This window comes from Dermochelys coriacea, chromosome 21 (genome assembly GCF_009764565.3).
Source record: "Dermochelys coriacea isolate rDerCor1 chromosome 21, rDerCor1.pri.v4, whole genome shotgun sequence".
Lineage (NCBI taxonomy): Eukaryota > Metazoa > Chordata > Testudines > Dermochelyidae > Dermochelys > Dermochelys coriacea.
The window spans coordinates 4805398-5056639 of NC_050088.1; the positions used below are offsets into that span (position 1 = coordinate 4805398).

At 44.1% G+C, this 251242-nt stretch overlaps 3 protein-coding genes and 7 long non-coding RNA genes across 31 annotated transcripts; 6 read left to right on the forward strand and 4 right to left on the reverse strand.

The window, feature by feature from the left end:
- Positions 1 to 3776: 3776 nt before the first annotated feature.
- On the forward strand, positions 3777 to 26949 carry LOC119846507. 3 transcript variants are annotated; one of them, XR_006276529.1, is made up of 6 exons: positions 3777 to 4001; positions 4178 to 4968; positions 5902 to 9058; positions 13296 to 13403; positions 19593 to 19804; positions 19949 to 26949. It is a non-coding gene; the product is annotated as an uncharacterized LOC119846507 (long non-coding RNA). The 3 variants fall into 3 exon arrangements; XR_006276528.1 differs by lacking the exon at positions 3777 to 4001 and having other exon boundaries at positions 4379 to 4968; positions 5902 to 6028; positions 8941 to 9058; XR_005289901.2 differs by lacking the exons at positions 3777 to 4001; positions 5902 to 9058 and having other exon boundaries at positions 4837 to 4968.
- A 16589-nt stretch (positions 26950 to 43538) lies between these two features.
- On the reverse strand, positions 43539 to 74476 carry LOC119846319 (C4b-binding protein alpha chain-like). Of its 20 annotated transcripts, none has more exons than XM_043500606.1 (13): positions 74108 to 74476; positions 62675 to 62866; positions 61674 to 61770; positions 60741 to 60826; positions 59433 to 59645; positions 56760 to 56939; positions 55842 to 56033; positions 53946 to 54137; positions 52614 to 52793; positions 52393 to 52419; positions 50756 to 50822; positions 48507 to 48612; positions 46010 to 46098 (listed from the first exon to the last, which is right to left on the reverse strand). In XM_043500606.1, exons 1-12 carry the CDS (start codon positions 74463 to 74465, stop codon positions 48522 to 48524), a joined length of 1875 nt encoding a protein of 624 aa, XP_043356541.1. In that variant the 5' UTR covers positions 74466 to 74476; the 3' UTR covers positions 46010 to 46098; positions 48507 to 48521. The 20 variants fall into 20 exon arrangements, with proteins under 20 accessions (XP_038235710.1, XP_038235716.1, XP_038235717.1 ...); XM_038379781.2 differs by having other exon boundaries at positions 56757 to 56939; XM_038379785.2 differs by lacking the exon at positions 74108 to 74476 and adding an exon at positions 73594 to 73737 and having other exon boundaries at positions 56757 to 56939.
- LOC122457150 lies at positions 58568 to 71733 on the forward strand. Its single transcript, XR_006276531.1, has 2 exons — positions 58568 to 58826; positions 70856 to 71733. It is a non-coding gene; the product is annotated as an uncharacterized LOC122457150 (long non-coding RNA).
- Positions 74477 to 84088: 9612 nt separating the features above from the next.
- LOC119846317 (complement receptor type 1-like) lies at positions 84089 to 242613 on the reverse strand. Its single transcript, XM_043500721.1, is given in 52 exon segments — positions 84089 to 84428; positions 85544 to 85628; positions 86801 to 86876; positions 88146 to 88175; positions 92604 to 92786; positions 93472 to 93654; positions 94406 to 94588; positions 95207 to 95383; positions 96806 to 96988; positions 97496 to 97581; positions 112023 to 112119; positions 112366 to 112557; positions 114063 to 114245; positions 114815 to 114997; positions 117240 to 117422; positions 118964 to 119158; positions 119948 to 120033; positions 121354 to 121450; positions 121697 to 121832; positions 121835 to 121887; positions 123395 to 123577; positions 124140 to 124322; positions 126564 to 126746; positions 128122 to 128316; positions 131515 to 131600; positions 132897 to 132993; positions 133231 to 133492; positions 134975 to 135195; positions 135764 to 135946; positions 138186 to 138382; positions 154248 to 154319; positions 159452 to 159527; positions 160754 to 160783; positions 166993 to 167187; positions 168083 to 168168; positions 169778 to 169871; positions 173408 to 173587; positions 174643 to 174837; positions 175732 to 175817; positions 177427 to 177520; positions 182900 to 183085; positions 184632 to 184811; positions 185870 to 186064; positions 186940 to 187025; positions 190626 to 190719; positions 195883 to 196068; positions 230107 to 230286; positions 231391 to 231585; positions 232470 to 232555; positions 235653 to 235746; positions 240591 to 240776; positions 242410 to 242613. Coding segments are annotated over 51 exon segments (7239 nt in total). The 5' UTR covers positions 242495 to 242613; the 3' UTR covers positions 84089 to 84428; positions 85544 to 85546.
- LOC122457156 lies at positions 99488 to 101751 on the forward strand. Its single transcript, XR_006276537.1, has 2 exons — positions 99488 to 99520; positions 100906 to 101751. It is a non-coding gene; the product is annotated as an uncharacterized LOC122457156 (long non-coding RNA).
- Positions 138231 to 148731, reverse strand: LOC122457146 (complement decay-accelerating factor-like). Its single transcript, XM_043500617.1, has 6 exons — positions 148633 to 148731; positions 144853 to 145044; positions 144519 to 144615; positions 143133 to 143218; positions 139747 to 139939; positions 138231 to 138368 (listed from the first exon to the last, which is right to left on the reverse strand). Exons 1-5 carry the CDS (start codon positions 148706 to 148708, stop codon positions 139887 to 139889), a joined length of 504 nt encoding a protein of 167 aa, XP_043356552.1. The 5' UTR covers positions 148709 to 148731; the 3' UTR covers positions 138231 to 138368; positions 139747 to 139886.
- LOC122457155 lies at positions 196443 to 220548 on the forward strand. Its single transcript, XR_006276536.1, has 2 exons — positions 196443 to 196533; positions 216246 to 220548. It is a non-coding gene; the product is annotated as an uncharacterized LOC122457155 (long non-coding RNA).
- On the reverse strand, positions 218852 to 223326 carry LOC122457148. Its single transcript, XR_006276527.1, has 2 exons — positions 221725 to 223326; positions 218852 to 218921 (listed from the first exon to the last, which is right to left on the reverse strand). It is a non-coding gene; the product is annotated as an uncharacterized LOC122457148 (long non-coding RNA).
- Positions 235944 to 236455, forward strand: LOC122457152. The gene is made up of 2 exons (XR_006276533.1): positions 235944 to 236065; positions 236305 to 236455. It is a non-coding gene; the product is annotated as an uncharacterized LOC122457152 (long non-coding RNA).
- Positions 242614 to 245748: 3135 nt separating the features above from the next.
- Positions 245749 to 250749, forward strand: LOC119846330. The gene is made up of 4 exons (XR_005289842.2): positions 245749 to 246919; positions 248803 to 248881; positions 249526 to 249614; positions 250150 to 250749. It is a non-coding gene; the product is annotated as an uncharacterized LOC119846330 (long non-coding RNA).
- The last annotated feature ends 493 nt before the right edge of the window (positions 250750 to 251242 follow it).

Consider the following 251242-nt stretch of genomic DNA (forward strand, 5'->3'; position numbering starts at 1 on the left):
CGGTCTGATTTTAGCAAAACTCTGACTCGGGGACCTCTCAGTGAATGCACAGCAGGTTTATTTAGGTTCTTATATCACCCACAATACCACTGTCATGTGGCCAGTGTATTACATGAGATCCTTATGACAGGTTTCAGAGTAGCAGCTGTGTTAGTCTGTATTCGCAAAAAGAAAAGGAGTACTTGTGGCACCTTAGAGACTAACACATTTATTTGAGCATAAGTTTTCGTGAGCTACAGCTCACTTCATTGGATGCATTCAGTGGAAAATACAATGGGGAGATTTATATACACAGAGAACATGAAACACTGGGTGTTACCATACACACTGTAAGGAGAGTGATCACTTACAGACCTGAGTGGCTATTCTTCAACAAAAAAAAGTTCAAAAACAGACTCCAACAAGAGACTGCTGAATTGGAATTAATTTGCAAACTGGATACAATTAATTTAGGCTTGAATAGAGACTGGGAGTGGATGAGTCAGTACACAAAGTAAAACTATTTCCCCATGTTATTCCCCATCCCCCACTATTCCTCAGACGTTCTTGTCAACTGCTGGAAATGGCCCACCTTGATTATCACTACAAAAGGTCCCTCCCCCGCACCCCCCCCCCCCCCGCCCCGCTCTCCTGCTGGTAATAGCTCATCTTAAGTGATCACTCTCTTTACAGTGTGTATGGTAACACCCAGTGTTTCATGTTCTCTTTGTATATAAATCTCCCCATTGTATTTTCCACTGAATGCATCCAATGAAGTGAACTGTAGCTCATGAAAGCTTATGCTCAAATAAATTTGTTAGTCTCTAAGGTGCCACAGTACTCCTTTTCTTTTTATGAGATCCTTAAGTGTTCATGTGTGAAATCTGGAGTTATGGAAGCCCACTGCTGCTGAGAACATGTGCCCTGTGGTGGGGAGGGAAATGACATGGGAGAGGCGAGGAAGAGTTTAAAATGCCAGAAATGTTTTTGATGAATTAGCATATAATGTTTAATTCTGCACTTGCCAACTTTACTGATAAAAGGCACCACTCTACTTTTACTATGATGCCAGTGGAAAATTGCCAGCTAATAACAGATAGGTAGATAGCCAGTAGGGAGTCCTGATATCTGTTTGCTTGCTTATATTTACAGAAACCCCTACAAAACTTGTAAGCATCCAACAGTGTGATAGCTAACAAATCTAAGTGCGTGATCTGATGACTGTACCATCATCATCATCCCTCCTCATTCCTTCTGATTGCTTCAGCCCATGTTACTTCTTGTTTTCAGTTGAATTGCAAGCTCTTCGGGGTTTCTTTGCCAGTGTCTGTACAGCACCCAGACCTTGGGGCCCTGATTCCTGCTTGGGGCCTCCAGGTACTACCAGAATACAAATAATTATGTTCTGGCAATGTGCCAAAAATATTCCATGTTTGGTTATTTGAAAATGAATGGTTTCTCTGTGTGGAGCCACAAATAAAAGAGAGCCAACCTCTCTCCCTGCCCCAAATAAACCCTAAAAAATGTGCCAAAACTTCACTTCTCCCCAATCCCCATGTTTTAAACACTGTGGCACTGACCAAATGTGTGCTAAGAGCAGTACAATAGTGCTCTGCTTTCTGCTGCTACCCTGCCCTTTTTCCTTGATCTGTTCAATACAGTACTTAGCCCAATAGGATCTGTATTTTGATGCAACCTCTAGGCATTACCATAGAATAAATAGTCATTGAAGGGCTTTGGGACGGGCTTTTTCTTCTTGCGTATCTGCATAGTACATAGTGCACTACTGGTGCTATTATAAATCAGCCAGATGCAGAGTGAGTGAAGAAATCAGGGTCTGACCTTGGAAGTTAGTGGGGTTCATGAGACATATAAGGGTAGGTGGAACCAGCCTAGCAAGCTGTTAGGTGTTTTCTGAGTAATACATATACGGCTGGCAATAAAGTCCATGTGACAATGTCTCCTTCAAGTGGCTGGTTCACACAGCTGTAATAACAGCTGCTTTCTTCATCTCTTTTAACTCAAGTGGCAGAAACTTGTGGCTTTCGTGATGAACGTCTTTGGCTCAGTCTCCACAGGTGACCATGTGTCTGTCTGTACGCATGCAGCCACGTTTCATTGCATCCAATTGATGGAAAGTGACCTGGCTGGGTCACTACTAAGATCGGGATGCTCAGTTTTTCTTTATAGCAGTTACAACACACCACCTGTATTTCTTGTATTGGCTTCTGGCTGTTTGGTGATCTGGAGGGGCTATGCTCCTCACTCCAAGTCAATGTCTTTCCCCCAGTATAAGATGGTTCCTGTGACTTGCATCTTTTGCAAAGTTTTATTTTATAAATTGAGACTTTGCAATTATTCTTGTTCATGTCTGCGTGCAACAGGTGTCACTTTCAGTGTAGTACAGAGGAATCCCAAAATAGCTCAGACTCTGAAGGAAAAAATACTGGTTATTTCAGCCTTAGCTGTACTGAAAACCCAAAACTCACAGCCCATTCTGAAATCTGGTATTAGTATGGCAGGTGTATCGATTTTGTTGTGTTCTCCTATGTTTATTTTTTTTCCATACAGATGCTTTTTTTTGTGCATAGATTCTTTCATATGCTGTTGGCTTTTCACTAGCATCCACACAGCTGTCTGGTTGCTCAAATGCTATACCTGCCTTTGCTCTTCCTCTGGGTTTCCCTAGTTCAGATATTCTCAAACTGGTCTGTGAGCTCCATTCAGGTGGTCTGCGGGTAGTTTCCTCTAAGGTGTGCTCCTGGGCAGTCGCACACGAGAGAATGAAGGGCCACCTACCTAATTAGTGGAGCCGCACAGGCGTACCTCCACTAATTAGGTGTCTAGACCCTGGAGAAGACGCACATGTAAGGTGAGATGGTGGCCTTGGGGGGAATAGCGGGTAGGTGGGAGAAGGCAGTGGGGTGAGAAGAGGGAGTGGGGGAAATTTGGGACATACAGGGCTGTGGCAGCCAGAGAAATAGGCGACTTTTCCCCAGCTCCAGGGCTGCGGCTGCTAGGGAGAGATGGCCCTCCTTCCCAGCCTCAGCTCTGTGGCTGCTGTGGCGAGGGAGAGACCCCCCCTCCTTCACAGCCCCAGCTCGGGGGCTGCCGCAGCTGGGGAAAGAGGGAGAGACCTTCTTCCTTCCCAGCCCCAGCTTGGGGGTTGCTGTGGCAGGGGAGAGAGGGCACATCTATTGCATTAGAAAGATAAGACTACTGTTGTTAAAATATGAGTTGTGTGCTTTTATTTGTAGAACAAAAAAAATTAATTATTATTAAGGTGTTTTTTTATATAGTGCTTTTATCCAAAGCGCTTTTCAATATTTAGCTAACGGTACAAACAACATTTGGAAAGATCATTAAGTGGTCCGCCGAGACCCTCAGCAATTTTCAAGTGGTCCACGAATAAAACGTTTGAGAACCGCTGTCCTAGTTCTTGAAGATAAGTAATCTGAGAATCCAGCTTTCTTTGCCGAACATTGGAGCTAGCTATGACTCACTAGGGTTAACCTTCAGCCTGCTGCCTGAGGAGCTGTGTCCAGGCCCTCTGGAATGTTTTGCTTGCCTAACCCATGCAGGGCTGTGCTGATATTTTTAGCTATTATGAAGATTCTTGGCCTGTGACTAGGCCGGTGACCCAGGCAATGTCGTCATGAGCCTCAAAATCTTCACTCTGGGCACAAGCATGCATTTTATCCAGTTAACACATTTTTGAAGTCTGTGGATAGAAAGGGAAGAACTTAGAATTTTCCAATACTTACGGTAACCTGCACTTATGTAGTTTCTCTCTCTGTCTCCCTCAAGTGGCTAGGAGTTCTGCTGTTATAACACACAGAGGTTGAAGAATCTGCTACAGCCTTTGGGCTAATGCAGCTGGGTCTTTTAGGTCAGGCAGTTGAGGCTCATGCTTTCAGATCCAGAAGTCCAAGTTTTCATCCCTGCTGCCAAAAACCCATCCAGGGACATCTGCTTACATCCCCATTTTACAAATGCTTACACACACCCTTAGTTTTACTCAAGTGAGTAGTCCCTTTGAAGTCCCATTGTGCATAAAGTTAAACACGTGCATGAACATTTGCGGGCTCTAGGCCTAAGTGCGTTACTTCCCAAAGTCAAACCACATCTCCTCTCCCTGAAAGAGTTAATCAAACAGCATTACTATGCCATTGGAATGTTGTTACTGTTTTTTCTTTAGGAATGGGAGAGGATTTACTTTGGTTTAAAAAGAAAAATCACCACAAAGTTGTCCATGCTGTCAGTGGCACTTGTTCGAGATTTGCATTGCTGACTACCGACCCCAAAAGAGTTAACCGAGTAGGTGTGACTAAGCAGCAGAGAAAAAGATGCAAGCGTGAGAGGTTTGGAACCAAAGCAAAAAACCGGAGGTGAGGAGCATTAATAAAAAAAAAAAAGGGCAGAGGTGCAGAGTCCAGCAGTGACTGACTTTCTTGATTTGACTGGCCCTGGCATTGTTGGCATCAGTCTCCTGGGAAGGCTGCAGTTCCGCTGTTATAACACAGGGAGCAGCCTGGAGAATTTTGAGCTGCGTCACAGAGCTCAGAGAGAGAGAGAGAGAGAGAGAGAGAGTGTGTGTGTGAGAGAGAGAGAGAGAGAGAGAGCAAGCTCCCTCGATAGGTCTACTAGCAACAGCCCTGCTGCAGCAAGGGGGAAGAGAGAGAGAGGCAGCAAGAGAGAGAGACAGAAGTAATAACATCATGGACTGGGCTCCTGCAACCGGCCAGCTTAATTTTTAAAAAATTTATTTTGGCTTAATTGATATTGGAGGGTTCGCCCATTGACGATGCTGGAGACACGATGCGTTTAATCCCGCGGGGAGGGAGGGTGGGCAGACGTCGGAAGGGTTAACGGGAGGAAAATTCTGGAACATTCTATTCTGCGGCGCTGCACAGCGAGCGAGCGAAGGGCTAAGGACTGCGCAGATGTTTAGCGGGCAGAGGTCTTCAGCTCGGGGTCCGTCTTTCCCACGTATGTACTCTTTGATTGGGATTGGGTTAGAACTGCATCTTCTCTTATTTATTTACAGGTTCTCCCCCCCACACACACCTCCCTACTCCTAAGTTCAAACCCTGGAGTGGTTTTATTATGTTTTTGGCTGGATGTTACTGCACTGTTCTGCGTCAGAGCCGTTTTCTGAATGGAACGATGGCACAGGTGGTACGAATGTCGCTCTTGCCTCTGGTACTGTTATGCAGCTGGGGGTCGTGGGGGGAGATGACAACTTTGCAGAGGCTGTCGTTTAATAATTTTTTTTTTAATTCCTCCCTCCCACCTATTTAAAGGCTGGCATGTCGACCAGGGGTTGGTGCAGGGATTAACAGACACTCTGCGTTTTAAAGCTTGGAGGTTTGTCACTGCGTAGTTCAGAAAGTGGTAAATGGTGACGCAGTGATCATTGCAGGGCATGTTGTCCAGTTTTTAAAAGCATCAGGGGGACAGGTACACCGTGCCTTTCAGAGGCTTCCAGACTAGCTGAAAGGGGTTAAGGATGAGTCGAGAAGGGAAGCTAGGGTTTAGGGATTAAATGTCATCATTTTGGCGTTGGAAAGTTGTTTACCTTGCTCTCTCCGTGTCTCTATGTTGGCAGCCTTCCAGCTCACATGTGATAGTCTTCCCTGTACTGCTGCATCATTAACTAAGTGGCTGAGCTTGCACACTATTGGCTGGGGAGGGTTCTGAGCCTAAACACTTGATCCTATTGGTAGAAAGGGTGATGGCAGGTGAAAAGCTCTCTTGGATTGGCCGAGGGCAGGGTGTCAAATCTAAATGTTGATTTCACTTGCCTCAAATCAGTTCCAAACACTTTGTGACTAAATCACCTGGATTTTCTCTTCTTTTCCTTTTTTTTAAATTTTTTTAAGGCAGGCATTTGAAATCTCTCTCTCTCTCTCTCTCTCGCAGTGTCAGTTATGCAAAGTAACAAAAAGCAAGGGAAGGATATGACAAGCTCTTGGAGGTGGTTTGTTATGTTGTTTATGCAAATAATACAGAACCAAGTATATCGTATCTTGAATTACTTCAGTGACAGGTAAGTTTCCTGTTGTTGCAAAATAAGCCACAGTGACGTGTCAGTCAGGCCAGAAGAAAGTGATAGACTTTTATGTATCTTTCTCTTCCTTCTAAGGATATTAAGTTCTTGTTATTGACCAACAGCACAGGTCTGGAAGGGACCTGGAAAACAGGGTAAGGAGGCCAAGACAAATGGGAAGATTTTTTTTCATAACTATTTTTTACTATCTTCTCATTTCCCCCCCCTCCCCCGCCTCCTTGAAGTGATCGACAATGAAGATTTCAGTTCTGCTCTGACGTTCTGTGGACAAACCACTTGAGCTTGGGTCTCCTCTGCAGAAGCTGGATGGCTTCCTGAGCAAGGAGTAGTAACTTGCTTGATCGTTCAGTAGGGAGAGTTATTCCTCATCCTTTTTTCATGTGAAGTGACTTCAAGAATATGAGGGTATAAGCATTTAATGTATAACTCACCGACATCTAAAGAGCCAGGTACAGTGATTTAGCAACAATCGCTGGGTTTAGAACCAGATCATATGTATTGCGTTCTTCCTTGATTTCTTTTATAGTAATTTCTCTCCTAAAGTGTATCCTGATTTTTTTTATGTAATGTAGTTATATGCGCACGCACCCTTCCAGCACTGATTTCATCCGGTCTTAAAGGGCACCTGCATTGCTCTCTTATCTCCAGCTCAATATCTTGGGGCAGTAAAAAGGAGGGAGGAGACCATTTCTAAAGAGTGAGAAGTGGTAGGAGACAGAAGGAGGGAAAATAACAAGCCAGAGGGGAAAACTGATCTGTCCCCCCTTTATCTTCTCGTTCCCATCTCTACGTTTTTCACGACTCCCCCCTCTGCCAAGGTTCATGGTGAATTTTAAATTATCTTACTGCGGTTGCCATTGTCCCTGCTGACTTGTTGATCCCTCGCCCTGTGGATTTGGCTCTTTGGAGTCTCCTTGCTTCCTGCAGTGCCAGGTCCGCAGAGCAGCAGAACAGCAGTAACAATATGTGTCTGTTCGTCTTACTGCAGAGCACACAATACATATACGTACATAGACACAGTACTGCAGTTGCATTTGTACAAGGCAGCAGCTGGGTGAATGGACGAATGGTGGGTTAAGTCCATTTTGCTGAATGGCATGTGTATATGTGTGTCCCTTGTATTGCCCACCTATCGTTGCTGGGGGCTCTGTTAACTTGCAACGCACAGTGCCCAATAATGGTTTGGGGTTCCCACTGGATTTAAAGGAGGTACAGTTGGCAGCCCATCCACTCAACAGAGAGCAAGCATTCTTTGAGCACCCATATTTAAGCATAGAGAGTGGTTCATTTTTATTCCTTTTCTCATTTCTCAGCTGCTTACAGAGAAGTTTGCACTTGTGACTCATTTTTGTCGTCTTATTTTAACCTTTAAGTTTAGTTGCACTGCTAAACACGTGTTCGTATGGGAATTGAGGTTACCTGTTGCAGCTAAATCTATGGGACTCAAAGGATCATCTGAAATAAGGCAGTGACAGAAGCATGGCATTTTTCTAGAGAGTGATGGGGAAACTGACTCATTCAGATCATGTGGCTGGAGTTACTAATGTAAGTGTGTGAGAGGTATGAACAATCAATTGGTCAAAAGTGGTCTAAGTGGTTAAGCACTGAACAGGAGCCCGGAGTTTTGGTTTCTGTTCCTGGCTTTGGCACTTACTTGCTTTTGTGCGACCTTGGTCGTGTCAGTTTACCTCTTTGTGCATTGGCTTCCTCTTCTGTAAAATGGAGTTTATTATACCTGCCTCAGAGGGGTGTTGTGAGGCTTTGTTCATTAATGAGCTGAATCATTTAGTCTTTTCTCAAGCAAAACTCTTACTGATTTCCATCGCAGTATTTACTGTTGAAAATCACGTTCAGACCTTCCAATGGACGGCATTGTGCATTTGAAAGTATTACCTTGATGCTTTTCTTAGATTTCAAGGCCAGAAGGAGCCAGTGTGGGCTCCCCTATAGCACAGGCCATGGAAATTCCAGTGTTGTGGGGGGTTGTTTTTTTTTTTTTGCATCTGAGCAGGGCTCTGACTGAACAGGTGGCCATGATTGCTTCCTGCACTTGTTCTGCTGATGCTCGTGTTACATCTGTGATGCATTCTGTTTTGTTGGCGATGGGCGTCTCCGCTTTGTGGAGTTGGAGTGGTAAGGGTTAGAATGGAGATTCACAGAGACATAAATTTAACGTCGGTAGTAAAGAGTGTAACCATTAGCCAAAGCAGCAGTGGTATTGGCATCCACCATTTTCACCCCTCATAAGCAGCAGAGGAATCCAAATGGAGGCAACAGCACCACTAGCCATTTTGTTGCTTGCAGAGTAGATTCTAAGCCTGCAGTGCCGCTGCTGGTAATTTTCCATGTTGTATAAATACGGCGTTGGGCTGTGACAGAGCTTTGCTGATGCTGTGAGGAGGTTCTGTTCTTTCAATAAATGTTTTTGTTGTTGTAGGGAGAAATCTATTAAAAACATCCAAATACTAGATTTTTGTCCCCTTCCCTACCCACCAGAAATCACCCCCCGAAACCATTGAGAAAACCATATCTTGCTTGAGGGGATTTTTTTAACCCTGTGCATGGTGTTCTCTTGTAGTTGGTATGGGTGTGGCCAGGGATTACCAGTCTTTGGTGCCTGGGGTTTGGACATATGCCGCAGTGGTTAGCTATAGCTGATACTTATAGGTGGTAATGTGCCTGATTACAGGATTTCCATAGAAAATGCCAATTCCGAGTTGCATTGATGTCCTGGTTTATAGAGGGGAAATTTATTCCATTGTTTCTCCTGCCCTCCCGCCTCCCTACAGTTTTTGCTGGAAAAGGAAAAGAGCAGTGGATACTTATGTTGGCTCATGGAATGGTTTTACTAGTATTAAGAAATACTGATGGTGTTTATATAATTTATGCAGAGATAGACCTTGGAATAACTGTGCTCATACCCAGAGAGAGGTACCATCCACAGCAGGGTGGACCATCAGACCACCTCCTGCAAGGTCATTCTGCTGTCTCACCCTCAGCCGCTAACGGGTACCAGGACCAAATGTTCTTGAATTTTGATGATGATGATGAAGCTCCGCACCTGTCTCTGAGTTTTGCAAATAATCTCTACTTTTATAATGGGCCAAACCGAACCCCTAAATCTAAATAACCATCAAAATTGGCAGTATTTTGAAATCCAGTTATGAGTTTTGTGCTCTGAGCTGATCTTCAGAGCTGGTAAAAACCCTTTTTCCTGGACTGGTAAGCAAGAGGGAGCAAATTTTCAAACATAGACACCTAAGTTGCACCTGTGCAAAAAATAATTAAATAAACAGCCATCCATATTTGCATATCTGCTTACGTATTTATCTCTCAGATTCCTTGGGTTGCTGATTGTGCTTCTACCAGTGACCATCTAATTAGCCCAGTCCCTTGTGTATTCTTAGAGCTAGTCACTGCTCACTGGCTTTTCTGTCCCTTGCTGCTCTGCTGCTTGACCAGCTGATTCCTGATTTTGTGCAAGTGTTTCCATTTGCACAAGCCAATGATATTTTCAAGTAACTCTGGGCCCCAATGTGTATGGTATTGTTACTTCATTTTCATGGGAAAGGAACCCAGCTGCTAATTCTGATGGCAGTGTTGCCTCTCCACCCACAAGAAAACCTATGTGGTAGTTTGTCTGCTGAAAAACCAAGCCAACACAGCATGATTCAGACCTTAAGCTTTCCAAGAAGCAGATATTTCTTAGTTAAATACATCCCTTCATCTCCAAGCGCAACACTTTCTATATAGGGCAAATGGGTTAGAAGATTTGTCCTTGCGCAGCAACTGGCTTCATATTTGATTATGAAATTCATTGATATGCCGTTGAACCACTGGCATATGTGTTAGACTGAAAACATTTGGACGCTGGCAGGTTGGTTCCCCCATCCTCAGACAGATACGTGGGTTCCACGTACATGGCGTCACAACTGCCTGCATTCTTACAGACCATCCATATATGAAGCACTGGCTTCAACCTCCAAGGTTCAAGGATAGTTTCTGTGGAGGAAAGGAAAATGTAATAGTTCGAGGACCATCTAAGGATCACACGGCCTGAAGCTTGAGACTTGGCCAGAAGATGAAAGTTCTGAGTCTCTTTAGTCAACTGTTTCAATTGAGGGATCTGCAAAATAAAGCAGAAGGTGGGGTTCTAATATGTGTTAAACTACAGATAGCATGTTGCTATATAGCCTTGCATCAAGGGCTTGTATGGCAGTGATCATTTTAGGGGCATTACAGTACCAACCTCCTAGAACCCTTCTGTGCCAAGCCACTGATTGGTGACATGCATGTAGCCCACCTTCCCTTCAAGTGCACAGGGAAAGGCTTGAATTCCCTTGCTAATGCTTAGAAACAGACATTTCATAGAAGTTAGCAACTGAAAAAGACCTGTTGGGTTCCATCTAGTCCAGTGGAGGATTGGTCAATACAGTATGTTGTTCAGGCTAGCTTTAAATGAAGCGATGAGTCCCTTTTCTTGGCATGCACTTGAACAGTCTAGTAGAGCTAACCACTAGGCATTTCTCCTTAACAGCTGAAATTTCCCTTAGCTTAATTTCACCCCATCGCTCCTTTTAAAGCCTAGGGTAAATCATTTACTTTAGTGGAATTTCATCCTCAAAAGCCAGGTCTGAATTTGACCCCTTAGATTTTAAACTACTAAGGCAAAGTTATTCAATATTTCTTTAACCCACTCCATTTCATCTAGACATAGAAGGTAATGTGGCCCCCTATGACAAGGCCATAAAATATCGGATGAACTTGCCGTATGAGTTGGTGTGTCTTAATGCAGTGAAGTGAGTTAGCATTGGTTTGCAGTTGCGTATTATGTCATTTATTCTTTCTAGGCCTGGCATGAAACAAATCAGAATGATACTGTTATGATCTATGACCAGTGGAGCATAGTTTTCTACTTGGTTGTCTTGGCCAATAAAAAGTATATTGGTCTATATTAATGCCTCATTTGACTCTTGCATAGGAGGGCTGGCAGGGCATTAGGAGGCTGCAGATGGATGTGACGCAGAGCTGTGATCTGTGGGCGCTCCTTCCAGGTTGCTGCAGAGAGGGGGAGGAGCACGCACAAGTGGAACTGCAGCAGCATGGCTTCCCCAGATTTTTCCACCGTGCTAGCCTTGGCAAATATACTGCCGATCCGCAGCCTGGGCAGTCGGATCTGACCCACGGAAGGTTCCTCTGCGCTAAGCCATACTTTCTTGGTTTGGTGGAGGGAATAGGACTTTTATTTGGTGGGGGGATAATGCTATACAAGCTAAATACTCCATTTAACAAGGTTTTAATATGGCTCTGATAATTCAAAAGCTGTTTAAAACTGACCGTCCCTAACAAAAATTGACATGAATTGAAACCACTAGCCATATTAAACCACTTGGCAGAGCAAGAGTTAATCATGCAGTAACATGGGTTCAGTGCAGCAGTTACACATAAGAGAAATTGCTTTGAAATGTGACTGCAACACTTGCGTAGCAACCAATGTTCAAATATCTCTACCATTTCAAAAAAATCTTCCTGAAAATACCAAACTTTATTAAATTCTCTCCATGTTTTTTTAAACATATTTTTAAATATTTCTTAAAAAAAACTAGTGACTGCCCAAACCAAACCCTTTTCTGCTACTCAGTTTAAAAAAAAAATCTGCATCTCGATCTTTCTGCCCAGTCAGATATTTCCAAGGTAAATGTATGCTGGCATCTTGGAGACTAACTTTCACTTGAACAGGAGTTCAAACTGACGGTCTATTTGGAACAGAAATGCTGGCTCTCCTTTTATTACGTTACGATAGAATGCGACAAAAAGCCCTGCAACCTTTGCTAGTGGGAGGTCTCATGGGCTTCCAGGATTACTACTCTGAGTAAGGTTTGCAGGATCAGAGCCCTATGTTGTTTTAGTTCATTAGCTATATCACAGTAGTAGGGCAATGAATATAAGTGTAGGGTGCTGTCAGGGCTGTAATAATTAAGGGCATGCTCTCTTGTTTTTATTCAGTCCCTGCTCAAGCAAAACTCCCACTGGAAACTTTTGAACCAAGTGGAAAGATTGTCACAGCCTGTTGCTATCCTGTGAATAGATAATGCTGGAGTATGGAAGGCTGTCTGTCTCCTTTCACCAGCATTAAGTTCACTAAAACAAAAATAGTAATGGCTAGCCTATCTCTGACTTTTCACGTTCAGCCTAGGTTGATGAGGATGCTCACTAAGAGAGGCATGGTGATCTAATGATTGTAGCAGAGGAGAAGACCAGGAGTCGGGTCACATAGTGGCTGAGTGAGGCAGATGGGGACAGAGTGCCACACTGAGTGGGCATGAGTTACACATCTCTTCTCATGGACATCTCAACCCAAGCTTCAGATGTTCACCCAGTTCAGTTCTCTCTACGTGCTCTCGCTTGTTGCACCAGATCCCCAGGTCCTGTGCCTGGCTCTACTGTTAATTGATTATATTACCTTGTGTGTAATTTGCATTTCGTCTGTGTCTTAGTCTCCCCCCTGTAAAATGGGGGTATTTCCACTCAGAATTTTTGAGAAAATTAGGGTCTGATCCTCAGTTAACACTATTTCTGGGAATGGATGGAGGGTGAAGTCCTTAAAGCCACCTTTGTCCCTGTATTTTGGGATCGTTTAGGAGCCTGTGTGTATCGCAGTGCAAATTACAGCAGCCTCAGGGCTACTTCGACATACACTCTGCTTTCCATGGCCCCCTATGGGACCTGGGGAGAAGAAAATAGCTGTAACATGGTGGACTCTGGTCCTGCCTCCAGTTTGCCATCTCCACTGAGCCAGTACAGAGCCTTTATGCCAGCTAGGAAGGCCCCTTTGTAGGGGTGATTCTCTGGGTGGGTTCTGCCCAATTTAAGGCCCCTTCTTGCTACCAGATTGTTGCGAAGGGGCCTTAATGTCCATGAAGCCCTTAGGTCCTGAAAGAGGCTGTGTACATGCAGAGCATTATTGGAGCTGGCTGAAAAGTGTGAAAAAATACATATGTGGAAGTTCCACACCCACCCTCTGTTTTTCGCTGAAAACTTTTCAGCAGAAATGTTCCAGATGGATCTAATTGGTTATTTATTTCTCAGGGAGGGGTGTGTAGATACTGTGCATGCACACACTCACTTTGTGAGGGTGAATTCTGCCTACATGTAGTTTCTGTTTCCTGGGCAACTGCTAACCTCTTGCAGAATCATGAACTGTTCTGATTTTTTTTTTTTTTTTTTATATTTTCCCCTTCCCCAGTGCTACCTGACCTCATGGACATCCTGTATAAGATGCCCAAGCAAGCCACAGACTTTGGGAAAAACAGCATCAGCTATCAGAGATTCCTCTTTCATGAAAGGAAACTTGGTAAGATACAGGAAAACACGTAGGCTCTGACACTGAACAGCAGCTATATTGAATTGAATTCTGCTTTAAAATAGTTGACTGCAAATTCCTATTGACATGGGGTAAAGTAAAGGATTATGGTAATTCAACTGAGACTGAAAACAAATGAACCATTACACTTTTCTGTGTCTTCACTGTATTTTTGTAAATGTTAGTCCACTTTGTTGATGTTCCTCTTCCCCCTGTCCTGACTCTTCTCTGACTACTGCGCTGGGTATGGTTTTGATTAATACATTAACTAACTGAAGTTGCTGTTTTGTGAAGTCATGTTGGCTCTGCTCCTTTTCTGTGGCTCTATCATTGGTTGTGGTTAGAGACCTTGGAGCACGAACAGTACAAGACTGATTAAAGTGCCCTCTAATCTTTAGTGTGTGTGTGTGTGTGTGTGTGTGTGTGTGCAGCTTCTGTGTTCTTAAAAAGCTTGAGCCCATATTTCATTCAACGTGGTTTCCCCTCTCATATTTCAGATGCAAGATTTAATGAGGTAACAAAAGGGCTCCGACAATGCTCTAGCACTTAAGAATGTAAGAAATCATTCTTGACCTTAACACGTTTTGTGGGAGAGAGATTTCTTTAGATGAAAGCCTTGGAGTGAAGGAAGAGATTTGCAGACACTGAATTACTTGGACATCTAAATTAGAACATGGGCTCAAGCCAACATGCAAATCTTACTTATAATTCCTCTTTTCATTTTTCTGTCCTCATCTGTTTGTTCACAAGGACTGTCCTGATATGATCTCTTCCTGCTTCTCCTCCTCCTTTTTTGTCTTCTAATGTTTCTGTTCCCCTCACACTTAGGTGCAGTTTGACAACGGGACACAATATGTAAAACTAACAAGGATGCTCAGAGTTAAGAAACGCAAGAAGGGCTGAAGATAAGAAGGTTGCATTTTTGTCTGCTTTCTGAAAAGCCTTTAGATTGATTCTCCCCTGCCTTCCTACTGTGTCATTATTATGGGTTCCTGTGCATCGTGAGACACTATTATTCTGATTACAAGCTCTTTGTACATACAAATGACTGCGCAAGGTTCATGGTAATAAGAATCAGTCCCCTTGGTTGTGATTGGTGAGAAAACACAACTAGTTAAAGCATCAAGAACAGGAAGTTTGAGGGCAAAATAAATCAGATGGCATTTAGAAGGGGTTAGAGGTCATTTTATTGCATGCTGTGGAAATCTGAAATTCCATGTGTCATGATGTTAATCTTCAGTAATTACGCTTTCCTGTCATTAGTAGTTCTCTAGACTAGTTCCCATCTTAACTACTAGACTATACTACATGGTTCCTGCTTTAAAAGACTGTCTTATGATGTACCACTTCGGTGCATCATATTTTATCAAGATATCGTTTTCTGAAACGATAAATTAAAAATATCAGGGGGACATAGCTGTTATAAGGCATCGTGTTTTTTCCTTAAATTAAGTGATGGAGAAAGCTTGCAGCAGCAACTGGCCATCTTGAAAGAGATGAACAATCTGAAACAAATACTAGTTCGTGCCAAGGGAATGGTTGCTAGGTGTGACAGTTAGTAGCTATGAACTTAATGAGACATGAGTAGCGCTGTGGAGGAGGAGGAGGAGGAAGAGAAGGAGGGCTCTTTGGAATAAATGAGTAGGAAAAAAAAGAGTAATGCCAAGTTTCCAAAGTTTAATGTGACTGTTTTAATTAACTCTTTCTCACTCAGAAAACAGTCAGAGCTCTGCTATAGCACATCGTAATTTCCCTTTCTTTAAGTTGTTTTGCTTCTGGTAACAGTAGCTTTTTTGTCCCCTGCATTTACATATAGAATATATAATTTAGTGTTACTGAAAGGTACAGAACTGGCAGCCTATTGAAAAGGAGCAGATATAGGCACAAGTTCCCCATCCTCTGGCCCCCAGGATGGATGGCAGCACCCTCCATCAGTCAGAGGGGAGTTCAGTCTTCATGGTCCATTCCTATGCTGGGCCTCTCTGCTGAGACTGGGTGTCAGTGAGAGCAGGGTGTAGGGTTATTTTTGTTATTTCAGATCAGATCCTGCAAAGACTATTGGCCTAGCTTTTTAAAAGTGGATAGTGATTTTGGGTGTCCCTGGTTTTTGGGTGCCCAACCTGAGATGGCTTGAAAGGGGCCTGAATTTCAGAAAGTGCTGAGCTCTTGCCCTGTGAAAACTAGGCCCCTTTAAGAAGTCTTAAGTTGGGCACCCAAAAATTCAAGTCACATTTGAAAATGCAGGCTTCTTGTTCTTAGATCTTACTATGTGGATCCCCATTGGTTTTGATGAGACTATTTGTAGTCGTAAACACTGCACACAGTAGTTAGTAGAACAGTAAGATTGTAAGCTGGATTCTGGCTCTAGCTGTCCAGCTGAGAATTCCTGTGGTGGAGAGGAAATATCCGCTTGCATAAAACCATTAGACCAGGGCCAGCTGTCTGTAGCTGCCATGGCATAGGGGATGTGTCGGGCAAGATGGAGCTCTGCTAATTTTCCAGGGGCATAAATCTGTACCACACACTGGGGCTGGCACAGGCCAGTCCACAGAATCAGGGAGCCATAACAGACTCTCCTGACACCACTTTCCCCTACACTCTCCTATACCAAGCAGAGATTATCAGAAGAAGATAATCTGTCCCTTCTTCTCTGGGAAATGGATCTAGGCTATTGAATTCATTTTGCATGGGTTCCTTCAGATGGTAACTGCTCTCGGTCAAAGCCAGCTGGGTAGGTTCAAATATGCATTTTCCTCGGCATCTTCTGCTTACTTAGATGTTAACTTAAAACAATCAGTGGTTATCCGATGAGGCAGCTCTAGGTGCATCTGCCCTCACAATTCCTTTGTGGATGCGGAGAATTTGAGACTCGTTGGAAAAATGAATTTGTCTTTTTGGGCAAGGTACTGTGGGATTTTTTTTTAAATAAAGAGTGCGCCTGCCCTCTCTTCATTTGAACATAACTTGAGCAGCCTTTTGAATAGCTTTTACAAAACCTGGCATTAGAATCGGCAGCCCAGGCCAAGTATAACTGAGGCCCACGGTACGAAACCTCAGCTCACTTTAGAACTGTATTGCTTGGACTCGTATGCAGCGTTTGATATTGACCCAGCCTTTTCCCTGGCAGTTTTCTGGATTAGTGGGCAATAATTTTCTATCAGACGAGATGCAAATTATTCTTACCACCTAAAGAACTGATGGCCATAAGTTCTACAGCTAATCAACTTGTGTATGAATCATTGATGACATTATTGATGCAAATTTGTCCCCACTCCTGTTGCCATATAAGAAGCAAAACACTGTATGTAGGTGGAAAATGGTGGGTTTTAAACTTTTAGCTATGTGACCATTTTTTGGCCAACATAGATGCAGGCAAAGTCAAACACAAAAACTTACTGGGGTGGACGAATGCACACCCTTGATGTTTATAGTTGCATAAAGGGGGGATAAAAGTGTGAGATGTCTCTCCCATAGCTACATGAGCTCCTATGGGGTTAACAGGATTAAAGATCAGCAGATGTGACTCAGACTCAGGGCAGGGAGCAGCAGGAGCCATTTGTACATGGTTGCTTTTTAACCCTAAAAAAATGCTTTAATGTAACTGATACCAGGTGTAAGGGGTTGAGGGAGAGAGTTGGTTTAACTGTTGTTAGTGAGCCTTCCCAACACAAGAAGCTTTTGTGTTTTGAAAAAAGAGGATGTGTAGCTTTTTTTAAAATTGTTTCAGATGTCTCTTGTTCAGACCTGCAACCGTTGCTTCCTCTTTTGTTCTGATGTTCAGCCCTCCTGAAAATTCCCTTCAGAGTTTTGTGTTGCCATTATTCTGCTTGTGCTCTGAGCTGTTCAGGCCACTTTGGCATGGGTGGCAGGTACCATAGGCTGGGGAAGGCTGCACCTTCCCAAACAGCCAGGCATGGCCCTGCCCACGCTCCGCTCCCAGGCCCCCCTCCTGCTTCCCGCTCTGGCTCCAGTTCCCCATGCCTGGCCCTGGCTGGTGGCTGCCTGTGCCACCTGCCCTCCTGGCACTGTGGGGCGGGGAGGCTGGGGCTGCTGGCTGGTGGCCATGGTCTGGGGGCTCTGGGCTCCAGCGGGGGGGAGGGGCGGGGCCTTGGGCAGAAGGGTCAGAGCTGGGGGCTAGCCTCCCATAGCCGGCAGTCCATGTGCCGCCCATACAGTTTGGTTATGTTGTTTAGTCAGATGGTTCTTCATGCTATGAAGCCTGAGGTGAAGTGGATAACCCCCTCCCCCCACCCCGCCCCAGTGGCAGTGGGAACGGTGAGGGGCTGATTCTCTTACTTGATCCTGATTTTATGCTAGTGTGAGATCTGGCTCTGGCTCTGGCTAAGTTAACATCGAATCTGAGCACTGGTACAATAAGAGAAGGAAAGACTGAAACTGGAGGAGGAGCCTCACTCCCCTTAGTTGAAACTAGCTGCTGCCTATCAAGGGAAGCTGATTTTTTGTTTTTTCTTCCCTCTTTTGGTTGCAGCAGCTTTGAATAGCTGGCATACCATCAAATAGAAGTTGGCTGAATGGGTCAACAAATGAGGATGAAGCCTTTAAAATGTAGAAGTTCTGCAAGCTACAGTGTGTGGAGATAAAATAGACAAGAATAGTTATAATAGAGAGAAAAGTTATAAGAATTCAGGTTCCAGGATTGGTCAGTGAGGGTCATCAGAGAGATCTGAATGAATCACCACTGAACAGTTTAATAAAGCAAATAATAGTCAGTGCAGTGGAAACCACTTCTAGTGCTATTTTGTTTAATAAAATAACTTCCCTTTCAGTAGGGGTTGGCTGGAACTAGGAATGTGATTTGCATGTCGTGACGCATCGCAACAGTTTGGGGCTTTCCATTTCTCTTCACTGTCAACATAGGTTCACTGGTTCAGAGTCAGATCCACTGTTGGTCTCCTTGCCCACTTCCTGTTTGTCTCTTGGGGCTGTAAGTGTTGAATATTGCAAGAACTCAAATATTTAATGCACGGTTCTTCTCTTTGGTTGTTTTGAAGCTTGCTACTTTCCTTGGAAAATCAGGGTTTAAAAATGATTTACTGCTCTAGTGACTGTAGGTATGTATTGGTGCTTTGCAAACATAGAACGTAGGAAAACTAAAACCTTACTGCTAGGAGCTTTGAATTCAAGGACGAATCTTACCTCTACCCGTGTCTGCCTTGTGGAGTTCACAACACTGATGCCTCCATGCCTCTGGCTGTTCCCCACCAGCCCAAGTGTCCGCCAAAAAGCTCCTGCAGACTGTCTAGTGCTGTCCCTTCCTCAGGGACAGTGTGAGGAACTAGGGAAGTAGCGTCTCCCTGATATATTACAGAGGCAACAGAATGTTTTCCAGCAGGATGACTTCAGGGTGTGTGAAGGTTTATGCTATAATTACTTGATTTGAATTGGGGTAGAACTCACAGGTGAGTTGTTCCACACTCCATCTTTCCCCTTTTCCATCCAGCAGAGGTGGTGGGAATTGGGAATTAAAGGTGAGTGATATCACCCACAGTTCCACAGGAGAGTGCCAACTTGGATCTGTGCCTTAAACCACTCTCCAGCAAGTACTTGCAAATGCAAAGTCCCACAAAGTGTATTTCCTTCCTGCCGTACAGACGGCTCTTTCAGGGTAACAGGGAAAATGATTCATATGAACTGTCCTTCCTTATCCAAGTGTCTTACTAACACCTGGAGGCCATGCTGCTGAACCGTGAAGTGTCTATTGGGCAGCCTACAAGGACGCACAACCACTGAAAATTTCTATGCAATTGCTGCATTTCTCCACCATATTAAGATTACATGACATTTCTAACTACCACCACTAGAAAACAATTCTGTAGTGTGGCTGGTGGTTTGTGATGCCAAAAATATAACACACATTCTGGTCAAGTAGCCAAAGCTGGACAAGAAACTTGGGTATTCCAGATGTTGGGAAGTAATCCATTTTCTGAAGTTTGCTTGCCGTGTGTGTGTGTATATATATAGAGCTACATTTTCAAACTCTATTGCCTAAGTTACATCTTCAAAATATGTGCATTAGCTCTGTGAAAAGTGAATGAGTATAATGGGAGATATTTAAACCATGTTTTGGGTAGCAGAATGTTTTGCAGTTTTTGGAAAAATGCCTGTGATGTGATGTGATATATATTCATATGATACAATTATTTCATGCACTGAAATTAGGATTCCAGAGATAGAAAGGGCGCTCTCTAGTTTGCACTGCTGAAAGTGCACATTCTCACTGGTCCATCCAGTCAGCCTCTAATCTAACCAGCAGACCCAGCGTCATCCCTGGAAGATGTCCAAGAGAAGACCATTGCTGGTGGGGATGAAGAGTGCCCACAAAGCAGAACAGAAGCCCTGGAGTCTGTTTGCTCCAAGACATGTTTTTTTAGGTAAGCAAACTACAAAAAGTCAAATCGTCTCCCACACCTGTTTTTGTTTCTAAATCTGGTGTCTGAGTCAAAATAATTGCTGGAAAGCGAAAAAAAATTTGGTGGTGCTGATGTTTGTCTTAGGCTTTTCTTTCTCCTTTACAGATCACCCTGAATATGGAATGTGGTTATTTCCTGAAGGTTCTGGGGACTAGGCTAACCTGAAAATGCTCTACGATAGCATTCTGCAAAAGATCTGGCTAATTATGGCTGACATTATTAAACCTCAGTATATCCATGTGGTTCTATTACCTGAGCCTCTTATCAAAGGAAAACATTAGTCAAGCTGTTGTCGAAGAGTGCTTCTTTGCTCTATAGAGATTATCAGTTTGCAGTGATTGATTTAGATTAGGAGTAATGGGAAGAATGTAAAAATTCCATTTCACCAGTGGCTGGGACTGAATTCCATTTCACCATTTCGACCATTCTAGTTGCGGGGACTGAAGAGAGTAGAAGGGACCTACTTCTGCTCTTAGTTAGAGGCAATCTTACTGGGTTCAAATAGTGGAGTTACATCCATTGTAGCAAAAAAATTCTTGCGTTTCAACCCTGATGCTACGCATGTACAGTATAGATGGTGACCCACTATAAATCTGCAACACATAAGATTGTGTACATTACTGAAGGGTCTGGAGTAGTCTTCAATCAACAGGATATGTAAAGCAGTAGGAGAAGAGTAAAGAGAGGACCTTAATGATTGTGGGTAGATTCTGCTGTCTCACTGATCTGCTTGCTGTTGCCTCAATCTATGCATATATATTTCCAGCCTGATTTCCTGTGTTATCTGTAGGGCTGTCATCGGATGTCAGGTCTCTGTGGGCATCATCAACATTTTTCCAGATACTCCAAGAGCAGGAGCTCGGTTCATTTGAAAGTGGCTGCAATCTAAGGCCATGAAAGCAGAGATGGGAAAACACCCCTGAGGCTATGTCTACCCTGTGTACCTTGCAGCTGTACACTCTTTGTCGGCAGGAGAGACAAAATAAAATCACCCCCAGTGAGGGGCGGAAGCTTTGTTGGCGGGAGAGCATCACCCATCGTCCAAGCTCTGTCCACACTGGCACTTTTTGTCAGTAAAACTTTTGTCAATTGGTGCGGGGGCGGTGTGTTTTTCACACCCCTGACTGACCAAAGTTTTTACTGATGTAAGTGGTAGTGTAGCCATAGCCAGATTCTCTGCTTTTTAATGTCTGTGTTTAACTGAAATGGCTTTAACTGAAGTGTGCTGCTTTCTAGTTCATAGGGCCGACATCACTGATGGTGGGTGGGTATCTAGGCTAGACCCTCAGTATTGATGGCACAGAAGCTGTATTGGTTTACACCAGCTGAAGATTTTGCCTGTATGTGTGTACGCACGCATCTCCCTACCTGCCTATTCTAGCAGGAGAGAGCCTCTATCTCAGAGCTGGAGGTGCTGTCACTGAAGCAGTGGAATGATTCCCCCACACCACTGACTGAATTTGCCTCTCACCTTGCTCGCATTTCAGCTTGACAAAACAAAATGGCTGCTAGTTCATCTGAATGCCTTTTGAATAATACATCTTGTCATCTGTAGCAAATGAATCACACCCGCTTCCTATTACCACAATCATTTTTTTAGAGAATGAAACTGGAATTCCTTTTCTTTTCTATTCCAAACCACTCTGAGCTGTTTTCTGTCCATGCTTGTCTTCAAATGGACTTTGGCCATTAAATCCTTTCAGCAGAACAAATGAAATGCAGTGCATGCTGAAACGCTATGAAGTAGCATTAGTTTTCACATATTCCTTGTTGCACTTATAGGTGCTGCTATAAAACAAAACAAAAATCTCTACTTTAACTGGCTGCATCTCATAGAAGAATTTCATTGTGGTCCAATGGTTAGAGAAGGGCACGCAGAGTCAGGACTCTGTCATTTACTTACTGTGTAACGTTGAGAAAATCACTGTGCCTCAATTCATACATTTATAAGATGAGTAATACATACCCACCTCCCAAAGGGGTCACTACATTTAATTAACATTTGCAAAGTGCTGTTGTGTGAAAGGGCCTATAAAAACCCAGCTTGATGGCATTTCTATGCTTGGAAGTTTGGATATAACGTGATAACTATGGAACGCCACGTCGGATCGATTGCAAAATTTCAGGGAATGTTCTAGGCATTGATGGGCAGAACCCTATTGATTTTGGCAAAGTCAGCAGAGAGAAATTGGAGATAGATGGAACCCCTTGCATCTGGTTAGCAGAGCTAGGAGCTTCGGCCACCTCTGTAATTGTCTACAGATCAGATAAGTGGTGGATGGCAGCCATTAACACATTAAAGCATAACAATATCTACCCCTCATTTTAGCTCTGTCTGTCCTCCCAATCCAGTTTAAAAATGTTGACAGAGAAAGAAAAGAAGAAGAATGGGTGTGGGAGGGCACACATAACCCCTGGCAGAGGGAGAATGTGGGACCCTGGTATGGGGAGAAGCTGAGTGCACACAGAGCATGGGAAGGACTGGGGGTGCACACAGTCCCTGGCATGGAGTAGAGAATAGGGAACACAGAGCCTGTAGCATAGGGTGGAGAGGTTGAAACAAGTCCCTGAAATAGAGGGGGATTGGAGGGCGGGGAGGATGGACGCAAGGACCCCCTGGTGTGTGCAGTGAGCTTCAGTCAGCTTCACTGACTGAAGCAAAAAAAGTGTGTGGCCCCTAGTTATTATGGCTTGCAGTATTTCTGCTGCATCCTTTGTCTGTTTTCTGACCCTCTTCATTCCAGCTGAACCATGAACATTTTTGTTGCTTATCGGATGGACATATTGTAGCAAGGATGGATTTGAATGCATCAGGAAATTGCCTTATAATGACAGTAGTTTCCACTTAATATCTTTCTTGTCCAAGAATCAAAAAATACTTTATTAAGGTAAGTAAGTATTATCCCTATTTAAAGATGGGGGCAACTGAGGCACCAAGATGTCTTGTATGACCTTGGATACGTCAGTTTCGAGTTAGTAACAGAACCCAGGTCTTTTGATACACATTTAACTACTTTCATTACCAGATACTGCCTCTTAGTATTATGTAGTTAATATTGTAAATCGTTGGTGGCAGGTAGGCAAATTAGTTTGGCTAATGTTACTGTCTTACTCTGAGCAATGGATGGGGCCTGTTCAGTGCTGCCTGAGCAGCTTTTAACTGAAGCCCAGTTAATACAAATGTATGTGTGTGCTGGTGTTTGTTTTTATCCCTGTAGTTCCCTAGCTGAGAGGCATCCAGCAAAGTTTATTGTCACGTCATTTGTAAAATATGTACTTGTTGCATTTGAAACTATTTGTTTAGCTGGAGGCCATGCTAAATGACTCTGTACTAATTAACCTGATGTGAAAGAGGAAGAATTACAGCTGAAGTGCATTGCATACCTAGACATGTTTAGTACATGAAAATAAACACAAACCCAATACCCTCCTTTTTAGTATTAATCTAAAGCAGAGGTTCCCAAACTTTTCTTATTGCATACCCCCTTCCAGATCTATCAGCTGCCCACATATCTCCTTCCAGATCTACTATTTGCTTGCGTTCCCTTACCTGTCTGACTGCTGATACTTTGTGTTCTTCTTAACGCTGCCTGTCTTGAGCCATCTGCCCATATTTCATTGTTATATAGGAATAGAGTTATTGTGAAATGTATACAATTGAAAAAAAAAAAACAACCCTGACTAAGTTCTGAGCTCAGTTAAACTGGACAGTTGCTGGGCAACCGAACCGCACTGTACGGTGATTGGAGGTGAGGGCTCTGTACGTCAGCGTCTCCGTGTATCTGTGTTCTCATTGATACATCTTAAAGTCAATTAACTACCATATTTTATATAGCAAATTCCCAATGAGTTTTAAAGCTTTGTCTGAGTAGTCTATTAGAAAAATGCAATAAATAAAATAATTAATAAACCCACCATTACACAATTTCTCCATCGTACCCCCTGGAGTATATGTACCACAGTTTGGGAATCTAAAGCATTGGTTCCATTGAGGTAGAGAGCTGGCTGAAATATTCACCTGAGATGTCCAGTGTTTTTATGCTATAAAACTAATTAGGTCAACCTTAAGTCATAGAATATCAGGGTTGGAAAGGACCTCAGGAGGTCATCTAGTCCAACCCTCTGCTCAAAGCAGGGCCAATCCCCAATTTTTGCCCCAGAGCCCTAAATGGCCCCCTCAAGGATTGTACTCGCAACCCTGGGTTTAGCAGGCCAATGCTTAAACCACTGAGCTGTCCCTTCCCCCCAAGTCAATGGGACTGTTAGCCAAGCATCCATGAGACTATTCTATGTTGTTAGTCTTCTCTCTTAGCTAGGTGTCCCAAAAGTCTCTCTCTATCTATTGCATATTGGATATTTCACTTTCTCAGCGCTGTAATTCTTCAGAAGTCCACACAGTTTAGCACTGGGGGGAGGATGGGTACCTCAGCCTGTGTCTATGCTACAAGTGCTACAGCAGCGCAGCAGATGCACTACCTACATCAACAAAAGGGTGGTGGTGTTTTTTTCGGTCTGTGTAGTTAATCCACCCCTCTGAGAGAGGATAGCTAAATATAGCTGCATCTACACTGGTGATTAGAGTGCCCGAACTACAGCATGTGGAGACAAAAAATTTTTCACAGTCCTGAGTGTTGTAGCTCTGTCAATATGATATTTAAATATGGACCAGGCCGTGGAGTTTGTTTTAGGGCTCCTAACGCATTGTCTTCCAGATGAACCTGTCTCCAGCCCAATGGTTTCATCATTTCAGCTTGATGGTTATTGAAAGCTCTTTCCATCAGGTGGATGCTTGCAGCCCATATTAAATTATTTTGTGTCCTCCATCTGTTAGTAGGTAGGTATCCCTGTTACAAAAAAACACCAATGTAATGGACAGTCTCGGCACAGGCTAAGGACTGCATGGATTGTGGAGACTGAATTAGCTGCTTGTTCCCAGGTTAAAGTACAAGGTGGAGCAGGATGGGGGCTGCCCAGGCTGCAGCTGGTTTGTGAATAAAGTATTCAATCTTAAGTAGTTCTCATCAGCATAAAATAACTTTAGGGGTTAAAAAAAAGTAGAATCACTCACAAGTGTTTTCCTAGTTTGGTGTTAATCTTGCTACCTGGCTGTTCAGTTTAAAAGTTATTTCTTTCTAGAGAAAGTGGTTGCAAGGTAAAAGTGTGAATTCCTAAACAAAGCAGTAGCTTTCACTTCACCTTTCTAGTGGTTTAATACGTTGCCATGACTTATGAACAGTGCATATAATTGTTGTGTTTCATAACCCCTTCTGGGTCTGTCTCAATTGAAGTGAAAAATTATGTAGTACAGCTTAGTTATTGCAAAACATTTTACATGGTAATGTAATTTACTTACATGATAGGAGTCCAGGAAGTCAGCATTGCCCGGTCTGTGTTGACACTTTTCATGACCTTACAAGACCTTGAGTGGAGAGAGGGAATAGGGAATGGAGAAAGAGAGAAGGTGAGGGGTAATTTTGTCTTTATTAGTAAAGGGGCTCAACTTTTTACTTTAAAACACAACTTGCAAAATTAAAGAAACAATCTAAAAATGGTTATTTGAACACCATCTGTTTGAGAAACACTTATTTTAAATGTAGCCTGCAAGCTTCTTTTTTAACATCATCAGTGCTGATAAAGAGCTTGATACAATATCTTGGTGACAATGGGAACATTTCTTTCTTTTCATACTTACATGTTTAAAGCTAGATAATCTGTCTTGCTGGATATATTGCAGGAAAGGTATTGCACTTGAGCTGCCTAAGAGATCCAAGAGCTTAGTACCTTTTACTTCTCTCTCTATCTCTCCCCCCCATCCCCCACTTCCTCCTCCAGGTGTTGCTTTAAGACCAGCTCATCAAGTATTCCCTCATCCCTAATAATTCCCAGTGTCTTGTTTGCCATGTCGTACTTGGACTGTAAATTAATCTAGGCAGTAAATATATGGGTTCAATTCTGATAGTTAAAGCCTTATATGGCAGCCTGGGATTGAATTTATCCTGCTAATGTGACTTAAAAGCTAAGTTGCCATGTCTTCACTGCTGTTTTAACCTGAGGTAAGAACATACCTTTTTTTTGTACGTAGACACTGTGTGTGTGTGTGTAGCACAGCACCATTGAACTTCCACTACCTTAGAAAATGGCATTCCGAATGCTGCACAACATTGGCAGGATGACACATTCTGGCCAGGGCATCAAGGCAAAATATCACTCTTATGAAAATTGCCATGGCATCTTCTAGTGTCCATGAAGAACAGACAGCTTCTCTTCTTAAAGGACTTGTCTACACTTAAAATACTGCCGTGGCGCTGCTGTAACGCTTTAGTGAAGATGCTACCTACCCCGATGGGAAGACTTCTCCCATTGGTGTTGGTACTCCATCTCCCCAAGAGGTTGTAACTGTGTCAGTGGAGGAAACCCTCCTGCTGTCTACACTGGGAGTAAGGTGGATATAATTGCGTTGCTTGGGGGTGTAGAAAATCCACACTCCGAAGCGATGTAGTTATACCAATGTAAGTTGCTAATCTAGACCAAGCCAAACTTTCATATGAAAGACAGCTAATTGCATTGATCTCAGTTTATTTACCTAAGAAGGAACATGGACTAAGTTGACCTTGGTAGGATTTGAACCTGTGATTCCAAGGAAATGAGATAAGACGTTTAAATCTTAATGCTTGGCCTCCTACAGCGTATCCTCCAATTTAGGAACCACTATCCATTAATGTAAATATATTACGCACAATTCTGTTTTTATTAATTTATTTTTATACACAGGAAGATTTTTAATTTTTGTTTTGTCTTCAGTTTGTAATTTTCATATGCAAATGTCTCTAGTTGGGTTAAGAATGACCTCAACAGTGCATGCTTTTCATTACCTTTGGTTCACTTGACGTGGTTTGGCTTGTGTTGAAGCTCAAGGCTGGAGATTTAAAAGGAGGAAGAAACCAAAACAAATATAAACACATTTGAGGACTATTTTTCTCTCCCTGTTCAGGTTATAAAATTCCTGTGTGTCTGACGAGCTTGATATTTCCCACTAGCATTAATCTGGGGAGGGGTAGCTCAGTGGTTTAAGCATTGACCTGCTAAACCCAGAGTTGTGAGTTCAATCCTTGAGGGGGCCATTTAGGGATCTGGGGCAAAAATTGGGGATTGGTCCTGCTTTGAGCAGGGGGTTGGACTAGATGACCTCCTGAGGTCCCTTCCAACCCTCATGTTCTATGATTCTAACAGGGTTTTTTTTTTTTTTTCTTTTCTGATTGAGGGAAAAGAGGATGGTTGAACAAGCTTTTGGTGAATGTAAAAGCGGTATGTTCTTTCTTTGAATCAAACCTTTTTTCTGACCTGACAGACAATCTGTGAAGAGGAGTTTATAGAAGTCAGAGGCAGTTAAATATGATTAGCTGTTAATGAAACATTTTATGTTAATTTGGATCCTTCACTGGAAGAGTTGGCTGAGCATCCCGTTGCATGTGCTTAACTACAAACACAGGGTTAGGCTTAAAGTTAAGCACATTAATAAATGTTCTGCTGGATTGAGACCTTAGTTTCTAATTCCTTTCTTCCATCATTTTTTCACCTGTAGGACTTAAACTTGATGGATCATCATTTTGTGCCGTAGAACAGAAGCATAAGCTACATATTTAAAAACCAGTAGTTTCTCCCTTTGATTTGAGGAATCACAGAATTGTTCTTTAATGTTGGAAAAAGGAGGAAATTAACAGGGGAAAATTACAAACTTTCAATACAGATACAGAGAAAAAAAACCTTTATTTTCCGAGTGTTCTTGCCATTCATAATGATAAAATTTTAGAATTTGCCAACACTGACTCCAAATTTGCCAAGCATCTGAAAATTCAGTTAACTATACACGGTATTGCCACATCACTGTTACTCCACTGCTCTGGGTTCTGTGAGGTTTGAATGCTTTCATTTTTGTTACACTATCATTTGCTTTGTAAGACCACGGGAGGCAGAACCCATTTTTACAAAACTTGACCAACATCTCAAATTTTCCATCCTCAGTTTTAAATGCCTGTAATTTTTCTCAGAGTATTTTTTTAAATGAACACTTCCCCTGACCCCCATACTCAATCTCCTCAACTGTTTTGGGGTCTTACAATGAGGGTGGCTTTTTAATCTATCGTTATAAATTTCTAATTATGGAACAGTGTGTTGGAGAAGAGTAGAGTGTAATGGAATAAGAAGAACATAAGAATGGCCATACTGGGTCAGATCAATAGTTCATCTAACCCAGTATCCTTTCTCTAACAATTGCCAGTGCCAGGTGATTCATAGAGAATAAACAGAACTGGGTAGTTTTGTGTGATCCACTGTCTGTTGTCTAGTTCCAGCTTCTGGCAGTTGAAAGTTTAGGGACACCTAGAGCATGGGGTTGTGTCCTTGATCATCGTGACCATTGATGGACCTATCCTCTGTGAATTTACCTAATTTTTTTTTTAACCCAGTTATACTTTTGGCCTTCACAACTTCTGCTGGCAGTGAGTTCCACAGGTTGATGCTGTTTTGTGTGACGAAATACTTCCTTATGTTAATTCTAAATCTGCTGCCTATTAATTTCATCAGGTGACTTCTAGTTCTTGTGTTATGCGAAGGGGTGAGTAACACTTCCTTATTCACTTTGTTCATGCCATTTCTCCGCTACCCTTGAAGCACAGCCGTCAGTCCCATTGGTAATCCGGGATTTGGCCTGTTCTTCTGATGAGTCAGAGGCTCCACAGAAGTCTCTGTGGCACTGAGAAGAGGTGGCCCCAGACAGAAGGCCTAGAAAGTCAGAGTTCTAACCTCCAACCAGACACAACTGGCCAAGGGCTTGATGGTATTCTATGCCATGGGTTCCCCCCCACCAGTGGATCCATCTTACTGGCAATATTGGGGACTGTGGGAGTCCTAATCCAGACAACCAGGATCAGTGCATGATTCCTGCTTGCCGTCACCCGGCCATACGCAACCAGCTCCATCAGCATATTCGGAGGAGGGAGAGCCGGTTCCAATGGCTCCAGGAACAATCTTGTCATCAAATGAGGTGGTCACTCCTACTCCTTCTCTGCCAGAACAGCACCAAGATCTCATGCACATGATGGTGGCAGAAATACAAATCTAGCTGGAGGAAATTCAGGATCCTTAGCCCAGCTTACTAGACGTTCTTCAGCCCTCTGATCCCAGTCCAGTGGCGCTCCCTATCAACGAGGCCATCATAGACCCATTGTGTTTTTGAGGGACATACCCTATTCTAGAGATATATAGAGCAGCTACTCGGAGCTCTTTGCGTACTTTCACAAGACATGACGCCCCGGTACAGTCATCAGCTGGATACGGCTATGGGGACAGTAGTACTGCAGTCAGCTATCACTTCTGTGTCCCTGCACCCATCTCCTGTCTGACTACTGCTTGTTAATCTCTCACATGAGGAATTAACGTAAGGAAGAAATGGAGGTTACTTACCTGTAACTGGAGGTTCTTTGAGAGGTGTGGTCCCTATCTGTATTCTGCTATCCACTTTCCATCTCCTTTGCTGCAGTTGGGAATGGGAAACTGGAGAGGCCTTGGCCCACACTGCCCTTAGTGCCTTTGGTGGGGAGGGTGAGGAGAGCTACGGCATGTGTCCCAGACAATGGACACTGCTTGCAAGATACTCCAAATGCAGGCACATGGTGCTCATGCGTATCTCACAGGTGGAATACACATAGGGACAACACATCTTGAAGAACCCCGATTACAGGTTTGTAACCTCCATATCTCTTTCTTGAGAGGTAACAGCTAAATTAGACCCCATATTTTGTATGTACAATTGGGGTTATTTTTCCAATGTATATTACTTTGCACTTATTGACACTGAATTTCATCTGCCATTTTGTCATCCAGTCACTCAGTTTAGCGTTGTCCCTTTGTAACTCTTCGCAGTCAGCTTTGGACTTCGCTATCTTGAGTAATTTAGTATTGTTAGCAGATTTGACCACTTCACTGTTTACCTCTTTTTCCAGATCATTTATGAATATGTTGAACAGCACTGGTCCCAGTAGAGATCCTCGGGGGACCCTGCTATTTATCGCTCTCCATTGAAAACTGACCATTTATTCCTACCTTTGTTTCCTGTCTTTTAACTGGTTACTGATCCATGAAATGACCTTCTTTCTTATCCCATGGCTGCTTAGTTTGCTTAAGAACCTTTTGATGAGGGACCTTGTCAAAGGCTTTGTGAAAATCCAAGTACACTATATCAAATGGATCAGCCTTGTTCACATGCTTGTTGACTTCCTCAAAGAATTCTAATAGATTGGTGAGGCATGATTTCCCTTTACAAAAGCTGTATTGACTCTTTCCCAACATATCATATTTCTTTTATGTCTGGTAATTTTGTTTTTTTACTATAGTTTCAATCAATTTCTTGGTACTGAAGTTAGGCTTATTAGTTTGTAAGGATCAACCCTGGAGCCTGTATTTAAAACAGGTACCACATTATCTATCCTCCTGGTACAGAAGCTGATTTAAGAGAGAGGTTATATACCACAATTAGTAGTTCTGCAGTTTCATATGCGAGTTCTTTCAGAACTCTTAGGTGAATACCATCTGGTCCCGGGGACTCATTAGTGTTAAAATTATTGATGTGTTGCAAACCATTTCTATTGACACCTCAATCTGGGACAGTTTCTCAGATTTGTAACCTAAAAAGAATGGGTTGGGTTGGGGGATCACCCCTACATCCTCTATGAAGACCACTGCGAAGAACTCATTTAGCTTCTCCACAAACGCTCTGTATTCCTTGAGTGCGGCTTTCGTACCTTGATCATCCCGTGGCCCCACTGACTTGCAGGGCTCCCTGCTTCTGATGTACTTAATTTGTTTCCTGTTAGTTTTTGTGTCTGTATCTAGTTTCTCTTCACATTCTTTCTTGGCCTGCCTTATTATATTTTTTACACTTGTCAGAGTTTTATGCTTCTTTCTGTTTTCCTCACTAGGATTCGACATCCAATTTTTTTAAAATGCCTCTTTGCTTATACCTGGATCTTTTACTGTGCTGATTAGCCATGGTGGCATTTTTGGTCTCTTACTGTTTTGTTTTGTTTTTTTAATTTGGGGTATACATTTAGTTTGAGCCTCTATTGTGATGGTTTTAAATACTCTCCCTGCAGTTTGCAGGCATTTCACCCAGGTGACTGTTCCTTTTAATTTCCTTTTAACTGGCTTTCATGTTTTTGTATAGTTCCCCTTTTTGAAGTTCAGTGCTACTGTGATGGGTTTCTTTGGCATTTTTTCCCCTACAGGGATATTAAATTGATTTACATTATGGCTGCTGTATTTACCTCTTGGACCAGATCTTGCATTCTGAGTGGGACTAAATCAGGAACGGCTGCTCGCCTTCTGGGTTCCAGGACAAGCTGCTCTAAGAAACCATCATTTAATATGTCTAGAAATTTTATCTCTGCATCCCTTCCTGAAGTGATATGTACCCAGTTGATATGGGGATAGTTAAAATCCCCCACTTCTATTGCGTTTTCTGCCTTCGTAGCCTCTTTGATCTCTCTGAGCTTTTCACAGTTACTGTCACCATCCTGGTCAGGTGGTCAGTAGTATATTTCAACTGCTATACTTGTATTGTTCAGGAGTACATTTCTGTCCATAGAGAGTGTCTGGTTTGATTCATTTAAGATTGTTACTTTGACGCTATGCTTTCTTTCACATTTCGTGCCACTCCTTCACCAGTCTGACCTAGTCTGTCATTCCTATGTATAATGTATTTATGTATATTTGTTCTTAATTTCAGCATCCCATCACCTATGGTCCCTTCGGTGGAATTTTCAAAAGTACCGAATTCCCATTGGGCACCCAGTTACGTTAACTTTCTATGGGAGTCGCATGCCAATGCCCTTAAGAGTTTTTGAAAATCCCATTCTGGATGATTAACAGAAATAAAACGGAGACAAAAGAATCAAAGGCAATACGGTCAGATAAAAATGAGTGCCAGAGTTAAAATCTGTCTTTTCCAGATCTGTCTTTCAGCTTGCTATGAAAATTAGGTTAGGAATTTATTTTCTTTGCATGAAGGACCAGGCCTGCACATGTTGTTACTGACTTCCATTGAAACAATACAGATAACCAGTTAGGAAAGGATTAAGTAAGAGTGAAAGCAGGTGCAGAAGGCAGGCATAGACATGGGGTAAATACCTGACAAGAGTGAGTGATCATTGTAGCTATGGGACACCTTTTACCACAGGAAAGGAGATTATATATGCTTTCGTTTGTGGGTGACCCTGCCTGCCTCCTGACGCCTGTCTCATGGTTTGCCCTCTGGCCTGTCCCAGACTCTGACCCTCTGGGACCCAACTCAGCCTAACTCCTGCTCTGACCACTAGATTTGACCACCCATGACCCAGTTCTAACAGCTCACTTCTGCATCTACTCTGCTACAAAATACCACTCTCTTTCCTAGAAGCCAAGATTCGAGGGAGGGGGGCATGTTTCCAGCCCCTTACAGAGTTGGACATGTAACTGGCTGGGTTCTCACAAATCCAAGAGCTCCAGCTGCCCAAAACATCATCTTTTTTGTGTCTCTCTTAAAATCAGCCTGCAGGTTTAGTTTCTCATTTGGGCAATCCAGATGGCTTGTTGTGATACGCACTTGTACAGCAAGCTCTTGAATACAGATGTATTTCTATGTGGTAGGTGGCTGGTATACACAGGAACAAACAACTGCTTTGAGTCAACTTCCTTATCTGTTAGAGTTCCGATTCCATTGAAGTCAGTGGGAGCTTTGGGTGTGTAAGGAGAGTCAATCTGAACCTATGATTAACTCTGTGACAGATCATTCTTCTTACAGTCTGTCTGATATGTAATATATATGTATTGCTTTTTAAAAGTGCATAAATCCATCTGCACACTTTGTGATAAATAGCCTATTCTCTAATTTGAAGAAAATAAAAGGAACCCCCATCATTTTACATGTAAATCTGGGGCTAATCTATTGTTTTTGATCTGCAACCAACTATCCTGTTACATACTGGGTAATATTCCCATCAACTGCGTGCTATATATTACGAGCACCAACAATGTACAGTACACTTTTTTGAACTTTTATTTTGTTTTTTCAACTAAATTTTAACTTTACAGTAGGCAAGACATTTCATTGCTTTGTCATTTTTATTTATTCTCTAGCCTGATCAGACTTTTAGAAAAGGTGAAAATAGTCAACATTTCTGCTATATGTTGCTCTCCTTTTAAAAAAAAAAAGTGAAGGTTTGTTCGCAAAGCAATACATTGAATCTGACTTTTTTTTTTTAAGAGTTTAATTCGTTCCACAACAAACAATACTGTTGTAAAACCTTTGAAAGTGGGAGAGAGAATGCATATCTGCCAAATAGAGAGGAACTCTCCTGACCTTTGCTTTACCTTAATAACTGAACCTTTAACTTGAAGAAAACATGGGTAAAAACCCCATTGGTCTCAGTTGGTTACAAAAAAGGAGAGTGAGAAACATCAGTGTCTCTCTGTTGTTCTGGAGTTTTTCGCAAACAGTGGTTGAGCAGTAAAAAAAAAAAAAAAAACAAAAAAATAAAATACAATTTTTATTTAAGATTCAGCAGAGGTAACGTTTTGTTTTCCGTTTTTAAAGCAAAGTAAATGTCAGAGACTTGGCTTTTTAGGTAGTTTGCAATATAGCAGTCGGGAATACTGTAAAGAATACAGTTCAGAAAATGTTTTGTCTGTCTGTCAAACTTTGGCTTTTCATTTCAGTAGCATTCAAGTCTTATCAAGAAACCTCTGCAAGAATTAAAGACTGTGATTGGATTAAATAGGAAGTTACTATGCTGGTATTGCAATAAAATTTCTTTGGTTCTGACATGTAAAAAAACCTCAGCAATTAAACCAAGGTATTGCTTTAAATTCGTCTGATATTTTTGAAAACAAAAACAAAACTATTACTATTTGGAATAAGAAAAACAGTGAAAGGGGTTTTTCAAGTCAAGTCTCTGGGGACAATTTAATAAACCGAAAAAAGTATTAATTGAAAGACGCGATGATTATCTGAAAGTAATGCAAATTGTGTGTAATGTACAGTAGAAACTCACTAATTGTGAGGCCCATTGTGGATCATTGAATTTTGTGAATTAGCTAATAAGTGAATTTTATGTAAAAAGAAAATCAAACTTTCTATATTCACAGAACTTATATTTTCCTTCATTTGTTTTGACAAATATGGGTTTGAGGTTTTTAAAAAAAAGTTGTCTGTATATCCTGAATTTAGTTACAAATAAATTTTAGTACCTCATGATCTGTTATATATATATATATAACAGAAAATATAATTTGGTTCTTGAAGAAATATAGTACTCGTAGCCATTTATCTTCAAAGGTGCTGTTCCTTGCAATATAAAGTAGTCAATCAATCAATTCTAAAGATAGATGTTCTTAAAGGCAATCCATGTCCCCGCTGTAGAGGTAGCGATTGAGTGTTTTGATTTTAATTATTTATAAGAATTTTTAGCACAAATGAATATGTACTTTGCTGTAATTTGTAAAAGTAGAAGTGTTAGTAAGATGAGCCCTTATTAAAGCTCTGCTCTAACTCCCTACTGAAGGCCATTTGACCCTTCCCTTTGATTTCAGTGGGCGTGTGACTGGGCCTGTAAAGTGCTATATTTACTTCTCAGTAAGTGTTCAATAGCAGAGTGAGATTCTTGGACAAAATTTTCAAATGTGATTAAAAGTTTGGTTTAGTTAGAAGCCTAAGTCCTGTTTTGAGTAAGGCCTAAGACACTGAGGAACCTAAGACACTTATGCATAAGGCTGCGATTTAGTCCCAGAATCCAGTGCTGGCTGGGAGCAGGTGCAGGGAGCTGCGGGCAGCAGGTGGACCCCTATAGCTCCTGGGCAGTAGCAGGGACCCCCACAGCTACTGGCCGCCGTGAGCGGCAGAGGGAACCCCCGCTGCTCAGATCCACCAGCGAAGGGGGACCCTGGAGCTCCGACCCCCCACGGATATTTTTAGTAAAAGTCAGGGACAGGTCATGGGCTTCTGTGAATTTTTCATTCTTGCCCTTGACCTGTCCATGACTTTTAGTAAAAATATCCGTGACGAAATCTTAGCCTTACTTATGCACTTTGAAAATTAAACACACAAATTAGTGGCCTGATTTTCAGAGACACTAATGTAATCAAATTGAAGCCAGTGGGCTCTGTGGGTGTTCATATTTAGGCACCAATATTAATTGCCAGATTTTCAGAGGTACTGGAGTCATAAGGCCTGGATTTTCACAAGTATCTAGTGACTCTAGGTGCCTACATTTTGGTGCCCAAGTGAGATGCTGTACATTCAGTTCTAAATGTTACAATTACTGGTTTTAACAGTACTTCCTGCAGTGATCATGGTGGTGTTTTTTTTGTTTTGTTTTGTTTTTTTTAAATCCACAGATGATGGTTACTGTACTGCATGATGCTAGCCACAACTATGGATTCTGGAAGAGGAAGGTGATGAGCAGAGGTAATTTCCAAGGAAGAAAAACAATCTGCAGAGAAAGATATGACACAATCCAGTGGCTGGAGGTTGAAGCTAGACTGGAAAATCAGAATGGAAATAAGGTGTACATTTTTAACAGTGAGAATAGTTAACCATTGGAACCGCTTACTAAGGGTTGTGGTGGATTCTTCATCACTGGCTATTTTTAAAATTAAGATGGGATGTTTTTCTAAAAGATGCTCTAGGAATTATTTTGATGAAGTTCTATGGTCAGTGTTATACAGGAGGGCCGAATAGATTACACTGATCCCTTCTGGTCTTGGAATCTATGAATTATCTGTGGACAGAAAAAGTTTCAACTCCACCTAATTTTCTTGATTGGGGGGAAACAAAAAAGTTCATTACTAACAATGTTTGTGTTCAGGGAATTGTCAAACTGACTCTGATAGCCATCTTTAATATGAGCCAAGGTAGAGCCAAGTTCAGGAATAATAGTCCTAAATTATGTATATTATCTTGCCTGGCCCTGATTTTGGAGGGACAGGCTTGTAATTACCCCGATTCGCTCTGCTAACCCGTTTTAAATAATGGCACAGCATTAGCTTACTTCCCGTCTTCTAAAACTTCTCCTTTGTTCAGAAACTTACTGAAAATCAATATTAATGGTCCAGTGAGCCTCTCAGCCAGCTCTTTAAAAACTCTCGGAAGCAAGTTAACTTGAACTGCTGATTCAAAAATGTCTAACTTTAGTAGTTGCTACTTAACATCCTCATATGATACTAGTGGAATGGAAAGAGTGTCATCGTATGGTGAGACTGTTATGGTTTCTTCACTTCCCCGCCCCCCTCTCCCAAATACAGAACAGAAATATTTGTTGAACACTTACGCTTTTGCTGCCTTATTATTGACAATTCTATCATTTCCATGTAGTAATGGACCAGTACCTTTGTTAGATAGAATTTTTAAAAGTATATTAGGAACAAAAAAGAATTCTTATTGTCCTTACGTCTGCTGGTAATAGACTACTCCTGGGGGAATTCCGCACCCCAAAAATTAAAAATTCTGTGCAGAATATTTTAAAATTACGCAAATTTTATTTGTCAAAATAACACCACATAATCATGCCAGTTTCAATTATTTTGGTAATTGATTTCAAAATACCTCTGTTTCTCTGCCCCCCTCCCCCACAGAACCCAGGCGGGGAGCCAGACATCCACAACCCCTCCCGTCAGAGCCCAGTTGTGGTGTCCCATCCCCCCCCTCGGCTAATACACCCAAACTCCCTTCCCCCAGAGGCCAGATGTGGGGCCCCCCTTGTCCAGGTACCTGCATCCCCCCCCCGCAGAGCCCAGCCACAGGGCCACCCCTAGCCCAAACACCTGCCCCCATACTCCTCATTGCCCAGGGATCCAGAGGGAGAAATAGCCTGATGCTTGGTCCCAGGCTTGTGTAGAGTTTCCTGTGCGCTGCCGTCTCCTTCTGTCAGAGTGTGAGGGGAACTGCGGCTGCTGGGTACTCTCAGCTCCTCCTCCCCCTCCTCCTGGCAGTGTCTTCTATGTGCGAGCTGGGCTCTGCCAAGTCCAGTGGCCCATAGTGGTGGCTAGCAGCACTGCAGCCCATTTCTGTGTGAAAGCCAAGGGGAAAGAGCTGGTTTTGAGAGATTTCCTGTTTGCAAGTGACGCAGCCTTTGTTGCCTACAGTGAATCTTCCCTGAAAAATCTCTTCGGTAGATTTTCTGTGTTATGCAAGAGCTTCAGCTTAAGCATTAGTTTCAAGAAGACTGATCAGTGACCATGGGATGGTCGAGTTCAGGATCCTGACACAGGGAAGAAAGGAGAGCAGCAGAATACGGACCCTGGACTTCAGAAAAGCAGATTTTGACAACCTCAGGGAACTGATGGGCAGGATCCGCTGGGAGAATAACATGAGGGGGAAAGGAGTCCAGGAGAGCTGGCTGTATTTTAAAGAATCCTTATTGAGGTTACAGGGACAAACCATCCCGACGTGTAGAAAGAATAGTAAATATGGCAGCCGACCAGCTTGGCTTAACAGTGAAATCCTTGCTGATCTGAAACACAAAAAAGAAGCTCACAAGAAGTGGAAGATTGGACAAATGATCAGGGAAGAGTATAAAGATATTGCTCGGGCTTGCAGGAGTGAAATCAGGAAGGCCAAATCACACCTGGAGTTGCAGCTCGCAAGAGATGTTCAGAACAAGAAAGGTTTCTTCAGGTATGTTAGTAACAAGAAGAAAATCAAGGAAAGTGTTGGCCCCTTACTGAATGAGGGAGGCATCCCAGTGACAGAGGATGTGGAAAAAGCTAATGTACTCAATGCTTTTTTTGCCTCTGTCTTCACAAACAAAGTCAGCTCCCAGACTGCTGCACCGGGCAGCACAGCATGGGGAGGAGGTGACCAGCCCTCTGTGGAGAAAGAAGTGGTTCGGGACTATTTAAAAAAGCGGGACGAGCACAAGTCCATGGGGCCGGACGCGCTGCATCCGAGAGTGCTAAAGGAGTTGGCGGATGTGATTGCAGAGCCATTGGCCGTTATCTCTGAAAACTCGTGGCGATCGGGGGAAGTCCCGGACGACTGGAAAAAGGCTAACGTAGTGCCCATCTTTAAAAAAGGAAAGAAGGAGGATCCTGGGAACTACAGGCCAGTCGGCCTCACCTCAGTTCCTGGAAAAATCATGGAGCAGGTCCTCAAGGAATCAATTCTGAAGCACTTAGAGGAGAGGAAAGTGATCAGGAACAGTCAGCATGGATTCACCAAGGGCAAGTCATGCCTGACTAATCTAATTGCCTTCTACGACGAGATAACTGGCTCCGTGGAGGAGGGAAAAGCAGTGGATGTGTTGTTCCTTGACTTTAGGAAAGCTTTTGACACGGTCTCCCACAGTATTCTTGCTAGCAAGTCAATGAAGCTGGATGAATGGACTATAAGGTGGATAGAGAGTTGGCTAGATTGTCGAGCTCAATGGGTAGCAATCAATGGTTCCATGTCTAGCTGGCAGCCGGTGTCAAGTGGAGGGCCCCAAGGGTTGGTCCTCGGGCTGGTTTTGTTCAGTATCTTCATAAATGATCTGGAGGATGGTGTGGATTGCACCCTCAGCAAGTTTGAAGATGACACTAAACTGGGAGGAGAGGTAGATACGCTGGAGGGTACGGATAGGATACAGAGGGACCGAGACAAATTAGAGGATTGGGCCAAAAGAAATCTGATGAGGTTCGTTAAAGACAAGTGCAGAGTCCTGCACTTAAGATGGAAGAATCACATGCACCGCTACAGACTAGGGACCGAGTGGCTCGGCAGCAGTTCTGCAGAAAAGGACCTAGGGGTTACAGTGGACGAGAAGCTGGATATGAGTCAACAGTGTGCCCTTGTTGCCAAGAAGGCCAATGGCATTTTGGGATGTATAAGTAGGGGCATTGCCAGCAGATTGAGGGACGTGATCGTTCCCCTCTATTCGACATTGGTGAGGCCTCATCTGGAGAACTCTGTCCAGTTTTGGGCCCGACTCTACAAGAAGGATGTGGAAAAATTGGAAAGAGTCCAGCAGAGGGCAACAAAAACGATTAGGGGACTGGAACACATGACTTATGAGGAGAGGCTGAGGGAACTGGGATCGTTTAGTCTGCGGCAGAGAAGAACGAGGGGGGATTTGATAGCTGCTTTCAACTACCTGAAAGGGGGTTCCAAAGAGGATGGATCTAGACTGTTCTAGCAGGTGGTAGCGGATGACAGAACGAGGAGTAATGGTCTCAAGTTGCAGTGGGGGAGGTTTAGGTTGGATATTAGGAAAAACTTTTTCACTAGGAGGGTGGTGAAACGCTGGAATGCGTTACCTAGGGAGGTGGTGGAATCTCCTTCCTTAGAAGTTTTTAAGGTCAGGCTTGACAAAGCCCTGGCTGGGATGATTTAGTTGGCGATTGGTCCTGCTTTGAGCCCGGGGGTTGGACTAGATGACCTCCTGAGGTGGTTCTTCCACCCTTCGGTATATGATCATAGAATATCAGGGTTGGAAGGCAATGCCTGACATAACTCTGGAGGGTAAATCTCATGGCATTGTCAACAGGTTTTGCTATTATTGGCAGGAATCTTGACCCTCAGACTGAATCAACAGGATTGGAAAAGCAGCTAAGAATGCTGGGGTATTTGAGAAATGTGCATGGAATAACAGCAAATGGTTGACTGAGGTGAAGATGCAAATCTACAAGACTCGTATGCTGTCAGAAATGTGGGCTACATGTGGTAGGCACAACAGGAGACTGAATAGCTTCCACATGAGATGCCTACACAAGATCCTGGAAATTAAGTAGGAAGACAAAATACCAAACGCAGAGGTGCTGGAGTGTGCAGGACTGACACACTTACAGACCACTATCAAGAAGAGGAGGTTGCAATGGCTCGGTCCTGTTGGAAGAATGGGAGGAGACCATATCCCCAAGAATTTTTGTCAAGCGAGTTTCAAGATGGCTCTAGAAAGTGGTCGCCTTTTATGGTGGTACCACAATGATGTTGAACGACTTCATATTATTTTTGCACACAATGTAGATGGCTGGGAGGAGTGAGCAGAATCCTGTCCAATCTGGAGGGACTGTCCGGCAATGGGTGCAGCTCATCATGAAGCGGCTTTGACCCAGAGGATGAAAGCAAAGTGAGAAAGAAGGAAGTGTGCTGTAATCTTGGACTCCAACTCGGACAACCCCTGGATCTGAAATTTATAACAAGCTCTGTGTCACTCTCGCAATGCACTTGGCAGCCATCAGTTGATTCATCAGGCACATGACTAGACCTCTTACGTGTACACCATGATCCAGTAGATCAACGGTTGCCTATGGTAGAACACAGGTCAGTGTGGATGGATCTGAACAATCAAATGCTATAATAAATCCTTTTAGTTGGAAGTGTCTTCAGTTTAAACACAGTTACAAACCTGGTTTAAAGATAGAAAACAGCATGCAAGGATCATTAGACCAGTGTGGGTAGGCTCCTATTAATGGAGCCCCTGCTTGACCTGGAAACTGAAAAAAGCAAGAGTCTTCAATGCTGTCCTATTGATGAACCTATATTTTGAGACAGTGACCATTGTAGCTAACAAAAAAATTAATTTTATTAATTATTGAGTGAACTTAATTTAAAAAAAAATTATTTTTTTTATTAGTACTAGGATACTTTCAGTGCTCTATAATGGAACAATAATTCTGTAACATTTAGACTAAAAGAAGTGTGAGTATTTACATTGCATTGACAGTGATGTTAGCTTGCTATGCTTTTCATTTTCAGGTTTGTTTTTTTAACATTAAGTGAGGAGTTACTATATATGTCAAATGGATAAGAACAGTAAATAGTTGTAGTTATGTTCCTGAAAAATGCAACTTTAAGTGAAATGATAAGCGAATCCAGTTTCCCCATAAGAATTAATATAAATGGGGGGGTTAGGTTCCAGGGAAATATTTTTTTGCCAGACAAAATGCATTATATACATTTTTAAAACTTACACCTGTATTAAATTGCTTGTTTAACATTTCAATACTGTAGTCGTTGCTGAGTATGAAGCTTGGTTGAGGTGGTGGAGTCAGAGTGAAAGAGGGTGGATTGTCCAGCTTCTCCTCTTGCTGAACTTTCTGAACTTAAAACACAGCTAGAGATTGTTTTGCTTTCCTTTTTTTTCTTTTCTTTCCCCCTTGGTGAATTTCTTTAGATGACCAACTCCCCTAATGACTTGCTATAATCACTTTGGAGCTGCGTTCCCTGTCAGGATCATCATCACTCAGAATTTGCAAGCCAGCCTTAACCTGCCTCTTCTCTCTCCCCACCCCTTTACTCTGCATGCTATGTCCTCGCTCCTCCCCACTTCCCGCAGCCATCAGCTGGTTTGCAGTGTTTAGGAGAGAGGAGCCAGGACTTGGCGCACAGGCTCCTCCTGCCTCCTGAATGCTGCAAACCAGCTGATTGCCGTGGGCAGGGGGAGCAGGGGAAAGGTGCTGATCCATGGGGTCTGCTGGTGGGCGGGAGGCATAGGGGGGCTGCCAGCTGTGGACAAAGCTGGCAGCCAAATGACATTATAGCAGAGCATTGCACAACTTTAAATGGAGCATGTTATGTAATGGAGCAGGGACGTAAGATCAAAACAAAGTTAAGCAAGAGGATGTTAAGTGAGGAGTTACCCTTTTGATAATACTTTTCTATAATTCCACTTTGATTTTCTTAAACCAGGTAAGATACTGTATTTGCATCATATAGAACGTCCAGACTTTTTAGATAATGGCATTAGTCTATATATTAAGTTTGTCGGCACTTGCTGTAGTTTGCTCCCATAGCTGTGGTTGATCTACTAATGTAATTTAAAAAACAGCATTTATTTTTTTTTAGACACTTACTTCAAGAAGGCTGTTTTTCTGTCTTAGATGGTGGCTATGCAAAGAGATGTCTTCTTTTGGAAGCTGGTTTCACATGGTGGCTTAGATTTTTCCATCTTTGTATCTAGCACCATTTGAAATCAGTGTTCTAGGAGCAAGAATTACAACATGGGAAAAGAAGATCCAAGAAGCAGCTTGCTAACTTCGAGTGGGTCAACTCTTCAGGTTAGTTTTAGCCTGAGTGGCAAGTTTTGAAGTATCCCTTGTGTGTCAGTTTAGGTAGCTATTGGATTTGTAACAGTCACATTTAGGGTTGTTGCAAGGAAGAACTTCTTTGGAATGTATTTTTACCCAAGTAAGGATGAGCATAATGGGTACTGATTTCAATAGGAGTTAAGTGCTTTAGTTACTTTTGTGGATCCTCATCCTTTGAAGTGTCCATAGTGAAAACACTTTCCAGTCTTCATACAACCTGGTAAGTGATAAGCAATATGGGAAGCTTATCTAGATACAGTACTAAAGTGACTAGTATGATGCGTAACTTCATATATCCATTAGTGCCATAATAAATCATGGCATTTTAGCACCTGTTTTTCAATAGTGACAAAGTCAAGGGGAGCTGCAGGTGCTTATCTGGAACTGTAAGTACTCAGCACCTCTGAAATGCTGACCCCTTCTCTTACCAGTAAGTGGTAGAAGTTTGTGTACTGAATAAAAACAAAAAATCATCTTTCTCAAGAAAACAGCCTGATAAACAGTAACAAGGATTATTTCCAGTAGCTCCTGTTACAAGTAAAGCCATAACCCTCCCATATTTAATGCAGACCACTCAAGATACTAAGTTCTATGGTAGACTCGTTTCTTCAAACTGACTGGATGCTTCTGGACATGCCACAAAAGCCTCTGAAAAGCAATCAGACCATTGGTACAGCAGTTTTTCCTCAAACAGACCCGCGGCTGAGACCTAGAGGACTCCCCGCTCAGCTGGGAAAACATCTCTTACACAGGCTGACCGATCTCTCTTGGTGTTCAGAGTTTGTTTTTATCTAGCACCATTTGAAATCGGTTATGATGTAGGGGGAAAAGCAACACTAATGGAAAGTCACTTTTTCCCCTCTCCACGAGCACCTATATTCACATCACGGAGGTCCCAGAATGCTTTCAGCAAAAGTGTCATCTTGCTCCGTAAGTATGTGTATTAATGTAATACTTGTGCTTGTATTCTGTTGAACTGGTAGGAATAGTTTTAATGAAGGGTCCTGTGTTTGGTTCACACATAGGGTAGTGCAGATTCTTCCTATTCAGTGGACAAGGAGGTGCAGATAGTGTGTGTACACACACAACCCCCCTATCCCCCTCCCTTCTTGGTGACTTAAATCAAATATCTTGATTTAAAAGAAAAATTACATTCTGCAAGCCAGTAAAACAGCTATGTTTTACATGAGCCAGAGGCCAATAAACTCTTTTTTATTTTCACTCCCCTAGTCCAGTTTCCATCATCTCTAGTAACTGACAGTTAAATTTATAGCTGAATATAGCTCCCCGATAGATTAATACTTGCAATAACTTGTGTTTAGATTGATTACTTTAGACTTAATATACCTACTGGATGGTGCATCTCTAAAACTGCATGAAGTAATCATGCTATAAAATGTATGGAGTAGAGCTATGCAATCTTTTTGATTGATCCCATTCAATCATTGTGCTTGGAAAAAAAAATACTATTTTGAGTTGGCATGAAACACTTTTTGCAATTTCAAGTTTACTTTGACTGATTTCAGATTTTTCATTTTTTTTTTAGACTAGTAGTCACAGAGCATGATGCTTATTAAAAATCAAAAGAATGAGTGACAAATACTTCACTTAAAAAATCACTTTATTAAGACGACAAGACATCCTCCTTGTGTTCATAAACTGAACATTAATGCTACTAAATAAGGGATATGGTTACAATTGCCTTGCATTTTAAATAGCTCTCCCCTGCCCCCTTCACACTGAAAGGCACTATACAGCAACCCTATGATTGATATAATAGGCATTTCTAATATACCCTGTACTTAAAAAGCAATTCCTGGAATTAACCATTTTACCCCCAGTCTAACCGTGTTTTCTTGTACACATTTTGAATAGTCCCACAATGCAAGTCCTCGCTGTAAAGCTATTTTGATAAGCAAAATGATTAGTAAACATTTTGGGCTACATTCCCAAAAGGATGTATGCATTTAACTGCCACTTTAGGCAACTAAAGCCTAAGCCCCACAATGGTGCCTCAACCAGGAAAAGGTAGGAGCCCCATAGATGAGTTGGAGAACCATCTATCAGGTAAGCATGCTCAAACCTTGCCTGCTGGATCAAGGCCCTATATAGATGAGCTTGCACAAAATGACTAGAGGACAGGTTTTCCTTCTAACTTATAGCCCAGTGAATAGGGTACTCACTTGAGAGACCCATGGTTCAAGTCCCCCCTCCACCTGAACAGGGATCTGTCACTGCTCAGTAAGTGCCCTAGCCATGTAGTAGGATTCTTTCAGTATCTCTTGTTGAAACTGTTCCACTGTGAATAATTTTAAAAAAAGTCACTGGAACAGATGACTAACCTGGTGATTAAAGCATGTACCTGAGAGTCAGAGAGTCGCTCATATTTGCTTGCTCCCTCAGTGTAGAAGCTGTTGTATGATGGATAAATGCTGAGTGAGTGGATGCAAGATTGAGCAACACCCCAAGCTTCTTGCATAAACAGTGTAGGTACTTCACCCCAGGATTCACAGCAGGGAGGTACCAGTCTCGGAGAGGGGTAGAGCTTAGCCCATATGCCTTGACTTTGTATCACCTCTTGGCTACCTTATGCAAGGAGCAACTTAAACATGCTGGTTTTTGTGAATCCCAGGCTCTGGCTTCTGACTCCTCCCATTCATTGCACAGCCAGCCTAGACTTTACATTCACAAAACTTTAGTGCCTAGAAAAATCACTGGAATTCAGCCCTTCCTTGTTAAGCATGCCCCACAGAATATTACTGTTTCATAGTGTGCTGGGGGTCATATTTATTCAAACAAATGTTTCTGATCAGAAATGTTAAAAGTACTAATACAAATATGCATTGTTCTGTGTGATATGGATGTATATATCTGAAATAAAAACCAGCTTAAATTGCATCTACTTCCTTCTGTGGGAAAGTGAACCTGTAACAGAACTGCCTCCACAGTCTGTGGTAAAAAAAGTTGGTTTATTTGCTTAGCCACCCATTGCTATGAGATGACAATTTTCATAAACAGATCATGAAATGTATAATATCATTAAGTCATAGTGGCTGAGTTCAATCCAAGCTTTAATTCAGAGCCCATTATCATCTGGGAAAGTACTGATTTCAGATATGCACCAAGATCTGTGCCTCCAGTAGGAAATCCCCTAACCAAGATCCCTCATGTAATAATTTTTGAGCTGTTTCAGCTGAAAAGTGTTTGCTGGTCTTTCAGCAAGAAAAAAAAAATACATCAAGATTGTATTTATATTGCAATATAAATACAATCTTGATGTATTTGCTAGCACTTTTGTCCAGTTAAGTACATCTTCCATCACTTCCCCTGGGAAACCCTCATTATCTAGCAAGTCTGAGGCACAACAAGTGTTTGATGTGGTCATTCTCTTGATTCCCCATTCAAGGTGGTCCTTTGCAATCTTAACTGGGACAGAATTACTCCCCATGTTGCACACCAAGACCAATTAATTGCCTTAACAGGAAGGTTACAAAAACCTGGTTTAGATGCACGGTATATCCAAAAGCAGTGGACGCCAAGAGAAGTAGTTTAGTTTTCATATTTAGTACTTGCAAATATAAAGGGAATGGTGTGCAAAACTTATGAAAATTAAACTAGGCACCATATATCTTTCAGTAGGTAGTCACCTTCCTAAAATAGAGGTACTTAAATTTAAACAATATGGCCACTAACGCAACATAAGTCGTATCAAGAACCTACCATGCACTCTCTCGCTGCCTAGTCTTTTCTGGAAGCAGGAGGATACTGCAAGGCAGAGAAAGAAGGCAGCTGGTATAATGCCCTGAATAGAGAGTTTTAATATTCCAGGCTGCTGTGGAAAGGCTATGGGCACAAAGCTTTGTATAAGTTAATTTCACACAGACAAGTGAGCTAAAAGGGATGGCACTAGTCTACTAAGGCACAAAGCCAAAACACGCAGTAGATGCCTACAGCAGTTAATCACAAAAGGAGAAGAAAAATGTAAGATGAAAGCATCTTCAATTCTGGTGAAAGTAGGTGCTAAATATTCCACTACAGAAATATAGTGCAAATGCAGTCCTTTTTCCATCTGTGAAAGACTTTTCACCACTTCTCCTTCCCCTCCAATCAATCAAGTTTTACATGAGGTGTATTCAGCAGTAGGTGAAGTGGAGACATGTTTCCTGCAAAAACAAGAATTAGAGTTTACCAATTAAAACAAATGAGATATGAAAAAATAATTTAGCATATTGCTTCCTGTTAGAAAAGCTGGCTTGGAAAATATCTCCAGTTTTTTTGTTATTACTTCAGAGACATACTGGTTGCTGGTACGCTTTAAAATGCAAATACCCCCCCCCCCCCAGTCATACGAGCCTGTTTTTTTAAACTAAAGCAGTTATCAAGTTGTTAACATCTTGCATTTCTGCTCTCCTGAAATGCTTGATTATTTTACAATCTCTTCAGCAACCAAAATAAAGTGTTAAATTCTTAATGTTGCTAACTACAAAACACTGTGACAAATAGTTAGGAATCCCATGCTCCTGAGAAGTCACTTCCTTAATTTATGCCACTGGTTCACATGTCTTCAACAGTCCTAAATATGCTTAAGAACCAAAAGCTGCCCTAAAACACAGACTTGAGCAAAATTCTCATTTTTGTGGTCCAGTGAGATTCTGGTTAGCATCGCTACACGTGAGGATTTAAACCCCAATGTGTACCCACAACTGATTGGTCTGAAAATCTCAGCTTAATTTACTAATCCTTTAATTTTTAGATATATTCTAAATACTGACCCAAACGTTAATGATCCTTTCCATCTACTTTTTTTTGGTGGGGGAGAAGGTTAGAATAAGGGCCAAGTAGGGTTATTGCTCTAGGTTCCTGACTCCAGTGGGGAATTCCTGGCAAATACAAGCTGGAATTCAGAAGTTACAACTGTAAACCCCTCTTATTGCTGTTACTTCAGATCAGTGTCTTGCCCAGGAGATGCAGCAATGACGACTTACCTATTTCTAGAATTGTCACAACAAATGATCAGAGCACCTTCTTCCCACAAGGAGAGGCACAAGCTCATGAGAAACACCATTCTAAAGTACTTAGACTGTCCTACAATGGATGTAAGTTGTAGACCAGACTATCCAACTTGAAACAAGATACCTAAAATTTATCCGTTACAATCTAGAGAAGATTCTTTTTTTTTTTTTTTAAAAATGACTGCTTCCAAAAGGTTTATGGGAAGGATAGCCAGGATTGAGATGTTAGATCTCCAATCCATTACCACCACCTTCCTGGAAGCCATACTGAAGGATTTGAGACTGGGATAGAGGGAAACCCTGGTTTCTAAGGATTTATCTCTGCATGTAAAATTGTTTGGGATTGGGATTGTCCAGCACTCAAGTGCACACCCACTGCAGAGTGTAAACCCAATATTGTGTTTTGTCTTGCGCTGCACTAATATATATTTAGTGTTAAACACTGCCAGAACTTTGTCATAACTAAGCACAGTGAAAAGCAGCAGGTTGGTCCCTTGTTCTGATATGTTGGAAATATAACTGATTTTGAAACAAACATTCGACTCAGCTGAGGTGTCAGAATAACCACAATTGTTGCCAATTATACAGGTCCACCAGGTTTTATCAATTAAAGTACAGTAGAACCTCAGTTATGAACTTGGGAATGGAGTTTGTTCATTACTGAATTGTTCAGTTCTAAACTTTTTGTTCAGAGTTAAAGTTAAGTTTCAAGGCTGTATTAAGCAAATGTTTAGAAACTTACTATGCAAAAGGAAAAATGCTGCTCTTAACCATCTTAATTCAAATGCAACAAGCATAGAAACAGTTTCCTTACCAAGTCAAAACTTTTTTTTACACTTTCTACTTAATAGTTTAACACTTTGTTTCGAAGAGGATGGTGATCAATTGTTCTCCATGTCCACTGAAGGTGAACAAGTAGCAATGGGCTTAATTTGTACCAAAAAAGATTTAGATTGGCTATTGGGAAAGACTTTCTAACTAAAAAGGATAGTTAAGCACTAGAATAGGCTTCTAAGGGAAGCTGTGGAATCCCCATCATTAGAGACTTATGAGAACAGACAGGACAAAACTGTCAAGGATGGTCTAGTTGTACTGGTCCTGCCTTGGTGAGGGGGCTGGACTAGATGACCTCTTGCAGTCTCTTCCAGCCCTACATTAGTTATTATGAGGAAGTAATCATAGCAAAGAGTATTTTATGAAAACAATTTAACTGAAAAACTTAAGCCACTAATACTTCAAAATGAAAATCTGAAATATTTCATGCATGCCTTTTAAAAAAAACTTCAAACCTGGTGATGTACAGTGGTCCTTAACAGATGCAGTTTGATTTAAAGTGACAATATTTCTCCTTTATCAAAAGGAGGTAACACATGAGAATGAATTAGTCCAAAAAAAAAAAAAAAAAAAAAAAATACATACCATACAGGAAGACCTATGAAAGTAACTTGTGGTCTTCACCTAATACATAGCAATTACATACCACATTTCCCTTGGATATATGAATAAGCCATCTAATTTGGACATTTTCAAGTGGAAAGGAAATTTAAAACAAAATATACCTTTTAATGTTTCAATTAATTCTTTAATGCAGATGCTTCAGTTTCATCTGGTACTTTAGCATTTAAAATGCATGCTTCTTGGCCGTTTTCATCAGTTTGGTATGAGCTGAACAGCAGAGGAGGGGGAAAGTCTAATTGATTAATATTCTCTATGCATGGCGAGTTAAGCCCAAGGGAATGGAGGAAAGAGGGAAATAGCTGGTGAGATTATTTTTACGGGAGCCTTAAGTTTAGAAACTGAATACAGAGAGTTTGGTGCCTGCAGCGATTTCCATAATAAGCTCTAGTCTATATCAAATATTGGAGCCAAAACAGTCTGTTGAATGGTCTCCATTTTAAAATCTCCCTGCCCTCCACATAAACCTCTTTTGTTAATTAACCTGGCTCTTGTGTTTAAAACAAAACAAATCAAAACAAAAACAAGTGTCAAAGGTTCATGGAGCATAGGTAATGAAAAAGCCACATGGTGCACTAATGCCCTGGATCCAGGAAAGCACTTAAAGGTAAATTCTGAAGTCAACTGTACTATTTACCTGCTTATAGTTGGGCATGTGTTTACAGGGCTTAAGCCTCATTTCAGCAAAACACGTATTTTGTTCTTTACATCCCTTTGAGTTTCTCTACACTAAATATTTTTGAAAGTATGTTCTATCCCCAACCCCTTCCCCACAAAAGCATTTGTTTGTTAGAAGCTTATCACCATAGTGAAAAAAACAAACAAACAAACTTGTCCTAGAAAGTGGACCTTATGAAAAGTGTATGCAAGGTATTAAAGAGGAAACTCCTCATGAATTAAGTTAGGCTCCAGTCCTTACCAGAGAACTACATGGATGGAGGGCCCACTGTTCTCAGAGCAAGGTCAGGTTCTAATGTTCACTTTTAAAAAAAAAAATTTACAGAAGTTACTTCTGTCACTATACAGGTTTGCTAGAAATCTATACAAATGAAATGTCAAACGTTTAATTATTGGGTAGTTACTATACATCTTTTTCTATACTACCTACTATTTTGTATTTAAATTTTGAATTATGAAAGTATTGTATAAAATAAAAATTGAATGTTAAACACACGTGCATGCGGTTTTAGCTTTCCCTTGTGTTGTGGGTGTGTAGGGGGATTTAATTTACCTGTTAAACATTTACTCAAATGGCTTCTTGATGAGATTAAAAAACTACTTTTGAGGAATAGACAAGCATCTTACAAATACTTTATTTTTCATGTATTGCTTTTCCATTCAAGATTCTTCCCTGGAAGCAACAGAGTAAGCAAGCGTGTCCTACCATCTAAATTACTGGGGGGAAAACTGGTGTTTCTGAACAGGACACAGACATATTCCTTCCACAAGAAAATATTGTATTCCTAGGCTCCTGTGTCAGAACTAAGCCTACCTCAGAAGGGCCATATTTAGTCAGACTAGCCATCCATCTAGCCCAGTATCCTGTCAGACAGTGGCCAGTGCCAAATGCTTCGGGGGGGAATGAACAGAACAGGGCAATTTAATAGTGATCCACCTCTTGTTGTTCAGTCCCAGCCTCTGACAGTTGAAAGTTTAGGGATGCCCAGAGCATGGGGCTGTGTCCCTGACCATTGTGGCTAATAGCCATTGATGGACTTAATTCTTTCTTGAACCCAGTTATACTTTTGGCCTTCATGATGTCCCCTGACAATGAGTTCCACAGGTTATATGCAGTACTCCCTTACTAGTTTTCAACCAGCTGCCTATTATTTTAATCAGGTGACTCCTAGTTCTTGTGTTATGTGCAGGGGTGAACACTTTCTCCTCACCAGTCATGATTTTATAGATCATATTCCCCCGCCCCCAGTTGGGTCTTTCAAGCTGACTAGTCCCAGTCTTAATCTCTCCGCATACAGGAGCTGCTCCATCCCCCTCATCATTCTTTGTTGCCCTTTGCTATAGTTCTACAATTTTAAATATCTTTGAGATGGAGTGACCAGAATTGCATGCATCCTTCAAGGTGTGGGTGTACCATGGATTTATGTAGTGGCATTATGAGCTTAAATGCCTTACTATATGGGAAAAGGTCACGTGCAGCCTTTAAGGTTAATTCACAGCTTTTATGTAGGTAATTATCAGAGCCAAGTAAGAATAGGTTCAACACTGAATTTATAACAGGTTAGTGAATACGAAGGCTAATGAAAGCTCAAGAAGCTACTGTATTGGCTCACGCAGAAAAGAAACGGCATCAGGAAGCTGACAAACAAGTACAAGGAACAGGTGTAGGACTTACCCTTTCTGTGAAAAAAATTTCTTATAGACCAAAGTTACTGTCAGCATCCCTGCAGCGATTACAATTACTTGAAAGGAAAAAAAATTTAAGTGGGTGACAAGTCACTGTTAGCTCAAGAATACACCCGCGAGTAACAAGCGTCACAAGTTTAGAAACTAAGTTAATGATGCTTTTTAGCAACGTATGTGTTCAACCACAATACAATCTCCCCCCACCTCTGAATCTTTAATCAAAAAAGTATTCTACTCAGTGCTCAAAGGAACTCACAGCTAGTGAACTGATCATCTCAGGGGAGAGGAAAAAGCAGGCCCAAAATGGTAAAGCTGCACCCACTGCATTACAGGGAGTTTCATTGGCACTCTCTCTTTTTCAGAAGTGCTGTGAACCTTATCACAACCACCTGTGAAGGGGTTAAGGCTGCTCAGAAGGGACTAAACCTGGTAGGCTGCATGGGACATGATTAACAAGCAGTAACTGAAGATAGTGCCCATCTGGGCAGGAGTAGGTGGGGCTTGTATAAAGCCAGGAAGGGCAAACAAAAGGGCTGTAGTGTGGAAGTTTGCAGTTATTGTTGGAGTTAGTGAAGACAGAAGGTGGAAACTCAGGGAAGTAGAAGTCCAAGACCTAAGCTCTTGACTCTGAGGGAAGTGTTTACCCAGAAGGGTGGTCGAGAAGAAAGCCAGCAGAGCACAGTGTAGGAAGCAGCCCATGGAAATGGCAGCAAGAGTTAGAGATGGTGCAGACCTTTCTCCTAATTGTAGGGTCCCTGAGCTACAAGCTGTAGAAGTGGGAGGGCCTGGGTTTCCGTATCAGCCACTGGGAGAGTGGCACAATCTTCAATTGAAATACTGCCTGGAATGACACCTACTCTGGTGACTGTTCACTATACAGCTTTCCCCTTTCACGTTATCTGGCTGGAGAGCCAAACAATGCAGAGAAAGCACTGAGTTCTAGAGACCAAGAGGGACTGTGCATAAGCAAGTGATGGAAGGAATGTCAGCCTCAGCAGAGTTAATCCCCAGATGCAACCAAAAGGGGTAAGTAAACCTTGCTACTATGCCTAATGCTGCTTGTTAAAATAACCATGCTCTAGGGTGGCCAGAGAGTTGTGGCATTGAAGTAAGAATGTCAGAGTCCAAGCAAGGATTTTTGTTTCAAGCAGTCCACAGAATTTAAAAGTTGGAAACCAAGTATTAAAGAGGGAGGGAGAGCAGAGAAAAACCTTTTGTAAGATGGGAGAGGCACAGCTGGTTCATAATGGACCTGTTATTGCCTAATTATAGTTTAAACAAAACCCAACAGGTTCCAATACAAAGCCAAAAACGTGCTTCAAATTTTTGGCAGAATTTAACAAAGATTCCCTCAGATTTTTATTACATAGTTTTAATGTAAAGTGGGGTTTTTCTTGTTTATCTATGATTTGTAGCAGTTGATGCTAATACACCTAATCAGTTTTTTCAGGAAGTTTACAGCATTGCAAAAGAGTATGCAAGTAATTCAATGACAGAGAAACTCCCAAATCACTGCAGGTTCCTGCAGTCATGTACAACGAATTGAAATACAAGTAACACACTGATTTTATACATGAAATAAAAAAAGCTTCACTGCATCTCATTTGGTGTTAATAAAGTACTTACCACAAATAATAATTATGATGTACACACCTAGAACAAAAAAAGGTGAATTTAAGAGCATGAATGGTAATTATACAAGGCGTACATGTATTAATCTCATGCTGGATTTTCTTGGAGACAGTCCAGTAAAGTGTTAAATTAGGACAAGAACCAATTAAAAACAAGATGTATTGAATAGTCTTTTTTGAAAGTGGTTTTTAAGAATTTATCACATTTATACTTACGTAGTCTACATTCTGGAATTACAGGCTCCCATTTAAATTTATCAGTGCAATGAATCTTAGGTTCACCAGGCATTGTGTAGGCTGCATAACATTCAATTGTAACATGATCTCCAACAACATAATGAGGTTTTCCTCCAGACTTTACTCTTCCATGAGAGATGACCAGGTCTGGACAAACACCTGAAGGTGAAAAAGTGAAAACACTTTGTTTTAACAAGTAATACAAAACCCAAGTGCAATTGAGATTAGGCTTCCATTTTAAAAATATTTCCATCCACATGCATTTTAAAATACATACCCCCATTGAATCTTTCTGCTACTTTTAAGATGTTTGGTTAGAACCAAACATTTCAGAGCACCTGTTCCATAACTTTTTTCATGTTTGTCTACTTTGCACCGATTTACTGAAGGAGTGGAAAACAGCCACATTATGTAGACAGGAATGTTACGGTCTCATGACCTGTTTGTTTCCAGTGATTTACTATTGTTTACGTATAGGCATTTATACAATGCTTATCCTAAAAAATGAACTAATGAGAGGCACTGGAAGAGTTAAAATAGCCATTCAACCAACAGTCTGAAAGCCCCTCACGCAGCATGGAGCTAATCTTTATTAATAGTTTGAGCCTCTGTCCTTAAAACTTTCTCTATTGATGAAGCTGTTTGTCATGTCACTTAAGGAGCTTTATTAAGAGTTCATTCCCCTCCAATATGAAGAATGCAGCATGCACTCCCCTTGTGGGGAGTGCATTCTTTGGTGCTCTTGGCATTGGCACTTCATGAAAGACCAGACCAAGGCAGCAGAGACAGAGCTGGTGTGAAAGTGCCACTTAAATGAAAATTAAACCCCACATATTAAATATTCCATTTTACTTGGTACATTAGTCAACAGATGCCCTCCAACAATTATCTTATACAAGATCACAGACCAACAGTTACCAATAAAGCCAAACAAAACTTCAGTTGTGCCTGTGCTACGCCCACCCTTTAGAAGAGTTTTCATATTTTGAAAACAATTTAAAAAATCTAACCCCTATTCCACACCGGTATACATCAAGCTGCTTCAGATAAAGCAACAGACAGATCTGCAGTGCTCCTGTGAACAGAAGTGCTTTGCCTCAGATTTAAGAGGACAAGAAAGCACATGGTTTTAGAACCTCTACGATAGTTACTCAGTCCATTTAAAAAGGTAAAATGTTAACTCCATCCTCAGTACAGAAACTCTGTTTACATTGTAAAAGAAAAGTTTCATGCCTAGACTCTGCAAAAGCAACATCTGTGTTAATGCATGTGCCTCTGAAGCAGGAACATGACAGTCTTATCTAGACTTACGTTGACAAATTTGTACAGGAGGATCCCACATATTGTTTCTTTTGCAGTGACTAGTCATAGATTTTGCATCATTGGGCAAGACATAATTCACCTCACAGGTCAAGGTAATACCATCTCCAGTGACATACTGAGGTTTTGATGGAAGCATTTTTCCATTTGGGAACCATGGAGCACCACAGACACTTCGAGGTACTGTAGTAAAAATAAAGGGGTGACATTTAAAATAAATCTGAGTCCAGGGCATAATTGAATGACTCACTACAATATTTATCATGTCTGGCCAAGGACATACATCCTAGAAGCTGGGCAACTATCATTCACAGGACAGCTCGATGTACTGTCCTTTGGCAAGGGCAGTGCAGGGAATAACTACCAAAGAGCTAATGTTCTAAGAGAGATAACGAAACATGCAAGCAGATTACTTGCCTGATTTTCTGATAAGCATATTAGAAAGGCCTCATAAGGAGAAGGAGCTGATCTGGCAAAACAAGGAGGGTGGTCTATAGGTAGGATATACAGATAGTCTCAGCTTCCAAGGTTGTCCCTCCCTCGCTTATCTGTCCTTTCATTTGTTAGTTGCTAGAGAGGCAGACACACAGAACATCAAGGCTAACTTGTACTTGATGTGGTGTAAAAGGGGTGAAGATATCTTGTCGTAAAGATCTCGTCCTTCACATAGACAATGCAGATGCTACAGAAAGGTCTGTCCTCTTGGCTTATGTGGGATTCTCCAAGGCAGTCTCTGGGCCCACACATGCAGCCAGACACATTAGAGCCTATCCTGAGCCTAGCAGTGGCTATTGCGACACCACCAATGTACTACTCTTTGCCTGGATGAGGAGGTGGTGGTGGTTAGACCAAGATCAGAGCCTTCCTCCTTCCAGCAAGGTAGTGAACAACCACAGCTAGTATGCCCCTAAAGACTCCTGAACTCCTCTAGGTTTTAAACTTTCACAAGTCACACATGCAAGACCAAGCTGCCAATGAGTTAGTACATCTAACGTCCACTGTCACTGATGCCTTAGCCCCAAGCTGCTCAATTCTCCATCACTCTGTCACCATTGTTCACAGATGAACTATGGCAGAGAAAGCACACTAACGAATAAAATATTTTGAATGCACCTGCCAGGAGCATTGGCTCTTACATGACTAAGTCAGTGCAGTGAAGGCAGCGAAAAGCGCATTCTATTCTGCCATCAGTGAGTCAATGTCAGCGAGCAGAGCTATTTCACATAACCCTGAGGTTAAATCAGCACAGACATCAGACCCAAGCATTGACCATTACCAAGAACTTTCAGCTTACTTCATTGATAATCAGTCAAGCTTAACTGGGAAAGACAAATTCACCCCTGACCAGATCATATTCTCCACTCCACAACTCAACAGCATGACTCCACCATGTATGCCATAGCTCAGGAAACCCTGAAAAATATTTAAACCACAAGCTGTGAAATGGATCCATGGTCTTCCTGCCTAGTAAAAGCCAGTAGGGAAATACAGCCACTACTTCTGCTTCTCTCTGAGAAGTAGTCTTTCCATAATCACCAAGCCCCTTGCAAAAGACAGTAGCTTCCCAATCCAAGAAGCCATAACTGGACCCTGAAAACAAACAAACAAAAAAAACACAAACAAACCACTCTTGATCCCATTCCTGGGCAAAGTAACTTAGAAAACAGTAGCCACTGCGTACATTTAAGGATAATCAAAACCTTAGACTCCCCCCTCAATGCAGAAACCCTAATGGCTGACAAGTTTACGATTACCATTAAACTCAATTAAAAGCTATTTATCTTCATGTTTCCTAGTGGCTAGAATCTGCAGAAGCAACATCTGTGTTAATGCACATGCCTGTGAAGCAACAGGGGAAAAGACCATGACAGTCTTATCTAGACTTACGTTGACAAGTTTGTACAGAAGGATCCCACACATTGTTTCCTTTGCAGTGACTAGTCATAGATTTTGCACCATCGGGCAAGACATAATTCGCCTCGCAGGTCAAGGTAATACCATCTCCAGTGACATATTGAGGTTTTGATGGAAGCATTTTTCCATTTGGGAACGGTGGAGCGCCACAGACACTTTGAGGTACTGTAGTAAAAAATAAATGCTTCTGCTTTGATTTGTAAAAATGTAATGTGTTCTGGAACTTCCAACAGCAAGTGACTGGGATGCCTCAGAATTAGGGCTTGGACCAGGACATAGCACAGACTGTTCTAAGGGCACAAGACAATAAACTTCTTGTCCATGTCCGTGATCACAAGGTTTGCTCGTATTACTTGAGCTCTATTGCTACCTCTCACACAGTGGACCATAAGCAAACTGCTAATCCATCTACATGACATAGCAGGAGCAGATGACTCTGTACTGAAGTGGTTGAGACTCAATGACTGAGGCTCCTCCTAATGGATGGCCCTCAGCTGTGAGATTCCACAGGGACCCATGCTATCCCCTTTCCTCTTCAATATCTACAGGCAGCCACGGGGAGAGAGAATTAAACACCACGCGCTCAGTTGCCAACACAGTATACCAACACTCAATTGTATTTTTCATTCTCAATAGATGCAACCACTGAAGTGTCAGAATGCCTACCCCCCTCCACCCCCACAAAAAACCAAAACAAAACACACCAGCTTGTAGAGATGAACTCCCTTAGGAGAAATCCCACCTTAGGTCTAAAGTTTGCATTTCCTTTCTTCACTCTAAACAACCTTGTAGTCTAACCAAGCCTTGGAAGAACAAGGTTAGATTTTTATAATGCTGTGTGCTCAATGTGTAAGGGAAGATGACCTCTCAAATCCCATTTGCACTTACTTTTTTCACAAGTTGGTATTGGAGGAGACCATAAATTGTTGGCTTGGCATATAATCACATGACTGCCAACCATGAAGTAGCCAGCCTCGCATCCAAATGTAATGGCGTCTTGATATGAATAGGAAGGACCAAATCCACTTAGTTTTCTCCCATTTTCAACTTCTGCATTCTTGCACTGGACCACTGAAAATGAGTACGAATGTGAGAAACTCTTCTTCTAAAGAAAAAATAAAGCCCTGAAACATGTGAATAGCATATCTTTACATTTTTTTAAATAAATGGTGGCTTTAATTCTGCATCCCATTCTCCCCCGACCTAATTTTAAAGTTTATTTCTACAACAGCTACCTAGGAGCTAGACGAGAGGAAAAAAAAATAACTAAACAGATACATACAGATATTAAAATCTCAACACTGCATTTAATTGGATTCCTATTCACAAGTCCAAGAATAGCAAGGTTAAGGAAGAAATTCCCTTAGGTTTACCACAACCATACTACATGTGACAGTTAAAGTAGACCAATGACACAATTTCACTTCAGACAAAAAACCCCTAAGTTTTACTGAGGGTATCCAAATGTCCAACTGACAAAATGTTAACTTTGCTACTCATACTTAGTGGGTTTATGTCTCATGACTTTTCTTTGCTTCTGCACTCTTCACTTAGTGGATCTGTTGCTCTTGACCAATCAACACTACTCTCCCTCTTGTTCCTGAGCTCCCAAGATCCAACTCTACTATATTCTTGCTTTTGGTTGTCCTGCTATTATTGAACTTTATATTCTCATTTCCCCTAGCCCATCCTATGATTATACTTTCCATCAGTCTGCTTTACAAACAAACACTGATCCCTGGTCCAAATTCTCAGCTGGGGTAATTATACAGAATCATTGATTTCAAGGGCACTACATGAGTTTATACTAACTGAGGATTTGGTCCCTTGTGTCTTTACTAGTTCATTATCCCTTGCAGAGGATGAGATTCTCTCAATTTGACAGCAACACAAAGCTAACACATCCAATGCTACTACGAAGAGAAGGGAGAATTCCAAGCTTTGTCACCAATACAAACATTGTCCAAATCAGTTTGGGATTGGCTGGTTGGACGCATTAGGATTCTGTTCTACATAGGTTAGAATACCACACTCATAATAATAGCGGACTGCCTTCCATTAATGCAGGGGTCTCAAACACGTGGTTCATGTGGTCTGTAGGGTTATTTTCTGTGGCCCGCCAGCTCCCCCGCCCCCCCAGCATTTACCTAGAGTGGCTCCCTCCCTGCCTGCCTTGCTCCCCCACCGCTCCAGGAAGTGGCCGGGACCTGGGAGGCGGGGGTCTGGGAGGGGCTGCAGTTCCCTGTTCCTGGCCAATTGGAGCTTCGGGGAAAGTACCTGAAGGAGCCGCCAGGGCAACACACAGACCCCTGTGCCCCCAGCTTCCATCTGCTTTCTGGAGCGGTGTGGGGGCAGGGCAGGCAGGGAACCTGCCCTGTCCCTGGTGTGCAGGGGGCCAGACCTGTTCCCCAAACCCCTCCTGTAGCCAAACCCCCTGCCCTGAGCTGCCTGCCACACCCTGCACCCCCTGGGGGCAGAGAGGGGCAGAGTTGGGGTGGGGATTTCAGGGAAGGGGTGGGAAGAGGTGGGGCCTCACCGAAGGGGTAGAGCGGGGGGCGGGTGGTCAGTGATGCGGCCCTTGGGCAAATGTACTACTCCTCATGTGACCTTTTTGGTCATTTGAATTTGAGACCCCTGCATTAAGCAACATGCCTACATATCTGTCAAATGTTGATGTCATACCACTGTTTAAAGTCAAGTGAAATACAATATATCTGTGTGAGTGTGAATAGCCTAAAGCTGACTCATGAGTCTGGGCACTTGGAAACCGCCCTCACATGGGGCACACTAGGGAGATAACTGGTTAATCATCCAGTCCTTAACCAATTAAACAGGGTGGCTCAGCTCACTAGCTGAGGACAGCTAAAAGACAGGAAAAGAGGTAGTCTGGGAAGGAAGGGTTGGAGAAGCCCAGGATCACAGGGAGATAAGATCTCTCAGCCTGTCCCTAGGGAGAAGGTAAGAGCATTGTGCTGTGGGGAGCTTGTATTGTTATTGCACAGTATAAATACAAGCACATGATGCTGAGCTTGCCAAATAGTGCTCAAGAACTTTGTCATAGGGCAGGGTTCCCTCACCCCAGATTCCTCGCTGCAATCAGCTACACCAGATCTATATCATGCGAGTGGGAGATGAAAACTGAGCTCAGAGAGATCTTTACCACTACTTTTAAAGTTCTGAAGGGATGTACTACAAGTTTTTAACCAGCAAAACTGGTTGTCCTCCTATCCCACACAGTTCAACACATTCTGTTGAATCTTTTTTTCAGATTAAGGAATTCAGGGGAAGAGACAGGATTGTCTAGCATTGGGGATTTTTAAAGAAAACTACTAATCTCCTGATGCCACATATCTGAAAATTAAACAGCGACACTTTGAACAACTAAAATCTGATATGGGTATGTTTAGGATTTGAACATATACCACAGAAGCAAAGGAATTCAAAGTTAAAGACAAACACAAACAAGATATCTGGGGTGCCCTATTTTATCCAGATGAGATATTTAATCTTAAACTTGAGTATCCTTTTGGTTTGATTTTTATAGAAGCTACAAAAAATAGTGACCTTTACACTGAGGGGGCTCTCCACTCCAAATCCCATTTTGGTCTTCGTCAGATGTACAATGAATAGATGCCTCTCCAATAAGTGAGAAAGGGTCTGTGCCTCTTGGTACAGTATTACAGATATAAGTTACTGTTGAGCCATAGGTGTAGTGAGTATTGGGGTCACCAGAATGCTCCCCATTCTTGATGTCTGGAGGTGGATGACATGGAATTTCTAGAAAATATTACAAGTTAAGAAAAAAGCATTTAACGGAAGCAGCACAACTACAACAAGGTACAATGTCTACAGACAATAGGGCAACAGTCATTCTGACTAGTGTAAAGAATTACAGAAGCCTACTGATTTTTACAGCAATATTATTCAAGGCAAGGGGATTTCCAATAGATCTGATGCATCTAAGCCTGCAATTTGACCCATTTTAGGTGTCTAATACACAATTTTTTTAAAAGTGATTTCACTGAATCAGCTAAACTATTTGATAATGGGGGTTTGTAGTTAACAAGTGCAAAACCACCAAAAAAGGTCAGAAAAGGAGAAAATGGAGATGTAGATACGTACCATTTTATGTTAGCAGTATATTGGGGAAAGGAGATGGTAAGGTGGTAGATGAACAGAAAACAGAGGAAAAAAAGAGCTCTGAAAACCTGAAAAAAGTCCATTAAAATGGATCTGAAAAGAATTTCCATAATAGCAGCAAATATACATTTATGGCACTGGATGAATAAAATATCCTAAGAGCCTGAAAAAAGCAAGCATGGTTTAGTTCCCACATACATACATACATACATACAGACAAACCTGAAACAGAACACAGCAAAACAGAAGTTGAAATAATAAAACTGTCTACAAATAAGTCATGGAAAAAAGCCTACTGTGATACAAAGGAAGTATCAGGATTATATGAAAACATATCCTGTTAACCTAAAATCAGTCAAACTCTAATCAGTTGTAGAACTATTTTCTTCAATATAGTGTAGACAGAATCAATTTGACACTGCCATAAATTCCATGTAAACTATTAATCACAAGTTGACAGTTGTGTTACCAGTTATTCAAGAAGTCAGGTTTACTCCTGATTTTCAATAAGTGAGTGAATTTGACCCATATGAGCTAGCTATCAGTAATCTTTAGGCATTTTCAATGGAATGGTACCTCCATTAGCTTTTAAAATGGTGAAAAAGCTAAGACGAACATTTTAACTATTTGTTTTCTGTACTTGTGAATTCGTTTTACAGCACAATTTACCTAAACTAGTCGCATGACGTGGCAATACCAGAATAGAATCATAAATGTATAAAATCCACTTACCTTCACAAAATGGAATATCATGATTCCATGCGACCCTTGTTTCATGGATCACACACAGACTAGTATTATGTCCAACTAATCTGAACCTAAACAAGAACATTTTTTAAAAGGCAAAATTTCTTAAATTACCAAACTTCTAAACCATCAGTTCAGATATTTTGAGTATACTTCTGTTCTGCCAGTAGGTGGCGATGACTTACTGAATTTCAGGTGATGCCAGTCTTATTATAAGACAAGAGTTACTTATTTTGCTAATTATTCTGACCAAAGCCATAAAATAGCAAGTGAGAAAAGTGACTCCAGCTACCAGAAGGATAGACATCTGAGATTTACATATAGATACCCAGTTCACCACTGCTGATTCTTTGAAAATTACCAAAGCAATGCCAAAGATACTGTAGAAGGAGGAAAATAGTTCTGAATTTGGCAGCCAATTAACACTCAGTGTAAGAGCTCAGTGCATTCTGTTTATTTGTTTGATGCATGATCCTACAGCCCAAACATCTAGAAAGAGGCAGATAAAGTTAATACAAATTACAAAATTCTGCCCTATGTACATATTTATATACAGTTATAGATGTGTAACAAAATATCAACAAAACATAATATTTGAAAAATGTTTATAAAGGGGAGGCCTATTTAAAAATTTTGAAACCCTATTTAAAAAAGTCATTCCAAGATTTGAAAGCAAATCTTTTCAAGTTTGAATACAAGATACTAAAAAAGTAGGTTCACACGATGGAAACGCTGACCCAACCTTCTTTACATTGAACATGCAGAACAGCTAAAAAGTTGCAGCTATTTCAGGAACTTCGTACTCCAGAATGCCCCACTGAAGGTTTGTCATAATTTGCTATCTAGACCTTTGTACTGACTACAACAGAAGAGAAAAGTAGAGTATGGGGGGGAGGGGGGAATCTTCAACATCCTTACCCTTCGTCACAAGAAAATGTAATGTTCGAACCAAATACGAGATCTTTGATATGAACCTTGCCATTAGCTAGGTCTCCTGGATGTCCACATGATTTCCCTAAAGAAAATAAAATGGGAATTAGATTTTTCTTTCTATGTTCTGTTACAAAAGATAACTAAAGGTAAACAATAAGTGACCCACATTTTTGCATGCGACTAATGTAAAGTTAAGTGTGTTATTTTTAAAAGCCTGCGAAAACAAGAAAAAGGCCCTCAAATGTGATGAATTAACATATTGTGTTATGAGTGGAATGGATAAGACCAGTGCCCTTCTAGTGAAATATCATCCCTATTGGTTATAAGCAATCACGTTGCCAGGCTACAGATTGAGTCCTGCTAATATACCATGCAACTTATTCAAATTACTAGGAACCCAAATCAAGTGAATTACACAGAAAACAATACAACCAGATGCCAAAAATTTTGTGGCAGACTTAAAGAGCCCTATCCTGCAAGATGCACTTTAGCTCTCGCATCCTTCTGGAAAGTAAAAGGAAGTATTGGATATAATTCTCTCTCAAGGAAAGCATAACCCTCCACACAGCGCTCCCAGCCCAGAGAGAGAAAACAAAAATTTAACTGATATCATCATCACAGCAATGCAAATCGGTATCACTAACTCATGGGCTTGGCATGCTTTTGTCAATAACTACATGCAATGTCTGCATTAGTCTAGTCTCCATGTACAATCCTGGCCCTATTGAATGGAAGTGCTGCCACTGACTTCAAGTAGGCCAGAATTTCATCTTCTGTGTTAAAGTTTTAGATTTGATTCTTTAGGGGAGCTTTATGTGCCTCCTAAAAAACAAACAATTCTGTCTGAAAAACTGTGTCCCTTTCAAGCTCCAGATCATCAAAGGTTACAAAATCCTCATTCCAGTCCAGAAGAGCTTTTAACCTGTTAGTGTTTTCTGACCCGAGTGTGGAGGGGTGGCAGAGGGAAGAGAGGAGAAAAACCTTACCTTGACAAAACACTTTGGGTTCTGACCACACAGATTCATTTACACAAGTAAGAGTGGAAGACTGTCCAGGGACTCTTTGGTATCCTGAGCGGCAGCTGTACTTCACTGAGGTCCCAACTGGAAAGATTTCCTTGACCTTAAACTCATCTTGCAGTTCAGCAAAGCTTAGCCTTGGTGGGACACCACAATGACCTATAAAAAAGAAATATCATTGTAACTTTGGAAAAAACCCAAACTCTTTAGTTTTTGTGTTTTAACTAAGCCTTAACTGACACAGAGGCTGGGATTTTCAAAAGAGCCTAGGAAAGATTCAATGGGTTCTGGGCATAGAACTTCCTTAGGCCCTTTTAAAATCCCAGCTTGAAATCTTAAAACAAGGAGTAAAGGGTAGCTCGCACTACCAATCTGTGAGGCACAAGGTAAGAAAAAGATAACAGTACTGTGTTTAGATACTTATTTAAAAAAATCCTAAATCCACAGAACAAGCGTGACTAGTTAAGCAGTGGGGTAAGATCAACAGAACTTGAAATTTGAAAGCAAATGTTATCTGTCACCGTGGCATGCAATTTTCAGAGATACCAGCCCTTTAACTTAATTGCATGTCCAACAGCTCATAGCAATTCGATTTGAGTCCAAACAACAACAAGGATGTTTGTTGAAGAAAAAAATGCTTTCCCCTTTTTCTTGATCTGCTTCTTCACCTTATGACAGTGTGACAACTCCACTTCCAACTGCATTTCTCTAAATCTGTAGTATTTTGACTAGTTTGCTTAGGCAAACAAGAAATCTGCAGAAACATAAGGCTGCACATCAGACATCAACTTTCCACTAAATGGTGCTTAATTATGATGCTTACTCTGCAGTAAAGGAACAGCTACTTAATCTACAGTATTTATGGTTCCAGATGCGTTGGACACAGATTCCACTCTTGGTGGACATGAGCACCATGCACTAGAGATTGAAATCTTTTTGGCTAGCAGTATCTGTTGGGGCCATACCTGGATCCTTGCTCAATCACTGACCACCCTCAGGGCATAAAGATGGTGCAAATCTAACCATCTCTCAGTTCATTTGCCAACATAGAATCCCATAGGATTAGGACTCCACATTAGGGGGAGACGGAGCTGTCTGTTCAAAGCCCCAGACTGTGGAGCAGATGAGGAAGTTGCCTGTGGTGAAATCTGCGCTTTTTCTTCAGAGGCTCAGACAAATCAGGGAGCACTGCCTGAACTATGGCTGCTTTTATTGTTCTCTTTTACAGGATGGGACACTGCACTCCTTAGAGCTCGGAGCAGCCCTGCAATTAATCCTTCAGAGTCTGGAGTGTCTCATTGTTGCCCTCAAATGGAAGGTCTTCAATTTTTGCCTCTTGGAATCCCTGAGGGTTGCAGTCACGGCAATCCCCTCATAGAAATGGCGACGGCCACTGTTCACACTGCAGCGTCAGACACAGTTAGTCTGCAGAGATGTTCTGGCAGTTTTAGACCTCTGCCATAGGTGTTTTCTGTTCTTCTTGGTGTTCCTTGAATAACTTATCCACAAAATTGGGCAGTTCATCCCATTTTAAATTTTTTTTTTTTGGGTAAACCACACAGTAATGCTTGGTAACTTGCTACCCTCATTTATAGACTTGTGGAAGAACAGACCTTTCAGCCAAAGAAGTCAAGGAGTCTCTCTCTTGAGGGATGAGCTTAGAGGACCATACAGTTTTGTCCTGTACTGTACAGCTTGGACAACCACAGAGCCAGGTGTAGGTAGCTCAAAAATATTTAAGCCTCTTTGTGGGGACCTGATTGACAGTCTGCATGCCATGTTCATTCTTTTTAAGAAACTATGATAAATTTTGTACAAAGTATGCCTTTTGAGACATGTCCTGGGTAGATTAAGCCCATCAAGGGGTGTCTGGTCACATAGTCAGCAGGGATTTTATACCCCAACTGCCAGTGTTTCTGACACACAAAACAGGAGTGTGTGACCTAGCAGTCTCAGTCCTCTAGGGCATCCCTTGCTACCAGGGTAGCATGACCTAGCAGTCAGGGTAGATTGCACCATCACCCAAGATCTCAGGCCCTCTGTCAGGGCAGAGCAGCAAACACACACACAGTCTCAATATAGTCTAGCATTTTGACTCTGGTGAATAGTAGACAACTGTAAACCTCTAGGTCTACAATGGGGGAACTGCCACCCCAGTGGGGGCTAGCAGCAGGGGAACCCAGCTCAGGGCCCTAACAGAGTGTTATGCCACTGGATCAGCAGGAATCTGCCCAAAACACAGTGAGATCTCAGTCCTATGACCAGACTACTGTCTATTTCCCCTGGGCCACTTCCTACCTGGTCTCCTAGTAGAGCAGTCCATGGGTGCTCTGGGGTCATCTGCTGGCAAGGTCTGCAGAAACTCAAATCCCCCCCCCCCCGCCAGGTCACCACTGTCTTTCCAGTGTCCACCAGGGGTTCAGCATGCCTAGCCTCTATGAGGGAGCTCATATTAGACATCCTTTCTCCTCAGCAGTCCAGCCCAACTGAGCAGCGCTGCTTCCCTTTATACCCTGTCTCCAGACTGAGCATGCTCAGCAGGGACGGAGGGGTGTGGCTTCCTCAGCTTGCAATGCACAGTTAACCCCTGGGGGGCCTGTGTAGGGTAGATAGACCTCATCACAAGGCATCATGTGAAAACTCATAATCTGCTGGACCTCATTGTCCTGATAAAATATGTGCAACACTGTATGTAAAGTTAGAAGATTTTACTGTATAATGTCACTGTGACATGTTCCAAAGTTAGAAAAACAGGCCCAAACCAGTTCTTCAAAGACAAAAGACACACTAACAAACACCCCAGCTAGTATCAACATAATCAAATGGACTACCATGTGGCCATTCTCTGTGAGAAAGAAGGGCATGAGCTAGAACTTTACATACTGGCAATGGAACACCTGGGGGTTTTCCATGTAAACAGACTGTTGCCTGAACCCCAGCTGTAGATAGGCCTCAAAGAGGGGAGAAGGATATAAAACTGAGAAACAGAAGCTCCCAAATCACCTCTCTCCACTCATGACATCAATAATGTTTGAAACATAAAGGAAGCATCACTGAACTGGGGGGAGATCCTAGCTGAAGCAATCCAGCCAGACGGCTATAAGCTGGTGGGGAGGCAAACCTTTTTGCTTTTAAGCATGCTTAGTTTGTGAAATTAAGTATTAGTTTGCAAGTAATGCGGCATAAAAATCAGAATTGGTTACAAAAAAAGAAATAGATGTTAAGTGATTGCATTTTACCTTTTATCTGTAGGTAATAAACTTGTTTTATTGTTTCATCTAAACCAGTGTGTTTGGATTGAAGTATTTGGGAATCTCCACGTTTGTGCACATCATTTTCCACTGATGAAATGATGGCCTTTATGTGAGCTTGCATTGTTCAGTAGAGAGCTTGACAGTACAAGAAACACATTTCAGAGACAAGATCTGGGACAGGGAAGTTGCTGGTGGTGCCCTGTATGTAATTCATGAATGGCTGGCCAGAGCATTCATGTAATTCAGGTGGGCATGATTTTGCACGCTTGAGGCTGTGTGTGATCTGGCCAGGAGTGGTTGTTCTCACAGCAAAGCAGTGTACAAGGCATCCCAGACTGGAAAACTGAGGGGACACAGTTGACCATCTGTCCAGACTGTATCCTTGGGAGTATCACACTGCTATCTCCAAGAAAGTGGACAGAAGATATCAGAGAGAAAAGCCAGCGTGTGGGGTTCTGCCTTGTAGTCATGGGAAGTAAGAAGAAAGTGAGAGGTGGCTGGGCCCACTCCACCCTTTGTACCCCCTGACGGAGAGGAGTGGAGGAAAAGGGCACAGATGCAGCTAAATGGATACCACTAGCCAAAAAGAACTGGATTTTCAACCCATGGGGGGCATGAGTACCAATCGTGGAATCTGTGTGAACAGTCACTCAAAGAACAATCTTTTTTTGCAGAAGAAAAATATTGGCAGCTGATTAAAGAGGCTCAGCTGGGCAGCAATAGGCGGGCCGTATAAAGCCTAGAACTGAAAGGCAGATACTCTCAGGGGAAAGGGAGGAGTGAATGGAGACTACAGTCACTTCCTGGGAAAAAGAAGGAGACTTTTGGGAACTGATAGGCCTAGGAACGAAAAGGGAACTAGAAATAGGAAGTAGCGCAGGAATAGAGCAGTGAGACGGCCCAAACTGCTAAGCTGAAGGTCCCTGGACTAAAACCCAGAACAGAGGGCAAGCCTAGGTTCCCCTACCAGCCACTGGCTGAACGGTACTGAGGCAGTGAGCGAGAGGACGGTCTAGGATTATTGATGGCTAAACCACCCCTGGAAGAGGGGAGCACAGTTAGTGACATGGCCAGAAGGTTGAGCCATGAAGAGGACACTATGGTTTCTGAGGCTGCAGGAGGAACTAAAGGCAGATGGAGTGAGCGTGCGAACTGCAGGGAGACTGGCCTTGAGCTAATCTCCAGAGTATCGGGAAGAGGCCCCAGTCCAGAGGTGAGTGGTACATCCTGCGACAGGCAGGCTTCCTTTCAACACCTCCCCATGGGGCCTTCCCTCCTGAGGGTTGGCAACCCACCCAGCTAGAGCCTTCCTGCAGGAAGTCAAATACAGAGAAGTCACAGACAAATCTAGGAATCACAGTATCCATAACATTCTCTGTACTGAGATGCACTTGCAGTATGAAACATAGTGGGAGACGTAGGCTATGGCTACACTACCACAGTGCTACTCAAAGTGGTGGTCCGTGGACCAGTGCCGGTCGGCGAGCCACCAGCTGCCAGTCTGAGTGCACATTGGGGGAACAAAATTGCCAGCCCCCCACATCAGATAGCTTGAGAAGCACTGCACTAGAGAGCTTACAATGGCCCAGCTGCAGCAACGCTGCTCTAAAGTAGCTGCTCTAAAGCAACTGGAGAGACCTCTTCCATCAAATGAGCTACTGCTGCTCGTTTAAGGGGCATTAATTATGTTGATGGGAGAAGCTCTCCCGTGGATATAGCACTGTTCACACCAGCACATAGGCTGGTGTAACTTAGGTCGTTCAGCTGGAGGTTCATTCACATCTGAGCGACATAAGTGGTAGTGTAGACTTAGTCCCGGTCTACACTGGGGGAGATCGATTTAAGATATGCAACTTCAACTTCGAGAATAGCATAGCTGAAGTCACTCCCCCGTCAACTCTTGCAGCGGTGGACTACCAAAGTCAACGGGAGAGCACTTGGGGATCAATTTATGGCATCTAGAAGGCGGATAGTGTAGACCTGCCCATAACTATAGTATAAACAAAGGTCCTTTGGGTTCTGGCAGTGTTCGCATCTGGTCCATTAAACCTGTTCTATTTTCAGAGACCATGAGCATTAATAAATCCCACGGAAGGCAAAAAGAATTGCAGGTCCTTAGTACCTCTGAAGACTAGGCCTGGTCTCAACATAAAACTTCGGTCGTAGCAGCTAGAGGGGGGACATGCCACTGCTTCTGGGAGCTTGAGATTGAGGTAAGCACTGCCCGGAGCCTGCACTCCTGATCCCCGTCCCACCCTTCGAACCCCTTGGCCCCAACCCTCCTACATCCCTCATCCCCAGCCCCACCCTGGAGCCCGCACCCCAAACCCCAATTTCGTGAGCATTCATGGCTCGCAATACAATTTCCATACCCAGATGTGGCCCTTGGGCCAAAAAGTTTGCCCACCTATGATGCACACATTGCTAGACATCGTCCGTTGATCTAGCTACTGCCTCTTGTGGGGGTGGATTTACTACAGTGATGGAAAACCCCCTTCGGTCACTTTAGCAAGTGTCTACAATACAGCAGTGTAGTTGCAGCTGTGTTACTGTAGTGCTTGTAGTACAGATGTACTCTGAGACACTTATGTTTTTCAAGTAAGGAGTTACCCGAAAAGACAGATGAACTTGTCACTAAATATCATCACAATTAAAATGGAAAAAAAATATGGAATGAAAAAGAAAATTGGCTCTTAATTTTTCTTAAGATAAAAAGAGTCTCAGGAAGAAGACCTTCCAAAAACAATGGTTGTTTGTTTGTTAAAAGTTCAAAACAGCTTATCATTGCAAAACTCTGATATCTGCCCACCCAGTTTCAAGACAGATAAGTGTCTTCACTTCAAGGTATTTTAATATAATTTTTATTGCTCCTGTATTTAAAGATGGTATTAACAGGAAGGAAATATGGAAGACTATCACTCGCTGGTTTGGCATTGGTAAAAGATGGCAAGGTACTGGTATCACAACTGCCTAACGATTCAAGATTAATGCTATTGTGTTCCTAATTATATGAACTCCAACTGGAAAAAAGTCATATCTTGGTTACTAGTATCTAATGGGTTACATTTGTTAATAATGGTGAAACCTAATATGCTGAAAGTCCAGATTCCAAATAAAGATCTGCTACCAGGGTAAACAGTAAAGGATAAACAGTTAACAATGTAGTATAATACTTTTTTCAGTTTTAATAATAGACAAGCTTTTTTAAAAAAGCTTATCCTAATATTGCATTAACATGAAGATGAATTCAAGTGATATTCAGTGAGTCAGATTTAAAGAACTAAAAACATTCAAAGGAGAACTTGGAGAAAGGTCTAAGTATTCACATCCAGGCTATGTCTACACTATGGACTTTACAGCGGAGATGCAAGGTCTCCTGTGTAGCTGCTCTTTCCTGGCAGGAGAGCTCTTCTGCCGGCATAATTAAACCACCCCCAACAAGCAGCGTTACCCATGTCAGCAGCAGAGCCTCTCCAGCCAACACCAGCACTTTGGCCGGTGAAATTTATATTGGTTGGGGGAGTATTTTTTTTCACACCCTGATGGACAAAAAGTTTCACTGACAAAAGTGGTAGTGTTGGTAGACAAAGCCTTAGTCTTGCAGATTCTTTCTGCATAACATCTTTAAAATAGACTTTCCTTCCATCCACACAGCTAAAACTCTCGTCTAAGCTCCCATCATCTCATGTCATGATTACTATAACATCCTTTTCCGGCCTTGACAAATGCTATCTTGCACAACTCATAACCATTCAGAAGGCTATTGCAAAGATCATTTCTTTAACTCATGCTTTGATCATTTCCACCCCAAACTTTACAACCTTCCACTGGCTCAGTCTTCTCCATTGTAATGAACATAAGCTACTTGTCTTCACTTTCAAGGCCCTTCATGACCTATCCCAACCATATCATCTCTCATTCAGTCTCAAAAATCATCTCCCACCTCCAATTAGGCTATGATGCCAGCCTCTAAGGCCCAGTTGTTACGTTTTCAAATAAGCCCCTTCTTTGTGTTTTTTTGCCATGCTGCTCTTCATAGTTGGGAGGATCTCCCAGGTAACATCTGCACATATTATCTGCCTTCAAATCTCCTGTGCCATGCTGCCTACCAAAACAATTGGTAATAATTAGGCTGCTGGTGGGCTGAGACCACAGTCCATCATGCTGACCAATATCATCTATTCCCCTGTACTCCTCCGTTGGTCTGTCTATGTCCATTTATTAACTCTTAACTTAAACTGTAAAATCTTTGGGGCAGGGACCATCTTTTTGTTACATGTTTGCACAGCGCCTAGCACAATGGGGGTCACAGAGTGCTCCTAGGCACTACAACATTACCATCTCATGGAAAAGTTTGTGTGTGAAATTGGAGCTGGCTAATAAAAGTGTGGGGTGCTGCTTTCATTGGGGGAAGGAAGGAAATACTGCTACTCCACACTCACATTTTGAAAAAGGATGGAATCCGGGTCAGGAAGTAATCCAGCTATAGGAACAAGCCATACTAGGTCAGACCAAATTGTCCACCTAGCCCAGTATCCTGTGTATGATATTGATCAGTGCTGGATGCTCCAGAGGAAATGAACAGAACAGGGCAATTGACTAATAATCCATCCTATCATCCAGTCCCAGCTTCTGGCAGTTGGGGGTGTAGGGGAATATAGTGCATGGGATTGTATCACTGACCATCTTGGCTAACAGCCATTGAAAGACCTAGCCTCCATGAACTTATCTAATTCATTTTTTAAACCAGTTATGCTTTTGGCCTTCACTACATCCCACGGCAACAAGTTCCGGAGGTGGACTGTGCCTTGTGTGAATTACTTGGTTTTCCTTTGTTCTAATGCTGCTATTACTAAATCTGCTGACTATTAATCTTGTTTTCTGTGTTTTACAGACTCCCGTGTACAAATATCACCACTCAAAAATGGGATCTGCCATGGTCACTCATAAATCCATTCTCCCTGCAGATCTTGTCAAAGGAAACTCAGCCTGCCCATTGCAGACCACAACCTTCCCCAATTCCTTTTCTCCTATTTTTTGCCAAAGAGCTGCTGACACTCTGCTAGAAGAATACCCTACTTGAACTCCATAGTGAGATCTGGAATGTACCAAAGTCTTTTGAAAAACCATTAGTAAGCTCATGCAATAGCATTCACCAACTGCGTTTCTTCTGTGAAGCAAACAATAGATTCAATCCCCTTATGTGTCCTCTTTTTAAGATGGAAGAACTGTGGGGAAGAGACCAAAAAGAATGTTTGTGAAGGACCTTTATGCCGGTAGTGTGTGGCCTGCCTGTTAATCATGGTAGTAATCCTGCATTTCTCTTACACTTTTCAACCGGTTAGGACTATTTCATCTGTCAGAGAAATGCAGCTATTTCACCAAGGTCCCAATTCAGCGAAGCACTTAAGCATGTGCTTAACTTTAAGCATGGGAGTGGCCCCATTGAAGTCAATTTGGCACTCATGTACTTAAATTTGAGCAGAAAGCCAGGATTAATGCTTTAAGAATGTTGCAGGATCTCCAATGATTACATGGGTGCGGGACTTTGCAATCTGCACCCAGTGTTAATATTGGAATAGTCTTAAGAGAGAATCTGAAGTGAACAGGGTGGAGGACATGTGAATTCACATCCTGTTGCTATAACTGTTCAATTAGAGAACGTTTCCTTTGAGTTGAGTTACGTATTGAAGAGTCTTCACCACATAAGAAGGTAATTTTACATTACGCATTCTAAAACTTCCAAAAAATAATACAGTTGCCATTTGTTTATCAGTGTGGTGTCACTAGTTAAGTATAGTCTGCCTACTTTTGTATATAGCTAATGTCAGCTGAAAGGCTGTCTCACTTTTTCTCAGTTTAAATATCTAGATTCCATTTAAAAATAAATCACAGAAGTCTTTTGAAACCTTTAAAGGTGTTTTCTGATTTATTGAAAAGGTTCTTTTGTTTTCCTTTTCCACACAGTGGAACCTAGCAACAGATGTCCAGAATGCTAGAGCCTGGGCCTGACTGAAGGACAACACGGATACGCAGATGGAAAAAACAGACTACGTGAAAAAAAAATCTGATGCTTTTACAAAGGAGCCAATAATCACCAACAGATGTGGCACACTTTTTAAAGGAGAGAAGAAATAAATGTGAAAATTACATTAAGTATCTGATGTTTTACAAACACTTAAAACTAATTAGATGCATTCAGTGGAAATGTCAAAAACAGAACATCCCAGACTGCTTCTGCAGCTTTCTAATGCCTTAGATGTAAGGACAAGCCCCACATGATATATTTTATGCATTTTCCTGTACTACTTTGCCTTTTCTTAAAACCAAAGTCTACAGTCATGTGACAGTATGAGCTTCTTTGTACCACACAATGCATCAAAATATTTATCATTTGCAGAATGGACTCACTTCAGAAGACTTTTGTATGTTTTATGAAGTTATGCAGACAAGATCCCTACCCTTCAATTATACAACATATATTTCTGAGGTTATCTGCTTAGATGGAGCCATAAGTCTAAAGCACACGATACACCTGTGTATCCTCCCTCGGCCTGTTAAGAAGAGGCTTGGACAAGGATGGATCACCTCCCAGGTGACAGGGCTGAGGGTGAGCGGCCCCTGTTTAAATCCCCTCCTTTCTCAGGAGGCCCTTGTCTTTCTGGAAACAGAGGAGGTCTAAACAATGATCCCCCACCTCTCAGGTTCCCGTGGGGGTCAGGGGGTGGAGGTGGGGGGGGGGGAAAGAGGTCCCTGGGACACCCCTGTTCAAATCCCTTTGCAGAGGAGGGGTTTGAACAGGGGTCTCCCACAGCCTGACCCATGGGGGGCAATAGAGTGATCTGCCTTTTTGTACCCCCAAGTCATAGCTAATTAAAAGAGGAGCCTACAATGCCAGATGCCAAGGTCAAACACCCCCCCCACCCCGGGTCACGTGAAGAGTCTACCCCCAGGCTAGAGAGAGCGTCTCTCTCTCTCTCTCTCGGGCCCAATTAATAATTCCTGTAAGCTCATACTGTCCTGTGACTACAGACTTCTGTTTTAACCAAAGGCAAAACAGTAGAGAAAAAGGCGTAACCCGTATACGGCCTGCCAAATTCGGGCAACATTCAACTAGGTTTCTATGAGTTACGGCCCTTTTGGGGATCGGACGATGTTTTCAGGCGGGATGCCCCATCAGGTCTAAACACGAGGCGATGCAGAAGAACTGCCCCACTTCCAGCATCCCAAGAGGGCCACGCCGGGGACCACCCCAGCGCCAGCCACATGCCTCACGCCACAGCCAGGACTGGTTTCCAGCCGGCGGCTGACCCCGACTCCTTCCTAAGCCCCCTTTGCAAACCCGCCCGGCAGGCTCGGGTCCAACCGCGGCATCTCTCAAGGGCAGCCAGGGCAACGGATCCCAGTCCGCCAGCAACAGCCTCCCCCGCTGCCCCCGCCGCACCGGATTCACTCCCCTCCGGCCCCCGGGAACGGAGCTGGAGTCCCAGGCCCGGCTCTCGCCCCTGCCCCTGCCCCTGCCCCTGCCCCTCCTGCTGCCACTCGCCAGCCCAGCGCAGCGCAGGGCAAGGGGAGCTCGGGGGCGGGGCCGGGCAAGGGGGGCGGGGAGCCCCCTTCGCCCCCGACACTCACCCAGCGCGAGCGCCAGCAGCGCTGAGAGACGCGGGATCCAGCTCGGCCGAAGCGGCTCCATGGCGCCGAGCAGCGCCGCATCCGGGGGCCGCGCCCCGCCTCACACTGCGCCTGCGCCCAAGCGCGCCGCCGAGGGGCTGACGGGGGGGCTGGGCGCCGCGGGGCGCCGCGGCCGCCGCAGCTCAGGGGCCGGGGGCGAGCGAGGCTGCGGCCGCCCCGCCCCGCCCCGCCCGGGAAGCCGGCGGCGAAGCTCCCCCAGCGCGGCGCTGCCCCCCGGTCCCCGCCCGAGGGAGGGAGGGAGGCCGCCCGCCCGCCAAGGCCTCGCTGCGCCGCCGCTTTTCCCCCAGCTCCGCGGCTCCCTCGATCGGCGCCGCTCGGGTGCGACCCAGCGGGGAGCGGGGAGCCCGGGCCGGGCAAGGCGGAAGGCGCACAAGCCGGGGGGCACCGACGCCGCTGACGGAGTCGGGCCCGGGGGGCTGCTTTTGGGGCGCTGGCAACTGCTGCAGTTTCCTACCCGAGCTTGTTTTCTCTGCCGGGCTGCTCGCGGGCGTCTTTCTCCTCCAGTTTGTGTTGCTGCCCAATGGCACAGGCCCATCCCTCTTAGACTCAAGGGCGAGCTGATCCCCCCGCACCCCGAGCCGAATCATTGGCTGGGGGTGGGACGGGGCCTCTCCCAGCGCTCGGGTGACGGCTAGAGACGGGGCCTCTGTCCGTCCGTCCGAGGAAAACTCTTCCCCTCTAGCTTCCCGGCAGGACAAACGGGCTTTAAGGAAGACCAAAAGGGCGTTTAGGCCTCGGTCGAAAGCCGAGAGAGAGCAACGTTTGCTCCAATTACTGCTGCCACTGAAAAGCTTGCCACTCAATGTTACCATAGATTTGTATGAGTCCCTAGACCCTCCCCCCCCCCCCCCAGAGCGCACTGTCCTAGGCCAGCAATTTGTTAATCTCTAAGGTGCCACAAGTCGTCCTTTTCTTTTTGTGAATACAGACTAACACGGCTGCTACTCTGAAACCTGTCAATACTCAGATTGAGGCACTTGAGCTGCAAGTGGCTCTTGAATGCGTCTCTTGCAGCACATGAGAGTAAAACAATGTATGACACTAAATAAGTAACCGCTCGGGATGCTCTTCCTATAGTAATGCATTGTAGTTGATAAAACAATAATACTTGGCCAGTTGTTTTGCTGTGCGAATGAAATGTGTCTAAATAAAAATGAAATCTTTCCTGTGTCCTACTCTAGTAAAGAAAACCATTAATTTAACACTGTGGCTCTTTTGGATAATGGTGATTGCTAATTTGGCTCCTCAACTACTGAGGTCTCACAGCAGCGATCCTCAGTACGCAACGCACAACCAGTGAGAGACAGCTTCCTATCTGTTTCTCTCCTTATCCTTACCCCCTTCTCCCCACTGCCCAACTCCACGCATGGCGCTTAGTTTGAATTTGGCTGCGGTACCGTACAGCTATCCTATGGAAACCACTCTTTTAGCTTCACTTATCGGAATGCTTGTCAACCACAGAGCTCTCTGGCTTGTTCCAAGCAGCTTTATGGCATTTTAACTGCATCCGTTACTGAAAATGGGCTGAAAGGATGGAGTGTCACACCCATTCAGGAAAGGAGCGATGAGGCGTTTGCTCTTCCTTAAAAACTAATGCCACTGAGTTGTGCATTAAAGGGTACGGTAGACTGCGCGTGTCAGAGAAGCTGAGCTGACTCATCTTCCCAGTTATAAACAGTGGGAAGATGGAGAAAGTCGTGCGCATTCTAGTCTGTTCACCACAGGTTTGTCATTTGGGCCCTTTTCTGCACAAGTTAACCTAAATGGAAGTCACCGCCCATTTATCTCATCTCGGCAAACTGCTTTGCACTTAAGAATGACACACTTCACTAATGCTGACCCACAAACCAGCTTACTGCTGTTACAAGATGTTTGGAGGGGAGGGGAGGGGGGGGGGGATATGGAGCCGAAAGTCAATAAAGTAAAAGGCTCTCTTCTGTAGAGGCTCCCGCCTCGTGCTGTTTCTCTGCCCCACCTCTTAGGCTGCAAGCTCTTCGGCGAGGAGACCTCTTTTACTTGCCAAAAACATCGCGCAAACCTAGGGCAATGTCTAAACACCACAGGAACACTAAGGTCTGAAATGAATCCAGAAGCTTGGATGCTCTTCAGCATCTGTAAGAGTGCACCTTCTTTGGAGACCCTGCAGTAGCCTGCATTAAGCATAGAAAGGAAAAGGCTGCATACTCAAGGCCGCACCCTTGAGTCCCGTGAAATCAACGGGAGTTCTGCCAGCAACTCTACTGGGCCCAGAATTTAGACTTGAATCTTTGGTTTCAACTGACAGACAGTGTTGGTTTCATTTTGAATCATAAAAAAGGTGTCACTTGTCCACGCGAGGAAATTGACTGGCATACCTGTAGCAGAAGAACTATTCTGCTAAAATTCTACAAGGAGTATCCTTCTGTCAAATTAAGTACTTAGGAAGCAAACAGTTCTTCCCGAATAACGTTTAGTTCCAAAAGAGAGGGTTCACGTGGGGGAGTTATACTGACATAGTTATCGAAGAATAACTGTTCTGCTTAGTTACGCCAATCCGTTTCCGCAGGTAGAAAAGCCCTTCGACTACCAGTATCAGCAACCCCGCTATAATTGGTACAAGTCTCCCGCCCTGCTCCATTAGCTCTGCAGCTCCCATTGGCCTCCACCTAGGACAGCCTGGACAGGTCGCTGTTTGCAGGGAGCCGCCTCAGGTGAGCACTCCCCCCCCGACCCAGCACCCCGCGCCGCAACCTACTGCCCCAAGTCCCCTCCCGTACGCAAACTCCCGCCTTCTGAGTTAACCGGCATTTTTCATTTACCGGTACTCCCCATTCCTCCAGCGTGCTGGATAAAACAGCTTTTACTGTAATACCAAAAGAGATACAGGCTCGGCAGTCATGAAGCCCTTCTGTGATCCAGCAACTCTTTTCGCAGGCGCCTTTGTGCGCGCGCGCACGCTCTCTCCCCCCTCCTCCCCTCCACCGCCGAAAGTTTTCAAGAAGATACCTGTGGCGGTTAGTCAATAAAGCAGCCTCAGGAGGAAATTCAGAATTTTGTTGTTCTTTTTCGTTCTTAGAAAATTAAGGCAGCCTTAGCAGCACGTGCGTCCGTTTCCTCCGGGTGATTATCCATTTTATACTTTTTCCTGTATTTCTTTGCTAGCGGTTAACACAGAAGTCTATATAGTCCCATGACGGTGGAAACTTGTTTGTACCCGATAATACATCAAAATGTTTATTATTTGTAGTAGGGACTTATTCCTGAAAAGGTTGTCTAGTTTATGAAGTTATGTAGATAAGATCCCTCCCTCGAGCTTTCTCGAAGCCGTTCCACTTTAATTAAGTATTAATTGGGCCAAAATTAGAACAAGAGGCTCCTATGGGGCAGCGGTTGGCTTGTTCGCAGGGGACTTTTGGAGTTGCTGGCTCAATTCCTTCCTCTTCCCAAGGAGGAAAAGGAGATTGAACCGGAAGCTCCTTATGTCTTGCCTCTTGCAGCTGTTCCACATACATGAAATAGCGTTTGGGCCAAAGCAAAGACGAGAAGCCCTCTACGCTAGAGCGGTTAGGCTAGTCCCCTTGAAAACGTAGCGTGGTTGGTTCAATGCCGCTGCGCACCCCCACCCGATCAGGAGAAGGGGATTGAATCGGGAGTTCCTTAGGTCTTTCCCCTTGCCACGTCAATTAAATAGCAATTGGGCCAAAGGACAAGCAAGAAGCCCTCTGTGCTACAGCGGTTACGCTACTCCCGTGGGAAGCTCAAGGTTACTAGTTCAATACCCCTGTCTCCCTGAAGAGGAGACAGGGCCTGAACTGTGACCACTTTAGTCTTTCTTCTTGCCATTGTTCCACATCAATTAAATAGCCATTGGGCCAAAGGACAAGCAAGAAGCCTTCCGCGCTACAGCGGTTAGGCTACTCCCCTGGGAAACTCAAGGTTGCTAGTTTGGTACCCCTGTCTCCCTAAAGAGGAGTCTAGGACCTCTTTGGTCTTTCTTCTTAACGCTATTCCACGTCAGTTAAATAGCGATTGGGCCAAAGAACAAACAAGAAGCCCTCCGCGCTATAGAGGTTAGGCTACTCCCCTGAGAAACTCAAGATTGCTAGTTTGATACCCCCGTCTCCCTAAAGAGAAGACGGGGACCTCTTTAGTCTTTCTTCTTGCCGCTATGCCACGTCAGTTAAATAGCGATCGGGCCAAAGGACAAGCAAGAGGCCCTCTGCGCTACAGCGGTTAGGCTACTCCCCTGGAAAGCTCAAGGTTACTGGTTCAATATCCCTGTCTCCCTGAAGAAGAGACCGGGCCTGAACTGTGACCTCTTTAGGTCTTTCTTCTTGCCGTTGTTCCACATCAATTAAATAGCGACTGGGCCAAAGGACAAACAAGAAGCCCTCTGTGCTACAGCGGTTAGGCTACTCCGCTGGGAAACTCAAGGTTGCTAGTTCGATACCCCTGTCTCCCTGAAGAGGAGACTGGGACCTCTTTGGTCTTTCTTCTTGCCGTTGTTCCACGTCAATTAAATAGCCATTGGGCCAAAGGACAAGCAAGAAGCCCTCCACGATATAGCGGTTAGACTACTCCCCTGGGAAACTCAACGTTGCCAGTTCGATACCACTGCCTCCCTGAAGAGGAGACTGGCACCTCTTTGGTCTTTCTTCTTGCCGTTGTTCCACATCAATTAAATAGTGACTGGGCCAAAGGACAAACAAGAAGCCCTCTGTGCTACAGCGGTTAGGCTACTCCCCTGGGAAACTCAAGATTGCTAGTTTGGTACCCCTGTCTCCCTAAAGAGGAGACTAGGACCTCTTTGGTCTTTCTTCTTGCCGCTATTCCACGTCAGTTAAATAGCGATTGGGCCAAAGAACAAGCAAGAAGCCCTCCGCGCTATAGCGGTTAGGCTACTCCCCTGGGAAACTCAGAGTTGCTCGTTCAAGTCTGTCCTCTACCAGATGAGGACAAGAGCTTTAAGTGGGAGCTCCCTCATTCTTGCCTCTTGAAGCTGTTCCACTTCAAGTCAAAGAGCATTTGGAGCAGAAAGACAATTAGGATCACTCTGTAGCCTAGTGGGTAGGCTACTAACATAGAAAGTGGGAGACCCCAGTTCAAATCCTCCCTCGGCCTGTTAAGAAGAGGCTTGGACAAGGATGGATCACCTCCCAGGTGACAGGGCTGAGGGTGAGCGGCCCCTGTTTAAATCCCCTCCTTTCTCAGGAGGCCCTTGTCTTTCTGGAAACAGAGGAGGTCTAAACAATGATCCCCCACCTCTCAGGTTCCCGTGGGGGTCAGGGGGTGGAGGTGGGGGGGGGGGAAGAGGTCCCTGGGACACCCCTGTTCAAATCCCTTTGCAGAGGAGGGGTTTGAACAGGGGTCTCCCACAGCCTGACCCATGGGGGGCAATAGAGTGATCTGCCTTTTTGTACCCCCAAGTCATAGCTAATTAAAAGAGGAGCCTACAATGCCAGATGCCAAGGTCAAACACCCCCCCCACCCCGGGTCACGTGAAGAGTCTACCCCCAGGCTAGAGAGAGCGTCTCTCTCTCTCTCTCTCGGGCCCAATTAATAATTCCTGTAAGCTCATACTGTCCTGTGACTACAGACTTCTGTTTTAACCAAAGGCAAAACAGTAGAGAAAAAGGCGTAACCCGTATACGGCCTGCCAAATTCGGGCAACATTCAACTAGGTTTCTATGAGTTACGGCCCTTTTGGGGATCGGACGATGTTTTCAGGCGGGATGCCCCATCAGGTCTAAACACGAGGCGATGCAGAAGAACTGCCCCACTTCCAGCATCCCAAGAGGGCCACGCCGGGGACCACCCCAGCGCCAGCCACATGCCTCACGCCACAGCCAGGACTGGTTTCCAGCCGGCGGCTGACCCCGACTCCTTCCTAAGCCCCCTTTGCAAACCCGCCCGGCAGGCTCGGGTCCAACCGCGGCATCTCTCAAGGGCAGCCAGGGCAACGGATCCCAGTCCGCCAGCAACAGCCTCCCCCGCTGCCCCCGCCGCACCGGATTCACTCCCCTCCGGCCCCCGGGAACGGAGCTGGAGTCCCAGGCCCGGCTCTCGCCCCTGCCCCTGCCCCTGCCCCTGCCCCTCCTGCTGCCACTCGCCAGCCCAGCGCAGCGCAGGGCAAGGGGAGCTCGGGGGCGGGGCCGGGCAAGGGGGGCGGGGAGCCCCCTTCGCCCCCGACACTCACCCAGCGCGAGCGCCAGCAGCGCTGAGAGACGCGGGATCCAGCTCGGCCGAAGCGGCTCCATGGCGCCGAGCAGCGCCGCATCCGGGGGCCGCGCCCCGCCTCACACTGCGCCTGCGCCCAAGCGCGCCGCCGAGGGGCTGACGGGGGGGCTGGGCGCCGCGGGGCGCCGCGGCCGCCGCAGCTCAGGGGCCGGGGGCGAGCGAGGCTGCGGCCGCCCCGCCCCGCCCCGCCCGGGAAGCCGGCGGCGAAGCTCCCCCAGCGCGGCGCTGCCCCCCGGTCCCCGCCCGAGGGAGGGAGGGAGGGAGGCCGCCCGCCCGCCAAGGCCTCGCTGCGCCGCCGCTTTTCCCCCAGCTCCGCGGCTCCCTCGATCGGCGCCGCTCGGGTGCGACCCAGCGGGGAGCGGGGAGCCCGGGCCGGGCAAGGCGGAAGGCGCACAAGCCGGGGGGCACCGACGCCGCTGACGGAGTCGGGCCCGGGGGCTGCTTTTGGGGCGCTGGCAACTGCTGCAGTTTCCTACCCGAGCTTGTTTTCTCTGCCGGGCTGCTCGCGGGCGTCTTTCTCCTCCAGTTTGTGTTGCTGCCCAATGGCACAGGCCCATCCCTCTTAGACTCAAGGGCGAGCTGATCCCCCCGCACCCCGAGCCGAATCATTGGCTGGGGGTGGGACGGGGCCTCTCCCAGCGCTCGGGTGACGGCTAGAGACGGGGCCTCTGTCCGTCCGTCCGAGGAAAACTCTTCCCCTCTAGCTTCCCGGCAGGACAAACGGGCTTTAAGGAAGACCAAAAGGGCGTTTAGGCCTCGGTCGAAAGCCGAGAGAGAGCAACGTTTGCTCCAATTACTGCTGCCACTGAAAAGCTTGCCACTCAATGTTACCATAGATTTGTATGAGTCCCTAGACCCCACTGGAGAGCAGAGTCCCATTGCTGTAGGCCAGCGATACTCCAATTGAGGCTTTTGAGCTACAAATGGTTTTTACTTGTATTCCTCGCAGCTCTTTGTAGAACCACCAATCAGGCTGCTCACTGTGTTAGTAGTTGATCAAATGATTATCGGTGTTAAGTCATCTTGCTGTGAGACTATTTAAAAACTAAATTTCTCATGTAATACTGTTTAAATATGAATAGACAGTTTTATAGTAAATGAAACCATGAATTCACACTACTTGGGCTCTGTTGGATAAGGGTGGTGGCTAATGTGGCCCCTCGACCATTGAGGTCTGAGTATTGCTGCTCTAAGCACTGAACATACCCCCAGTGAGAGACGGTTGCACATCTCTTCTCCCCAGTGTTCTTTAGTTTGTAAGTTTGGCTGCAGTACAGCTACTCTTTTGAAACCACTCTTTTAGTTGGATTTATCAGAATGGTTGTCAACCATACAGCTCTCTGGCTTGTTCCAATCAGCTTTATAGTCTTCACTGCATCTGTTACTGAAAATGGGCAGAAAGATGGAGCGTCACACCCATTCAGGAAACAAGTAATGAGGCTTTTGTTCCTCCTTAAAAACTAATGTCACAAAGTTGCATATTGAAGTGTATATAGTTGAATACTTGTCAGAGAAACTCAGCTGAATTGCCTTCCCGGTTAACAGTGGGAAGGTGTGAAGCCAAATTTAAAAAAAAAAAAAGTTCACAGATTAATGCTTGTGTGTCTGTACAGAGCTGGCCTGTCACCTTAGCTGTTTTCTCCACAATTGAACCTACGTGTATGTCATTGCATGGTTGTCTGATCTCTTGAAACCACTCTGCCTTTACAATGATACTTTTCACCAATACTGACCCACACTACAGCATATACGGGTACAAGATGTTGAAGAAAAATAGGGAGCCTGCAGTCGAAGCAAAAATAAGTAGCCCAAGGGTAAAAGGCTTTTTTGTCTAGAGACTGTCACCCATGGCCTGATGACATTTCTATGCAGCATGTCTTAGTCTGGGAGCTCTTCAGCGTAGAGACCTCTTTTACATGCCAAAAGCATCTCACAAACCTAGGGTACTATGTAAACACTGCAGGAAGAGGAAGGTCTGAAGAGAATCCAGATGCTTGGAAAACGTATGATGCCCTTTAGAGTCCCTAATTGTTGCTTGTATAGAACAGTGTGCATTCATTGAAGACCGTGCAGTAGCCTGCATTCAGCATAGCAAGAAAGAGCTGCATACTGAAGGCCAAAGCTTGAGCCCAGTGAAATCAAGGGGAGTTTTGCCAGTTACTCCTCTGGGACCAGAATTTAGACTTAAATCTACTGTCTTTGGTTTCAACAGACAGTTTTTGGGGTTCATTTTTGAATTCTAAAAAGATGTCACTTAAGGCTTGCCTTTGTGAGGGAAATTGATTGGCACAGCTGTAGCAGAATAACATTTGGTATAATTCCCTTGTGGACACTCATTGTGGAAGAGTACTCTTACTTTCAAAGTAACTAGTTTGAAATAAACAATTATTGTAGAATAAAGTCACTTTTATTCCAGAACCCAGTGAGGGGGAGTTGTACTGGAATACAAGTGTTGCAGAACACTCATTCTGCTGTAGGTTATGCTAGTCCATTTTCCCCATGTCAAAAAGCTATTAGGCTACTTCCCACTATCTGACAACCTCGATCACAGACCTAAGAGTGGCTATACTTCAACAAAAAAGCTTCAAAAACAGACTCCAAGGAGAGACTGCTGAATTGGAATTAATTTGCAAACTGGATACAATTAACTTAGGCTTGAATAGAGACTGGGAATGGATGAGTCATTACACAAAGTAAAACTATTTCCCCATGGTATTTCTCCCCCCCACCCCACCCCCCACTGTTCCTCTGATATTCTTGTTAACTGCTGGAATTAGCCTACCTGCTTGTCACCATGGAAGGTTTTCCTCCTTTCCCCCCCCTGCTGTGGGTGATGGCTTATCTTAAGTGATCGCTCTCCTTATAGTGTGTATGATAAACCCATTGTTTCATGTTCTCTGTGTGTGTGTATATAAATCTCTCCTCTGTTTTTTCCACCAAATGCATCCGATGAAGTGAGCTGTAGCTCACGAAAGCTTATGCTCTAATAAATTTGTTAGTCTCTAAGGTGCCACAAGTACTCCTTTTCTTTTTACTATCATTGTTGCAAGTCTTCCCCTGGTAGCACAAGAGGCCTGGTTTGTGGAATTGCCCATTCTTAATCCCAAAATCAAGGACACAATGAGTCATAACACCTTCTTTGTACTGCAGCTGGCGTTCACAAATGCCTCCAATTAACGTATAATTGAGGGATTTTACAGGGCTGCAAGATCAGTCCCTTTACTGGGTTTAAGGGAGGCATTTGCTTCTTCATGTGCAGGTTCTCTTAATTGTAGTTCAGATTAGAAATTCAGGGTAGGAACCTCTACCCAAAAATATGGCAAGGTCTCCAAAGATGGAGGCGTTATCAGGATCTGCATCACAAAATTACCAAAGATTTATTTTAAAAATGTGTTGCTGTAAATTCACAAATCTCCTTTCTAAACAAATATTTTCTCTTGTAGAGCATTACATTATAAATTCCAGACATTTTATACATAGCTTTTGATTTAAAAGTAGTATTTAAAAAGTTTAATCTGTAGTTTCATGCCCATGAAGTCATTTTGAAGTAAGTGATCCAAGAAGAAGAAGAAAAATATTGAAGGCAAAATTTCATCTGAGTTATTTTTAGAGGGGTTAAATTACAAAGGGTTGTAAAAGAAGTTGATTGTATCTCTACTATAAGGTGAAGAACATTAAGTGCTGTGTCTTTGAAGAGCAAGTAAAAGGAGAGATACAGGGTTGGCAGTCATGAAGCCCTTTTATAAAATCCAGCAGCTCCTCAAAATTAAAGGTTCCTTTCACACACAGCCTTCCGAAACTTTTCAAGAAGACAGCTGTGGCAGTTAATGAAGCATGCTCAGGAGGAAATTCAGGGTTTTGTGCTTGCAATTTCTTATCAAGGCAGGCTCAGCAGCACTTGTGTCATCTCCTCCTCCTGGTGATAGATTACTTAGTCAACTGGTCAGAAACAAGAAGTTCCACAAAAAGAAAAGGAGTACTTGTGGCACCTTAGAGACTAACAAATTTATTAGAGCATAAGCTTTTGTGAGCTACAGCTCACTTCATCGGATGCATTTGGTGGAAAAGGTTTTTTCCACCAAATGCATCCGATGAAGTGAGCTGTAGCTCACGAAAGCTTATGCTCTAATAAATTTGTTAGTCTCTAAAGTGCCACAAGTACTCCTTTTCTTTTTTGCGAATACAGAATAACACGGCTGCTACTCTGAAAGAAGTTCCATGAAAGGGAAAGAAGGCCAGAGCATAATCTGAGGAGTAAGTATCCTTGATGCTGCAGGGTGTCTTGTTCATCTCAGAAGTCTGCATGCAAGACGTTTTCATGGACAAACAGCAGGAGGGCAGCCTAAAAGCTACAGTCTGTGCTGTGTAAAGTTGAACTTAATGAACTAAACTGCTATAAGGATCTAATGGAAGCAGCTTCGTCAGCTATATGCTATGGTTTTGCATTTTCCCCTAGAGAACCTCGTTGCAAGAATGTAAATTACCCACAAAGAAGGTGAAGAAAATGCTTCCATGTTCTCCACGCAAAATGCACACCATGAGGAGAAGTGGTTTCCTGCCTGCAGAAAGGGATACACCAATGTTAAAACAAAACTTGGTTCTTCTATGCTCCTGCCAATCTTTAGAAACATTTTATTGCAATTGTATTACTTTCACATGGACAAAAAGTAATCTTTTTGAAATTTTTACATTTCCTGGGGAAAGATTGTCAGATCAGCCTACTTTTTTTAAAAAAAATCTGTTTACAAGTTAAAATAAATAGCACGTTGTAACTTGTTCATGTCAGACTATTTCATGCTGTATAATACACAATTATGAGGTAGTAGGTATATTTGAAGTATTAAGACAGATAGCTGTTGGTGCCATTATGTTAAGCGTCAGCATTCTGAAGAGAAGCAACACCAGCAAAAGTTGGTTTGCATTATGGACAGTGACAGCCACAGGACTAAATGCAGATTAAACATTAAGCGGAGCAGCCACCGCAACACATGTTTAAGCAGACAGACCCAAAGAACTGAGCCTTATTCTAGTGTGGTTAGAAGTAAGTTGTATAGAGAGCAGATTTCCCCACAACTTTACAGACAAAACATGGTTTCTAAGGTGGGTAACATTTGACCCATGATTTCCATCTTCCTTTGTACTAGATGGAAATAGAATTAATGCTTCAGAACTGATTTTGTTGTACTAGCTTCCAAAAAAGTGTTATGACATTGCAAATGTGATCTGCTCGTTTGCTACGAACAAAAGGTTAGCCAAACCAGAAGTGTTTTTGGTTACAACAGGTGCTATTTTTATTCAAGAAACACAGGAGCAAGGAGACTGGGAAAAAAGTAGTCATTTTCCATTCAACATACAGTGTCTTTGCATTAGAGCAGTAATACTCGGATCTCTGTGGTTCAGGAGCCAAATTAGCAATCATTACCCAAAGGAGCCACAACAGTAGAAAAATTATTATTCTCACAGCAAGTTGGCAATTGGTTAACATAGTAAAAGCATCCTGATTGGTTAATAACTTATGTGCTGCAAAGAACTACAGGAGACGCATTAAAGAGCCACTTACAGCTCTCAAGCTTCAGTCTGAGTAACACTGCATTTGAGTAAGTTAGAGCTGACATCATTCACCACAATTTTGACATTTTTATGTTGAAGAAAGTGATTTAAAATAAGCCCATACCTGCTATGGTGCAAATGAATTTTTTTGTTCAGTTATGTGGGCCAAAGGCATCCGGTACTTGCTGTTTTCATGTGTATAGTAATAGCTGAATGGTGAAGAGGAAAAATAAGTTACATTTTCAAAGGAAAACTCCAATTTAGTTTATTTTAAAAGGAGAGACTGGAAGTAAATTTATATTTAGCCTCAAAACTAACTTCAGAGTTTTATGGCTGCTGAAGTTCGGAAAGTTGATCTGAAGATATTTGAGATCCCACTGATACCATCAGAGGACAGCAAGATTGATTAATTTACCAAGATGAAAGATGAGGAGGGTTCTTATATTAAAGTCGCCTGATATAAGAGGGATGGTGTGAGGGGGAAGGGAAATCTTCATTTAAAGGTGATATGCAAAATAGGAAAAAAACAGGGCTTATGCCACTTTAATACTGTTTTGTTACATAGCCAAGCAGGCTCAATGGTTTTATTATTAGAAATGCAGTTATTGGCAACTAGAGAACTAATAAGGCTACAGTCGGACATTGCAAAAGACTAAATATAGAGCAAGTGAGAGAGTGGAAAGGATCTTGGACCAGACTGTTTAAGACCCTTTATTTACAACTATTTAAGTCCACTGTCTAACTGTCAGTTTGGAGAAGTGAGGGAAAGGGTTTTTGTTTTGTTTTTTTTGTAATTTTTAAATTCCTTCTGCCCCTGCAATTAAAATTTAAGGGCTCACAATATATATTCTCAAAACTGCTTCCATTCCTAGTCCCAGAAAACCTGAGAGAACCATGTTATATCGCTGATATTTCAAAGATAAAAAAGCAGCAAAAACAAAACAACTTTTCATCCTTTTCCCCCCTCCCTTCAAACTTTAGTATATTACAGAGATGCCCCCAAAAAACCCTTTCAGATCTAAAGGGGAAAAATCCATCATGGGCCTTATTTCTTTGTATCATGCTAATATCCTGGTGACAGAAGAATGTTTTGGGTTTGTTTGTTTTTGTAAAAATACATTATAATAATGCTTCTTCCAGAGCAAAGAGACTAGGAGAGAGAGAAGTTTTTAATTATTATATAAAAAGATTGGTATGTGAAGAACTATTAGCACCTGCAGACTCACAAAATTACACTAGTGATTTCCTATTTCCTTTGTCCCATTGTTGCAAATGGAGATCATGAGTCATTTAATGAAATGTTTGGCCAGTATTAAACTGTAGAACCAAACAACAGTTCATAATATATTTAAATGAATGGAAATTTAGAAAAATCCCTCACCCTGCATTCTGCTTAGACATAATCCTTGAGATAATGATGGTAACCAGGAGAAGCAGCAGCGACCCACCTGCGATCCCTGAGAGACAACAAGGAGAGAACTGAATTAGTCTGACAAATGGGCTTATGAAACACAGAAATAGTACTATTGGCCTTTGCAGATTTTTAATCAGCTCACAAAATCCCAAGCAAAGTTAAGAGGTCATGGTATTCCTCTGTCTGTACCCACAAGGGTTTCTGAATCCTGAGCTATTGTCTGTATTTACAAAGTTAACATTTCATACTGTACCCTTTTAATATTTTGATCTTTAGGCAAAATCAAAACATTACTACATTCAAAAATTTAACTGTGAATAAGACCACCTATTAGTATTTAAATATAATATGTGAATTCATAGTGGCACAAGGAAAAGGAGGTTTACACCATGCACAAATGGGTCACGGTTCACAACCCAGTATCTAAAACCTAGAGCACTTCAGACTGCTTGAAATGATGAGATGAACTATGTTCCAGTATATGAAAAACCCAAGCTACTGCACCGCTGTGGCGTGTTAGTGTAGATGCTACCTATCCATTTGTGTATGTAATTTACCTCTCCAAAAGGTGCTAGCCAGGTCAGTGGCAGAGTTCTTCCATTGATCTTGTGCTGTCTATGCAGGGACATAGGTCGGCTTACCAACTCCATTCAGGTGTGGATTTTTCATACCCCTTACTGACACAGTGAAACTGAGCTAATTTTTTAGCATAGTCCAGACCTGAGCCAGGTGCTCTAGAGGAAGCCCTGCAGCAGAATGCTAACAAAGCTGACAAAAATCCTAGCCCAAGTAGCTTTGGCGCATACTGTTTTTGGACATAAAACAGTTGTTGGGTTCTAGACAATGGAATCTCAAGCCTTAGGGAACTCCACCAGGAAGTGAGGTTTTTAAAGAGTCTGATTATGGAGGTATTGTACTTTTCCTGGTTCACATGCAGTCTTACGGAGAAGCAAAGGTTTGAAAGCTGGGAAACTGACTCTATAACAGGTTTCAGAGTAGCAGCTGTGTTAGTCTGTATCCACAAAAAAAAGGAGGACGACTTGTGGCATCTTAGAGACTAACAAATGTACTTGAGCATAAGCTTTCGTGAGCTACAGCTCACTTGATAGGATGCATTCAGTGGAAAATGCAGTGGGGAGATTTATATACACAGAGAACATGAAACAATGGGTGTTACCATAAAGAAGGTTTAGAAACAGTGGCCAGATGTTCAACTAGGGTAAATCAGCATAGGTCCACTGAAGTCAGTCGAGCTATTTCTATCTACCCCAGCTGTGAATCTGACCCCAGGTCATTTTAGTAAACTACTTACCGAGGACTACGGAGATGAAGTTATAGGAACCTAGAATTGGGGTTAGAGAGGAGAAAAAAATTGAACTACTAGAATATGAAATGAATCACAGCCACATGATTTCTTCAAAAATATTTATCCAAACGTTTTCTGCATCAGGCATGTTACAGATTTTATTGGTGAGAGCTAGAAAGCAAAATTTATTAAAAGTCCTCCCCATATTACCAGCTATATAGAAAGGCCCTTGCAACTTTTAAAGGGAGATAAACCACTGTAACCCCATCGCCTCCTCCAGCACAGGAGAAAGCTCAGAACTGTATTGACTGGCTGAGCAAGAAAGAAGCTCTTTCAGTTTACCTGCTAAATCAACCACATATCAACTGTGAGGGTCTTGGGTAGGGTGACCAGATGTCCCGATTTTATATTATAGGGACAGTCCTGATTTTTGGGTCTTTTTCTTATACAGGCTCCTATTACCCCCCACTCCCTGTCCCGTTTTTTCACATTTGCTGTTTGGTCACCCTAGTCTTGGGAGCATGTCACACACACAGTGAGTTAAACTGGAAGGACAAAGCTGTTGCTTAGAGAACTGCCTTTTACTGATAGGGAGAAATATTTTAAGTAGAGAATAAGGCATATTTTGAAAACTCCAACCTAAATGCAGTGAGTTTTACACAGAACAACATAACAAAAGCCATGGTTGTAACACTGATTGGTGGTCTCTACACAGTCAAAAAACTCAAACCATATTAGGATATCATATTACATTTTAGACAGGCCTCAAGTTGAGAGAGTTTGATTTTTACCTTCCCATATTTCAGGCCTGTCTACACACAAAAATCACACTGGTTTAAGTTAAATCAGACTTTAAATCAATTTAGGTAACTGGGGGCAAGCCTCTGTGTAGGCACGCTTTTATCTGTTTGAAAATTCTTATCTTAGTTGAGCTTGCATTCATAATTTATAGGTGCAGGCTACACTGATATAAGCCAGGTTGGAATTGCTTTGAGTGCCCACACAAAGTGCAATAGTATGATTAATTCTGCTTTAAAAAAAAAAAACAAAACAAAACGAGCACCTTTAGTTAAGCCCTTGCAACTGTGTGGGGAAATCAGGAATTAGGTAACAACTAATGCAGATATATTCAGGAGACATATACACATTGAGTTCATTTTATGTAACTGTGTAGCTTTGTTCAAATAAAAATTTACATATAATCTCTTTTCCATCCCAGATAGGTATTGTCTACACAGCCAAAGATACATTTGATCTTGTCTGCACACAAACTTGCACTGGTTTAACTAAGTTGGGTTTAAAAAAAGACCTGTTGAGTGTTGGAAATCTCTATGTAAAGCAGGCCTCAAAATAGACAGGGGTTTGTGTTGCAGATTCTGCAAAGGGCACATCTTATTTCAACCTCTATTGTCATTTGACCACTAGGTGGAAACCTAACACAGGCCATACTTGTGGCACCTTAGAGACTAACAAATTTATTTGAGCATAAGCTTTCGTGAGCTTCAGTGGAAAATACCACTGAATGCATCCGATGAAGTGAGCTGTAGCTCACCAAAGCTTATGCTCAAATAAATTTGTTAGTCTCTAAGGTGCCACAAGTCCTCCTTTTCTTTAGACTCGTACAGGAGGATCCCAGGTAAAGTCATGTTGGCACTGTATCAGACTGCCGCCTTCCAGCACATAACAGTTGTCATATTCCAGAGTAACATTAGTTCCAAATTGATATGTAGTTCCCGCTACTGCCTTCTTGCTACCTTGAACTTCTGGGAATGCACATCTGATCTCTAAAATAAAGGTCAGCAAAAAAAATATTTCAAGAAGAGGAGGAAAGTAATTTGTAGACGATGTGATTGCAGTTTTTTTAGGTTTAGTCAGGGCCATCCCTAGAGGGTGTGGGACTGACTGCATCGGGCCAATTGCACCAGTCTGCGGGGCCCCCCAAAGCACGGGGCCCGGAGCGATTGCCCCAATTCGCCATACTCAAGGCATGGATCTGGGTGTAGTTATATTCACTTACGAAAGTGACAAGAACAAACAAGTAATCCTACTACTGTACCAAGGTGTAATTTGCTGCCTTGTCGCTGGAGGAATATAGACAAACAGGGCAAAATCCTAGCCCACTGAAGTCAGTGGGAGTTTTACCAGGATTTCAGTCTTTAGTTTTTATGCACTATCTCAGTACTGCGTTGAAGAGCACAACACAACACAAACATGAGAATGACTTCAAGCTCTTCAAGACAGGCAACTGCCATTTTATTTTTAGTTGGTTTGCAGGGAGGAAAAACACATTAAGTCATTTCTGTCCTTAATGTTTTTTAGAACAGCGCAAGCATGACAGGACAAAATCAGAAAGGCTAAGGAACAAAATGGATTACACATAGCAAGGGACATAGAATGGAATAAGAAGAGGTTCTTTAAATACATTAGGAGCAAGGAGAAAGACAACGGAAATTGTAGGTCATCTACATAGTGGGGAAGGAGAACTAATTGATGACATCGATAAGGTTGAGGTGTTTAATGCCTATTTTGCTTCAGTCTTCACTAAAAAAGTTAATGGTGACCAGACACTCAACATAATATTAACAAGAAGGAAGGAAGGAACAAAAACCAAAACAGGGAAACAACAGGATAAATAATATTTGGATACGTTACATGTATTCAAGTCAGGAGGGCTTGATGAAATTCATCCTAGAGTAATTAAGGAAGTAGCAGAAGCACTCTCAGAAATATTAGCAACTATAGTCAAGAAGTCATGGACGATGGGTGAGGTCCCAGAGGGCTGGAAGAAGGGCAAACACAGTACCTGTCTTCAAAAGGGGGAACAAAGAGGACCCTGGGAATTATACACCAATCAGCCTAACTTCAATATCTGGAAAAGATACTGGAATATTAAAAAATATATAATTACCTAGAGAACAACAGGATTATAATGAATAGCCAGCATGGATTTGTCAAGAACAAATCATGCCAAACAATCTAATTTCCTTTAACAGGGTTACTGGCCGAGTAGATAGGTGGGAAGAAGTAAACATGATACATCTTGATTTTAGTAAGGCTTTTCACACACTCCTATATGAAAGGAGTTCTCAACCTTTTTCTTTTTGAGCCCCTGCCCACTCCCCCAAACACGCTATAAAAATTTCAAGGCCCACATGTGCCGACTGGTTTTCTGCATATAAAAGCCAGGGCTGGCATTAGAGGGTAGAAAGCAGGACAACTGCCTGGGGCCCCCGGCCATAGGGACCCCCATGAAGCTAAGTTGTTCAGGCTTTGGCTTCAGCTTTCAGGCCCCATGCAGTGGGGCTTCAGCTTTCTGCCCTGGGCCACACTGAGTCTAACACTGGCCCTGCTTGGTGAACCCCCTGAATCCTGTTTAGGGACCCCAGGGCCCTAGTTGAGAACCACTGCTATATGACATTTTCATTAAGAAAACCATGGAAATATGGGCTAGATTAATTTACTATAAGGTGGGTGCAAAACTGGTTGAAAGACCATACTCAAAGAGTAGTTATCAATGGTTTGCTGTCAAACTGGGAGGATATATCTAGTGGGGTCCTGCAGGTGTCAGTGTGCTGGGTCTAGTACTAATCAATATTTGCATTAATGACTTGGATAATAGAATGGAGAGTATGCTTATAAAATGTGCAGATGCCACTAAATTGGGAGTGGCGTAAGCAATTTGGAGGACAGGATTAGAATTCAAAATAACCTTGATAAACTCGAGAATTGGTCTGAAATCAACAAGATGAGATTCAATAAAGACAAATGCAAAGTACTTCACTTTAAAAGGAAATCAAATGCACAACTACAAAATGTGGAGTAATTGGCTGGAGGATTCTCTGCTCCTTGAAGTATTTAAACCGTGATTTGAGGACTTCAGTAGCTCAGGCATAGGTTAGCCGTTTACTACAGGAGTGGGTGGGTGAGATTCTGTGGCCTGCATTGTGCAGGAGGTCAAACTAGATGATTCTAATGGTCCCTTCTGACCTTAAAGTCTATGAGTCTATATGTGGTAGTACTGATGAAAAGAATTCGGGGGTTATAGAGGATCACAGACTGATATCAGATCCACATACTCATTTTCAGTCGTTCCTAACAACAGTGAGGCAAACAAACAACAGAGGTAAAGTTACCTACCTACCTTCCCCTCCATCACATTTACATCCCCCCAAAATACCTTTAACTTCATTTTATTAGTATTTCTACACTATTCCATCTTCCTGCGAACACTCAGAGAGACGCGTTCTCCATCAGCATCAGCACGCAAGTTCTACTGAAGTCAACTTAGCTTCTTGTGCTGGCAGTGATGTTATCCCTGTGTGTCTCCCTGGGGGATCTATTCCCAGCTGTGAATTTTGTTGCATTAGCTGGTGTGTTTGAACATTCTTTCTTGCAATTTAAATCCCGTTGGGTGACTGACACATCTATAACCAAAGGGAACAAGCCAACTGAAAATGCATTCACCTTTACATAGTGGAGAAGAGTGGCTCCAAGTTCCAGATGTGGTACAATAGATAGAAGCCTCTCCACGGAGGGCGTAGCCGGGTTCACAGCTGTAGTTCACATATGTTCCACTGGGGAAAGCTGCCAATGGCTTGGCATTGTGCGTCCCTTTGACAATGACTGGAGGTGGGGGACACGGCAACACTAATGGAGGGAGAAGGGAAGAAGAATATTTCAGGGAAAATCTGAATCCTGTTCAAGAAGAGCATAAAATAGGCTGGTCTACAGGAGGGGAGAAAACCCAGGATGCCTGTGTTATGTCAAACTCACCATTGCACTGGTGATGCAACACATCCAAAAAAGATTAAAATCACCTACCTAGATTCCCCTTCACCCCGGAACTCAGATTTTCCCAATCTGCTACTTTTCTGTCCCTAGATATGGCCCTTGACTCCCATAAGAATCCAAAATATAATCTGTAGAGAGCGGGACGAGTTCTGCCGATTTGTGTTTCCATTCACACCTTTAGGATGCTCAATGAGACAGACCATTGCCAGATCTCTGCCTATCAGGAGGGCAGGGCAGGATGCAGGGGATCAGCTATCACAGGGACAAGCACAGTCAAGAGATTAGGGGGTGGGCGAATATTTGTATGTTCCCCATTCTCAGCTGAAAAGTGACCCCAGGATTAAAAGGACGTTTAATTTTTTGCGTCCAGACACATACCTACCAGATGTCGATCATCTCAGTTACTCAGGAGACAACACTGATTCACACAACATGAGCCCTGAGTGGTGGGATTCAGGCTTTGGCTTCGGCCCCAGGCAGAGGGGCTTGGGCTTCAGCTTCGATCTCAGTTACTCACAAGTCAACCTAGATTCTCTCTTACCCTGTGTGCAGGCTGGAACAGGAGGATCCCACGTTCCGTCATCTCGGCACTGAATCCGATGGCTGGCGTTCAGGGTGTAGCCAGGATCACATTCAAACCTAACCGTGTCCCTGGGTCTGTAGACAGGTCCATGTCCAGCTACTTTTCTTCCATTCTGGATTTCTGGGGCGATGCAGATAACCTCTGAAATTGAAAAGGTGCAGAATGTGTCAGCCTGCCCAGCAAGGGTTGCTGTTCAGTGGGCACTTGGCACCTATGTTCTGCACTGGCTGCCTACCAGTTTCTGGGGAGAGTTTATGGTGTTTCTCTTAACCTCTAAAATGCAAACCCTTTAGTGCTAGCCTGCCTAAAGCCACATCCCATGGGGTTCCATACTGCTCCTTTCGTGGTGAATAGAGGCTCCAGAGGGATCCCTCTCAGTAACAGAGAGATCAGGGCTGGCAGGAGAGCTTCCTGTGAGGGACCCTCAATTTGGAGCCTACTCCTTGTGCTTGGTGTTAGACAGTACAGGCCTGTTGGCCTTTAGGGGTCACACTGCAAATCTTTCCTGTTCACTCAGCGTGTAGCAGGGGTAGAGATTGGAGGCAGAGGTAGAGACTGGAGGCAGAGGTTTGTGTGTCTGCCTGTGTGTGTGAGGAGAGTGTGAACATTAGTTTCTAGTTTTTGTAATTCATGTCACATGTGGCTAGGGTTTCAGACATGCTTTTAAAAATATTTTCCTCGTGAGTATATATCTGTGAACACGCACGTAGGAGTGCGGAGTGTGCATACAATGCCTTTATTTTCAAAAGCATTTATTTCATCATGTGTCTAATTAAATGGAGCTTTAATTCCCTGCTATTAATTCTGTTGCACTGGTGAGTTTGTCTTTTGAGTTAAAACCTGTTGTAGGAGCTTCTTCCTCTTAGTTCTAGGTAACAGAAAATAAATGCACCTTCACACTGAGGAGGGGGAGGGCTCCATATTCCAGATGCCGCACAATAAATAGATGCCTGCCCATTAAGAGAATAGCCGGGCTCACAGCTGTAATTTACAGATGTTCCAGTGGTGAACACTGCCAAGGCCTGGACGCTGGGCTTCCCATTGGTGATGGCTGGAGGAAAGGGACACTGCAGCACTATTGGGAGGGAAGAAAATCTTAACTGAACCAGAGCTCATGCAAGCTAATTTATAGGAGGGAAAAGATCCACATGCTCGTTTTGAGTTGTGCCCAACATGACAGCAGTGATGCTAATGCACACCAGGGTAAAGCTACCTATCTCCATTCCCTCTACCTCATTCACATCCCCCCATATACCTATGTAGCGCGATGACTCAGTCATGTTTCTTGACACCCACAGACATGTTCTCAGCCATCTTAGTAAGGCTCCAACAGTTATTTCCACTGTTTATTTTGTGTTTACATTGGGAACTCTGCCAGTTTGGGACCATTCATTGGTTGGATGGCTGGTTAGGTGGGGCCTTCTCTAAGTTCCCTTAACTTGGGAGGGAGGTTAAGTGGGAGAACCTTGCCAGGACTCAGTTCTTCAGGGATCTTTTCGGAGAGTGGAAAAGCCCAGATACTTTGGAGAGAAGCACGGTAAACACTGGGATAGCTACACAGATATTTGCATTACTCTTTTCAGATCTCAAACTAATCCCACAGTCCTTTTGGCCTCCTGGCTCAGCCCTGCCAGATCTGACTCATCACAACGGGATCAAAGATGATCAACCTCAAAGCTTTAGTCACACTTACATCTTTCACAGACAGGGAAAGGAGGATCCCATCTACCATCATCTTGGCACTGAGTTTCAGGGCTGCCGCTCATGGTGTAACCGGGGTCGCATTCGAACACAACCATGTCGCTGGGTCTGTAGGCAGGCTGTACCCCATTTGTTCTTCCATTTTCCACTTCTGGGCTTACGCACATTGCTGAAAGGGAAAGCATAACAACCCTTCAGACTAACTCACGTGTGGGATGGAATAGGCAGTTTACCCACTGAGCCATTTCCTTTGACAAGTCTTTTACTTCACTTTCATAAGTATTTCTACATTCTCACATCCTCTTGTCACCTGTAGCAATTCTTTCAGCATGAACATTACCCAGCTGCACTCACAGAACCATTCACCACTGGTACAAGTGGATGCAATGCCCCTGAACTTAAAGGAGCTCCTCTTGCCAGCAGTGACTTTGGCCCGTGTCTCGCACTGGAAGTTTAATTCCCAGCTGTGGAATTTGCTGAATTGGTGGCTTGTCTCAAAGTCCTTGTGGTGTCTATTTAAATCCTTTTGCGTGTCTGACGCATCAAGCGAGGGAAAGAGAAGCAGCAAACAGAAGAGAAACGCACCTTCACATTGGGTGTGCGGGTTGCTCCAAGCTCCAGACATTGTACAATGAAATGAGGCCTCCCCAAGAAGGGAGTAGTCAGGATCACAACAGTAATTTACAAACATCCACCACCCAGAAAAAATATCAGGCCCTTTAAGCATCTCAGTTGGACAACCAAAATCCACTGGACAATTTAGGCTCACTATTTAGTGTGTTACATTGCAAGAGCTAACGGCCGATTGCTTTTCTGAATCTTTTACTCATTTGTAACACTCTCATCCCCACCCCACTATAGAAAAAAGCTTGACTGAAAGACCAGTGTGAGGGGGAAAAATCAAAAGTTAGTTCATGATTATTCCACATGCAGGAACTAGAGGGACATATTCCACCTCCAAAGGAAGAGTGAAAAGCGCATGTAGTTACTGGAAGGACTGCTCATAATTGATAAAAATAGTGAAATTCAGCAGAGGAAGCAGAAGTACCACCCGCAAAAGCTGCGGTGGACCAAGAAGTTATTGAATATCATCTTCTGAATCACTTCCAGTTCCCATTTCAAGATGGGACAGACATGAGGATGCTGAGCAGAAGAAGATAAAAGTGCTCTGCTTTCACCTTTATTTTACAGTAATTCCCCTCAGCAGACCCATGGCTCTTGCAGCTGCAAGAAGAGACCCAAGCTGGCTGCAGTTGGAGGAATCCTGACCCCCAAATGCACTGTGGGAAAGCACAAGGATTGCAATAAAACAGAAGGGACAAACTTACTCATCAGTCATCCCCACTGCTCTCAGAGCCCTGCTGGCACTGCCCCCAACCTGGTTCATTTCTTATCCTCTAGGTCTGTTCCTAACAACTGGGACTGTCCACCTCTCCCCTCAAACCAGTCTGTAAAGTCTCTTGATTTGAGGCGAGAATCAGGCAGGACAAATCCAGACGGGGTTAGCGTTGGAGGTGCTCACAGATCAGACAGAAGGGAAATCTGTTTCTAGATGCATAATATGAAGAAATCAGAGAGTTTTGACACTTGCCTGGCTCACAGACTGGCAGAGGTGGATCCCACGTGTCATCAGTTTGGCACCGACTCAGACTGTGACCCTTCATGGTGTAGCCAGGATCGCACTCAAAGGTAACACTGTCATTATATAAATAGACACGTCTATCACCAGATACTCTTCTTCCATTCTGGATTTGTGGGGCTGGGCATCTAAGCTCTGAAAAAGAAACACTTTAGCTGAAACACAGGGCCGGAGAGGAAGAAAAACATCTCTGTAGCCTAGGCAGCTCTCAAGATTTTCCCTGTAACTTGTTGCACTAGCCTATATTATTCCTACTTGAAACTGCAGATTGTTGTGGTTAATGTGGAGGGCCACCGCGTGAGGAGGAGATGGAGATACACTGGTAACAGCCTAGGTCCCTTCATAGCAACTTCGCAAGGGTTCTCTCCTCAAGGAGTGTCCTGTGTACAATCCTCCTCATTTCTATAACCCCAAGAAGCTCTTGTGGTTAAAGTCCTGGCTTGGGATTTTGAGATCTGCATTAAATTTTTGGCTGTGCCACTGACCAACTCCATGCATCACCCGGATAACTCACTAATCTCTGTGCCTCATTTCTTCCTCTGTAAAGTGGAGATTATAATTCTTCCCTCTTAATTAACATTTGTGATGCAAGCAGAAAAGGGCACATGTAACCACATGGACAGACAGTTGTGACCTACTTACGCTCACAAATGGGAACATCACCACTCCATGCAACATGCATGCCAGAAATCTCACATCGTCTGTAAGGCTGTCCAATCAACCGGTGCCTGGAGTTAGGCAAAGGGGGTTATCAGTTCTTACCTATTCCTTTTGGTATACGAGTTCTCCTGTGAAGCTCAGTTATTTGTGAAGCTCTTCTCCCCAGCTACCGCAGGTGGGGACCAATACCACTGACTACTGAGTGATGATCATAAGAGAAAAGGCTCCTTGCCAAATCAGAACTCCCCAGCCCCCTGTAGAATTAAACCACGGAACAGAATCCAATGTAGGCCCAATGAGCTGGCATTCTTTGAGCCAGGGGATCCAAATGTCCTTCCTGTGCCCTCAAGTCCTACTCACCACATCAGCAGGGTCATTCTCCTTCATAGGATCACAAGCCATACGCAAACTAGTAACAGCATTTCTCCCAGCACTTTCTGGCAGGTTGCTGGGGGAGGGGTATTATTATGATTGATTGAGAGGAGTTTTGATTTTCTCATAACCAATAAGTTTTTGAGCGAGTAGGCCAGGCAGACCCAGCTGGGGTCTGGCTAGCTTGAGATACTTAAATTAAGTCAATTAAGACTGTATGCAGGAGTAACACCCCACCCCAGCAGAGAGGTCCAAAACACAGACATTATACAGCAAACCTCAACTGAACTGGCTCTGGAGTTCGGCAGCCAGCTGTTGTGATAGGCAGTGTCTGTGAAATGAGACATTCTGTGGTCACAGGTTCTTCCCTTTCGCCCTCACATACGACACGCTCTACAAGGTCACAAGCCAGCACTACAGCTGCAGACCTTTGTTTCTCAGACCCCTGAAGCACAGTCCTAATCTTCAAATGGAGAGGGCAAGTGATGCCCTCTTCTGCTACCTTATCCCCAGCATTCTCACTCGGGCACCTTCCCCAGCAGGTTTCCCTTTGAGACACCTCATCAGTCTGGCAGGTGGGCAGTTAGTCAGTGAAAACCCTTCCATGCAACTCCATATGGGAAAACGGCCATTTCCAATTATTCAGAATAAGAACAGTTCCCATGTCAAAGTAAGGGTAAAATCCAAGAGATTCCAAGGTTTGCCCTGGTCACTTGATTCCTACTCTCCACAGGAGACATCTGTGCTCAGCCAGCACCTGCAGGCAGAGCATTCAGCTGGCCAAATTGCAACTAAAGTTTGTACAATCAATGACAGAGCATGAATGAAGAAAAGAGGGAGACTTATTCCAATCCATCTTTCCTCACATATTAAAATTATATTGATTGATGGAGAAGAAGATGGAGGGCTGCTTTAGTATGGAAGAGTAAACTGCTTTCAGGAGTTGGGAGGAATATGAGGATATCCATTTGTGTTCCACAGCTGTAAGCGAAGCACAAGTAGTCAGCTCAGGCAGTCTGAAACTTACCCTTCTTCACACGTGAAATTGACGGTTGACCCAAAATGGATATCTGTTACAATAACTCTGCCGTTCTCTGGCTCTCCTGGATGACCGCACGATTTCTCTGGTAGAGAACAAGGCTAGGATTAGGGTGCTCTCTTTCAATGCAACAATGATCCCAGGCATCTTTCTATATTTAACACACTCCACAAAGAAGGCATATAGAAGTCCCAGAATAGGCACAGCTAGAGAACTTTACGAATGACTATTAACTATATAAAGTCACATTAATTGTGTCCACGCTGCAAAATGTTAAGGCCATTAAGACCTTTATTGAACAACGGAAACAAAATTCATAATGATATTCACTTTTACAGAACTTCAGTGCTTCTGACCACCTTCGATTTTCAAGGCATGTAATAGTGGGTGGTATCTGCAGCTGTCTGCTGTATCCAGGCCGGCAAGTATAGCTTATAGTCTTCCTAACAGGAAAGGAAGACTGATTTTTATACTCGCTCTTCAGCTCAGCAAAGCTTAACCTCGTTGGGACATCACAGCCATCTAGCAAGAAAGGAAACACACATGAGAAAAAAGAACCGTAACTACTCAGCTGGTATGTACCGCGTCAGGTGCAGGTAGATACAATAACAGTATTACAAAGAAACAACTACAGATCTGCTTTATAAATATTCTTCCAGGAGTTACACTAAGATTAAAGCAGAGGAAAAGAGAACATTCAGACAAAGGTGCTAATGCAACAAAATCCATAGCTGGAGACTGAGTCTCGAACAACACACGCACAGAGCCTAACTTACCACTGGCACAAGAATCTCTAAATCCGAATCAACTAAAACAACATATGCACCTGCCCTGTTTACCTCTGGTCCTAATATCCATCCTTGGGCTGCCATGCTCCCAGGATGCTAAAATGGGCCATTTTTCAGTAGTACTGTCAGCGAAAGACTAAAGTATCCCAATAGTTGCTTCTGGCCTTAAAGCATATGGCTCTATAGGTTCAGCAATGCCCAACGGAATTAATATCCACATACAGTATCATCTATTAAAGGATCCAAGCCCTTCACAATCTGATACGACATCCCATTGACTCAGGATACTTAAGTTATCTCTTACTCTCATCTAGCGGCTGAGGCTGAGCTTCTTGTGCTGGCAGAGATTATAGCCCTTTGTGTCTCCCTGGGGGATCTATTCCCAGCTGTGAATTTTGTTGCATTAGCTGGTGTGTCTGAACATTCTTTCTCTCTGTATAAATCCTGTTGGGTTACTGAGAAAAGGAAGAAGCCAACCGAAAATCCATTCATCTTGACATAGAGGAGAAGGGTGGCTCCAAGTTCCAGATGTGGTACAATAGATCGAAGCCTCTCCACGGAGGGTGTAGCCAGGTTCACAGCTGTAGTTCACATATGTTCCACTGGGGAAAGCTGCCAATGGCTTGGCATTGTGCGTCCCTTTGACAATGACCGGAGGTCGGGGACACAGCAACACTAACGGCAGGGAGAGGGGATGAAGAATATTTCAGTGAAAATCTGAATCCCGTTCAAGGAGAGCATAAAATAGGCTGATCTACAGGAGGGGGGAAAAGCCCAGAATGCCTGTGTTATGTCAAACCCTGCATCGCACTGGTGATGCAACACATCCAAAAAAGGATTAAATATCACCTACCTCGCTTCCCCTTCACCCCGGAACTCAGATTTTCCTAATCTGCTACTTTTCTGTCCCTAGAAATCTCCCTTCACGCCCTTAAGATTCCAAAATATAATTTGTGGAGAGCGGGACGAGTTCTGCTGATTTGTGTTTCCATTGATACCTTTAGAATGCTTAATGAGACAGACCATTGCCAGATCTCTGCCTGTCAGGTGGGCAAGGCAGGATGCAGGAGATCAGCTATCATAGTGACGAGCACAGTCAAGAGATTAGGGGGTGGGCTGTTATTTTTATGTTCCCCATTCACAGCTGAAAAGAGACCCCCGGATTCAAAGGATGTTTATTTTTTTGCATCCAGGCACATCCCTACCAGATGTTGATCATCTCAGTTACCCTGCAGTCAACCTTGATTCACACTCACCCGGTGTACAGGCTGGAACAGGAGAATCCCAGTTTCCGTCATCTTGGCACTGAATCAGACGGCTGCCGTTTAGGGTGTAGCCAGGATCACATTCAAACCTAACCGTGTCCTTGGGTCTATAGACAGGTCCATGTTCAGCTACTTTTCTTCCATTCTGGATTTCTGGGGTGCTGCAGAGAACCTCTGAAATTGAAAAGGCGCAGAAAGCATCAGCATGCACTGCTGTTCAATGGGCGCTTGGCACCTGTGCTCTGGACTGGCTGAGAAGAGTTTATGGTGTTGCTTTTAACCTCTAAAATGCAAACAGTATAGTGCAAGCCTTCTTAAAACCACATCCCATGAGGTACCGTACTGCTCCTCTCGTGGTGAATAGAGACCCCAGAATGATCCCTCTTAGTGACAGAGAGAGCAGGGCTGGTGGGAGAGCTCCCTGTGAGGGACTCTCATTTTGGTGCCATGGTCTTTAACAATACTGGCCTGTTCGCCTTTGGGGGACACACTTTCCTCTTTTATAGTGTGTAACGAGGCAAGGGTGGGGATCGCGTGCCTGTCTGTGAGCGTGAGGGGAGCGTGGAGATTAGTTGCTAGTGTTTCTAATTTATGTCAAGGGTGCCTCGGGTTTCAGACAGCTGCAGCTTTTTAATGTTTCACTAATGTGGTGCGTATGTGTGCACAGGAGTGCAGAGCTTGCATTTAGCACATTTATTTTCAAAAGCATTTATTTCACCCTGTGTCTAATTATATAGAGTTTTAATTCCTTGCTATTAAATTTGTTGCACTTGTGACCTTGTCTTTTGAGTCAAATCCTGTGGTAGGAGCTTCTTCCTCTTAGTTCTAGGTAACAGAACATAAACGCTCCTACACAGAGGAGGGGGAGAGCTCTAGGTTCCAGATGCCATACAATAAATAGATGCCTGCCCAGTTACGGAGTAGCCGTGCTAACAGCTGTAATTTACAGACATTCCACTGGTGAACACTGCCAAGGCCTGGCCACTGGGCTTCCCATTGGTGATGGCTGGAGGAGAGACACACTGCACGGCTGCAGGGAGGGAAGAGAGCTTTAACTGAAGCAGAGCTCATGCAGGCTGATCTCCAGAAGGGAAAATATCTGCATGCTTGTGTTGAGTCATGCCCAACACAACAGCAGTGAGACAAATGCAGCTCACATACCTCCATCCATTCACATCCCTCCAAATGCCTATAAAGAATGACGACTCAGTTATGCTTCTTGTAACCCCCAAACATTTTCCCAAATGCCTAAGTAAGGGTCCAAGAGCCATTTCCATTCTATATTTTGTGTTTACATGGGAAATGCTGCCACTTTGGGACTATTTATTCGTTGGTAGGGGCCACCCACAAGTTCCCTTAACTTGGGAGGGAGGTTAAGTGGGCCAAATTGACCAGGACTCACTTCTGCAGGGATCTTTTTGGAGAATGGAAAAGACCAGATACGATGGAGAGAAACACAGGAAACACTGGGATAACTACACAGATATTTGCATTTCCCTTTTCAGATCTCAAACTAATCCCACAGTCCTTTTGGCCTCCCGACTCAGCCCTGCCAGATCTGACTCACCACAATGGGATCAAAGCCTTAGTCATACTTACTTCTTTCACAGGTGGGGACAGGAGGATCCCATCTACCATCATCTTGGCACTGAGTCTCAGGGCTGCCACTCAAGGTGTAACCAGGGTCGCATTCAAACACAACCATGTCTCTGGGTCTGTAGGCAAGCTGTACCCCATTTGTTCTTCCATGCTCCACTTCTGGGCTTACACATGTTGCTGAAAGGGAAAGCATAACAAACCCTTTAGACTCTAACGCGGGTGTGGGATGGAATGGACTGAACCATTTCCTTTGGCAAGTCTTTTACTGTAGTTCAATTTCATAACTATTTCTATACTATGACATCCTCTTACCACTTTTATCAATTCTTTCAGCATGAAAATTACTGAGCTGCATTCGCAGAATCCGTCACCACTGTTCCAAGTGGATGCAATGCACTGAACTTAAAGGAGCTCCTCTTGCCAGCAGTGACTTTGGCCCGTGTGTTTCACTGGAGGTTTAGTCCATAGCTGTGAAATTTGCTGAATTAGTGGCTTGTCTCAAAGTTCTCATGGTCTCAATTTAAACCCTCGAGTGTGTCTGACACACCAAGCGAGGCAAAAGGAAGCAGCTAACAAAACAAAAACGTGCTTTCACATTGAGGGAGGAAGCAGTTCCAAGCTGCAAACACTGTAAAATGAAGTTATGTCTCCCCAAAAAGGGAGGAGCCAGGATCACAATGGTAATTTACAGACACTCATCACACATACACACACACACAAAAGTCTACTTTAAGCATCTTATTTTGGTCAACCAAAAATCACTGGACAATATAGGCTCACTATTCAGTGTGTTACATTGCAAGTACTTAATGCCTGTTATTTTTTATGAATCTTTAACTCATTTGTAACAATCTTGTCCCCACCCCATTATAGAAAAGAGTTTGACTGAAATACCAGTGTGAGGGGGAAAAACAAAAAACGGTTCTATGATTATTCAGCATACAGGAACTAGAGGGTCGTATTCCACCTTCATAAGAACATAAGAACGGCGTACTGGGTCTGACCAAAGATCCATCCAGCCCAGTATCCTGTCTACCGACGGTGGCCAATGCCAGAGTCAGTCACTCCGGGGCACATAACAGGTAATGATCAAATGATCTCTCTCCTGCCATCCATCACCCGCCTCTGACAAACAGAGGCTAGGGACACCGTTCCCTACCAATCCTGGCTAATAGCCATTAATTGACTTAACCTCCATGAATTTAACCAGTTCTCTTTTAAACCCCATTATAGTCCTAGCCTTCACAACCTCCTCAGGCAGGGAGTTCCACAGGTTGACCATGCACTGTGTGAAGAAGAACTTCCTTTAATTTGTTTTAAACCTTCTGTCCATTAATTTCATTTGGTGGCCCCTAATTCTTATATTATTGGAACAAATAAATAACTTTTCCTTATTCACTTTCTCTACACCACCCATAATTTTATATACCTCTATCATATCCCCCCTTAGTCTCCTCTTTTTCAAGCTGAAAAGTCCTAGCCTCTTTAAATCTCTCCTCATATGGGACCCGTTCCAAACCCCTAATCATTTTAGTTGACCTTCTCTGAGCCTTCTCTAATGCCAGTATATCTTTTTTGAGATGAGGAGACCACATCTGTACGCAGTATTCAAGATGTGGGCGCACCATGGATTTATATAAGGGCAATAAAATATTCTCCGTCTTATTCTCTATCCCTTTTTTAATGATTCCTAACATCCTGTTTGCTTTTTTGACTGCCGCTGCACACTGCATGGATGTCTTCAGAGAACTATCCATGATGACTCGAAGACCTTTTTCCTGCTTAGTTGTAGCTAAATTAGCCCCCATGATATTGTATGTATAATTGGGGTTATTTTTTCCAATGAGCAATACTTTACATTTATCCACATGAAATTTCATTTGCCATTTTGTTGCCCAATCACTTAGCTTTGTGAGATCTTTTTGAAGTTCTTCACAGTCTGCTTTGGTCTCAACTATCTTGAGCAGTTTAGTATCATCTGCAAACTTTGCCACCCCACTGTTTATCCCTTCCTCCAGATCATTTATGAACAAGTTGAATAGGATTGGTCCTAGGACTGACCCTTGGGGAACACCACTCGTTACCCGTCTCCATTCTGAAAATTTACCATTTATTCCTACCCTTTGTTCCCTGTCTTTTAACCAGTTCTCAATCCATGGAAGGATCTTCCCTCTTATCCCATGGCAACTTAATTTAGTAAGAGCCTTTGGTGAGGGATCTTGTCACAGGCTTTCTGGAAACCAAAGTACAATCTAAGTACGTTCAAAGGAAGAGTGAAAAGCATCTGTAGTTACTGGAAGGACTACTCAATTAATAAAAATAGTGAAATTCAGCAGAGGAAGCAGAAGTACCCGCAAAAGCTGCGGTGGACCAAGAAGTTATTGAATATTATCTTCTCACTAACTTCCAGTTCCCATTTCAAGATGGGACAGACATGAGGATCCTGAGCAGAGGAAGATAAAAGTGCTCTGCTTTCAACTTTAAGTTACAGAAATTCTCCTCAGCAGGTCCCCTCTTGCTAACCTTGGTCACTTCACAGCTCCTGCAGTGTGAGGAATCCTGACCCCCAAACGGATTGCGGAAAAGCAAATCCAAAATATAATTTGTGGAGAGCAGGATGACTTCCGCTGATTTGTGTTTCCATTCACAACTTTAGGATGCTCAGTGAGACAGACCATTGCCAGATCTCTCCTTGTCATAAGGGCAGGGTATCAGCTATCGCAGGGACGAGCATACTCAAGAGATTAGGGGGTGGGTGGATATTTGTATGTTCCCCATTCACAGCTGAAAAGTGACCCCCGGATTCCAAGGAGGTTTATTTTTTTGCATCCAGGCACATCCCTACCAGATGTTGATCATCTCAGTTACCCTGCAGTCCACCTTGATTCACACTCACTCTGTGTGCAGGCTGGAACAGGAGGATCCCAGGTTCCTTCATCTCGGCACTGAATCTGACGGCTCCCGTTCATGGTGTAGCCAGGATCACATTCAAACCTAACCGTGTCCCTGGGTCTGTAGACAGGTCCATGTCCAGCTACTTTTCTTCCATTCTGGATTTCTGGGGAGCTGCAGAGAACCTCTGAAATTGAAAAGGCGCAGAAGGCGTCAGCCTGCCCGGCAAGCAGTGCTGTTCAGTGGGCCCTTGGTCCTGTGCTCTGCACTGACTCCCTACCAGTTTCTGGGAAGAGTTTATGGTGTTGCTTTTAACCTCTCAACTGCAAACACTATAGTGCAAGCCTGCCTAAAACCACATCCCATGAAGTTCCATACTCCTCCTCTTGTGGGAAACAGAGGCCCCAGATGGCTCCCTCTCAACTACAGAGAGAGCAGGGCTGACAGGACAGCTCCTGTGAGGGGCCCACAGTTTGGCATCTACTCCTTACACTTGGTCTGAAACAGTTCAGGCTTGTTGGCCTTTCCGGTACCCTCTGCCAATCTTTTCTGTTGACTGAGCGTGTAGCAAGGGGTAGGGATTGGCGGCAGAGGTTTACGTGTTTCTCTCCGGCTGTGTGAGGGGAGCGTAGATATTAGTTTCCAGTTTTTGTGATTGAGGTCCAGTGTGCCTCGGGCTTCAGACAGATGCTTTTTTTTTCCCCAATATTTTCCTAGTGGGGGATATATCTGTGTGCACAAGCGCAGAGAGTGCATACAATGCCTTTATTTTCAAAAGCATTTATTTCACCATGTGTCTAATTAACTGGAGCTTTAATTCCCTGCTATTAATTCTGTTGCACTGGTCAGTTTGTCTTTCATGTTAAATCCTGTGATAGGAGCTTGTGCAAGGAGTAGACGCCAAACTGTGGGCCCCTCACAGGAGCTGGGTCTGTAGGTACGCTGTACCCCATTTGTTCTTCCATTCTCCACTTCTGGGCTTACGCACGTGGCTGAAAGGGAAAGCATAACAAACCCTTTAGACTCTAACGCACGTGTGGGATGAAATGAACAGTTTACCCACCGAGCCATTTCCTTTGACAAGTCTTTTACTTCAATTTCATAAGTATTTCTACATTCTCACGTCCTTTTGTCACCTGTAGCAATTCTTTCAGCATGAACATTACCCGGCTGCACCCAGCTGAATCATTCACCACTGGTATAAGTGGATGCAATGCCGCTGAACTTAAAAGGAGCTCCTCTTGCCAGCAGTGACTTTGGCCCGGTGAGTCTCACTGGAAGTTTAGTCCCCAACCGTGGAATTTGCTGAATTGGTGGCTTGTCTCAAAGTCCTTGTGGTGTCTATTTAAATCCTTTTGCGTGTCTGATGCACCGAACGAGACAAAGGGAAGCGGCAAACAGAACAGAAACGCACCTTCACATTGAGCGTGGAGTTGCTCCAGCCTCCAGATGCTGCACAATGAAGTGATGCCTCCCCAAGAAGGGAGTAGTCAGGATCACAATGGTAATTTACGGACACTCATCACCCAGAAATAAAATCAATCCCCTTTAAGCACTTATTTTGGGCAACCAAAAATCACTGGACAATTTGGGCTCACTATTTAGCGTGTAACATTGCAAGAGCTAAAGGCAGATTGCTTTTCTGAATCTTTTACTCATTTGTAACACTCTCATCCCCACCCCATTATAGAAAAGAGCTTGACTGAAAGACCAGTGTCAGGGGGAAAACAAAAGTTAGTTCATGATTATTCCACATGCAGGAACTAGAGGGACATATTCCACCTCCAAAGGAGGAGTGAAAAGCACATCTCATTTCTGGAAGGACAGCTCAAAATTGAGAAAAAATGCAAGTTACTTGTGAAATTCAGCAGAGGAAGCAGAAGTACCACCCGCAAAAGCTGCGGTGGACCAAGAAGTTATTGAATATCATCTTCTAAATCACTTCCAGTTCCCATTTCAAGATGGGATAGACATGAGGATGCTGAGCAGAAGAAGATAAAAGTGCTCTGCTTTCACCTTTATGTTACAGTAATTCCCCTCAGCAGACCCATGGCTCTTGCCAGCTTGGGTCACTTCTTGCAGCTGCTGCAGTTGGAGGAATCCTGACCCCCAAATGCATTGTGGGAAAGCACAAGGATTGCAATAAAACAGAAGGGACAAACTTACTCATCAGTCATCCCCACTGCTCTCAGAGCCCTGCCGGCACTGCCCCCAACCTGGTTCATTTCTTATCCTCTAGGTCCGTTCCTAACAACTGGGACCGTCCACCTCTCCCCTCAGACCAGTCTGTAAAGTCTCTTGATTTGAGGCGAGCATCAGGCAGGACAGATCCAGACGGGGTTAGCGTTGGAGGTGCTCACGGATCAGACAGAAGGGAAACCTGTTACTAGATGCATAATACGAACAAATCAGAGTTTTGACACTTGCCTGGCTCACAAACTGGCAGAGGTGGATCCCACGTGTCATCAGTTTGGCACCGACTCAGACTGTGACCCTTCATGGTGTAGCCGGGATCGCACTCAAAGGTAACACTGTCATTATATAAATAGACACGTCTATCACCAGATACTCTTCTTCCATTCTGGATTTGTGGGGCTGGGCATCTGACCTCTGAAAAAGAAACGCTTTAGCTGAAACACAGGGCCAGAGAGGAAGAAAAACATCTCCGCAGCCTACGCAGCTCTCAAGCCTTTTTTACACTTTCAATATTTTCGATGTAACTTGTTTCACTAGCCCATGTGTTCTCAAGCTTCATTACACCACGACCCGCTTCTGACAACAAAAATTAGTATACGGCTCGGGAGGGGGGAACAAAGACTGAGCCTGCCCAAGCCCTGCCGTCCCAGGCAGGGGGACCAAAGCCAAAGCATGAGCCCCTGTGCCCAAGTGGGGGAGCCATAACCCAAGAGCTTCAGCTCCAGGTAGGGAACCTGTGACCTGAGCCCAGCCACCCTCAGGTTTAGGCCATGGGCGGTGGGACTCGGGCTTTGGCTTCGGCTTCGGCCCCAGGCAGCTGGGCTCGGGCTTTGATTTCAGGCCCCAGCAAGTAAAGCCAGATCTAGTGACCCCATTAATATGGGGCCGCAACCCATTTTGGGGTCCTGACTTACAGTTTGAGAACCGCTGCACTCGTCTATATTATTCCTACTTGAAAATACAGATCGTTGTGGGAAATGTGGAGGGCCACCCTGAGAGGAGGAGATGGAAATACACTGGTAACAGCCTAGGTCCCTTCATAGCAACTTCGCAAGGGTTCTCTCTTCACGGAGTGTCCTGTGCACCAATCTCCAAGTCATGGGAGCACCCCCAGGGTAAAGCCAAGGAGCTCAGTCCTACAAGGAACCAAGTGGCCTTCACAGCCATTGACCTCAGACATTGAGGGAGCTCAGCAATCTGCACAGTCAAGCCCGAGATGTTTCAGGAAGCTGGTGATCCCAGCAACGTACCCTCTCTTCATTACCATTAGAAGTGCCAGGTCTTTCAGCCTACCTACCAAACTCCTCCAAATATAAAATTCCACAAGTCTGGCTTATATTTATCCCAAGGGCATTAGTAATAAGAGGTCAAGTGTTTGGGACTGACACAGCTTTACTCCACCCCATTATCCACTGCACCAGCAAGCCTGTGTCCTTCACTCATAAGGGGGTAGACTTTGCATCCACACTGAAGGAATTACTACTAAACGCTATGCAAGTTCCGCATACAGAGGTCTCACAGGATTAAGTCTTTTTCTTTTTAAGGAAGATTTTCCTGATGTGCATTCAGTTGTCCCTTCAAATGCCAAGAATAGAAATCCCCATACTAACGGGAAATAGAGCGCTACCATAACATCCCCCACTTTCATTCCCTTGTGGCTAGGATCAAAGGTCTTTAACAACCTTAATAGAAGTTATGACCCTACATGGGCTGAACACGGAACTCCGCTATGGGTGCATCCGGTGGCACCAGTTTCTATCTCAAATCTTTAGCCCTGCTCCAGAGCTATTCAGTCTCTAACACGAATCCTGGAAAATCTTGTGGACATGTTGCCACGGGCAGGCAAACTAAGTGCAGGTTTTTAACTGGAGTCTCACCTTTGTGGGTTTGTCTGGACCTGGACTTTTTACATATGAAAACAGCAGAGCTGGCAGAGCTTTTCACCTACACAAACCCTACCTCCACACTGAGGGGGACGTGCACTCCACACGCCGTTTAGCCCATCCTTGGTTGTGCAGTGAATAGAGGCCTCTCCAGTGAGCAAGTAACCATTTTCACATTTGTAGGTTACAGCTGACCCAAAAGAGAAGTTTTTCGTGAACTTGCCAGTGTGACTTCCATTGGGGATGTCTGGAGGCGGAAGACACGGAATACCTGGAGACACACAGGAGAAGTGTATTTTAGAATCAATACTGGTAGAGAAGCAGCTCCAGTTACTTGATCTGCTAAAGAAATATAGGAACCCTAAGTATGGAACCATTAGAACGAGCAAGGCCGACAGGTAATGCGCAATTATACCCAATTCTCTTTAGCACTGATGGTCTGTAAACCGTGAAAGAGACTTACTAGGATAATGTCTTAATGGTCTACACCTTCCTTCATATAACTGTTTTAAGATCAACCTGTTGAATCCCTACCAGGTGTTGAAAAACGCATGATTTTGCTGCTGCACCATAAGCTGGTGAGCACGCCAGGGCAGGCGAATACCTTAAAGCACAGGTAATGAGCTTCGTGTCTGGTTTTGAATGAATATAAATGGGTATCAGGTAATCCTGTTATGCTACTCAGAAATCCAGAAGGGCCAATAACCACCTTGGTGGGGTATTTTTGCCATACCAAGCTGAATGCCTTTTGCTGTTACTCAGTTATCAAAGAAAGACCAAATTCTGATTGCCGGGAACTTAACACAAACATTTCTCTCTAAGGTGCAACCCCCCTTCAGTATGGTCTTGTTCTTAAGATACTGGCATTGGACTCAGGAGACCTGGGTTCAATTTTTGACTTTGCTACTGACTGATTCCCTAAACGATACGTCACATAATCGCTCTGTGCCTCAGGTGAGGCTTTCTGGGGTGGGGATCATAATTCTTCCATATCTGTTTATTCACATTTGTGAGAGGGGGAAGGGGGCACCTAAGCACCTCGACAGACAGTTGTGACCTACTTACGCTCACAAATGGGAACATCACCACTCCATCCAACACGCGTGCCAGAAATCTCACATAGTCTGTAAGGCCGTCCAATCAACCGGTGCCTGGAGTTAGGCAGAGGGGGTTATCAGTTCTCATCTATTTCTTTGGTGTTTGAGCTTTCCTGTGAAGTTCAGTTCTTCTGGGAAGCTCTTCTCCCCAGCCACAGCAGGTGGGGACCAACACCACTGACTTCTGAGTGACCATCACAGGAGAAATGCTCCTTGCCAGAGCCAAACTCCCTAGCCTCTTGTAGAATTGATCTCTGGTACAGAAGCCTACGTAGGACCAATGAGCTGCTATTCTGTGAGACAGGGGATCCAAATGTCTTTCTGGTTCCCTCAAGTCCTACTCACCACATCAGATGGATCATTCCCCACCACTGAACCACAAGCCAAAGACAAACTAGTAACAGCACTACAGCATTTCCCCCTGGCATTCTCAGGCAGGTTGCCAAGAGGGGTTTTGATTTTTTCACAATGGATGAGATACAGTTCCGTGGGTGTGGGCCAGGCAGACCCAGCTGGGGTCTGACTAGCTTGAGATTCATAAACTAAGTCAATCAAGACTGTTTGTAATGCATGCAGGAGTAACATCCCACCCCAGCAGAGAGGTCCAAAACACAGACACTATACAGCAAACCTCAGCTGAGCTGGCTCTGGAGTTCAGAAGCCAGCTGTTGTTACAGGCAGTGTCTGTGAAATGGGACTTTCTGGGGTCATAGGTTCTTCCCTTTCGCCCTCACATACGACACGCTCTGCAAGGTCACAAGCCAGCACTACAGCTGCAGACCTTTGTTTCTCAGACCCCTGAAGCACAGTCCTAATCTTCAAATGGAGAGAGCATATGACGCCCTCTTCTGCCACCGTATCCCCAGCATTCTCACCCGGGCACCTTCCCCAGCAGGGTTTCCCTTTGAGAAAACCTCATCAGTCTGGCAGATGGGCAATTAGTCAGTGAAAACCCTTCCACACAACTCCGTATGGAAAAACAGGCATTTCCAATTATTCAGAAGAAGAACTATTCCCATGTCAAAGCAGGGGTAAAATCCAAGAGATTCCAAGGTTTGCCCTGGTCACTTGGATCCTACTCTCCACAGGAGACATCTGTGCTCAGCCAGCACCTGCAGGCAGAGCATTCAGCTGGCCAAATTGCAACTAAAGTTTGTACAATCAATGGCAGAGCATGAACGAAGAAAAGAGGGAGACTTATTCCAATCCGTCTTTCCTCGCCTATAAAATATATTGATTGAGCCAAGGAGACGGAGGGCTGCTTTAGTATGGAAGAGTAAACTGCTTTCAGGAGTTGGGGGGAATATGAGGATATCCATTTGTGTTCCACAGCTGTAAGGGAAGCACAAGTAGTCAGCTCAGGCAGTCTGAAACTTACCCTTCTTCACACGTGAAGTTGACGGTTGACCCAAAATGGATATCTGTTACAATAACTCTGCCGTTCTCCGGCTCTCCTGGATGACCGCACGATTTCTCTGGTAGAGAACAAGGCTAGGATTAGGCTTCTCTCTTTCAGTGCAACAATTATCCCCAGGTACTGTCCATATTTAACATTCCCCACAAAGATGGCATTCAGTTGGGCCCAGAATAGGCACAGCGAGAGAGCGTTACTAGTCACTATTAACTATTTAAAGCTACGTAACATTTTGCAGCTTGGACACAACCTAGTGCCTCGAAGACCTTTATTGAACAATAGAAACAAAATTCATTACGATATTCACTTTTACAGAACTCGAATGCTTCTGACCACGTTCGATTTTCAAGGCATGTAATAGTGGATTGCATATGCGGGTGTCTACTGTATCCAGGCCGGCAAGTATAGTTTATAGTTTTCCCAACAGGAAAGGAAGACTGATTTTTATACTCGCTCTTCAGCTCAGCAAAGCTTAACCTCGTTGGGACTCCACAGCCCCCTAGGAAGAAAGGAAATACATATGAGAAAAAAAGAACCATATCTATTCTGCAGGCATGTACCACGTCAGGTGCAAGTAGATACAACAACAGTTACAAAGAAACAACTGCAGATCCGCTTTATAAATACTCTTCAGGTGTTACACTAGGACTAAAGCCAAGGGAAAAAGAATGATGAGACAAAGGTGCTAATGCAATGAAATTCATAGCTGGAACCTGAACCTAAAACACCACACACTGGGCCAAACTCACTGCTGGCACAAAAACCTCTATTTCCTAATCAACTAAAAAACATAGCTGTAGCTCACGAAAGCTTATGCTCAAATAAATTTGTTAGTCTCTAAGGTGCCACAAGGACTCCTTTTCTTTTTGCAAATACAGACTAACACGGCTGCTACTCTGAAACCTAAAAAAACATATGCACCTGCCCTGTTTACCTCAGGTCCTAATATCCATCCTTGGGCTGCCATACTCCCAGGATGCTAAAATGCCGTACTTTCAGAAGTACTGTCAGCAAAAGACTAAAGGATCACAGTAGTTGCTTCTGGCCTTAAAGCATATGGCTCTATGGGTTCAGCAATGCCCAACGGAATTAATATCCACATACAGCATCATCTATTAAAGAACCCAAGCCCTTCACAAACTGATACGACATCCCATTGACTCAAGATACTTAAGTTATCTCTTACTCTCATCTAGCGGCTGAGGCAATAGGAGGAGCACACCTCACCGATGGCAGACACGGGAACATAAGAACCACTCCTCGTGCTGCCTCAACCAGGAGCGCTGACCTCTCATTGTATCTAGCAGTTTGTACACATCCAGATTCGCAGCCGGGGAGATTTTAGACTGTTCTGGTGAACGCACTCTCTGCCACTTCCTTCGTTTACATTTTCAAATTCAATTGTCTCATAAGAATAGAGTTGCATTTGTAATGACAGCAAGTGTCTGGATTCACACCAGTAGTGAAACCATTGCAACATCGATGTGTGGACATGCTTGAATAAAGACTGGGAGTGGATGGGTCATTACACAAAGTAAAACTATTTCCCCATGTTTATTCCCCTCCCTCCCCCCAGATGTTCTTGTCAACTGCTGGAAATGGCCCACCTTGATTATCACTACAAAAGGTTTCCCTCCCCCTCCACTCTCCTGCTGGTAATAGGTCACCTTACCTGATCACTCTCGATACAGTGTGTATGGTAACATCCATTGTTTCATGTTCTCTATGTATATTAATCTCCCCACTGTATTTCCACTGAATGCATCAATGAAGTGAGCTGTAGCTCACAAAAGCTTATGCTCAAATAAATTTGTTAGTCTCTAAGGTGCCACAAGTACTCCTTTTCTTTTGGCGGACACAGACTAACACGGCTGCTACTCTGAAACCTATTCCCAGCTGTGAATTTTGTTGCATTAGCTGGTGTGTCTGAACATTCTTTCTCTCGCTATAAATCCTGTTGGGTTACTGGGACAAAAGGAAGAAACCAACCGAAAATCCATTCGCCTTCACACAGAGGAGAAGGGTGGCTCCAAGTTCCAGATGTGGTACAATAGATCGAAGCCTCTCCACGGAGGGTGTAGCCAGGTTCACAGCTGTAGTTCACATATGTTCCACTGGGGAAAGCTGCCAATGGCTTGGCATTGTGCGTCCCTTTGACAATGACCGGAGGTGGGGGACACGGCAACACTAATGGGGGGAGAGGGGATGAAGAATATTTCAGTGAAAATCTGAATCCCGTTCAAGGAGAGCATAAAATAGGCTGATCTACAGGAGGGGGGAAAAGCCCAGAATGCCTGTGTTATGTCAAACCCTGCATCGCACTGGTGATGCAACACATCCAAAAAAGGATTAAATATCACCTACCTCGCTTCCCCTTCACCCCGGAACTCAGATTTTCCCAATCTGCTACTTTTCTGTCCCTAGAAATCTCCCTTCACGCCCTTAAGATTCCAAAATATAATTTGTGGAGAGCGGGACGAGTTCTGCTGATTTGTGTTTCCATTCACAGCTTTGGGATGCTCAGTGAGACAGACCATTGCCTGTCAGGACGGCAGGGCAGGATGCAGGGGATCAGCTATCACAGGGACGAGCATACTCAAGAGATTAGGGGGTGGGTGGATATTTGTATGTTCCCCATTCACAGCTGAAAAGTGACCCCCGGATTCCAAGGAGGTTTATTTTTTTGCATCCAGGCACATCCCTACCAGATGTTGATCATCTCAGTTACCCTGCAGTCCACCTTGATTCACACTCACTCTGTGTGCAGGCTGGAACAGGAGGATCCCAGGTTCCTTCATCTCGGCACTGAATCTGACGGCTCCCGTTCATGGTGTAGCCAGGATCACATTCAAACCTAACCGTGTCCCTGGGTCTGTAGACAGGTCCATGTCCAGCTACTTTTCTTCCATTCTGGATTTCTGGGGAGCTGCAGAGAACCTCTGAAATTGAAAAGGCGCAGAAGGCGTCAGCCTGCCCGGCAAGCAGTGCTGTTCAGTGGGCCCTTGGTCCTGTGCTCTGCACTGACTCCCTACCAGTTTCTGGGAAGAGTTTATGGTGTTGCTTTTAACCTCTCAACTGCAAACACTATAGTGCAAGCCTGCCTAAAACCACATCCCATGAAGTTCCATACTCCTCCTCTTGTGGGAAACAGAGGCCCAGATGGCTCCCTCTCAACTACAGAGAGAGCAGGGCTGGCAGGACAGCTCCTGTGAGGGGCCCACAGTTTGGCATCTACTCCTTACACTTGGTCTGAAACAGTTCAGGCTTGTTGGCCTTTCCGGTACCCTCTGCCAATCTTTTCTGTTGACTGAGCGTGTAGCAAGGGGTAGGGATTGGCGGCAGAGGTTTACGTGTTTCTCTCCGGCTGTGTGAGGGGAGCGTAGATATTAGTTTCCAGTTTTTGTGATTGAGGTCCAGTGTGCCTCGGGCTTCAGACAGATGCTTTTTTTTTTTCCCCAATATTTTCCTAGTGGGGGATATATCTGTGTGCACAAGCGCAGAGAGCGCATACAATGCCTTTATTTTCAAAAGCATTTATTTCACCATGTGTCTAATTAACTGGAGCTTTAATTCCCTGCTATTAATTCTGTTGCACTGGTCAGTTTGTCTTTCATGTTAAATCCTGTGATAGGAGCTTGTGCAAGGAGTAGACGCCAAACTGTGGGCCCCTCACAGGAGCTGGGTCTGTAGGTACGCTGTACCCCATTTGTTCTTCCATTCTCCACTTCTGGGCTTACGCACGTGGCTGAAAGGGAAAGCATAACAAACCCTTTAGACTCTAACGCACGTGTGGGATGAAACGAACAGTTTACCCACCGAGCCATTTCCTTTGACAAGTCTTTTACTTCAATTTCATAAGTATTTCTACATTCTCACGTCCTTTTGTCACCTGTAGCAATTCTTTCAGCATGAACATTACCCGGCTGCACCCAGCTGAATCATTCACCACTGGTATAAGTGGATGCAATGCCGCTGAACTTAAAAGGAGCTCCTCTTGCCAGCAGTGACTTTGGCCCGGTGAGTCTCACTGGAGGTTTAGTCCCCAACCGTGGAATTTACTGAATTGGTGGCTTGTCTCAAAGTCCTTGTGGTGTCTATTTAAATCCTTTTGCGTGTCTGATGCACCGAACGAGACAAAGGGAAGCGGCAAACAGAACAGAAACGCACCTTCACATTGAGCGTGGAGTTGCTCCAGCCTCCAGATGCTGCACAATGAAGTGATGCCTCCCCAAGAAGGGAGTAGTCAGGATCACAATGGTAATTTACGGACACTCATCACCCAGAAATAAAATCAATCCCCTTTAAGCACTTATTTTGGGCAACCAAAAATCACTGGACAATTTGGGCTCACTATTTAGCGTGTAACATTGCAAGAGCTAAAGGCAGATTGCTTTTCTGAATCTTTTACTCATTTGTAACACTCTCATCCCCACCCCATTATAGAAAAGAGCTTGACTGAAAGACCAGTGTCAGGGGGAAAACAAAAGTTAGTTCATGATTATTCCACATGCAGGAACTAGAGGGACATATTCCACCTCCAAAGGAGGAGTGAAAAGCACATCTCATTTCTGGAAGGACAGCTCAAAATTGAGAAAAAAATGCAAGTTACTTGTGAAATTCAGCAGAGGAAGCAGAAGTACCACCCGCAAAAGCTGCGGTGGACCAAGAAGTTATTGAATATCATCTTCTAAATCACTTCCAGTTCCCATTTCAAGATGGGATAGACATGAGGATGCTGAGCAGAAGAAGATAAAAGTGCTCTGCTTTCACCTTTATGTTACAGTAATTCCCCTCAGCAGACCCATGGCTCTTGCCAGCTTGGGTCACTTCTTGCAGCTGCTGCAGTTGGAGGAATCCTGACCCCCAAATGCATTGTGGGAAAGCACAAGGATTGCAATAAAACAGAAGGGACAAACTTACTCATCAGTCATCCCCACTGCTCTCAGAGCCCTGCCGGCACTGCCCCCAACCTGGTTCATTTCTTATCCTCTAGGTCCGTTCCTAACAACTGGGACCGTCCACCTCTCCCCTCAGACCAGTCTGTAAAGTCTCTTGATTTGAGGCGAGCATCAGGCAGGAGAGATCCAGACGGGGTTAGCGTTGGAGGTGCTCACGGATCAGACAGAAGGGAAACCTGTTACTAGATGCATAATACGAACAAATCAGAGTTTTGACACTTGCCTGGCTCACAAACTGGCAGAGGTGGATCCCACGTGTCATCAGTTTGGCACCGACTCAGACTGTGACCCTTCATGGTGTAGCCGGGATCGCACTCAAAGGTAACACTGTCATTATATAAATAGACACGTCTATCACCAGATACTCTTCTTCCATTCTGGATTTGTGGGGCTGGGCATCTGACCTCTGAAAAAGAAACGCTTTAGCTGAAACACAGGGCCAGAGAGGAAGAAAAACATCTCCGCAGCCTACGCAGCTCTCAAGCCTTTTTTACACTTTCAATATTTTCGATGTAACTTGTTTCACTAGCCCATGTGTTCTCAAGCTTCATTACACCACGACCCGCTTCTGACAACAAAAATTAGTATACGGCTCGGGAGGGGGGAACAAAGACTGAGCCTGCCCAAGCCCTGCCGTCCCAGGCAGGGGGACCAAAGCCAAAGCATGAGCCCCTGTGCCCAAGTGGGGGAGCCATAACCCAAGAGCTTCAGCTCCAGGTAGGGAACCTGTGACCTGAGCCCAGCCACCCTCAGGTTTAGGCCATGGGCGGTGGGACTCGGGCTTTGGCTTCGGCTTCGGCCCCAGGCAGCTGGGCTCGGGCTTTGATTTCAGGCCCCAGCAGTAAAGCCAGATCTAGTGACCCCATTAATATGGGGCCGCAACCCATTTGGGGTCCTGACTTACAGTTTGAGAACCGCTGCACTCGTCTATATTATTCCTACTTGAAAATACAGATCGTTGTGGGAAATGTGGAGGGCCACCCTGAGAGGAGGAGATGGAAATACACTGGTAACAGCCTAGGTCCCTTCATAGCAACTTCGCAAGGGTTCTCTCTTCACGGAGTGTCCTGTGCACCAATCTCCAAGTCATGGGAGCACCCCCAGGGTAAAGCCAAGGAGCTCAGTCCTACAAGGAACCAAGTGGCCTTCACAGCCATTGACCTCAGACATTGAGGGAGCTCAGCAATCTGCACAGTCAAGCCCGAGATGTTTCAGGAAGCTGGTGATCCCAGCAACGTACCCTCTCTTCATTACCATTAGAAGTGCCAGGTCTTTCAGCCCTACCTACCAAACTCCTCCAAATATAAAATTCCACAAGTCTGGCTTATATTTATCCCAAGGGCATTAGTAATAAGAGGTCAAGTGTTTGGGACTGACACAGCTTTACTCCACCCCATTATCCACTGCACCAGCAAGCCTGTGTCCTTCACTCATAAGGGGGTAGACTTTGCATCCACACTGAAGGAATTACTACTAAACGCTATGCAAGTTCCGCATACAGAGGTCTCACAGGATTAAGTCTTTTTCTTTTTAAGGAAGATTTTCCTGATGTGCATTCAGTTGTCCCTTCAAATGCCAAGAATAGAAATCCCCATACTAACGGGAAATAGAGCGCTACCATAACATCCCCCACTTTCATTCCCTTGTGGCTAGGATCAAAGGTCTTTAACAACCTTAATAGAAGTTATGACCCTACATGGGCTGAACACGGAACTCCGCTATGGTGCATCCGGTGGCACCAGTTTCTATCTCAACTCTTTAGCCCTGCTCCAGAGCTATTCAGTCTCTAACACGAATCCTGGAAAATCTTGTGGACATGTTGCCACGGGCAGGCAAACTAAGTGCAGGTTTTTAACTGGAGTCTCACCTTTGTGGTTTGTCTGGACCTGGACTTTTACATATGAAAACAGCAGAGCTGGCAGAGCTTTTCACCTACACAAACCCTACCTCCACACTGAGGGGGACGTGCACTCCACACGCCGTTTAGCCCATCCTTGGTTGTGCAGTGAATAGAGGCCTCTCCAGTGAACAAGTAACCATTTTCACATTTGTAGGTTACAGCTGACCCAAAAGAGAAGTTTTTCGTGAACTTGCCAGTGTGACTTCCATTGGGGATGTCTGGAGGCGGAAGACACGGAATACCTGGACACACAGGAGAAGTGTATTTAGAATCAATACTGGTAGAGAAGCAGCTCCAGTTACTTGATCTGCTAAAGAAATATAGGAACCCTAAGTATGGAACCATTAGAACGAGCAAGGCCGACAGGTAATGCGCAATTATACCCAATTCTCTTTAGCACTGATGGTCTGTAAACCGTGAAAGAGACTTACTAGGATAATGTCTTAATGGTCTACACCTTCCTTCATATAACTGTTTTAAGATCAACCTGTTGAATCCCTACCAGGTGTTGAAAAACGCATGATTTTGCTGCTGCACCATAAGCTGGTGAGCACGCCAGGGCAGGCGAATACCTTAAAGCACAGGTAATGAGCTTCGTGTCTGTTTTGAATGAATATAAATGGGTATCAGGTAATCCTGTTATGCTACTCAGAAATCCAGAAGGGCCAATAACCACCTTGGTGGGGTATTTTTGCCATACCAAGCTGAATGCCTTTGCTGTTACTCAGTTATCAAAGAAAGACCAAATTCTGATTGCCGGGAACTTAACACAAACATTTCTCTCTAAGGTGCAACCCCCCTTCAGTATGGTCTTGTTCTTAAGATACTGGCATTGGACTCAGGAGACCTGGGTTCAATTTTTGACTTTGCTACTGACTGATTCCCTAAACGATACGTCACATAATCGCTCTGTGCCTCAGGTGAGGCTTTCTGGGGTGGGGATCATAATTCTTCCATATCTGTTTATTCACATTTGTGAGAGGGGGAAGGGGGCACCTAAGCACCTCGACAGACAGTTGTGACCTACTTACGCTCACAAATGGGAACATCACCACTCCATCCAACACGCGTGCCAGAAATCTCACATAGTCTGTAAGGCCGTCCAATCAACCGGTGCCTGGAGTTAGGCAGAGGGGGTTCAGTTCTCATCTATTTCTTTGGTGTTTGAGCTTTCCTGTGAAGTTCAGTTCTTCTGGGAAGCTCTTCTCCCCAGCCACAGCAGGTGGGGACCAACACCACTGACTTCTGAGTGACCATCACAGGAGAAATGCTCCTTGCCAGAGCCAAACTCCCTAGCCTCTTGTAGAATTGATCTCTGGTACAGAAGCCTACGTAGGACCAATGAGCTGCTATTCTGTGAGACAGGGGATCCAAATGTCTTTCTGGTTCCCTCAAGTCCTACTCACCACATCAGATGGATCATTCCCCCCACTGAACCACAAGCCAAAGACAAACTAGTAAGCACTACAGCATTTCCCCCTGGCATTCTCAGGCAGGTTGCCAAGAGGGGTTTTGATTTTTTCACAATGGATGAGATACAGTTCCGTGGTGTGGGCCAGGCAGACCCAGCTGGGGTCTGACTAGCTTGAGATTCATAAACTAAGTCAATCAAGACTGTTTGTAATGCATGCAGGAGTAACATCCCACCCCAGCAGAGAGGTCCAAAACACAGACACTATACAGCAAACCTCAGCTGAGCTGGCTCTGGAGTTCAGAAGCCAGCTGTTGTTACAGGCAGTGTCTGTGAAATGGGACTTTCTGGGGTCATAGGTTCTTCCCTTTCGCCCTCACATACGACACGCTCTGCAAGGTCACAAGCCAGCACTACAGCTGCAGACCTTTGTTTCTCAGACCCCTGAAGCACAGTCCTAATCTTCAAATGGAGAGAGCATATGACGCCCTCTTCTGCCACCGTATCCCCAGCATTCTCACCCGGGCACCTTCCCCAGCAGGGTTTCCCTTTGAGAAAACCTCATCAGTCTGGCAGGTGGGCAATTAGTCAGTGAAAACCCTTCCACACAACTCCGTATGGAAAAACAGGCATTTCCAATTATTCAGAAGAAGAACTATTCCCATGTCAAAGCAGGGGTAAAATCCAAGAGATTCCAAGGTTTGCCCTGGTCACTTGGATCCTACTCTCCACAGGAGACATCTGTGCTCAGCCAGCACCTGCAGGCAGAGCATTCAGCTGGCCAAATTGCAACTAAAGTTTGTACAATCAATGGCAGAGCATGAACGAAGAAAAGAGGGAGACTTATTCCAATCCGTCTTTCCTCGCCTATAAAAATTATATTGATTGAGCCAAGGAGACGGAGGGCTGCTTTAGTATGGAAGAGTAAACTGCTTTCAGGAGTTGGGGGGAATATGAGGATATCCATTTGTGTTCCACAGCTGTAAGGGAAGCACAAGTAGTCAGCTCAGGCAGTCTGAAACTTACCCTTCTTCACACGTGAAGTTGACGGTTGACCCAAAATGGATATCTGTTACAATAACTCTGCCGTTCTCCGGCTCTCCTGGATGACCGCACGATTTCTCTGGTAGAGAACAAGGCTAGGATTAGGCTTCTCTCTTTCAGTGCAACAATTATCCCCAGGTACTGTCCATATTTAACATTCCCCACAAAGATGGCATTCAGTTGGGCCCAGAATAGGCACAGCGAGAGAGCGTTACTAGTCACTATTAACTATTTAAAGCTACGTAACATTTTGCAGCTTGGACACAACCTAGTGCCTCGAAGACCTTTATTGAACAATAGAAACAAAATTCATTACGATATTCACTTTTACAGAACTCGAATGCTTCTGACCACGTTCGATTTTCAAGGCATGTAATAGTGGATTGCATATGCGGGTGTCTACTGTATCCAGGCCGGCAAGTATAGTTTATAGTTTTCCCAACAGGAAAGGAAGACTGATTTTATACTCGCTCTTCAGCTCAGCAAAGCTTAACCTCGTTGGGACTCCACAGCCCCCTAGGAAGAAAGGAAATACATATGAGAAAAAAAGAACCATATCTATTCTGCAGGCATGTACCACGTCAGGTGCAAGTAGATACAACAACAGTTACAAAGAAACAACTGCAGATCCGCTTTATAAATACTCTTCAGGTGTTACACTAGGACTAAAGCCAAGGGAAAAAGAATGATGAGACAAAGGTGCTAATGCAATGAAATTCATAGCTGGAACCTGAACCTAAAACACCACACACTGGGCCAAACTCACTGCTGGCACAAAAACCTCTATTTCCTAATCAACTAAAAAAACATAGCTGTAGCTCACGAAAGCTTATGCTCAAATAAATTTGTTAGTCTCTAAGGTGCCACAAGGACTCCTTTTCTTTTTGCAAATACAGACTAACACGGCTGCTACTCTGAAACCTAAAAAAAACATATGCACCTGCCCTGTTTACCTCAGGTCCTAATATCCATCCTTGGGCTGCCATACTCCCAGGATGCTAAAATGCCGTACTTTCAGAAGTACTGTCAGCAAAAGACTAAAGGATCACAGTAGTTGCTTCTGGCCTTAAAGCATATGGCTCTATGGGTTCAGCAATGCCCAACGGAATTAATATCCACATACAGCATCATCTATTAAAGAACCCAAGCCCTTCACAAACTGATACGACATCCCATTGACTCAAGATACTTAAGTTATCTCTTACTCTCATCTAGCGGCTGAGGCAATAGGAGGAGCACACCTCACCGATGGCAGACACGGGAACATAAAGAACCACTCCTCGTGCTGCCTCAACCAGGAGCGCTGACCTCTCATTGTATCTAGCAGTTTGTACACATCCAGATTCGCAGCCGGGGAGATTTTAGACTGTTCTGGTGAACGCACTCTCTGCCACTTCCTTCGTTTACATTTTCAAATTCAATTGTCTCATAAGAATAGAGTTGCATTTGTAATGACAGCAAGTGTCTGGATTCACACCAGTAGTGAAACCATTGCAACATCGATGTGTGGACATGCTTGAATAAAGACTGGGAGTGGATGGGTCATTACACAAAGTAAAACTATTTCCCCATGTTTATTCCCCTCCCTCCCCCAGATGTTCTTGTCAACTGCTGGAAATGGCCCCCTTGATTATCACTACAAAAGGTTTCCCTCCCCCTCCACTCTCCTGCTGGTAATAGGTCACCTTACCTGATCACTCTCGATACAGTGTGTATGGTAACATCCATTGTTTCATGTTCTCTATGTATATTAATCTCCCCACTGTATTTTCCACTGAATGCATCAATGAAGTGAGCTGTAGCTCACAAAAGCTTATGCTCAAATAAATTTGTTAGTCTCTAAGGTGCCACAAGTACTCCTTTTCTTTTGGCGGACACAGACTAACACGGCTGCTACTCTGAAACCTATTCCCAGCTGTGAATTTTGTTGCATTAGCTGGTGTGTCTGAACATTCTTTCTCTCGCTATAAATCCTGTTGGGTTACTGGGACAAAAGGAAGAAACCAACCGAAAATCCATTCGCCTTCACACAGAGGAGAAGGGTGGCTCCAAGTTCCAGATGTGGTACAATAGATCGAAGCCTCTCCACGGAGGGTGTAGCCAGGTTCACAGCTGTAGTTCACATATGTTCCACTGGGGAAAGCTGCCAATGGCTTGGCATTGTGCGTCCCTTTGACAATGACCGGAGGTGGGGGACACGGCAACACTAATGGGGGGAGAGGGGATGAAGAAATTTCAGTGAAAATCTGAATCCCGTTCAAGGAGAGCATAAAATAGGCTGATCTACAGGAGGGGGAAAAGCCCAGAATGCCTGTGTTATGTCAAACCCTGCATCGCACTGGTGATGCAACACATCCAAAAAAGGATTAAATATCACCTACCTCGCTTCCCCTTCACCCCGGAACTCAGATTTTCCCAATCTGCTACTTTTCTGTCCCTAGAAATCTCCCTTCACGCCCTTAAGATTCCAAAATATAATTTGTGGAGAGCGGGACGAGTTCTGCTGATTTGTGTTTCCATTCACAGCTTTGGGATGCTCAGTGAGACAGACCATTGCCTGTCAGGACGGCAGGGCAGGATGCAGGGGATCAGCTATCACAGGGACGAGCATACTCAAGAGATTAGGGGGTGGGTGGATATTTGTATTCCCCATTCACAGCTGAAAAGTGACCCCCGGATTCCAAGGAGGTTTATTTTTTGCATCCAGGCACATCCCTACCAGATGTTGATCATCTCAGTTACCCTGCAGTCCACCTTGATTCACACACTCTGTGTGCAGGCTGGAACAGGAGGATCCCAGGTTCCTTCATCTCGGCACTGAATCTGACGGCTCCCGTTCATGGTGTAGCCAGGATCACATTCAAACCTAACCGTGTCCCTGGGTCTGTAGACAGGTCCATGTCCAGCTACTTTTCTTCCATTCTGGATTTCTGGGGAGCTGCAGAGAACCTCTGAAATTGAAAAGGCGCAGAAGGCGTCAGCCTGCCCGGCAAGCAGTGCTGTTCAGTGGGCCCTTGGTCCTGTGCTCTGCACTGACTCCCTACCAGTTTCTGGGAAGAGTTTATGGTGTTGCTTTTAACCTCTCAACTGCAAACACTATAGTGCAAGCCTGCCTAAAACCACATCCCATGAAGTTCCATACTCCTCCTCTTGTGGGAAACAGAGGCCCCAGATGGCTCCCTCTCAACTACAGAGAGAGCAGGGCTGGCAGGACAGCTCCTGTGAGGGGCCCACAGTTTGGCATCTACTCCTTACACTTGGTCTGAAACAGTTCAGGCTTGTTGGCCTTTCCGGTACCCTCTGCCAATCTTTTCTGTTGACTGAGCGTGTAGCAAGGGGTAGGGATTGGCGGCAGAGGTTTACGTGTTTCTCTCCGGCTGTGTGAGGGGAGCGTAGATATTAGTTTCCAGTTTTTGTGATTGAGGTCCAGTGTGCCTCGGGCTTCAGACAGATGCTTTTTTTTTTCCCCAATATTTTCCTAGTGGGGGATATATCTGTGTGCACAAGCGCAGAGAGCGCATACAATGCCTTTATTTTCAAAAGCATTTATTTCACCATGTGTCTAATTAACTGGAGCTTTAATTCCCTGCTATTAATTCTGTTGCACTGGTCAGTTTGTCTTTCATGTTAAATCCTGTGATAGGAGCTTGTGCAAGGAGTAGACGCCAAACTGTGGGCCCCTCACAGGAGCTGGGTCTGTAGGCACACTGTACCCCATTTGTTCTTCCATTCTCCACTTCTGGGCTTACGCACGTGGCTGAAAGGGAAAGCATAACAAACCCTTTAGACTCTAACGCACGTGTGGGATGAAACGAACAGTTTACCCACCGAGCCATTTCCTTTGACAAGTCTTTTACTTCAATTTCATAAGTATTTCTACATTCTCACGTCCTTTTGTCACCTGTAGCAATTCTTTCAGCATGAACATTACCCGGCTGCACCCAGCTGAATCATTCACCACTGGTATAAGTGGATGCAATGCCGCTGAACTTAAAAGGAGCTCCTCTTGCCAGCAGTGACTTTGGCCCGGTGAGTCTCACTGGAGGTTTAGTCCCCAACTGTGGAATTTGCTGAATTGGTGGCTTGTCTCAAAGTCCTTGTGGTGTCTATTTACATCCTTTTGCGTGTCTGATGCACCGAACGAGACAAAGGGAAGCGGCAAACAGAACAGAAACGCACCTTCACATTGAGCGTGGAGTTGCTCCAGCCTCCAGATGCTGCACAATGAAGTGATGCCTCCCCAAGAAGGGAGTAGTTACGATCACAATGGTAATTTACGGACACTCATCACCCAGAAATAAAACCAAGCCCCTTTAAGCACTTATTTTGGGCAACCAAAAATCACTGGACACTTTAGGCTCACTATTTAGCGTGTAACATTGCAAGAGCTAAAGGCAGATTGCTTTTCTGAATCTTTTACTCATTTGTAACACTCTCATCCCCACCCCATTATAGAAAAGAGCTTGACTGAAAGACCAGTGTCAGGGGGAAAACAAAAGTTAGTTCATGATTATTCCACATGCAGGAACTAGAGGGACATATTCCACCTCCAAAGGAAGAGTGAAAAGCACGTCTCATTTCTGGAAGGACAGCTCAAAATTGAGAAAAAATGCAAGTTACTTGTGAAATTCAGCAGAGGAAGCAGAAGTACCACCCGCAAAAGCTGCGGTGGACCAAGAAGTTATTGAATACCATCTTCTAAATCACTTCCAGTTCCCATTTCAAGATGGGATAGACATGAGGATGCTGAGCAGAAGAAGATAAAAGTGCTCTGCTTTCACCTTTATGTTACAGTAATTCCCTTCAGCAGACCCATGGCTCTTGCCAGCTTGGGTCTCTTCTTGCAGCTGCTGCAGTTGGAGGAATCCTGACCCCCAAATGCATTGTGGGAAAGCACAAGGATTGCAATAAAACAGAAGGGACAAACTTACTCATCAGTCATCCCCACTGCTCTCAGAGCCCTGCCGGCACTGCCCCCAACCTGGTTCATTTCTTATCCTCTAGGTCCGTTCCTAACAACTGGGACCGTCCACCTCTCCCCTCAGACCAGTCTGTAAAGTCTCTTGATTTGAGGCGAGCATCAGGCAGGAGAGATCCAGACGGGGTTAGCGTTGGAGGTGCTCACGGATCAGACAGAAGGGAAACCTGTTACTAGATGCATAATACGAACAAATCAGAGTTTTGACACTTGCCTGGCTCACAAACTGGCAGAGGTGGATCCCACGTGTCATCAGTTTGGCACCGACTCAGACTGTGACCCTTCATGGTGTAGCCGGGATCGCACTCAAAGGTAACACTGTCATTATATAAATAGACACGTCTATCACCAGATACTCTTCTTCCATTCTGGATTTGTGGGGCTGGGCATCTGACCTCTGAAAAAGAAACGCTTTAGCTGAAACACAGGGCCAGAGAGGAAGAAAAACATCTCCGCAGCCTACGCAGCTCTCAAGCCTTTTTTACACTTTCAATATTTTCGATGTAACTTGTTTCACTAGCCTATATTCCTACTTGAAACTGAAGATTGTTATGGGAAATGTGGAGGGCCACCCTGTGAGGAGGAGATGGAGATACACTGGTAACAGCCTAGGTCCCTTCATAGCAACTTCGCAAGGGTTCTCTCCTCATGGAGTGTCCTGTGCACCAATCTCCAAGTCATGGGAGCACCCCCAGGGTAAAGCCAAGGAGCTCAGTCCTACAAGGAACCAAGGGGCCTTAACACCCAGTGACATCAAACTCTGAGGGAGCTCAGCAATCCGCACAGTCAGGCCCAAGATGCTTCACGAGGCTGCTGGCCCCAGCACCGTACCCTCTCTTCATTAGCATTAGAAGTGCCAGCGTCTTTCAACTTGCCTACCAAACTCCTTCAAACACAAAACAGCACAAGTCCGGCTTACAAATATCCCAAGATTATCTATCTACCTATAATAAAACAGTAAGCTATGTATCTAGCTACGCCAACAGCGCCAGACCATTCTGATATCAGAAATAAGTTAACCCTTGCTGTTGGAATGGGTCATTGGTGTGAAGGAGATTGCACAGAGAGTAGATTCTTTAGCCCAACTGCCGCAGTTCTTCCAAACCACCCACACAACACCACAACCGCCACACACAATAACCCCTCACAAATAGCCTCTCTCCGCAGCACACACCACCCCTCGCCACCCACAGACACAGATCGGAACAACCGCCCACACAACACAACCAGCACACAGTCAGCCCAGACACCCACAGCCCCTCTATGCAGCATACATCCCCCAGTTCTTACCTGCACAAATTAACACAAATATCCCAGTGCCATACATGGTCACCCACGTCACTGGATTAGGACTTCTTAGAGCCATCTGCTTGGAGTGCAGAGCAGCTAGGAGAGCTGCCTGGGCATGCAATCTAGAAACTTACACCCACCACCTCCCTAACATTCACCAGTGTCATCCCTTTGCTGCAAGGGTTAAAGACCTTTAACAGCATTCCTATACAGTTGTGACCCTAACTGCTCTGCTAACAGAACTGCTCTATGGGTGCATCCAGAGGCACCAGTTTCCACCTCAAATCTTCAGCCCTGCTCCAGAGCTGTTCACTCTCTGTCTAACGTGAATCATGCAAATCTTGTGAAGATGTTGCCACGGGCAGGCACACTAAGTGCAAGTTTTTAACTGGAGTCTCACCTTTGTGGGTTTGTCTGGACCTGGACTTTCTACACACGAAACAGCAGAGCTGGCAGGAGTTTTTCACCTACACAAAGCCTACCTCCACACCGAGGGGGACGCGCACTCCACTCTCCGTTTAGCCCGTCCTTGGTTGTGCAGTGAATAGAGGCCTCTCCAGTGAGTGGGTAACCATTGTCACATTCGTAAATTACAGCTGAGCCATAAGAGAAGTCCTCCATTATCACCCCAGTGTGCCTTCCATTGGGGATGTCAGGAGGCGGAAGACACGGAATACCTGGAGAGACACAAGATATTGAGAATCACTACTGGTAAAGAAGCAGCTCCAGTTACTGAATCTGCTAAAGTAAACTAGGTGCACGAGCTATGAAACCATTAGAATGTACTAGCCCAACAGGCAACGGCCCAGGGATGTCTGATGTGATTGGGCCCCGATGTTACGTAAATCACCAAACTGACTTACTAAGACAAGTGCTAACTGTAGCATCTTACTGATGAGTAGACTGGTTTTCTGATTCATGGTTGATGAACAACAGAAGCTATTCACAGAAATAAGGGAACTAATCTTACTACTGTTCTCTACCTGTAGTGTGAGACTTCCCTTTCATGGGCTACTTTTGCTTCTCTGTCCCAGCAAATGCAAATGTCTCTGAGAAACAGAGGTTGCCTAGTACAGTGGTTCTCAACCAGGGGTACATGTACTGAATACTCAAGGAGCTGACTGGGGAGATATCTGAGCCATTAGTAATTATCTTGAAAAGTCACGGAAGACAGGAGAGATTCCAGAAGACTGGAAAAGGGTAAATATAGTGTCCATCTATAAAAAGGGAAATAAGGACAACCCCCCGGGAATTACAGACCAGTCAGCTTAACTTCAGTACCCGGAAGGATAATGGAGCAAATAATTAAGCACTCACTTTGCAAACATCTAGAAAATAATAAGGTGATGAGTAACAGCCAGCATGGATTTGTCATGAACAAATGCTGTAAAAATCAAGCTGACTGATATCTTTCTTTGACAGGGTAACAAGCCTTGTGGATGGGGTGAAGCGGTAGATGTGGTATATCTTGACTTTAGTAAAGCTTTTGACACTCTCTCGCATGACCTTCTCATAAACAAACTAGGGAAATGCAACCTAGATGGAGCTACTATAAGGTGGGTGCAAAACTGGTTGGAAAACCATTCCCAGGGTGTAGTTATCAGTGGTTCACAGTCCTTCTGGAAGGGCATAATGAAGGGGTCCTGAAGGGATCAGTTCTGGGTCCGGTTCTGTTCAATATCTTCATCAGTGATTTAGATAATGGCATAGAGAGTACACTTATAAAGTTTGCGGACAGTACCATGCTGGGAGGGGTTGGAAGTGCTTTGGAGGATAGGATTAACATTCAAAATGTTCTGGACAAACTGGAGAAATGGTCTGAAGTAAATAGGATGAAATTCAGTAAGGACAAATGCAAAGTACTCTACTTAGGAAGGAACAATCAGTTGCACACATATAAAATGGGCACTGGCTGCCTAGGAAGGAGTACTGCGGAAAGGGATCTGGGGGTCATAGTGGATCACAAGCTAAATATGAGTCAACAGTGTAATGCTGTTGCAAAAAAAAAAAAAAAAAAGCGAACATCATTCTGGAATGTAATAGCAGGAGTATTGTAAGCAAGACATGAGAAGCAATTCTTCTGCTCTACCCTGCGGTGATAAGGTATCAACTGGAGTATTGTGTTCACTTCTCAGTGCCACATTTCAGGAAAGATGTGAACAAACTGGAGAGAGTCAAGAGAAGAGCAACAAAAATGACAAAAAGTCTAAAAAACATAACCTATGAGGGAAGATTGAAAAAATTGGGCTTGTTTAATCTGGAGAAGAGAAGACTGAGAGGGGACGTGATAACAGTTTTCAAGTACGTAAATGGTTGTTACAAGGAGGATGGAGAAAAATTGTTCTTCTTAACCTCTGAGCACAGGACAAGACGCAATGGGCTTAAACTGCAGCAAGGGAGGTTTAGGTTAGACATTAGGAAAAACTTCCTGACTGTCAGGGTGGTTAAGCATTGGAATAAATTGCCTAGGGAGGTTGTGGAATCTCCATCATTGGAGACTTTTAAGAGCAGGTTAGACAAACACTTGTCAGGAATGGTCTAGATCAGGGGTTCTCAAACTGGGGGGTCAGGACCCCTCAGGGGGTCGTGAGGTTATTACATGGGGGGTCACGAGCTGTCAGCCCCTACCCAGACCCCGCTTTGCATCCACCATTTATAATGGTGTTAAATATATTTTCAAGTGTTTTTGATTTTATAAGGGAGGGGGGTCGCAATCAGAGGCTTGCTATGTGAAAGGGGTTACCACTACAAAAGTTTGAGAATCACTGGTCTAGATAATACTTAGTCCTCCCATGACTGCAGGGGACTGGACTAGATGACCTCTCAAGGTCCCTTCCAGTCCTACGATTCAATGATAAATCAGCTCATCTAGATATTTGCCTAGTTTTACGACATACATATAAAAAAGCACTAGCAAAGTCAGTACAAACTAAAATGTCATACAGTGACTTCTTTATACTGCTCTATATACTATCCACTGAAATGTCAGTACAATATTTATATTCCAATTGATTTATTTTATAATTATATGTGGTAAAAATTAGAAAGTAACCAATTTTTCAGTAGCAGTGTGCTGTGTACTTTTATGGCTTATTTTGCAAGTAAGTGGATTGTAAAGGAGGTGTAACTTGGGGATATGCAAGACAAATCAGACTGCTGAAAAGGGTACAGTAGTCGGAAAAGGTTGAGAGCCGCTGGCCAAGTATACAGGAAGTGTGGCATCTCCACGCTTTCTGGAGGAGTTTTATATAACACTCTGTTGAGGAAGGGACTTCAATACGTACCGTTTTAAGATCAAGGTGTTCCATCCCAATCAAGCATGGAAAAACGCATGATTTTCCTGCTGCACAGTAAGCTGGTGTCCACACTACCAGGGCACAGGTATGCCTTGAAGTGCAGGTAATGAGCTTCTTGTCTAATTTGGGATTATTACAAATACCTATCAGGCACACCTCTTACTTTATTTAAACATGCAGAATGGCCAATAACCATCGTGGTAGAACATTGTTGCCATACCAAGCTCAGTGCCTTTTTCATTTACTCAGTTGTCAAAGAAAGACTAAGTTCTTATGGTCAGGAACTTGAAACAAGAAACTTCTTCCTAGGATAAACCCCCTTCACACACACACACCAAGATGCTCTTGCGGTTAAGATACCTGGGACTTGGCGATCTGGATTAAAATGTTGGCTCTGTTATTGACCAACTCCCTATATCACTCGGTATACATCACTTAATCTCTCCGTTTCTCAGTTCTCCCTCTCTAAAGTGGTGATCATAAAGCTTCCCTACCCCTTTATTAACATTTAAGAGGCAAGCAGAGAAGAAACAGAAGTGCCCACGTAAGCACCTGGACGGACACCTGTAATTTACTTACGCTCACAAATGGGAACATCACCACTCCATGCAACACGCGTGCTAGAAATCTCACATCGTCTGTAAGGCTGTCCAATCAACCGGTGCCTGGAGTTAGGCAGAGGGGGTTATCAGTTGTTACCTAGTCTTTTGCTGTAGGAGTTCTCCTGTGAAGCTCAGTTATTTGGGAAGCTCTTCTCCCCAGCCACAGCAGGTGGGACCAACACCACTGACTACCGAGTGATGATCATAAGAGAAAAGGCTCCTTGCCAACTCAGAACTCCCCAGCCCCCCGTAGAATTAAACCATGGAACATCCTATGTAGGCCCAATGAGGTGGCATTCTTTGAGCCAGGGGATCCAAATGTGCTCTCTCCTGTGCTCTCAAGTCCTCCTCGCCACATCAGCAGGGTCATTCCCAGCCATGGAATCACAAGCCACAGGCAAACTAGTAACATCTGCACTCTTAGGCAGGCTGCTGGGGGTTATTATTATGCCTGCTCCATTTTGGTTTTATATTTTTCGCAGTGGAGTGGATAGGTTTTTGGGGCCAGGCAGACCCAGCTGGGGTCTGGCTAGCTTGAGATAGTCAATCATGCCAGTCGTAACCCATGCAGGTGCTATAAGCCACTGCATCACACAGGTCCATATGCACAGATATTGTTGAATAAACCAATGCAGAGGTGGGTCTAGAGTTCAACACCAGCAGCTGCTATGGCCGTTTTCTGTGACATGGGAATTTACGCAAGAAGAGATTGTTCCTTTTTCAATACAGACATGACACTCCCTACAAACGTTCCAGCCAATCCTGCAGCTGCAGACCTCTGCTTTTCAGGCCACTGAAGCACACAGTCTTAATCTTTCAAAGGAGGGGGCAGACAACAGCTCTTCTGCCACCATATCCCCAAAGCTCTAACTCAGACAGCTCTCCGGGCTGGGTTTGTCCTTGGAGATAGATGGGAAGTTAGCCAAGGAGCCCCTTCTCTGCATGGCCCTGAGGAAAGGCAGCCATTTCCAATTATTCAGAAGAAGAACTATTCCCACGTCAAAGCAGGGGTAAAATCCAAGAGATTCCAAGGTTTGCCCTGGTCACTTGGATCCTACTCTCCACAGGAGACATCTATGCTCAGCCAGCACCTGCAGGCAGAGCATTCAGCTGGCCAAATTGTAACTAAAGTTTGTACAATCAATGGCAGAGCATGAATGAAGAAAAGAGGGAGACTTATTCCAATCCATCTTTCCTCGCCTATAAAAATTATATTGATTGAGCCAAGGAGACGGAGGGCTGATTTAGTATGGAAGAGTAAACTGCTTTCAGGAGTTGGGAGGAATATGAAGATATCCATTTGTGTTCCACAGCTGTAAGCGAAGCACAAGTAGTCAGCTCAGGCAGTCTGAAACTTACCCTTCTTCACACGTGAAGTTGACGGTCGACCCAAAATGGATATCTGTTACAATAACTCTGCCGTTCTCCGGCTCTCCTGGATGACCGCACGATTTCTCTGGTAGAGAACAAGGCTAGGATTAGGCTTCTCTCTTTCAATGCAACAATTATCTCCAAGACCTGTCCATATTTAACATTCCCCACAAAGATGGCATTCAGTTGGGCCCAGAATAGGCACAGCGAGAGAGCGTTACTAGTCACTATTAACTATTTGAAGATACTTTACATTTTTGCAGCGTGGACACAACCTAGTGCCTTTAAGACCTTTTTCTAACAATGGAAATAAAATATTCACTTTTACAGAACTCGAGTGCTTTTGACCAGCTTCCATTTTCAAGGCATGTAATAACGGGTTGTAGCTGTGGGTCTCTTCTATATCCAGACCGACAAGTGTATTTTGCAGTCTCCTCAACAGAAAAGTTATTCTGATTTTTATACTCATTCCTCAGCTCAGCAAAGCTTAACCGGGTTGGGACTCCACAGCCAACTGGGAAGAAAGGAAATACATATGAGAAAAAAAGAACCATATCTATTCTGCAGGCATGTACCACGTCAGGTGCAGGTAGATACAACAACAGTTACAAAGAAACAACTGCAGATCCGCTTTATAAATATTCTTCAGGTGTTACACTAGGACTAAAGCCAAGGGAAAAAGACTGATGAGACAAATGCAATGAAATTCATAGCTGGAACCTGAACCTAAAACAACACACACTGGGCCAAACTCACTGCTGGCACAAGAACCTCTATTCCTAATCAACTAAAAAAATAAAGAAAAGGAGTACTTGTGGCACCTTAGAGACTAACAAATTTATTTGAGCATAAGCTTTCGTGAGCTACAGCTCACTTCATCAGATGAAGTGAGCTGTAGCTCACGAAAGCTTATGCTCAAATAAATTTGTTAGTCTCTAAGGTGCCACAAGTACTCCTTTTCTTTTTGCAAATACAGACTAACACGGCTGCTACTCTGAAACCTAAAAAAGCATATGCACCTGCCCTGTTTACCTCAGGTCCTAATATCCATCCTTGGGCTGCCATACTCCCAGGATGCTAAAATGCCGTACTTTCAGAAGTACTGTCAGCAAAAGACTAAAGGATCACAGTAGTTGCTTCTGGCCTTAAGGCATATGGCTCTATAGGTTCAGCAATGCCCAACGGAATTAATATCCACATACAGCATCATCTATTAAAGGACCCAAGCCCTTCACAATCTGATACGACATCCCATTGACTCAGGATACTTAAGTTATCTCTTACTCTCATCTAGCGGCTGAGGCAATAGGAGGAGCACACCTCACCGATGGCAGACATGGGAACATAAATAAATACTCCTCGTGCTGCCTCAACCAGGAGCGCTGACCTCTCATTGTATCTAGCAGTTTGTACACATCCAGATTCGCAGCCGGGGAGATTTTAGACTGTTCTGGTGAACGCACTCTCTGCCACTTCCTTCGTTTACATTTTCAAATTCAATTGTCTCATAAGAATAGAGTTGCATTTGTAATGACAGCAAGTGTCTGGATTCACACCAGTAGTGAAACCATTGCAACATCGATGTGTGGACATGCTTGAATAAAGACTGGGAGTGGATGGGTCATTACACAAAGTAAAACTATTTCCCCATGTTTATTCCCCTCCCTCCCCCCAGATGTTCTTGTCAACTGCTGGAAATGGCCCACCTTGATTATCACTACAAAAGGTTTCCCTCCCCCCTCCACTCTCTGCTGGTAATAGGTCACCTTACCTGATCACTCTCGATACAGTGTGTATGGTAACATCCATTGTTTCATGTTCTCTATGTATATTAATCTCCCCACTGTATTTTCCACTGAATGCATCAATGAAGTGAGCTGTAGCTCACAAAAGCTTATGCTCAAATAAATTTGTTAGTCTCTAAGGTGCCACAAGTACTCCTTTTCTTTTGGCGGACACAGACTAACACGGCTGCTACTCTGAAACCTATTCCCAGCTGTGAATTTTGTTGCATTAGCTGGTGTGTCTGAACATTCTTTCTCTCGCTATAAATCCTGTTGGGTTACTGGGACAAAAGGAAGAAACCAACCGAAAATCCATTCGCCTTCACACAGAGGAGAAGGGTGGCTCCAAGTTCCAGATGTGGTACAATAGATCGAAGCCTCTCCACGGAGGGTGTAGCCAGGTTCACAGCTGTAGTTCACATATGTTCCACTGGGGAAAGCTGCCAATGGCTTGGCATTGTGCGTCCCTTTGACAATGACCGGAGGTGGGGGACACGGCAACACTAATGGGGGGAGAGGGGATGAAGAATATTTCAGTGAAAATCTGAATCCCGTTCAAGGAGAGCATAAAATAGGCTGATCTACAGGAGGGGGGAAAAGCCCAGAATGCCTGTGTTATGTCAAACCCTGCATCGCACTGGTGATGCAACACATCCAAAAAAGGATTAAATATCACCTACCTCGCTTCCCCTTCACCCCGGAACTCAGATTTTCCCAATCTGCTACTTTTCTGTCCCTAGAAATCTCCCTTCACGCCCTTAAGATTCCAAATATAATTTGTGGAGAGCGGGACGAGTTCTGCTGATTTGTGTTTCCATTCACAGCTTTGGGATGCTCAGTGAGACAGACCATTGCCTGTCAGGACGGCAGGGCAGGATGCAGGGGATCAGCTATCACAGGGACGAGCATACTCAAGAGATTAGGGGGTGGGTGGATATTTGTATGTTCCCCATTCACAGCTGAAAAGTGACCCCCGGATTCCAAGGAGGTTTATTTTTTTGCATCCAGGCACATCCCTACCAGATGTTGATCATCTCAGTTACCCTGCAGTCCACCTTGATTCACACTCACTCTGTGTGCAGGCTGGAACAGGAGGATCCCAGGTTCCTTCATCTCGGCACTGAATCTGACGGCTCCCGTTCATGGTGTAGCCAGGATCACATTCAAACCTAACCGTGTCCCTGGGTCTGTAGACAGGTCCATGTCCAGCTACTTTTCTTCCATTCTGGATTTCTGGGGAGCTGCAGAGAACCTCTGAAATTGAAAAGGCGCAGAAGGCGTCAGCCTGCCCGGCAAGCAGTGCTGTTCAGTGGGCCCTTGGTCCTGTGCTCTGCACTGACTCCCTACCAGTTTCTGGGAAGAGTTTATGGTGTTGCTTTTAACCTCTCAACTGCAAACACTATAGTGCAAGCCTGCCTAAAACCACATCCCATGAAGTTCCATACCCTCCTCTTGTGGGAAACAGAGGCCCCAGATGGCTCCCTCTCAACTACAGAGAGAGCAGGGCTGACAGGACAGCTCCTGTGAGGGGCCCACAGTTTGGCATCTACTCCTTACACTTGGTCTGAAACAGTTCAGGCTTGTTGGCCTTTCCGGTACCCTCTGCCAATCTTTTCTGTTGACTGAGCGTGTAGCAAGGGGTAGGGATTGGCGGCAGAGGTTTACGTGTTTCTCTCCGGCTGTGTGAGGGGAGCGTAGATATTAGTTTCCAGTTTTTGTGATTGAGGTCCAGTGTGCCTCGGGCTTCAGACAGATGCTTTTTTTTTTCCCCAATATTTTCCTAGTGGGGGATATATCTGTGTGCACAAGCGCAGAGAGCGCATACAATGCCTTTATTTTCAAAAGCATTTATTTCACCATGTGTCTAATTAACTGGAGCTTTAATTCCCTGCTATTAATTCTGTTGCACTGGTCAGCTTGTCTTTCATGTTAAATCCTGTGATAGGAGCTTGTGCAAGGAGTAGAAGCCAAACTGTGGGCCCCTCACAGGAGCTGGGTCTGTAGGCACACTGTACCCCATTTGTTCTTCCATTCTCCACTTCTGGGCTTACGCACGTGGCTGAAAGGGAAAGCATAACAAACCCTTTAGACTCTAACGCACGTGTGGGATGAAATGAACAGTTTACCCACCGAGCCATTTCCTTTGACAAGTCTTTTACTTCAATTTCATAAGTATTTCTACATTCTCACGTCCTTTTGTCACCTGTAGCAATTCTTTCAGCATGAACATTACCCGGCTGCACCCAGCTGAATCATTCACCACTGGTACAAGTGGATGCAATGCCGCTGAACTTAAAAGGAACTCCTCTTGCCAGCAGTGACTTTGGCCCGGTGAGTCTCACTGGAGGTTTAGTCCCCAACTGTGGAATTTGCTGAATTGGTGGCTTGTCTCAAAGTCCTTGTGGTGTCTATTTACATCCTTTTGCGTGTCTGATGCACCGAACGAGACAAAGGGAAGCGGCAAACAGAACAGAAACGCACCTTCACATTGAGCGTGGAGTTGCTCCAGCCTCCAGATGCTGCACAATGAAGTGATGCCTCCCCAAGAAGGGAGTAGTTACGATCACAATGGTAATTTACGGACACTCATCACCCAGAAATAAAACCAAGCCCCTTTAAGCACTTATTTTGGGCAACCAAAAATCACTGGACACTTTAGGCTCACTATTTAGCGTGTAACATTGCAAGAGCTAAAGGCAGATTGCTTTTCTGAATCTTTTACTCATTTGTAACACTCTCATCCCACCCCATTATAGAAAAGAGCTTGACTGAAAGACCAGTGTCAGGGGGAAAACAAAAGTTAGTTCATGATTATTCCACATGCAGGAACTAGAGGGACATATTCCACCTCCAAAGGAAGAGTGAAAAGCACGTCTCATTTCTGGAAGGACAGCTCAAAATTGAGAAAAAATGCAAGTTACTTGTGAAATTCAGCAGAGGAAGCAGAAGTACCACCCGCAAAAGCTGCGGTGGACCAAGAAGTTATTGAATACCATCTTCTAAATCACTTCCAGTTCCCATTTCAAGATGGGATAGACATGAGGATGCTGAGCAGAAGAAGATAAAAGTGCTCTGCTTTCACCTTTATGTTACAGTAATTCCCTTCAGCAGACCCATGGCTCTTGCCAGCTTGGGTCTCTTCTTGCAGCTGCTGCAGTTGGAGGAATCCTGACCCCCAAATGCATTGTGGGAAAGCACAAGGATTGCAATAAAACAGAAGGGACAAACTTACTCATCAGTCATCCCCACTGCTCTCAGAGCCCTGCCGGCACTGCCCCCAACCTGGTTCATTTCTTATCCTCTAGGTCCGTTCCTAACAACTGGGACCGTCCACCTCTCCCCTCAAACCAGTCTGTAAAGTCTCTTGATTTGAGGCGAGCATCAGGCAGGACAGATCCAGACGGGGTTAGCGTTGGAGGTGCTCACGGATCAGACAGAAGGGAAACCTGTTACTAGATGCATAATACGAACAAATCAGAGTTTTGACACTTGCCTGGCTCACAAACTGGCAGAGGTGGATCCCACGTGTCATCAGTTTGGCACCGACTCAGACTGTGACCCTTCATGGTGTAGCCGGGATCGCACTCAAAGGTAACACTGTCATTATATAAATAGACACGTCTATCACCAGATACTCTTCTTCCATTCTGGATTTGTGGGGCTGGGCATCTGACCTCTGAAAAAGAAACGCTTTAGCTGAAACACAGGGCCAGAGAGGAAGAAAAACATCTCCGCAGCCTACGCAGCTCTCAAGCCTTTTTTACACTTTCAATATTTTCGATGTAACTTGTTTCACTAGCCTATATTATTCCTACTTGAAACTGAAGATTGTTATGGGAAATGTGGAGGGCCACCCTGTGAGGAGGAGATGGAGATACACTGGTAACAGCCTAGGTCCCTTCATAGCAACTTCGCAAGGGTTCTCTCCTCATGGAGTGTCCTGTGCACCAATCTCCAAGTCATGGGAGCACCCCCAGGGTAAAGCCAAGGAGCTCAGTCCTACAAGGAACCAAGGGGCCTTAACACCCAGTGACATCAAACTCTGAGGGAGCTCAGCAATCCGCACAGTCAGGCCCAAGATGCTTCACGAGGCTGCTGGCCCCAGCACCGTACCCTCTCTTCATTAGCATTAGAAGTGCCAGCGTCTTTCAACTTGCCTACCAAACTCCTTCAAACACAAAACAGCACAAGTCCGGCTTACAAATATCCCAAGATTATCTATCTACCTATAATAAAACAGTAAGCTATGTATCTAGCTACGCCAACAGCGCCAGACCATTCTGATATCAGAAATAAGTTAACCCTTGCTGTTGGAATGGGTCATTGGTGTGAAGGAGATTGCACAGAGAGTAGATTCTTTAGCCCAACTGCCGCAGTTCTTCCAAACCACCCACACAACACCACAACCGCCACACACAATAACCCCTCACAAAATAGCCTCTCTCCGCAGCACACACCACTCCCTCGCCACCCACAGACACAGATCGGAACAACCGCCCACACAACACAACCAGCACACACAGTCAGCCCAGACACCCACAGCCCCTCTATGCAGCATACATCCCCCAGTTCTTACCTGCACAAATTAACACAAATATCCCAGTGCCATACATGGTCACCCACGTCACTGGATTAGGACTTCTTAGAGCCATCTGCTTGGAGTGCAGAGCAGCTAGGAGAGCTGCCTGGGCATGCAATCTAGAAACTTACACCCACCACCTCCCTAACATTCACCAGTGTCATCCCTTTGCTGCAAGGGTTAAAGACCTTTAACAGCATTCCTATACAGTTGTGACCCTAACTGCTCTGCTAACAGAACTGCTCTATGGGTGCATCCAGACCAGTTTCCACCTCAAATCTTCAGCCCTGCTCCAGAGCTGTTCACTCTCTGTCTAACGTGAATCATGCAAATCTTGTGAAGATGTTGCCACGGGCAGGCACACTAAGTGCAAGTTTTTAACTGGAGTCTCACCTTTGTGGGTTTGTCTGGACCTGGACTTTCTACACACGAAACAGCAGAGCTGGCAGGAGTTTTTCACCTACACAAAGCCTACCTCCACACCGAGGGGACGCGCACTCCACTCTCCGTTTAGCCCGTCCTTGGTTGTGCAGTGAATAGAGGCCTCTCCAGTGAGTGGGTAACCATTGTCACATTCGTAAATTACAGCTGAGCCATAAGAGAAGTCCTCCATTATCACCCAGTGTGCCTTCCATTGGGGATGTCAGGAGGCGGAAGACACGGAATACCTGGAGAGACACAAGATATTGAGAATCACTACTGGTAAAGAAGCAGCTCCAGTTACTGAATCTGCTAAAGTAAACTAGGTGCACGAGCTATGAAACCATTAGAATGTACTAGCCCAACAGGCAACGGCCCAGGGATGTCTGATGTGATTGGGCCCCGATGTTACGTAAATCACCAAACTGACTTACTAAGACAAGTGCTAACTGTAGCATCTTACTGATGAGTAGACTGGTTTTCTGATTCATGGTTGATGAACAACAGAAGCTATTCACAGAAATAAGGGAACTAATCTTACTACTGTTCTCTACCTGTAGTGTGAGACTTCCCTTTCATGGGCTACTTTTGCTTCTCTGTCCCAGCAAATGCAAATGTCTCTGAGAAACAGAGGTTGCCTAGTACAGTGGTTCTCAACCAGGGGTACATGTACTGAATACTCAAGGAGCTGACTGGGGAGATATCTGAGCCATTAGTAATTATCTTGAAAAGTCACGGAAGACAGGAGAGATTCCAGAAGACTGGAAAAGGGTAAATATAGTGTCCATCTATAAAAGGGAAATAAGGACAACCCCCCGGGAATTACAGACCAGTCAGCTTAACTTCAGTACCCGGAAGGATAATGGAGCAAATAATTAAGCACTCACTTTGCAAACATCTAGAAAATAATAAGGTGATGAGTAACAGCCAGCATGGATTTGTCATGAACAAATGCTGTAAAAATCAAGCTGACTGATATCTTTCTTTGACAGGGTAACAAGCCTTGTGGATGGGGTGAAGCGGTAGATGTGGTATATCTTGACTTTAGTAAAGCTTTTGACACTCTCTCGCATGACCTTCTCATAAACAAACTAGGGAAATGCAACCTAGATGGAGCTACTATAAGGTGGGTGCAAAACTGGTTGGAAAACCATTCCCAGGGTGTAGTTATCAGTGGTTCACAGTCCTTCTGGAAGGGCATAATGAAGGGGTCCTGAAGGGATCAGTTCTGGGTCCGGTTCTGTTCAATATCTTCATCAGTGATTTAGATAATGGCATAGAGAGTACACTTATAAAGTTTGCGGACAGTACCATGCTGGGAGGGGTTGGAAGTGCTTTGGAGGATAGGATTAACATTCAAAATGTTCTGGACAAACTGGAGAAATGGTCTGAAGTAAATAGGATGAAATTCAGTAAGGACAAATGCAAAGTACTCTACTTAGGAAGGAACAATCAGTTGCACATATAAAATGGGCACTGGCTGCCTAGGAAGGAGTACTGCGGAAAGGGATCTGGGGGTCATAGTGGATCACAAGCTAAATATGAGTCAACAGTGTAATGCTGTTGCAAAAAAAAAAAAAAAAAGCGAACATCATTCTGGAATGTAATAGCAGGAGTATTGTAAGCAAGACATGAGAAGCAATTCTTCTGCTCTACCCTGCGGTGATAAGGTATCAACTGGAGTATTGTGTTCACTTCTCAGTGCCACATTTCAGGAAAGATGTGAACAAACTGGAGAGAGTCAAGAGAAGAGCAACAAAAATGACAAAAAGTCTAAAAAACATAACCTATGAGGGAAGATTGAAAAAATTGGGCTTGTTTAATGGAGAAGAGAAGACTGAGAGGGGACGTGATAACAGTTTTCAAGTACGTAAATGGTTGTTACAAGGAGGATGGAGAAAAATTGTTCTTCTTAACCTCTGAGCACAGGACAAGACGCATGGGCTTAAACTGCAGCAAGGGAGGTTTAGGTTAGACATTAGGAAAAACTTCCTGACTGTCAGGGTGGTTAAGCATTGGAATAAATTGCCTAGGGAGGTTGTGGAATCTCCATCATTGGAGACTTTTAAGAGCAGGTTAGACAAACACTTGTCAGGAATGGTCTAGATCAGGGGTTCTCAAACTGGGGGGTCAGGACCCCTCAGGGGGTCGTGAGGTTATTACATGGGGGGTCACGAGCTGTCAGCCCCTACCCAGACCCCGCTTTGCATCCACCATTTATAATGGTGTTAAATATATTTTCAAGTGTTTTTGATTTTATAAGGGAGGGGGGTCGCAATCAGAGGCTTGCTATGTGAAAGGGGTTACCACTACAAAAGTTTGAGAATCACTGGTCTAGATAATACTTAGTCCTCCCATGACTGCAGGGGACTGGACTAGATGACCTCTCAAGGTCCCTTCCAGTCCTACGATTCAATAATAAATCAGCTCATCTAGATATTTGCCTAGTTTTACAACATACATATAAAAAAGCACTAGCAAAGTCAGTACAAACTAAAATGTCATACAGTGACTTCTTTATACTGCTCTATATACTATCCACTGAAATGTCAGTACAATATTTATATTCCAATTGATTTATTTTATAATTATATGTGGTAAAAATTAGAAAGTAACCAATTTTTCAGTAGCAGTGTGCTGTGTACTTTTATGGCTTATTTTGCAAGTAAGTGGATTGTAAAGGAGGTGTAACTTGGGGATATGCAAGACAAATCAGACTGCTGAAAAGGGTACAGTAGTCGGAAAAGGTTGAGAGCCGCTGGCCAAGTATACAGGAAGTGTGGCATCTCCACGCTTTCTGGAGGAGTTTTATATAACACTCTGTTGAGGAAGGGACTTCAATACGTACCGTTTTAAGATCAAGGTGTTCCATCCCAATCAAGCATGGAAAAACGCATGATTTTCCTGCTGCACAGTAAGCTGGTGTCCACACTACCAGGGCACAGGTATGCCTTGAAGTGCAGGTAATGAGCTTCTTGTCTAATTTGGGATTATTACAAATACCTATCAGGCACACCTCTTACTTTATTTAAACATGCAGAATGGCCAATAACCATCGTGGTAGAACATTGTTGCCATACCAAGCTCAGTGCCTTTTTCATTTACTCAGTTGTCAAAGAAAGACGAAGTTCTTATGGTCAGGAACTTGAAACAAGAAACTTCTTCCTAGGATAAACCCCCTTCACACACACACACACCAAGATGCTCTTGCGGTTAAGATACCTGGGACTTGGCGATCTGGATTAAAATGTTGGCTCTGTTATTGACCAACTCCCTATATCACTCGGTATACATCACTTAATCTCTCCGTTTCTCAGTTCTCCCTCTCTAAAGTGGTGATCATAAAGCTTCCCTACCCCTTTATTAACATTTAAGAGGCAAGCAGAGAAGAAACAGAAGTGCCCACGTAAGCACCTGGACGGACACCTGTAATTTACTTACGCTCACAAATGGGAACATCACCACTCCATGCAACACGCGTGCTAGAAATCTCACATCGTCTGTAAGGCTGTCCAATCAACCGGTGCCTGGAGTTAGGCAGAGGGGGTTATCAGTTGTTACCTAGTCTTTTGCTGTAGGAGTTCTCCTGTGAAGCTCAGTTATTTGGGAAGCTCTTCTCCCCAGCCACAGCAGGTGGGACCAACACCACTGACTACCGAGTGATGATCATAAGAGAAAAGGCTCCTTGCCAACTCAGAACTCCCCAGCCCCCCGTAGAATTAAACCATGGAACAGAATCCTATGTAGGCCCAATGAGGTGGCATTCTTTGAGCCAGGGGATCCAAATGTGCTCTCTCCTGTGCTCTCAAGTCCTCCTCGCCACATCAGCAGGGTCATTCCCAGCCATGGAATCACAAGCCACAGGCAAACTAGTAACATCTGCACTCTTAGGCAGGCTGCTGGGAGGTTATTATTATGCCTGCTCCATTTTGGTTTTATATTTTTCGCAGTGGAGTGGATAGGTTTTTGTGGGCCAGGCAGACCCAGCTGGGGTCTGGCTAGCTTGAGATAGTCAATCATGCCAGTCGTAACCCATGCAGGTGCTATAAGCCACTGCATCACACAGGTCCATATGCACAGATATTGTTGAATAAACCAATGCAGAGGTGGGTCTAGAGTTCAACACCAGCAGCTGCTATGGCCGTTTTCTGTGACATGGGAATTTACGCAAGAAGAGATTGTTCCTTTTTCAATACAGACATGACACTCCCTACAAACGTTCCAGCCAATCCTGCAGCTGCAGACCTCTGCTTTTCAGGCCACTGAAGCACACAGTCTTAATCTTTCAAAGGAGGGGGCAGACAACAGCTCTTCTGCCACCATATCCCCAAAGCTCTAACTCAGACAGCTCTCCGGGCTGGGTTTGTCCTTGGAGATAGATGGGAAGTTAGCCAAGGAGCCCCTTCTCTGCATGGCCCTGAGGAAAGGCAGCCATTTCCAATTATTCAGAAGAAGAACTATTCCCACGTCAAAGCAGGGGTAAAATCCAAGAGATTCCAAGGTTTGCCCTGGTCACTTGGATCCTACTCTCCACAGGAGACATCTATGCTCAGCCAGCACCTGCAGGCAGAGCATTCAGCTGGCCAAATTGTAACTAAAGTTTGTACAATCAATGGCAGAGCATGAATGAAGAAAAGAGGGAGACTTATTCCAATCCGTCTTTCCTCGCCTATAAAAATTATATTGATTGAGCCAAGGAGACGGAGGGCTGATTTAGTATGGAAGAGTAAACTGCTTTCAGGAGTTGGGAGGAATATGAAGATATCCATTTGGTTCCACAGCTGTAAGCGAAGCACAAGTAGTCAGCTCAGGCAGTCTGAAACTTACCCTTCTTCACACGTGAAGTTGACGGTCGACCCAAAATGGATATCTGTTACAATAACTCTGCCGTTCTCCGGCTCTCCTGGATGACCGCATGATTTCTCTGGTAGAGAACAAGGCTAGGATTAGGCTTCTCTCTTTCAATGCAACAATTATCTCCAAGACCTGTCCATATTTAACATTCCCCACAAAGATGGCCTTTAGAAGGGCCCAGAATAGGCACAGCGAGAGAGCTTTACTAGTCACTATTAACTATTTAAAGATACTTTACATTTTTGCAGCGTGGACACAACCTAGTGCCTTTAAGACCTTTTTCTAACAATGGAAACAAAATATTCACTTTTACAGAACTCGAGTGCTTTTGACCAGCTTCCATTTTCAAGGCATGTAATAACGGGTTGTAGCTGTGGGTCTCTTCTATATCCAGACCGACAAGTGTATTTTGCAGTCTCCTCAACGGAAAAGTTATTCTGATTTTTATACTCATTCCTCAGCTCAGCAAAGCTTAACCTAGTTGGGACTCCACAGCCAACTGGGAAGAAAGGAAACACAGATGAGAAAGACAAGTCACATCTACAGTGCTGGTACCTAAAATGCAAACATGGCAGGTGCAGGCAGATAAAAAAAAAACAGTTTTACAAAGGCCATGTCTACGCTACCACGTATGCTGGCAAAATACCCTCTGAGCGACATACATTTCACTGGCATAAGTGGTAGGGTGCACAGCGCTATGTGCTTCTCCCGCCAACATACCTACACTAGTCTCTGGGGTGGTTTTATTCTGTCAAAGGGAGAGCTCTCTCCCGTCGGCATAGAGAGGCTACATGAGCAATCTAACAGTAGTGCAGCTGCATCAGTACAGCTGTGCTGCTGTCAGCTCACTAGTGTAGACATGGCCAAAAAAAGAACTGAGGATCTGCCTTATAACATTCTTCAAGATGTTACACGAGTGATTAACACACACACACCCCATTTCCATCTGGTTATAAAGATCCATCATTGGATTTCCTTAGTCCAATGTCATAAATTATGCCCTTGTTCAGTGGTACTATCAGCTGGAGACTAAATGATTATAATTATCCCTTCTGGCCTTAAAATGTATGAATTAATTCCCATTGTAACCAGATCCCTTGAGTCCCCGTCTAGTGCTTTCTCCATTAGACCACACTGCCTCTTTCCTCTGAATCAGGCTGATAAGCTAGAACAAAACATCTAATGTTTAATATTTATATGTTAGACCCCAATCCTACAACTGTTCAAAACAAGCAGACCCCTGAGCATAATGACAGCTAATTGCAAGAGCAGGATGTAAGTGTTTATACTAAAGCATTCCTATAAATAAATGAATATTCAGACTGAGCTCTCCAGTCTCTATTAGCAGGCTTGGTGACTATTCCCCACCGACAGTTTTGATTGTGTACATGGAGCACCTGTTATACTGATGTTCTGCAAATCTTTCCATTCCTTTAGATGGATGTTTGAAATACCTCTTACCCTGCAAACTCAGAAAACAAGGGACTGATATTTCAGAGACATCACTTTCCAACTTTAAAAAACCCCCAAGATTATATAAAAGTAACAAAAAAGTCGTTACTAAACAGGAGTTAAGATGTCCCAGTCTATGCCTGTTCCTCTCTACATACAAACTTTGATACTTTTTATTAATTAATATCTGATTAAAAAAAACTCACACCAGTCCTATTACATTTTCTTTAATTCTATCTTTTAGTCTACTAACGTTTCCCTTTTAAATTAGATTCCCTTATCAGTTTTCTTTCTTTCTTAGGGCTTATATTTGCCTGTAGTACCTGAGCACTTCCCATATTAGATAGATCAGCAGAGAAGAGGCAGCTAGAAGACATAATAGGATCTCCTGTGCTTCTCTTTTCCACAGTTATCGGAAACGCTGTTTACAGTTGGCTTTTTTGGAGAGGTTCATTTATAGGAAACAGCTTGCAGAGGGAGTTTTTCGTTACTTCTGTAAATATTATTGTGGCTATGAGGGATTTCTCCTTGTGTATTTTGTCTTCCTGCTTCTTTTGGGTTAGGAGGCCACACTGCTGCCTTCTAAATGCTTTTCATGAACTCTTCTGCATCAAATTTTGCAACGTTTTGCTAAATGGTACAAAGCTACATTACTTAGCCCAGGGAAAGCCGTTTAAATAGCACTCAAGTGCTACTGCTTGCTTTGCTGTTCTTACACCAACCCTGAAGGTTCTCCACTTCCCTAAAATTATTAACATCTTACCTGCAGACTGCAAGAAAAAGGGGGCATTTCTCTTATTTAGAACCCAAGGAACAATTATTGGAAAGAAATGGAAGTCAAAATAAAAGGCTTGCAGCTATGAAAATGAAATTTCTGAGCTTTCTGAATTCAAGGCAGATATCAAACTCCTTTATCAGTCAGATTTTAACAGCCTGCAGGCCACTGAAATACCACAATGACATCTGCAAAATTATAAATCAGTTGGTTTCAGAATTGGTGGGAAACCAACAAAATAAAAAGTTATGAAGACTCACAGTTTAACACTGACATAAAAGCCTTACTCTGAACCAAAAAGAAAAGGAGTACTTGTGGCACCTTAGAGACTAACAAATTTATTAGAGCATAAGTTTTCGTGAGCTACAGCTCACTTCATCAGATGCATTGCTTATGCTCTAATAAATTTGTTAGTCTCTAAAGTGCCACAAGTACTCCTTTTCTTTTTGCGAATACAGACTAACACGGCTGCTACTCTGAACTGTGAACCAAGAATCACCGCTACAGTCTCCTAGCCAAGTTTAATAATACTGAGCACTTAAACAGCAGTTTATGTTGTCACAATCCTGTAGGATTATTAACTAGTTGCAGGATCAGGATTGAAGTGATTACACTAAAGAGTTCCCATAAAAAAAGAAATATTACATCTGGCCTCCCTGTCTCTATTAAAAAGAAAAGGAGTACTTGTGGCACCTTAGAGACTAACAAATTTATTAGAGCATAAGCTTTCGTGAGCTACAGCTCACTTCATTGGAGTGCCACAAGTCGTCCTTTTCTCTTTGCGAATACAGACTAACACGGCTGCTACTCTGAAACCTGTCTCTATTAAGAGTCTTAGAAGATAGTCTCCTCCGAGAGTTTTGACTGTCTATGTGGAGCAGCCATTATACTGATAAAACAACGGGATTCTTCCGAAATGAAATTGCATTCAGTAGCTAAGAAACCCTATAGTTTAATACAGTGAACAAAGGAAATGGGGTACAACTATGTAATACTTGAATTTTTCACCTATCTTTCACTTCTGCAAATGAACGGCAGTGGTTTGACAGTGCTCATTGACCTACTATATTTATCCATGTATAAAGTACGTCTTCTATTTCAAAAACACAGTGCATCAAAGCTTAAGCAGAAGTCTCACTTCCCACATCCTCAAGATAAATGCCATTGCAATGATGACTTTCTTTAGCTCGTTAGCCAGTCACAACTGGGTGAAATTCCGTAGTCCCGAGTGAAACGAGGCCCCTGTGGTTGTGAGTGGGGACTTATGCTTGAGTAAGGGAATTCAGAATTTGATCTGCTGACCTAAAAGAACAAACCAGCACCTGAGCAGCACCTTTTACCTTACAATCTGACAACACTTCATTAAGCCTATGGCAGAGTACTTACACCCATTTCCTGGAGGAGCAAAAGCAAAGCTCAGCAGGATCAAGGGACTTGCCCAGGTGACAATGACTCTGGCCAGCCTAGTTGCACTGTCCCAAGGGGAGCTAAGGGCCAAAGGCCGCCCGGCAGCATAGAGGGAGACAGGAGATGGTTTGTGACCCTCCTTCCCGCTTTAAGACCCCAGGAGGGGGTGGCTAAGGCAGGGGGAGAGCTGTCAATACACGGCCTTTCACCCGGCGCGTCCTTCTAGACCCTGACACGGCCCCCTTAGAGTGGGCGCCCACCTTCAGAGGCGCCAGATCCCCCTTTTTGTGGGGGGGTCCCGAACCCCCCCCGAGTGATAACACACCCAGGGCTGGCTCCGCTCACCTGCGGGCACCTGCCGGGGGCAGAGAGCGAAGGGGCCCGGGGGGGGGGAACGGGCTGCAGAAGGGGGGGACCAGAGGGATGCGCAGGGCTCCAGCATCGGCCCCTCACCTGCAGCCCGGGCGGCGGCAGCCAGAAGCGCAGCGAGGCCGCCCAGGAGACGGAGCAGGAGCCAGGCGCGGCGCATCCTCCCACCCGGCGGGGCAGCAGCGAGTGCGGGGGGGGGGGCCCCGGGGCCGGCGGGAGATGTCGCCCGGCAGCCGCCCCCGCCCCGGGGGAGGGACCAGGGCGAGGCGGCGGGTCTTTCCGCGGGCGGCCTGAGAGGAACAAGCGCTGCCCCCCCCCCCCCCAGGGGAACCGGCAGCTGCAGGGGCGCCGCGAGCTCCCGCCACCGAGCCGCGGGGGGGGGGGGACTCGCTGGTCCCCTGAGCGGCCGCGTGGGCAGCGGGTTCCCGCCTCGCCGCGGGGGAGGGCGAGAGGGGCCCTGGGGGTCACTCCTGGGGCGAGCTTCGCCCAGGCGGTGCAGTCCCAGCTCGCCCCAAGGGTTTGGGTTTTGCCCTGGGGCTCTGGGCCATAAACCACGGGAGGGAGCCCAGGCCCTGCTGAAACCAAGGGGTCGGGGTCGGGGTCCGGGGGGAAGCTCTGCCATTTACTGCTGTGGGGCGCGGATTTCACCTTTTCCCTTTTGGGAAAACCTAGGCCCGAAGTCGATGGGGGGGGGAGAAAGGGGGAGTTTGTTCTCAAATCTGCCCCACCCCACCCCACCCCTGCGAACAAGGGCCATTAAAAAAAAAAAATTTTTTTTTTAAATACTGAAAGTTGCTCGAGTGACCAAAAGGCCCAAAAGAAAAGAAAAGCCCAGAGCCCAGAAAGTGTACTTTCGATAGCAGCGGCGCAGGCTTTTGAAAAGCGGTCTCTGGTTTTGGAGGCCTGAGGTGAGGTTTTTAAAAGACTTGGGCTTGGCAACGCGGCCACGGCTGGTGGCGTTTACCTTGGCCAATTGACGTTGGAAAAAAGCTGGGAAACTTCGAGGGAGCAGCTGTGCTGGGGGGGTCACTAAACTACTGGATGGGGGCCATGTTTAAAGAAGGGAATTTTTGCAGAGTGAATTCTCTATTATTGCTGCAAAAAGAGAAGTTGCTCAGCTGTTGCCAGGTCACAGGCGTTTACTGTGGTTGCATTGTTCAACAGAACAAAGAGGGTGGTTACCTGTGAATTTACCAAGAAGAAGGGCTTGTTCCTCCTTCCCAGAGCACTCTTTTAGCATGGTCAAAAGTAACCCCCATGCCCCAAAGGGCTGTAAACACCACAGGGTAGGAAGTTGAGACAATGCAAAGGGAAGAAAAAAGGCACAAAAACAAAACTAAGGTAAATGGGTAGCTAGGAGGATTTTCCTCTTCTGTAAGCAAGTCAGTTAGAATTGTGCAGTTCATGAGCAACTGGAGGGATGCAGCACTTACAAGTGGCGCTCATAAGTCCCGCACTAGTTCTGGAGCTGGAACCAGCTGAAGAGGAGCGTGCCGTCTATCTGCGGCTTCAGTTGCATTTCCTTTCATGCATCTCTCCTTCCTGACGGTCAGCATAAGAAGCAGGTATCGAAAACTCATACTGTTCATTATCAAGGAACATGCAAAAGGTTGAAGTTTCTATCTCATATTTAAAACCACATGCACTGGGTTAGCTAGACCTTAAGCTCCCGCAGATTCATGTTACAACTGGTCTCTGTCTCTCACACACACACACCCACCCACCCACCCGCGCAGGGTGACCAGCAAGATGAGAGATGGAGAGCCACATACAGCATCTACTGCCTACAGAAACTTTAGTCTAAGCACACATGACTGCCAGGCTGAATGAGTACCACCACTCTGATATATTTTGCTTTTCACAACTAAATCTCTGTACAACTTTTCATGAATGATGTACCCGAGTATTTGGATTCTAATATCTAAACTATATTGTTAAATCTATTCACCTAAATTTGGGTTATTGCTGATTATGTACTCTATGTATCATATGACTTTAAAAAACAAACTTTGTATTTGTGGATAATCTAAGCACTATACCCACATGTATAGACACTCTTCCCAATTATATAATTTTTTTTAACGTTAGCTTTAATAAAAATTTTAAATCTGTTTTACTTCACCATCCCAGCCCCTCACTAATCTTTACCAAATTTGGTGCATTTCTACACATTTTATGAAAAAACATTTACTATTTTCCTGGAGTTGAGAAGCCTCAGCTCCACCTTAAAGTGTTTTTTCAACAATTTCCATTTCATAACCTCATTGTATGGAAAGTTATGAGCAGAATCACTTGTTACGGAAAAGAGAAAGGCAGCTAATGTGACTAACATCAACTCCCTTTCATGTCAAGTCAGCTCCCAAAATCTTTCAATCGGACTTTTCCTCTTTAACTCACTTAGGCTCTTTTGAAAATACCATTAATTGTCCTTAAAATGTCAGTAGCATCCACTGGCCCATCGACACTAAGCTTCCCAGTGCTACCGCCATTGGTGGCCTTATGTACACTGGGAGCTGGTCTATACTAACGCTGTAAATCAAGCTGAGTTATGCAATTTACTTAACTGAAGTTGACATAACTTGGGTTGACTTACAGTGGTGTCTATACCAAGCTGTGTCAATGGAAACACACTGTCAACATAGCTTCTGCCTCTCAGGGAGATGGAGTACGGACATCAACAGGAGACCGCTCTCCCATCGATTTAGCGTCTTCACCAGACCTGCTAAAATAGACACTGCTGCATCAATTGCAGCAGCGCCCATTTAGCCAGTAGTGTAGACATGGCCTGAGCTTTTGTCCTGCTTTCAGCCACTAGTGGTCTGACACCAATATAGCTCCATCAGTGCTCAGCCGTAGTGTAGACAGGAAAACTGCTATAAACTGCAGTTGGCCCTAGTGCAGCTTGCACCTACCCAGGCTTGAAAACATAAATTGCACTCGTGCAAAACAAGGCTTGATAGGGCAAACCTGATGTTACGCTGGGGATTTGAATTGCTAACTGAAAACCAAGACACATCCCCAGTGTAGATATGACCTTAGCAACAGTGGGAAGTTACAACATCTAAATCCAGATACATCCTTCAGGTAATCTGAGCAACGGCAAAGCTTCATTAGATTAAACATCTTTGCAGTTTCTAATGAGTATCAGAAATCTGTTTGTTTCACATAGATCCTAATCCTACTGTAACACCGACAGACCCCAGTCGGGGACCTCTGGAGCTTAGTGCATGAGCCTCTACCACATGAGCTGAAAGCCAACTGGCTGTTAGCAAAGGCTGTAGAGCAGACTCATTTTATGTCTCTCTCTAAGTGGTCTTGGTGCCACTAAATGGGACAGAACACTACACCCAGGAGATGTGTGGGTTACACTATCATGCTCTTATTCAGTTTGGATAGTATCTTAGTGCACAAGTGATCCCACAGAAGGTATACACCCTGTAGTTTCATGGCAGTGCATTGTTACAAGGCTGACAAAGTGCTATCCCTTGCTAGAAAGATCCATGCCATAAGAAATCATGTATTTTTATGTGTATTGGGGGGGGAGGAGAGTGGGTGCAAAAAGTAGCACTAGATTCATCTGCTCTAGAAAGCAGCAACCAGACCACAGTAGAGGGGTAGATTTCAAACACATTTTTACATCACTGTTGAGACCATTTCTATTTTAATGCATAAGGGAAAAAATAGTCAGGATGCTGTACAGTCTTTGTACAGTATTCCTTTTATTCAGAGAAAAGACTTAAGTACAACATAGAAATTCAAGTTTTTTCATTTCATAAATATGCAGAGTGCCATGTAAAATTATGTACAACTTGTATAAATACAAATAATTTATGTTTTCAGTGATAGTGACAAAATAGCTTTTGGTTATGAATACCTTCTCACAGCAGAGAATTATTTCCTGAATGTAATAAGCTTGCTTTAAATGCTACCAAATTTATTTTCAGCTACTGAAATAGAAAAATAAAATACATTTATTTTAGGCACAGAATCACAAATATAACCATTTTACTGCTTACTCATCAGCAAGTGCTCATAAGGAAAGAGAGGTAATTTGTTTTGGCTCTCGGTACAAGCTTAAAAAATTTGATAGTGTGGATTCTGAACACTTGAGTCTCACACACATCCGCGCACTTCACCCTGGGATGCTACACTGAGGACACACTGAACACAAGACTTGGGGTAAGAATACTTTGGGGTTGGGTTTTTTTTGTTGTTGCTTTTAGAGAGTTTCCTGGACATTAGAGCAAAGGAATACTGATTATTCTGGAGATGCGATTTAAAAACTGAAGATAAATTTGAATTAACAAAAGCCTACAGCAGTTCAAGGAGTATCTTTGGCATCATTAATCTGTATTTTAAAAGGGATAATAAGTACTTCAAGATAGAAACCTCCAAATACAAATACAAATATTGCTTGCAATAGCCAAATCCACAACTCCGAATACAACTGTAGCGAGAGGAATCTGGGATCATGAGAGAAGTTTAGTGCAATCATAGGAGGTTGCCCTCAATTTTTCTATTTTCTTCCAATGTCATGTTCACTGTCTGATGAACAAGTTAGTAATCAGCACTGCTAGAATGATAGGCATCTTTCCTGCAAAACCAAAATAAAGGAAGTGTTATAACCAAAGTAAAAATGCATATCTTGACTTCACTCAGGGTGTTTAGGTTAATGAGTTTTTTCATTTTATGTTCTGCCTGAAAGATTTGTTTTGTTAATTTTAGAGTTATATTAACACAATTATAAACTAATTTCCAATTAAAGCACAGTTCATGCTGTTTCTTCTCAGAGGCCATGTCCAAAACAGAAAAGAGGCAGAAAAAAAAAATTCATGGAGTAGCATTAATCTGTAATCAAAGTTGGCAAACAGTGATAAGTTAGCTATTACATATCCTAGATACAGGAGAACTGGACTATCTATGCTCGCTCCCTCCCCGTAAGGCTCAACGGTTTAGAACACTGGAAAGGTGGGGGGGGTCATCTATAACATAACACTGTTTTAGGACATATTAGTTTCTATCACATTATAGAAGAATCATTCAACTGTACACCCCAAGAATCTCAGAGTACTACTGAAGAGTCAACAGTACTTTTGTACACTGTCAGGGCCCACGGTTTCACAGTGAACCCACTATGAAACACACCCACACCACCTGAGCTCTTCAGCAGAGATCTGTTTAGCATCTCCTGCCTGCTGGAAAGCTCTGCATACAAAATTGTATCAGCTAAAATATAAAGTCTGTATGTTACTACTAGTCTACTGAATGAAGTCTCAGATTTAAGGATATAATTGCAACCTTACACCAGAAATGAAAGTCCAACATGGGCTTTGTAGCATTAATATTCTTCTGGAGAAAATATCTGTTCTTATATTATCAAAATGGTAATATACTGAAGTAACGTTTATATATGTTAAGACAGAGCTGTTAATGACAAGTTACATCACAAGGACATAAGGCACACAATGCATTCATAACTGCTGTAGTTGACAAAATGGTTACATAGAAATGAAGAATTTAGTGGATATTCAGAAAAGTGTCTCATTCAACATATCTGTTCAGGCCACAGAACAAAGGTAACAAATTAATTTATATTTAATTAATATGTTGCATAGTTGTATTATGTTTTTGCAGATAACGGTTCATCAGAACCACACCATCTTTTCACATTGAAATAAATATTTTCTATAAAAAAATACCTTTCAAGACCCAAGCAAGTTTTTTTTTCACATTCCTGTAGATCACTGAAGCGCTGATTTGCATCATATGGGCTGAACAGCAGGAAAGGAGAGAAACTAATTCAATAAAATATGACTCCAGAATTCAAAAGTAAAAATCAAAAGTTGCTTTTGCTTCTTTACAGGAGGCTTTTTATATAATTAGAACTCCAAAGAAAACTGATGCTGAATACTAGAAATTTTTTTTTGATGGCAATGGACATTTTTGGGGGGTGGAGGAGGGGGAGAGGGAAGTAGTGGAAGCCCTATTACCTGGAACTTTTAAAACTAGCATTGACTAAAACTATATAAAAAGCACTGTAGAGAACAATCCTGCCTTTGCAGGGACAGGATGATTCGACAGGTCCTCTCTCTCTCTCTCTCTCTCTCTCTCTCTCTGAGTTCTAGAAATCTACACAGTCATGAGCTTAACTGGTTTAAAAAAATTATTGTGTGTTATTCCCATATCATTTGATGATTTAAAAAAATGTGAAAGATTTTTTTTTAAAAAATTAGTTCATGCTATTTATTTTTGCATTTCTTTCAATGCACATAGGGAAAATTTACTTTCCAAGCACTAGCGCAATGAAGCATTGCAGTGTTATAAACTCTAAGAGAATGTTTAAATCCAAAAATGTTATAAAACTTTATGTACAATTTTCTATTAAAACTCAATTGTGAAAGAAATCCCATAGAAGGTAAAATCTATACGCAATCTACCCAGCTGTGCCCCTTTTAAAGGAGGCACAGTTTTAACTCAAGCTTCCTATCAATATTTATATTCATATTTCTGCCCATCAAACATCCCCAGGGACTGCAGCAAACAAAGCTTCAGGTTCACATGATTGGGTATGTATGCTAATTTATAATTAGCATATGTGCTAGAACCCCTTTACTGAGTGAAGTCTCAGATTTATTTAAGCATATTTCTCTTCGAGAAAACATTCAAAAGAGCTATTAATAGTTTGACAAAAGATTGGTCAATATGCAATTTCATTAAAGACAAGTATAAAGATTTTAAAAGTGTTTCCTAAAAACTGAAGTTAAATCATTGGGAAAAACCTATGGCTTTACATTTTCCGACAGCAAACCGTCTCTGGGATTAAGTTAACACAAAAACAATACACAACATTAAAACTAAAAGTCTGAGTTTTAGATTTCAGTTGTGTGTTTGATCATTGTTTCTCACACAAAAAAAGGTGTATGTGTTTTGATAAAGGTTGAGTAAAACTAGCCACATTGTGCCATCTCCTGAATCAGGAACTGTTGGTTAGAATCCTGTTTCCTCACACAAAGTCATTGTTGTACGTGGGCTAGTCTGGGCATTGTAAAAATCGCAGTGGAATACAAGAAAGCAATGTACTGATTTTCTTCTCTAATGTGCATGTCTTTTCCTATTTAATAGATAGCTCTGGTTAAAATGTCTTGGAGGACGAGTTACCTCATTTAGGATAGTTCTCTTTCAAAATTGTCCCCAGTTAAATCCTAGCAAGTCCATATTTTTCATAATCAGAGAAAGACTACATAGCAACATGCTACTTGCAAGTCATCTTAATGTTGGGTTTTATTCAAGCAGTAAAAGCCCATTTTAAATGCAAGTATCTTTTCTTGTGGACCTTCAACACTAAATATTATTCAAAAGATTTTACTAATTGGGCTTCCGAATACAATATTACCTTCAACAAGCACCAGGCTTGATGATGACGACAAAAATGCAACACGTCACAACAAGCATAAGTGTTGCTTCAGAGGGATAGTATCTAATAGCTCACAACTTGAATTATATTGTGTTTGAGCACAACATCTGGTCAATGTACCTCCTCTAAAAAAGCATTAAAGGATATCGAAAATAAAACGAAAGCTAAAAAAGTTATACAAAGCAGAAAGAATCTCTCAAGTCAATTAGCTGTGTAGCCGGAGACAGTTCTAAATAAGAGTTAACAAATAAATGTGTTAGTCTCTAAGGTGCCACAAGTACTCCTTTTCTTTTTGCGGATACAGACTAACACGGCTGCTACTCTGAAAGTTGTAGGATGCTGCACATCTCATTAGCTTAGACAGGAGATGGGACACCCATGTGTTGTTAAAGGCTTATGATCATTGGCCTTTGCTTACAGATGAAGGACAAAATAAGCCTCAGCACCAGAATTCTCATTTACCCTATAAAAGATATTAGGCAGGTGCTTTGTTGAAATGTCCTGTAAGCTAAGAATGTTTATGCGGATGGGAAGATTTGAGTCTCTGCCTACTCAGGTAACAAGCAATACTGTCATTTCTAAGAATAGTTATACAGTAAAAAGCAGACATCTTAGATGATGTGAAGCCTATAACAAAGTCAGGGATAAACAAAGAAATTTAGATCGAAACTAGATCTTGGGTGCAAATCATAGACACTTCAGAATCAATGGAGCCCAAGGGAACTTTATTTAAATGGCAGTTTTTCAAATAGTAACATTTTAAAGCCATTTTAAAATGCTTTTACACAGTGTTAATTACCAGCGAGACAAAATCTTCACTGTGAACGCTGTAGCGAGCAGAACTTGAACAGCAGATCAATAGGATTATGTTTTTAGTTAGCCATATTCACATTTTACAAGCCTGAAAGCGTTGTAGACATTTCTGAAGACATTCTGGACCTGAATCTCTTGGGGTCCATGGGAAAAAGCTCTGGGTCGCACACCTAGTTTGAGGGTAACTCAAGTATTCCTATTTGTTAATGGGAGAAGAAAATCAAAATAGAGAAGACACTTTGGGTTGGGGGATTGGGACAGACACACTAAGGCTGTGTCCATACTGGAGCTGGAGCTGCAGATGCAGTCTCCAACTCAGGTAGACATAGCTCAGTGCTAGCATGCTGAAAACAGAAGTGTAGCTGTGGCGGCACGAGTGGCAAGACAGCCTTCCAAGTACAATGCCACTGCAGCTACGCTTGTGTTTTTAGCATGCCGGCTCAATCAGAGCTAACGCAGGTATGTCTACACCTGAGCTTAAAGTTACACCTCCAGCTCCAGCGTAGACGTACACTAAGTTTGAAACCACCACTCATCCACACTCATACACTCATCCTTCCCTCCCACTGGCCAAGCTGAATGTGCCCCGATTTTTCCTTTTTACATGGATCTACGGTTTAAAAATGGAGCTTTCATTGTCCTTGGTTGTATAAAGGGAGTGATTTCTAGAAGCTGAAAAAGCTCCAGCGTCCCACTTTTAAAAGACTGGTATGTTGACAGAACAGAAATTGATTCATATTATCTTAGAAATAAAATTAAAGTATATAGTATGAAAAGAAGTGTGAGTAAAGCACATCGATTCCCTATATTATTGCTGGGGACAGAGGAAAATGAGGTAGTGGTGTAGAGCCTTTTTGTACAGTGCTTTTGGGCTGCCTGACCAGCATTTTGTTTCATTTATTCATTTTTATATGTGTACTGATTTTGAAGTCAGTCATTCTGAAAATTTAATCTAACTGATGAACTTACTAAATTATGCAAAAGTGACTATATGCAGTGAACGTCTGCCAAACTTCTCCATTCAGGCTGCTGAGGAGATGGGCTGAGGGTTAGATGGATATTTAAGGGCAACTCTTCATAGTATTACACACAAAAGTCCTACATTAAACATCCTATGTTAAAAGAACATTAATAAGGCTGCAAAGTCAAACACTCAGTTACAAAAGGCAAGAATTAAGGTTGCCTGTACAACCTTAATTGAGCCCGCTTGTCCATACGCACTGCGATAAGTCTTTAGTTACATGATCATCTGCTGTTTTCTCCTCAGAGGACCCTTGCCTCACTCAGTGCACATGACAGATATTATTCACTTATTGTGTAGCTTATATTTTGTTCAGAAATATGCTTAGAAAAAGAGAAGACTAACAGGGAACATGATAGAGGTCTCCAAAAATCAAACGGTATGAACAAAGTTATTTATTCCCCCTCACATAACACAAGAATCAGGGGTCACCCAATGAAATTAACAGGCAGGAGGTTTAGCACTAACGTAAGGAAATACTTCACACAACAGACTCAACCTGTGGAACTTGCTGACAGGCTGAAAGTCTAACTGGGATCACAAAAGAATTAGTTACGTTCGTGGAGGTCCATCAATGGCTATTTGCCAAGATGCTTAGGGATGCAACCCCATGCTCTGGGTGTCAGCACACCTGCCGGCAGCTGAGACTGGGCAACAGGGGATCAGTCTCTTGATAATTGCCCTGTTCTGTTCATTCCCTCTGAATCAACCCACAGTGGCCACTGTCAAAGAACAGAATACTAGACTAGATGGACCATCGGTCTGACACATTCTTATGTTATATTTTCTCTTTGTTGTACTGCTGTGGCCCCAGGACTTATTTACTGCACACTCTTCAAACTCTGCTCTGAAGACAGACATATTAATTCTGTTTCTGAATCACTTGGCTACACGGTTGTCACAGAACGCCTGTAAGATGAGGGGATATTATCATGTGCATAAACATTAAGCACTGTGGAAGTACTGACAGGATTGGGGCTTGAGTTTCCACAGCTACAGGGCTGGGTTTTGGGGGGGGGGAATGGTTCAGGCAATTAAGCACATTAGTTTTGCTTTATGTAAGGTGGTGTTACTCACCTTAGCAAAAAACATTAGGCTGTAAAGATATTTAAAAAAAAAAAAAAAAAAAAAAAAAAACCCCACAGTTCTATCCTAAACTTGCAGCATCCAATACCGATTTCTGCACAACACAAGATGTTTTCCAGCAAAAGCAAATACAAAGAATATGGTATTCAGGAGCACACTTAGCGTTTTTCCTAATGCAGAATAAATTTTCCTGGAATGGCAAAGTAGCATTTCACAATGCATGGTAGAGTTAGAGAAAACAGTTCATTTAAATCACTTCAGAGCTTCTGCACTTCGGTGCTGATAAAAATTTGAGATGCAATTCTAGAACAGCCTCTATGTACAGTTAGGAAGTGTCATTGCTTCAGAGCTGCACATGAGTGCACTTTTTGAGAGCCATGCCTTTGCTGTCTCCTGACACCCAGGTATGCAAGAAAAGATGCAGGCTGATAAATAAAATAAATAAATAAAAATCAGATAAAACCACAGACTATATTAGTTCATCCAGCAATTGAAGGACTACAGAAAAGAAATGGTGAACTACTCTGAAGAATTAGTGAGACATCAGGATCTTGTTTTGTTTGGCTCACCCTTTTTCCCCAAAGCAAGCTTTGTGTGTCACAATGGCAACAATTCCACCAGCCAACAATAAACCAATGACGACTCCTTGATGGAAAAAAGGAAAACAGTAACCAGGTGATAACATTAAACTATAACATTTATGGTGAAATCCAGCAAAAATTCAAAATTCTGGAATCCACTTGCACCAAAGTCTTCAACAGCAAGATTATTCAAACGCGAGTTTCCCATTGGTGCTTTAATGATGGTTTCCTTACTGAAGATCTCAAAGATTTGAGCCAAAATATTATTCTTTGAGAGAAAACTGAACATAGACATTAATAAAATATCCAACTAGGGGAAAAAAAAAAAGTTACAGGACTAAAACCTCCCTTCAAAATGGAAAGAAAGTTCCAGCTCTGGAACTAGAAAGGCAGAACAGTGAAACGTTATCCGACACTGTCAACTCCCAATGTAGAGTTTCTTCTCCGTTGCCTTTTCCATTCCCATTTCTGTTGGACACCAGACATACACATGCAGTCTGCAGTAGTACCCTTCTCCAAAACAGACCTACAGAAGTATAACTTCTAGGGGAAAGGTCCTTAATTCCCACTTACATATCCAATAAACCTGAATCTAACAGTTAAGATGGAATCACAGCTGGCGACTCTGTTTAGGTACATATTAATAAGTCACAAGTTTATACAGTCTAAATAAAATCGATTTTTACCAGAATTTTACTCATGGTAGAGTGAATCTTGAGAAAACTGAGAGGGGAGCAGGTCAGAGTATAACAGCCATTAACATCTTTGAATAAAGAGGACAGTGATCAACTGTTCTCAGTGTCCACTGGAAGGCTGGACAAGAAGTAATGGGCTTAAACTGCAGGAAGGGTGATTTAGGTTAGATATTAGGAAAAACTTGGTAACTAATGGCAGTTAAGCACTGAATAACCTTCCAAAGGAGGCTGTGGAATCCCTATCATAGGGGATTTTAAGAACAGATTGGACAAACCCCTGTGAGGGATGATCTAGGTTTACTTGGTCCTGCCTCAGCACAGAGGCTGGACACGATGACCTCTCAAGTCCCTTCCAGCCCTTTGATTCTTTAAGTCAAGCATCTGTCTCATGAGCTTTTACATGGCACCACTCAACTGAACATAATACAGTAATAGAAAAACTAGCTGCCCGGAGTAGATTCCTCACGTAGTGAAGCAACAGGGAAAAAACTGTATGAGATGAAGGAAGTGTAACATTAAATACCTTACGCTATTACTGCTTCTTACTACGTAAAGTCTGTGCATTGAATTATTTTTTAAATTTTAAGTTACTTACCAATAGCAATCATGGTACCAGTGTTCGGCCCTAGAAAGAAAAAAATGCAAGGTGAGCTGAAGTGTTAAGTTATATGAATGCCAGCTAACTATAGGAATCCATCGATTCATATTGGTGCAACATTTAATACTTGAAGCCACCCCCTAAATTAAACATATAGACTCAAATTAATACCATCATGCAAATTACAGAATTTATAAGGCATATTGGAAACCATGATCTGACCCCTAGATAATCCAATATTGAAAGAAGAAAGGATACCTGGAAAAGCTGCCTATTACTTGTACATTGTAATAGAGACATGACGACAGACCTGAGAATTGATAGGGCAAATCCTCTATAAAGATTTCCTCTATTATGAATGAATGCTCTCATTTGCAGAATTCTTATGCATCCTTCTGAGACCAGAGGGCCCTCCCCTTCAGATACTTTCAGGATCTCATCTGCAAAATTTTGCACTGACCTGAAGAACAGTTCTGGGGAAGCTTGAAAGCTTGTCTCTCTCACCAACAGAAGTTGGTCCAATGAAAGATATTACCTCACCCACCTTGTCTCTCTAATATCCTGGGACCGACATGGCTACAACAAAACACTGCACACAAATTCTGCACTGGTCAGCCAAACTTTTACCTATAAGCAAAAGTCACTAGAGGTGGAGTGTTTGGATCAGCTACCACAAAACAGGCCTCCACCAGTAACCACAGAATTAGTGACATCAGGTTATCTGCCAACCTGTACTTATTTGGGAGCAGAGCAGAAACAAGAGAAGAGTGATATTTTTATTTTGACGCTCCTGCTGTCGTTACCAGAGGATCAGTCAACTCAAGCCTAACCGTTACTTACGGAACAAAAAGTGAACTGAGTAGAAATCTCATCGGAGTGCAGTTTGACACTTGACTACCAGTTAAGCCTGTAGTTGCTTGTGCCATTATTGCGCAGAATTCAGATTGACAGTTTCATACAGCTGGCATTTTATAGAGATATACTGAGTGAGTGGCCATCAGCAGGTGGGTATTATCATACAGACGAGTGAGGAAAAAAAAGGAATGAAGGAAGAGATAGTTCTGGGTGGGAGACGAGACTACTACCTAGGTATAGAAATTTAATTCCAGCCTCAGTCTTATACTTCACACCTGGGCATAAGGGGCATTCAGGTGAGCACAACTGTACTTTGTTACATATTATGAAGTGCAAATTGAAGTGTGCAGAATGCTCCAGTTCAATGTGTAAACCAAAGCCTCCACCATCCACCTTGAGGATTCCAGGTATCTGAGCACAGTGGTTTTTTCGCTCCCTTTATCGTCATCAAGTTTACCTGGGCTTTTTTAGGGCCACTTGGGGTTGTGATCAGAGTAGGTTCTGCATAAAAAGGAGATTTAAAAGAGGATACAGGAGCAACCCACTTATCTGAATGTGCTGAACAAAGCCACCTCATGCATGGAAAGATCTCAAAGGCAACAAGACAACTAGAGTGATTTTACAAAGTTAGTTTGCAACAAAACATGCTAAAAAGACCCAGTCCCGAGACTGCGCCTTTTCTCTCTCTCCCATCGAAGGATCAAGCACTACCTGCTAACACACTACTCAACTAGGAAACACAGACAAGCTATTTTACCCATTTCATTTTCCTTAGGATTTCTGTTGAGTTTGCACAGTGACAAGTGTCCACATGCATTAGGTGTATTACTTGTACAGCCACGCCAACAACTAATTCTTTGAACCAGAAGCCATCTACTCCTACACAAAATAATTAGTGTTATAGTACGATTTTCGAGATGGATTATCTTCTGCCAAGTCAACATGCCTGAAGTGCCACACCCCCTAGGAGCTTGTAAGGGTCTATTCCCTCACTTGGTACATGGTCTTCCCAATTCTCAAAAGCCATTGTCTCATCCCACCTTTCCTTCCAAACTGTTCCCCTACCTCCCTTCGTTCGTAAGTTCTCCCAACAAACACTTGCCTCATGTTTCTTCACTCCAACACCATCCTTCACCCCCTCCAGCCTGGTTTGTTCCCTTCATTCCATCCTAACTTCTCTCATCAAGCTTTTTAACTGCTCCGTCCCAGACCAGTCTCAGGCCTGTACTTTGCTCCATACCCCTCTTCCTGTTGGACCCAGTTGATCCTCTCAAGACTGTTTAACCGGGGCATCTTCAAGACTGTCACCCCAGGCTCTTTTCCTCTCTGGCTGCCTCAGCAAAGTCTCTTGCAGGTTCCTCTTCTTCCTCTTGACACTGTTCTTGGTCCCTCTTTGGGCGATTTCATCTGCTCACATGATTTCAACTACCATTTCTATGTCCATTTCTTTCAAATTTACCCGTCTACTCTTTACTCATCTCCACCCATCCAATCCCACTTCTCAGCCTGAGATGTCTAAATTAGCCAAAATTAAAAATACACCAATAATGGTGACATATGAGGAACGCAAGCCTATCTTGAGGCTGCTGTATTTAACATTATGAATGTTATCTGAAAGTTTCAGTCAGCCTTTGACAGCATGCAAACCATCAGAGACCATTATATTGAGATGGGCCAGATGATATGAGCCCACAGACGATTCATAACATTATGCATCAATACATATGTTTGTGTTCCTGGCTCACTAGAAGGATTTCCTGTGGAAATTGGATTAACTAGGGGGTGATGTAATGTAAAATCCCAAATATGGTTACGTAGACAGCTTTGTCTTTGAAAGCTTTCCTGTGGAGAAAGGGGAGGTAACTGGTTTTACCTGCTTTCAGGGACGCCTGAAAAAAAAAAAAAAAAAAAAAAAAAAAAAGGAAAAAAATTGGGTTGTCAGAGGCCATCTTGAACTGGTAGAGACCTTCATTTTGATTCAACAAATGGACATAACATTTGTCCACAGGAGGACCCAACCCTGCTGAAGGGGTGGAAGGACTTAAGTCTGCCAACATCCACAAAGGGCTGATAGGCGAATTCTGGTGTGTTCAATATGCACATAGACCTCTTTCTTTGATACGTTTTCTCCATATGATTTTGTCCTTAAATAAATGTACTCTGCTTTGAAGGAGCCGATTGGATTTTGGTAAGCTACTATCATTATCTTTGTAGCATGAGGGCTAGAGCCGGGTGAACCCGGCATACTGTTGTTCGTTTAGGTAAAAGACTGCCATGCTGTTCTCCAATAGGACTAAGCCTTTGATATAGGGTAGAAAACACTGGCAAGTTCTGAAGATTGCCTCAAGTTCCAGTACATTTATAGGTAGGGATCTTGAATCCACCATATGTCCCAGCAATCATAGGCAAAGTCTTAGAACGGTGTGAGGACAAGCTTGCAGAGTGTGCATCTCTCTCTCTCTCTCTCTCTCAAATTTCTTGAAATCTGGCCTGGGGTAGATAGGCTGTTGCCAACTGAGAATCCACCCCAAGAACACTATTCTTTGCACCGGAGAAATTCACTCTTGGTCATCAAGAGGCCCAAGATGTCAAATAGCAACCGGATTGGTCTTAGGTTGTCTGAAACAGCATCAAATCAACCAGTTGTCCAAATACAGCAATATCTGGACATTGATTCTCCTGAGGTAAGCCAAGCCTACTGCTATGCAGTTTGTCAAGATCCTAGGGGCTGAAGACAGGCCAAAAGGGAAGACTGAACAACTGGTAGTGTTTGCCTCCTACCATGAACATGAGGAATCTGCTGTGACCAGTGTGGCTAGCCAAATGGAACAGACATCCTATAAGTTAAAAGCAAAATACTAGTCAGGATCTAGGGGAAGTATATTGGAAGCCAGGAAACAGTATAAAACTTCAATTTTCTTTATAAAAGTTGTTCAGCTTTCATAGATCTAAGGCAGGCTCTCTCTTCGATTCCTTCTATAACCATGCCTGTGAAAAGATCAAGAATGCATCGTTGAAGGAGTGGGAGCGACTCAAGGCCTCCTATACAATGAATGCAAACCATGAAACAACCTATGATTCAGATGGTGAGAAGGAACAATCAGCTGGCCATGGCAGTGCAGTAACAAGAGCAGTCACTGGAAACAGAGCGAGACCAGTGTCTGTGCCCCAGTACCTACAGAGGAACTGGAAGCTAGCAGAGTAATGGTGGTCTCTTCATTGATCAGATGTAGGCAAATATTGCAAGGGCCAATTGTACCAGAGACGGTATCGAGGCCAGTGCCCATGCAAGCATTGTGGATGGGACCGGCGCAGCAACCTGCACAGCAGTCTAGAAGAACAGAGAATCTGGCACCAACTAGCACAGGACATCTTAAGTTGCAGCATATGCTTCTAATGTCTTCGCTACCAACAATGCTGTCTGAACCTCTGTGAGCAGCTGTGCCAAAGTGGAGGCGATTCCCAGCCCAAAAAAATAGATGTATTGGTCTGAACAGTACAGTGGTTGGTACTGGAGTCACCAACTCACTGGGCTGTAGATTGCATAACAGTACCAGGGAATTTTGAGCCAGGGCAGGTCTCAAAGGACTCATCATAAGCAAGTCCAGCAACCTTATCTCTACATTTTTGGGTCCTCTTTTTGAAGGCCCTACATATCTGGCACTTGTCTCTGATATGACCCCCTCTGAGAGGCTTCAAGTGCCAGGAAGGTGGGTAACTAATGGGTATTCCAACCCTGCAAATGCAACAGTGCTTAAAACTGGGCGACTTCTCCATGCTAACGCCCCAGTTCTGAGCAACTGCCTGGATGAGAAACCAAGAAAATATTCAAGAAAATAATCCTAACAGGTCAACGAGTGATAAAAATTCATTAGAGGAAAAATCCTGTGTGCAAAGCTCACTGGAGACTGACTACTCACAAGAGGCAGAGAGAAATAGCTGACAGGATCTAGCACAGCTTGGTAGGGGAATGAGGCAGCTCAGGGCACATGCACTGATCCAACGGGTTCTATTTCCTTGTTGTTCAGAGGAATCACTAACTTCAGGTGGCAACTGATAAACCTCCCCTGAATGCTTCGCCCTATGGGCCCTCATGAGGAAACTTACACATGGTTATAGCTCAGTACAGCTAGTAAGCTGTTTCAAGTACTTTTGAGAAGGGGATGAAAGGAAGGGTAGAAGAAGAAACATGTTGTGCTCTAAAACCTGAGGAAGAACATTGCTTATAGTAGCAATTGTGAATGACAAAATTCCAGAACTTTGAGATGAAATGTACTTCGTAAATTTTTTCCATTTTTAATTTCTGGCTCAGGACACTTGACCACTGAAAATTAAAAGTACCAGCGTAAGAACGTTTGGCACAGGAAGCATTTAGTGGGGGGGGGGGGGGTAGAATTAGAAGAAAGAAGAAAACGCCCCGATACTCGACTACAGCAGGTACCAAGATGTATTTCAAAATAAAGTTATACAACTCTGGATCTTTCCCTTTAAAAAGACGTTAGTCTGCATACACCACAGCACCCAACTGTATGGCTATCAGGCCCCTTCCCCCACCCTCCACTAAAATGCATGAGTTCATCATCATCACTGTACGACGCCATCAGGAATTTGGGTCAAGCTAGAAGAGATATACATACAATGACATTCTGGAACTGAACTTCCCTGCTTTTGGGGGAGTTAATATTAAGTAGCAAGATGACCAACCTGCCCTAATGCCTCTGAAAAAGCCTCAATCCCAGCTGTTACACTGGGTAACGCAGCAAGAATAAAACCAAGTTGTTGCAGATGCTTGAATACCAAATACATAAATGCATTGTTAGCTAAATGCAATAATGTGCAGGAGCACTGCCGTCACTAAAATGAGGATTGTACAATGACCTTTATTTCCCCCTCCTAAGAATTTTATGGCTGTGATATGAACTCACAGAAACCTGAGCCTTCGCTGCCAAGGAGCCCTCCCAGAGAGTTCTGAAAAAGAGGGTTGCCAAACAAACTTGCTTGTAAGCCTCTCTCTCTCTCCGCCCACTCCCCTTTAGCACTTGAGCAGAAGGATACTGGCAGAAAAGCAAAACCTTAGTTTAAGAGTTTATCTCCACCTAAAAAAATCAACTGTTTGTGACCTGAGAATTAACCTCAGTCTTGGAACACCGAAGGGAGACAAAAAAATACAGGATGCATTAGAGGCAAAATTGTTTCCAGGAATGATTTATGAAGTGTCAGTCATGCTTTAGTTTTCCAAAAGCAACTAGTTATCACGATACGTATTAGAGGCACTAAGCACTAACTGAATTTCCTCAGGTTTATGGGTTTACTTAGCAATCAAAATATAGTTTTTCCTGGGGGACAGAATAAGAAGGGGATAAAAAACACACGCTACTAACCTTTGCATTCAGGGGCAGGCCCACTCCACTCTCCATTGACATTATCTTTCGTTGTACAATGAATGGAGGCCTCTCCAATGAGAGACAAGCCCGTGTCACATTTGTAAGTTACCGCTGAGCCAAAGGAAAACTCTTCTCCACTCTGACCATTATGGGATCCATGGGCGATATCAGGAGGTGGAAGACAAGGTATTGCTGAAGCAAAGAATGTCAACATAAAAATTAAAAGTTTCCACTGCAGGTGAACCAAAGAGTTTTCACTAAGAAAGTTCTCTCAGATCCCCCCATCAAAGCTATTTAGCCATTTGGAAGCGTACTTAACATTCCATTTTAACATTTGAAGCAATACCCCTTTAGATTCTGAAGGTTTTTCTGCTTTTAGGCTTGACCCAACCCAGTACGTCCATTGCTCAAGGAGGATGCTCCAAACAAAAACAAAAAACACAAAACACAACACACAAAACCACGCTCTGGAAGATGACCTTAGCAGAGCGCGCTCCTTCCCAACGTTATCCTCAAGGAGCCAGAACCTCTTGCCCGGCATCTCTAGAGACACTATTGTTCCACCAGCAGAAAACTAAGCTAGAACAGTTCTTTTAGCAGCAGCTGATTCTACGATGGACATCAGCAGCATGATTGATAGACCAAGCCCTGAAAGCATTCAAGAGATCAAATTAAGGTAGAGGCAAATTAATTGTGATTCACTCCAAAAGAGCCTCAGATTTTAAGGGGATAGTCAGATTTGGGAAGGGTCAAAACTTCCTGAAGTCTTTTTCATGCCTTTTACATAGTGAACAGGAGGATTACACAGATACAATCGTGAAGAGGAGCCAGGAGGCCTGTTGGATTGTGCATATTAAACAGTGCCAGGTGAACAATTTAAAAGGTACAAAAACAAACAAAACAAAAAGATTCTGTAGGAGTCATCCAAACATCACGGTGAACCACAGTATGATTTCATTCCTCCCCCCAACAAAACTGTCATTTGGATTAAATGCCAAAGCAAGAACAGACCGACTCCTCTGAAGCACCAGCTATGCTGCATCATCTCCAGACATGAACTGTTCTTAAAACCATTACATTACTTTACCTTGGCAAAGTGGAACCTCCTTATCCCAATCAACTCTATTTTCCACAAGCACACATTGGGCAGAAGTCGCTCCAATTAATCTGTGCCTAAAGAAAGAAAAACGGTTCAAGTTTGTTACTCACGGAAGCAAAGAACTAGTTAACAGTCCCGAAAGATGGAACATGGTTTCTTTCTGCCACTAGCTGGAGACAAACCATTGAAAAAAGGGATACCTCTAACACCATAGGACAAGGAACAGGAAGGCCAGGTCTACAGTACACATCTACATTGGTTCAGCTACAGTAACTCTTCACTTAACATCGTCCCAGTTAACATTCTTTCGCTGATGATCAATTAGGGAAAAATGCTCATTTAAAGTAGTTGTTTGGCAGCCGCCTGCTTTGTCCACTGCTTGCAGAAAGAGCAGCCCGTTGGAGCTAGCTGGTGGGGGCTTCGAACCAGGGTGGATCGGCAGCCCCCCGCCCCATCAGCTCCCCTGTGTGGCAGCCACCCAGCAGGCTATCAATTGTTGGGCAGTTCAGCTGTCCCTCCCCCCACTGCCGTGTGCTGCTCCTGTCCTCTGACTTGGAGCTGCTCCCGGGAGTCTCCTGCTTGCAGATTGGGCCAAGCGGCTGCTAGTTTGTAAAATAGAATTACACTGCTGACAGCAGTAATGGGAGACAAGACAGCTGCCTTGTGCGGTCACCCACTTGCCATCTCCCTGTTCCATATTCAAAATTCAAGCATCTTAACTGTCCAAGATCTAACCAGTGGTCTTTAAAACACAGAGACCTCATACGACTGCACAATTCCAAAGCCTTACGCCCCTATAGGCTACCGCACAGAAAGTACCAAGTCCTTCAACAAGAGCTCAGACATTTCTGTGGATCAAACCTACTTCATCCAGAAGGCAGGATATGGACCAATCTACAGGATAAGCCAAGGGACTTAATTCCTGCTTCTGTGCAGCCAGAGGGCCTGCCAGTATGTGGTCTCTGGGAAGTGTTAGTGGCCTGTGATAAACAGGAGGTCAGACTGGAGGATCTGGTGGTCCCTTCTGGCCTTAAACTTTGAAACCTCAAAAATCCAAAACACACCTGCTCAGTGCAAGGAAGTCACAAGCTATTTTTGATTCCCCAAGGCCTGGCAACATAACCCTATATGGACAAAAGCAACTACTGCACTTGATGCTATCCTGGGTAATAACAACGTCTATAAGGGAGGGACAGACAAATATTACCTATTGCAGAGCAGGAAGAGGTCTGCCTCTACCTGGTGTGGCATTTTATGGGCAATATTCTGCCACTAGCTCCCAGGACCCACACAGAAACCCCTGTAAAAAGGGAGAGATGGCACGGGTCAGTAAGTGCCACATGACCCCTGAGGTGGAACTCTCAAGCTCATAACCCAACCCCGGCTGGATGATCTCCTGAGGACTCTAGGCTGCGATCTTCAAAAGCACCTGAGCGAGTTAGATGCCCATCTCCCACTGAATGACAACCATAGCCGAGTGGTTATCTTCCTTCAACTCCTTTAAAAATCACAGGTATAATTCTAAACAAGGGCCCAGCCCATGGATACATATTTATAGCACACCACTCACTTATGTTCTTGAAGTGAAGCAGGCTTTCCAGTTTCATTTTGCCAGACTTCACCAGCGGTTTTACACCAGTCTAGATTCTGTTAGTTAGTCCAAAGAAGCAATTCGCCACTCACCCTTCATTACAGGAGAAGTTTGCCGTCGCACCAAACCGGAGATCCGTTAAATCAACCCTGCCATTTTCTAGTTCTAGTGGTTTACATGGTCTTCCTAGAAGAGAACAAGGCTAGTATTAGTGTGACTTCAGGTTACCTTAATGGGAAAAAGGGGATATGCTAACTTGCACCCCCTAACATAGCAAATACTATGGCAGATCAAAGCCAATGGTCTTGGAGTCCAGTATCTGTCCTGTACGACAGCAGTCAGCACCAAAGGCTAAGGAGGAAAGGTTAAAACCCACGTTACGGATAATTTTGTTAGATGCCCATGGGAAGCGAGGAGAAGTGGAAGAGGGATGATGCTTCCTAATCAATCCCACACAGACAGTGGTTGCCTTATATCCCGAAACAAGAGAATTAAAATCCCCTTGCAGATTTAGTACAAGTGCAAATATTCATATTGCACATGTTAAGGCCCAAAACCTGAAAACTCATATGCAAAACCATATTCATGTGGGTGGACCCTATGACCTCAACTGGCACCAGTTACAAATAAAAACCAACACAAGACACGGGGGGGGGGGGGGGTAGGATAGACGGCATAAGTTACAAAATGTAAAAACTGATATGGGGCACTAAAGACATCAGTGAAAGAATCACAAGTGGCACGGTTACAGACAATAAGGAGAAGGTTTTGAAGTTCATTAGGGACAAAAGAAATCCTTCTGTAAGAGAATGTACCCGTGTCCACACCCTAGAGACTGCTGTAAAAATCTTTGTACCAAGTGTGTCTTGTGAGGAAACATCTGAAAACGTATAGTTTACTGGTCAATACTGTCCTGATAAAATGCATGGTAACATTGTATTTGAAGTTATAAGATTTCCCTATATAATGTTAACTCATGTTGCAAACCTACAGCACAAGTTGGCAAACAGGTCTGTCTCAAAGCAATGTGTGTTTTGCTTAATTTGCATTTAAGCAATAAGCAGTCTCCAACAAGAAGAAAAAAGAGGAAAAGCAGCAGGGAAGTTCTTTTCCCTATAGACTTTGTGTCAACTGGCAATCAACTCACTGCACTAGACGAGACAAAGGAAGCAGCCACTAAGCTGAAGAAGGGGTCCTCACCTAAGAAGTTTGGTCAGCAAGACTGCTGAGAGCATATGGTAAGAAAAACTTTATTTTGAATTTAACAGGAGTTTTTTTAACTTGGGCACCAGTTGTGTTTTATCTTGACTTCTCTTGTAACCCTTTCGGACTTATGCCTCATCACTTACAATCACTTAAAATCTTTGTAGTTAATAAACTTGTTTGATCTAATCCAGTGTGTTTAAATTGAAGTGTCTGTGAAACTCTATTTGGGTAACAAGAAAGAGGGACTCGAAATGAATTTGTATTGTCCGGGAGAGGGCTGGGCAATACAAGACGTACATTTTGGGAGGGGGGCGAGGAAATACTAGGAATTTGTTGGGGTCACCTTGCAGTATAAGCGAGGCCGGTGAGAACAAAGGTATGGCTGACTGAGACCTAGCTGGGAGTGACTTGCACATTGGAGACCGTTTGTGAGTAGTCCAGACTGGAGGCTACAGCAACAAAGCATTGTAAAGGGCACCCCAGGTTAGAGGGCAGGGGTGACAGATTCTCATTAGTCTGGATGATACATTGAGTAAACCACGCGTAGTAAAGGTACAAACCTGTTACTAAAACGGAGATGGGTAAAACAATTACGATACAAGAAAGGCAGGAGTGTTCAGTCAATATTTCCCTTTTGTATTTGGAAAGAAGTACGACAATGTAGTCTCATCACAAGAGTCTGATGAAGTATTTCTCTGTCTATTAGTAATTAAGGAGGAAGTTAAACTACATCTGCTAGGGATAAACATTGTTAAATCAAAATCTTGGGATAACTTGCACCCAAGTATCCTAAAAAGTCGGCCAAGGAGAACTCTAACCCACTGGATTAAGATTTATAAGAAGTTAGAGTAACTGGAAATTCAAGAAGAATGGGGAAGAGCGCTGATCTTGTGCCAGTATTCAAAAAGGGCAAGCAGAATTTCCTAGGTAACTACAGACTAGTTAACATGATCTCACTCACAGGCATTATAATTTAAAGGTATTGTGGGATTCATCAATTCCAAGGGCAAATCTGTTCTGACCTCTTGTGCAGTGTAGGGAAAATTTTCCCAATTTATAAGGAATTAAGAACAGAAATATAATTAATACCAATCAATATGGTTTTATGGAAAATCAGGTTTGTTTGATAAACCTCTGTCATTCTTTGAAGTTACAAAGATGTTTGATAAATACAAGTGATGTAATATGCCTAGACTTTTGTAAGCTGTTTGACTTAGTACCACACAACGTTCTAAACAAAGTGTTCTAAGTGTCTCATCCTTTTTTGAACCCTACCATGTTCTTTGCCTCCATTTTGCGGCAGTATGTTCCACAGGCTTGTTTTGCGTTTTGTAAATATTTGTTATTGAAGTTCCTTGATACGTGAATCCTGATTTTAGACAGCTAAAAACCGCAGGTTCTTCAGTCAAGCTCAGTGGAAGAGCTTTTCTTAGCCTCACAAATAGCTCTGGTAGGGGCATTCTCCCGTAGTAGACTTATTCCCATGAAGAATGAACTGTATCAAAAAGTCATACCTATATGGAGTTTAATGTAGACATACTGTGTGACAAAGTTGACGGGTCTTGCGCTTATTGGCAGATTCGCTCGCCTTGGATATTATTATTAACTCGTTGCTGTATTTGCTTTCCATAAGATACTCTTAGTATAACCTTTTATGAGTTATGTACCTGAATAATTGGATGCCAATACCTTAACCGTATCACTGAGTTTAACAACCGTAATTTGGGATACTGTAGATTATGTACTATATGGTTTGAAAGTCATAAGGTACAAATTTTGTACTCTTGGATAATTTAAGCATTATACCCAGATGTACAGACACTCTTCTTAACCTATGTATTAGATCATTTTAACGTTAGCTTTAATAAAAAAATTTTAATCTATTTCTGTACAGTCACAAACCTAAGGCTGTAACACAGGAACTGGCTCATTTTATAATCTTTAGGCGTCTTAGACCCCAAACTTTGTTTTACTGAAACTGGTACAGCAAAGCAGCTGCACCTTTACCTCCTGTTCAAAGTGGCTGTTTCTTTTCCCTAGCCTACCTCCAACTATGACAGGAGACATTCCTCATCCTACAGCAGCAGGCGCTGGGTAGTAACACCATCTCACAATACGGGACAGAGTTTAGCCTCCAAGGCAGAAGCCATGCCAATGAGCCTTCTCCCGGGCAAAAGCACTCCCGGGGGCTGAAGGCTAGCAGAAGTATGGTTCCACATCAGCCACATGCCAACACGCAGGCTGCTCCAGAACTTACAGATGAAATGTTCTTTGTGAATTTCACACTTCCATTTTCAGTCTTGTAGAAAGTACATGCAAAAAATGGGAAGCTTTAAATAACCAAAAGTTCTTCCAACTCACCAGAAGTATCTTTTATTCCTCCTGGAGGGGAAGTTGTAGGTGTAGTACGTGTTACGCCGATGACAAAAAGGGGACACAGACACTCAAACTTTACATCATTCTAACATTGCTAAACATTAGCATATAAAAGGTTCAACACAACTGCTTATACTTACCTAGACAAGTTGGCAAAGATGGAACCCATGAATTGTTAGCTTCACATTTAACTGAACTGCTACCAATCAGAATATAGCCAGAATCGCATTCAAATATTACGGTGTTTCCATATGAATAGTCAGGTCCAAACCCAGATTGCTTTTTTCCATTTTTAACTTCTGGCTCGGGACACTTGACCACTGAAAATTAAAAGTACCAGCGTAAGAACGTTTGGCACAGGAAGCATTTAGTGTGTGGGGGGGTAGAATTAGAGGAAAGAAGAAAACGCCCCGATACTCGACTACAGCAGGTACCAAGATGTATTTCAAAATAAAGTTATACAACTCTGGATCTTTCCCTTTAAAAAGACGTTAGTCTGCATACACCACAGCACCCAACTGTATGGCTATCAGGCCCCTTCCCCCACCCTCCACTAAAATGCATGAGTTCATCATCATCACTGTACGACGCCATCAGGAATTTGGGTCAAGCTAGAAGAGATATACATACAATGACATTCTGGAACTGAACTTCCCTGCTTTTGGGGGAGTTAATATTAAGTAGCAAGATGACCAACCTGCCCTAATGCCTCTGAAAAAGCCTCAATCCCAGCTGTTACACTGGGTAACGCAGCAAGAATAAAACCAAGTTGTTGCAGATGCTTGAATACCAAATACATAAATGCATTGTTAGCTAAATGCAATAATGTGCAGGAGCACTGCCGTCACTAAAATGAGGATTGTACAATGACCTTTATTTCCCCCTCCTAAGAATTTTATGGCTGTGATATGAACTCACAGAAACCTGAGCCTTCGCTGCCAAGGAGCCCTCCCAGAGAGTTCTGAAAAAGAGGGTTGCCAAACAAACTTGCTTGTAAGCCTCTCTCTCTCTCCGCCCACTCCCCTTTAGCACTTGAGCAGAAGGATACTGGCAGAAAAGCAAAACCTTAGTTTAAGAGTTTATCTCCACCTAAAAAAATCAACTGTTTGTGACCTGAGAATTAACCTCAGTCTTGGAACACCGAAGGGAGACAAAAAAATACAGGATGCATTAGAGGCAAAATTGTTTCCAGGAATGATTTATGAAGTGTCAGTCATGCTTTAGTTTTCCAAAAGCAACTAGTTATCACGATACGTATTTAGAGGCACTAAGCACTAACTGAATTTCCTCAGGTTTATGGGTTTACTTAGCAATCAAAATATAGTTTTTCCTGGGGGACAGAATAAGAAGGGGATAAAAAACACACGCTACTAACCTTTGCATTCAGGGGCAGGCCCACTCCACTCTCCATTGACATTATCTTTCGTTGTACAATGAATGGAGGCCTCTCCAATGAGAGACAAGCCCGTGTCACATTTGTAAGTTACCGCTGAGCCAAAGGAAAACTCTTCTCCACTCTGACCATTATGGGATCCATGGGCGATATCAGGAGGTGGAAGACAAGGTATTGCTGAAGCAAAGAATGTCAACATAAAAATTAAAAGTTTCCACTGCAGGTGAACCAAAGAGTTTTCACTAAGAAAGTTCTCTCAGATCCCCCCATCAAAGCTATTTAGCCATTTGGAAGCGTACTTAACATTCCATTTTAACATTTGAAGCAATACCCCTTTAGATTCTGAAGGTTTTTCTGCTTTTAGGCTTGACCCAACCCAGTACGTCCATTGCTCAAGGAGGATGCTCCAAACAAAAACAAAAAACACAAACACAACACACAAAACCACGCTCTGGAAGATGACCTTAGCAGAGCGCGCTCCTTCCCAACGTTATCCTCAAGGAGCCAGAACCTCTTGCCCGGCATCTCTAGAGACACTATTGTTCCACCAGCAGAAAACTAAGCTAGAACAGTTCTTTTAGCAGCAGCTGATTCTACGATGGACATCAGCAGCATGATTGATAGACCAAGCCCTGAAAGCATTCAAGAGATCAAATTAAGGTAGAGGCAAATTAATTGTGATTCACTCCAAAAGAGCCTCAGATTTTAAGGGGATAGTCAGATTTGGGAAGGGTCAAAACTTCCTGAAGTCTTTTTCATGCCTTTTACATAGTGAACAGGAGGATTACACAGATACAATCGTGAAGAGGAGCCAGGAGGCCTGTTGGATTGTGCATATTAAACAGTGCCAGGTGAACAATTTAAAAGGTACAAAAACAAACAAAACAAAAAGATTCTGTAGGAGTCATCCAAACATCACGGTGAACCACAGTATGATTTCATTCCTCCCCCCAACAAAACTGTCATTTGGATTAAATGCCAAAGCAAGAACAGACCGACTCCTCTGAAGCACCAGCTATGCTGCATCATCTCCAGACATGAACTGTTCTTAAAACCATTACATTACTTTACCTTGGCAAAGTGGAACCTCCTTATCCCAATCAACTCTATTTTCCACAAGCACACATTGGGCAGAAGTCGCTCCAATTAATCTGTGCCTAAAGAAAGAAAAACGGTTCAAGTTTGTTACTCACGGAAGCAAAGAACTAGTTAACAGTCCCGAAAGATGGAACATGGTTTCTTTCTGCCACTAGCTGGAGACAAACCATTGAAAAAAGGGATACCTCTAACACCATAGGACAAGGAACAGGAAGGCCAGGTCTACAGTACACATCTACATTGGTTCAGCTACAGTAACTCTTCACTTAACATCGTCCCAGTTAACATTCTTTCGCTGATGATCAATTAGGGAAAAATGCTCATTTAAAGTAGTTGTTTGGCAGCCGCCTGCTTTGTCCACTGCTTGCAGAAAGAGCAGCCCGTTGGAGCTAGCTGGTGGGGGCTTCGAACCAGGGTGGATCGGCAGCCCCCCGCCCCATCAGCTCCCCTGTGTGGCAGCCACCCAGCAGGCTATCAATTGTTGGGCAGTTCAGCTGTCCCTCCCCCCACTGCCGTGTGCTGCTCCTGTCCTCTGACTTGGAGCTGCTCCCGGGAGTCTCCTGCTTGCAGATTGGGCCAAGCGGCTGCTAGTTTGTAAAATAGAATTACACTGCTGACAGCAGTAATGGGAGACAAGACAGCTGCCTTGTGCGGTCACCCACTTGCCATCTCCCTGTTCCATATTCAAAATTCAAGCATCTTAACTGTCCAAGATCTAACCAGTGGTCTTTAAAACACAGAGACCTCATACGACTGCACAATTCCAAAGCCTTACGCCCCTATAGGCTACCGCACAGAAAGTACCAAGTCCTTCAACAAGAGCTCAGACATTTCTGTGGATCAAACCTACTTCATCCAGAAGGCAGGATATGGACCAATCTACAGGATAAGCCAAGGGACTTAATTCCTGCTTCTGTGCAGCCAGAGGGCCTGCCAGTATGTGGTCTCTGGGAAGTGTTAGTGGCCTGTGATAAACAGGAGGTCAGACTGGAGGATCTGGTGGTCCCTTCTGGCCTTAAACTTTGAAACCTCAAAAATCCAAAACACACCTGCTCAGTGCAAGGAAGTCACAAGCTATTTTTGATTCCCCAAGGCCTGGCAACATAACCCTATATGGACAAAAGCAACTACTGCACTTGATGCTATCCTGGGTAATAACAACGTCTATAAGGGAGGGACAGACAAATATTACCTATTGCAGAGCAGGAAGAGGTCTGCCTCTACCTGGTGTGGCATTTTATGGGCAATATTCTGCCACTAGCTCCCAGGACCCACACAGAAACCCCTGTAAAAAGGGAGAGATGGCACGGGTCAGTAAGTGCCACATGACCCCTGAGGTGGAACTCTCAAGCTCATAACCCAACCCCGGCTGGATGATCTCCTGAGGACTCTAGGCTGCGATCTTCAAAAGCACCTGAGCGAGTTAGATGCCCATCTCCCACTGAATGACAACCATAGCCGAGTGGTTATCTTCCTTCAACTCCTTTAAAAATCACAGGTATAATTCTAAACAAGGGCCCAGCCCATGGATACATATTTATAGCACACCACTCACTTATGTTCTTGAAGTGAAGCAGGCTTTCCAGTTTCATTTTGCCAGACTTCACCAGCGGTTTTACACCAGTCTAGATTCTGTTAGTTAGTCCAAAGAAGCAATTCGCCACTCACCCTTCATTACAGGAGAAGTTTGCCGTCGCACCAAACCGGAGATCCGTTAAATCAACCCTGCCATTTTCTAGTTCTAGTGGTTTACATGGTCTTCCTAGAAGAGAACAAGGCTAGTATTAGTGTGACTTCAGGTTACCTTAATGGGAAAAAGGGGATATGCTAACTTGCACCCCCTAACATAGCAAATACTATGGCAGATCAAAGCCAATGGTCTTGGAGTCCAGTATCTGTCCTGTACGACAGCAGTCAGCACCAAAGGCTAAGGAGGAAAGGTTAAAACCCACGTTACGGATAATTTTGTTAGATGCCCATGGGAAGCGAGGAGAAGTGGAAGAGGGATGATGCTTCCTAATCAATCCCACACAGACAGTGGTTGCCTTATATCCCGAAACAAGAGAATTAAAATCCCCTTGCAGATTTAGTACAAGTGCAAATATTCATATTGCACATGTTAAGGCCCAAAACCTGAAAACTCATATGCAAAACCATATTCATGTGGGTGGACCCTATGACCTCAACTGGCACCAGTTACAAATAAAAACCAACACAAGACACGGGGGGGGGGGGGTAGGATAGACGGCATAAGTTACAAAATGTAAAAACTGATATGGGGCACTAAAGACATCAGTGAAAGAATCACAAGTGGCACGGTTACAGACAATAAGGAGAAGGTTTTGAAGTTCATTAGGGACAAAAGAAATCCTTCTGTAAGAGAATGTACCCGTGTCCACACCCTAGAGACTGCTGTAAAAATCTTTGTACCAAGTGTGTCTTGTGAGGAAACATCTGAAAACGTATAGTTTACTGGTCAATACTGTCCTGATAAAATGCATGGTAACATTGTATTTGAAGTTATAAGATTTCCCTATATAATGTTAACTCATGTTGCAAACCTACAGCACAAGTTGGCAAACAGGTCTGTCTCAAAGCAATGTGTGTTTTGCTTAATTTGCATTTAAGCAATAAGCAGTCTCCAACAAGAAGAAAAAAGAGGAAAAGCAGCAGGGAAGTTCTTTTCCCTATAGACTTTGTGTCAACTGGCAATCAACTCACTGCACTAGACGAGACAAAGGAAGCAGCCACTAAGCTGAAGAAGGGGTCCTCACCTAAGAAGTTTGGTCAGCAAGACTGCTGAGAGCATATGGTAAGAAAAACTTTATTTTGAATTTAACAGGAGTTTTTTTAACTTGGGCACCAGTTGTGTTTTATCTTGACTTCTCTTGTAACCCTTTCGGACTTATGCCTCATCACTTACAATCACTTAAAATCTTTGTAGTTAATAAACTTGTTTGATCTAATCCAGTGTGTTTAAATTGAAGTGTCTGTGAAACTCTATTTGGGTAACAAGAAAGAGGGACTCGAAATGAATTTGTATTGTCCGGGAGAGGGCTGGGCAATACAAGACGTACATTTTGGGAGGGGGGCGAGGAAATACTAGGAATTTGTTGGGGTCACCTTGCAGTATAAGCGAGGCCGGTGAGAACAAAGGTATGGCTGACTGAGACCTAGCTGGGAGTGACTTGCACATTGGAGACCGTTTGTGAGTAGTCCAGACTGGAGGCTACAGCAACAAAGCATTGTAAAGGGCACCCCAGGTTAGAGGGCAGGGGTGACAGATTCTCATTAGTCTGGATGATACATTGAGTAAACCACGCGTAGTAAAGGTACAAACCTGTTACTAAAACGGAGATGGGTAAAACAATTACGATACAAGAAAGGCAGGAGTGTTCAGTCAATATTTCCCTTTTGTATTTGGAAAGAAGTACGACAATGTAGTCTCATCACAAGAGTCTGATGAAGTATTTCTCTGTCTATTAGTAATTAAGGAGGAAGTTAAACTACATCTGCTAGGGATAAACATTGTTAAATCAAAATCTTGGGATAACTTGCACCCAAGTATCCTAAAAAGTCGGCCAAGGAGAACTCTAACCCACTGGATTAAGATTTATAAGAAGTTAGAGTAACTGGAAATTCAAGAAGAATGGGGAAGAGCGCTGATCTTGTGCCAGTATTCAAAAAGGGCAAGCTGAATGACCTATGTAATTACAGACTAGTTAACATGATCTCACTCACAGGCATTATAATTTAAAAGGTATTGTGGGATTCATCAATTCCAAGGGCAAATCTGTTCTGACCTCTTGTGCAGTGTAGGGAAAATTTTTCCAATTCATAAAGGAATTAACAACAGAAATATAATTAATACCAATCAATATGGTTTTATGGAAAATCAGGTTTCAGAGTAGCAGCCGTATTAGTCTGTATTCGCAAAAAGAAAAGGAGTACTTGTGGCACCTTAGAGACTAACAAATTTATTAGAGCATAAGCTTTCGTGAGCTACAGCTCACTTCATCGGATGCATTTGGTGGAAAAAACAGAGGGGAGATTGATATACACACACCGAGAACATGAAACAATGGGTTTATCATTATGGAAAAATCAGGTTTGTTTGATAAACCTCTGTCATTCTTTGAAGTTACATAGATGTTTGATAAATGCAAGTGATGTAATATGCCTAGACTTTTGTAAGCTGTTTGATTTAGTACCACACAACGTTCTAAACAAAAAATTAACACTTCAGTATCAATAGAGCACAAGTTAAATGGACTAAGAATTGGCTAAGAAGGTGAGGCAATATCTTTTATTGAACCAACTTCTGTGGGTGAGAACCTTTCGACCTAACACAGAGCTAGTCTTCAGGCTTGGAATACATTTCTGAGACCAAGAAGAATGGTGTGTAAGCTCGAAAGCTTATCTCTCTCACAAACAGAAGTTGGTCCAATAAATGATATTATCTCACCCACTTTGTCTCGCTAATATCTTGGGATTGACACGGCTGCACCACCTCTGCATACAAGAACTGGCTAACTGACATCTCAAGGAGCAGTCATCAGTGGGAATCATCATCAAACAAATATGTTTCTAGTAGAATTCTGAAGTGCAGGGATCGGTCCTAGACCTGATGCTATTCAACATTTTAATCAGTTGACTGGAAGTAAACAAAAATCACTCCTGATAAAATTTGCAGCTGACACAAAGACTGGGGGAGTGATAAAGCAGGACAGGGCAGTCCTGCAAAGCAATCTGGATCCTCTGGGTCCGTTCAAACAAAATTCATTCTAGTACCGTATAATGCAAAAATTATACATCTAGGCACAATTACTTCTAGCATTAAACTCTATGAAGCAGCGGACTATTCACATGAGCAACATTAAGCAACATGTTTGCCAGACCTGGTTCTAATTGTCTCATCCTTTTTTGAACCCTACCATGTTCTTTGCCTCCATTTTGCGGCAGTATGTTCCACAGGCTTGTTTTGCGTTTTGTAAATATTTGTTATTGAAGTTTCTTGATACGTGAATCCTGATTTTAGACAGCTAAAAACCGCAGGTTCTTCAGTCAAGCTCAGTGGAAGAGCTTTTCTTAGCCTCACAAATAGCTCTTGTAGGGGCATTCTCCCGTAGTAGACTTATTCCCATGAAGAATGAACTGTATCAAAAAGTCATCATATCTATATGGAGTTCAATGTAGACATACTGTGTGACAAAGTTGATGGGTCTTGCGCTCATTGGCAGATTCGCTCGCCTTGGAGCTTCACGGCAGCCCTCAGCATGACCGTTTTTCTGAATTCACAGTCCAGATCGATTCCTCCTGTGTCTGACCAGGAGATGGGAGAATTTGGGGGGAACCCGGGCCTGCCCTCTACTCCGGGTTCCAGCCCAGGGCCCTGTGGAATGCAGCTGTCTAGAGTGCCTCCTGGAACAGCTGTGCGACAGCTACAACTCCCTGGGCTACTTCCCCATGGCCTCCTCCCAACACCCTCTTTATCATCATCATAGGACCTTCCTCCTAGTGTCTGATAATGCTTGTGCACCTCAGTCCTCCAACAGTCCGCGTTTACACACTCAGCTCCTAGTGCCTCTTGCTCCCAGCTCCTCACACGCACACCACAAACTGAAGTGAGCTCTTTTTTAAAACCCAGGTGCCCTTATTAGCCTGCCTTAATGGATTCTAGCAGCTTCTTGATTGGCTGCAGGTGTTCTAATCAACCTGTTTTAATTGTCTCCAGAAGGTTCCCGATTGTTCTGGAACCTTCCCTGTTATCTTATCCAGGGAAAAGTGACCTACTGAGCCTGGGCTAATATATCTGCCTTCTATTACTCTCCTGTAGCCATCTGGCCTGACCCTCTCACAACTGTATCCAAGCAAAGATAAAGTTAGCACTTTTTATTATTGTACTGGGAAAAAAAAAAAAATCTCTGAATTCAGACGAGTCATGTAAAAATTGTGACCTATTTACTAAGGCCTGATCGATTCAGCAAAACAAGAACACACTAAGTGCTTTGCTGAATCAGGGCCTATATATAACGTATTTTCTCAACCCAGAGTAGGTAAGTATAAGGCTATTCAAGAAATCCCCATCAGTATTCGACAAATTAAATCATAAGTTAAAAGGTATGCACAAGAAGGTAGAGTTAAGGTTCAACATCCAACTGTATATATCCTTACTAGTTACTGTAGTTCCTCATTTATTAGGAAATTCTGCATGGAATATAGCATCTATAGTCTTGAGATGAGGAAACTTGCAAAAATCTTATTGTACTCTTAGCAATGAAGCCAAGAGAAGTATTTTCTAAGTTTTGTTATGAATTAGTATTTTGACCAAGTTTGCAACACATTATTCAATACTGGGTTTACTTTTAGTACAGTGAATTCAGTAGGGCTGAATTCTATAATTTGTTTTCAAAAAAGACAGACACTTATCACACCAAAGTGTTTCACTTTATTGCAGTATTTGTGATGTTCCCTCTACTATCAACAGGACATACTATGAACACAATGAATTCAACCACACCAAGTTGTAGTTGTCCAGTGTTCTGTGGCACCCACTTGAATAAAGTTAAAAGAGGTGACATAGTAAGAACCTAGATCATTAGGGAAACTAAAAAGGTTACAACTTAGATGTCCTTTATTTTATACCTCCATTTAAAGCTGACCCGCATAGGTAGAGTATCAAATTCCAATAACTTCACTGGTGTGCACTGAATGCTTCCCAGTCACACGCACATTATGTGGAGAGTGGGGTTTCTGGGAGAGAAGAACTACACTATTCTTAAGTTTATATCTACTACCCTACATAAGATGTTGATGTTCTAGAAAGGCAGCTATTCAGCACATGGCCTAAAAAGCAGGAAGAAATGTGGTAAACCTATTCCTCCTCTGAATCCTATTTGAGAGTATTCAGCACAGAAGGCTGAAGTTACTGGAATTTTGTATTTCAGCTGCTCTTGAAGCCTACAAAGACACGGAAGCATTCTGCTGCATTTTTCTTTCTAAAGTCAACTACTAATATAACAAAACTATCCAAAATGTATTTAGAAAGTGTTTATGGATACCAGTGTTAAACTGTGAACCACTTACCAATAAAAGATGGCTTGCACATCAATTGAAATGGAAAAGCAACAAAGATACTCACCTACACAAAACTCAGGGTCTACTGACCATGTTGAATTTTCAAGACACGTAACCAAGGGAGACTTTCCAGAGCTCAAAATGTATCCTGGGCGACAGGAGTATTTCAGTTTGGTCCCAACAAGATAGGAATCATTCACGACCCCAGACAGCTCAGCAAAATGCAACCTTGGAGGAGAATTACAAGTGCCTAGCAATAGAGACAGACAAGGAAGGGAAAAAGTTAACTATGAAAAAAATTCAGTAGTCTGTTGTAACAGAATACTTGTTTCTGAGAAGCCACAAAATGATTTTACTGCCGACAATTTGGATGTACTTGTTTTCATTAGAGTCTTGAAGCTAGTTTACTGAACGGGCTTGATACAAAACTACAGTACATTAAAATTTTACATTTACCATGTATACATCACCCTGAGCGTGTATGGTAACGTAGGGCAAGTACATTGTGCAAAACAAGACATTGCTCCACCTCACAGGTTTTATGATCTAACGTAGCACAGGCTCAAAGAGAGTGTTGCAACCACACAGAGTGACATGAAAGAAGGTGACGTACAGGGCAAAGGAGACCAAGGGAGCAATCTATAGAAGCGTACACGAAACGTGTCTGGCATTAGAAAGAAGTGAGAACAGCTGGTGGAAATCTCTATCTGAAACAGGTAACTTTCATATTTCTCACGTGATGCATGGAAACTGTACGACAGGCATGAGGGCAAGTGCTAATGAGAAACAAAGTGGGGAAAGTAACCAAAATGCTTCCCGATGTACTGTATTGTATTTTCTAAAGGCCAACCGATCCTAAATTCTCAGTTACCGAGGGGCAATATTAACTCGTTGCTGTATTTGCTTTCCATAAGATACTCTTAGTATAACCTTTTATGAGTTATGTACCTGAATAATTGGATGCCAATACCTTAACCGTATCACTGAGTTTAACAACCGTAATTTGGGATACTGTAGATTATGTACTATATGGTTTGAAAGTCATAAGGTACAAATTTTGTACTCTTGGATAATTTAAGCATTATACCCAGATGTACAGACACTCTTCTTAACCTATGTATTAGATCATTTTAACGTTAGCTTTAATAAAAAATTTTAATCTATTTCTGTACAGTCACAAACCTAAGGCTGTAACACAGGAACTGGCTCATTTTATAATCTTTAGGAGTCTTAGACCCCGAACTTTGTTTTACTGAAACTGGTACAGCAAAGCAGCTGCATCTTTACCTCCTGTTCAAAGTGGCTGTTTCTTTTCCCTAGCCTACCTCCAACTATGACAGGAGACATTCCTCATCCTACAGCAGCAGGCGCTGGGTAGTAATACCATCTCACAATACGGGACAGAGTTTAGCCTCCAAGGCAGAAGCCATGCCAATGAGCCTTCTCCCGGGCAAAAGCACTCCCGGGGGCTGAAGGCTAGCAGAAGTGTGGTTCCACATCAGCCACATGCCAACACGCAGGCTGCTCCAGAACTTACAGATGAAATGTTCTTTGTGAATTTCACACTTCCATTTTCAGTCTTGTAGAAAGTACATGCAAAAAATGGGAAGCTTTAAATAACCAAAAGTTCTTCCAACTCACCAGAAGTATCTTTTATTCCTCCTGGAGGGGAAGTTGTAGGTGTAGTACGTGTTACGCCGATGACAAAAAGGGGACACAGACACTCAAACTTTACATCATTCTAACATTGCTAAACATTAGCATATAAAAGGTTCAACACAACTGCTTATACTTACCTAGACAAGTTGGCAAAGATGGAACCCATGAATTGTTAGCTTCACATTTAACTGAACTGCTACCAATCAGAGTATAGCCAGAATCGCATTCAAATATTACGGTGTTTCCATATGAATAGTCAGGTCCAAACCCAGATTGCTTTTTTCCATTTTTAACTTCTGGCTCGGGACACTTGACCACTGAAAATTAAAAGTACCAGCGTAAGAACGTTTGGCACAGGAAGCATTTAGTGTGGGGGGGGGGGTAGAATTAGAGGAAAGAAGAAAACACCCCGATACTCGACTACAGCAGGTACCAAGATGTATTTCAAAATAAAGTTATACAACTCTGGATCTTTCCCTTTAAAAAGACGTTAGTCTGCATACACCACAGCACCCAACTGTATGGCTATCAGGCCCCTTCCCCCACCCTCCACTAAAATGCATGAGTTCATCATCATCACTGTACGACGCCATCAGGAATTTGGGTCAAGCTAGAAGAGATATACATACAATGACATTCTGGAACTGAACTTCCCTGCTTTTGGGGGAGTTAATATTAAGTAGCAAGATGACCAACCTGCCCTAATGCCTCTGAAAAAGCCTCAATCCCAGCTGTTACACTGGGTAACGCAGCAAGAATAAAACCAAGTTGTTGCAGATGCTTGAATACCAAATACATAAATGCATTGTTAGCTAAATGCAATAATGTGCAGGAGCACTGCCGTCACTAAAATGAGGATTGTACAATGACCTTTATTTCCCCCTCCTAAGAATTTTATGGCTGTGATATGAACTCACAGAAACCTGAGCCTTCGCTGCCAAGGAGCCCTCCCAGAGAGTTCTGAAAAAGAGGGTTGCCAAACAAACTTGCTTGTAAGCCTCTCTCTCTCTCCGCCCACTCCCCTTTAGCACTTGAGCAGAAGGATACTGGCAGAAAAGCAAAACCTTAGTTTAAGAGTTTATCTCCACCTAAAAAAATCAACTGTTTGTGACCTGAGAATTAACCTCAGTCTTGGAACACCGAAGGGAGACAAAAAAAATACAGGATGCATTAGAGGCAAAATTGTTTCCAGGAATGATTTATGAAGTGTCAGTCATGCTTTAGTTTTCCAAAAGCAACTAGTTATCACGATACGTATTTAGAGGCACTAAGCACTAACTGAATTTCCTCAGGTTTATGGGTTTACTTAGCAATCAAAATATAGTTTTTCCTGGGGGACAGAATAAGAAGGGGATAAAAAACACACGCTACTAACCTTTGCATTCAGGGGCAGGCCCACTCCACTCTCCATTGACATTATCTTTCGTTGTACAATGAATGGAGGCCTCTCCAATGAGAGACAAGCCCGTGTCACATTTGTAAGTTACCGCTGAGCCAAAGGAAAACTCTTCTCCACTCTGACCATTATGGGATCCATGGGCGATATCAGGAGGTGGAAGACAAGGTATTGCTGAAGCAAAGAATGTCAACATAAAAATTAAAAGTTTCCACTGCAGGTGAACCAAAGAGTTTTCACTAAGAAAGTTCTCTCAGATCCCCCCATCAAAGCTATTTAGCCATTTGGAAGCGTACTTAACATTCCATTTTAACATTTGAAGCAATACCCCTTTCAGATTCTGAAGGTTTTTCTGCTTTTAGGCTTGACCCAACCCAGTACGTCCATTGCTCAAGGAGGATGCTCCAAACAAAAACAAAAAACCACGCTCTGGAAGATGACCTTAGCAGAGCGCGCTCCTTCCCAACGTTATCCTCAAGGAGCCAGAACCTCTTGCCCGGCATCTCTAGAGACACTATTGTTCCACCAGCAGAAAACTAAGCTAGAACAGTTCTTTTAGCAGCAGCTGATTCTACGATGGACATCAGCAGCATGATTGATAGACCAAGCCCTGAAAGCATTCAAGAGATCAAATTAAGGTAGAGGCAAATTAATTGTGATTCACTCCAAAAGAGCCTCAGATTTTAAGGGGATAGTCAGATTTGGGAAGGGTCAAAACTTCCTGAAGTCTTTTTCATGCCTTTTACATAGTGAACAGGAGGATTACACAGATACAATCGTGAAGAGGAGCCAGGAGGCCTGTTGGATTGTGCATATTAAACAGTGCCAGGTGAACAATTTAAAAGGTACAAAAACAAACAAAACAAAAAGATTCTGTAGGAGTCATCCAAACATCACGGTGAACCACAGTATGATTTCATTCCTCCCCCCAACAAAACTGTCATTTGGATTAAATGCCAAAGCAAGAACAGACCGACTCCTCTGAAGCACCAGCTATGCTGCATCATCTCCAGACATGAACTGTTCTTAAAACCATTACATTACTTTACCTTGGCAAAGTGGAACCTCCTTATCCCAATCAACTCTATTTTCCACAAGCACACATTGGGCAGAAGTCGCTCCAATTAATCTGTGCCTAAAGAAAGAAAAACGGTTCAAGTTTGTTACTCACGGAAGCAAAGAACTAGTTAACAGTCCCGAAAGGTGGAACATGGTTTCTTCTGCCACTAGCTGGAGACAAACCATTGAAAAAAGGGATACCTCTAACACCATAGGACAAGGAACAGGAAGGCCAGGTCTACAGTACACATCTACATTGGTTCAGCTACAGTAACTCTTCACTTAACATCGTCCCAGTTAACATTCTTTCGCTGATGATCAATTAGGGAAAAATGCTCATTTAAAGTAGTTGTTTGGCAGCCGCCTGCTTTGTCCACTGTTTGCAGAAAGAGCAGCCCGTTGGAGCTAGCTGGTGGGGGCTTCGAACCAGGGTGGATCGGCAGCCCCCCCGCCCCATCAGCTCCCCTGTGTGGCAGCAACCCAGCAGGCTATCAATTGTTGGGCAGTTCAGCTGTCCCTCCCCCCACTGCCGTGTGCTGCTCCTGTCCTCTGACTTGGAGCTGCTCCGGGGAGCCTCCTGCTTGCTGTGCAGGGGTGGAGGGGGAAGAAGGGTGCTTATGTCAGGATGTACCCCCTCTCCCTGTTGCCCTTCTCCACAGAAAGGTGGGGGAGAACACGACAGGGCTCAGGACAGAGGGAGCTTGCTGTCAGCAACTACTTTCTCATCTTGCTGATCTACTTTAAAAGGCAATGTACTTAAAGTGCGGTCAGCATATTTAAAGGAGCAACGTATGTGTCTGTGTGTGTGTGTGTCTGGCTCTCTAGAGTGTGAGGCTACATTAACAACAGTGTGTTAACCCTTGAGAGCTTAGCCAAAAGCACTGCATTTCCAAGTCCATTTAGCTGAAGATCCAGCTAAACCCAACACACAAAGTTGCAACATACTGGCAAAGCTTACACTTGGTCTTCACTACAGAACACACCAAGCATTTGATTAAATTGAAGTGAAAGAACTTGAAGCAATCCATCTCCTGTGAAGGCAGGGAACAGTGAGAGAGAGAGAGAGAGAGAAAGAGCGAGCGAGCGCGCACACGCGCAGATTGGGCCAAGCGGCTGCTAGTTTGTAAAATAGAATTACACTGCCGACAGCAGTAATGGGAGACAAGACAGCTGCCCTGTGCCGTCACCCACTTGCCATCTCCCTGTTCCATATTCAAAATTCAAGCGTCTTAACTGTCCAAGATCTAACCAGTGGTCTTTAAACACAGAGACCTCATACGACTGCACAATTCCAAAGCCTGACGCCCCTATAGGCTACCGCACAGAAAGTACCAAGTCCTTCAACAAGACCTCAGACATTTCTGTGGATATGGACCAATCTACAGGATAAGCCAAGGGACTTAACTCCCACCTCTGTGCAGCCGGAGAGCCTGCCTTGCCCTAGGGAGTTTCCTCCCCACGGCCAGATACATCTAATTGAGACTGGACCTGGACATCTTCCACCCCCCCGAAACATCCCTTGGGAGTCCAATCTCTGTTGCTTGGACAAGCCACCTAAAGTTGTGATACAGAAAAACAAAACTCTGCACAACACCTGCATTCCCGTCATTTGTGTGCCCACGCAATGCAATCCATTCAATTAGCAGGGAGGGTGAAGAGCTTGTGGCAAATTGCCAGCACTACTTTGATGGGTATCGCGCTCTCTCTTCTTGGGGAGGGTTCAGGGCACCGTTTCTAGCCCCTGAACTGGGGTATTAACTGCCGCACTAGTGTCCTACAGGAGGGGAGTGGAGAGGGAGGGACCTGGGCCTTCCCTCTACTCCGGGTTTCCGCCCAGGGTCCCTAGGGATAGCGGTAAACCACTAAAACTAGCCGTTTCTTCTTCTAGGCTACTTCCCTCTCCTACCTTTCAGCTTGTGGGGCTTCCTGCCCTCCCTCTGCACAAACCAGGTGTCCCTTTACCTAAGGTCTTGGTCTTCTTAGGCCACCGCAGCACTTCTCCAAACTCTCCTCTGCTTCCCTCCAAACTGCTTTCTGCTCCAACATCAATCCACTCTGCTTCAACTCCTTTCCTTCTCTGATTGAAGCGGGGGGGGGGGGGGGGGGGTTATCAAGTGACTAGCTTGAGGTGCTCCAATTAATCTATAGCAAACTTTCTTCCCTCTACAGGGAATAAGGCTCCCTTCTAACACTCTCCTACTGCCCTCGGGCCATGCTGTATCACAAGCTATTTAAACCAAGTACAAAGCTGCCACAAGAACAATGGGTAAAAACTGGCCATGAACAACTTCAGGCTGGACACTAGAGGGTTTCTAACCATAGGAAACGTGAGGTTCAGGAACAGTCATCCAATAGTAGTTGTGGGGGCAACTAACGTAGTTTGAGAGAGAGCCAGACAAGTTTATGAGTGCAATTATATGATGGGGTTGCTTGTGTTGGTAGAGCTCAGCAACCCTGGGTTTTGTTTCCAGTGTCTGTGTGCTATGTTCCTAAAGGCTCTCGCTTCAGGGTATCAGCCAGTCACCTGCAGCAGTCAGGAAGGGATTCCACACCAAACGTATTCTGAGTTGGTTTCTTTTATCTCCTTCCTTTGAACCATCAGGGATAGCCATGGCTGAAAATGGGACACTGGATGAGGAAGGCCAGGACTCTGAGGTGGCATCAACCACTCTCACCTCAGTGCTTGACTTGCTGGTTCTTGCTTACAAGCTCAGGCTCTAGTATGTTGAGTTATTAATAAATTTCCCCCCAGGTCAGATTGGCAGTGACATTGGGGGTTTTCTTGCCTTCCTTTGTAGTACGTGAGTGCAGGTCACTTGCCAGGATTACCTCAATATATATCTCACTTCAACATTTCCCTGCCATGACAGGGGCCCCAGGAATTTGTGCACCTCAAGCCCTCCTGTTCTCTGCCCATGGCACATAACGGTCTAAGTTCCTGTGGACTGTAGTATTTTAGACTAATTTTTGTTGAGTTTAGTATGTGGGTCTCTGGAAAGCGTTAGTGGCCTGTGATAAACAGGAGGTCAGACTGGAGGATCTGGTGGTCCCTTCTGGCCTTAAACTTTGAAACCTCAAAAATCCAAAACACACCTGCTCAGTGCAAGGAAGTCACAAGCTATTTTTGATTCCCCAAAGCCTGGCAACATAACCCATATGGACAAAAGCAACTACTGCACTTGATGCTATCCTGGGTAATACCGACATCTATAAGGGAGGGACAGACAAACGTTACCTATTGTAGAGCAGGAAGAGGTCTGCCTCTACCTGGTGTGGCATTTTATGGGCAATATTCTACCACTAGCTCCCAGGACCCACACAGAAACCCCTGTAAAAAGGGAGAGATGGCACGGGTCAGTAAGTGCCACATGACCCCTGAGGTGGGACTCTCAAGCTCATAACCCAACCCCTGCTGGATCATCTCCTGAGGGCTCTAAACTGCGATCTTCAAAAGCACCTGAGCGAGTTAGATGCCCATCTTCCTTCAACTCCTTTGAAAATCACAGGTATAATTCTAAACAAGGGCCCAGCCCATGGATACATATTTATAGTACACCACTCACTTATGTTCTTGAAGTGAAGCAGGCTTTCCAGTTTCATTTTGCCAGACTTCACCAGCGGTTTTACACCAGTCTAGATTCTCTTAGTTAGTCCAAAGAAGCAATTCGCCACTCACCCTTCATTACAGGAGAAGTTTGCCGTCGCACCAAACCGGAGATCCGTTAAATCAACCCTGCCATTTTCTAGTTCTAGTGGTTTACATGGTCTTCCTAGAAGAGAACAAGGCTAGTATTAGTGTGACTTCAGGTTACCTTAATGGGAAAAAGGGGATATGCTAACTTGCACCCCCTAACATAGCAAATACTATGGCAGATCAAAGCCAATGGTCTTGGAGTCCAGTATCTGTCCTGTACGACAGCAGTCAGCACCAAAGGCTAAGGAGGAAAGGTTAAAACCCACGTTACGGATAATTTTGTTAGATGCCCATGGGAAGCGAGGAGAAGTGGAAGAGGGATGATGCTTCCTAATCAATCCCACACAGACAGTGGTTGCCTTATATCCCGAAACAAGAGAATTAAAATCCCCTTGCAGATTTAGTACAAGTGCAAATATTCATATTACACATGTTAAGGCCCAAAACCTGAAAACTCATATGCAAAACCACATTCATGTGGGTAGACCCTATGACCTCAACTGGCACCAGTTACAAATAAAAACCAACACAAGACACGGGGGGGGGGGGGGTAGGATAGACGGCATAAGTTACAAAATGTAAAAACTGATATGGGGCACTAAAGACATCAGTGAAAGAATCACAAGTGGCACGGTTACAGACAATAAGGAGGAGGTTTTGAAGTTCATTAGGGACAAAAGAAATCCTTCTGTAAGAGAATGTACCCGTGTCCACACCCTAGAGACTGCTGTAAAAATCTTTGTACCAAGTGTGTCTTGTGAGGAAACATCTGAAAACGTATAGTTTACTGGTCAATACTGTCCTGATAAAATGCATGGTAACATTGTATTTGAAGTTATAAGATTTCCCTATATAATGTTAACTCATGTTGCAAACCTACAGCACAAGTTGGCAAACAGGTCTGTCTCAAAGCAATGTGTGTTTTGCTTAATTTGCATTTAAGCAATAAGCAGTCTCCAACAAGAAGAAAAAAAAAGAGGAAAAGCAGCAGGGAAGGGCAAAATTTTCCCAATTCATAAGGAATTAAGAACAGAATTACAATTAATACCAATCAGTATGGTTTTATGGAAAATCAGGTTTGTTTGATCGACCTCTGTCGTTTTTTGAAGTTACAAAGATGTTTGATAAATGTAAGTCATGTAATATGCCTAGACTTTTGTAAGCTGTTTGACTTAGTACCACACAACGTTCTAAACAAAAAATTAACACTTCAGTATCAATAGAGCACAAGTTAAATGGACTAAGAATTGGCTAAGAGGGTGAGGCAATATCTTTTATTGAACCAACTTCTATTGGTGAGAAACTTTCAACCTTACACAGAGCTCGTCAGGTTTGGAATAAGTTTCCGAGACCAAAAAGAGTAGAGTGTAAGCTTGAAAGCTCGTCTCTCTCACCAAACAGAAGTTCGTCAAATAATTTATATTATCTCACCCACTTTCTCTCTCTAATATCCTGGAATTGACATGGTTGCAACACCATTGCATACAAGAACCGGCTAACTGACATCTCAAGGAGCAGTCATCAGTGGGAATCATTATCAAACAAACTTGTTTCTAGTAGAATTCTGCAGGGATCTGTCCTAGACCTGATGCTACTCAACATTTAAAATCAGTTCTCTGAAAGTACACAAAAAATCATTCCTGGTACAATCTGCAGATGACACAGACTGGCGGAGTCCTATAAAGCAATCTGGACTCCCTCTGTCCGTTGAAACAAAATTCATTCTAGTACCGTATAATGCAAAATTATACATCCAGGCAGAAGAAATGCAGGCTCTTCCTAAAGAATGGGGAAACTATATCCTGGGAAGCAGCGAGTCTGAAAAGGATTGAGGTCACAGCAAACATTCAACTGAACATGAGCTCCCAGTGCAATCCTATGGAAAAAAGGGCCAATACGATCCTTGACATATTAACAGATGTGATTGCAGAGCCATTGGCCATTATATTTGAAAACTCTTGGCAATCGGGGGAGGTCCTGGACAACTGGAAAAAGGCTAATGTAGTGCCCATCTTTAAAAAAGGGAAGGAGGAGGATCCTGGGAACTACAAGCCAGTCAGCCTCATCTCAGTCCCTGGAAAAATCATGGAGCAGGTCCTCAAGGAATCAATTCTGAAGCACTTAGAGGAGAGGAAAGTGATCAGGAACAGTCAGCATGGATTCACCAAGGGCAAGTCATGCCTGACTAATCTAATTGCCTTCTATGACGAGAAAACTGGCTCTGTGGAGGAGGGGAAAGCAGTGGACTTGTTGTTCCTTGACTTTAGCAAAGCTTTTGACATGGTCTCCTACAGTATTCTTGCCAGCAAGTTAAAAAAGTATGGGCTGGATGCATGGATTATAAGGTGGATAGAAAGTTGGCTAGATTGTTGGGCTCAACGGGTAATGATCAATGGCTCCGTGTCTAGTTGGCAGCTGGTATCAAGTGGAGTGCCCCAAGGGTCAGTCCTCGGGCCTGTTTTGTTCAATATCTTCATAAATTATCTGGAGAATGGTGTGGATTGCACCCCCAGCAAGTTTGCAGATGAAACTAAACTGGGAGGAGAGGTAGATACACTGAAGGGTAGGGATAGGATACAGAGGGACCTAGACAAATTAGGGGATTGGGCCAAAAGAAATCTGATGAGGTTCAACAAAGACAAGTGCAGAGTCCTGCACTTAGGATGGAAGAATCCCTTGCATTGCTACAGACTAGGGACCGAATGGTTAGGCAGCAGTTCTGCAGAAAAGGAACTAGGGGTTACAGTGTATGAGAAGCTGGATATGTGTCAACAGTGTGCCATTGTTGCCAAGAAGGACAATGGCATTTTGGGATGTAGAAGTAGGGGCACTGCCAGCAGATCGAGGGACGTGATCATTCCCCTCTATTCGGTATTGGTGGGGCCTCATCTGGAGTACTGAGTCTAGTTTTGGGCCCCACACTACAAGAAGGGCATGAAAAAATTGAAAAATGTCCAGCGGAGGGCAACAAAAACGATTAGGGGACTGGAACACATGACTTATGAAGAGAGGCTGAGGGAACTGGGATTGTTTAGTCTGCGGAAGAGAAGAATGAGGGGGGATTTGATAGCTGCTTTCAACTACCTGAAGGGGGTTCCAAAGAGGATGGATCTAGACTGTTCTCAGCGGCAGCAGATGACAGAACTAGGAGTAATGGTCTCAAGTTGCAGTGGGGGACATTTAGGTTGGATATAAGGAAAAACTTTTTCACGAGGAGGGTGGTGAAACACTGGAATGCGTTACCTAGGGAAGTGGTGTAATCTCCTTCCTTTAAGGTTTTAAAGGTCAGGCTTGACAAAGCCCTGGCTGGGATGATTTAGTTGGGGACTGGTCCTGCTTTGAGCAGGGGGTTGGACTAGATGACCTCCTGAGGTCCCTTCCAACCCTGATCTTCTATGATTCTACAAACAGGGAAGCAGGAGTAGGGAGATCATAGCAATGCTGTATACAGCATTGCCGAGACCCCTACGGGAATACTGTACCCAGGTGTGGTGTTCCCTTTTTTAAAATGGTGTTGAAAAATTTCAGATGGTGCAGAAAAGAGCCACAAAAAGGTATTCATGGGCCTGAGAAAATGCCTTACGGTAAGAGACTTAAAGAGCTCAGTCTGTTTAGCTTGTCGAGAGACTGTGAGGCTACCTGATTACAGCATCTAAGGACCTTCACAAGGAGAAGATACCAGCTTCTAAAGGGCTCTTTAAATCTAGCAGAGAAAAGCGGAACAAGAACCAAGAGCTGGAAAGTCAAGCCAGGCAAATTCAAATTGGAAATAAGGCAAAAGTGTTTAATATGAGGGTGACTAACCATTAGAACAAATTACCAGAGGCAATGGCAGATTCTGAGTCTCTGCAAGTCTATAAATCAAGACTGGATGTCCTTCTAGAAGATATGCTTTAGTCAAATACAAGTTTTTGGGCTCAGAAAAGGGATAACTTGGTGAAATATAAGTCGCCTGTGATGTAACAATCTCTTCTAGCATTAAACTCTACAAAGCAGCCGACTATTCACATGAACAGTATTAAGCACAGTTGCGTTTGCCGGACCAGGTTCCAAGCGTCTCATCCTTTTTTGAATCCTACCATGTTCTTAGCCTCCATTTTGTGGCAGAATGTTCCACAGGCTTGTTTTTAGTTTTGTAAATATTTGTTATTCATTTTCTTGATACGTGAATCCTGATTTTAGACAGCTAAAAACTGCATATTCCTCAGTCAAGCTCAGTGGAAGAGCTTTTCTTTGCCCCTACAAGAGCTATTTGTGATGCTTTCTCCTGCAGTAGACTTATTCCCACGAAAAATAAACTGTTTCAAAAATTTACCATATCTATTTGGAGTTTGATACAGATATACTGTATCCATGCAAAGATAAAGTTGGCACTTTTTATGACTGTACTAGAAAAATATCTCTCAATGCAGACAAGGCATGTAAAAATTGTGACCTCTTTACTAAGGCCTGATCGATTCAGCAAAACAAGTCCCGCTGAAATCACTGGGACTTTAGAAGGCACTAAGTACTTTGCTGAATCAGGGCCTATATATAAAGTATTTTCTCAAGCCAGCAGGCCAGAGAAGGTGAGTCTGAGGCTATTCAAGAAAGTCCCATCAGTATTCAATACGACAAATTAAATCATAATTTAAAACATATGCACGAGAAGGCAGAATTAAGGTTCATCAGCATCCAACTGTATATATCCTCACTAGTTACATGGAATATAGCATCTATAGTCTCGAGGAAACTTGCAAAAATCTTATCGTACTCTTAGCAATGAAGCCAAGAGGAGCATTCTCTACGTTTTATTATGAATTACTACTTTGACCAAGTTTGTAACACACATTATTCAATACTGGGTTTACTTTTAGTACAGTGAATTCAGGATATTTCGTTATCAGGGATACCTCAACTACAATTTTTCAAAAAAAGACACACACTTACCACACCAAAGTGTTTTACTTAATTGTAACAGGTTTCAGAGCGTTAGCCGTGTTAATCTGTATCGGCAAAAACAACTCAAAGCCCTTGTGGCACCTTAGTGACCAACAAATTAACTTGGGTATGAGCCTTTGGGGGCTAAAACTGACTATATCAGATGATGGAGTGGAAAATTCAGCAGGGAGGTATAAATACACAGCATAGGAAAAGACGGGAGTAGCCTTCTTTTCATATGCCAATAGAAGAGAGATTCCTAACTGTGTCAAGATGGCTTGCACATCAGTTGAAATGGAAAAGCAACAAAGATACTCACCTACACAAAACTCAGGGTCTACTGACCATGTTGAATTTTCAAGACACATAACCAAAGGAGACTTTCCAGAGCTCAAAATGTATCCTGGGCGACAGGAGTATTTCAGTTTGGTCCCAACAGGATAGGAATCATTCACAGCCCCAGGCAGCTCAGCAAAACTCAACCTTGGAGGAGAATCACAAGTGCCTAGCAATAGAGACAGACAAGGAAGGGAAAAAGTTAACTATGAAAGAAATTCAGTAGTCTGTTGTAACAGAATACTCGTTTTTGAGAAGCCACAAATGATTTTATAGGGGACAATTTGGATGTACTTGTTTTCATTACAGCCTTGAAGCTAGTTTACTGAATGAGCTCGATACAAAACTGCAGTACATTAAAATTTACTTTATTTATCATGAATACATCACCCTGAGCGTGTATGGTAATGTAGAGTAAGTACATTGTGCAAAACAAGACATTGCTCAACCTCACAGGTTTTATGATCTAAAGCAGCACAGGCTCAGAGAGAGGGTTGCAACCACACAGAGTGACATGAAAGAAGGTGATAAACAGGAAAAGGAGACCAAGGGAGCAATCTATAGAAGAGTACACAAAACATGCCTGGTGTTATAACAAGTGAAAAGAGATGGTGGAAAGCGATCTCTGAGACAGGTAACTTTCATATTTCTCATGTGATGCATGGAAACTGTACAACAGGCATGAGGACAAGTGCTAATGAGAAACAAAGTGGGGAAAGTAACCAAAATGCTTCCCGATGTACTGTATTGTATTTTCTAAAGGCCAACCGATCCTAAATTCTCAATTACTGAGGGACAATATTAACTCGTGGCTATATTTGCTTTCCATAAGATACTCTTCTATAACCTTATGCTACTCTGAAATCTTCTATAACCTTTTATGAGTAACGTACCCAAATAACTGGATGTGAATACGTTTAACCTTAATTTGGGATACTGCAGATTATGTACTATATGTACCTTACGACTTTCACACCAAATTTTGTACTTTGGGATCATTTAAAGCATTATACCCAGATATACAGACACACTTTCCTTACCCTGCGTGTTAGATCATTTTAACGTTAGCTTTAACAAAGTTTTTATATCTCTGTCTGCACAGTCACAAACCTAAGGCTGTAGCAGGGGAACTTGCTCATTTGATAATCTTTAGGAGTCTTAGACCCCACACTTCCTTTTACTGAAACTGGCCAGCTACAGCAGCTGCACCTTGACCCGCTGCTCGAAGGGGCTTTTTCTTCCCCCTCCTCCCCCACCCCTGCCGCCAACCACCGACAGGAGACACCCCCCGGCCCGGCCCCGCCCCTGGGCGCGAACACTCCCCGCAAGGGGACAGAGTTCAGCCCGCCCCAGGCAGAAGCGCTCCCGGGGGCTCGAGGCTCGCAGAGGCGCGGGGCTCGCCCCAGGGGCCGGGCTCGGCCAGCGGGGACCTGTCGCTGCCGCGCGGCCCGGGCTAAGGGGCGAGGCCAGGCCCCGGTGTGACGGGGAGGGCCCGGGGGAGCCGAGTACCGATGGAGGCGGAAGCAGACGGGGGGGGGGGGGGCTCTGTGCCCGGGCAGGGGCCGCCTGGCCCCCCCGCCCACACTCACCGCGAGCCCCGGGCAGGGGCGGCAGCAGCAGCAGCAGCAGCGCCAGGAGCCCCCGGGCGGCCGGCGGGAAGTGCGGAGCCGAGACCATGGCGGCGACGGAGCGATGCCGCCTCGGAACTGCAGCTTCCGGCTCTGGCGCAGCGACCGGCCGCGGCTGTCAAGGGGCGGGGCGGGGCCGGCCGGGAAGGGGCGGGGCCGTCTCGCGGGCGCGGCCGGTCCCTTGTTCCGGTCGGTGCCGCCGCCCCCGCCTCTCACGGGCGCGCAGGCCCCGCTTCCCCCCGCCCCGGCGCTGCAGCCAGGGCCCCGCCGGGAAGCAGCCCTCGACAGCGGCCCGGCCGCTCCCGCCGGCTTCGGGTCCCCGGCGGAGGAGGCGGGCGGCGCGGCCGCGGTCCTGCGTGTTTCCCGGCCGCGCTGCGGGCGGGGGCGGGGGCGGGGGCGGTAGCGCGGGAAAGCTTCTGCTCCACTAACTGGGTTCGTCTCTCAGGGCCCACAAGTCCCCCTTCTGCGGGGATGCCCTTTCAGAGATTTCTCAGCACCCCGTCAGAACTTCTGAAACGTGCATCCGATGAAGTGAGCTGGAGCTCACGAAAGCTTATGCTCTAATAAATTTGCTAGTCTCTAAGGTGCCACAAGTCCCCCTTTTCTTTTTGCGAATACAGACTAACACGGCTGCTACTCTGAAACCTGTTTAAAAGAAGATCGCCAAAAGCTCACTTCAGAAGTGAGCTGTAGCTCACGAAAGCTTATGCTCTAATAAATTGGTTAGTCTCTAAAGTGCCACAAGTCCCCCTTTTCTTTTTGAGACGTTAACGCGACTAACAACCGTTTAAGTCTGTCTGTCTTGCTGCCGCGTCTTTCAGTGGGGGACGTAGGCCGCAATCCGGCCCGTCTTCGTGTCTTCCTCTCCCAGCACGGAGCGAGAACATTTCAGCAACTGTAAAGTGGCAGCGTAGACACGGCCCCGTCTCCACCTTTGGTCCTCCGCACAGACAGATTCAGCTTCCAAGTTTATTAGGGCATAAGCTTTCGTGAGCTACAGTTGCATCCAATGAAGTGAGCTGTAGCTCACGAAAGCTTATGCTCTAATAAATTGGTTAGTCTCTAAGGTGCCACAAGTCCCCCTTTTCTTTCTCCTTACAGTGTGGATGATAAACCCATTGCTTCATGTTCTCTGTGTGTATATCAATCTCCCCTCTGTTTTTTCCACCAAATGCATCCGATGAAGTGAGCTGTAGCTCACGAAAGCTTATGCCCTAAAAAATTGGTTAGGCTCTAAGGTGCCCCAAGTCCTCCTTTTCTTTTTGCGAATACAGACTAACACGGCTGCTACTCTGAAACCTGTCAGCTTCTCAGAGGTGCTTTCCAAACTATGCAATTTGCTTTGTCAGCAGGTGCACCTGCGCTGCTGGAGGAGATGCTCTGCATGTGCACCCGTGTGGTGATGCTGTTGTGCTGGAAGGTGTTGATGGCGCTCAAGCGAGTCTTTGATTTATAGATAATCACAGATCTGGTTAAAGAGTGTGTGCACGCACACTGAAAGCTTTGTCTCAGGCTAAATGGAAAGAACAATTAAATGCTCCTTTTGTGTAGTGAAGTAGCTGGAAACAACAGAAACTACCACCCAAGGCAATGGGCCGCATTGCAAGGCCAGATCAAATATAAAAAAATGTACCCTCAAGAAATTAAGGGTTTCCCCTGGGAATGGTTGCAAATGCAGAGGAAGGGGATTGTGTTTAGTAAGCTGTATGTGTTAGAGGCAGAAAGGGCTGAGAGAAGGAGCTGAGACACAGGGCATCTTGGGCAGAGGACACCCTGAGGAGGTAGATTTGGCAATAACGAGAAACATCCTTCTGTTTGTACTGTGTTCAGGGAAAGAGCACTTGGTGTACATTCTTTGTAAACAGGACTTCACTAAAGAATATATCCAACTCCTATCAGTTTCTTCTCCTCAAGGTAAACCACCTTGCAAGACTAGTGGCTCAGGCTCAGGAATAAAAACTCTTTGCACATTCGGTGAATTGCATCAGGCTTAGCAACTCTGAGCATTTCAGGCAACCCAAATAGCACCTCTAATTTAGGAGTACTAAGTAACTCAAGTCTTCAGTATCTTTTTACCAAGAATTTGAAAATGTACTTCAACTGGCGCAAAACATGGCAAAAGGCTGTTTCCGCTCAGAGCAGGAGAGGTTTGATAGAATTTCACTCCTGCTGCTTAAGCAACAATCGGCTTTTACTTTTCTTTGGCTAGTCAATTTAGTGCTGGTTAAAGGGAGGGAAGAATAGCACTGACCAGAGGCAAGTACAAGCAGGCACAGTGCAATCTTCCCCTACACAGCGTTGTCAGCACTGTCAATCCCCTGCTGTCCGTGGCAGGAGCTCCCGCCGGGCTGTGCCAGTGCTCCTTAATTCTATCTACAACATGCCCTTCTATTTAACAGTTAAACCCTCCTTTCACTCCCTGTTTTAGGCAAAGAATGGGATTCTTACCAGCAGTACTCTCTCCTATTTAATTCAGAGCCTCTTCTCTGGAGTAATGTTTTCCCTTCAGTTAAAGCAGTCTTTGAGGTATTTAAATAATTAGTTACATGTTTCAAATTATCTCCTAGGAGACAGACATGCAGATTCCCCAAAGAGAAGGATGACACAAGATAAGATTCCTGAAGTGCCCTGGGGAGAAGGATGTCTTTGTGGTTCAGGCAGCAGACTAAGAGACAGGAGATTAGTGTTTCTTTCCATTCTGCTGTCTGTTCTCTAACAGACTCGCCATGTGGACTTGAGTAAGTCTGAATCTTTCTGTGCCTCAGGTTCCTAGTCTCTAACCTGGATATAAGACCAACGTACCTCCCTTCCGGGGAGGTGCAGGGATAAGTCTATTAATGTTTGTGTTGTGTTTCAATGGCACCGGCAATGAGCCCAACCCCATTGCAGGTTATAAATTGATAGTGCGTCAGCACCTTTATTTGCTTTCCTAGGATTACAGTCAGTTTTACTGGATAGTATTTATTGCAGGGCCAGCAAGGGAAAGTGCACCCGAGACTCATGTATGAACATAGAAATCACCCTCTCTAGATTGGGTTTGATCTGAACTGACACTGATCTGACAAAGGTCTGTAGAGGCATATTTCTGCCATGCAGTTAATGCAAAAGAACCAAACCAGGTGTACAAACCATGTAGCCTGGTAGCTCAAATGATTCCCTTGAGCTCCCTGCCCTGGTTTTGGTCAGCACAGCCACCCTCTTATCTCTCTCCCCTCTTTGAAGCCTAGTATACCCATTGCTGACAATAGGTGTCAGCAGTAGTTGCAGCTGAACCAGTGTTAAGCATGAAGAAAAGGAGTACTTGTGGCACCTTAGAGACTAACAAATTTATTAGAGCATAAGCTTTCGTGAGCTACAGCTCACTTCATCGGATGCATTTGGTGGAAAAAACCGGTTAACTAAGTACAAATTAGGCAAATTGTGGTTTTGGTACCATTTCAGGAACCATGGTCATTGTCAGCAGTGAGTAGTTTTCTTAAAGCGGCCATGGCCAGAGAGTCTTTTGCAAGGCTTTCAGCCTAAAGAAGCTCAGCTGCCCTTAGCTTCCTGATCTGCCCAACAGCGCTTTAACATAGAGTGAAGACGTACCCAGAGTCTCTCTCGCCTCCAGCAAAACAGAAAAGCAACAAAAGAACTGACATACCAAAACCAAACAGCACTTTGGATTTTGTTCCTTTGCTGACTGCTTCCTGATAAAAGGTTTTAGCTTTGGAGCATGCAGGTATTTGGCAGAGATGCATACATTAAACAACGTTTGTGTCTGTACTGAGACGGGAAACGGAATGGCTTAATTTAGATGGGGATGGGTGAGACTTGTCCAGAGAAGTGCCAAAAGAATTGTGATTTTTACGCAAGAGGAAAAACGGGAGGGGAAGTGCAAAGAAGACGCCGAAGTCTGAATTTGGGAGGAGACAGAGACTACAGTGCAAAGAGTGTTGCCTAAATTCACGGCCGATATAAATTGGCCTTGCCCTAGTGAAGTTAGTTAGTGCCTATTTACAGCAGCTGAGAATCTGGCCCTGTATTCACAGCATAGGAAGACAGGCCATCACAGGTGTAGTAGAAAGGGAGAGCCTGAAACATGAAGCCTGGTATCAGAACCCTGAACTAAAGTAGTAGTCAGGCCCTGCTGATATAAAGCAAAATTAGCAAAAGCGATCTGGCCCTGTTATATAATACATGACTGCTTGCAAGTTCACAGAACCTGAAAGAACAGGGCTGGTATTGCAAAACCACACACATTCCTAAGAAGCGCTAGGCCCAGGACACTCACAGAAATACATTCCAGAAGGGTGACGGTACCAGAACACCCCATATCAAGTATGTTACAAACGCATGCCCCAAAGATAAAAGGAACATGTTGACCCCCCCTAGAGATAAGGACAGGATGACACTGATGGAAAGAGGCGTTTGACTGAACCAACATGTACAAGGTAAAGGGTAGTAACTAACCATGTCAGAGGGGCAATACGTAATGTGTTTGTATCAGTGTATAAAGAAGGGTCTCAGAGGGAGTGTCTTTGTCTGGCCGAGGAGGGAACAGAAAGTTGTAAGAACGGCCATAAGGGGTCAGACCAAAGGTCCATCTAGCCCACTATCCTGTCTTCCAACAATGGCCAATGCCAAGTGCCCCAGGGAATGAACAGAACGGGTAATCATCAAGTGATCTATACCCTGTCTCCCATTCCCAGCTTCTGGCAAACAGAGGCTAGGGACACCATCCCTATCCATCCTGGCTAATAGCCTTTGATAGACCTATCCCCCATGAACTTATCTAGTTATTTTGAATCAACATATTCTGGATACGAGTTCCACAGGTTGACTGTGCAGCGTGTGAAAAAAATGCTTCCTTTTGTTTGTTTTATATCTGCTTCCTATTAAAGTCCTGCCATTCACTGAGCCCGTCCATTGTTACAGGAATACATGTGCTAGCGTAACTGTAGACATTGATCTGGGGAGCTAGGACCATGCTTTGTCAACAATAAACCTGGCTAGGTGCCTTTGCTACTGAAACGGGGCTGTGGTTTAATTGGGCAATTCGATGGAGGTGTGCTGTGTCCCCTAGCTGCACAGAGCGGGGATAGCACAACACACACATAGCCAACAACAGGCAGCCTACCCTACCATAAGCGGGTAAAGCCCACTTTGACCACAGCAGCCAAAAGCATGTGCTTTATGGTAGCTCCTCTCAGAAAGAGTCCCTGATCTCCTGCGCTTGGCTGTGTTCTCTTCGGATGGCAGGCCTTCTCCTCCAGCAACCGTCATCTAGGCTGCCTTACATTCTGTTCAACTGCCCCAGCCCCACTGCCTCAGGGCTTGGCCATGCTAACGTTGCACCGTGAGCTGGCTCTTCGCAGCTCCTCCATTGTGCATTTAAAACACAGCAGCGCTGATTTGCACGTTTTCTTCCCCTGGGTACTTGGTCACTTTTAATTCTGGCATCTCCTGCCCCGGGCTCTCTCCCATTGGCATTACTCCTGCACCAGCCCCCAACACAGACAACACCCATGGGCCCACCACAGTCAAGGTTCACAAGGGATTCATCAAGACAAGCTCAGATGGGAACCACTGCACCTGACCCAAATAAGGTTGCATACACAGAATGGAAGCAGGGCCTCAGATAAGCCATCGCTGCCAGCCATAGGGTGGGCTACATAGATTTTTGGTGGGCCACAAAGCATGTGGTGTAGCACTGGGGTAGGTACCAATGCACCACGCAGGAGGCCTCTCCTCACCCTCATCATCCAAGGAACTGAAATATCAAAACCAAATATCTTCAAGCTGTATTTTCCAAAAGAGTGCAGCATGGGAGTGGTGTATATGAGATGCTGAGCTCTTTTGAAAACCTTACCCTTAGCTTTGGTGCCTAAACAGGAGCCAAATTCTTTCGAAAAAATCTATTGCAGGGGCTGAGATTTTAGTCTGGCTGGCCCCAGGGTGGTGATGAATTTTCAGAGTAGCTCTTCTTAATAAAGCTTTTAGTTCTGAAGCGTGCAGACCTTTGGCAGAGACATGGAAAATGAAAGCCTTGCATCATCTTTCTGTATGCTCATAAACGGAATGATTTAATTTAGCAGGGAACCGTGAAAGACAAATATCCGCCTTCCTATACAGTGTTTGATTTGGCAAAAGTGCCAACCGGAAGAAAAGCTGAGAAGGTCACTGCAGACTGCATCTGCGGACACAATTGCTAGCTCGGGACGGGGATGGGTCCAAAGGGGTTTTTTTTGCATTTGGCTGGTGGCAGCATTTACCAAGCCAAGGTCAGAGAAAAGTTGTAACCTTGGAGTTTAATACAAGCCTGGACTGGCAAGTATTAGTTTTTTAAAACCTTGCAGGCCCCCACCTCCTGCACTCGAGGTGCCAGAGAGTGGGGATTCAGCCTTGACAGTTGTGATCTGCAAAGCATCTGTTACCATGGAAGAATGCTTTATTTCAGGCAGTGGGGTTTGTCATAGCCCAATCTGGAAAATGGCCGTTTTGAAGGGGGGGGGGGGAAATCTCAGTAGAACAACTCATTTCCAGGTACTTTGCTTGAGGGATGGCTATTGTCTTAAGTATTGTGAAACATGAAGGAGAGGCAGAGATTCAAACACTCCCTAGGATTCATTTGTGCAAATAGTAACCTTGTGCTCTAACTATGCAAAACTACTTACGTACGTAGCTCATTGCGTGGAGATGACTTAAAGAGCCACCCTTAGCACTGACGCAAACAAAAAAAGGTTGTGAGGGGAACAGTGTGTAAGGCTTTCATTTTCCATGTCTCCAAAGGCCTGCATGCTGACTACCCTACCTTGTGCAGGGCTGTGTTTGTGACCAAGAAGCTGGGAATAAGCATAGTGCAGCACAGGTCCAGCCACATGTCCATGCCCCTGGAAATGCCCCAAGGACACACTGTACTGGAAATCCCTGCAGGGATGCATCAGAGCTATCAGATCCATGGACTGTTTGGCTGAGAAGCAGAAAGATTAATTGGGCCCCGCCGCATGATTCCAGCCACCTTCACTCAGGCATTACATCACTTTGTGGCTTTGGCTCTAGGGTAGGGTGACCAGATATCCTGATTTTATAGGGACAGTCCCGATGTTGGGGTCTTTTTCTTATATAGGTTCTTATCACCCCCCACCCCCCTCCCGATTTTTCACATTTGCTGTCTGGTCACCCTACTTTAGGGGCAAAAACTGAGCCCTTAGGTTTCATACCTGAGATTGGGCAATAAGTGCAGATTGAAACAAAGAATAAGTAACTGGCATGAATGTGACGACTAAGAACAGCATCCTCAAAGCTTTATATCAGGGCAATAAAAGGCTCTTTGGTTAGTCAGTGATGACACAGGAGGAAGATGCACAAAGTGCATCAAAGTGCACAAAGGGTGGAATCGCAATGAAATGTGCTATTGATTGAACAATAGAAAATGCTGCTAAATCTCTCGGTAGATCTTTAAGGAGAATTAAACTTCGTTCACTACAATATACTGTAGTGAGCAAGATGCTAAAAGGGCTCTGTTTTCCCCAAGAATCTGATTTTTAGCAAGTCATTTTGCTCCTTCGAAGAGTTTTTCTTGAATAGGGGGAGCAGTTCCAGTAAAGCTCCACAGCAAGCTAGAAGGACCTTACACTGGCAGAAGCCAGGAGCCATATTCCCCTTTGGCTGAAGGGAACAGATCCATATGAGCAACTGAACAGACCTAGTAAATCATCATCATGTCCCATTCATCCCCTGCAATGAGTACAGGCTTCTTTTAGCAAATTCTCAAGTATCCTGCTCTCATACATACAAAGCTGGGTCACATACAGTCACAGCCAAAACGTGGCATGCACTTGTTATGTAAACATTAGCAGAACTCTATGCTGGGAAGAGTTTGAGGGACTGCTGTAAAAAAGTCACAATAAAGGAGTCCCTGAATTGAAAAAGTAATTCCTGGGATGATTCTTCCCATAACTGCTAGATTTCTCCACTTCTGGTGAAGATGCTTAGGCACTGGAACTATTTCAAAGGTAACAAAGGGATAAGGCCAGACCGTAGAAACAGGCCCTCTGCTACCAGCCTGACACATACTCACACCAAGCTCTACCTATGTAAGTGCACCAATAACCAAAACTTCTGTTAGCCCAATAAATCAGGACAACAGTCTTATCTCTACCAGACTGTGATTATACAGGCTTCCAGGGCAAGTTTGTTAGATTATGAATGCACTTTCATAGCGTACACAGTATAACCTTCCAAACTCATTTCAGGTGCTAATTAGACACAAAATCAAGAACTGGGACCCAATCCTGCTGCCATTACTCACATGAATCATCCTGGTGACTTCTATAAATTACAACTTTTGTGAGGAAGGGCTGCAGGATTGGGCCTTTGGAAGAGAAATCCAAGACAACCACAGGATGCACAAGCAGCAAAATGGTTTCCAGAAATCATTTATGAAGTGACGTTCCTTCTTTAGAGACTGGATTTCCAACACTAACTAGTTTTCATGATACACATTTATGGGAAATAAATATGGACTTTCCTCAGGTTTATGGGTTTGCTTAGCCATCAAAATATAGTTTTTCCTGGGAGGAGATAGTAGAATAAGAGGATGATAAAAACAGATGCTACTAACCTGTGCATTCAGGGGCAGGCCCACTCCACTCTCCATTGACATTAACTTTCGTTGTACAATGAATGGAGGCCTCTCCAATAAGAGAGAAACCCTGGTCACATTTGTATGTTACTGCTGAGCCAAAGAAAAATTCTTGTCCACTCAGAGCATTATGGGATCCACGGGTGACATTAGGAGGTGGAAGACAAGGTATTGCTGAAGCAAAGAACGTCAATATGAAAATTAAAGTTTCCATTGAAGATGAACCGAAGAGAGTTTTCACTAAGAAAGTTGTCTCAGACCCCCCCCCCAAAACCTATTTAGCCATTTGGAAGTGTACTTAACATTGCATTTTAACATTTGAAACAAATACCCCTTTCAGATTCTGAAGGTTTTTCTACTTTTAGGCTTGACCCAACCCAGTACGTCCATTGCTCAAGGAGGATGCTCCATAAAACACCAGCTCTGGAAGATGACCTTACCAGAGTGTGCCCCTCCCCACCATTAGCCTCAGGAAGCCAGAACCTCTTGCCCAGCATCTCTAGATGTAGTATTGTTGCACCAGCAGAAAACTAAGCTTAGACATTTCTTGTGCAGCAACAGATTATAGACTGGACCATCAGCAGCAATATTGACAGACCAAGCCCATAAAGCACCCAAGAGATCAAAGTAAGGTACAGGCAAATTAATTGTGATTTATTCCCAAAGAGCCTCAGATTTTAAGTGGGTAGTCAGGTTTGGGAAAGGTCAAGGCTTCCTGAAGTCATCATCATGCCTTTTACTTAGCAAACAGCAGGGATTACACAGATACAATAGCGAAGAGGTGCCATGAGGCCTGTTGGATTATGAATATTAAACAGTGCCAGGTGAACAATCTAGAAGGGACTTTGTTTTTAAGATTTGATTCTATAGGAGTCATCCAAACACCATGGTTAACCACAGTAGGATTTTATTCTCTCCCCAACCAAACATACATCCTCAAGTTTTACTCTTATTTGGATTAAAAGATGTAAGAACAGAGACTCCTCTGTAGCACTAGCTATGCTGCATCATTTCCAGACATGAACTGTTCTTAAAACCATTGAATTAGTTTACCTTAGCAAAGTGACAGGTTTCAGAGTAGCAGCCGTGTTAGTCTGTATTCGCAAAAAAAAAAAAGGAGTACTTGTGGCACCTTAGAGACTAACAAATTTATTAGAGCATAAGCTTTCGTGAAGAGCTGTAGCTTTAGCAAAGTGGAATCTCCTTATCCCAATTAACTCCATCTCCCACAAGTGCACATTGGGCAGAAGTCGGTCCAATTAATCTGCAACTAAAGAAAGAAAAAAAGGTTCAAGTTTGTTACTGAAGTAATCAAAGAACTAGGTTACAGTTCAGAAAGATGGAACATGGTTTCTTTATGCCAGTAAGTGGAGACAAAGGATTGATCAGGGTCATCTCTGCTATATAACATGATATGTCTAATACCATGGGACCCAGGAACACTAAGTAATTAAAGTCAATCTAGAGCTATAAACTGTTAGCAAGAAAGTGCTCTCACTTCTTGTCTACACTAGTCTGGTGCTTGGGAATGCTTGTTAATTCTCTGCAAAGGGGAACAAGTGATCCTTCTTCTAAATTGAAGATACAAGTAGTAAGGAGTGCAAATATCTCTAACAGGTGGAAGAGGGCTCTAATCATCCCCACTATAGAACTTAATAAATGCCCTGGAAACCATGTTATTTTAGACACGACTGGTCTGCTCACGGTGCTGTCACATGGAAAAAGGGTTTGGACTTGCTGGATAGGAGGCTGTGCCTCCTCTTATGTTTCTAAGACGTAGAAGAGTATTTGAAATGCAAGCTGCCACCATTTTACACCTTAGAATTACTATGCTTTATATGCATAGACACCTCTTCTCTGCATGCCAGTTGGGTTACCCCAGTTGTCAAATGACTCAGCTTAAGCAGCTCACCTTACCTTTCCTCCCCAGAAATGTTTTGTAAAATAAAGATCATACCTAAAGACAACCCATCCTGACAGAAGTGATGGGAAGTCAGCTGCCCTGAGCTGTCACCCACCTGACCCCATCCATATTCAAAATCTGAGCATCTTAACTGTCGAAGACCTAACCTAATCCTTAATCCAGGGAACTCATGGGCCTGCACAAATCCAAGGCCGTCAGTCCATGTAGGCTAGTGCAAAGAAACCCTACCTCTACAAATCCTTCAACTGTGGGTCAACCCACTTCACCCAGAAACGAGGCTGACAACCAATCCACACAAAAAAGCATTTAACTTGCATGCGGTTTGGCGAGCCAGCCACCATCAGGGAGTTACACCTCCCACACCCACCACCATATCTCCTCACTCAGACTGGGGGTCAGCTTCCACCCATACATATCTGACTCTTCTTCCCAGAAGGCTTAACCCCTGCTGACCAGTCAAGCCCTCTAAAGTTTTGATACAGTGAAAAAATACCTGCACTTGTTGGTTGTGTTTTTGGTCCCCCTCCATAGCAATCTATCCAGTTATCTCAACACCCAGAAAACACTCGCTTATTGGAATGAGGCCACAAGCCATTTATGATTCCCCAAGAGTTGCCACATAACCCATATGGACAAAAGCAACAACTGAACTTGACGCTACCCTGATAACTATTGACGAGTCGGAAGAAGTCTGCTTCTACCTGATGCTGCCTTTTATGGGCAATATTCTGCCTCACGATTCCAGCACTGATTCAAGACACTAGGACTGACGAACAACAGCCCGTTACTTGGCAGAGACGGCACCGATCAGTGAGTGCCACATGACCCTTCAGGTGGGGCTTTCCCTTTGGATTCATGATCCAGCAGCTGCTGGGATGACCGATTGAAGGTTCAGGCTGGGATTTCCAAAAGCACCTGAGCGAGTTAGGTGCCCAGCTCCCACCGAAGGACAGCCATAAACGGGTGGGTAGCATCCTTCAACTCCTTTGAAAGTCACAGGTGTAATTCTTAACAAGGGCCCAGCCCACAGCTACAGACATATAGCACACCACTCACTTATGTTCTTAAAATTAAGCAGGCTTTCTAGTCTCATTTTGCCAGACTTCACCAGCAGTTTTACACCAATCTAGGTTCTGTTAATTAGTCAAAAGAAGCAACTTGCCACTCACCTTTCATTACAGGAGAAGTTTGCTGTTGCACCAAACCGGAGATCAGTTAAATCAACCCTGCCATTTTGTAGTTCTAGTGGTTTACATGGTTTTCCTAGAAAAAAACAAGACTAATATTAGTGTTACCTCATATTACCTTAGTGGGAAAAAGAAAAAGGGATATGCTAACTTGCTCCCGCTAACATAGCAAATATTATGGCAGATCAAGCCAATCGTCTAATCCAGTGGTTAACCTTTTTTGGGCTGAGGACCCATTTGTAAATGTTTATGGCCTGTCATGACCCAGTAAATAGTCTGGGCATGGAGACCCTGGGGTGGTTTCGGTCAGGTCCTGCATCCCAGAAGGCTTGGGCCCTGCCTGGCACTCACCCCACAGTGGTGGTTCCTGTGCCAAGGGGCAAGCTAAGCTGGTCTCTCTGCTTCAGTCGTTGCAACCTTCAGGATTGAAACATCACTACAGTTTGGCCTCCACCCCTCGACCGGACCAAATTTTAGAGAGTGGAGTTGTGACCTGGCTCATGGGGTTGCAGTGCTGCTCAGATTTGGCCTACTCACAGTGGCAGATTAACCACTGACCTAATGGGGCCCTTGTCCAGGGGCCCTGGCCAATTGGCCCCCCCGCAGAAAAATGCGTGCCCCAGTGCTCTGACCTGCTCCATGCATCTGCCCAGCGCTCCTGCTGGGAAGCGGGCGCAGGGTCTTGCAAGAGTGCCGGGTGGGTGGGGCAGGGCAAGTCTCCATGCCCCCACCCCGCTCCCCAGCTGGAGTGCCTGGGGAGGAAGACAGGGAGACTGCAGGTAGAAGGGGCAGGAAGGGCTCCCCCAACTTGCTCTGGCCCATGGCCCCACAAACCCCTAATCTGCCTCTGACTGCCCAGGCTGCTGTCATCATGACGGCTGGTCCAAACCTGAGTGGCGCTGGAATCCTGGAGATTGTAGCACGCAAAGCAGGGAGGTGAGCCACAGGAGATGCCATTTGACCCTTTGAAACAAGTCTTCTGGCAACCCTATTTTATGTCCCAACCCACAAGTTGAGAAACCCTGGTCTAGTCTTATCTCCTTTCTGACAACGGCCAGTCACAGAAGCTACAGAGAAACCTGTAAAACTTACATTATGGATAATTATGCCCACAGGAGGCCAGGTGGACGAGGAAAGATTCCTCCTAACCCCACAGTTAATGGCTCCCCTCCTATCCCAAAGAGGAGTAAGCCAACTAAATTATCCAAAGTACATATATTTACATTGCCAAATTAAGGCCCAGACCCTGAAACACTCACATGCATAACTATATTTACCTGGGTAGACCCCTTTGATTTATATGGGATAGTTCACAAGTGATGTTAAAAACCATTTTAAGTATTTGCAAGACAAGAGTTTGAATGTCTCATCATTCTTTGAATTCTACCAAACTCTTTACTTCGAAGTCTCATGGCACTGAGTTCCATGGATTAATTATGGATTTTGTCAAGCAATTTCCTGTTATCAGTTCCGTGGGAATCCCAATTTTAGGCAAATAAAAATTCTTTTCCTCATTTAAACTCAATGACAGAGATTCTCCTCGCCCCCTAGAACAAGAATATCTGGAAAATTATTTATGATGCTTTATCCACTAATGGAAGCTTTATTTCTACAAAAGGATAAACAGTATCAGAAATTCACCATTGCTTCATGGAGTTCAAAACAGAATGACCATATCCATGCGAAGTTAGAACTTTTTATCATGATTAACTGAAAGAACTTCTCTCTTGATTCAGGGAAGGCACAAAAATTGCCTTCTGTTTATTAAGCAGCTGACTCTGCAGAACACTACTGCACATGCTAATGGCCCAATGACTTCTTGCAATTACATTGCCAGTGAGGCTTACATCTTGCCAACGTCTCTGAGGAAGCTCATAGTAGGTAGGTGATATGGAAGGGGGGGGTTCAGCTGTTGTGACCTGCACTGGATGTGCCATGTTTGTCTTTCTTCCACAGGACAGAATCGACTTTGTCTGTACAAAGTGCAAGCTGGTCTCCATATTGGAAGAGAAGATTGAAGGTCTGGAGCAACAGGTAACGACCCTGCGTTGTATACGAGAGACTGAGGATTTTCTGGACCAAACTCAGGATAGCCTTCTAGGGGCACAAAGCTCTAAAGATATAGAGCAGGTTGCACAGAGGAGCCAAGAGGCCAGTGAAGAAGCTTGGCAACATGTGACCTCCAGAAGAGGTAAGCGGAATGTCCGGGTTCCAGTAACACAGACACAGGTAACTAACCGCTTTCATGTTCTCTCCACAGGTACCATTGCGGAGAATGGACCAGATGATATGTCTGGGGGGAGAAAGCAGAAGGAGACTCCGCTGGTTGGGAGGCATGAGATGCGATGTCCTGAGGTTGGGGGTTCCACGACCACCACTCCCAAGAGGAGAAGGCGGGTGGTGGTGGTCGGGGACTCTCTCCTCCGGGGGACTGAGTCATCTATCTGCCGCCCTGACCGGGAAAACCGAGAAGTCTGCTGCTTGCCAGGGGCTAAGATTCGTGATGTGACGGAGAGACTGCCGAGACTCATCAAGCCCTCGGATCGCTACCCCTTCCTGCTTCTCCACGTGGGCACCAATGATACTGCCAAGAATGACCTTGAGCGGATCACTGCGGACTACGTGGCTCTGGGAAGAAGGATAAAGGAGTTGGAGGCGCAAGTGGTGTTCTCGTCCATCCTCCCCGTGGAAGGAAAAGGCCTGGGTAGGGACCGTCGAATCGTGGAGGTCAACGAATGGCTACGCAGGTGGTGTCGGAGAGAAGGCTTTGGATTCTTTGACCATGGGATGGTGTTCCATGAAGGAGGAGTGCTGGGCAGAGACGGGCTCCAACTTACGAAGAGAGGGAAGAACATCTTTGCCAGCAGGCTGGCTAACCTAGTGAGGAGGGCTTTAAACTAGGTTCACCGGGGGAAGGAGACCAAAGCCCTGAGGTAAGTGGGAAAGCGGGATACCGGGAGGAAGCACAGGCAGGAATGTCTGTGAGGGGAGGGCTCCTGCCTCATACTGGGAATGAGGGGCGATCAACAGGTTATCTCAAGTGCTTATATACAAATGCACAAAGCCTTGGAAACAAGCAGGGAGAACTGGAGGTCCTGGTGATGTCAAGGAATTATGACGTGATTGGAATAACAGAGACTTGGTGGGATAACTCACATGACTGGAGTACAGTCATGGATGGTTATAAACTGTTCAGGAAGGACAGGCAGGGCAGAAAAGGTGGGGGAGTAGCACTGTATGTAAGGGAGCAGTATGACTGCTCAGAGCTCCAGTACGAAACTGTGGAAAAACCTGAGTGTCTCTGGATTAAGTTTAGAAGTGTGTGCAACAAGAGTGATGTCATGGTGGGAGTCTGCTATAGACCACCGGACCAGGGGGATGAGGTGGATGAGGCTTTCTTCCGGCAACTCACGGAAGCTACTAGATCGCATGCCCTGATTCTCATGGGTGACTTTAATTTTCCTGATATCTGCTGGGAGAGCAATACAGCGGTGCATAGACAATCCAGGAAGTTTTTGGAAAGCGTAGGGGACAATTTCCTGGTGCAAGTGCTAGGGGAGCCAACTAGGGGGAGCGCTTTTCTTGACCTGCTGCTCACAAACCGGGTAGAATTAGTGGGGGAAGCAAAAGTGGATGGGAATCTGGGAGGCAGTGACCATGAGTTGGTTGAGTTCAGGATCCTGACGCAGGGAAGAAAGGTAAGCAGCAGGATACGGACCCTGGACTTCAGGAAAGCAGACTTTGACTCCCTCAGGGAACAGATGGCCAGGATCCCCTGGGGGACTAACATGAAAGGGAAGGGAGTCCAGGAGAGCTGGCTGTATTTCAAGGAATCCCTGTTGAGGTTACAGGGACAAACCATCCCGATGAGTCGAAAGAATAGTAAATATGGCAGGCGACCAGCTTGGCTTAATGGTGAAATCTTAGCGGATCTTAAACATAAAAAAGAAGCTTACAAGAAGTGGAAGGTTGGACATATGACCAGGGAAGAGTATAAAAATATTGCTCGGGCATGTAGGAAAGATATCAGGAGGGCCAAATCGCACCTGGAGCTGCAGCTAGCAAGAGATGTCAAGAGTAACAAGAAGGGTTTCTTCAGGTATGTTGGCAACAAGAAGAAAGCCAAGGAAAGTGTGGGCCCCTTACTGAATGAGGGAGGCAAGCTAGTGACAGAGGATGTGGAAAAAGCTAATGTACTCAATGCTTTTTTTGCCTCTGTTTTCACTAACAAGGTCAGCTCCCAGACTGCTGTGCTGGGCATCACAAAATGGGGAAGAGATGGCCAGCCCTCTGTAGAGATAGAGGTGGTTAGGGACTATTTAGAAAAGCTGGACGTGCACAAGTCCATGGGGCCGGACGAATTGCATCCGAGAGTGCTGAGGGAATTGGCGGCTGTGATTGCAGAGCCCTTGGCCATTATCTTTGAAAACTCGTGGCGAACGGGGGAAGTCCCGGATGACTGGAAAAAGGCTAATGTAGTGCCCATCTTTAAAAAAGGGAAGAAGGAGGATCCTGGGAACTACAGGCCGGTCAGCCTCACCTCAGTCCCTGGAAAAATCATGGAGCAGGTCCTCAAAGAATCAATCCTGAAGCACTTAGAGGAGAGGAAAGTGATCAGGAACAGTCAGCATGGATTCACCAAGGGAAGGTCATGCCTGACTAATCTAATCGCCTTTTATGATGAGATTACTGGTTCTGTGGATGAAGGGAAAGCAGTGGATGTACTGTTTCTTGACTTTAGCAAAGCTTTTGACACGGTCTCCCACAGCATTCTTGTCAGCAAGTTAAGGAAGTATGGGCTGGATGAATGCACTATAAGGTGGGTAGAAAGCTGGCTAGATTGTCGGGCTCAACGGGTAGTGATCAATGGCTCCATGTCTAGTTGGCAGCCGGTGTCAAGTGGAGTGCCCCAGGGGTCGGTCCTGGGGCCCGTTTTGTTCAATATCTTCATAAATGATCTGGAGGATGGTGTGGATTGCACTCTCAGCAAATTTGCGGATGATACTAAACTGGGAGGAGCGGTAGATACGCTGGAGGGGAGGGATAGGATACAGAAGGACCTAGACAAATTGGAAGATTGGGCCAAAAGAAATCTAATGAGGTTCAATAAGGATAAGTGCAGGGTCCTGCACTTAGGATGGAAGAATCCAATGCACCGCTACAGACTAGGGACCGAATGGCTCGGCAGCAGTTCTGCGGAAAAGGACCTAGGGGTGACAGTGGACGAGAAGCTGGATATGAGTCAGCAGTGTGCCCTTGTTGCCAAGAAGGCCAATGGCATTTTGGGATGTATAAGTAGGGGCATAGCGAGCAGATCGAGGGACGTGATCGTTCCCCTCTATTCGACACTGGTGAGGCCTCATCTGGAGTACTGTGTCCAGTTTTGGGCCCCACACTACAAGAAGGATGTGGATAAATTGGAAAGAGTACAGCGAAGGGCAACAAAAATGATTAGGGGTCTAGAGCACATGACTTATGAGGAGAGGCTGAGGGAGCTGGGATTGTTTAGTCTGCAGAAGAGAAGAATGAGGGGGGATTTGATAGCTGCTTTCAACTACCTGAAAGGGGGTTTCAAAGAGGATGGCTCTAGACTGTTCTCAATGGTAGCAGATGACAGAACGAGGAGTAATGGTCTCAAGTTGCAATGGGGGAGGTTTAGATTGGATATTAGGAAAAACTTTTTCACTAAGAGGGTGGTGAAACACTGGAATGCGTTACCTAGGGAGGTGGTAGAATCTCCTTCCTTAGAGGTTTTTAAGGTCAGGCTTGACAAAGCCCTGGCTAGGATGATTTAACTGGGACTTGGTCCTGCTTTGAGCAGGGGGTTGGACTAGATGACCTTCTGGGGTCCCTTCCAACCCTGATATTCTATGATTCTATGATTCTATGAATTAGTCACATGCTTCTGTCCCATGAAGGCCAGAATACGAGTGTCAAAGGCTGTGCAAGTAAGTCCCATCGGTATTATATAACAGTAGTATACAGCTTGATAGTATTCATCACCATGTATTTTTGACAGGTTTCCATGAGGCATTTAGGACTGATGTCCTGCCCTCCAGTTCCATTGGTGTCAAGGTTTGACACCATCAGCCATTTTGAATTTTTATTTTTTACATTGGAATAGGAGGAATGTTGCATGCTTGTGCTTTGATACATTTGGTTGGTTGTTTAGAGAAAAATGGTTGAAAGAAGAGAGTGAGAAAGCTTAAAGATTAAAAAAAGGAAGCTTTAGTCAGGTTTAGAGGAAAAAAGGAAAAAATAAGCACAGGGCAAAGAAAAAAGGTTTTAGAAAAAAAATAAAGCAATAGGAGAGGCTGTGTTACTGAACACATGCAGAGCAAAACGTCCTACTCCAGCGATTGTCGGTAGTGAAATGATAGCTGTTCTCGGAGGTGGCCCTTGGGAGCTAGCCCCATCTTTCGGTGTACCCATCCGTAGCTGTTTTACAGCTACATCACAGAATGCACTTTTTGAACCAATCCTTTCATACCAAGATTCTAAAACAAGAGCCTTTCAAAAAAGGACTATCGTGAAGTGTATTATTTGAAAAACTCTAGCCAATGAGCATTTGACCATGTGTATAAAACCAAATATTTTTGCAAATGGCAGTTTTAAAACCGGTAGCTTAGACAACGGCCATGTCCTTTTACAAGATGCCTCCAGATGCCAAGAAGCCGGAATTGCCGTGGGTGCACCAACTCACGTTCAAAGATAAGACCCATTTACACTTATTTTGCTAAAGAGGCAGACCTGTTGCCGAATCCTGCGTTTCATCCTGAAATTGAACTGAAGAAACAGGAAGACTTTATGGAGTCACGGCCAGTTTTAAAAGACTAAAAAGATAGCATGTGAAAAAATGTGTTGCTGGCTTTGGAGGAAGCAGACTCGAAGGTGGAGGTAAGGCCATCTTTATAACAAATTGATGAAAAATTACAAAATGTTTTATAACTATTTATGGTTAAATATTTTTGTTTTTTATAGGTAGGAATGGAAGAAGAGTGAATACGAGGACATGGCAACCGAGGGACTGCTGGAGGATAGCAATGTTGAGAACCAACTGATACACCCAGAGTCATGGAAAGACTGCGATATTGTTATGCTAAAAGCAAGTAAAAGCTTTACCAGTTGTGAAAAAGCTACTACATTTATGTGTTTAAAAAATGATCTCACACACAGCTGCAACACAGGGTGACCAGCAAGATTAGAGATAATGAGCCCCACACAGTAGCTAGTGCCTGCAGAAATTTTAGTCTAAGCACACATCACTGCCAGACTGAACTAGTAGAATTTCACTTCACCATCCCAGTCCCTCACCAACCTTTACCAAATTCTACATTTTATGAAAAAACAAACAAACAAAAAAAACGGTTTACTATTTTCCTGAAGTTGAGACCTCAACTCCATCTTAAAGTGGCTTTTCAACAATTTCCATTTCATAACCTTAGTGTATGGAAAGTTATGAGCAGAATCACTATGCTATGGAACAGACACAGGCAGCTAATGTGACTTACATCAACCCCCGCCCCCTTCATCTTAAGTCAGCTCACAACAACTTTCAATAGGACTTTTCCTCCTTAACTCACTTAGGCTCTTTTGAAAATACCATTAATTGTGTTTAAAATGCCAATAGCACCCACTGGCCGAGCGACACTAAGCTTCCCAATGCTACCACCACTGGTGGCCTTGTGTACACGGAGGGCTGGTCTACACTAATGCTGTAAGTCAATTTGAGTTACGCAAGTTAGGCAACTGAAGTCGACACAACTTGGATTGACTTACAGCGGTGTCTACACCGCGCTGCGTTGATGGGAAAATCTCCTGTCGACACAGCTTCCGCCTCTCAGGAGGGTGGAGTACAGACATCAACAGGAGACCACTCTCCCATCGACTTAGCATCTTCACCAGACCCACTAAAATTGACACCGCTGCATCAATTGCAGTAGTGCCGATTTAGCCGGTAGTGTAGACATGACCTGAGCCTTTGTCCTGCCTTAAGCAACTAGTCGTCCGACACCAATATAGCTCCATCAGTGCTTAGCTGTAGTGTAGACAGGAAAACTGCTATAAATTGCAGTTTGCACTAGTGCGGCTTACACCTACCCAGGCTTGAAAACATAAACCACACTCATGCAAAACAAGGCTTGATAGGGCAAACCTGATGTTATGCTGGAGAGTTGAACTGCTAACTGAAAACCAGAACACATCCCCAGTGTAGCTATGATCTTAGCAACAGTGAGAAATTACAACATCTAAATCCAGACACATCCTTCAGGTAATCTGAGCAAAGGCAAAGCTTCATTCAACATCTTTGCAGTTTCTAATGAGTATCAGAAATCTGTTTCTATCACATAGATCCTAATCCTATTGTAATGCAGGCAGGATCGAACCGACTGGCTGTTAGCTAAGGCTGTAGAGAAGACTCATTTTAGGTCACTAAGCGGTCTCTGTGCCACTAGATGGGACAGAACACCATACCCAGGAGGTGTGTGGGTAATATTATCACGCTCTTATTCAGTTTGGATAGTATCTTGTAGTTTCCTGGCAGTGCACTGTTACAAGGCTGACAAAGTGCTACCCCTTGCTAGAAAGACCCATGCCCCAGGAAATCATGGATTTTTTGGGGGGTGGGGTGCAAAAAGAAGTACGAGTTTCATCTGCTCTTGAAAGCAGTTAGTGTCCAGATCACAGTAGAGGGGTAGATTTCAACCACATTTTTACATCGCTATTGAGAGTCAGGATGCTATAGTCTTTGTACAGTATTCCTTTTATTCAGAAAAAAAAGACTTAAGTACAACACAGAAATTCCAGTTTTTTCGTTTCATAAATATGCAGATTGCCAAGTAAAATTCTGTACAACTTGTATAAATACAAATTTATGTTTTCAGTGATAGTGACAAAACAGCATTTGGTTATGAACACCTTCTCACCGAAGAGAATTATTTCCTGAATGTAATAAGCTTGCTTTAAATGCTACCAAAAACTTATTTTCAAGCTACTGAAATAGAAAAATAAAGACATTTCCTTTAGGTATGGAATCAGAAGAATTTGATCACAAGTATAACCATTTTACTGCTTACTTATCAGAAAGCGTTCATAAGGAAACAGAGGTAATTTATTTTGGCTCTCAATATGGGCTTAAAAAATGTGATAGGTCTTCTGAATCCACACTGAGTCTTGCACACGTCCATACACTTCACCCTGGGATGCTACACTGAGGACACACAAAATATAAGACTTGGGGTAAGAGTAGTTTGGGGCTGTTTGTTGTTGTTGTTTTTGGAGTTTCCTGGACATGAGAGCAAAGGAACACGGATTATTCTGGAGATTTGATTTTAAAATGGAGGATACATTTGAATTAAACAAAAGCCTATAGCAGTTCAAGGAGTATCTTTGGCATCATTAAATCTGTATTTTAAAAGGGATAAAACATACTTCAAAATAAAAACCTCCAAATAGGAATCTCAACATGCTCTCGCTCGCAACAGCAAAATCCACAACCCTGAATACAACTGTAGTGAGAGGAATCTGGGAATCACGAGAAAAGTTTCGTGCAATCATATGACGCTTGCTTCAATTTTTCCATTTTCTTCCAATATCACATTCACTGCCTGATGAACAAGTTAGTAATCAGCACTACCAGAATGACACGCATCTTTCCTGAAAAACCAAAATAAAGGAAGTTATAACCAAAGTAAAAATGCATAATATCTTGACTTCACTCCCGATGTTTAGGATAATGAGATTTTTCATTTTATATTCTGTCTGAAAGTTTTGTTTTGTTAATTTTAGAGCTACATTAACACAATTATAAATTAATTTCCAATTAAAGCACAGTTGATGCTGTTTCTTCTCAGAGGCCATGTCCAAAACAGAGAAGAGGCAGATAAAAATTCATGAATAGGATTAATCTGTAATCAAAGTTGGCAAACAGTGATAAGTTAGCTATTACATATCCTAAATACAGGAGAACTGGACTATCTATGCTCGCTCCCTCCCCGTAACGCTCAACTATTTAGAGCACTGGAAAGGCAAGGGGGTCATCTATAACATAAACACTGTTTTAGGACATATTAGTTTCTTCCACTGGCCAATCACATTGTACAAGAATCTTATTCAACTGTATACCCCAAGAATACCACATAGAGTACTGTTGAAAAGTCAACGGCACTTTTGTAGCATTGTCAGGGCCCACAGTTTCACAGTGAAACCATTATGAAACACACCTACACCACCTGAGCTCTTCAGCAGAGATCTGTTTAACATCTCCTGCCTGCTGGAAAGCTCCACATACAAAATTGTATCAGCTAAAAGTTGAAATGTAAAGTCTGTATGCTGCTACTCCTCTACCGAATGAAGTCTCGGATCTAAGGATATAATTGCAACCTTACACCAGAAATGAAAGTCCAACATGGGCTTTGTAGCATCAATATTCTTCTGGAGAAAATATTTGTTCTTATATTATCAGAATGGTAATATACTGAAGTAACGTGTATATATGTTAAGACAGAGCTGTTAATGACAAGTTACATCACAAGGACATAAGGCACACAATGCATTCATAACTGCTGTAGTTGACAAAATGGTTATATAGAAATGGAGAATTTAGTGGATATTCACGTAAGTGTCACATTCAACATATCTGTTCAGGCCACAGAACAAAGGTAACCTAAGAAAGTAATTTATAGTCTCAATTTGATATGTTGCAGAATTGTACTATGTTCTTGCAGATAATGGTTCATCAGAACCACACCATCTTTTCACATTGAAGTAAATATTTTCTATAAAAACACCTTTCAGGACCCAAGCAAGGTTTTTTTTTCCACATTCCTGTAGATCACTGAAGCGCTGTTTTGCATCATATGGGCTGAACAGCAGGAAAGGAGAGAAACTAATTCAAGAAAATATGACTCCAGAATTCAAGAGTAAAAATCAAAGTTGCTTTAGCTTCCTTAAAGGAGGCTTTTTTATATCATTAGAACTCCAAAGAAAACTGATGCTGAATATTAGGAAAATTTTTGATGGCAATGGATTTTTTGGGAGGGTGAGGGAGAGGAGGGCAGGGGGAAGTAGTGAAAGCCCTATTACCTGGAACTTTTAAAACTAGCATGGACTAAAATAGTAGAAAAAAAGCATTGTAGAGAACAATCCAGCCTTTGCAGGGACAGGATGATTTGACAGATTACCCTCCCCCCCCCACTTCTACAATTCTATATTTGTGAGGTTAACCAGTTTAAAAAATCCTTACATGTTATTTCCATATCATTAAAAAAATTAAAGATTTTTTTTTACAAAAAACTAGTTAATGCTATTTACTTTTGCATTTCTTTCAATGCACATAGGGAATTTTTTTTTTTTTAACTTTCTAAGCACTAGCACAGTGAAGCATTGCAGAGTATCGCAAACTCTAAGAGAATGTTTAAATCCATAAATCTTTTCTAAAATTTTACGTACAATTTTGTATTAAAACTCAATTGTGAAAGAAATCCCACACAAGTTAAAAATCTATATGCAAGCTACCCAGCTGTGCCCCTTTGAAAGGAGGCAGTTTTAACTCACGCTTCTTATCAATATTAATATTCATATTTCTGCCCATCAAACATCCCCAGGGGACTGCAGCAAACAGGTCTGTCAAGCTTCAGGTTCACATGATTGGGTATATAGGATTAATTTATAATTAGTGTACGTGCTAGTATCCCTTTACTGAATGAAGTCTCAGATTTATTGAAGCATATTGCTCTTCTAGAAAACATTGAAAAAAGAGTTAATAGTTTGGCAAACGATTGGTCAATACGCAATTTAATTAAAGCCAAGTATAAAACTTTTAAAATTGTTTCCTAAAAACTGAAGTTAAATCATTGGAAAAACCTATGGCTTTACATTTTCAGACAGCAAACTGTCTCTGGGATTAAGTTAACACAGAAACAATAGACAATTTTCTTTTCTAATATGCGTGTCTTTTCCTATTTAATAGATAACTCTGGTTAAAATTTATAGGACAAAGTTACCTCATTTAGGATAGTTCTCTTTCAAAACTGTTCCCAGTTAAATCCTAGCAAGTCCTTAGTTTTCATATAGTCACAGAGACTACATAGCAACATGCTCCTTGCAAGTCGTTTGGATATTGGATTTGTTTTACTCTGGCAGTAATAGTCCGTATTAAATGTGAGTATCTTTTCCTCCAACACTAAATATTATTCAAAAGATTTTACTAATTGGGCTTCTGAATTCAATATTACCTTCAACAAGCACCAGGCTTGACTATCATGACAAAAATGCAACACGTCACAACAGGCGTAGTGTTGCTTCAGAGAGATAATGTCTAATAGCTCACGACTTGAATTACATTGCGCTTGAGCACAACTGGTCAATGTACCTTCTCTCAAAAAACATTAAAGGAAAACAAAAATAAAAGGAAAGCTAAAAGTGATACAAAGCAGAAAGGATCTCTCAAGTCAGTTACCTGTGAGGCTGGAGACAGTTCTAAGTTAACAGTTGTAGGATGCTGCACATCTCATTAGCTTAGACACGACTTGGGACACCATGTATTGTTAAAGGCTTATGATCATTGGCCTTGGCTTACAGATGAAGGACAAAATAAGCCTCAGCACCAGAATTCTCATTTACCCTACAAAAGGTATTAGGCAGGTGCTTTGTTGAAATGTCCTGTAAGCTAAGAATGTGTATGATGTGGATGTGAAGATTTGAGTCCCTGCCTACACAGGTGGTAAGCAATACTGCCATTTCTAAAAATTGTAAAACAGTAAAAAGCAGGCTTCCCAGCATCTAAGATGTCTCTCGCAAAGTCAGGGCTAAACACAAAGAAATTTAGATTGAAACTAGATCTTGGTGCAAATCAAAGGCACTTCAGAATCAATGGCGCCCAAGGAAACTTGATTTTAAATGGTAGTTTTTCATTTTAAAGCAATTTTTAAAAGCTTTTACACAGCGTTAATTAGCAGCAAGACAAAATCTTCACTGTAGCGAGCAGAACTTTGAACAGCAGATCAATAGGATTACGTTTTTAGTTAGTCATGTTCACATTTTACAAGCCTGAAAGCATTGCAGACATTTCTGAAGACATGCTCGGTCTGAATCTCTTGGGGTCCACGGGAATAAGCTCTGGGTCGCACACCTAGTTTGAGGGTAACTCAAGTATTCCTATTTTGTTAATGGGAGAAGAAAATCAAAATAGAGAAGACACTTTGGGTTGGGGGATCGGGACAGACACACTAAGGCTGTGTCCATACTGGAGCTGGAGATGCAATCTCCAACTCGGGTAGACATAGCTCAGTGCTAGCATGCTGAAAACAGAAGTGTAGCTGTGGCGGCACGAGTGGCAAGACAGCCTTCCAAGTACAGTGCCACTGCAGCTACGCTTGTGTTTTTAGCATGCCGGCTCAATCAGAGCTAACGCAGGTATGTCTACACCTGAGCTTAAAGTTACACCTCCAGCTCCAGCGTAGACATACACTAAGTTTGAAACCACCACTCATCCACCCATCCTTCCCTCCCACTGGCCAAGGTGAATGTGCCCCAATTTTTCCTTTTTACATAGATCTACAGTTTAAAAAATGGAGCTTTCATTGTCCTTGGTTGTGTAAAGGGAGTGATTTGTAGAAGCTGAGAAACCTATTTTCATGTAATATTCTGAAAATGTAATCTAACTGCTGAATTTACTAAATTGTGCAAAAGTGACTATATGCAGTGAGCCTCTGCTGTGTTCCCCGCCCCCGTACCCTCAGGCTGCTGAGGAGATGGGCTGAGGGTAAGATGGATATATAAGGGCAACTCTTTCAAGTATTACACACAAAAGTCCTACATTAAACATCCTATGTTAAAAGATTAATAAGTCAAGCATCTGCCTCATGAGTTTTTACACGGCACCACTCGAGAGAACATAATACAGTAACAGAAAAGCTCTCTCACCCGGAGTAGATGCCTCACGTAGTGAAGCAGCAGGGAAAAAATTGTTTGAAATGAAGAAACAAACAAATACTTTATGCTATTAACGTATCTTACCATGTAAAGTCCATGCATTGAATTATTTTTTAAATTTTAAGTTACTTACCAATAGCAATCGTGGTACCAGCGTTCAGCCCTAGAAAGAAAAAAAATGCAGGGTGAGCTGAAGTGTTAAGTTATATGAATGCCAGCTAACTATAGGAATCCATTGATTCATATTGGTGCAACATTTAATACCTGAAGCCACGCCCTAAATTAAACAGACTCAAATTAATACCAATGCAAATGCAAATTACAGAATTTATAAGGCATATTGGAAATCATGATCTGACCCCTAGATAATCCAATATTGAAAGAAGAAAGGATACCTGGAAAAGCTGCCTATTACTTGTACATTGTAATAGAGACATGATGACAGACCTGAGAATCAACAAGGCAAATCCTCTATAAAGACTCCCTCTATTATGAATGGTTTCAGAGTAGCAGCCATGTTAGTCTGTATTCGCAAAAAGAAAAGGAGTACTTGTGGCACCTTAGAGACTAACAAATTTATTAGAGCATAAGCTTTCGTGAGCTACAGCTCACTTCATCGGATGCATTTGGTGGAAAAAACAGAGGAGAGATTGATATACACACACACAGAGAACATGAAACAATGGGTTTATCATACACACTGTAAGGAGAGTGATCACTTAAGATAAGCCATCACCAGCAGCGGGGGGGGGGGGGGAAGGAGGAAAACCTTTCATGGTGACAAGCAAGGTAGGCTAATTCCAGCAGTTAACAAGAATATCAGAAAAAAGAAAAGGAGTACTTGTGGCACCTTAGAGACTAACAAATTTATTAGAGCATTAATTTATTAGTCTCTAAGGTGCCACAAGTACTCCTTTTCTTTTTGCGAATACAGACTAACACGGCTGCTACTCTGAAACCTAAGAATATCAGAGGAACAGTGGGGGGTGGGGTGGGAGGGAGAAATACCATGGGGAAATAGTTTTACTTTGTGTAATGACTCATCCATTCCCAGTCTCTATTCAAGCCTAAGTTAATTGTATCCAGTTTGCAAATTAATTCCAATTCAGCAGTCTCTCGTTGGAGTCTGTTTTTGAAGCTTTTTTGTTGAAGTATAGCCACTCTTAGGTCTGTGATCGAGTGACCAGAGAGATTGAAGTGTTCTCCAACTGGTTTTTGAATGTTATAATTCTTGACGTCTGATTTGTATCCATTCATTCTTTTATGTAGAGACTGTCCAGTTTGGCCAATGTACATGGCAGAGGGGCATTGCTGGCACATGATGGCATATATCACATTGGTAGATATGCAGGTGAACGAGCCTCTGATAGCGTGGCTGATGTGATTAGGCCCTATGATGGTATCCCCTGAATAGATATGTGGACAGAGTTGGCAACGGGCTTTGTTTCAAGGATAGGTTCCTGAGTTAGTGGTTCTGTTGTGTGGTGTGTGGTTGCTAGTGAGTATTTGCTTCAGATTGGGGGGCTGTCTGTAAGCAAGGACTGGTCTGTCTCCCAAGATCTGTGAGAGTGATGGGTCGTCCTTCAGGATAGGTTGTAGATCCTTGATGATGCGTTGGAGAGGTTTTAGTTGGGGGCTGAAGGTGATGGCTAGTGGCGTTCTGTGTTTTCTTTGTTGGGCCTGTCCTGGTCACATAAACTATATCGGAAACCTACTGACTGCTATTCCTACCTACATGCCTCTAGCTTTCATCCAGATCATACCACTCGATCCATTGTCTACAGCCAAGCGCTACGATATAACCGCATTTGCTCCAACCCCTCAGACAGAGACAAACACCTACAAGATCTCTATCATGCATTCCTACAACTACAATACCCACCTGCTGAAGTGAAGAAACAGATTGACAGAGCCAGAAGAGTACCCAGAAGACACCTTCTACAGGACACGCCCAACAAAGAACGCCACTAGCCATCACCTTCAGCCCCCAACTAAAACCTCTCCAACGCATCATCAAGGATCTGGTCACTCGATCACAGACCTAAGAGTGGCTATACTTCAACAAAAAAGCTTCAAAAACAGACTCCAACGAGAGACTGCTGAATTGGAATTAATTTGCAAACTGGATACAATTAACTTGCAAACTGGATACAATTAACTTAGGCTTGAATAGAGACTGGGAATGGATGAGTCATTACACAAAGTAAAACTATTTCGCCATGGTATTTCTCCCTCCCACCCCACCCCCCACTGTTCCTCTGATATTCTTGTTAACTGCTGGAATTAGCCTACCTTGCTTGTCACCATGAAAGGTTTTCCTCCTTTCCCTCCCCCCCCCGCCCGCCACCGCTGCTGGTGATGGCTTATCTTAAGTGATCACTCTCCTTACAGTGTGTATGATAAACCCATTGTTTCATGTTCTCTGTATGTGTGTGTATATAAATCTCTCCTCTGTTTTTTCCACCAAATGCATCGATGAAGTGAGCTGTAGCTCACGAAAGCTTATGCTCTAATAAATTTGTTAGTCTCTAAGGTGCCACAAGTACTCCTTTTCTTTTTTCTATTATGAATGAATGCTCTCATTTGCAGAATTCTTATGCATCCTTCTGACACCAGAGGGCCCTCCCCTCCAGACACTTTCAGGATCTCATCTGCCAAATTCTGCACTGACCTGAAGAACAGCTCTGGGGAAGCTTGAAAGCTTGTCTCTCTCACCAACAGAAGTTGGTCCAATGAAAGATATTACCTCACCCACCTTGTCTCTCTAATATTCTGGGACCGACATGGCTACAACAAAACACTGCACACAAATTCTGCACTGGTCAGCCAAATTTACACTTATAGCAAAAGTCACTAGAGGTGGAATGTTTGGATCAGCTACCACAAAACAGGCCTCCACATGTAACCACAGGATTAGAAACATCAGGTTATCTGCCAACCTGTACTTATTTGGGAGCAGAGCAGAAACAAGAGAAGAGTGATATTTTTATTTTAATACTCCTGCTGTTATTACCAGAGGATCAGTCAACTCAAGCCTAACTATTACTTAGGGAACAAAAAGTGAACCGAGTAGACATCTCATCGGAGTGCAGTTTGACACGTGACTACCAGTTAAGCCTGTAGCTGATTGTGCCATTATTGTGCAGAATTCAGATTGACGGTTTCATACAGCTGACATTTTATAGAGATATACTGAGTGAGTGGCCATCAGCAGGTGGGTATTATCATACAGACGAGTGGAGAAAAAAAAGGAATGAAGGAAGAGATTGTTCTGGGTGGGAGACAAGATTACTACCTAGGTATAGAAATTTAATTCCAGCCTCAGTCTTATACTTCACACCTGGGCACAAGGGGCATTCAGGTGAGCACAACTGTACTTTGTTACATATTATGAAGCGCAAATTGAAGTAAGTGTGCAGAATGCTCCAGTTCAATGTGTAAACCAAAGCCTCCACCGACCACCTTAAGGATTCCAGGTATCTGAGCACAGTGGTTTTTTCGCTCCCTTTATCGCCATCAAGTTTACCTGGGCTTTCTTTAGGGCCATTTGGGATTGCGTTCAGAGTAGGTTCTACATAAAAAGGAGATTTAAAAGAGGATACAGGAGCAACCCACTTATCTGAATGTGCTGAACAAAGCCACGCCATGCATGGAAAGACCTCAAAGGCGACAAGACAACTAGAGCGATTTTACAAAGTGAGTTTGCAACAAAACATGTTAAAAAGACCCAGTCCCGAGACTGCTCCTTTTCTCTCTCTCCCATCGACAGATCAAGCACTACCTGCTAGAACACTACTCAACTAGGAAACACCAACAAGCTATTTTACCCATTTTCCTTAGGATTTCTGTTGAGTTTGCACAGTGACAAGTGTCCACATGCATTAGGTGTATTACTCGTACAGCCATGCCAACAACTAATTCTTTGAATCAGAAGCCATCTACTCCTACACAAAATAATTAATATTATAGTACAGTTTTCAAGATGGATGATCTTTGGCCACGTCAACATGCCTGGAGTGCCACACCCTCTAGGAGCTTGTAAGTGTCTATTCCCTCGCTTGGTACATGGTCTCCACAATTCTCAAAAGCCATTGTCTCATCCCACCTATCCCTCCAAACTGTTCTCCTACCTCCCTTCGTTCCCAAGTTTTCCCAACATACCCTTGCCTCATGTTTCTTCACTCCAACGCCATCCTTCACCCCCTCCAGCCTGGTTTATCCCCTTCATTCCATCCTAACTTCTCTCATCAAGCTTTTTAACTGCTTCTTCCCAGACCAGTCTCAGGTCTGTACTCCGCTCCATCCTCCTCTTCCTGTTGGACCCAGTTGATCCTCTCAAGACTGTTGAGCCAGGGATGAGAGTCTTGTAGATGCCTAAGTTATTTTCCCCTCTGGCTGCCTTGGCAGAGTCTCTTGCAGGTTCCTCCTCTAGGATAGGGTGGGATCTGAGTTACTACAGAGAAGTCTTTCCTGGGTGTCTGGCTGGTGAGTCTTGCCCACATGCTCAGGGTTTAGCTGATCGCCATATTTGAGGTCGGGAAGGAATTTTCCTCAAGGGCAGATTGCCAGAGGCCCTGGGGGTTTTTTGCCTTCCCCTGCAGTGTGGGGCATGGGTCACTTGCTGGAGGATTCTCTGCACCTTGAAGTCTTTAAACCATGAGTTGAGGACTTCAATAGCTCAGACATAGGTTAGGGGTTTGTTACAGCAGTGGGCGGATAAGATTCTGTGGCCTGCATTGTGCAGGAGGTCAGACTAGACGATCATAATGGTCCCTTCTGACCTTAAAGTCTATGAGTCTTCCTCTTGACTTTGGCTTCACTCTGGACTCATGGCCGCAACGCTATGCCACGACTGGAGAAACATGTCAGCTACCACTGGATGTGATGCAAGGAACGCCAGGAGCTGGGAGTCCTGGTGCCACAGCTGAAGAATACAGATCACACTATCATCACTCCAAGAGCTAGAACCATGCTGGAGAGGACCCTGAAGGATGCCATCTGCTGCCAATACGTGGAAAACCTGAAACAGAAGCCGGACCAGGGCAAGGCATTCGAGGCGACGTGCAAGTGGGACGCCAGCAACCACTTCCTCCCTGGGGGCAGTTTCACCCAATTTGCTTACTGGAAGTGCAGCCACAGGCCCCAGCTCAACTGCGTACCATTGAACGGAGCCCTCCACCATGGGAATAGGGACAAGCGATGCGGGAAGTGCGGCTACGTGAACGAGACGCTACCCCACGTCCTGTGTAGCTGCAAGCCCTGTTCGAGAGCTGGGCAGCTGCAACACAATGCCATCCAAGGTCGCCTGGCCAGAGCCATCCCGCCACTAGTGGGGAAGGTTGCCATAAACTCCGCCATCCCCGGAACCAACAGTCAACTGCAACCAGACGTCGTCATCACCAATGAGGACTGGAAGAAGATCATCATGGTGGACATCACAATGGCCTTCAAGAACAGGGTCCCAGCCTTCTATGATGCCCGAGCTCGAAAGGTAGAGAAATACGCCCCTCCGGCTGAAACCTTGAGAGCTAAGGGTTACCAGGTCTAGACAAATGCACTGATCATTGGAGCCCGAGGCGCATGGGACCCCAGTAAGGAGCGAGTGCTGAGATAATGTGGATTCGGTCAACGCTACACTTGGCTGATGTGGCAACTCACGGTGTTGGACGCCATGAGGTGGTCGAGAAACATCTACACAGAACACATCACTGGACATTGGCAATACCAGGAGGGATGAGCTGGAGTGCCGATGAGAAGTGCAGTCAGGAAAGGAACAAAACACTTTCCTCATGGATCGTATTTTCTAAATGGAAAACCGACCTAATTCTCAATTACTGAGAAACAATCTCCACTCATTGATATATTTTGCTTTCCACAACCAAATCTCTGCACAACTTTTCAAGAGTGATGTACCTGAGTATACGGATTCTAATATCTAAACTGTATTGTTAAATTGATTCACCTAAATTGGGGTTATCGCTGATTATGTGCTCTATATCATATGACTTTTAAAAACTAACTTTGTATTTATAGACAAGCTAAGCGCTATACCCAGATGATCACAAGCTAAATAATACGAGTCAACGGTGTAATGCTGTTGCAAAAAAAGCAAACATCATTCTTGGATGTATTAGCAGGAGTGTGGTAAGCAAGACACAAGAAGTAATTCTTCCGCTCTACTCTGCACCAATTAGGCCTCAACTGGAATAGTATGTCCAGTTCTGGGCGCCACATTTCAGGAAAGATGTGGACAAATTGGAGAGAGTCCAGAAAAGAGCAAAAAAAATTATTAAAGGTCTAGAAAAGATGACCTATGAGGGAAGATTGAAAAAAAGGGGTTTGTTTCGTCTGGAGAAGAGAAGACTGACAGGGGACATAACAGTTTTCAAGCTCATAAGAAGTTGTTACAAGGTGGAGGGAGAAAAATTGTTCTTCTTAACCTCTGAGGATAGGACAAGAAGCAATAGGCTTAAATTGCAGCAAAGGTGGTTTAGGTTGGACATTAGGAAAAACTTCCTGTCAGGGTGATTAAGCACTGGAATAAATTGTCTAGGAGGTTGTGAAATCTCCATCATTGGGGATTTTTAAGAGCAGGTTGGACAAACATCTGTCAGGGATGGTCTAGATAATACTTAGTCCTGCCTTAAGTGCAGGTGACTGGACTAGATGACCTCTCGAGGTCCCTTCCAGTTCTATGATTCTATGTACAGACACTCTTTTATCAACCTATTATTTTTTATATATTTTTAACATTAGCTTTAATAAAATTTGTGTGTGTGTTATGCCTATGACAAACATGGGACACAGACACTCAAACTTTACATCGTTCTAACATGGCTACTCAAAAGCAATAAGCTTCCTAAACATTAGCATATAAAAAGGTTAAAACACAACTGGTTATACTTACCTCGACAGGTGGGCAAAGATGGAACCCATGAACTGTTAGCATCACATCTAACTGAACTGCTACCATGCAGAGTGTAGCCAGAATCACATTCAAATATTACAGTGTTTCCATATGAATAATCAGATCCAAACCCAGATTGCTTTTTTCCATTTTTGACTTCTGGCTCTGGACACTTGACCGCTGAAAATTAAAAATACCAGCATAACAACGCTTTACACAGGAAGCATTTAGTGTGTGTGTGTGTGTGTGTGTGTGTGTATGTGTGTGTGGAGGGGAGGAGGTAGCTAGAGGAAAGAAGAAAAAACCCCAATACTTGATTACTGTAGGTATCAAAACCTATTTTAAAATAAAGTTTTACAACTTTAGATCTTTCCCTTTAAAAAGATGTTAGTCTGCATACAGCACAGCACCCAACTGTATGGCTATAAGGCCCCTCCCCCCACAGTAAACTGCACAAGTTAATCATCATTTTATGAAGCCATCAGGAATTTGGGTCAAGCTAGAAGAGATGTACATACAATGACATTCTGGAACTGAACTTCCCTGCTTTTCGGGGACTTATTATTAAGTAGCGAGGTGACCAACCTGCCTAATGCTTTTGAAAAAACCTCAATCTCAGCTGTTATGCTGGGAAATTTGGCAAGAATAAAACTAAGTTGTTGCAGCTGCTTGAATACCAAGTATAAATGCATTATTAGTTAAATGCAATAGCGTGCGTGAGCACTGCTGTCACCAAAATGAGGATTGTACAACGACCTTTATTTCCCCCTCCTAAGAACTTTATGGCTGTGATATGAACTCACAGAAGCATTAGCCTTCACTGCCAAGGAGCCCTTCCAGAGAGTTCTGAAAAAGAGGGCTGCCAAACAATCCTGCTTGTAAGCCTCTCTCTCTCTCTCTCTCTCTCTCTCTCCCCCCCTTCCCCCCTGGCTCTCCTTTCGCACTTGAGTGGTAGGGTACTCACATAAACTCTTAAACTAAGGTTTTGCTTTTATCTCCACCTAAAAAAATCAACTGTTTGTGACCTGAGAATTCACCTCAATCTTGCAACACTGAAGGGAGACAAAAAATACAGGATGTATTAGAGGCAAAAATTGTTTCCAGGAATAATTTATGAAGTGTCAGTCATGCTTTAGTTTTCCAACAGCAACTAATTATCACGATACGTATTTAGAGGGACTAAGCACTAACTGAATTTCCTCAGGTTTATGGGTTTACTTAATCAAAATATAGTTTTTCCTGGGGGACAGAATAAGAAGGGGATAAAAAACACACGCTACTAACCTTTGCATTCAGGGGCAGGCCCACTCCACTCTCCATTGACATTATCTTTCGTTGTACAATGAATGGAGGCCTCTCCAATGAGAGACAAGCCCGTGTCACATTTGTAAGTTACCGCTGAGCCAAAGGAAAACTCTTCTCCACTCTGACCATTATGGGATCCATGGGCGATATCAGGAGGTGGAAGACAAGGTATTGCTGAAGCAAAGAATGTCAACATAAAAATTAAAAGTTTCCACTGAAGGTGAACCAAAGAGAGTTTTCACTAAGAAAGTTGTCTCAGATTCCCCCCATCAAAGCTATTTAGCCATTTGGAAGCGTACTTAACATTCCATTTTAACATTTGAAGCAATACCCCTTTCAGATTCTGAAGGTTTTTCTGCTTTTAGGCTTGACCCAACCCAGTACGTCCATTGCTCAAGGAGGATGCTAAAAAAAAAAAAAAAAAACGCTCTGGAAGATCACCTCAGCAGAGCGCGCTCCTTCCCAACATTAGCCTCAAGGAGCCAGAACCTCTTGCCCGGCATCTCTAGAGACACTATTGTTCCACCAGCAGAAAACTAAGCTAGAACAGTTCTTTTAGCAGCAGCTGATTCTACACTGGACATCAGCAGTATGATTGATGGACCAAGGCCTGAAAGCATTCAAAGAGATCAAATTAAGGTAGAGGCAAATTAATTGTGATTCACTCCAAAAGAGCCTCAGATTTTAAGGGGATAGTCAGATTTGGGAAGGGTCAAAACTTCCTGAAGTCTTTTTCATGCCTTTTACATAGTGAACAGGAGGATTACACAGATACAATCGTGAAGAGGAGCCAGGAGGCCTGTTGGATTGTGTATATTAAACAGTGCCAGGTGAACAATTTAAAAGGTACAAAAACAAAAACAAAACAAAAACAAAAAGATTCTGTAGGAGTCATCCAAACATCACGGTGAACCACAGTATAATTTCATTCCTCCCCCCAACAAAACTGTCATTTGGATTAAATGCCAAAGCAAGAACAGACTGACTCTTCTGAAGCACCAGCTATGCTGCATCATCTCCAGACATGAACTGTTCTTAAAACCATTACATTACTTTACCTTGGCAAAGTGGAACCTCCTTATCCCAATCAACTCTATTTTCCACAAGCACACATTGGGCAGAAGTCGCTCCAATTAATCTGTGCCTAAAGAAAGAAAAACGGTTCAAGTTTGTTACTCACGGAAGCAAAGAACTAGTTAACAGTCCCGAAAGATGGAACATGGTTTCTTTCTGCCACTAGCTGGAGACAAACCATTGAAAAAAGGGATACCTCTAACACCATAGGACAAGGAACAGGAAGGCCAGGTCTACAGTACACATCTACATTGGTTCAGCTACAGTAACTCTTCACTTAACATCGTCCCAGTTAACATTCTTTCGCTGATGATCAATTAGGGAAAAATGCTCCTTTAAAGTAGTTGTTTGGCAGCTGCCTGCTTTGTCCACTGCTTGCAGAAAGAGCAGCCCGTTGGAGCTAGCTGGTGGGGGCTTCGAACCAGGGTGGATCGGCAGCCCCCCCGCCCCATCAGCTCCCCTGTGTGGCAGCCACCCAGCAGGCTATCAATTATTGGGGAGTTCAGCTGTCCCTCCCCCCACTGCCATGTGCTGCTCCTGTCCTCTGACTTGGAGCTGCTCCCGGGAGCCTCCTGCTTGCTGTGCATGGGTGGAGGGGGAAGAGGGGTGCTTATGTCAGGATGTACCCCCTCTCCCTGTTGCCCTTCTCCACAGAAAGGTGGGGGAGAACACGACAGGGCTCAGGACAGAGGGAGCTTGCTGTCAGCAACTGCTTTCTCAACTTGCTGATATACTTTAAAAGGCAATGTACTTAAAGTGCGGTCAGCATATTTAAAGGAGCAACGTATGTGTCTGTGTGTGTGTGTCTGGCTCTCTAGAGTGTGAGGCTACATTAACAACAGTGTGTTAACCCTTGAGAGCTTAGCCAAAAGCACTGCATTTCCAAGTCCATTTAGCTGAAGATCCAGCTAAACCCAGCACACAAAGTTGCAACATACTGGCAAAGCTTACACTTGGTCTTCACTATAGAACACACTAAGCATTTGATTAAATTGAAGTGAAAGAACTTGAAGCAATCCATCTCCTGTGAAGGCAGGGAACAGTGAGAGAGCGCGAGTGAGCGAGCGCGCGCGCGCACACGCGCAGATTGGGCCAAGCGGCTGCTAGTTTGTAAAATAGAATTACACTGCCGACAGCAGTAATGGGAGACAAGACAGCTGCCCTGTGCCGTCACCCACTTGCCATCTCCCTGTTCCATATTCAAAATTCAAGCGTCTTAACTGTCCAAGATCTAACCAGTGGTCTTTAAACACAGAGACCTCATACGACTGCACAATTCCAAAGCCTGACGCCCCTATAGGCTACTGCACAGAAAGTACCAAGTCCTTCAACAAGAGCTAAGACATTTCTGTGGATCAAACCTACTTCATACAGAAGGCAGGATATGGACCAATCTACAGGATAAGCCAAGGGACTTAACTCCCACCTCTGTGCAGCCGGAGAGCCTGCCTTGCCCCAGGGAGTTACCTCCCCACACCCAGATACATCTAATTGAGACTGGACCTGGACATCTCCCACCACCCCAAACATCCCTTGGGAGTCCAATCTCTGCTGCTTGGACAAGCCCCCTAAAGTTGTGATACAGAAAAACAAAACTCTACACAACACCCGCATTGCCGTCATTTGTGTGCCCACGCAATGCAATCCATTCAATTAGCAGGGAGGATGAAGAGCTATTTAAACTAAGTACAATGCTGCCACAAGAACAAAAAGGTAAAAACTGGCCATGAACAACTTCAGGCTGGAAATTAAAAGGTTTCTAACCATCGGAAAGGTGAGGCTCAGGAAGAGTCACCCAATAGTAGTTGTGGGGGCAACTAACTTAGTTTGAGAGAGAGTCAGACAAGTTTATGAGTGCAATTATATGATAGGGTTGCTTGTGATGGTAGGGCTCAGCAACACCGGGGTTTGTTTCCAGTGTGTGTGTGTGTGTGTGTTACATTTCTAAGGCTCACGCTTCAGGATTTCAGCCAGTCACCTGCAGCAGTCAGGAAGGGATTCCCCCACGCAATGTATTCTGAGTTGGTTTTTTTTGTCACCTTCCTTTGAACCGTCAGGGATAGCCCTGGCTGAAAATGGGACACTGGATGGGGAAGGCCAAGACTCTGAGGTGGCATCAACCACTCTCACCTCAGTGCTTGACTTGCTGGTTCTTGCTTACATGCTCAGGCTCTAGTATGTGGGGTTGTTAGGAAATTTTCCCCTTGGTCAGATTGGCAGTGACACTGGGGGTTTTCTTGCCTTCCTCTGTAGTATGTGAGTGCAGGTCAGTTGCCAGGATTATCTCAATATATATCTCACTTCAACATTTCCCTGCCATGACAGGGGCCCCAGGAATTTGTGCACCTCAAGCCCTCCTGATCTCTGCCCATGGCACATAATGGTCTAAGCTCCTGTGGGCTGTAGTATTTTAGATTAATTTTTGGTTGAGTTTAGTGTGTGGGTCCCTGGGAAGTGTTAGTGGCCTGTGATATACAGGTGGTCAGACTGGAGGATCTGGTGGTCCCTTCTGGCCTTAAACTTTGATTATCTCAAATATCCAAAACACACCTGCTCAGTGCTAGGAAGTCGCAAGCTATTTTTGATTCCCCAAGGCCTGGCAACATAAACCATATGGACAAAAGCAACTACTGCACTTGATGCTATCCTGGGTAATAACAACATCTATAAGGGAGGGACAGACAAATATTACCTATTGTAGAGCAGGAAGAGGTCTGCCTCTACCTGGTGTGGCATTTTATGGGCAATATTCTACCACTAGCTCCCAGGACCCACACAGAAACCCCTGTAACTAGGGAGAGATGGCACGGATCAGTAAGTGCCACATGACCCCTGAGGTGGGACTCTCAAGCTCATAACCCAACCCTTACTGGATGATCTCCTAAGGGCTCTATACTGGGATCTTCAAAAGCACCTGAGTGAGTTAGATGCCATCTCCCACTGCATGACAACCATAGCTGGGTAACTATCTTCCTTCAACTCTTTTGAAAATTACAGGTGTAATTCTTAACAAGGGCCCAGCCCAGGGCTGCAGATTTATAGCACAGCACTCACTTTTGTTCTTGAAGTTAAGCAGGCTTTCTAGTCTCATTTTGCCAGACTTCACCAGCAGTTTTACACCAGTCTAGATTCTCTTAGTTAGTCCAAAGAAGCAATTTGCCACTCACCCTTCATTACAGGAGAAGTTTGCCGTCGCACCAAACCGGAGATCCGTTAAATCAACCCTGCCATTTTCTAGTTCTAGTTGTTTACATGGTCTTCCTAGAAGAGAACAAGACGAATATTAGTATTACTTCTTATGACCTTAACGGGAAAAGGGGATATGCTAACTTGCATCCCCTAACATAGCAAATACCATGGGAGATCAAAGCCAATGGTCTTGGGGTCCAGTACCTGTTCTGTATGACAGTGGTCAGCACCAAAGGCTACAGAGGAAAGATAAAAGATACAGAGGATAATTTTGTAATATGCCCACGAGAAGTGAGGAGAAGTGGAAGCAGGATGATGCTTCCTAATCCCACACAGACAGTGGTTGCCTTATATCCTGAAACAAGAGAATTTAGATCCCCTTGCAGATTTAGTGCCTTGCATAATGACAGGTTTCAGAGTAGCAGCCGTGTTAGTCTGTATTAGCAAGAAGAAAAGGAGTACTTGTGGCACCTTAGAGACTCACAAATTTATTTGAGTGTAAGCTTTCGTGAGCTACAGCTCACTTCATCGGATGCATTCCGATGAAGTGAGCTGTAGCTCACGAAAGCTTATGCTCAAATAAATTTGTGAGTCTCTAAGGTGCCACAAGTACTCCTTTTCTTCTTGAAGATTTAGTATAAGTGCAAACATTCATATTGTACATATTAAGGCCCAGTTCCTGACAACTCGTATGCATAACCATATTCATGTGGGTAGACCCATTAACCTTAACTGGCAGCAATTACAAATAAAAATTAACATAATACATGGAAAAAAAAAAGAGACAGCATAAGTTACGACATGTAAAAATTGATATGGGCCGCTAGGGACATCAGGGAGAGAGTCACAACTGGCACAGTTACAGACAATAAGGAGAAGGTTTTGAAGTTCCTTAGGAACAAAAGAAATCCTACTGTAAGAGAATGTACCCGTGTCCACACCTAGAGACTGCTGTAATAATCTTTGTACGAAGTAGACCTTGTGAAGTATCATCTGAAAATGTATAGTTTACTGGTCAATATTGTCCTGATAAACAAGCATGGCAACACTGTACTTGAAGTTTAAGATTTCCCTGTATAATGTTTACTCACGTTGCAAACCACAGCACAAGTTGGCGAACAGGTCAGTCTCAAAGGAATGTGTGCTCTGCTTAAATTTGCATTTAAGCAGTCATCAGGCAGGAAGAAAAAAAAGTCCAAAAGAGTAAGGTAAAGCAGCAGGGAAAATCTTTCCCTATAGACTTTTTGGTCAGTTGGGAATGTTTTCCAAGTGGCAGAACTGACACTATAAAAAAAGGAGGGACAAACACTCCTAGGCACCCCCTCCTCCCTCTCACTCAGTCCACTGAATCACTGCACTAGAAGAGACAAAGGAAGCAGCCACTAAGCTGAAGAAGGGGTCTTCACCTAAGGATTCTAGTCAGTAAGACTGTTAAGAGCATGCGGTAAGAAAAACTTTATTTTGAATTTAACGAATACTAGAAGTTTGTCGGGGTCACCTTGCAGTGTAACCAAGGCTAGTAAGAGCCAAGGTGTGGCTGGCTGAGACACAGCTGGGAGTGACTTGCACATTGGAGGCTGTTTGTGAGCAGTCCAGACTGAAGGCTACAGCAGCAAAGCATTGTAAAGGGCACCCCAGGTTAGAGGGCAGGGGTGACAGATTCTCATTAGTCTGGATGATACATTGAGTAAACCACACGTAGTAATGGGGCAAACCTGTTACTAAACGGAGATGGGTAAAACAATTATGATGCAGGAAAGGCAGAGCGTTCATTTCTTTCCCTTTTATATTTGGAAAGAAGCATGACAACTTAGTCTTATCACGAGAGTCTGATGAAGTACTTTCATGTCTATTAGTAGTTAAACTACATCTGCTAGGGATTAACATTGTTAAGTCAAAATCTTGGGATAACTTGCAATCAAGCGTCCTAAAAAGTGGGCCAAGGAGATCTCTAACCTACTGATTAACATCTAATAAAAATTCAAGAAGAATGAAAGAGCCTTGATCTTGTGCCAGTATTCAAAAAGGGCAAGCAGAAGGACCTAGGTAACTATACACTAGGTTAAATTATTATGCCTGTGAGTGAGATCATGTTAAGGTATTGTGGGATTCATCAATTCCAAGGGCAAATCTATTCTGACCTCTTGTGCAGCATAGGGCTAAATTTTCCCAATTCATAAGGAATTAAGAACAGAAATATAATTAATACCAATCAATATGGTTTTATGGAAAACCAGGTTTGCTTGAGAAAGCTGACTTTGTTCTCTGAAGTTAAAAATTTGTTTGATAAATCTAACTGATAATATACCTAGACTTTTGTAAGCTTAGTACCACACAACATTCTAATTAAAAAATTAGCACTTCAGTATCAACAGAGCACAAGTTTAATGGACTAAGAATTGGTTAAGAGGGTAAGGTATAATCTTTTATTGAACCAACTTCTATTGGTGAGAAACTTTGAACCTTACAAAGAGCTAGTCTTCTTTGGTTTGGAATACATTTTCCAGACCATGAAGAGTGGAGTGTAAGCTCAAAAGCTTGTCTCTCTCAGCCACTTTGTGTCTCTAATATCCTGGGACTGACATGGCTGCAACACCACTGCATACAAGAACTGGCTAACTGACATCTCAAAGAGCAGTCATCCATGGGAAACATTATCAAATGTACATGTTTCTAGTAAGATTCTGCAGGGATCGGTCCTAGCCCTGATGTTTTTCAGCATTTTAATCAGTTGTCTGGAAATTCACAAAAATCATTCCTGACCAAATTCACAGATGACACAAAGATTGGGGGAGTGATAAATGAGGACAGGGCAGTCCTACAAAGCAATCTGGATTCCCTGGTTCCTTTCAAACAAAATTCATTCTAGTACCGTATAACGCAAAATCATACATCTAGGGATAAGAAATGCAGGCTGTTCCTAGAGAACGGGGAAACCATATCCTGGGAAGCAGCAATTCTGAAAAGGATTGAGGTCACAGCAGACTATCGGTTGAACATGAGCTCCCAGTGCGATCCTAGGGCAAAAAGGGCTAATGCGATCCTTGACGTATTAACAGGGGAGCAGGAGTAGGAAGGTGATGGCAATGCTGAATACAGCATTGCCGAGACCCCTACGGAAATACTGTATCCAGGTGTGGTGTCCACATTTTCAAAATGGTGTTGAAAAATTGGAGATGGTGCAGAAAAGAGCCACAAAAAGGTATTCATGGGCCTGAGAAAATGCCTTACAGTGAGAGATTTTAAGAGCTCAGCCCATTTAGCTTGTCGAGAGAGACTGAGGCAACCTGATTACTCCATCTAAACACCTTCTCGAGGAGAAGATCCCAGGTACTAAACGGCTCTTAAATTTAGCAGAGAAAAGCAGAACAAGAACCAAGAGCTGGAAAGTCAAGCCAGGCAAATTCAAATTGGAAATAAGGTGGAAATGTTTAATAGTGAGGGTGACTAACCATTGGAACAAATTACCAGAGGCAATGGCAGATTCTGAGTCTCTGCAAGTCTATAAATCAAGACTGGATGTCCTTCTAGAAGATATGCTTTAGTCAAATACAAGTTTTTGGGCTCAGAAAAGGGATAACTTGGTGAAATGCAAGTCGCCTGTGATGTAACAATCCCTTCTAGCATTAAACTCCACGAAGCAGCTGACTATTCACACGAGCAATATTAAGGACAGTTGTGTTTGCCGGACCCGGTTCTAAGCGTCTCATCCTTTTTTGGAATCCTACCATGTTCTTCGCCTCCATTTTGTGGCAGAATGTTCCACAGGCTTGTTTTGCGTTTTGTAAATATTTGTTAGTAGTTTTCTTGATACGTGAATCCTGATTTTAGACAGCTAAAAACTGCATGTTCCTCAGTCAAGCTCAGTGGAAGAGCTTTTCTTCGCCCCTACAAGAGTTATTTGTGATGCTTTCTCCCGCAGTAGACTTATTCTCACGAAGAATGAACTGTATCAAAAATTCACCATATCTATATGGAGTGCAATATAAATATGCTGTACCCATGCAAAGATAAAGTTGCACTTTTTACGACTGTACTGGGAAAAGTCTCTCAATGCAGACAAGGCACGTAAAAATTGTGACCTCTTTACTAAGGCCTGATCGATTCAGCAAAACAAGTCCCGCTGAAATCACTGGGACTTTAGAAGGCACTAAGTACTTTGCTGAATCAGGGCCTATATATAAAAGTATTTTCTCAAGCCAGCAGGCCAGAGTAGGTGAGTCTGAGGCTATTCAAGAAAGTTCCATCAGTATTCAATGCGGAAATTAAATCATAATTGAAAACATAGGCACAAGAAGGCAGAGTTAAGGTTCATCAGCATCCAACTGTATATATCCTTCCTAGTTACTGTAGTACTGCATTTACTAGGGACTTCTGCATGGAATATAGCATATATAGTCTTGAGATGAGGAAATCTGCAAAAAATCATACTCTTAGCATTGAAGCCAAGAGAAGTATTCTCTAAGCTTTGTTTTGAATTAATACTTTGACCAAGTTCGTAACACATTATTCAATACTGGGTTTACTTTTAGTACAGTGAATTCAGGATATTTCATTATCAGGGATACCTCAACTACAATTTTTCAAAAAAAGACATACACTTACCACACCAAAGTGTTTTACTTTATTGTAAACAGGTTTCAGAGAGGTAGCCATGTTCGCCTATATTAGCAAAAACAACTCGAATCCTTGTGGCACCTTAGAGACCAACAAATTAACTTGGGCATAAGCCTTCATGGGCTAAAAGTGACTATATCAGATGCATAGAGTGGAAAATACAGTAGAGAGGTATAAATACACAGCTTAGGAAAAGATGGGAGTTGCTTTCTTTTTGTATGCCAATAGAAGAGAGATTCCTAACTGTGTCAAGATGGCTTGCACATCAATTGAAATGGAAAAGCAACAAAGATACTCACCTACACAAAACTCAGGGTCTACTGACCATGTTGAATTTTCAAGACACGTAACCAAGGGAGACTTTCCAGAGCTCAAAATGTATCCTGGGCGACAGGAGTATTTCAGTTTGGTCCCAACAGGATAGGAATCATTCACAGCCCCAGGCAGCTCAGCAAAATGCAACCTTGGAGGAGAATTACAAGTGCCTAGCAATAGAGACAGACAAGGAAGGGAAAAAGTTAACTATGAAAGAAATTCAGTAGTCTGTTGTAACAGAATACTTGTTTCTGAGAAGCCACAAAATGATTTTACTGGGGACAATTTGGATGTACTTGTTTTCATTAGAGCCTTGAAGCTAGTTTACTGAACGGGCTTGATACAAAACTACAGTACATTAAAATTTTACATTTACCATGTATACATCACCCTGAGCGTGTATGGTAACGTAGGGTAAGTACATTGTGCAAAACAAGACATTGCTCAACCTCACAGGTTTTATGATCTAACGTAGCACAGGCTCAGAGAGAGGGTTGCAACCACACACAGTGACATGAAAGAAGGTGACATTCAGGGCAAAGGAGACCAAGGGAGAAATCTTTTGACGAGTACATGAAACATATCAGGGTTTAGAAACAAGCAGAAAACAGCTGGTGGAAAGCGATCTCTGAGACAGGTAACTTTCATAATTCTCATGCGATGCATGGAAACTGTATGACAGGCATGAGGACAAGTGCCAATGAGAAGTAAAGTTGGGAAAGTAACTGAAATACTTCCCAAGTTTCAGAGTTGCAGCCGTGTTAGTCTGTATTCGCAAAAAGAAAAGGAGGACTTGTGGCACCTTAACCCACCCAACAATATCGTTAATCTATCCAACTATACTCTTAGCCCAGCAGAAGAATCTGTCCTATCTCAGGGCCTCTCCTTTTGCCCCTCCATCTGCATGAACATGATACAGTTCTGTGGTGACCTGGAATCCTATTTTCGACATCTCTGACTCAAGGAGTATTTCCAACACGGGATCTGGGGGCAAAAATTGGGGATTGGTCCTGCTTTGAGCAAGGGGTTGGACTAGATGACTTCCTGAGGTCCCTTCCAACCCTGAGATTCTATGAAATGACAGGATTCAGAGTAGCAGCCGTGTTCGTCTGTATTCGCAAAAAGAAAAGGAGGACTTGTGGCACCTTAGAGACTAACAAATTTATTAGAGCATAACTATGCATCCGATGAAGTGAGCTGTAGCTCACGAAAGCTTATGCTCTAATAAGTTTGTTAGTCTCTAAGGTGCCACAAGTCCTCCTTTTCTTTTTATGAAACGAACAACACACTAACCCACAGAGACCTTCCTACCAACGCTACAAAAGGAAGGATTCTGGGTTGGCTCCTCCTGAAGGTCAACACAAGGGACCAGACTTCTGCACAGAGCGCGTCCGCCGACGGGCAGGGGCTGAAATGGTGGGAAAGCAGCATCGCTTGCCCCGTAACCTCAGCCGGGCAGAACACAACGCCCGGCACAGCCGCAGAAACAACTCTGACACCATAATCAAAATTAAACTGGCCTCTAGTCTCTACGGCGCCACAAGCAGGCCTGTTCTTTTCCAAATACTTCCCGACCTGCTGCCTTTTCTAAGGGGCAACCGACCCTAGGTGCTCAGCGACTGAGGGACAAGCCTCACCCCTTCCTGTACTTGCTTTCCACAAGCCCCTCTCAGTATCACCTTTCAGGGGTGATGGACCCAAATACCTGGATGCTAATGCCTTAATATTTGTATCACTGAATGCATGGGCCTTAATTGGGGATACTGCAGAGGGGGCCCCCTCCTCCCCCCGCCCACAACTCACCGCGAGCCAGCGGCGGCAGCAGCAGCAGCAGCAGCAGCGCCAGGAGCCCCCAGGGGCCCGGCGGGCAGCGCGAACCCGAGACCATAGCGGCGGGGGAGCGGACCCAGGACGGTGCCACCTCACGACGCAACCGCAAGCCCTGACTCAGGCAGGGGCGTCGGGGCCAGCCGGCGCGGGGGGCGGGGCCAGCCGGCGCGGGGGGCGGGGCCGGGGCCGGCCTCGCCGCTGGGAGGCTGCGGAGGAGGCGGCCGCGCCCCTGCGTGGTTCCCTGCCGCGCTGCGCGCGCGCAGCCTGGTTCCTCCCGCCGGGACCCCGCGGCCTCCCCCCTGGAGCGTGCGGCTGGTCGAGGCCCGCGCGGGGAGGCGGGGGGCCGATGGGGTTGCGTGACTTCCCCCCGTGGCCGCGCGCGGGGTGTCACAACCCCAACGGGAGGGCGGGGGCGAAAGGGAAGGGCCCGGGCCCGGGGTGGCGGAATCAACAGTGACGCGTTTTCCCCAGCCTCGCCCTGTCTGGCCGGGGAAGCCGGCTCTCATCTCAGCGCCCTGGTGCTTCCCGGCCTGCAGTGGTTTGCTGCTGATCCGACACCGGGGGCTAAATCAGTGGTGCTCAGGCGTTTGGATCGGTGACCCCCTTTCACGCAGCAAGCCTCGCAGCGCAACTCCCCTTCTAAATTAAAAACACGGGGGGGGGGGTGGTTTTTTACATTTGACGCTGTTATAAATGCTGGAGGTGTGGTGGTCTGGCCCATCGAGTGGCGCTGAGAGAGATGACTGAGCCTGCTCTACAGAACTAGCCATGGGCCGCCTGGGTTTTAGCTCCTGCGGTAGAGGCTCGTGCACTAGTGGACTCTAGAGAGCTCAGGTTCGATCCCACCCGCCAACCATGGGGGTCTGTCGGTGTTACACAAAAGACCGGAAAAAGAAAAGGAGTACTTGTGGCACCTTAGAGACTAACAAATTTATTAGAGCATAAGCTTTCGTGAGCTACAGCTCACTTCATCGGATGCAGTGAGCTGTAGCTCACGAAAGCTTATGCTCTAATAAATTTGTTAGTCTCTAAGGTGCCACAAGTACTCCTTTTCTTTTTGCGAATACAGACTAACACGGCTGCTACTCTGAAACAAAAGACCGGAAGATTTGCCCCCCAAGTGCTTTTTTTTTTTTTTTACTGCGTCTCTGCAAACGGAATATACACGGTGTCACTGAGAGCATATTTATGTCATCCACAGGTGGGTTAGGTGCTTGTCCAAGACGCATCAGCCCTCTGCTGCCGGAGGTTTGAGCCTTTGCGGCACGGCCGTTGGTTTCAGTGGGGCTCCATGCAACTACAGCGTCTGCTCACGAGAGTACAGTTTGCAGGAGTGGCGCTCACATTTGTTTTATGTTTTAATAAAAAGAATATCGTATTTTATTCATCTCCTTTCTGCGGAACTCAGCTTGGGGTCATTACTGTGATCTGGCCACAAAGGCTAGCCACATTTAGTCAGGCAAAGTGTAACCCGGTCATTATGAAATAAGGGGATATGGTGTCTGTTTACAATTTAGATGACCTGTTCTGTTTATTTCCAACTCACAGACAGAGCTGGTAGCGACCCCTGTACTGAGAGTGGTGACATCTTTCTATTACAACAGAGTCTTGTGAAATTAGTTTTTCTCAAACATCACCATTGTTTACAGCAGCCCTTTGAAATTCAGCAGGCAGAAAGCGCTCAGGTTAGAGACGTGCCTTTTTTTGTGTCCCCTCCCAGGCAATTCCATTCAGGGTTGGCTGAGATGTCAACTTAAAACAAAAAAATATCACCAGTTCCCTTCACTCTCATGCATTGCCAGACAAATGTTGGCAGCCTGCCAAAAAAAACAACAGTCTCTTAAGTCTGACACTGTGCCACTGCAGCAGCAAGACGCTGCACCAGGGATGCCTGGGAGCTGCAATGGGGTTGTGGCAAACAGTGGGGCTGGGGCTCCAACCCGCCCCCATAGATAACACATGGGCCATGGTAGAGCGTCTCCCACTCTGAGGGCACACACTAGGCAGGAGTAGGGAGAAGTGAGGAAGCCAGGCTCTTCCCTAATTCAGCTATAAGGCCTCTAGAGTTCTAGTGGTAGCTATCTGTACTCAAGTGTCAGAAATTGCAGGTTCATATCCTGCTGATGAGATGTATAAGGGGCTATTATACTTGCATGCAATAAAATTTTCAAAAATACTAAGAAACTGCACACAGTGAGAACTCCTGCAGTGTGTAGGGACAGCAAAGGGAGTGGTGTGGTCCCCAAAGGAATTCCCGCAGTGCAGGGAAAGCATATCCTGGCATATGCAGCCCGAAAGCTGCCTCTCATGCAGCCCCTGGGGTAGGGTACTGCCAAAGGCATGAAGAGAAGTGGCCAGAGCACTTCATGCTTCGGAATTCTTGGCTGCAGGGAAATCTGTTGGCAGCGGCAGGGGGAAAGCTGCTGAGGGTTATGCGGGGGTGTGACTATTCCAGGAACAGGTGGGGCCTGTGTGAGCGCATTGTGCTCTAATGTACGCAGGAGGCTGCACAGGCCCCGAGCGCCTGAGGAGCCCGGAATCGGAGAGGTGTAAAGGGGGCTTAAAGCCCCGAGATCCTGGTCAGTGCCTTGTGTGCCATGCCTCTTGTGAGCGGCAGCACAGAGTCTTGCTCGTATCTTTCAGTCACAGCACTTTTTGTCAGTGAAGGTTTGAACTGTTAGTGGTCTCCACGGTCCACCCCAACCCACCGTCCAGCCTCCACCGCAAACCCTGCTTCGCCTCCAGCATGTATAATAGTGTTAAATATATAAAAAAGTGTTTTTAACTTTTAATGGGGGTTGAACTCGGAGGCTTGCTATGTGAAAGGGTTCACCGGTACAAAAGTTTGAAAACCACTGCACGAGACCCATCCTTCCCCTTTGAGACCCAGGAGTAGAACCCGGGCCTCATGGCTGGGCCTGGTATCCGGTCAGTTCCTTCGCTAGGGCAGGGACAGCCTCTCCTGTGGTGTCTCCGTCCTGCTGCACCATGGCAATGTCACAGAGCACCTGGACTGCAGAGACGCATGCTGAGCAGGGGGGTGTGGGCAGCCAGGTACCGCACTGGCTTCATCAGCGCCTGCTCTCTGGGCAGAGCCCATGACAGACCCACCTCCAGCCCTCCTGAGCCAGGCTGGTCCCTAAAAACCGCCTGTGGAGCCAGGCCGCTCTCAGAACCATCCCCCAGCAAGTGCCTCAATCAGTGCTCTTATCAGCCGCGCATTGGCCACTTGGCCTCTCCAAAGCAGCGCACATTGAAGGCACAGACCTTGAAGGTGGCCCGGGCAAGGTGAATCCTGAACTTGAACAGGAGCAGGGTGAGGGCCTTGTGGGTCAGTGCCCAGGCTGGGGGGCGGGTAGTAGAGGGGAGCAGTGATCTGGCTTATTGCTGAGTAGGTAGCTGGTACATAGGTCCTTTTGACTGGCAGATCCCAGGACATTCAGGGGAGAGAACAGCCTGGGCTGTGGTAAATCCCCTCTTCCCCCTCCCCTGCGCCCGCCCCTGTCCATGCCCTGGGAGTCCTGGCTTCTACCCCAGACTAGACCCCAATCCACTCCCAGTGCTGGGGATAGAGCGCAGGCATCCTGGTTTACAGCTCCCCCCATGAGCTGCAGTGCATTCTCCAGCTCTGGCCAGGTTTAAATCAAGATGGGGTGTTTTCCTAAAAGATGTGCTCTGGTTCCAGCAGGGATTAATTCAAGGCCTGGGTCAGGCAGGGGGCCAGATGTCATGATCACAGGGATCCCTTCTGGCTTTGAGACCTATGAGAACCTTGAGCTATCAGCAGAGCCCCAGGGCAGCTCATTGTAAGGTCTGACAGCACAGTCCTCATCAGCTGTGGATGTCTTGGTAAGAGGAGGAGCCAGGCTGATCTCCAGGTGTTCAGGGAGTTTCACCACCTGCAGCTGATCAGTGAGTAAAGCAGGGCCAGGAAGTATATTTAAGGGCCAGATCTAGGCCACACTTCCTTTTACGGGGAGGGTTATGAGAGAGAATCCCCTATGAAAACTGCTTCAGCTTGCTGCTAGTTTGGGGTTTTCCAGAACCTTCCCCACTCCACTGGGGGTGGGAATAGTCTTCTCATTTCCAGCCTCAGCTGATCCCTGATGAGTTTATCCCCCTTGGATTTTGGGCCAGCGTTGTCCTTTTGCTTCACTGGCTCTTTCCCTTCCTTGCTGTACTTACAGGGAGCAACCACATCTGCTCTTTTTAGGCCAAACAAGCCAAACTCTTTCAGTCTCCTCTGAAGAGTTGTGGGCGGTTTCCCTGAGCATTGTAGTTGTCCTGATCTGTCTTAGTTGGGATTCCTCTTTGGGACTCTGAATAGGACCTAGGATTCCAGATGAGGCCTGGTCCACAGAATTTAAATGTCTCAAGAGCTCCTGGAAATACATGGCCTGGTACATCAGCTGAGTATCACCTGACAATGCCAGCAGGAGGACAACCCTGTGGACTCTCAAGTCCCTAAAAGCAAGACCGGGAGGTGAGCAGAGACAGGGAGTGAGTTTGGGAGCCATATGGGCTTTGCTTGTTTTATCTGAATATTGTTACTCTTGTGCGTTGAGGGTAAAAGTTACTGTGGTTAAACTCCTCTTGCTTTGCCTGCTGTGCAGTTCCCACAGGGTTAAACTATAAACGGGAGCACCCATGGGGATCCCTGTATAAACAGCCCCTGCTCCCCACCCCCAGATGTGGCTGCATGATGCATCTCAGCACCAGGCAAGGGAGGTCCCTGTATAAACAGTCCCTGTGCCCCATCCCAGAGGTATGAGGATTCATACCCATTCCAGAATATGGGGCCATTAACTGTTGTTATGCTGGAAGGTGATAATGGCTCTTTGTCTTTAGATCAATCACAGACCTGAGTGTGTGAAAAGCATTTCTTTCAGCTAAGTGGAAGGAGCAATTAAATGCCCCTTTGTGTAGAGATAGCTCCGAACAATGGGGAGCCACCACCCGAGACACTGGGCCACGTGGCACAGCTCAGGTGTGTCTCTGGGACCGGTTGTAGATGCAGAGGCTGAGGGATAGGCTGTGTTCTGGGCAGACAATTTGCAGACAGTAAAGAAAGCCAGGCCCCTGGAAGTATGCAGAGAAATGGCTCCTTTGGGCATGGGTCAGGCCGGAGAAGCAGGCCTGGGTTTTGGAGCAAGGAAAGGGCCTAGGTCTGGGTGGTTTGATTCCCTTGAGGAACAGGACTCTGCGTGTTCACCGTGAGTAACTCGGATTGTGCCAGATAGAAATAGTTCAGCGCAGTCCCAAGTAACAGCAAACCAGGGGGGCCAAAGGAGTTACTGTAATGTTGGTGATCATGTGTATCTCATAATTCCCCTTCTGCCCTGACACTACCATAATGCTGCTGATGATGTGCACTATAAAAAGGGGAAGCTGTTACTGTAATGCTGTTGATAATGTGTACTTCATACTGGGGCACCTCCCAGGTGGTATGATAATGTCAGGGGGGGTGCAAAAGGGGGACAAGCAGAGGCATGCCCCCTCCCCAGTAATTGTCGGAGACACTCAACTTCTCCAGCCCCGAGTCTGCAGTGGTGGGGAGAACGAGCTCCTGCTGGAGCCGGGGTCGGGGGAAAGAGCAAGCTCCTGGCAGAGCGGGGGGGAGGGGGGAAAGGGAGCAGTGGGGCACAGTGCCCCCCATCCCAAAAAAGGGGTCATAGTTAAATTTCTGTGCATGTCCCTGGATAATGTGCACATTGTTCAGGGACAGGTGCTCCCATACAGGGGGTGCCCCCCAGGTACTATAAAAAAGGGGAGCCCATAGTTGCTATTGTAGTGCTGCTGATAATGTGCACTTCCTAATGGCCCCCACCCCCAGGTGCTACTGTAATGTGCTGCGATACTGTGCATGTCATAGGGTCTCCATCTTGGTTTTGGGCGTCTATGTGCTACCATAATACTGTTAATAATGCCCATGCCATAAGTGGGCCCTGATTTTGGTCAGTGCCACTATAGCCCGCACAACAGTGATCCCAAGCAGCCCAGCTGTGCAGCCTCCTGGCTGGAGCCTGCACCCCAATCCACTGCCCTGGGCCACTCCCCCACTCCAAACCCTCAGGGGCCCCATAAAAATTGAATAGCCCTGGGCTCACAGGAGAGTTAATCCGACCCTGATCAAGTGGCCATTCTTGGGCAAGGAAGCGGGGCAGGAACACACAGATCTGATCTTGGCAAATGACAGTATGAAACCTTTCCCCCACTAAAGTCTGTGTCTCCTTGCTCTCAGCTGGAAAGAGCTTTTAACCAGGGGTCACGCTCAGGAACATGGTTTCCAAAGGGTGATTGAGCTATGAAAGAGGGGGCAAAAACATCCCAAGTTATCTCTTTTTGTCTATCTCTCTTTCACCTAAGGTGACAAAAGAAAACACACGGGAACTTGGGAGCAGATCCTGCCCTGTAATTTGGTCAGCAATGCTACTGAACATCTGTGGTAAGAATTTAACCTTGAAGCGTTTCTAGTTTAAGATGAGAACTAGGAAGCGTTTCATGATTGACTTGTAACCATTTCTGACTATAATTTGTACTTAAAAAAAACCCTCTTTGTAGTTCAATAAACTTGTTTTGTTCTTTAATCACAATTCATCCAGCGTTGTGAATTGTGTGGGGAACTCCATTTAAGGTGTCGTAGTTGGATGCCCTCACAGAGGCAATGGACAGAATGTATCTGGACGGCTGGGGAACAGACCTGTGTCGGGATCACCGTGCACCTATAATTGAGGGTGCCGGAACCAAAGCGTGGCTGGTGTTTGCTAACAAGGCACTGGGGTCTGAATCGCTGGACACGGCTGTGGTGATTCACAAATGTTCAGGGTGTGACCTGCAAGTCGTTTGGCTGTTTGTGGCTCCCAGCCCTGCTTGGGAGCCACAGAAGCAAGGCATTGTGAGGCACCCCATGTTGCAGGGGAGGTTGTGTATTTCTAGGATGATTGTACAAGATAGAAAACTCATGTTACTAAAATCCAGCCCATCAGTTGGTTACAATTCTTCCACTTGTTGCTCCTGGGGGGAATTCTGCCCCCCTGTGTGTGCGCAGAATTTGTCCCTCACAAATTTCTTTGTTCTCCCCCCCTCCAGAAAAATCCCTTTTTGATAGGGAAGTCACAAGAGCGGTCATGCAACCTTCCCAGCGGTATGTTTTGGTGTCCAGGGCAGCTGGCAGAGAGGTAAACCATTGTGGGGCAGGGGGCAGGACTGGGAAAGATCTGGGAAAGCCATGGCTGGTAGCTCCTACCATGTGCTGGGCTCAGCTACTAGTCCCATCTGGGCTTGGGGGATGGGACTTCCTCTTCCCCTGCATGGCATCTGGGGTCATTTCAGACCCTCCCCCAGCTGTAGGATGTGCTGCATGCACATCCCGCCACCCCCACCCCACACTTCCTGCTCCCATAGCTCTTAAGCTGCAGGGGGAGGGATCGCTGTAGAGGGAGCTGCTCTCCCTGTGCCGCACCCCAGGCCCCCTCATACCCAGATCCTCCTGCTGAGCCTCACCCCCCCACACTCAGAATCCCCTGATGAGCCCCACTTATCCAGCATCTGACCCGACCACTGATTTCTCCCCATGCTCAGACCCCCACCCTTCCCAGTGTTGTAGGAGCAGCAGTGATCTGTATGCTATGTATAACTTGTTACTCAAAAGGTCTGTTACACGCACACGCACACTCCCTTTTGTCTCCTCTCCGTCTTTGAATTCCTGTCCAGTGGCTTTCCTCCACCCCTCCCTCCTGGAATCCTGGTGGGATGAATGGGCTGCTTAAACAGCTGGAAGATCAGAAGAGCTCCAAGGTAGACAAGGCATCTGGGACTCTAATTAGGCAGCATGGACACTGCCTGAGATGGAGTGTGACCAACAAGAGGTGGCCAAGTCATCTCTAGTCGCAGGCCATGAGGAGCAGGCCCTTAAAAGGGGGAAGAGGCCATGCGCTCAGGAGCACACTCACAAGCTTGTACCTCCAATGAAGACCCTTCGCCCGGACCTCCTGGCCAGCGGTTCGCTGCCTTCCATTCCATCGTGCCTCGGGAAGACTTGCCTTCATTGCTGCGCTGTGGGACACTTACCTTGAAGGATCCTGACATCTCCAGTGCTGTGCTTGTCCTGGGAGTGTGAGTATGAGAGTGTGACCCCCTCCCTTTTCTTTTGAGCTTAGCTATCAGTATAATAAACATGCTGCTCTCTGCCAAACTCTGGTGGGTCATTAGTCTTTCCTAAGCTTACTAGCTGACCCAATTTCGAGTAACATTACTAGTGGAGAATGTAGGCAGCTTAGTGGAGGGTTTGACCCAAGACTAGGTGTAAACTCCCTAGTGTTCCCCCCCATGGTCTCTTGAGCAAGTCTGGCTTGAGCCTATGTAAAAGGTGGTAGGCTAGCAACCCACTGCAGGGAGAAAAGGACACTGCTGCTAAGTATGCCACTGTGGGGCAAGGGGAAGAAAAAGGTGAAGCAGCCTGCAGGAGAAGATGCCCCCCCTTGGGGAGCGGTGCCGCTGCCCGGGGTGGTGGTAGAATGGCTCCAAAAGAAAGGGGCAGACCCCTGGATGCCGGGACGTTTCCACCTGGGAGGACAATACCTGAACCGGAGCTCATGTTGGATAAACGTACTTGTATACGGTCCCAATAAGGCGGGACTGGATCATGCAGCCGCTGTGGCAAGCAGGTTGGCAATGGCAGGCGGCAGAGAGTCAGCTTGCCACTGAAATAGATCCACTCAAGGACCGACGTAATGGGTTGGAGAAGGAACGGGACAGGTGGAAGGCGCAGGCTCTGACTGCTAGCGCCCAGGCTCCTTCCCTCTCC

What these genes read in the sequence shown, in the direction of transcription:
- LOC122457146 (XM_043500617.1), bottom strand. Translation starts at nt 148,708, where the DNA reads ATGCGCCGCGCCTGGCTCCTGCTCCGTCTCCTGGGCGGCCTCGCTGCG. An exon ending in AGCACTCGAGTTCTGTAAAA is followed by an intron (nt 144,616 to 144,852) that starts GTGAATATTTTG and finishes GTTCTCTACCAG; the next exon opens with AGAAATCATGCGGTCATCCA. An exon ending in AACTTCACGTGTGAAGAAGG is followed by an intron (nt 143,219 to 144,518) that starts GTAAGTTTCAGA and finishes GCCTAACTCCAG; the next exon opens with GCACCGGTTGATTGGACAGC.
- LOC119846319 (XM_038379781.2), bottom strand. Translation starts at nt 74,465, where the DNA reads ATGGTAACATTGAGTGGCAAGCTTTTCAGTGGCAGCAGTAATTGGAGC. An exon ending in ACATTTTCTTGTGACGAAGG is followed by an intron (nt 60,827 to 61,673) that starts GTAAGGATGTTG and finishes GTTCTTGTTTAG; the next exon opens with GTTCAGATTAGTTGGACATA. An exon ending in CATCATAATTATTATTTGTG is followed by an intron (nt 50,823 to 52,392) that starts GTAAGTACTTTA and finishes TTTCCTTTCAAG; the next exon opens with TAATTGTAATCGCTGCAGGG.